Genomic DNA, 258,052 nt, shown 5'->3' with positions numbered 1-258,052 from the left:
GTATTTATCTTAATGCAAACGATTTATTTTTAGATCGTTTAAAATAATTGCAAAAAAATTATTCAATTACTCTTAAGTATTTTTCTTAGAAAGAATTAATAAGTAAACTTTATCAATTTTTATAATAAAAAAATTTTTAAATAAAATTCGGATCTTGATGTTCCCTTTATCAATCTTGAATTTCAAAATACCTAACGGAAACGTAAAAATATATTTTAGATTTTCTTATAGATAGAATTCAATATTAATAAATATGTAGAGTGATATAATATTTTTTTTTTCTTATCATCGTTACAGGGGTGTGGCGGAAGAGTATTATCTAACACCCATATAATAATCTCATTGAGCACAAATTATTTAAATTAATTATGATGTTTTATTCTGGTATTTGGATAGAACACTTATAACAGTAATGATTTTGAGTTTTGAATTTGTGACTTTGCAGAAAAATATATTTTACTTTATCTAACACCCGTTAATAATAATATTACAATTGCTTCATAATGTAAATAATCATATCAATTACATATTTGATACTTTGATATATTAATTAATACTTTTCGATATCCTATATTAAGCCTTTTTTTTTAATTTTCCATTAAACATAATTATTTGCAAAGATACTAGATGATCTACAAATGAAAAATACATAAATTTATGATAGGATTTTAAATATTTAGCGTAGAGAAGAACAAAAAATAAAAAATGATTGTCAAAATTGAAACTCTGTGTTGGCCCTTTCAATATATATATATATATTTCATAATATTCTATATAATAGTTGATATTCAAAAAAATGCCAGTAACTATCTGTTGGACACCCATATTTCCCAAGCCCCTTATCTAGTTTATTTATCTAGTCCCATATATAATTTTTTAAAACTTTTATATTTTTGGGTGATAAGATGTAAGAAGTTCCTTATAGAATGGGAGATTGGGTTCACATGTGTGTGTAGTGATGAATCCAGTAATAGTGTCGTCCAACTGGGTTCCAGGTGTGAGCTGCTGAGCTGCAATCTATCGTGGATGATGTGATGAAATCTTGATGGTGGTGACCCACTAAACAAGTTGGGAAATTTTTTGACCATTTGATTAGATTTGTCATTTGGATCATACGGATCGAGTTCTCTAACTCCTTAAATCTTGATTGTCCACTGTATAAAATTTGAACAAAAAGTACTATAAAATGTTGGCTGGCAAAAATTGAATTCACTTGACAAGTAATGAATTCGATTGGATGCTTATATCAACTTGCTACCATACCATTGTTTAGAGGCTCAAAAATTCTGATATGGTCCCAATTGGATTTTTGTTTTTCAAGTACTAATCCATTATTGAAATCAAAGATTTCTTTTTTCCAAAATAGAAATGTAATAAAAAAAATCATCTTTCTTCTTCTGGGTATTTCTGATTAATATTATGATATTTTGGATTGAAAAATATTTAGAGTTGTGGGCAATATTTTGCCAACTAGTCCAATGCATGACTTTTAAGTCATGATGAGAAATTATTGTTATTATTATATATCATCAGTACGATTGATTTTGGGAATTTTTTTTATTTTTTTATTTTTTTGGATGTTAGTATACTGTTTCAGCTGTTTATAGTATGTATTGAACGTGCACGTTTCAATCAGATTATTGTAATGGGTCCAAAAGGAGAATATTGATTGTTCATCCATGTCTTCTTTCTAAACTTGCCACGGATTCAATCTAAGCTTTACTTAATTTAATATTGAGTTTCCAATTGGGAGAAGCTTCCTAATTAATTAATGATAGTAAAGAAAATATTCATTCTACCAGTTTCCAAACCATGTATAAAGCAAAATAGAGTAGTCTATCTCAACTCAGATATGCTACATACAATGGTAGAGCTTTACATACATGCATTAATTTCCATATATAAATCATGCTTTTCATACCTTTTGTGTAATAATTTATATATGATTTACTATTTTTCAATATATGTGATTTACAAGTAATTATGATTATTCATTCTCATAAGTATTTTTTCGTAAATTGAATTTTTGACTCTGTAGAAATCGTTGGATTATTACACGAGTCACTCTTAATGAATTATATACAAGAGATGCTTAGTTTAAGAATATAAACTATATGTATATATAATATATAACATGCATTATGAACAAACAAATGTTAAAAGATAAAAGAAAAAAGGGTTAACAACGACAAAGCCAAGTAGTATAGTTAGCAAGTCCCACATGCAAGCTTGGCAATTAAGCTTGGGAGGCTGAGCCACATGTTGTATAGTTGCATATAGAGATGATAGATCTAAGAAAATATTGGGAAAGATGTGGAAATAAAGGCTCAACTTCTATTGATTACATAAAAACAGATGTAGAGATATATATAGACATGGTTTGTGCAAAAAACATGCAGAAGCTATAAGCATATATGAATGAGCTAGCCAACGGTCCCCCAAGTGGTTCAGAAAGTTCCAGGGGTTCACGAGGGGACATTTAAAACCCTAGACTAAGCCATGTGATGGGTATGATCATGACTTTTGACAGATGTGTTATAACCCATTATATACATATACAGTACATGTGCATTAATTCCATTTATATTGCCTTAGATATTATTTACAATATATACATATATAATTTTCCTTTTTAAAAAAAAAAAAAACAAACAAACAAAAAAAAAAGAGTATGCATATAACTGAAATGGTGCAAGTGGCTTGTGGGGTGAGTTATTACAGATAAAGGTGGGAGAGGAGACTGTAGCTAGCAACTGGGAAGAACTCATGTGCCTTGTCCTAGAAGGTAACATGTTCAGCCTGGAGTTTGATTAATTGAATTTGAATGTAATTAAAAGGAAGCTAAAAACCCTAGACAACTTGGTCTACTAGTGGTTGAAGCGCACTAGATCTGACCATGTTGATCGAAAGATCTTAACAAACTACTTGATGGAGCCCAACAATCTCAATCACCGCTTGGAGAAAACTTTCAATCAAAGGAGATGCTCTGCCAATACATGTAAACCTCTAGTCTTCCTTAAAGCATCATTTGCAAGAACATCAGCTAAACCATTTCCTTCACGAAAGATTATTTGAAACTGTATATTCCCATCTCGAGCAAATCATGGCAAGCAACAATGATTGTTTTTACACCTCTTCACAGCCTCATTATTCTTGGAAAGCACATCAACAGTAGCTTGGCAATTAGTCTGATCTATTAATAAAACTATAGCTATTTGTTTTCTGTCAATATATTGTTAAAATTGAATTTAGAATTTAGGAGTGGAAAATCTATTTCAAAATTTGAGAAATATAGTTGAAAAAGTGGTCTGTTAGGTTTTGATTTTTGAGTTTAATATTTTAAAAATAATTTTAAATGTATGAGCGTAGGGTTTAAATTCACTCATATTTATTCTGTATTAACATATATGCTAATGTGAGAATACCTATAAATATCGCGAAAGTTTTAATCGTTAAACTGTTTATTAATTGTACATATTATCAGAAATTCAAATCATAATATATATTTTTCCATCTTTTAAAAAATATCGTGTATAAAAAAATTTGAAAAAGTTACCAAGAACGTGTTGGTATATTTATATGAAAATTTGTAAAATGAGTTGGGTATATTTTTGGTGAGTAATGTTCAATATCTTTTGCTATTTTAATCTTTCACTCTCTCTATATATATACATATGCTATAATGAAAAAGTAAATATTTGCCACCAAACAAATCAATATTAGTAAAACAACCTTTTGTCTAGTTTTATTACATTTGAAAAGTTGGAAAATCCCTTCCTAATTCACCTAAAAAGGTTGAATTTCAAATGTTAATAGGTTCCTCTAAGTCACAAATAGTTGGGTAGTTAAATTCACGATATCTTTCTTCAATCTCTCTTGAGATTAATACTGTGTTCTGAACATATTATGGCCCATTTGAAATTGTGTAGTCGTGTTGAGCCAATTGCGGAGGAAGTATAATTGCCTATGACTTGTTCTTATTGTCGCCCTTGTGGCAGCCATCGTACTCCTGGGAACATGAATTTAAAAACACTGCATGGGACGGAATGGAAGGGGAAAAAAGTTTATGTAACTTTATACTTGTATTAATTATTATAATAATAGTAATAATGCATTATGAAATTAATATATATGTTTTTGTTGGGGGTAGCATCATTACATATTTACATAATTACATATATGGTTGTGGACCCTAACCTCCATCAACCCACAACCACCCTACAACCCATACTGTGCATGTGGTTTGCCAACTCATTGATCACGACCATTCATTTGGTAGACATATACATATATACATATGCTATATATGTATATATACATATATACATTCATTTGGGAATGTTAATTACATCTATACTTTTCAAATTTTAATAATAAATTAATATTGGACTTATTTTAAAATTGTGATATTACATTTTCAAAATTAAATTTGATATTTTGAAGTTGCATCAGAAGATATTTTCTCTGTTTGTGGGGAGATTACGTTCTATCATTGTCCAATATTTCTTGCCACATTATTATCAGGCATATAGTATTTGTCCACTCAAAACTATATTCCATCTTAGTTCAAGCACATTCTCTGGTCCCTTGGCCACCAAACGAAGAAAATTCTAATAATAATAATTCTTAATTACTGGGACATGTAAAATTTATTTTACATGTAAAAATAATAATAATAATAATAATAATAATTTACCAATCACCGTGGACGGCGGTTTGGCAAGTCTCTGGTGGGACCCAAGAGGCAGAAATTTTGAGACTTGCATACTAAACACGAATCCAAAATTTGATTTTTAATCGGTATAATTTAAGATTTAGCTTGTTAAAATTCAATGTAAATTTCACTTTGGAAATTATTATTTGCTTAAATTAGTTTGGATTAAAATAATTAAGGATTAAGAGTAAAATAAGAGTTTTAATAAATTTAAGCAAGCTATAATTACTGCCATATAAATAAATTGAGAATTTTGATATATATGGATTTATGGAATGAGTTTTGGATAAATTAAGTGAAACATATCAAGTAGGTGCTTGACCTTGAGAAATATATATATGTATTTAAAGAAAAAGAGAATTAGAGACATAATTAAATTATGTTGAACTTTAATTTTAAATATATTCGTTTCTTAAAGAGGAATTGATTCCTTGATTTAATTTGAGCTAAAGACTATTAAGAATTATTTATATTGGTATAAACGAAAGATTTATTTGTTTAGTGACTAGTTAAGGAAATGAATCATATGGAGATTAGTTAGAAATATAGGAGGATTTATTGGGATTAGATTAAATGTTATTTTAATCTATAAGTGAAATTATTACTTGCAACGATTGAATTGATTGATGGGCTATATAAGCAATAATTGATAAGTATATTAAGTTATTAGTATTTGAGGGGAAAAACTATCAGAAATGCCGATAAAATTTAAATTAATTATGTAATTTCTTATTTAAGGAAAGTCATTTGTTTATGTAGACTTTCCTTTGTATTTGTGTTTTATCTAGATCGTTCGACTTTATCTACTGCTTCTGCTAGTCAAATTCCAAATGAAGCCTTGCTCCTTTTATCACTGTGAGTAATAATAAATTATGTATACCATCATTTGCATACATACATCGACCACCCTTTTGCATCTTATAAATATATATATACAACCGATACCTAGCCTTCACTATTATAAAAATAATATTATTTACATTATCATATAAACTATAAAATTATAAGCATAAAAGAGTTATATATTTATATACATTCCATAATGATCTCCTATGTGATTTTCTATATTATATGAGTTGATTGAATTACTTGCGATGTGGCTATACTGTGCTTTGTTTGCGGGAGAAATTGGGATGAAGTAGGTCACTATGAGATTGTGATGACGGTCTGGGAACGTTGGCTATGTATGGGAGATCGACACTCTATGTGTGCATCTAATGAATATGATATGAATGATTTGATAAAATCACTGGGTGACCTCCTGTTGGAAATGGAAAAGAAAGAGAGAATGAAAAAAAAAAATAATGTGAGGATTGATAAAGTGAGGAATAAACCAGTTGGCCAGGTATGGGGATTGGTTCCTTAGTGCCCACGTATGGGAGGATAGGCCATATGTGATGACGGCTTGTTAGGGGTTTTGTGACGCCACTGACCAATCTCCATTTGATGTGATTACTTGAAGGTAATATTATTTATGGATGCTGATGTTGTGACATGTACTTGACTGGACGAGTGTTTATCATAATAAATGTGGAAAACATCCTGTGTGATCGTTTGGGTTATGTATTGTTTTATTATTATTCATTGAGTTTGTGAAACTCACTCACTCCCATAAATCTTTTCTCAGGAAGTAGACATCGTGTTGGTTCAGATAAGTTCTGTTTCTTTCTCCGCAGTACTATAATAGTAATTTCCAGTTCTTGATGAATGAACAACATTATGTATAAAAATGTATTCATCGATATACTAAGCTCTGCAGATAGGGAGTCATATATTACAAATTATCATGTAAAGGTTATTGGTGTATTATTTAATAATACCTGTGGACTTTCTTATTGACTCTTTAAAAGTACGATTGGCCCAATTTGCCCATATTATAAACGATGTGAATAGTATGTGAAATATAGATCCGAGCTATGGATTATTTGAAAAAAAAAATGAAAGCTGGGAGAGATATATGATTTGATAGTATGGTTTAATATCGTCATATTATAAGCTTATTGTTCCTGGAATTGACTTTAAAGAAGTGGATTAATCTGAGTTAGGCTTACTACGGGTCTTGAGAGCCTTAAACTTACCTGGGTCCGTGCTGGTTCGGTCCACGGTTTTGGGTCGTGACAATACAAATATGGGATATATATTAATATATTTTATATTTTGGTATAGGAAGTCTAATAATAAACCATTTATACAAAGAATAAAAAAAAACACAATTTTGATTTGAAGTATCTGATCGAGTTGACAAAGCATAATATTTGTGCCATAGGTGATCGCTTGCTCCACTTGGTGGCTATTCATGGCCACTGTTCGACTTCATGGTTTTTTTACAAGTCCGATCTGATTATCTTCAAATTTCTTCTTTCTATTTGAGAGAAAATCTGTATTTTTTTTTTGCATAACTATCCAAATAATAAAAGACGCTTGACAAAATCACCATAATGGTGATAACAATAATTCAAAATAAAATCTAAGAACAAAATTTCAAAATATGGGGAACAATAACTTAAAACTAAATCTGAAAAAAAAAAATCCCAAAATATAGCCAACGGAATTCCTTCTAAAATACCATCTAAACATTAAAGTTATAATTATAAAACTCAATTCTACAAGAATTGAAATTTTTTATTTTTTACAATCCAATTATAAAATTGTAATTATGATTCCAAATCTGCAATCCAAAACAGACCTCAAATGAAATGTTTGCTTTTGTGTAATGCCTAGCTAGAAAGGCGTAAGATGAGTTGCAAGTGAGATATGTGGTGAAATGGGTGTCCGGTAGTGCCGTTGGGTTTTTTCTTAGCTGGACCTGGTGGTGGGAACGGAACGCACATGCCTGCACATGTTCATATTTCAAAACCTCACTCCCTTATTTTAATTTCCCCATATAGATGATTTTATTTTCCAGAAAAAAAAGCGTATGAGATAATATAAATCAAACTGAATCGAACCGATTCAATTCAGTCATAGGATTATTATAGTTTTGGACTTTCGGTAGTTCAGCGTCTCTGCCGCATAGATACTAGAGATGATAATGGGAAATAGACTTGTGTAGGGAGTAAAAAAATTTTACGCTGTCCAGTACAAAAGAGGATTAACATTCTCTTGGTTCTTAAAAAAACATAGGAGCCAAAAATTTTTGACTTTGTAAAACAATATATATTTTTGAATTAAAAAAAAGAATAACCGATAATTATTTTGTGAATGCATAAAATAATTATATATTTTTTTGAGGGGCATAAAATTATTATATATTTTTTGAGGGGCACAAAATAATTATATTTATCTCATGTGGATGCACATTAATTTTAATTAATGTGTAAAAGATTCATAATTCACCAAATTACTGTCGAGAGAGAATTAGAAGTGTTCATTTTTTCTAATTAAACAGTGTTTTAGAAAATAAAAAACGTATTTATTTATTAATAGTAAAAAAAAAAATACTTCAATTCAAAAAATTTTAAAAATTATTCACAATATTCATAACTAAAAGAAACAAAACAAAACAAATTTTTAATTTTGTAAAATATATAGTAAAAATTTAATAATAATAATAATAATAATAATAATAATAATAATAATAATAATAATAATAATAATAATAATGATAATGATAATGATAATAATATCACTGCAATGTTTTTAAAAACAAATGTTATCACCATAAGTATATTTTTATATAATAATAAAATTAATTACATTTTAAAGTATAATATAAAACTAAAAAAATAATATTCAATTAAGTTATTTAAATATTTTTTTATGATTTTTAATACTTGTAATATATATATATATATATATATATATATATATATATATATATATATATATATATATATATATATATATATATATATATTAAAAAAAGTAATTTCCCTTAAATGGAATACATTTGAAGAATATGACTTTTCTTATAAAGAAAATACTGGGGAAAAAGTTAAAACTTATTTTCTAAATTTTAGTTAAATTTTAAAAAATTGAAAATATGTTTTTTAGTTTTTCAAATGGAAGACCGACAAATTTGAACATAACATTCTATTTTTCAATTTTCTTAAAATAATTTTTCAAAAAACTATTTCAATTTTCTACATGTAATTATGTAAATAACCCTTATTTGTCGACTTTTACTTGTTTCTATTTGAGGCGTGTATAATCGAGGGAGTGAGCCACAGAACGAGCAGAAACACTGTATTGTTGTTGCTAGAGGACCTACTCAGGAGACAGTGCAGTTAATACTCAATACATATCAATTTGTTTAGTTTGCTCAAATCTTACAAGGTCTTATTCTCCAGTCTCTAACATTCAACCCTACACACACGTGCACACTCTTATGACTTATTTATTGGGATAATGACATTTCTAATCTCATGAACGTCAGTCTCAGCCATGTTCATGTGTTTACCAAGTCTTCAATCTTTAAGTTTCTATTTGGTATGGTTCATTATAAAGGTTTGCCATTGGTATGGTTCAATCTTTAAGTTTCTTAAATTGCTCGGGCATCTAATCTAACGGTACCTACAGACCTTGGAGTTGGTGGTTGCGTTTTAATAAGCTGGACACAGTAATTAGCAATCTCCCCAGTGTTTCCTTTTCCCACATTAACAGATACAGAAATTCCTTCACAGGTCACTTGGCAAAGGGAGGAGTTGATAGGGCATCGCCTTTCTGGCGTGGCTTTGATGGAGTTCATCTTAATTGCTGCTTTCTAAGATTCTTCTTTTCAGGACTTGTTGAATGCAGTTTTGGATTGTAATAATAGCAGGTTTTTTCTCCCCCTAATCAGCTATAAGATTTTTGAATGTAACGGGAAGGCCTGCCAGCTTGAGATTAGATCTTACCGGGTTTTGTTTGGAGAGATTATTTCCTGCTACTTTTCATTTCTATTTTCCTTTAAAGATATTAAAAATATTAACTTTTTTTCCGATAAAAGGAAATGGACGACAAAAAAAATCTGTTAATTTCAGTAGAATAAAACGTGGAATTGATAATGAAAAATAAGCAAGCACTTTTAAGATTAGAGATTTGAATGTGATTCATAGAGCAATAGTGTTTGAGCTTGACAATATAGTAAAATAGATATACTATTATTATTATAGATAGATTTTTTAACATTCAAGTGTTTAAATGTATTTAGCTTAATTGTCATAAATCAACTATTTTATTTTAGAACACCAATTTTATTTATCTTTCTTTTTTCTTTTGTATTGTAATTTATTTTTTGTTTTAAATTTCATAATTTCTCTCTAATTTAATTTAATTTTATTTTCCAAAAAAAATCGTAAAGTAGAGAAGATATAATAACTTAATCTATCTATCTATCTCTACTATATATAAAAGTGGAAATGAGGGGGAATAATTGGATTGCTCATATTATATCCTTATGAAATTTTATCCTAAAATAACCTTAGTTTTAACCAATTAAAAAAATTTTAACATATATATATATATATATATATATATATATATAATATTTTTATAAATTGATTGGATTTTTTTTTTGAATTTTTCTAATAAATAAATAAATATAGATAATCAAGCATTTCAAAATTTTAAATTTTTACTATTATTATCTTATTATGCCTATTATATCTTATTTCATTATATTATTATGTAAATTATTAATAATAATTTAATAATTTATTATTATTGTTATTTATAATTTAGCTTCAATATTATTATTTTAAATAATATATGTAAATGAGGCATTTGAAAATTTTTATATTTTAAATAAATATATCTAGATGATTCGGATTCGATTTAAAAAGGGTATAATTAAATTTTTTTAATTACAAATTGCACTCTTGGTTAGCCAAAAAATAAGATAAAAAATTATTATTTTTAAATATCTCGAATTTAATTAGTTATATTGATATCTAATATAATTCAAATTCTATTTATATTAAAGAATATAATTTTATTAATAATTTTTTAAAATGCTTTCATGATTTTGATTGGCTAAAAAAATAAAAATAAAAATTTCTTATTATTTATAAATATTTAATTTGATTTATTAGATTGCTTTCTTATTTTATTATTAACGTATATTTATTTATTACAAGGGAATATAGTAAAAGCTATTAACAAAACACATAAATTAATTATAAAACGTATAATAGAAGTTATATGATGATTTTTATAAATCAATTTAATTTTTCCTTAAAAAATAAATTGAAAGCAAATAACTTATAATAAAAGCTATATAAATCAATACGTTAACATAGAATCAAAAAAATATTTCTTGTATATATAAAATGTAATATAATTTAACCATTCAGTCTAAATAAAAATTTATACTTCAATATTATATAAATAAAAAATTAAACGAGTATGAAGAATAAACATATAATAAACATAGTTAACATGCAACGCAGATCATAAAAAACGTCATAGAAAAGACTATTAATAAGTAAGAGGAAAGAAAATAAGAAAAAATAAGTAAAGTGGATAATTGGAGAAAAATGATCTATTTAAATATTTCAGTAAAAAAAATTCTGGTCTAATACATTCAATTGAAAATAAGTTTTTTTTTAATATTTGATTGACAAAAATAAAAAAGGTTGGGTTGAAGCTAAAAAACCTGACAAAGTTCGCACAACAAGTCGATAATTGATCCCCATTTCCAAAAACAACTTAGCAGAGTATCAGTCAGTGCCACGTAAGCAAATTCTTACGTATTGGGCCAAGTTTTGTTTTGGGCTTCTGCCGAAAATAAAAATAGGCTTATGATTGAATCCAACGCTACTTCAGGCTTGAATCCAACGCTACAAACATAGATCCAGTCAACCATAGCAAGACTACAAAAGCCCTAAACCCCTTTCAACGGCTCTCCTTGGCTTCACTCCATTTCTCATATGCTATGTTCTCTGCTCTTCTGTCTCCGCCGTTACTCATCTCCTGTCCTCTTTAAATCTTCTCGCCGACGCTTTATCTCCTCCTTAGCCACTACCATCATGGCGGCTTCGCATCCAAAAGACGAAGCGTATCTCAAAGCCGTAATCGACAAACGCATCAAGCTCTTTGAATCCATTAAGTCTCAGCAACTCGCTAGCCTTCAATCTCTAAACCACGACACTATCAAGTAAAGCCACAAAAACCTAACGCTAACGTGTATGGTAATGCGTCAACCTTTTGTTCTGATTTTGAATTTCTTTGGTTTATAGGATTACATTGCCAGATGGTACGGTGAAGGAAGGGAAGAAATGGTTATCGTCTCCTATGGATATTGCTAAGGAGATTTCTAAGAGTTTGGCGGCTAATGCGTTGATTGCACAAGTTGATGGAACCCTTTGGGACATGAATAGGCCATTAGAGTGCGATTGTGAGCTTAAGCTTTTCACATTTGATAGTGATGAAGGACGCGACACGTTTTGGCACTCTAGTGCTCACATTCTTGGCCAGGTAACGTGCATCTTTAATTTCATTGCTTAGTTTTTCTTTGTAGGCGGCACTAATAAAATAGAATGACAATGGATATAAGTAAAAAAAAAAAAAAAAAAAAAGAAATCCATTTTAATCTTTTCTAAGCATGTGACTAATCATTGGCAGTCACTGGAGGCGACCTATGGTTGCAAGCTTTGCATTGGACCCTGTACCACGAGAGGAGAGGTAAGCTTTTTTTATACCAATTTATTCACACTATCTATACATAAAATTTTTCAGTATATAAGTGTGATTTTTGGTATGAGTATGATTTTGCATTGACTTTTATTGTTGATGTTGTTGTTGTTACATCTTATGACTAGCTTATAAATATAGGATGCCAAAGGGTAATATCTCTCGGAGTATAATTCAAGCTTGCAATACTTACTGATAATTTTAATTGGGGTCAGTGTCTTACACATATTATGATAATATTCTGAAAGTTGATCTACTGAATGATGCTCTTTTGCCATTTCTATGATAGAAATTACACATATTATGATTGCAAGTAAAAAATCCTTTACTTTGTAACTTCCTTTCTCTAGAATCGAGGATTGTCTTCAAGACTATGAAGGATAAGTCCACAAACTTTGTTGCTAAAGAGGGGATTACATTCTTTTATCTTTCAATATCTGAAACACATTGTGTTAAGTACTTGGGTGACTGATGAAAAAGTAATGTCCCATATATTTTCCTTCTGCACATTTCCAAATGCAACTATTTAGAACTTGTTGCTCTTAAGCAGCAAAAGCTTCAACCGTTTGATTACATCTTCTTCAGGTTACATTTAGAGCTGGACTAATGATTGAATTTTCCTCTCTTTTAATAAAAAAATTTTAAAATCCTTTTATTAAGTTCTATCTGTTGACGGGGTTTAAATATCTGCATAGTTTACAACACTATGTTTTTTCTTTGGAAATATTTCAAAATCTTTTTATCAGGAAGCTTATCATTCTTGTCGCAATATCTTGAACCATTTCATTTTCTTGAACTTTCATGTAATTTTGGGTATAAACTCTTTCCAAATAGAATGCCCGCATGCAGAAGTTGTTTAATTTTTTTTTGATTTGTACATATGTAGACTGTAAATGGAATTTTCTCCACCATTTTTTAAAAAATTTTTTAATTCAAAAATTTTAAAATCTTTCTGTTTTCTACAAACTTTTTGTAGGAGATTAACATCTATCAAGGTTAAAGCATTCTATATTGAATGATGCTCTTTTCCCATTTCTATGATAGAAATTAAAAATCCTTTACTTTGTAACTTCCTTTCTCTAGATTCAAGGATTGTCTTCAAGACTATGAAGGATAAGTCGACACATTTTGTTGCTGAGGGGGGATTACATGCTTTTGTCATTCAATATCTGAAACACGTTCTGTTAAGTATTTGGGTGACTGATGAAAAAGTAATGTCTTATATGTTTTCCTTCTGTGCATAGCTTTTCAAATGCAACTGTTTAGAACTTGTTGCTCTTAAGCAACAAAAGCTTCAACGATTTGATTACATTTTCTTCAGCTTACATTTAGAGCTGGACTATTGATTGAATTTTCCTCTCTTTTAATAAAAAAAAAATTTTAAAATCCTTTTATTAAGTTCTATTTGTTGATGGGGTTTAAAAATCTACATAGTTTACTACACTATGTTTTTTCTATGGAAATATTTCAAAATCTTTTTATCAGGAAGCTTATCATTCTTGTTGCAAGATCTTTAACCATTTCGTTTCTTGAGCTTTCATGTAATTTTGTGTATAAACTCTTTCCAAATAGAATGCCCGCATGCAGAAGTTGTTTAAATTTTTTTTGATTTGTACATATGTAGACTGTAAATGGAATTTTCTCCACCATTTTTTAAAAAATTTTTTAATTCAAAAATTTTAAAATCTTTCTGTTTTCTACAAACTTTTTGTAGGAGATTAACATCTATCAAGGTTAAAGCATTCTATACTGAATGATGCTCTTTTCCCATTTCTATGATAGAAATTGAAAAATCCTTTACTTTGTAACTTCTTTTCTCTAAAATCAAGGATTGTCTTCATGATTATGAAGGATAAGTCGACAGACTTTGTTGCTAAGTGGGGGATTACATGCTTTTATCTTTGAATATCTTTTTCTTCAGCTTACATTTAGAGCTGGACTATTGATTGATTTTTCCTCTCTTTTAATATAAAAATTTTAAAAACCTTTTATTAAGTTCTATTTGTTGACGGGGTTTAAATATCTGCATAGTTTATACAACACTATTTTTTTGTATGGAAAGATTTCAAAATCTTTGTATCAGGAAGCTTATCATTCTTGTTGCAAGATCTTGAACCATTTAATTTTCTTGAACTTTCATGTAATTTTGTGTATAAACTCTTTCTAAGTAGAATGCCCACATGGAGAAGGTTTTTAATTTTTTTTGGTTTTGTACATATTTAGACTGTAAATGGAATTTTCTCCACCAATTTTTTTTTTAAAATTTTTTAATTCAAAAATTTTAAACTCCTTTTGTTTTCTACAGAGTTTTTTGAAGGAGGTTAGTATCAATCAAGGTTAAAGCATTTTATATTATTCTTAGTTACAAACTATTGAACTAATGCACTTCATTTTCTTGAACTTACAAGTAATTTTGTATGTCAGCTCTGTCGAAATAAAAAACCCCCATGGTGAAGCTGTTTTCTGAAACTATTATTCTTAGTCCTTTTGTTTTGTATACAAAGTCTGTAATTCTGGGTGTTGACTCTGTCCAAACATTTGGGTGTTGAACTATTTTATTACATTTCTTGAACTTACAAGCAATTTTGGGTGTCAGCTTGTGTTAACCCATTTTTTGGAAAAAGGAAAATAACAGGAGAAGGAGAATAATGAAGGGAAAATAGGAGGTGAAAAGCGTATTTCTTTGTTAGGGAAGGAGAGGAAAACAAAAGAGGAAAGAAAATAAAAAAAGTATTTTCCTTTGGTCCCACCTAATTTGAATCTCTCCTATTATCGAGAAAATGAACAGAGTGGAGGGAAAATGAAGGGATGAATTCCCCTTTTATTTTCCTCCACATTTTCTCACTCTATTTTCCTTCCTTTCTCTTTTTGTTTATAAACAAAGCGTAAATGACCCCATGGAAAAGCTCTTTGCTGTAATTTTTATAGATTTGTATTGTTAATGGAATTTGCCCCACTTTAGAATGTCTGTATTAAGGTTTAAACAAACTTTTGCCTTTTCAAGGAGATTTTACGGTATTCTATATTGTTTTGCAATTTCGACCATTTCATTTCATTTCTTGAAGTCATGTAAATTTGGTTATCAACTCTGTCCAAATTGAAAACACACGTGGAGAGGTTGTTCATTGTAATTTATCTAGATTTTGGCAGTTGATGGAATTTGCGTCACATTTAAAAAAAAAAAAAGAAATCCTAGAATCTTTTGTTAAAATTTTATTTAAACTTTGTCAAGGAGTTTTAATGTCTACCACAGTTACAACATTCTATGTTATTTAGTTCCAAATTTCATGGATGAATATGTGTCACATTTATTAATTGTGTGTTGGACTTCCAAATTTACACGGGGGTGTTATTTTGATGTTATGTAGTATTCCTAGCTTTAGTGGAAGATGTTATTATTAGTGTTTAATAATTTCCTGACGGCTTTTTAGCATTGCATTTTATCTAAGATATGGACTTGGGATAGTGAAATTTGAAGCATGTTATTATTTGCATAAAATTATCAAAAAATATTTCACCATGGTTTTCGTTCTTGAAATTCTCTTTTATGTTCAAATGCATGGGTGCATACAGTTAGATATGAAAGGGTGACCTTATACTTGTGATCTGTGCATAGTTTAAATGTGTGTGTGTGTGTGTGTGTGTGTTTATTTGTTTAGGCTCTGCCTTGTAAAATGTGAAATGAATCTTGCAGGGATTCTATTATGATGCATTCTATGGTGAATTGGGTCTGAATGATGAACATTTTAAACAAATTGAAGCTGGGGCACTGAAAGCAGTTGCGGTATTGTTTCATTATCTTCTGTTAGAATTCTATATATTTCTAGAGATTTATGATGGTTCTGGTTTGCTGTTATTATGCGCATAAAGGTTCAGAGTAAGTTTTGAATTCTGTTCTTGTTGGTATTGATTAAGTTTTCTTGTTTAGTTGTTTTTTATAACCATGTAACTGTCTTGCTACATATGAAAAACAGCTTCAAAGGGTAAATAACTTAAAACATCTAGATAGTGGTAATGTATGGATAGGGTTACATGTGGAACCAGTATGTCAGTGACTTTAATGATATGTTCTCAAGGGATAAACAACAATAGTTGCTACTGAAGTACTCTTATAAGTAATATGATAACTCATTATGGCCATGCAAAGACATGGGCAATTGAATAGATGCTTTCTCTCTTTTCTCTCATTGCTTATGTGGGTTGGGCAAAACCAAAAAACCAAACCAAACCAAAATAGTTGGATAACTTGATTTACTGGTTTGGTCTTTGTTCTTTTTGTACCATAAAACAGATGGTTAACTGAATCGAGCAAAAGTGCAAATGATTATATATCTTTACAATTTATTTGCTGTAAATTTTCTTTATAAAAAGAAATATTCTTCTTACACTTTCAGTTTTCAACTGTAAATTCTTATGAACTAATAGTTCTGCAAGCTGATGAGCTGAACCAGTCCAAAACTGATTGATGCGTTGACAGTGCATGTGGTTTGGTTGAAAAGAATCCTTCATGACCATGCACAGTTGTCTATGTGTGCACACACAATCTGTTCGATTGGCAACCTCCATGTGAATAGAGGTTGTTAAGGGAAGTAGGGATGTAACCATTCAGTCCCTATAGCTTTTCTGTTGCATATTAATAATATTATATAAAAACTGACCATAATCCTTTGAATGGACGGTGGACAGTGTTTTTCCCAGAGCAAAAAACTCGTCATGTTTGTGGTGTGGTTTCACTGGACCATTTCGGCTTGTCTAGAGACCTCCTCGATTTCCTTTCACAGTCTCACACTCAAACACTCTCTCTCTTGTATGTGAATCCAAAGGGAGGAGAGAGAGAGGTGTGGGCTTCTGTATTTGGGTGGGGTGTATCAGATCTCTTACCAGAGTTTCTGGAAATTGCTCTGTTGGCAAGTTATTTTAAATTGAAAAGACAGGCAACCTGCTTTTCTAATGCAAAGATACAGTAACCATTACTTCAGTTTTCACATTCAGTAATGAGAGCAATTTAATATTCTTGCAATTTCAGGAGAAGCAACCTTTTGAGCGCATCGAAGTGTCAAGGGAACAAGCATTAGAGATCTTTTCAGAAAATAATTTTAAGGCAAGTTTAACATGGTAATTTATATGAATGAACCAAATATTGCTTAGTTTTCGTTCTTTTCTTATTTTTATCTTTTCCGCCTTTTTCCCCTCACCTTATATATGCATGTATGCACATGTTATTATCAGGTTGAAATCATCAATGATCTTCCTGCAGACAAAACTATAACTGTATACAGATGTGGCCCATTGGTAGATTTATGTCGAGGTCCCCATATACCAAATACATCCTTTGTGAAAGCATTTGCGTGTTTGAAGGTGACATTTTAAATTGCTTGCTTTTTATCTACATTTTGTATGTCTTCAATTCATTAACCAGTTTACTTGCGGATTTTCCATTCCAGGCTTCATCAGCTTATTGGAGGGGTAACAAAGATCGAGAAAGCTTACAGAGAGTTTATGGGATATCCTATCCGGACCAAAAACGTTTGAAGGTGAATTTTCAATTTTTGGCATTTCGAAAATTGTATTTGCTGTGAGCTTATTTGCTTTAACCATATTATTTTCTGCTCCTCTGCTGTTGAAACGTTTTTAAATGCAGTTCAGGACTGATCAACGGCTTAAATGTTTTTATAAGTTTTTACATGGTAACAGTCTAGGCTTTTCCATTTTGTTGTGAAGGTGGCCTGTAACTTGTTCAAGTTCTCTATATGTTCAAGATATTGTATATCAGGATACAACAATTGCTTTGTGTACTTTTAGATGGTTATTTTGAGATGATCAATTTCAGGTTAGGTGTTCTTATTGGCTGAGTCTAGGCTTTCTCATTTTATTGTTAAGGTGGCCTGTAACTTGTTGAAGTTCTCTATATGTTCAAGATATATATTTGGATGCAACAATTACTCTGTTTTCTACATGGTTCTTTTGAGATTATCAATTTCAGGTTAGGTGTTCTTGTTAGCCGAGTTTTTCTGTTATGAAAATCTATTGAATACAGCAATATGCAAGTGCAATGTTTTAACCTTATACTAGAGAGGTCAGGAATAGGGGGTGTAAACGAGCTGAGCCAAGCTCGAACTTGCTAGGCTCGAAACTCGACGAGCCTGATAATTTTAGGCTCAAGTTTGACTTGAGGCTCGAGTTCAACTAGAAAAATTTTGAGCTTGAGCTGGAGTCGAGGCTCGAGTAAGCCTAAAATAAATGTTATATATATGTATATATAGATGCTTGATGAGGCTCTACGAGCTGAACATCATTAGGCTTGAGCTCCATTCAAACCGAGCTTAAACAGCTTGCTAGCCTGCTCAGCTCATTTACACCCCCTAGTCAGAGTTGGTATATCTTATTACAGAAGCAGATGTTTGCTGCTATATTACTAGTGAATGTGTCTCCATACGAGTGCTAAGATAATCAGCCACACCATTCTATAGAATACTCTGCTGTAAAGTAAAAAATTACCTGAAATTGCACATAATGTATTTTTGAATCAGCGCCTGATTGTAAACAATAAAAAGTCCTTCAATGAAGCTAAGAATGACTTCAGCACTGAACTGCTAATTTTAAAGCCGTTGATCAGCCTTTTCAAGATAATTCAGATATAAATGCACTTATTTCTAGTGAGTAGGTCATGTATGTTTTGCTGAGTATTGCAAACAGTGGCAACATGACGTGAAGAGACTCAAAAGAAAGTATTCAAAATATGGAAGAACTTGGAGACAGAAATACATGTTCGTATGATCTGAGAGAAGCACCACCATGTACATTGGTTATGAAGGGAGTTTTTTTTTCTAACATTTCTTTCTTGTCCAGGAGTATATCCAACAGTTGGAAGAAGCAAAGAAGTATGACCACAGATTGTTGGGCACAAAGCAGGAGCTTTTCTTTTGTCACCCATTGAGGTACTGATACTAATTCATGTATTTTTCTGGGTGCATAAATTAAATCCGATATTATTGTCGTTAGTATTACTTTTTTGCATATCTTATGGTTTCAGTCCTGGAAGTTGGTTTTTCCTTCCTTATGGAACTCGAATTTATAACAAACTAGTGGAATTTATTCGAGCTCAATACAGAGATAGAGGCTATGAAGAGGTTAGGAGTCAATGTTATTTGCTAAATACTAATGTATTATCCTTCTAATAGTGGTTAATGTGATGGACTTTGCAGGTCAAGTCTCCAAATATTTACAACATGAAACTTTGGGAGACTTCTGGCCATGCTGCAAATTATAAGGAAAATATGTTTTTGCTCGAGGTGAGGGGTTCTTTGAATATCATCATTGTTTCATTGAATATATATTCACGACAGTTTTTGATGAGCTATTAATGCTAATTACTCGCAAGCTGTAGTTGGAGGGTATAGATTCTGCAAGAGGAAGGAGTGCATATCTTTGGAATTAGAGATAGGGCTGCTTCATAGATTTGTGAATCTTCAACTCAAAATTAAGTAAAATGGGCTAGGGTGAGTTTGATGAAAAGTTTGGGCTGTATTGGACCAGTACATGGGTTCTTGGTTTGTTTGTGTGTAAATATGAACTATGAAAAAAAAAGTTGAAAAAAAAGAAAGAAGAGAATGAAGAATTGGGATACTTTATATTATAGTTCAAAGGACTATGCTCGCTATCTCTCCTGGAAAAGCAAAAAGGCTTCTGATGTTCTTTTTTTCGTTCATGCAGATTGAAAAGCAGGAGTTTGGCCTGAAACCAATGAATTGCCCAGGGCACTGTTTAATTTTTCAACATAGAGTCCGCTCATATAGAGGTAAGTTCATTCCATTGGAATTTAACTCTAGTGTCTCTTTTAGCTAGCAGAACACTCCTTTTGCTGATATTGAACTTAATTAATGAAAACTGTGTGAACAAAGTTTCATAGTCTGCTTTGGTTTACCTTGGGAGAATGTTGAAAAATTATTTTTTCAAGTTTTCCAGCTATTCTAATTTGAGAGCATCTTTTTTGTGGGGCAATGCTGTTAAATAGCCTGTTTAAGCTTTGTTGAATTTAACTTTTGTGAACAAGCAAAACTTTGTTGTATGGGTCTGTTCTACATTTTTCAGGGCATTTATGATTTGAATCTCCCTTTTCCCTTTTTGAGTTGGGCGCAAATCATTTAGCTTTGCTGGCATAGTCCTTGGTTTGTTTCCTATTATAAAAACATTGGGCTGATCCCATTTGCCCCCTAATTTTGTGTTCTTGGCATGCCTTCTTCCTTCTCCTCCCCTTCTGTGCAAGCATTTTTGCTTTTGTTGCATTCTTGTTAGTATACTCCTGAAGAAACTTCCCTAATCATTTTTTGCTTTAAACTCCTGAAGAAGTTTAAAAGTTCTTAGGATGCATGACCTTTCAATTAATTGCTTTGTTAATCTTTTTAAGTATCAAACTGATATGTATTTGTTGCCTTCTTCAACGAAAAATTTGTACCTGGTAGATTATTTGTTTCATTAATCCTTGAGCTAATTAATTGATGATGCTAGTTCTTTTGATGTGCTGGTCGTGTAAATGAAACTGAAGCTGGAGTTTGGTTAACTTGTTAGAGCTGCCTTTCTTTCGTTTGTCTTTTATATTTTTGCTTTTTGTTATTTATAGACCTACTAAATACAGGCTAAGAAGCAAGTAATTTGATTATAGCTTTGCTGGTTGTTCTGAGGGAGAATTGAATTTTTCCATGCAATTTCCAATGAAAAATCTGGTGATGCTGAACATAGGAGTTTTCAACTTTACCTTGTCAAATTTTACATGCTACTTTAATTGTTGAGCTCATATATTGTTGTCTTGCATCATAATTCTGATTGCTTGGAGTGGTTTTTAGAACTTCCTCTTCGGCTGGCTGATTTCGGGGCCTTGCATCGCAATGAGGCCAGTGGAGCACTTACTGGATTAACACGCGTTCGGAGATTTCAGCAGGTATCCCCCAGCGTTCAGTTCAGTTGAATTATATTAGCCGATTCATGTGCAGAAACCATATTACTTGCTAGTATTCAATTCATCTGAATTAAAAAATAAATCTATTTAAAAGAATAGAAATCATATAAAAAAGTAGTGTTATTTTGCAAGAATGCAATTTGTTTAGTTTGTTAATGGTAGGGCCCACTAACCTTTCATATAAATAAGGATTGTTGTAGAGTATCAAATGCATTAAATTCACTTTTAAATTAGTCCATACGCCCGAATTCAATTTAATTATATTACTTTAATAGTTATTCCAAATGCATGAATTCTATCATGAAATCAATTGAATTGAGTTTTATTAATTATAAACAAATGAATTCTGTTAATATAAAATAAGTAAGTTAAATCTAATTATACCTATTGTTTATTCTAAGCTGGTCTTTAAGCGGAAAAGCAAATGAAGAAGTGTCCAGTTCAAACCTGGATTTTAGTGTCTTCTCTGTTTTTTTTTTTTGTTAAAGATTAGCTGTTGATTTTAGTTTGCCGTACAACATGCTAGTTTGAAGTATACTGAACTTCATTAATTTGTGGGCTTGGATGTCTGCTGAATTCAAGGTTTTATCTATATTGATGTGTGTACATTTTACTGATTTGATTAGACTTCCCATGTTAGGAGATTTATTTGTCGTGCATGACTCCGCAAATGGCAGTTAACTTTTATATGTTCAGTTGCTTGATTACTTTTACTCGGTTGTCGTAGTCAATCATTTCTCTATTTTTCTAATTAATTTGTTACATGTTTTATTCAGGATGATGCTCATATATTCTGCAGGGAATCACAGGTGATTCAAATTAAATTAATGCTTGACAAAATCATTACATGTCCTTTTGTTGCATTAACTGGTTGTGATGTATTCCTTCTTTTTTTTTCCCCCCAGATAAAAGCTGAAGTGATGGGCGTCTTAGAATTCATTGATTATGCCTATAAAGTATTTGGTTTTACTTATGATCTGAAGCTATCTACGGTATGATGGTTGACAAATTCAGTGAATAAACTTGTAATTTTATGTGCTTAGTGAAGTTACAGGACAATTTTATAGATTTGGCAAAATACTGAATTTTAGTGAAACAATGTGGATAGTTGTAATAGTGGACTCAAATCATTGAGTATTGATGAAATTATTCTTCTAGGGAAAAAATCCTGGGCAAACTCGGTGGTCAATTTTTAAGTGAACCAAGCAAGTGTAATTTGCATGAACCCTTTTTCTAATGAAGTACGTAGCTAACTATGTTAGCTTTATAGAGATTTTTTTCTCTCTCAGGAATCAGGTCTCCATGAGGGCCAACATTTGAACTTGTTGTAAGCCAATGCTATTGATTGGATTTTTATTATTTTCAACAATATTACTTGTTATCATTCCCATCTCTTGTATCTTCTCCTTGCAAAGTGTTTTGCATTTGGGTCTGTAAATGTATGCGCAAAATCCTTGAGGAAAGGATTTTTTGTTTCTTCTTTTTATTTTTTATTTTTTATTTTTTATTTTTTTGGTGTGGAAATGACACAAGGATTTGTTTTTTTTCATCTGATCTGTATTTAGAGGCCAGAGAAATATCTAGGAAAGTTGGAAACATGGGAGAAAGCTGAGGATGCTCTTAAACTAGCATTGGATGAGTTTGGGAAACCTTGGCAGGTATTACTGTTAACTATTCCTATTTACTTCTTTTCGCTATACTTTTGAAGTGGTGACTAAAATTTACTTGGTTGACGTCTTGCTTTAAGCAAAGGGGTCTATAAAGACTTTTACTTAAGGCTATGCTTCAGCTTGTAGAGCCTCAAAATCTCTTGCATATTGTAGCCAATTTTTGGTCTGATAAATAGGGGAGGGTTATGTTCTGAGGAGCTATCCGGCTAATTATTAGATAGTCTATCAGATGTGGCAGTACAATTAGAGAGTTATTTGGTTTCCCTATTGTATGAAAACCCTTTTTTTGCTGGCTTTGGCTCCAGTTGCTTACGTTTTGGGTTATGTGGTACAGATTAATGAAGGTGATGGAGCTTTTTATGGACCTAAGATAGATATTAGTGTTTCTGATGCTCTGAACAGGAAATTTCAGTGTGCCACGTTGCAGGTTGAGATTGTTGGATTTTAATTTTGTTCTTGTCTTTCCAGTTATTCTTTGCCACGGTATCAGAATTTCACTTAAAAGACTCTGGTTGCAGCTTGACTTCCAGCTTCCGGATCGTTTTGAGTTAGAGTACTCAGCAGAAGATGAAGCCAAGAGGGAAAGACCCGTTATGATACACAGAGCCATCCTAGGGTCTGTGGAGCGAATGTTTGCCATTCTATTGGAACATTACAAGGGGAAATGGCCTTTCTGGCTTAGTCCTCGTCAAGCAATTGTCTGCCCTGTCTCTGAGAAATCCCAGCCATATGCAGAGCAGGTTAGTTTTGTGCTTTTGATTTGGATGGACTTTATAATGTTTCATATCACACATTCAACCTTTAGGCATTCTGTAATTCACTGCCACATGCAATTGTATTTCTTCATGCATGCGACCTTTCATTTTTGGTTTTGTATTGTAGTGATTATTTCATAGAGGTAATCAACATATTGTCTAAAGCCTACTGCTTTTGCATGCTTGTTTACTTGCTGCTTGCACTTGTTTATAATGTTGTTCAGAAACTTATTGCCTAACTGATTCAGATAAATGAAACCTGGAATTTTCAGGTTTGTCAACCAAGTTTGTGTGTCAAGTTATTTTCCCAACTAATTTTAAGAAAGATTGGGTCAGTTTTGGGTGATCCTGAATTTAAACTGGACAGATACAATATCCAGGTTTGTCATTGTTGAAAAGCAACCTGGGTTTTCACAATCCAAATCCTGTGAATGCTTCCCAGTTTTCATTGAATAAGCCATAATATTGCCCCATGAACCCTTGCAGATTGGAACTGTTGTGGTTTCACATTGCTGTGCCATACTAATGCATTTCATGGAAGTTGGTTAGAATGGGGAATGAAATGTGCCTGAGTTTAACCTTGTTTGGCAGTTTATTTATTGTGTGATAAAACCTTTGCACCCAATGACCCACATATTGGGTTTGAAGGGAGTAATTTGAAGTTTTTTACCGGTTTGTCTACTAGTTGAGAGCTGTGTTGTTTTCTGGAAAACTTGGAAAAGGAGTTGATGGTTCAAATTTGGAGCTCTTCAAATAGGAAATCGGAAATGAGTACTCTTGGGAAATGATTTAACTTCTTTAAAAACGCTGTAACTGACTCCTGGAGGACATGTTTAACTTGTTTCTCATTGCTTACACTTAACGCAAAAGCCTTATTTGGAAAAATATGGAGGATTACATTTTCTAGCTCATTGCAATACTTTATCCTGGGTTCAAGCCCTAAGGGCAGTGTTCCTTCTTGTTTTTTCTTGTATACTCATTCTTTAGCTCTCATGGCTGAAAATATGGGTAGAAAGACAATAACAAAAGGAGAATAAAGAAGGAAATAAAATAACAAGATGAATAAAAGGAAGGGTTGGTGTTTCCCTTGTTTGGGAAAAGAGTAAAATAAGGAAGGATTGCTGTTTCCTCCCATCCTTCTGTCTCCTTGGAGACTAGGCATGGCCACCTAGTTGGTCCCCTGGTTGGTCCCAGTTTCAAACATTAGAATTGGAACTGGACGGTAGGCCATTTCAACCAAAGGTAAAAAAAAAGGAAACCCTGCTGGAACCAGGATTGGCACTGACTGGGCCATTTTCCCCGCAACTGCCAGTTCCAGCCCATTGCATGCATACTTGAGACAAAATAATGAATGAACGAACTATTCATGTATTTCCTTCCTTGCGCTCCTATCCAAACAAAGAAAGGAAAGTAACAGTGCATTTTAAAATTTTCCTGCCTCCATTATTTTCCCTCCCTATTCCAACCCTTTCCCTCTTATTATCAAAACATTGTGCAAGTGCCGATTCTTATGTATTTATCCCTAAGTTTATTTCCTTTTTATTGATTCATTTTCTAAGAACATCACTTTTTAAATAGTTCTTATACAGTTTTAGTTCTCTAACTATATTTCTAGATTCTTTTCCTTTTTGTTTTTAATTTATTCATTTTGATTTCATTATTTTGAATATTCCTTGTAAAATTTTAGTTCACTAAATATGCTCCTACATTTCAGTTCCAAAAACAATATATATATATATTCTATGTTTGTTTCCTTTTTGTTCTTAATATAGTCATTCTTTAAAAATTTTAATTCTCCAAGTGTAAAAAACAAATTTAGTAAAAACCATGTTTTCTTAGTTTGCTCAATTGGAAGATGAATAAATGAGTTTCTGTTTAATGGTAGTCTAGCGCTTTGAACAGTAAAATAGATGGGTTTAGGGCTTTAGGCTTCTTGGCCCTAATGTTACATTGGTATCAGATATGGGGTTAAAATCCTATACAACTCAAGCAAGCAATAATTGCTGGAGTTCTATTGACTGATAAAGATTTTAAATCATTACAAGCATATATGCACTCACAGTCATCCTAAACTTTGAAATTGTTGGACTTCTAGAATTATTACTAAATTCTAATAATTTAAGGAATTTGACTCGTATAGAATGCTGGAAAGATTAATTTTAATGACTTGAAATAAGACTCAAAATATGAACAAAAACATAGATAAGCCCCAAAAGACTGTCTAATCCTGCCCGCCTTTTCTGGAAAAGATAGAAAATCCACAAACACTTCTCTTAAAAGTAAAAGATAATTTCATAGTACTTAATGGCAACGAATTGACTTGAACAAACAAAGATTAAAACCCTAAAGACTAGAAAGTATGCTGTGAAATACCTAGCAAGGTCTGTAAAAATCAAGACCATAATTGCAAGTCTTTAAATTGATTTAAACTTGAAATTTCTTGTCTGTTCTCTTGGGTTCCATCTCCCAACACAAACCTAACCAACAGAAGTATCGATGTTTTACGTTCACCATGTTGTTGGCTGGCCTGTTGATCTTCATCTGAAGATGATCAGGTGTGAAAATTTTGAGCAAAATCAATCCTAACAGCTCTTGTTCTGCCATATGCATTTCTGTGGCTTGAATATCATTTTCTTGTTTAATTCATTACTGTTGATAAGAGAAATACTTCTAAGGTTAAAATCTAACTTTGTTGTGGCAGTAAATATAGTGTGGAAAGTTAAGTTTTAATTATGTCATGCTTGAGGATGGTAACATGGGAAGCTGGGAAATTATCCATAAAATTGGAATGATAGTTCAATATATTTTAATTTCATCAAATGGGAAATCAAATTGATGTGTTTTGTTGTGATGTTCTCACAGGTGCAGGCTCAGATACATAAAGCTGGTTATCATGTTGATGTTGACACAACTGACAGAAAGATTCAGAAAAAGGTACCGGCTGTTATCCTCAATACCATTAATATCTTGCAGGATGGTCTTTGTGTTTTATATCTTCAATTTTTTTTTTAATCCATTCAAAAGTTGATTCTCTAATGTCATTAAAAGACTACTGACGACTGTAGTTCATTATGGTGAAACCTAGCAAGTGTTTCATGAGGAATGCTGAAACCTACTTCAGGGTGATGTTGTGACAATATGATTTTGTTCCACTCTTAGAAAGAAACAGGGATTGCGACAACATTAATATAGGAGGGAGGTCCTTGAAAGAACAGTGGGTACTGGTTATACAGCTTTGTGTTTAAAGTGGCACTCGATGACAGATAACCTAATGAGCACTCTTTGTAATTGATCATGGTGCGTTCTTTAACAGAACAACTGAGGTTCTGGATGATTTTTTGGTTCGGATTTGCCTGAGCCAAATGCATTTTGACGGTTTCAAATCTTATGAAATCCTCAAAAATTACGAACTTGATTTACTCGTTTCCGCTTTTATCCATCCCACAATAATTTTCTATCAATGTTTAATATCCTCCTGTGGTTGGAATATAGTATTTGTTTGCGTCAAAATTTAGCTACATAAGATTTGTGTTTATAGCTTTTACTATGTAAACAAGCAATTGAGTCCATTAGTTGCTATATGGAATGTTGACATGACAAACAACTTGGGATGGTGTGAGTATGAAGTAATTTGTTCACTGATAAGTGTGGGTCATATAGGTGCGGGAAGCTCAGTTGGCACAGTACAACTTTATATTGGTCGTGGGTGAAGAGGAAGCCAAAACTGGACAGGTACTTTTCAATGCTCAAGTAAATTGAGTTCCATTCTAGGATAAACAATTTGACAAGGGCAGGACATTAAATCATTGATTTTACAAATAGCATAAAGTCAAAGCACCTAAGATATATTTAATAGCATTGTATGTATAAACAACAACTAAATTTGAATCCGAAATTAGTTGTGACGTATCAAAATTAAACATATTCTAGAATTTTAATTCTGATGAATATAGTTTATATTCTTGAGATAAGCTTCATATTCCAATATGAACTCTTATTAATTATTTAATACTTAATTAATAATATTGATTAAAAATCTGTCACTCATTTCATATATTATTTCATATATACTAATTTCTTTGATTTGCTTTTTGAGAATATGCTGAAGATTGATTTTTAGTTGCAGTACTATGTGAGAACTTCCTAATGGTTGTTCATTTGTTTACGTGGAGGGTGACTTCTCTATACTAGACTAGATGACAGAGCTTTCCAGATCACATAGGACTTGGATGAGGCTCCAAAATAATGACTCAAAAGACATTTATGCGTTCGTCCTATAAGAAAAATGGGTCTATTTTTTTGTTAGATTGAGGTTAGGTTGTGAATTCTTAGAGTTTAACCTTAGCTGATGTGGATGGGTTATATATGGTATGTTCAATATGCCAAGTAGATATGAAATAAGGGTAAAGATGACAGGCAGACCTGTTTGTAGGCAAATTAAAAGATCGCCTTCCTTTTTCTAATTCTTTGTAATGTTCTTGTGCATGCATCATGTGAGAAATATTAATTCTAAAATTTGAAAATGGCAACTTTTCTGGCTAGGAGTTGGAACGAAAAATATTGGAAAACTAGGAGATGATGGCTGTAGTAGTTTTGTTTCAGATTAATATAATAAATTATGATGAATATCCTAATGTACAATTTAATGTTGGTTTCCATTGGTTATCCCAGGTGAGTGTACGAGTGAGAGACAAGGGTGATCACTCAGTAATGAGCATGGAGAGCCTACTGAAACACTTCGAAGATGAGGTGGCTGCATTTCATTAGATGGGAAAACATTGAAGTGACTGTGTTGTGATATTTCAGTTGATGAAAAGGTAGAGCAAACAGTTTATCCATTTATTTCATTTGATGAAAAGATAGAGCAAACAGTTTATTGTTTACCAGTCTGGCTATAATTTTCCAATTGAGAGCCTAAAAAAAAAAAAGGAAACTATCATTGTGTTTTACCATTCTACAATCAGAGATTGTATTACTTGGTAATACTTAATGTGAGATGACTCCACTTTGCCAATTTTATCTGCACTTGTGTTCCTACGTCATGTGGTTGTTTCTATGTAATTTGCTCCAGGTTTGTTTTTCAGAAATTCGGACATTTTGAACTTGGACCTACAAGCAGCGAATTCGAAGAAAATAAAAATGAAAGCCAATGATATCCTGAAATGACGAGGATTAGTCAATGTCGAGAAAACTGTCATCCTGATTTCAAACCTAGGCATCAGAATGTATATACAAATTTGATCTTGCTATTCACATATCGATGGTTTCGTTGGATAAGTAATTTATATTTGATAAATTAAATTTGCAATCTCTCTTTTCATATGTTTAATCCTATAAGCCTATTCTATTTAACAATTTTCAATTTTATAGTTAAAATATGATTAATAAGAGGTAAAAAAAAAAAAATTTGGTGAAAATAATGCACAATAGAAATTATAAAATCTATTAATTCTCCTTTGTTAGGTTAATGTTCTCATTGTAAATATTTCACAAAATTTAATATATTTATTATAATCAAGAATAAATCTTTTAATTTATATAAAATTTATTTATTATTTTATTTGAGAAAATACTATTCGCCATTACAGTAGATAATTTAACAAAAATTCAACGAAAGCAGGAACTGTCTATAGAATCTATACCTTTGATTGTGCAAGGGATCCAAACATACTTGGTCTCCTTTCTAACACAGGGAAAGGAAAACCAAAAATCAGCTGAGTTTCGAAAATCAATTCTGCCAGAAACGTTTCTGGCTACGTAGCGGCAGCTTTATACTAATTGCTGGTTCCCTAATTAACGAGAGAGTCGCTAGCGGGTTCCTTTCAATTTAATTATATTTATATTTATATTTATAATAAATGAAAATCAGGTTAAACTCCAACGCGACCTGTATCTGTCGGGATTAAATGATCCAACAAGTCAAGTACACTCTACGTTGGAACCGTACGCTACGGCTTTACATTTTGTGCAGTGAATCCGTGATGGAATGGTTAAAATTTCAAGTTAACGAGTCTTGCTTTTGCCACTGCTAGTTATTGCTTAACAGATGATGTACAGAACGTGAATTATCATATTGGTCCTTTTCTTTATTCAAAAGTCTATCTTCAATGTCCATAATGTTGACATTTTCTTTTGACTATTTGTTCTTCAAACCATCACCAAGAGGCTTGCTACTTTCTTATTTTGAAGTTTAATTAACAATATACAAAAACTTGAAAAGGTTTAAATTGTTAGAAAACAATTTGAAAAAAATTAAATCAAAGTTTTACTAATGATAATTAGTGAGTTTCAAATATGAAAATAAAATTTATTTTTCAAGAATATCTATAATTCAAATTATAAAAGATAAATAGATATGTTTTCTGATAACATGTACTATTATATTAGTGAAAAACTTCTATGATTCCAACATGAAATTTTCTCTTAATATTTTTATATAACAAAAATATTAATTATTCATGCAGGATTGATAATTAAAGACAAATGTATGTGTATATATTTAAAGACATGCTTGTATTTTATCAAATATGGAAAATATGTAAATCATTATTATATTATTCAATGACATATTTTTTAAGTATAAACCAAACTCTTTGACCAATAATTTTATACAATTTTAGTGACAATAAAATAAAATTTACCTTATCGATATAGGAAAATACTTGATGTATTTATCGAATTTATAAGATAAGTAATTATAAGAAATATATAGTATTTTAATAGAATATGAACTTTCCATTCTAGGGAATTATGTGTTTAATTATTGGTTTAGGAAAAAAAATTATACTGAAGTTGAAAATCATCCAAAAGAGATTGATATGAGCTTAAATAATTTGTTGTTTTCTTGCATTTAATATTCACTTAATTCTCTTGTTTAACTTTCATCCTCTTTGAATGCACATTATATATATTTTCATATGGTTCTACTAATAAATAAATAAATAAATAAATAAAAACCATATATATACTAGAAAATCTTGGACTAGGATAGATAGCTTCCACAGCCAAAGAACCTGAAAGGAAAATTAGTAATAAAAACATTGATAAAATGACACTGAAACTGAGAAAAAAAAAAAAAAGCAGCTTACAACGTTAGACCTTAATGAAAAATCAATCCTGATAACCCTACGTACATATTTATATATATAATACTCATTAATAAGCCTAATATATAGCTACCAATTAATAATAATAATAATAATAATAATACCTTTTCACTCAATAAACCCATGATTGGGTCCGCTGCTAGTAACATTCAAATCGTGATGGTGAAATTGCTGTCTACGATAAGCTGAAATAGAAGAACTACTCTCACCCATTTCATGTTCACCTCTATAATCTTCTTCAAGCTCTTCTTTCGCCACCTTTTCCATCCCCATTAACTCCATAGCCGGTCTTTGTACGGCCAGATACTGTGACTGTGACTCAGTACAGTAGGTTTGTGCTTGTGGTGGTGGCACTACTGATGGCAGCTTAGAGAGTAGGGCTTCAAGGCTGCTCATAGAAGGAGTTATTTTGAATGGGAATTGATTATTGAAATGGTCATAAAATTCTGTGGGAGCGCCAATAGTTGCAGTTTGATAGTGCCAAGTCTCTGGTGTTGATCCATTGAAAGGAAATGCAGATGATGATGGATGTGGCAATAGCACTCCTGGTATGCTTTCTATGTAGCTAAATTTCTTTCTTAGTAGAACTACATAGCTCAGGTCTTCAATTACCTTAATATTAAATAACATTCAAAGCATAATTAATCAGTGCACGCACTTGTATATAATTATATTATTAGAAACACTAAAATTTTCTTTGAGATAGAGACCTTGTGGACTGCTCCTAGTTGAACAACACCTTCTCTAACTGCAATCAGAGCTATTGTCTGCAAATATTATGTATAGATATTAATCCAAAGAAAATACATCTATTTGAAATCTTGTATTTTTATTCGGTATTTTTATTAGAAAAATTAGTTCTTGCCTGCACTCAGTGTATATATACCTTTATACCTGACTGGAACTGGGCTTCCCATGTCCTAGGATGCTGTAATACAGATATATGATAAGAAAATGAAAACCCATTAAGTTTTCTACTTTTCTTTACAAAATGTATTGCATATGAAAGGAAAGATCTGCTTACAGAGTCAGCTGAGTTATGCCATGAAGACAAGAAGTTGATTTCTTGATCATTAGGTTCTTTGTATATCCACTTATGACTATGATCAGCAGCTACTTTACCAATCAATCTGCTCATAATATATTATACATACATGAATTGCACTGCCTTAAAATATTAATATTTATGTCAGGCAACCATAAAATTTGTCATATTTTTGGTATTTTGCTGCTTACCCTTCTCCATAATTGTAAATTTCATGGGACATTTTGAAAAAAAGCTCTGGTTGAAGGCCTTGATAGGGTTGAAATTCACAGTTGCCATAAACAGATGAACTTGGACAGTCATTGGAATTTATTTCAGTTGCTGATGCAGAGAAGTTGCAGAAACCATCTTCCCAAACCAATATCCTGCACAATTAATATTCACATAGCATATAAGATTATGATCATTGACATATTATTAAATCAAAGAATTATTAGCTGATTAATTAATTACCAATTTCTTCTGTTTCCTCTTGACCTGTCATAGGCTCCTTGACCATCCCATCTGATAAAAAATATAATTAAAAGGCAGTACCAAATCGTTTTTATAGAATTAAATGCTGTATTAAGAAAAAAGAAGAGCAAAATCATTGGTAGCTAGAAATAGCTAGCTGGGCACTTACTTGGGAGGTGGGTAATTTCTAGGCAAGATTCTCCAAAAAACAGCATAAACCCATTGAGAGTTTTCATGAATGCATAAACTACGCAGAGTGTGTTGAAGAAGATGAGTAACTGCCAATGGACTGAGATGTTCTTCCATTATCTGATATTATAACTACTCGAAATTACAAGGTGATATTTAGAACTGATTTTTTTTTTTAAAAAAGACGATCTCTTCTTCTTCTTCTTCTTCTTCTTCTTCTTCTTCTTCTAATTTTCCCCTCTTTCTTTTTACTCTTTCCTTTTCCCTGCTACTCTACCTTTAAAAGAAGGCAGACCCCAACATCATACTCTCCTTTATATAAGCCTACAAACAGGGAAATCTTACATTTATACCTCTCTTTTTTTTTCCTCCTCTCTCTCTCTCTACTCTCTGGTACTGTAATTAATCATGCTTTAAATTTTACCAAAATGATTTCCTGAGGCCCACCCGTTGTGGTTCATGGTCCCAATCGGTCCTTTACTACTCTTTATGATATTGAATATATATATATATATATATATATATATATATATATATATATCCTCCATTCAAAACTACCCTCCAGAAATCAAATCATCAGTACTTTTTATTTTTATTTTTATTTATTTGGTTATTTCAATTATGATAGAAGGAAATATCAGCAAGACCTAACCTTATCATTCTTGTTTCTTACACAAGATCATCATGACTAGTAGCTCCCCGTTTCTCTGTAAGACCTGTACCTTTCTGTTCAATTCAAACCCCAATGTCTGTTTTTATTTTCTTACCATTCTGACACTATAAGGTATTACCACTCATTTCAGTCCCAGATAGCCTTCTTTATAACCATCTTCATTTATTAGGTCAAATGTTAAAGAACCACCTGCACCACCACCCCCATTCATTTTCTTGCAACCCCTCCAACAAAAAAACTTAAATCAAACAAAAAAAGCTCCGTCATTTTAGTCAATAATATTTTTCTTCTTCTAATATTTTCGTTTATTTTGATCAGCAATATCAAATTTAATTTCTAGGTAGTCTAGCAATTTATAATTAGTTTTGGCAGATCTGTATGCAAATGTCTGACACTACCAAAATGTATATATGTCAATATTATGAACGAATGGAAATCAATGGCTGCCTTATTTGTAGAAGCCTCTACTCTGGGAAGCATAAATTATCACCCACAGAAAGCATTCTTCTTCTTATTTTTTCAAACAATTTGGTAGCAAAACTCAAAAATAAACTAGACTAAACAAAGACGAGGACAAAAAACCCCACTAATATCAATAAGCGACTAGGGATTAAGACCTAAGGAAGGGTTTCCAAAATATGAATTCGAATAGAAAAACCAGAAACCTAACCAGTTTACAGTGGAGTTAGCTTCACTATAGATATGAGTTAATCTAACATTATTCCTTTGTATGAAAATGAAATGTATACATTTTATCAGTCTGGAGAAAATGACCCCACCATGGGAAGATCAGCTAGAGCACAAAAATCACATGATTCTTTGTTGACTGATCATCATCGAATGTATAATAGAGTGCAACTTGTCCCTGTGGGTACTCAAGAGAACAAGAAAGAGAGCTCACCTTAATAAAACAATTAAGCAAATACATAGGTTCACTATATGATCAATTCTTTTATCTAATTATACTTCTTACTAAAAGATATTTATTACAATAATAATTAAGTTTTAGTTTTAATGAGTCAGCAATATGAATCTTTTGTTTCTGAGATCTAATTTGATCAAATTAATAGTAATGCTAAGCAAAGTATAAATTGGGAAAAAAAAATATATAAAATACTTTCTTTAAAAAAATCGCACTAAAAGATAAGAAAAAAATAACTTGATCTTATACATTAAAATTCCATAATCACATTATATGAATAAATATTTGTTCTTAATTATTATTTTAACATTAAATATCTAATGTATATTGTCGTGCAAATTTGAAAACAGACACTTAAACATACAGAGACATACAACCCTAATCCTTACAGTACTTTTCCAGTGGAATCATTTTCATGTGGAGAAGAAATTGGTTTCCTCACACATACACACGTACACGCACTAAGAGAGAGTGCATATATATGTGTGTGTGTGTTTGTGCAAGTTACACATACATGATGGCTAAAAAGAGCTTTCAGTGCTTTCATTTTCTTTTCTCTCTCTCTCTCGCACTCTCTCCCTCTCTCCCTGACACCAAGAAAGCTTGACAGGTCACTACACTTTCTTTTTTGACTAGCTGTTAACAGAAAAACTGTACATCTTTTAATTATCAATTAATTATTACTAATCCATAATTAATTATCTAAAAGAACCCATCAATTAATTTCTTTGGTGGTGACGGACAATACCATCTACATAAATTTCTCTTTGGCTTCTTCTTTTGAAGGCAACCCATTTGTGGGCTATAAATGGGTTCTGATACGGGAGATTAAAATTGACTAGTGCATGAATGTACAATCAGTGCAAAATAGTAGAATTGGAGACAGTCTCTGATGTGTTGATGTAAGCAAAACAAGTCTTTTGGGGATACAAGTAAAAGAGGCTTGGATTTTTATGGACGGTGGTGATGGCTCTAGTGGCCATATTATAATACTAATAAAAAAACGTTTGGTTCTTTGTTCTTTTTTAATAACAATTCCAAGAACTTCATATGGGAGCAGGGAATTGGAGAAGTTGGTTGGTATGGGAGAAAAGAATGGCACAAGAGTCTTGGTCAATATATATATCTGCCCCATCCCTTTCTTCCATTTAAGGATGTGGAATCTCTGCTCTTCCCATCCTCTACAATCCCACTTCACATTAAAATAATATATGTTCTTTTTTTTTCCGATATCTAAGAAGAACCAAAGCAATTGCTTTTATAGGTTATGAAAGTGATTATATATATATATATATATATATATATATATATATATATATATATATATATATATATTTGTGTAAGATTGATTACCAGACAACATAACAACAATATCCAATAATGCATACTTAAAAGCAGGCAAAATCTCTCTTTACTGCTTTATATATATGTGTTGTTTGTGATTTTTAAATAGTTTAATAATAGTTAAGAGTTCTTTTTTATTTTATTTTATACTAATGAGAAAAGTTGAAATGGGAACGAAGAATGGCAGGTTTTGATTTAGAATGTTTGATACGGACTGTGTTTTTATATTATTTATTAAAAAAAAAAAAAAACCAAGACTAGGGTTAGATTGCCTTTTTTTGTCTTCAAAGAAACAACAAACACAAACATAAAATAACCAAGAAAACTAATAGATGATTCTCTCTTTTCACTAACTAGAAAGGAAGGGTTGGTGATTACTTATATTATGTATAGGTGATTTCTATATATATATATATATATATATATATATATATATATATATATATATATATATCTCAACTTCAGTGTTTCTTGAAGTGATGAAAAGCTCTTATCCTCTAAGCAAATTAAGCACTTTGTTTTCTTCCTAATTTTACACACTCTTGATAATATTTTATTCAATCTACACTTCCCAATATGGGTTTTCTGCGTACTATTGTTCTTTGAATGCTTTTCCTTTTTTCGTTCCCTAATAGAAAATTAGAGAAAGGATAACGAACGAGAAAAGGAAGCGGTTGGATGCATCAATTATTTAGTAATAAAATATTGCTTTGCAAGCACAAATAATTAAATATGCTTGTTCATGCATGCATGCATGCCTAATTTTAGGACACACTTTAGACTTGTCGCATGAGTGTAATTTGGAAGAATTCTTCATTCCAAGTTATATATTCGCTATATGGTTAATTATTAAATTGATTGGAATGGCAATTTCTACATAAAGAAATTGCCTTTTCCATCAATTCTCACATCATGTAGTCATATTTTAAAGGTCAATAGAAACAAATGAAACACCAACAAAATTAGGAAATCAATTATCCTCTCTCTATATATATATTTGATTTTCATTTCCCCGACAAATTATATATATGAGTATGTAAAAGGATTTTTACATGTACAAAAGGAGTAATTACCCCCTTCTCAAACAACTAGGTTTATGAAAAGCTTAAATCATGTAACAATTAGATTTTATGAAAAGCTACTCAAATAACTACACACTGTCAAAACAGCTAACAGCTACAAAAACAACTAATTTTATCGAACATACTATAAAGTTAGAAAAGATATTAATTGTCTATAATATGAAGAAAGTCTTCAAAAGAAAAAAGACTTGCCAAAAAAAAAAACCTAATATGGAACAGTTATTGCTATATAGTTGTGCATTATACGTAGTACATTTCTAATCACTGGAAGATATTATACATAGTGGGTGCCCAAATATGCAGGAGCTGGATAGCATATATGAAAATTAAATAACCTTAGCTTAGCTAGCCCTCACCAATACAAAGGAAAATGATAGCGATAGTGATATTGAATATTGAATATTAAAACTGAAATTCAAAAATGCCCTACAGCTACAGCTCGTTGTGATGAAAATTGAGTCAAATGAACACCTAAAAATTGAAGGTGGAGCGAGAGAAGTTTGGTCAAAATATGTCAAAAGCACTGCAACTATTAGCTTTCTTACACAGACAAAAACTCCAAGACATCACGTGGAGGCATTGTGGTCACAATCTACGCCTATTGAAGCTCGACTACCCATATATATTATTAAAAACCATAAACCAAACTCCAAACAGTCTCTTTCTTGTTTATAACCTTTTTTCCTTAGCCTTTTTCATCGCTGTGAAATTGGTCTCCTTTCCTTTGCAAACTTTTTTTACATATCATCAGTGCAGGGGGGAAAGAAGCTCCAAGAAAAATTAGGTGTACAGATGCATAATTTCTGCAAGATCATGGGTTCGGTTCATAGAAAAATACTTGCGAAATTGAGGATTTACAATCACAAATCTCGAAACGAATCAAATAAGTGGCTACAAGAAAAATTAGAGATGATAAATGTTTGTGATCTATAGTAAAGTTTTACACTTGATATATTACATCCGCATGAACAGTCAATGGAACGAAGGATGTTGATTATGGTGTGATTCCAACAATTATGGATACAGATGTTTATCAGAAAAACGCACTCTCTAAGGCTTAGAAATTAACATTTAGACATCTCTCCATCACCATTATCATCCATCAACATCATTAAATAAAGTTGCTAGCTTGAGTACTGCGCAACCAAGGCCACAGACTTGTCTAAAATTATTCATTTTCACACCACATATAATTAAATTTTATTTAAAATATTAGTTAATTTAGGGGTCGCCTAATGGTTGTTGTTTTTTGGTTTTTATTTTTCAGCAATCAAAAAGAATATTATCCATTTTTATCATTTAATAATTTAAATAAAAAATATTGATGCGTTATACCAAACGTATTCTAAATATGTATAAAAAAAAGACTTACCTAATCAAGTGTATGGTGAATTTCATAAACCAAATTAATCAAAATTATTTTTTTTTTAGTTTAAATGGAGATATTTCTAAATATTAATTTAAAAAAAAAGCAAAATAGTAACGATTTAAAAAAAAATTTAATTGACTTGGTACACGAGCATATGCAAATATTATGATATGTAATTGCAAGCGTTTGTTAATGATTAAAACAAAAGAATCAGTGGATTGAGATTTGGAGACCAAAATGCAAAGTAAAAGTGATTAATTATTAAAAAAGTTTCCAAAAGATGGAGACATTGATGCAAAATGGAATGTTAATTTGTCTTATGGAAAGTAAGCAGGGAATTAGATTAGCATAATCATTGGAAGATTAATATATATATATATATATATATATATATATATATATATATATATAAAATAAAAAAATATGAAAATCTTAAAAAGTGAAAGAAGAAGGTATGATTGCAGCATTTGGGTGGGGAGTTTTGATGATGTTAGCTCCTTTAACCAACAGAGAGGTGAAAATGACTCACAATCATAGAGATGGAATAGGCATCTAAACATCAGTGGTTGAGGACAACATGACTGAGATATGTGGGTCCACTCTACCATTAGATCCAGACATTTGATCATTCACTAAAAGAAGTGCCCTTTTCACTACTACCAAATAAACACATACTCAAAAATAAAAAAGATAAATTATTATTTAGTCCTTATATTTCTTCATAATTATAATTAACTTCAATTCTTTTGTTTATTTAGTGCCCTTTTTCAGTTCGTTTGCTTTAATTTTATTCATGTTTGTAGGAAAGAAAATCAAGTGGCTCATGAAATTTCCAAATTAGCTTTACTTTCTTTAGAGGATACTACTAGATGGATAGAAGAAGTCCACCTTTCTATTGTCCCTTTTGTTATGTTGGACATTGGTCCTTCTTCTTCTTAATATACCTATTTTTCTTCTAAAAAAAAAAAAAAACTTATCATTTTATTTATTAAGTAAAACTTTAGAAACCAATCGTCATATTTATTAAGGGATGAAAATCTTATGATTATCAAATTTGAGGGATTAAATAGTTATTTATTTGAATAAAAAAATAAAAATCCGTTCCTTCTTCCTCTGCTCTTAAAAACTCCGTTTGGGAAACCTCAAAAGGGCTAGCAAAGCAATCACAATTTCATGCATCTTCTCCCTAACTACCAACCATAGTATGTCTTTTATTTAATTAATTTAAATATTTTTACTCTTGTAATGTGCCCAACCAATGTCATTTCAATGTCTAACAAACAGCAATAGTACTTTGCCATTTTTTTTCCGTCTCTTTACAGAAAGGATTGCACATGGGAGCATGGCCATAGAGTAGGTGAGATGCTCTTTGTTCTCACTTCTCTCTTTTAAATATTTATTTATTTATTTTTTCATATTTTCTATATTCATTATTCATCAGTTTCTAGATAAGTCCCTTCCTAATTAATAACTTGTTTTCCCTTAAATTAAGAGAATCAATGTTCGTTACCTCTTATTGTAATGACATTGTTAGCACATTTTTGGAATACTGTTTTTTTTTTTTTTTTAATTTTCCGTAAAATATTTTTTAAAAAGAAAATTGGACTTATAATTCTTTTTTCGTTAATTAAAATAAATAAATTATATTCCTGAGATTAAAATCAGTTAACCCTTATTATAACAAAGAAAGGTACGTGTTTACATTTGATATATCTTTATTAATTATTCTTTTTTATTCAAAAAAAAAAAGTTCATACTCTTATTTGTAGGATCGATTTCATTTTAAAAATAAAAAAATGCGGAATGATTCATCACTCGTCTCAACGCTCGTTACCCGCTCTCGAAAGTTTAATTGCCAATTACATAAATTCTAGAAAATGACAATAGAATTAAAAAGGCTATATGAAAAATAAGGTATAAGCTCTGCTTAAAGAATTGTAGTACGTACATGCCTGCAATGCTTATCCTATTAGTATTAGGCAGCTGATTGGTGGGCCACCTCTTGTGTAAGCCATGGGCCAGATACGAGCCTAACTATTTCTTATCTTTATAGAGTTTAAATCGTGGGCTGGATTTGAAAATTGCGAAATTGCAATTTAGTGCTTAGTTGATTCTGATCCTCTTTTCCTTTTCTTTTTGATTGCCAATCATGAAGGTATTGAAATCATTTTTTCTTTTAAAAATATCTGATTCATTCCAATTATGATAACCAAATTTTAGTACAATTATTAAATTTTAATTTATACTAGCAAAAATTTTTATTTTGTTTGAATGATTACCTATTAAAATTAATATGAATGAGAGTCGATCTGACAATACTCTAAAGAATGATTAATAGCATTCGTTTTTGTGAATTCTTTTCTATAACTAATGTATGGAACTACGTATATACCAAATCAAATAGTCGATTTTACATTTGAAAATACGGTTATAATCTTTTATTAGTCTGTAAATTTTTTTTTCATGTGAAAAAAATAACAACACTATCATTTGCATCAATATAATTTCATGAGAATGGCTTGTTCGAAGAGCGAGCTCCTACAATTGAAAATACATAGTAATACTTTAGCCTATTAGGGTAACAGTGTTAGGGCAGTGGAAAAGAGAATAGGTCACAACTCACAAGACAAAGCAGTGAAGAAAGGCATGCGATGAGACGAGAGAGCCCACATATATATAATAGCAAGCAAGCAGTACATAAAGCTCTGAAAAATTAGCTTTATTATTTCGTTGTATTGCTTTTGCATGAGACGGAGAAAGGCATATATATGAGAGAGAGAGAGTGAGAGGTGCGAGAGTAGTAGCTAGGTAGCATTAGCATGTAGCAATCCAAGTGGCCAATGGGTTGGGTTGCTATACGACCAGTCTTTCTTTTTGCTATCATGTCAATCTCAATTGGAGAAGAGCTTCATCAACTCTGTTGTACTTCTCCAAATTAAGACCGACACCATCGTCTCCATTCCTTTCTTTCTCATGTGACTTCCACGTTTTTTCCTTATCTTTCTTCCCACGTGCCGCGTATCGGTTTAAAATCTGGAGTCAGTCTATTTGAACGAATTTTATCTGAATATTATTTTTTTATCCTATTGCATATAATTTCACACAAATTTAAAATAGTGTATAAATTTTCAACTTTTTTTTCAATACTGTCATGGTGCAAATTTGAAATAGTTACGGATATGTGCATCTATTATTAAACTGAAAGGTAAATAAAAAACACTAATTAAGCTCTAATGCAATCATGGATATTGCAAAAAAAGAAAAACAAGAAAAAAAAAATATGGGTTAAGCTTTATAGACAAAAATAAACAAATAAATAAATAAAAATGAAATAACAATCTTATTTTCCCTTCCTTAGAAATTAAGAAGGCCTCAACGCCCAAGTCGTAAAAAACAACACAGCTCTATCCACAGAACTGGTTTGAGGGGAGTCCAGAACATGCAAAGGATAGACGTTTGATTATCAACAAATGAACTTGTTGTTTTTGAAATTTGATCATAGCACTGTTCAAAAGAAAATGGACAGAGGAGTTAAAAACGAACTATATAACGCTAGTTGAAAATGGTGGCTAATGGAAGACTATGCTATATAGGTGATTGAAACCTTCGGACCACACTCAAAATAGGCTTATAACTTGACAAACCGGCTGCGGTACGCTGCCTATAAACAGTAAAAAGAAAAGGTATTGCTACTGATCTAGGTACGCTGCCTATAAACAGTAAAAAGAAAAGGTATTGCTACTGATCTACGTCCATTATTCATCATCACCATCTGGAATCAAAATATGAGGGGAAGAAAAATTCATATACATGGAACTAGTTGCAATTTGTTAATAGGTTGTTAAATTAGCAATATAATAATCTGAATTAGGTTCTCAGTGAACTTTACTTGTGAAGTCAAGAATTCGAAATTTCGAGTCTCCACTTTGTAAACTTAAAAGGAAAAAAACTAAGCAATTTGTGTTCAATTCATGCATGCAATTGGATATTAAAAGAATGGTTAGATCGTATAATCAAAATAAATAATTACCCAATTACTGAAATGAGCAATATAGCCTTAAATAGATTTAGAAAAAGACAAAGAAAAAGAAAAAAGGATGGCTACCCTCCAAAAATTGATGATCTTCTTTCAATCTAAAAACCCTACACAAGCACGTAGTATATTCATAGTATCTAATGTCAAAATCCAAGTCTACCTTTAGCTTGGAAAAAACGATGAATTTGATGTAATAAGGGTTTGGTGTGGTAATTTTTAGGGCTGTCCTCTCTCTGTTTGGCAGAGGCTATTCATTGCATCCAGCACTTTTCTATGTCAGCTAATACTCCACTGTGCATCCAGCTATTGTTTGTTCACTCTTAAGACTACAATATATTTTGGATTTTTTTCTTTTTAACTGACAAAGAATATATTCTGGATTCACATTATTAATTATATATATATTGGAAACAATTATTGGCTTCCAATTCAAAGTTTGCTTTCGGGACCTTCATCACGCATTATTGTATGCATACGAATAATGTAAAATTTGTATTTTTAGAATTTCAATTTTATTATTATTTTATTTTCAATTAGATATTTTTTTACGGAAGATTTGAACATGTTGTTCGGTCATATATACATTTTCCGTGAGATTATACTTAAATATACAATTACATTCTATGTTCAAGTACAATTAACGAATTACTAATTCAATCCATATAGAAGTAAATATTGCAATTATTTGTTTTTAGATTTTAGAAAAAAATTTATAAAATTCTTTCATCAAAAGACCATCCATGCATGTAATAATAAGAAATCACATATATTTGATAAATATATGAATATATTGGCTATTTTCTTTATCACTTCTCGGTAGATATTTGAAAGAAAATGTTAGAACCTTATTACTTTTTTTTTTTTTAATTATTTCATTCTGAAAAAAGACAAAAACTACAGTTCCTTTGACCGTATAGCAGATCTCTATTCGCCTAGTAATACAGTCGACAAACGTTTCTATTCGCCTAGTGATACAGTCGTCAAAACGTCTGACATGGGAAAATTTTAGCTAAACCGGTGTAAAAAAAAAAAAAAAAAAGGGAACATTTTTTTAAAAAATTTTATTGTCATTGATTTTGATCTATAAGAGTAAATATGGAGCCGTTTAGACAAGTAATTTGCCATCTGAGATATGTTAAGCTGGATTTGTGTGCGGTTTTTGTCTTATAAACGGTCGTTAGCGTGGAGCAAACATGGATTTGACGAAGGGGAAAGAAGACAGAGCGGCCCATAAATGCAAAGTTGGATTCAGATGGTATTTGGGGCACATTACATTCCCTAGTTATGGATTTGGAAACAGATATCGGTTGAAGCCCAACTAAAACCACATGTGATTTGGGCCATCAAGATCGAGAACCACTCTGTTGTTGCTTGTTGCCAAGATTTTGAAAGCTGTCGTCCTGATATCTGCTGCGGGTAGAATCTTGTTTTTTAGTTGATTCAGAATCTTGTTTTTTAGTTCATTTACCTCAATTTTGTTTTTTCTTTTGAAGCTTGTGAAGGAAATAACATTTTATTTGGTGGAATTTTTCACTGCAGTGTAATTGCAGGTACCATTATTGCCCTTGGATTGTCTACAGTGATATGGGGAAAAGCCCAGGAAGAAATACGGCTGAAGAAGACAAAGGAAATTCTAACTTGGAGTGGAGCTCTCATAAGATCCCTCTTCTGGGAAACAAAACTGTGGATATGTAGTACTGTTTGCAAAACACTGGCTTAAGCTTAATTGACATTTTCTAATCACAAATTTGGGTAAATGAAAATCTTATGTGGCCCTGTACTGGTGATTTTATTTTCACTCCAAATTTTGGTCTCTTGACGGGGAAAAACTCGAGGAAACTTCGTGAATGAGACATCTAAGTTTGTCAATAATATGGGTTGTCCTGATTTTCAACCTCTTTTACCAATAAAAACCTGTACTTTACCTAAAGGATAAAAAAGGATGCATGGTCGAAAAAGATGATATGCGTCAAAGAGCACTGTACAAAGTCTCCCAACCCCCAAGTGGATTGGAGTAACTCGTGCGATACATTTTTATAAAATGCAGGCATTTGACCCTTGTGAACTGTCAAAACAATTACATGCACTTTCCTTATAAAGGACCTGAAATCTCCCACGTTGTGAGTATTGGTAATGTGCATCAATCTACGCGAGAAATGTGGGGTTTAAGAGTAACTGCAGTTATGCTTACATTAGAGTTCTTGGATGTTGGCTTGAATACTGTAAACAAAGCAGCCATGAGCAGTGGCTTCAGTCACTATATACTAGTGGTTTACTCTAACATGCTTGCCATTTTCTTGCTTCTTTCATCTTCTGTTATCTTCTACAGGCAAGTATATGTACCGTTAATTATTCTTTCAAGAATTATTTGAATCTCTTCTTAATTTTTACTTTCATTCAACAGAAAAAGAATCGCTCCACCGCTTACACTATCCATACTTTGCAAAATTTTTGTTCTTAGTCTGCTCAGGTATTATATAACTTCTCCGCTACTAATTAATGCAGGTCTGATTAACTTTTCATCTTTTTATTGAATTTATTTGCAAGTTTTTAGTTGTGCTGGTCAGGTGTTCACATATATTGGTATAGGATACAGCAATCCAACTCTGGCCTCAGCAATGATTGATTTAACTCCAGCTTTTACTTTCATACTCGGTGTCATCTCAGGGCAAGTACTAATCACCAGCAGCCTTCTTTTTCATTGCAGTTTATGTAGATATACTGAGCGCAAATATTTAATTAGGCTTAGATTTTTTTTTTTTTTTTTTAGGATGGAAAGGCTGGACTTGAAAAGCAAAAGCAGTCAAGCAAAATCTATTGGAACAATGATGTTGATAACTGGTGGACTAGTTGTAACTTTATATAAAGGTCTGCCAATTAATAAATTACAAAGTCAGATTCTTGTTTTGCCTCCATCAAACTGGGCCATCGGAGGTTTTTTCCTCGCAGTTCATAGTTTTATCCTTGCTGTAATTTACATTATCCAGGTAGACATTACCAAAATATCTACAACGTATTTTTAGATATAATTTTACTTCAAGAATTGATCTTTGTTTTGACATTTCCAGACTTGGATCATAAGGGACTATCCGTCAGAGATAATCATTACATTGATTAATTGTTGCTTTGTGACTATCCTGTCAGCCATAGTTACTCTGATTGCTGAGAAAGATCTGAATGCTTGGAAAATAAGGCCTGATATTGGGTTGGTTGCCATTGGGTTCTCGGTGAGCGTGGAGAAGCAAGTTTTTACTTACTCTTCCTCCACGATAAGCTTCTTATTGGATTTTATAATGGCTTGATATTTTTTTGATTAATTTTGTAGGCAGTTTTTGCAGTATCACTTCGAAGTGTTGTTCACACATGGGCATGTCATAAGAGAGGCCCTGTATATACTTCCATGTTTAAACCACTTGGGATGGCTATTGCAGTATTCATGGGGGTATCTTTCATAGGGGATACTCTCTATCTTGGAAGGTAGTATTCCTCACTTGATTATGTATTATCAGGACTAATTATCATCAACTCTTCATCCTGAATGCAAAAGCAGTTAGGAAAGGGAAAATAAAAGAAAAAAATGTTGTCTGTTTCAATTTTTTTTCTCTGATCTTTTTTCCCACATTTTACTATGCAGTGTGATAGGAGCTGTTATTATTGCCTTTGGGTTTTATGCTGTGGTTTGGGGAAAAACGCAAGAAGAAACAGTTGAAGACAAAGAGAGTTGTAGATTTGAGTCTTCTTCCCCAAAAGTCCCTTTTCTGCAGAACAAATTCCCAATTGTATAGTATTTTGCATGAAATACATAAAAATGGGACTTGATTAGGTAGATCTATATCAATTTTAAGCTGAGGAAATATGTGTAATCCTTTTTGTCATAAAAAAGCTGTTGGTCATTGATATTAGGTGTCTGTCTCTTTGAATTTGATACTCAAATTATTAATTACAGATCTTTCACATCTCACAGGATGAAAACATATATTTTTTTATAGTTATTAATTATATCATGTGGGAATTACCTATAGTAATTATTGTTTTGCTCAGATTCATTTATCTGATGATAGACATAACTTTCTTACCCTGAATGATTAAACTGTAGCCTTAACTTGTATTCCCGCAATAATCTGCAGGTCAGTACTTCCATACCCCTTTTATCATTTTCAGTTTATTGCTATTGATATGATTCCATTGTTAGGGTGCTCTTTCTGTTCATGTTCCCCGCAAAAGAATTATGTGATAGTGGTGGAAATATTATTTTTAAATCCTTAAACATCCTCTATCTATGTTTCTCCGTTGTCTCTCTCTTTTTTTTTGGACGAAACTCCATTGTCTGTGTTATTTTTTTGAAGGAAATGATCAAAGTACTAATAGAATCATAAGATAGCGACTTCACAGTTAGTTCTTGAAAACAGAGATGTCAATTTAAGGGGCCAACTTTAATTACTTTAAGCTCCAAATTCTTAACAGAGTATAGTGGACAAATATAATGCAGGAGAGAAATTGTATTGCTCTTTGCCAGTGCTTTTGGCCTGTGTACATTTTTATCATGAATAAAGTTTAGATATTTGGTAAGAAAACAGTGTAAAGTTGTGACCTTTACTCCTTTAGGCTTTAGATACTGCTATCTTAGTGTCCTGAGCTTCAGACTTTTGGTTTCTTTTTATTCCATTACAAATAATATATTTTATTTAGCAATTGACGTTTCTTTGACATTGTAGGATGGAAAAGCTAGACCTGAGGAGCTCAAGTGGTTTAGCTAAATCAGTTGGAACTTGTATGTCTTAGTTAGAATGAAATTTTGGAAAATGATTTGTTTTTTACTATGGGAATTTTTACATTTCATGTCAAAATCAACCTTTAATATACATAAATATTTTATACCAAAATTCTTCTCTAAAAATATTTTACACCAAAATTCCTTCTTAAACCAGCATTTCAAAATTATTCAATACATTTATCTGTGAAAACATTTTCAAATACACGTGACATTATGTGTTAAGGGATGAACTTGCTTAAACTAGGTTTATAGACCCACTAAAAATTATTAGTTATAATTTGAATTTAAATTTTTAATTTGAACAAATTTTTTGGTACGCATTAATCAAAAGTTTTTAGTATTTCTTAGCAAAAGAAATTAGGTTTTTTTTTTTACCAAGGCTTTGTTTGGACGGGGATATAGGTGAAGGAAAGGTAATTAAAATATAGTAAAATATGGTGTTTGGTACCAGTTGATTTGATTAAAGAGGAAAAAAAAAAAAATTCCTGGAAAAACTTGCAATTCTTCTTCCGTGACCCTGGCAAAACTTTGTTAGCATCTTAGTTGTAAGACAAGGTATGGGACTTGTCTTGGATTCACATTTAAAGTATATAGGATTTCAACGTGGGATTTATATGAACTTGAACTCTCCAATCTTCAGGACTAGCTTTTGAGATGTGGTCGTCCCAAGGTCATAACAATTTTTCGTTTCCTTTTCCTCATTCTTTAAACGCTCCCCTTCCATTTTCTGTTGAGATTTTTAGGGAAGGAAGACTGGAAATGCACAAGATGATTACTAATGTTTTGCACGCTATGAATTAACAAAAGAATGTGCCTATTATAGGCTTACAAGTGAATCAAATAAGACCTAAAAATACTCCTTAAAATCATTAATCTTAATAACAAAAATATCAAATTATATGCAGAAAATCTGCGCTAACTAAAATTGAAATCTCAGGGACGATTCTGTTGACAGGTTCCATGAACTCTGCTGGCAATCCGACGACGCAATTGAGGAGTCAGGTTTCGAGGAGTTGCCTTATGTTTGGGCCAAGCTGTTTGGTCGGGTCTTCATGGCCAATAATCTGTTTCATAATAGCACAGGTATTGTTTGTGAATTGATCAAATTTTCTATGAAATAATTAGTTAATTAAGAGATAGGTGTAAAGTTGTGATGGCAGAATTAGGGAGGCCAGCCCCTAATGGATTTTGATACCCCTATATTATTCTTTTCTGAAGTAGTAAATTTCCTTCGTACCAATCAATTTTCCATCAAAATGACCATTGATTAGTGCTTGATTACTGGTGAATTCAGAATGGAAAAGCTAGAATGCAGATTACAAAGTAGCCACGCCAAGTCAATTGGCACCACAGTATCAGTTGCAGGAGCTTTAATTGTGACTTTGTATGAAGGGCAACCTATCGTTACAAATGCTGCATCACAAGTTAATGACCAGTTGCTGTTGCTCTATTCAAACTGAGTTATTGGTGGCATTTTTTGTGCAGTTGGTGCATTGTGCATAACTCTGTTTTATATTGTCCAGGTAATATGCCAAATCTGCAACTTACGAGTTTTTACATGATGCAAAATATAAATTTAGTCTGACATTTAACTCCCACTGGAAAATTTACCCAGACTTGGATTCTGAAGGAGTACCCTGCAGAGTTGATGATAACAATGATAACTTGCATCTCTGTGACTCTGTTATATGCTTTAGTCTCTCTAATTTTAGCGAAAGACCCTAATGCTTGGATACTGAAGCCTGATGTTGAATTGATAGCTATTTTATGGTCAGTAAGTATATAACATATGGCTATTTCAAGAATTATTATTCTGTCCCCTTTCATTCAGGTTGTTTGTTACATTTTTGCTGTAACTTGATGTTGTTGTAAATTCTGTAGACAGTTTTTTCATTATCACTTCTTAATGTAGTTCAGGCATGGGCATGCCGCAAGAAAGGACCTCCTCTACACTGCCATGTTTAAACGACTTGGGATGGTTATAGCAATTTTCATGGGGGTTTCTTTTCTTGGAGACAACCTTTATTTTGGAAGTATATTTCTGTGCTTTTCTTTTTTCCTTCAAAAAGGAAAAGAATTGAGAAAAAGTTGCCTGATTCATATTTGCAGAGTTCTTTGGAGGATAAATGAAGAAAGTTATAAATTATCGCATAATCACATCCATGAAAGAGAACATATTAGTTGATTCAGATTCTATAATCCGATGGAATCTATTTTCGTTAGTTCAAATTTGTATTTTCTTTTAAAGCTTGAGAAGGAAATAACATTTTGCTTGATTGAATTTTGTCACTGCAGTGTAACTGGAGGTATTATTATTGCTCTTGGATTCTATGCAGTGATATGGGGAAAAGCCCTGGAAGAAAAGCTGAAGAAGATGATGGAAATTCAAACATGCAGTCAAGCTCTCATAAGATACCTCTTCTGCGAAAAAAAAAATATACTGATTTGGAATCAACAATCGCTTAAGCTGAGTTGACATTGAATAGAAACAAAAAAAATTGATAAAGAAAGCTACGTATAGCAAATGTGGAGATAACACCCCTCGTGCATGGACAATAAGGATTATCCAAGTCTTATATTTTGATTAATAATATTATTCCTTATTAATGCGGGATAAAAAAGTATTAATGAAATAATAAATTAGGAATTTCATAGCTAAGTTTCAAAAGATAAAAATCTTCATGTATTAAGTTTAGTATAATTTATACACATTTTCAATTTTTTTCTCCTTTAAAGTTGAATAAGACCAATTTATAATCAAATATATATAATATATGTCAACATCACCAATATGTTTATGTAATTACCTTTCATGTCAAAATCAATATTTTAAACATGTTTGTTTTTTATACCAAAATTCCTCTCTTCAACAGAACATTTTTACGTCGAACTCATGACCAACCGCAGTTCCACTCTGTATATCACAATAATAATAACCCATCTCGAAAGCAATTGCATAGTGCTCACCAGTCACCATCACCACTGACCCTCCTACTTTGAATTAGATTGGCCTATTGATAAAGGCAACGCATGCATATTCTTGGAATGGTACAATATGAGAACTACATTTCACGCTGATCATTTTAATTTTTTAAAAGGCTCTCTTATCTTATGTTTGAGATTTTTACAAGTGTTCGATTCTTTTGATTTTGGAAATTCAGAGGGAAATAGCAGATTTTAAAGCATTCATATAAGTTAAAGATTCAGAATTAATCTCACTATTATCACTGGCCACTTATTGGTTTCTATAAGGTGAATAGTACTGTACCACTGTAGACTTTCTCATTTTCAAACTTTTCAAGAAATAACGAAGAACCTTACCTATCTATCTATATATATATATATATATATCAATGTCACCAATATGTTTATGCAATTACGTTTCATGTCAAAATAAAAAATTTTAATATATTTTATACCAAAATTCCTGGTTTAAAATAAGCAAAAATTTCCATACATCTCAACTCAAACCAGCTTTTCAAAGTTACTAATATATCAATCAATCCATGAAAACAGGAAATCACTGGCAGGTAGGGCAAATACGGCCCATGTTATTGACTTTTAAAGATCTAATAAGTTAAACTTTAACATCTCTATAGACAGGAAATCGTAATTTAGCTACCAAACACGTAAGAAAACAACACCATCACATACATTGCTGCAATTAGAGGACATTGAGCATGGGAAATCTGAATCATAAAAACCGAATCAAGTCTTTCTCTTCCTTGCTTGTTAATTAAAGAATGTGGAGTCCAGGAGTAACAGCAGCCATGGTGGGAGTAGAGTTCATGGTGGTAGGCATAAGCACCATCATGAAAGCAGCCATGAACAAAGGCATGAGTCAATTTGTGTATATAGTTTATTCAAATGCCTTTGCCATCTTCATCCTTCTTCCCTCTTCCTTCATCTTTTACAGGTAATAAATTACTGGCTATTCTTCTTCTTCTTTTAACGTTGATCAGGACTCCAGTATTACTTAATTTGTATTAATTATTAATTTGTTTCAGGGAAAGGTCTCCCCCCAAACTTAATGCATGCATCTTCTCTAGAATCTTGCTTCTGAGCATTGTCAGGTTTTCTTATATTTCATCGCTTAATTAAAATTAATTGGAACAGTAATCAGCATTACGCTGATTATTAAAGAATATTATTTCTGGGTTTTGTATTGTACAGCTTTAGTATTCAGACGCTTTTTAACACTGGAATAAAGTATAGCTCTCCAACTTTGTGCACAGCCATGGCTGATCTAACACCGGCTTTCACTGTTTTACTGTCTGTAATATTCAGGTGAGTTTCATCTTTTAGATTCTCTGTTTTGTTGTGTGGTTCGCTAGCTGCCTTACCCCACGACTGGCTGCGTTATCCAGTTAAAAAATTATGACCGAGGGAAAAAGTACTAATAGTGATGCAATCTTTTGAGGTGTGGTTGTCCCATGTTCATAACAATATTTTCCTTTCCTTTTCCCAATTCCTCTTTCCTTTCATTTCCCCAGTCTCTTTCTCTCGTTAGTGCTCTGTTTCCATCTCTGGTTTACTATTCTGTTGACGGTTCCATGAACTCCGCTGGGCAACCCAACAACGTAATGAAGGAGTCAGGTTTGAGGAATTGCCTTACGTTTGGGCACGCTGTTTGGTTGGGTCTTCACGGCCAGTAATCTGTTTCATAATAGGACAGGTACCCTTTTGTGAATTGGTCAAATTTTCTGGGAAATAATTAGTTAATTAAGAAATTGGTGTAAAGTTGTCATGGCAGAATTACTAAGGCTAGCCCTAATGAATTTTGATACCCCTATCTTATTCTTTTCTAAAGTAGTAAATTTCTGCCTCACCAATAAATGTTCCATCAAAAATGATTATTACTATTGATTAGTGCTTTACTGGTTAATTTAGAATGGAAAAGCTAGAGTTCAGATTACAAAGTAGCCAAGCCAAGTCAATTGGCACTATAATATCAGTTGCAGGAGCGTTGATTGTGAGTTTGTATAAAGGGCAACTTATCATTGCAAATGTTGCATACCAAATTGATGACCAGTTGCTGTTGCTCTCGTCAAATTGGGTTATTGGTGGCATTTTTTGTGCGGTTGGTGCATTGTGCTTAGCATCGTTATATATTGTCCAGGTAAAAATGCTAAATCTGCAACTTAATTACCTGGTTTTACATGATGCAAAGTATAAATTTAATCTGACATTTAATTCCCGTTGGAATATTTACCAGACTTGGATTCTGAAGGAGTACCCTACGGAGTTGATGGTAACGTTGATAAGTTGCATCTTTGTGACCCTGTTATCTGCTGTAGTCTCTCTAATTGTAGAGAAAGACTCGAATGCTTGGATACTAAAGCCTGATGTTGAATTGACAGCTATTTTGTGCTCAGTAAGCATACACTTTATGGCTATTTCAAGGAATTATTATTCTAACCCCCTTTCATGCAGTTCACACTTTGCTATAACTTAGTGTTCTTGTAAATACTTAGGCAATTTTTGCAGTGTCACTTCGTAGTGTAGTTCATGCTTGGGCATGTCGCAAGAAAGGACCTCTCTACACTGCCATGTTTAAACCACTTCGGATGGTTATTGCAACTTTCATGGGGGTTTCTTTTCTTGGGGACAACCTTTATGTTGGAAGGTATATTTCTGTGCAAGCGTACAATTTTCTTTTTCCTTTCAAAAAGGTAAAGAATTGAGAAAAAGTTGACTGATTCATACTTGCAGAGTTCTTTGTAGGGAAAATGAAGAAAGTTATAAACTATCACATAATCACATTCATGAAAGAAAGAAAACAATATTAGTTGATTCAATATTCTATAATGCGATGAAATCTATTTTCGAATTTGTTTATTTTTAAAAAAAAAAAAGCTTATGAAGGAAATAACATTTACTTGATTGAATTTTATCACTGCAGTGTGATTGGAGGTATTATTATTGCCCTTGGATTTTATACAGTGATATGGGGAAAATCCCAGGAAGAAAAGATGGATGAAGAAGACAAAGGAAACCCTAACTTGGAGTCGAGCTCTCATAAGATCCCTCTACTGCGAAACAAAAGTACTGATTTGCAATCAACAATAGCTTAAGCTAATTCCATTTTGTATTAAAAAGCCGTCGGTCACTGATATTAAGGGTCTGTCTCTTTGAATTTGATACTCAAAAATGTTAGTTGCGATCTTTCAGGATGAATTAATACATTTTTGTATAATATTTATTATTTCACGTGGGAATTACCTATCTTAACAGATTCAGATATTTGGTAGACATAACTTTCTTACTCTCAATGATTAAACTGTAGCCTTAACATGTATTCCTGCAATAATCTGCAGGTCAGTATTTCAATGCCCCTTTTATAATTTTCATTTTATCGCTACTGATATGCTTTCATTGTTATGGTGCTTTCTTTGTTCATGTACCCCACAAAAGAACTTCGCGAAGGCGATGGAGATATATATATATATAAATCCTCAAAAATCTTCCATATCTATGGCATTGCTTAGAGGACTAGTTTGGTTGCTTTTGTTTTTTGTGTTTTTTTTCTTTACTGCAATAAATTTTGGCATTAATTAGATAAACAGGATTCTTGAATTTTGTTGAAACAGTAAAATAAATTAGTAAAATTTCTTGAAAGCCAATTTTTTTTTTTTTTTTAATTCTCTCCGAGTTTCCCCGAGGTCCCTCTTTCGAGGGGGAAAATTTCCCTCATGTTGTAGTAAGTCATGAACTGCACAATAAAACAAGGACAAATTATTTTCTTCTCAACTCAACGGAAAAGCTTATTTTTGCAACTGGGATTAAATGCTTAATTGTGTAATTTAAAATTATCATTTCTTTTTTCTTTACCATCTAAAATTCAAGAGAGCTTTATCCTGTAGGAATTCCTATGAATAAAAAATTGATAACGAAAGCTACCTGTCTCTTGTCATATTATTGAAAAAAATAAAGAAAGGCTATTGCTTAGTTATTTTTTCACTCGTAAGTGTGTGAAGAAAGATATTTTTTTGTTTTTGCACGCAATGGGGAGCATAGTGCCGTTTTTGGGGATGGTGATGGCAGTTTTGGCTCAAGCAAGTGATATGGTTATTAGCAAAGCAGCCATGTCTAAAGGGATAAGCAGACATGTACTTCTTGTGTACTCTTATGCTCTCTCTTCTCTTATCCTTCTTCCTATATCCATTTTCTCCCACAGGTCTTTTTTTTTATTTTTTTTCATCTCCATTTTTTTAATGTACGTATAAGATCAAGAAACTTTTTTTTTACTTTTATTGTTAATTGTTTTCTTCAACAGATCAGATCTTCACCCACTCTGTTTTCCTCTCCTCTCAAGCTTTTTCTTGCTTGCCTTAATTGGGTTGGTAAAATTTAAGCTTATCAATATTTGCTTATCTTGTTATTTTTGCTTAAAAACAGAATTAAATGTGGTTCGGTTGCTATAACAATTAGTTCTTGAAACAGATTTTCTGGACAGGCTTTAAACTATGCCGGTGTACAGTTCAGTTCTCCTACTCTTGGCACAGCCATGCTCAACCTCGTCCCAGCTTTTACTTTCATTTTTGCCCTCCTTTTCAGGTTTCTTTTTTTTTTAAAAAACTTTTATTTTATTTTCCTGTCTTTATTTTATAGTAAAAGGGATTTTATTTTAGAGTTGAAAAATTGAATTATCTACTCTGCTCGAGCACAAAATTGGAGTCCAGTGGAGAAAATAATGCAGGAAGAGAAAAAATTATTGCTTTTTGTCCTTGATAGTTTTATTTTATCATCAAAAGTCTAGATATTTAGTGAGAAAATAATGCAAAGTTGTGACCTTTAGATATTGCTAAAGACACCAGATCAAAACATATTCCAAAACGGAATATACTGTCTTCCGTGTCTACTTTATGTTTTTTTGACATTACAGGATGGAAAAGCTAGACTTGAAGAGCTCAAGTAGTTTAGCTAAATTTATTGGAACTGTGGTATCAATTAGTGGGGCATTTACTGTGACCATCTACAAGGGCTTACCTTTCATTATCATGCCCTCATTTGATGGCTTGAATCATCAATTACTACTTTCAGAAGAAGGAAATTGGATCCTTGGAGGATTTCTCTCTGCAACTCATGCTATGATGACTTCACTATGGTATATTTTACAGGTTAGATCACAAAATAACTAATAAAATAGGCACATTGGCTTTTGTTACGGGAAATTAATTACAAGTCTTGATTATTGCAGGCATCAATACTGAAGAAGTACACATCAGTGCTAATCGTAGTATTTTTTTACAGCTTATTTGCAACAATTCTATCTGCAGTAGTTTCTCTAACTGTAGAAGATTTTGGTGCTTGGAGGTTAAGAACTGACATGGGTTTGGTTGCTGTAATATATTCAGTAAGATATAATCAGAAGCCCTGTGCTTGTTAATGTCTGTCTCAATCATTAATTAATTGAGAATTCTTTCTCTAACATTTGTTTAGGCAGTTGTTGGGAATGTATTTCGGTTAGGCATGACTACATTATGTGTAAGAATGAGCGGACCTGTTTTTGTTTCTATGTTCAAGCCCTTAGGGATAGTTGCAGCTGCACTCATGGGAATCATTTTTCTAGGGGATACTCTCTTTCTTGGAAGGTACATTTTCTTTCTTTTTACTCCATGCAAGGTACACTTCTAAGCAAGCGAATGAGTAAATGCAAATTTCATAATGGTTATGCAGTGTGATTGGAGCTATTGTGATCGCAGCTGGTTTTTATGCTGTTATGTGGGGGATAGCTAAAGAAGAGCAGGCAGGAAAAGGCAGTGGAGTTACAGTCATTGAGGATTCATCCACCCAAAACGAGCCTCTTTTGCAGACCAACATACACGAGATAAACAAACTTGCTGTGTAGACAGATTTTATGTATATATGCACTTATATTGTAACGGCAATTCTCACCGTTAATTCCATGCGATCCATCTAACATTTAAATAATATTATTCCTTTGTTTAATTAGACCCGGACTTTCAGTTTTGAAGTTCACATCAGCCATGTTGATTTGAAACAGAACTTTTGTCATTAATTTCTTCATTAATTTTATTGTTTGTTCGTACTTCATAGTCAGAGCTGTTGAGATTCCCCAATACGTTTGTGTTTCTTGCTCGTAGAGCTTTGGACCGACTGCTAAGTAACAGGAGTTTCATTAACATTTATCTAAAGAACGGTAGCTCATGCGCCTCTTTTCCTACAATAAAAGGCCTCTCCTCTTAACTCTTCCAAGAAAACACAACCAAGAACTCTTTCATCCTCTGTTTCTTGCTTCTAATCTAAACCCTTCATTTCCTTTCTCTTCAATGGCGTCAACTGATAATGACGTTGCCCATGAGTTCAGATTCTTCAGGGTTTACAAAGATGGCCGGATCCACATGTTCAGGCCAACTTGGGAAACAATCCCACCACTTGATGACTCTGTAACTGGACTCAAATCCAAAGACGTAACCATCTCCACTGATCCTCCAGTATCTGCTCGTATTTTCTTGCCAAAACTACAAAACTCTGATCAGAAACTCCCTCTCTTGTTTTACATCCATGGCGGTGGGTTTTCGATGTTGTCTGCGTTTTCCCCTCAATACCACAACTATTGCTCTGCTTTGTCTAATGAGGCTAATGTTCTTGTCGTCTCTATTGAATATGGTCTCTTCCCGACCCGACCCATACCCGCTTGCTATGAAGATTCCTGGGCAGCACTCCAGTGGGTGGCGTCTCATGTTAATCGAAATGGACCTGAGCAGTGGTTGAATGATTACGTTGATTTTGAGAAAGTTTTTATAGGTGGAGATAGCGCAGGAGGTAACATATCCCATACTTTAGCTTTCCGGATCGGGTCAATCGGGTTACCGGATGGAGTTAATGTGGTTGGGGTGATCTTAGTGCATCCATATTTTGGCGGTACTGAAGATGATCATATGTGGCTTTACATGTGTCAAGATAATAAGGGATTGGATGATCCTAGAATGAACCCGCCTGTAGAGGATATTGCTAAGCTTGGATGTGAAAAGTTGTTGATTTTTGTAGCAGAGAAAGACCATTTGAATACTGTGGGCAAGAATTATTATGAGAAGTTGCAGAAAAGTGGATGGAAAGGAAGCTGTGAACTTGTTGAGAATGAAAAAGAAGAACATTGCTTTCATTTGCATAATCCTAACCATGACAAGGCTTTGGAGTTGAAAAGAAAGTTTGTTTCCTTCCTAAAACAAGAGTAATTATGTCTTATTTTATTATGCTTGCTTATGTATGATCTTGTAATTTTGTAAGTTTCACTGAAGAAAATAATCAATAACAATAAAGTCTAATTTAGTTGATTGATAGATTTAATTTACGTCTTGTCGATCAAAGTCCCACCTACCCCATAATATTATTTATTTATTTTTTTCACCATAACTGACTTTATCATTAAACAAACAAAAAAAAATGGGCCACCACCAATATTATTGGAATGAAAATCAGCTTGGCCGTTACAATACGATATTTGGATTGAGTGGTCTTGATTGACTCTTGACTCTTGAAGACACTGGTCAAGATGCGGTATGTGAACGTGACTGGAAAATAAAGCACGGTACAAGTTTTTTTTTTTTTCAATCATTTTAAAATCTAAAATAAGAAAATTTTAAATTCACTCAATTTATCAAATAATTCATAAATTATTATAGGCATGTTATCATTAATTAATTAATTAATTTATTATTATTTACTTTTATGGTCAGTAGATTACTCTAATGATTAAAAATTGAAATTTTCATCTAGAGACATTAATTTTGATTCATGAATAATGTGAAAAAGATTAAAAAAAAAAGAGTAAGATTTCAATTTCTGAATAATGCTGTCAAAAACTGTATTATTTATGCTTGATATCTGTCCTAATTTACAAGTTATTTTTATTTTCGAAAGTCTTATTTAATTTATACTTTTATTTTTAGTTTTTATTATTTAAAGAAAATAAATTAAAACAAAAAAATTTAAGGTAAAAGTTCTTTAGTTCCATTACAATTAATCAAAGCTCAACTTTTCAAAACACCACTGGGAAGAAAGATAAGGACTAGCAAGAGAATAGGCTCATTTTACAGTATCAGATCTTTCAGCACTGATTAGATTGAAAATGATAAGTTCATCAATACCATAGTTATTGTTACAGTTATGGGATTAAGGTTATGCAGTAAAGAGGCTTTATTGCCCTTTATTGGAATGGTGATTTCAATTCTTGCTCAAGTAAGCTCTATGGAAATAACCAAAATAGCTCTATCTCAAGGGATGAACAGATATGTCATTATTGTTTATTCTGATGCTATTGCTACACTTGTTCTTCTTCCTTGTTGCTTAATAGTCCACAGGTCTTCGCATCTCTGTTAATACAAGCTTGCTTTGCTATTCTTTTCTTTTTCTTTACGGTGTATGGTAATTTATTTATTGTGGTTAATTTGCAGATCAGACAGGACTCCACTCACCTTCTCCTTAATTTGCAGCTTTTTCTTGCTTTCACTATTTGGGTCTGTAATTAGAGAACAAATTATCTTTTTATCTAAAGGAATCATATTTTGAGTAGCAATAGTGATTGATTTCCATTTTCTTTTTCAGACTTGGTATCCAGATTTTTGGATATACTGGTTTACAGTATAGCTCTGCCACACTTGGGACGGCCATGCTTAATCTCATTCCAGCTTTTACATTCATATGTGCCATTATTTTCAGGTTTTTCTTTAGTTTCGTATTATTTTTGCTCAAGAGAGAGAATTGGTTTATTTAATTAAAAAAGGAAAAATATTTGTATTTGATAAGGGATTTTTGGTAGAAAATTCCATAGAAATTTAGGGAAGAGGTGTCCTTAGTTCTTAAATCTTACGCTTCAATTTAACATGACAAGAAATTTTCCTATTTTGTGCTTTGTATTAGTGCTAATTAGTAGGATTGGAAAAGGAAATGTCTTCCTTATCGTTCTTCCCATTGAAATTCTGTAAGAATTCAAGATTGAGAACCCCATTTCACTGTATGTATTAACACTCCACAAAAGCCGTAGCCAAGACCAAGACATTTTTGCCTAGCAACCTTTTTGTTTATTGAAATATTTCTAGAATTAATTCTAGATCACTAATTAATTAATTAGGTTGGAAGAAGTAGATTGCAGGAGCAAAAGCAGCATTGCAAAATGTTTAGGAACCATAATATCAATTGGTGGAGCATATCTTGTCATCTTCTACAAAGGCCCATCACTCTTTAGAAGTAGTACTTCCCATATTCATCGTCAGCTACTTCATTCCTCACCACTCTTATGGATAATTGGAGGGTTTTCTTTCGCAGCCAAAGCTCTCTTGGATTCAGCAGTATTTATTCTTGAGGTTTATTTAAATAAATACCATTCATAAACATTTATTAGATAATTAAAACAAACAATTGATTCTCTTTTCTTTTTTTTCCAGGCCTTTATCCTAAGAAAGTTCCCTGCTGTGCTTACAATAATGTGTTTTGCCTTCTCCTTTGATACAATTTTGTCTGGAATTTTCGCTTTGGTTGTAGTTAATGACACAGTGCTTGGAAATTGAGACCTGATATGGGTTTGTTTGCCATTTTTTATGCAGTAAGTGGATATAGTATACTCATTAGCATGATTAAGGTTTGAAATTATTTTACCAACTTCTTAACAGATTAATCAGATTTTATGTTCTTTAACATGCAGGCAATTATTGGATCTGCATTTCGTATCAGCTTAATTACTTGGTGCCTGAGCAAGACTGGGCCTCTATATGTGTCCATGTTCAAGCCTTTGGCTATTCTTTTTGCAGTTATTTCAGATGCAATATTTTTAGGAGATGCACTTTCTCTTGGAAGGTAGACATTTTTAATTTTAAAATCCTTATCAGACATTCTTGATTCTCGATGAATATTAATTGGCTTCGGGAACAATGGAAAATTGATAAATTTTTGTACTTGATTTATTTTCATATGAAAGAAATTAGGATAAAGACATAATAGAGATTTACCACGTACTGATAATTCTAAAATTGTTGCAGCTTAATTGGAGGAATCATTATTGTTACTGGATTTTACATGGTGTTGTGGGGAAAGGCTAATGAGGAGAAGTCAAGACAGCGTAATGGTGTAGGAAGTTCTGAATTCTCCGGCGAAAGGGATCATCTGCTGCAGAATAAAACTGAAGAAATATAAGCATTCTGCAGAAAAAATTTATCTTAACAGAAAAGCGTCGGCTATCATAGTGTACTTCATTGGCCACATTCCTATCGCTCTACAAGTCTTACCCTTAAAATACAAAGTCATGTTAAAAAGTTTCAATTAATCCCCGCCAATATTTATGGGAAGTAATTAAAAAAGTATCAATTCACATGATTAAGTATAATCCTGTTGTTCTTCTCATTTCATTTAATATGAAAGGCTAAAGATATATCCAGCTCAGAAATTTTCATCTACAAAACTTTCACTATTTCAAATGAGAGTTATTCATATATTGGTATAGGATACAGCAATCCAACTCTGGCCTCAGCAATGATTGATTTAACTCCAGCTTTTACTTTCATACTCGGTGTCATCTCAGGGCAAGTACTAATCAACAGCAGCCTTCTTTTTCATTGCAGTTTATGTAGATATACTGAATGCATATATTTAATTAGGCTTAGTTTTTTTTTTTTTTTTTTAAATCAGATTCTTGTTTTGCCTCCATCAAACTGGGCCATCGGAGGTTTTTTCCTCGCAGTTCATAGTTTCATCCTTGCTGTAATTTACATTATCCAGGTAGACATTACCAAAATATCTACAACGTATTTTTAGATATAATTTTACTTCAAGAATTGATCTTTGTTTTGACATTTCCAGACTTGGATCATAAGGGACTATCCGTCAGAGATAATCATTACATTGATTAATTGTTGCTTTGTGACTATCCTGTCAGCCATAGTTACTCTGATTGCTGAGAAAGATCTGAATGCTTGGAAAATAAGGCCTGATATTGGGTTGGTTGCCACTGGGTTCTCGGTGAGCGTGGAGAAGGAAGTTTTTACTTACTCTTCCTCCACGATAAGCTTCTTATTGGATTTTATAATGGCTTGATATTTTTTTGATTAATTTTGTAGGCAGTTTTTGCAGTATCACTTCGAAGTGTTGTTCACACATGGGCATGTCATAAGAGAGGCCCTGTATATACTTCCATGTTTAAACCACTTGGGATGGCTATCGCAGTATTCATGGGGGTATCTTTCATAGGGGATACTCTCTATCTTGGAAGGTAGTATTCCTCACTTGATTATGTATTATCAGGACTAATTATCATCAACTCTTCATCCTGAATGCAAAAGCAGTTAGGAAAGGGAAAATAAAAGAAAACAATGTTGTCTGTTTCAATTTTTTTTCTCTCATCTTTTTTCCCACATTTTACTATGCAGTGTGATAGGAGCTGTTATTATTGCCTTTGGGTTTTATGCTGTGGTTTGGGGAAAAACGCAAGAAGAAACAGTTGAAGACAAAGAGAGTTGTAGATTTGAGTCATCTTCCCCAAAAGTCCCTTTTCTGCAGAACAAATTCCCAACTGTATAGTATTTTGCATGAAATACATAAAAATGGAACTTGATTAGGTAGATTTATATCAATTTTAAGCTGAGGAAATATGTGTAATCCTTTTTGTAATAAAAAAGCTGTTGGTCATTCATATTAGGTGTCTGTCTCTTTGAATTTGATACTCAAATTATTAGTTACAGATCTTTCACATCTTACAGGATGAAAACATACATTTTTTTATGGTTATTAATTATATCATGTGGGAATTACCTACAGTAATTATTGTTTTGCTCAGATTCATTTCTCTGATTACAGACATAACTTTCTTACCCTGAATGATTAAACTGTAGCCTTAACTTGTAGTCCTGCAACAATCTGCAGGTCAGTACTTCGATGCCCCTTTTATCATTTTCAGTTTATTGCTATTGATATGATTCCATTGTTAGGGTGCTCTTTCTATTCATGTACCCCACAAAAGAATTCTGTGAAAATGGTGGAAATATTATTTTAAATCCTTAAACATCCTCTATCTATGTTTCTCCATTGTCTCTCTTATTTTTTTGGACGAAATGATCAAAGTACTAATAGAATCATAAGTTAGCGACTTCGCAGTTAGTTCTTGAAAACAGAGATCATGTGTCAATTTAGCTGTAATTGAGGGGCCAACGTTAATTACTTTAAGCTCCAAATATAATGCAGGAGAGAAATCGTATTACTCTTTGCCAGTGCTTTTTGGCCTGTGAACATTTTTATCATGAATAAAGTTTAGATATTTGGTAAGAAAACATGTAAAGTTGTGACCTTTACTCCTTTAGGCTTTAGATACTGCCATCTTAGTGTCCTGAGCTTCAGACTTTTGGTTTCTTTATATTCCATTACAAATCGTATATTTTATTTAGCAATTGACGTTTCTTTGACATTGTAGGATGGAAAAGCTAGACCTGAGGAGCTCAGGTGGTTTAGCTAAATCAGTTGGAACTTGTATGTCTTAATTAGAATGAAATTTTGGAAAATGATTTGTTTTTTACTATGGGAATTTTTACATTTCATGTCAAAATCAACCTTTAATATACATAAATATTTTATACCAAAATTCTTCTCTAAAAATATTTTACACCAAAATTCCTTCTTAAACCAGCATTTCAAAATTATTCAATACATTTATCCGTGAAAACATTTTCAAATACACGGGACATTATGTGTTAAGGGATGAACTTGCTTAAACTAAGTTTATAGACCCACTAAAAATTATTAGTTATAATTTGAATTTAAATTTTTAATTTGAACAAATTTTTTGGTACGCATTGATCAAAAGTTTTTAGTATTTCTTAGCAAAAGAAATTAGGTTTTTTTTTACCAAGGCTTTGTTTGGACGGGGATATAGGTGAAGGAAGGGTAATTAAAATATAGTAAAATATGGTGTTTGGTACCAGTTGATTTGATTAAAGAGAAAAAAAAAAAAATTTCCTGGAAAAACTTGCATTTCTTCTTCCGTGACCCTGGCAAAACTTTGTTAGCATCTTAGTTGTAAGACAAGGTATGGGACTTGTCTTGGATTCACATTTAAAGTATATAGGATTTCAACGTGGGATTTATATGAACTTGAACTCTCCAATCTTCAGGACTAGCTTTTGAGATGTGGTTGTCCCAGGGTCATAACAATATTTTCGTTTCCTTTTCCTCATTCTTTAAACGCTCCCCTTCCATTTTCCCCACCCTCTTTCTCTCCGTAGTGCTCTATTTCTATCTTGGTTACAAAACCGGCACGATTCTGTTGACGGGTTCCATGCACTCTGCTGGCAATCCGAGGACGCAATTGCGGAGTCAGGTTTCGAGGTGTTGCCTTACGTTTGGGCCAAGCTGTTTGGTCGGGTCTTCATGGACAATAATCTGTTTCATAATAGCACATGTATTGTTTGTGAATTGATCAAATTTTGTATGAAATAATTAGTTAATTTAAGAGATAGGTGTAAAGTTGTGATGGCAGAATTAGTGAGGCCAGCCCCTAATGGATTTTGATACCCCTATATTATTCTTTTCTGAAGTAGTAAATTTCAGACTTACCAATCAATTTTCCATCAAAAATGATGATGACCATTGATTAGTGCTTGATTATTGGTGGATTCAGAATGGAAAAGCTAGAATGCAGATTACAAAGTACCAAGCCAAGTCAATTGGCACCACAGTATCAGTCGCAGGAGCTTTAATTGTGACTTTGTATAAAGGGCAACCTATCATTACAAATGCTGCATCACAAGTTAATGAACAGTTGCCGTTGTTCTATTCAAATTGGGTTATTGTTGCCATTTTTTGTGCAGTTGGTGCATTGTGCATAGCTCTGTTTTATATTGTCCAGGTACTATGCCAAATCTGCAACTTGCGAGTTTTTACATGATGCAAAGTATAAATTTAATCTGACATTTAACTCCCACTGGAAAATTTACCCAGACTTGGATTCTGAAGGAGTACCCTGCAGAGTTGATGATAACAATGATAACTTGCATCTCTGTGACTCTGTTATCTGCTGTAGTCCCTCTAATTTTAGAGAAAGACCCTAATGCTTGGATGCTGATGCCTGATGTTGAATTGATAGCTATTTTATGCTCAGTAAGTATATACCATATGGCTATTTCAAAGAATTATTATTCTGTCCCCTTTTCATTCAGGTTGTTTGTTACATTTTGCTGTAACTTGATGTTGTTGTAAATTCTGTAGGCAGTTTCTTCAGTATCACTTCTTAATGTAGTTCAGGCATGGGCATGCCGCGAGAAAGGACCTCTCTACACTGCCATGTTTAAACTACTTGGGATGGTTATTGCAATTTTCATGGGGGTTTCTTTTCTTGGAGACAAACTTTATGTTGGAAGGTATATTTCTGTGCTTTTCTTTTTTCCTTCAAAAAGGAAAAGAATTGAGAAAAAGTTACCTGATTCATATTTGCAGAGTTCTTTGTAGGATAAATGAAGAAAGTTATAAATTATCACATAATCACTTCCATGAAAGAGAACATATTAGTTGATTCAGATTCTATAATCCGATGGAATCCATTTTCGTTAGTTCAAATTTGTATTTTCTTGTAAAGCTTGAGAAGGAAATGTTGGGATTAACGCTCTGATATCAATTTGTTGGATATTGCGCAGTGATAAACTCCAAGATTGATTAATAATTTATAACACCAAAAATAATAACGGGAAAGGCAACCAAAATAATACTAACACAAAACACTAAATAATATTGTATTAATAAGAAGCAAACATTTACAAAGTTTTAAGGAAAGGATTACTTACTTGGTGTTTGCTTGGTTTGCTTGGTTTTTACAATTGAGAGGAGGGGTGGTATTTATAGGTATTTCCACCTCCTCAATATACGACTAAGATTTGTTTACAAAATTGGACGATCTAAATTACAAGAAAAATTCTAGAGTTAGGTAAGATATTTTCATTACATCTTGGAGAATAGTGGAGTATTCTAGAATGTGGGCTTGGACATCCAACTTTGGGCTTAAGACTTCCCAAGTCTTGGCTTATTATAACAGCCCATTTTGGTGGAGACTAAATTAATCGGTGATATTTTAATAGGAAATAACATTTTACCTGATTGAATTTTATCACTGAGTGTAATTGGAGGTATTGTTATTGCTCTTGGATTCTATACGGTGATATGGGGAAAAGCCAGGAAGAAAAGATGGCTGAAGAAGATGATGGAAATTCAAACATGCAGTCAAGCTCTCATAAGATACCTCTTCTGCGAAACAAAAATACTGATTTGGAATCAACAATCACTTAAGCTAAGTTGACATTGAATAGAAACAAAAAAAAAATTGATAAAGAAAGCTACGTATATCAAATGTGGAGATAACACACTCCTCAGTGCGAAGAGGACGAGGATTATCGATTCTTATATTTTGAATAATAATCTTATCTTTAATTAATGCGAGATAAAAAAAATGTCAAGGAAACAATAAATTAAGAATTTTACAGCTAAGTTTTAAAAAATAAAAATCTTTTAAGTATAATTTATACACCAATTTTAACTTTTTTCTCCTTTAAAGTTGAATAAGACCAATTTATAATCAAATATATATAATAATATATGTCAACATCACCAATATGTTATGTCATTGCGTTTCATGTCAAAATCAACATTTTTAACATATTTTTTATATCAAAATTCCTCTCTTCAACAAAACATTTTACGTCGAACTCATGACTAACTGTAGGTCCGCTCTGTATATCACAATAATAATAACCCATCTCGAAAGCAATTGCACAGTGCTCACCAGTCACCATCACCACTGACACTCCAACTTTGAATTAGATGGGCCTATTGATAAAAGGCAAAGCTTGCATATTCTTGGAATGGTATAATGATGAGAACTAAATTTCACACCGATCAAAATTTTAATTTTTAAAAAGGCTCGCTTATCTTATGTTTGAGATTTTTACAAGTGTTCGATTCTTTTGATTTTGGAAAATACAGAGGGAAATTGCAGATTCTAGAGCATTCATATAAGTTAAAGATTCAGAATTAATCTCACTATTACCACTGACAATTTATTGGTTTCTATAAGGTGAATAGTACTGTAATACTGTAGACTTTTCGTTTCCACCTTATTATTTCTCATTTTCAAACTTTTCAAGAAATAACGAAGAGCCTTACCTCTCTCTCTCTCTCTCTCTCTCTCTCTCTCTTTCATGTCAAAATAAAAAATTTTAATATTATTAGTTATACCAAAATTCCTGACTTAAAATAAGCAAAAATTTCCATACATCTCAACTCAAACCAGCTTTACAAAGTTACTAATAAATCAATCAATCATGAAAATAGGAAATCACTGGCAGGTAGGGCAAATACGGCCCATGTTATTGACTTTTAAAGATCTAATAAGTTAAACTTTAACATCTCTATAGACAGGAAATCGTAATTTAGCTACCAAACACATAAGAAAACAACACCATCACAGACATTGCTGCCATTAGAGGACATTGAGCATCGGAAATCTGAATCATAAAAACCGAATCAAGTCTTTCTCTTCCTTGCTTCTTAATTAAAGAATGTGGAGTCCAGGAGTAACAGCAGCCATGGTGGGAGTAGAGTTCACGGAGGTAGGCATAAGCACCATCATGAAAGCAGCCATGAACAAAAGCATGAGTCAATTTGTGTATATAGTTTATTCAAATGCCTTTGCCATCTTCATCCTTCTTCCCTCTTCCTTCATCTTTTACAGGTAATAAATTACTGGCTATTCTTCTTCTTCTTTTAACGTTGATTAGGACTCCAGAATTACTTAATTTGTATTAATTATTAATTTGTTTCAGGGAAAGGTCTCCCCCCAAACTTAATGCATGCATCTTCTCTAGAATCTTGCTTCTGAGTATTGTCAGGTTTTCTTATATTTCATCGCTTAATTAAAATTAATTGGAACAGTAATCAGTATTACGCTGATTATTAAAGAATATTATTTCTGGGTTTTGTATTGTACAGTTTTAGTATTCAGATGCTTTTTAACACTGGAATAAAGTATAGCTCTCCAACTTTGTGCACAGCCATGACTGATCTAACACCGGCTTTCACTTTTTTACTGTCTGTAATATTCAGGTGAGTTTCATCTTTTAGATTCTCTGTTTTGTTGTTTAGTGCACTAGCTGCCTTAACCCAGGACTTGCTGCGTTATCCAGTTAAAAAATTATGACCGAGGGAAAAAGTACAAATAGCAATGCAATCTTTTGAGGTGTGATTGTCCCAAGTTTATAACAATCTTTTCCTTTCCTTTTCCCAATTCCTCTTTCCTTCCATTTTCACCAGTCTCTTTCTCTCGTTAGTGCTCTGTTTCTATCTCTGGTTTACGATTCTGTTGACGGGTTCCATGAACTCCGGTGGGCAATCCAACGACGTAATGGAGGAGTCAGGTTTGAGGAGTTGCCTTACGTTTGGGCCACGCTGTTAGGTCGGGTCTTCACGGCCAGTAATCTGTTTCATAATAGGACAGTTGGCCTTTTGTGAATTGGTCAAATTTTCTGGGAAATAATTAGTTAATTAAGAAATAGGTGTAAAGTTGTCATGGCAGAATTAGTGAGGCTATCCCTAATGGATTTTGATACCCCTATCTTATTCTTTTCTAAAGTAGTAAATTTCTGCCTCACCAATAAATGTTCCATCAAAAATGATTATGACTATTGATTAATGCTTTACTGGTTAATTTAGAATGGAAAAGCTAGAGTTCAGATTACAAAGTAGCCAAGCCAAGTCAATTGGCACTATAGTATCAGTTGCAGGAGCGTTGATTGTGACTTTGTATAAAGGGCAACTTATCACTGCAAATGTTGCATCCCAAATTGATGAACAGTTGCTGTTGCTCTCGTCAAATTGGGTTATTGGTGGCATTTTTTGTGCAGTTGGTGCATTGTGCTTAGCATTGTTTTATATTGTCCAGGTAAAAACGCTAAATCTGCAACTTAATTACCTGGTTTTGCATGATGCAAAGTATAAATTTAATCTGACATTTAACTCCCGCTGGAATATTTACCCAGACTTGGATTCTGAAGGAGTACCCTGCGGAGTTGATGGTAACGGTGCTAACTTGCATCTCCGTGACTCTGTTATCTGCTGTAGTCTCTCTAATTTTAGAGAAACACCCTAATGCATGGATACTGAAGCCTGATGTTGAATTGATAGCTATTTTATGCTCAGTAAGTATATACCATATGGCTATTTCAAAGAATTATTATTCTGTCCCCTTTTCATTCAGGTTCTTTGTTACACTTTGCTGTAACATGGCGTTCTTGTAAATTCTGTAGGCAATTTTTGCACTGTCACTTCGTAATGTAGTTCATGCTTGGGCATGCCACAAGAAAGGACCTCTCTACACTGCCATGTTTAAACCACTTGGGATTGTTATTGCAACTTTCATGGGGTTTTTTTTTCTTGGGGACAACCTTTATGTTGGAAGGTATATTTCTGTGCAAGCGTACAATTTTCTTTTTCCTTCAAAAAGGAAAAGAATCGAGAAAAACTTAACTGACTCATATTTGCAGAGTTCTTTGTAGGGAAAATGAAGAAAGTTTTAAACTATCAAATAATCACATTCATGAAAGAAAACAATATTAGTTGATTCAAGATTCTATAATGTGATGAAATCTACTTTCGAACTTGTTTATTTAAAAAAAAAAAAAAAAAAAGCTTATGAAGGAAATAACATTTACTTGATTGAATTTTATCACTGCAGTGTGATTGGAGGTATTATTATTGCCCTTGGATTTTATACAGTGATATGGGGAAAATCCCAGGAAGAAAAGATGAATGAAGAAGGCAAAGGAAACCCTAACTTGGAGTCGAGCTCTCATAAGATCCCTCTACTGCGAAACAACAGTAGTGATTTGCAATCAACAATAGCTCAAGCTAATTCCATTTTGTATTAAAAAGCCGTCGGTCACTGATATTAGGGGTCTCTGTCTCTTTGAATTTGATACTCAAAAATGTTAGTTGCGAATCTTTCAGGATGAATTAATACATTTTTGTATAATATTTATTATTTCACGTGGGAATTACCTATGTTAACAGATTCAGATATTTGGTAGACATAACTTTCTTACTCTCAATGATTAAACTGTAGCCTTAACTTGTATTCCTGCAATAATCTGCAGGTCAGTATTTCAATGCCCCTTTTATAATTTTCATTTTATTGCTACTGATATGCTTTCATTGTTATTGTGCTTTCTTTGTTCATGTACCCCACAAACGAACTTCGCCAAAGCGATGGAGATATATATATATATAAATCCTTAAAAATCTTCCATATCTATGGCATTAATTAGATGACCAGGATTCTTCAATTCTGTTGAAACAGTAAAATAAATTAGTAAAATTTCCTGAAAGCAAATTTTTTTTTTTAATTCTCTCCGAGTTTCCTCGAGGTCCCTCTTTCGAGAGGGAAAATTTCCCTCGTGTTGTAGTAAGTCATGAACTGCTCTATAAAACAAGGACAAATTATTTTTCTTCTCAACTCAACAGAAAAGCTTATTTCCCTTTCAAAAAAAAAAAAAAAAAAAAAAAAAAAAAAAAAAAAACAGAAAAGCTTATTTTTGCGACTGGGGATTAGATGCTTAATTGTGTAATTTAAAATTACCATTTCTTTTTCCTTTACCATCTAAAATTCACAAAAGCTTTATCCTGTAGGAATTCCTATGGATAAAAAATTGATAACGAAAGCTACCTGTCTCTTGTCATATTATTGAATAACATAAAGAAAGGCTATTGCTTAATCATTTTTTCACTCATAAGTGTGTGAAGAAAGATTTTTTTTTTTTTTTTTTTTTTTGGTTTTTGCAAGCAATGGGGAGCATAGTGCCGTTTTTGGGGATGGTGATGGCAGTTTTGGCTCAAGCAAGTGATATGGTAATTAGCAAAGCAGCGATGTCTAAAGGGATGAGCAGACATGTACTTCTTGTGTACTCTTATGCTCTCTCTTCTCTTATCCTTCTTCCTATATCCATTTTCTCCCACAGGTCTTTTTTTTTTTGTTTTCATCTCCATTTTTTTAATGTACGTATAAGATCAAGAAACTTTGTTTTTTACTTTTATTGTTAATTGTTTTCTTCAACAGATCAGATCTTCCCCCACTCTGTTTTCCTCTCCTCTCAAGTTTTTTCTTGCTTGCCTTAATTGGGTTGGTAAAATTTAAGCTTATTAATCTTTGCTTATCTTGTTATTTTTGCTTAAAAACAGAATTAAATGTGGTTCGGTTGCTATAACAATTAGTTCTTGAAACAGATTTTCTGGACAGGCTTTAAACTATGCCGGTGTACAGTTCAGTTCTCCTACTCTTTGCACAACCATGCTCAACCTCGTCCCAGCTTTTACTTTCATTTTTGCCCTCCTTTTCAGGTTTCTTTTTTTTTTTTTTTAACTTTTATTTTACTTTCCTCTTTTTATTTTATAGTAAAAGGGATTTTATTTTAGAGTTGAAAAATTGAATTATCTACTCTGCTCGAGCACAAAATTGGAGTCCAGTGGAGAAAATAATGCAGGAAGGGAAAAAATTATTGCTTTTTGTCCTTGATAGTTTTATTTTATCATCAAAAGTATAGATATTTAGTGAGGAAATAATGCAAAGTTGTGACCTTTAGATATTGCTAAGGACACCAGATCAAAACATATTCCAAAACGGAATATACTGTCTTCCGTGTCTAATTTATGTTTTTTCGACATTGCAGGATGGAAAAGCTAGACTTGAAGAGCTCAAGTAGTTTAGCTAAATTTATTGGAACTGTGGTATCAATTAGTGGGGCATTTACTGTGACCTTCTACAAGGGCTTACCTCTCATTATCATGCCCTCATTTGATGGCTTGAATCATCAATTACTACTTTCAGAAGAAGGAAATTGGATCCTTGGAGGATTTCTCTCTGCAACTCATGCTATGATGAGTTCACTATGGTATATTTTACAGGTTAGATCACAAAATAACTAATAAAATAGAAACATTGGCTTTTGTTACGGGAAATTAATTACAAGTCTTGATTATTGCAGGCATCAATACTGAAGAAGTACACATCAGTGCTAATCATAGTATTTTTTTACAGCTTATTTGCAGCAATTCTATCTGCAGTAGTTTCTCTAACTATAGAAGATTTTGGTGCTTGGAGGTTAAGAACTGACATGGGTTTGGTTGCTGTAATATATTCAGTAAGATATAATCAGAAGCCCTGCGCTTGTTAATGTCTGTCTCAATCATTAATTAATTGAGAATTGTTAACGTCTGTCTCAATCATTAATTAATTGAGAATTCTTTCTCTAACATTTGTTTAGGCAGTTGTTGGGAATGTATTTCGGTTAGGCATGACTACATTATGTGTAAGAATGAGTGGACCTGTTTTTGTTTCTATGTTGAAGCCCTTAGGGATAGTTGCAGCTGCACTCATGGGAATCATTTTTCTAGGGAATACTCTCTTTCTTGGAAGGTACATTTTCTTTCTTTTTACTCCATGCACGGTACACTTCTAAGCAAGCGAATGAGTAAATGCAAATTTCAAAATGGTTATGCAGTGTGATTGGAGCTATTGTGATCGCAGCTGGTTTTTATGCTGTTATGTGGGGGATAAGCTAAAGAAAAGCAGACAGGAAAAGGCAGTGGAGTTACAGTCATTGAGGATTCATCCACCCAAAACGAGCCTCTTTTGCAGACCAACATACAAGAGATAAACAAACTTACTGTGTAGACAAATATTTTTTATATATATGCACTTGTATTGTAACGGCAATTCTCACCGTTAATTCCATGCGATCCATCTAACTTTTAAATAATATTTTTCCTTCGTTTAATTAGACCCGGACTTTCAGTTTTGAAAGTTCACATCAGCCATTTTGATTTGAAACAGAACTTTTTGTCTTTAATTTCTTCATTGATTTTATTGTTTGTTCGTACTTCATAGTCAGAGCTGTTGAGATTCCCCAATACGTTTGTCTTTCTTGCTCGTAGAGCTTTGGACCGACTGGTAATTAAGTGGAGTTTCATTAACATTTATGTAAAGAACGGTAGCTCATGCGCCTCTTTTCCTACAATAAAAGGCCTCTCCTCTTAACTCTTCCAAGAAAACACAACCAAGAACTCTTTCATCCTCTATTTCTTGCTTCTAATCTAAACCCTTCATTTCCTTTCTCTTCAATGGCGTCAACTGATAATGACGTTGCCCATGAGTTCAGATTCTTCAGGGTTTACAAAGATGGCCGGATCCACATGTTCAGGCCAACTTGGGAAACAATCCCACCACTTGATGACTCTGTAACTGGACTCAAATCCAAAGACGTAACCATCTCCACTGATCCTCCAGTATCTGCTCGTATTTTCTTGCCAAAACTACAAAACTCTGATCAGAAACTCCCTCTCTTGTTTTACATCCATGGCGGTGGGTTTTCGATGTTGTCTGCGTTTTCCCCTCAATACCACAACTATTGCTCTGCTTTGTCTAATGAGGCTAATGTTCTTGTCGTCTCTATTGAATATGGTCTCTTCCCGACCCGACCCATACCCGCTTGCTATGAAGATTCCTGGGCAGCACTCCAGTGGGTGGCGTCTCATGTTAATCGAAATGGACCTGAGCAGTGGTTGAATGATTACGTTGATTTTGAGAAAGTTTTTATAGGTGGAGATAGCGCAGGAGGTAACATATCCCATACTTTAGCTTTCCGGATCGGGTCAATCGGGTTACCGGATGGAGTTAATGTGGTTGGGGTGATCTTAGTGCATCCATATTTTGGCGGTACTGAAGATGATCATATGTGGCTTTACATGTGTCAAGATAATAAGGGATTGGATGATCCTAGAATGAACCCGCCTGTAGAGGATATTGCTAAGCTTGGATGTGAAAAGTTGTTGATTTTTGTAGCAGAGAAAGACCATTTGAATACTGTGGGCAAGAATTATTATGAGAAGTTGCAGAAAAGTGGATGGAAAGGAAGCTGTGAACTTGTTGAGAATGAAAAAGAAGAACATTGCTTTCATTTGCATAATCCTAACCATGACAAGGCTTTGGAGTTGAAAAGAAAGTTTGTTTCCTTCCTAAAACAAGAGTAATTATGTCTTATTTTATTATGCTTGCTTATGTATGATCTTGTAATTTTGTAAGCTTCACTGAATAAAAATAAATATTGATTTATGATATCTTTAATATTTCTTGTTTAACTCTTGAATTTTGTATTACAAGTTGGTTTCTTAATTTTTCAATTTTATATGATATTTCCTTAGCCAGTAACTAGTTAATCTGTGAATTTTTCTTTTAAAAATATTCCTATAGACCTATAGTCCACTTTTTATTTTCATACAAATCAATATATATTTTATTTATCTTAAAAAGTAATCAGACTTTATACATATAATTTTTCTATTATGTTCATTTTAAATAACACGTTATATTAAAATAATAAATAAAAATTAACGAAATTTATTAAAAATAAAATAAAATATAATAAGAATAGAGTAGACAATTTAAGAATTAAGTATAATGAAAAAAAAGATAAACTATTTTTTTTAGACGAACTGCATAGTTTCTAAAATATTAATTAGGCTTTATGTTTTGTGACATGCAGGCAATTACTGGAATTAGAATAAGACTAGGCCTTCCATCGAATAAAAAAAAAAAAAAATCAAATTAGTCTTTGGAGTTAACAACTTTGGTTTTTAAAATAATCAATAACAACAAAGTCTAATTGAGTTGATTGATAGAGTTAATTTACGTCTTGTCGATCAAAGTCTCACCCACTCCATAATATTATTTATTTATTTTTTTCAACGTAAATGACTTTATCATTAAACAAACAAAAAAAATGGGCCACCACCAATATTATTGGAATGAAAATCAGCTTTGCCGTTACAATACGATATTTGGATTGAGTGGTCTTGATTGACTCTTGAATCTTGCGGACACTGGTCAAGATGCGCTATCTGAACGTGACTGGAAAATAAAGCACGCTACAAGTTTTTTTTTTTTTTTTTTTCAATCATTTTTAAATCTAAAATAAGAAAATTTTAAATTCACTCAATTTATCAAATAATTCATAAATTATTATAGGCATGTTATCATTAATTAATTAATTATTATTTACTTTTATGGTCAGTAGATTACTCTAATGATTAAAAATTGAAATTTTCATCTGGAGACAATAATTTTGATTCCTGAATAATGTGAAAAAGATTAAAAAAAAAAAGAGTAAGATTTCAATTTCTGAATAATGCTGTCAAAAACTGTATTATTTATGCTTGATATCTGTTAATTTACAAGTTTTTTTTATTTTCGAAAGTCTTATTTAATTTATACTTTTATTTTTATTTTTTATTATTTAAAGAAAATAAATTAAAACAAAAAAAATTTAAGGTAAAAGTTCTTTAGTTCCATCACAATTAATCAAAGGTCAACTTTTCAAGACACCACTGGAAAGAAAGATAAGGACTAGCAAAAGAATAGGCTCATTTTACAGTATCAGATCTTTCAGCACTGATTAGATTGAAAATGCTAAGTTCATCAATACCATAGTTATTGTTACAGATATGGGATTAAGGTTATGCAGTAAAGAGGCTGTATTGCCCTTTATTGAAATGGTGATTTCAATTCTTGCTCAAGTAAGCTCTATGGAAATAACCAAAATAGCTCTATCTCAAGGGATGAACAGATATGTCATTATTGTTTATTCTGATATTATTGCTACACTTGTTCTTCTTCCTTGTTGCTTAATAGTCCACAGGTCTTCGCATCTCTGTTAATACAAGTATGTTAATTTATTTATTGTGGTTAATTTGCAGATCAGATGGAACTCCACTCACCTTCTCCTTAATTTTCAGCTTTTTCTTGCTTTCACTATTTGGGTCTGTAATTAGAGAACAAATTATCTTTTTCTCTAAAGGAATCAAATTTTGAGTAGCAATAGTTATTGATTTCCATTTTCTTTTTCAGACTTGGTATCCAGATTTTTGGATATACTGGTTTACAGTATAGCTCTGCCACACTTGGGACGGCCATGCTTAATCTTTACATTCATATGTGCCATTATTTTCAGGTTTTTCTTTAGTTTCGTATTATTTTTGCTCAAGAGAGAGAATTGGTTTATTTAATTAAAAAAGGAAAAATATTTGTATTTGATAAGTGATTTTTGGTAGAAAATTCCATAGAAATTTAGGGAAGAGGTGTCCTTAGTTCTTAAATCTTACGCTTCAATTTAACATGACAAGAAATTTTCCTATTTTGTGCTTTGTATTAGTGCTAATTAGTAGGATTGGAAAAGGAAATGTCTTCCTTATCGTTCTTCCCATTGAAATTCTGTAAGCATTCAAGATTGAGAACCCCATTTCACTGTATGTATTAACACTCCACAAAAGCCGTAGCCAAGACCAAGACATTTTTGCCTAGCAACCTTTTTGTTTATTGAAATATTTCTAGAATTAATTCTAGATCACTAATTAATTAATTAGGTTGGAAGAAGTAGATTGCAGGAGCAAAAGCAGCATTGCAAAATGTTTAGGAACCATAATATCAATTGGTGGAGCATATCTTGTCATCTTCTACAAAGGCCCATCACTCTTTAGAAGTAGTACTTCCCATATTCATCGTCAGCTACTTCATTCCTCACCACTCTTATGGATAATTGGAGGGTTTTCCTTCGCAGCCAAAGCTCTCTTGGATTCAGCAGTATTTATTCTTGAGGTTTGTTTAAATAAATACCATTCATAAACATTTATTAGATAATTAAAACAAACAATTGATTCTCTTTTCTTTTTTTTTCCAGGCCTTTATCCTAAGAAAGTTCCCTGCTGTGCTTACAATAATGTGTTTTGCCTTCTCCTTTGATACAATTTTGTCTGGAATTTTCGCTTTGGTTGTAGTTAATGACACAAGTGCTTGGAAATTGAGACCTGATATGGGTTTGTTTGCCATTTTTTATGCAGTAAGTGGATATAGTATACTCATTAGCATGATTAAGGTTTGAAATTATTTTACCAACTTCTTAACAGATTAATCAGATTTTATGTTCTTTAACATGCAGGCAATTATTTGATCTGCATTTCGTATCAGCTTAATTACTTGGTGCCTGAGCAAGACTGGGCCTCTATATGTGTCCATGTTCAAGCCTTTGGCTATTCTTTTTGCAGTTATTTCAGATGCAATATTTTTAGGAGATGCACTTTCTCTTGGAAGGTAGACATTTTTAATTTTAAAATCCTTATCAGACGTTCTTGATTCTGGATGAATATTAATTGGCTTCGGGAACAATGGAAAATTGATAAATTTTTGTACTTGAGTTATTTTCATATGAAAGAAATTAGGATAAAGACATAATAGAGATTTACCATGTACTGATAATTCTAAAATTGTTGCAGCTTAATTGGAGGAACCATTATTGTTACTGGATTTTACATGGTGTTGTGGGGAAAGGCTAATGAGGAGAAGTCAAGACAGCGTAATGGTGTAGGAAGTTCTGAATTCTCCGGCGAAAGGGATCATCTGCTGCAGAATAAAACTGAAGAAATATAAGCATTCTGCAGAAAAAATTTATCTTAACAGAAAAGCGTCGGCCATCATAGTGTACTTCATTGGCCACATTCCTATCGCTCTACAAGTCTTACCCTTAAAATACAAAGTCATGTTAAAAAGTTTCAATTAATTCCCGCCAATATTTATGGGAAGTAATTAAAAAAGTATCAATTCACATGATTAAGTATAATCCTGTTGTTCTTCTCATTTCATTTAATATGAAAGGCTAAAGATATATCCAGTTCAGAAATTTTCATCTACAAAACTTTCACTATTTCAAATGAGAGTTATTCAAAAGAAAAGATTATCCCCACAATATCGTTCGCATCTATTAATCCCAATATAGCTCAAATGAGTGTGAAATGCATTTTCTTTTCTCTCTTCTACTTGGCTTGTGGCATTGTAATCTTTTCCTTACCGAAGGTTATATCCATTTTTTAATGATAAGTAGTCTCTGAATGAATGGATGAATTAATGGAAGGGTGAACAGTAATCGTGAAGAAATGCAATGAAGGCGACTGCAATGGGAACGCCATATCCAATTAATAAATAAATAAATATTAGAAGTGAGCACACCGCATTCTCTTTTTCTTGACGAAACTATTTTCTTATCTTCTTGGAGGAAATCAGATGCAATTATTTTTTTGGGTTTGGTACAAAGCACTGTACGTTCCAAAACAAGGCAAATAAAATACACAGTACAACATCCATACGTCACTACTTGCGTACCATTTTCTAAGAAAATGGAAGAGACAAAACGCAGTGGCCAGTGGGGAATCAGGCAAAGATGCCTTTTTAGCCATTGAGATTCACTGTAATTAACTGGTTGTATTATGTCGGATTCGGTGGCTGTTTGGACATCACCAAGTAGAGAGTAAAGTAGATTCTGGGGAATTCATTTTTGTTGAAGTGTTGTAGAGTAAAATGGGAACGAAAGCAGCAGTTCCATTTCTGAGTATGATAATGGCGGAGTGTGCACAAGTTGGGCTTCTGATAATAAGCAAAATAGCCATGTCAAAAGGCATGAGCAGTTTCATCTTTGTTTTTTACTCTAATGCTCTTGCCTCTGTTATTCTTCTCCCTTCTTCTTTGCTTTTCCACAGGTACTCCTCTGTCTCTCTCTGAGATACCCATAAAGCTAAAATCTTTTGCATGCACTTTTATTGTTTGAAATTGTTTCGCAGATCAGAGAGGCCTCCACTCACCTTTCCAATTATATGTGGATTCTTCGTGCTTGGTCTCTCTGGGTATGTTGTTTCAATACCCATATCAATTTTATTTTCTGGGTTTACTTTCGTTTGAATTAATTTCTAATTTTTTATTGTTTTACTGGAATTTGTTTAATTCAGTTGCTTGGCAAATTTTTTCGGCTATGCTGGGATTAATCTCAGCTCTCCTACACTTGGCACAGCTATGCTCAATCTCGTTCCTGGTCTTACCTTCATACTTGCTGTTGCTTTCAGGTTGGGATTTTCTCATTATTTTCTTACTGTTTGATTTAATTACTGTGAATTATAATTACTTGCTGTAGTAATAGAAAAGGTCCCCATTTTATTTCCCTATTTTTGTTGCTGAAGATATATTGATAATTTATGAAACAAATTCCATTGTTTAACTATTTAATTCAGAGAGAAAATAATCTTATAAATGATGCTAGCACGTTTCCTTCAGAGTGGAAAAAAAAAGAGATGCCAAGTAAGGGGGACAAGGGGTTGGAGAAATGGAGGTTTGGTCTCTAGAGGGATTAGTTGAAGTCTGAGTATAAAAGTAATAATGTGTTGGTTTACAACTGAATTACTAAAATCATACTTTCTATGTTGAAGTCTGAGTATAAGAATTTGATAATAATCTAAACTTGTCATACTTGGAGTCATTAGTTTTATCACCATGTTTTCTGCTTCAGTTAAACAGAAACAACCAAGATTGGCAAGACTGTCTTATTGTAAATAGTATTCTATATCTATAAAATCACTCCGTCATTTAAATCTTTCCCTCATCTATGTTTGTGCCAATATTTCAATGTGAATATCCAATTGGGAAGAGAAATGTTTTCATTCTTCCATCCTCAAGTACTTGATTTTCGAGCATTTGAAGCAATGATAACTGAAGTTTTTTCATCTGCTATATCAAAAATATGTGATGAAATGTAATTTTTCTTGAATTATTGTAGTTCTTTCTTTTAAGTTTGGACATGTAGGAAAGTGGTTCTTAAACACCAAATCATTACTATCCCTCTAAACATCTAAAGGAAGAAAAATAAAGTATGATCTCATTCTATTCCCTTGAACATGTGTTCACATTAGTTGCCATCAGAATGTTTAGTTTCCAATTTAACATAACAATTCATAATATTAGCCCACACCACAGGTACATAAATTTATGTATGAGAAGCAACATAAGCGGAATTTCCTCATTCAGTTGCTTTCAGTCATCATGTCTCCCTTTTACAGGCTCACATCCTAGTGTCCTACTTGGTTCATGAATAAATCCTAAATGTAAACTAGAGATTTCTGTGTCATGCTTTTTATTTTCCATCGCTAAGAGCTAAAATCCACCAAGTCTTTCATGCAAAATGCTCTTGATTTTGGGATGTCAAAGACTTTGAAAGTGAATGCTCTATTCGCGAGAGAGAGAGAGAGAGAGAGAGAGAGAGAGAGAGAGAGTGTCTCATTTTAGTTGCCTGTTATGCTGAGTTCATTGGAGATTCTTCTATTCCTTTTAGCAAAATCAATGACATTGAGAAAGAGAGAGAGAGAGAGAGAGAGTCTCATTTTAGTTGCCTGTTATGCTGAGTTCATTGGAGATTCTTCTATTCCTTTTAGCAAAATCAATGACATTTTGTGTCCTCTTAAGATTGAGGTAAGTCCTTCAAGCACTATTGCTACAAACTGGATGGCTTTTGTTTGTTGGCAAAGGAAAGTCTGCCTGGGTTGGTTTTTCATCCTGTCTTCTCTGTGCATAATTTGTCTTGTAGTTACTCAATTAGTTTCTTTGAGATAAGTTACCAAATAAAAGTTTGCCTTCAAGGAAAAGTCCTCTTTAGATTAAGGTAAGTCCTTCAAGCCCTATTGCTACAAATTGGATGGTTTTTTGTTGTGTTGGCAAAGGAAAATTTTGCCTGAGTTGGCTCTTCCATCCTATCTTCTCTGTTCATAGTTCATCTTATAGTTACTCATTTAGCTGGGAACCCATGATGGAAGAAATTAAATGCTTTATATGTTTTCCAAGGAAAGCTCCATGAGGTTAGGTTGGAGTTTTTCAGCTTTTCATTAATCTCCTAAATTTTCCTAAATTCATGACTCAATTTATTTGATGGTCTCAATTTATTTGATTTCCTAAATTCATGGTCTCAATTTATTTGATTTCCTTTCTTTATCCAACACTTTCTCTTTTTTGCTTAAAATGAATAAAAGAAATGAAAATGGTTACTCATAACTAAATGTTTAGATAAAGTATTGCTTTAAACACTAGTTATGCTCAGGTAAGGTAGTAAATCCCTTTTTACACAACTAGGAATGCTGATAGGAATAAAATAATTAGAGATGCAGATGACCTGATTAATCAATTATTTGGTTTCAGGATGGAAAAACTTAACTGGAGAACCTCTAGTACACTAGCTAAATCAATAGGAACCATAGTTTCGGTTGGAGGTGCATTCATTTTAACCTACTATAAAGGTCCCCCAGTTCTGATGACACCTCCTTTAAACACATCTCATGGACTTCTCGTGCAACTGTCAAATTGGGTTATTGGCGGATTGCTGCTTGCAGTGGATTGTGTTATGACTTCTTCATGGGTCATCATACAGGTGAAGCATGTCAAAAACAGAATAGGGAAACCAGTTGAAAAATGTTATGTATTATTATTATATACTCTTAATCTTTCAGGCATTTATCCTCAAGAAATACCCCGCAGAGCTCATTGTGGTGTTCTTCTACTGCTTCTTTGTGACCATTCAGTCTGCAATAGTTTGTTTGATTATTGAAAGAGATCCTTCTGCTTGGAGCTTGAGACCAAATATAAGATTGGTTGCTGTTCTTTACTCGGTATGTAATTAAACTCAATGTACTGATAGTGGATCTACATACTTTATCTAATCTAATCTGCAGATAGTGATTTAAGCTGTAATGTATCAACTTAGCCAATTTTAGTTGTGTATTTCAGCTTGGCAATAGTTGGCTTATCCAATTGCAATATAAATGTTATTGTAGACAGCAACTGATGAGTCTAAACCTTTAACAAGTCTACAATGTAGGGAGTTTTTGGCTCTGCATTCCAAGTTGGCATTTGTTCATGGTGCCTGCGACAGACAGGACCTGTTTTTATTTCCATGTTCAAGCCCCTGGGCATTGTCATTGCAGCCGCTGTGGGCATCCTCTTTTTAGGGGATACTTTGTATCTTGGGTGGTAGGTTTCTTAAATTAAACATTCTTTTCCATTATTGTCAATTATGATATATTTAGACTGATCATGCTGTTGAGTTAGATTTATTCCTATCTTGTTATATTTTTATTCAGTCATTTTCATATACTAATACAAGGGACATAGCACCTTCCTAATCTAAACACTATGCAGTTTAGCCGGAGCAACCGTTATAGTTATTGGGTTCTATTCGGTTTTGTGGGGGAAAGCCAATGAGCAGAAGATGGGTATAGATGCTGGAGCAAAGACCATTGAGTCAAGCAGCCAAAAAGTCCCCCTCTTGCAAGGCTATATTGAAGAAATATAGAAGCACTATGCAGCGACCAAAATAATATATATCCTTTTCCAGACCAAATGGGTAATTCCATTTCCTTCATCTTGATTTCATGTGTGACACATACATACAACAAAGGAAAAAGACAATTCACATTAAGACCTGCTTTGCTTAAAAATTGAGGGGTAAGGTATCCCTGGTTTGATTTTATTTCTGGGTTCAACCCCCTGGATAAATGATCAGTCTAAGGAATGTAGGTGTGCGTGCTATATGGGGTTAAGGCCTTAGCAAACCCTGCCTCATTCACCCCACAGTTTGGGTTTATATGTTACTTTTCTACCTTGGGTTGATTTGTTGTGTTACTATTTCTGAAATGTTTATAATTAGTTGCTAATTAAAAGTTAGTTGGTTCAAAATACTTAACACATTCATAATCTTTCATATTTATAATTAACCTGATTTAGCAATCATATACATAGATAGCATTAGATTGCTCAAGGTAAAATGTGGATTTGGGTTGGAATGCTGGAGAGAGATGTAGAGTTACTCAGGATTGGAAATGGGAACGATGCTCTAATGGATAATCCATTTGCAGATAAGCTGTAATATAGTTTATAAAAGTAATATCATCTTAGGCTGGAATTTTCCATTCCTCTGGCCTTCATGTGAAACTAATACAATATTACAGGAAGTTGGTGCAAATATTAAAAAAAAAAAAAAAAAAAAAAATCATTAGCAGAGCGTTTTATTTGGCCCCAGCTTGCGCTTCTAGCCATATGTGCATAGGCATTTCTTATTTCTTTCCTTTTTTCCCCTTTCTAACTTCTTCAGAGATATTAAATGGGGCAAGAACTAAGAGGCAATCTGAAAGATAAGTGTCTGATGTTATCCGACGCCTCTGTGCATGAGGAGACAGTCTTTGATTCTTGGCTCTTACTCAATGAACTTTGTATTTCTAACAATATTTTTTTCTCAGCAATGTGTCGGCGCTTTTCCTATATTTCTTTTCTTCTCTTTAATTTTATAATAGTTTGTGCAAAGTCAGTTTCATGATAGTTTATGTTTGATTTTGTATAAAAATTAAAATATATCATCAACATTTAAATATTTGCTCTTCTTATCTGTCTTATCTCTTAAGCAGGAAAGAGGGAAAAGTCCTCAGAGAATATGCAAGATACACAGTTTCTGTTTAAGTAGAGATGGAAGGCACTTCAAAGCTACAAGCACGTGAAAAAGACAACATTAGCAATGTTGATATGTGTCCAGTGTATATATTATCTATAGCAAGATACATAGTTTCTGTTTAATGTTTGCAACTCCTTCACTGGGATTCAAAATGAAGTTTTTGAGCCTGCAAGCTTATTGGAAGTTGGTAAGGAATGAAATGGAGCTGGACAGCTAATGCTCAGGGTCAGCTTACTGTCTATAAGAGATGTTGAAAATTTCCACATTTGAACTATATTTTTAATTGGAAATGTATCTTATTCTTTCTTGACTATAACATAGTCATGGCCAGCATTATCATTGAATTTAATCTGATATCTCTTGAATAGAATTTGCACGCGTGCAATTTACAGGTTGGATATGCTCTTCTCTGCACATCATATTTTCTTTGCTTTGACTTTCTATGTCAAAATATGGAATGTTAATTTGAAGGGGTCATTATCATGACCTGGACCTGATGCAAACCCTTATTAAATTCTTACAGAAACATATGATTTACAGTTTAAACTGTCTCCTGTTATCTCCAACAGGAAACAACTGAAGAAGTTTTAAACCATTATTAGTCTTTACTATTATGAGTGACAATTTGAGATGGACGTAGAAGAAATTGCTATGGCTAATAGCTTAATAATCCTATAATTAGTACTTGTAATCTCTTTAAGTAGCAGCACTAAATGCAGATTTGTAATATATTTTGTGTATATAACATTATCTCATACCAAAAGACATTCTCTTCTCAAATCTCAAACAATAAAAAATAGTTGAAGAGTCAAGTTTATTTATGTATACATAGACAGACAAAGAGTTGAAGCTGCTGATTTAGAGCTGAATATTTAATTATTGGTGAAATTAATTGACGGCGACACCCTTGACCCTTCCTAAAAAATTAGTTGTTATCCACTAATCTGGGTACTGTAATTTTGCCACATCCAACAACTATTGACCACCTTATTCTAACCAAAGCTGATTCTTGAATTATTTACAGACCAAGACTAGGAGTGTGGAACCAGAATACAAGAATCTCGAAATCATAAAATAAAAATAATAAAAAAATGTTTGTTTTTGAGGTGGGGCCATTATTATTGATTATCTAGCTTGGTGGAGCAATAGAGTAATAATATTACTCATTTGGTGGTGGGACCATTCTCAATGTCCGCCTCACATAATTTTGGACATTAGTACATTAAATTAGTTTTAAAGTAGTAAAATCAAAGCAAGTGATGAAATGAAGAAAAACAATACACAAGGTTTGATCCAAAAATCAATTTCTAAAAGAACAGACATGCCACGTCACATTTCTCCCCCTTACAAAACAGATTAAGGCAAAGACGAGTAGCTTTTTCTCTTTGGAGTAGCCTCATCAACTTGTGAAGGGTTACCCTTACCTTTCTTTTATATCTTCTCTTTCTTTCTGATTATATCAGCGTCTTAGCTGTTTCTCGTCACTGTCACACTATAAATACCCAGCAAGAAAGAGAATCTTGCAGTAGTATTCTCTTGCCATTTTCAAGATCTTTCTTGTTTCTTGATCGAGAAAAAAGATGGGCGTTACAGTTAATTATAAGGATATAGAAATAATGCCATTTGCAGTAATGGTGATATTGGAAGGTTGCACAATAGCACTGACCATATTGGCTAAGACAGCCATGACTGGTGGATTGAGTCCTTTTGTATTTGTTGTGTACACAAATGGGCTTGCCACTTTGATTTTACTTCCTTATTCCTTTTTATATCACAGGGAAAGGTTTATAAATACTTCCCTTTTGCTTTGTTATTTTGTTTGTACACATAAATATCAGTATCCAACTTTTCTTATTTTGGTTTTATTAATGGGTGCAGGACAGAAAAATCACTCTTCACATTGCCTCTTTTGTTGAGATTCTTCTTCTTGGGCTTGATAGGGTTCGTATATTTCTGTCAAGCAAACTCCTAATGCGTAACACATAGCATCTTTTTTTTTTTTTTTTTTATCTTCTCAAGATTCTGTAATAAAGTTTCTGATTATGATAATACTGGATTCTTGAGCATATTATGCAGTATCTAGAAGGGAATTATTTGGGATATATTATGTGCTGCTAAAGATATAAAAATCTTGTAGGCCCATGGCCATGGATGGTTGTTTTAATCTTTCTCTTTTTGTGTAGGACTTGCATATCCCAGAATCTTTTATTTGTTGGTCTAAGCTACAGTTCCCCAATAGTTGTATGTGCAATGGGCCTCTTGATACCTGCTTTTTCCTTTATCCTCGCCATCTTTCTCAGGTTTTCCCTTGTCTATCGTTTTTTTTTTTTTTTTTTAATGTTTAGTTCATTTCTCTTTCAGTCATAGATGTGTTCTGTGCTCGATTTTTCAAAATTTCTTTAGTTATGTTATATGTATCAGATGAATGCTTGTCTCTTTTTTACCTTTTGATCTTTTCCAAATTTCAATTCTTTCCTTCTTTTTCTTATTTGTTAATTTCCTGTCCTACTTAAAAGATAATGAGTTTAATTTAACAAAACAATCACTGTACAAACGGTGGGTCGTAAACAGTTATGTAGAAGTAAACGACAACTCTGACGGAGAGATTTTTTTTTGTTTTGTGGAAGAAACTTTTCCCCAAAAAGAAAAAAAAAAATCTTATTTTCGTAATGGTAGGTGTATGCTAATTGGCTGAAATATGACCTGAACTGCTGACTGAACATATGATCCACACGAATTGTGATTCATTAAATAAATCCAATTAATAGTGATTTATTGCTATTTGAATTAAAATTTTTAAGTTTTTTTTATATAATAATGCTCTTAAATACATCTCTTTTTGTTTTTATTTTTTATAAGACTCTAATTATCTTTCTAAATTTCAAAATTGAGTCTCTTTCAAATAGCAAATTGAGACTCTAAATAAAAATTGAAAGAGACTGATTAATAACTTTTTGATATATGTTTACCATAAAATTACAATTTTTTTTAATTGCTTATTGATACTTAATTATTTTAACATTCATAACTTTTTTATTTATACGTATTTTTAACATTCATATATTTTTTCTTTTTATCACTATTTTAAAATTTTCGTGAATAAAATTTGTTAGTATTTTCTTAAAGTCTTTCTAATTTTTTTTTTCTAATGAAAAATATGTATAGTGCCGAAACCATAACCAAAATGAATTTTGAAATTGGATCGGGTCTAAAACCAGTGATTCACAGACTGGTTAAGGTTCCTCTTAGAGCGAAACTTCAACCGCGGATTCACTAAACTGCTATGCTATGGATAGTATAGGTAAAGCAAGTATATTTCTTTTAGCTTTAAGGCCTTTTTTAACGTTATTTTTATAGGAAAGTTTCTATCCTATCCCAACGTTTACAAATTTTTTTTTTTTTTTTAAGTTGATAAATTTGGCTCAAATTAATATTTCTATAACTAATTACTTCTAAATTTTCATTTATAACTAATTAATAGTATATCATATGAATATAAAATTATATTATATATATGATATAAAATATAATATGAAATTAAAGACAAGTAATCTAAAATTTTATATTTTTAATAATATCCGTTAATTATTTAAAGTTAGAAAACTGTTTATCCTTAATTATGCTTGAGCTGAACTGTGGACCAAATTAATATTTAATATTTCAGAAGGATCAAGCTAAACTGGAGAAGCTCAAGCTTCCATTATAAAGTGATCGGCACGCTGATATCAATCATAGGAGCAGCAGTGGTAGATTTTTACAAGGGTCCATTCGTACAAGAAGCTTCATCTTCTTCTTTTAAACTTATGCAGAAACAGAAACTTTTTGTTTTTTACTCAACACCAGACCATTGGGTTCTTGGTGGCTTATTGCTTGCAGCTTCTTCTTTATGTATTTCAATATGGAACATTATCCAGGTACAATTATTTAACTAGCTATCATTGAATTTTCTTTAATTTGCAGTTGAGGGTACGAATTAAAAAAAATATATGTAATTTGATATTTTCATCTCATTTGGTCAGATGGGAACTGTCAAACATTATCCCCAAGTGATGAAAATAGCCGCTTTTTATAGCTTAGCTGGGACTGTTCAATGTGCAATCTTCTCTTTTGTTATGGAGAGAGACCTGAAAGCTTGGAAGCTAAAGCTTAATATGGATCTACTTCTCATTGTTTTGACAGTAAGTACATGCATATGGCATCTACTTAATCTGCTTAACTATATGAATCTGCATAACTAAATATAATATTTCTGGTGAAATAGGCAATCTTCAACAGTATAGTTCGTAGCAATGTTCATATCTTGTTTACACGCATGAAGGGCCCATTTTATGTGCCCTTGTTTCAGCCCTTTAGGGTTTTCTGGGCAACCTATTTCGGTGTTAGCTTCTTCGCAAATAGCCTTCACTATGGCAGGTAAAAACTGTAGTTGATCGTAATCTGTTTACCATTTAGTTTGCAAAGCAGATCAGTTGTTTTAAAAATTCATTAATGATATGTAATCAATATTTTCAATATAGAACTTCTACCCACAACAGTTCAAACAGTGCTTACTGCTAAACAGACTTTAAAATGCTAAGCTTTTAAACTTGACATTTGCAGTATCATAGGAACAGTAATATGTGGAATAGGATATTATACTGTAACCTGGGGAAACATTAAAGAAGTTGATGAAAAATACAAAGAGAACGTTGAAAAAGTCAACTCTTCTGAAGCTAAGGTTCCTCTCCTCCAAGAAGATGCACAAGTCTAGAATCTTTCAAGGCAATTAATTAAAATTCTTAATTTGGAGAAATCGGACGAGCAACATTTTGTAAGTAAGTACATTCTAATCTTTCCTGTGAAAATCTGTCAGCTAGTTTACTAGTCCTCCTTTTAGTCATCTAATAATTTCTTTACATTTGATGCAGATTTTTATTTTTCCTGCAAGCTAGAAGCTGGAGACAGGTTTTTTCAACAAGTTCTGCAGCCATGTTCAGCATATGTACATATTGTGTGAATAAATATGTAAAAATTATAAAAAAAAAAAAAAAAAAAAAAAAAAAAAAAGAAGAAGAAGAAAGGTTTGCTGTAAGTTCTTTTATTTACTTCAGTTGATCTTTTTGTGAGTTCACAATTGTGAACCGCGAGCTATGTGGTTTCCATCTTTTGGTTAATATGAGGAGCAGTATTGAATAATTGTGAAATCTGCATTATTTTATCTGGTACTATTAGATAATGATGATTTATCTTAATGATAATATCATTCTTTGTTTAATTAGGATGTGATCAAGAAATTCATATCAGTAGATAGTAATTGGGAGAGAAATCAAACCATTCAAACAAGAACAATGAACCGTACTATATGTTACTAAACATGAAAGAAAAGAAAAGGAAAAAAAAAAAAAAAAGGAAGAAGAAGAAGAAGAAAACGCAATTTGTCCTTTCTGAAATAGCTTTAACCATATCTTTACTGCTTTGTATATCTGGAGTCTGGACTGCCAGCCCGTGTTGGGCCCAAATTCACTTGTTCTATAACCGGCTTCGTACCCGACCCATGAGCATCGTCATAGTCTAATAGTTGCGCTTGTTTACTCAAAACAGTTTTCTGTTTCTGTTTTCTATTTTCTAAGAAAATAATTTTTTTAAAAAATAAAAATTAAAAAATACAAAATAAAAAATACGTTCACTTAATAACAATAAAAAATTATATTTTAATTTAACTCCACAAATATTATTCATAGCTTTTATAATATAAAATAAATTTAGAAATTGTTTACGTAAAAGTCTTTGAATTTTTATTATTGATTATTTATAATAATATTATTATTTTCTATCATTTTGTAATTTTTTTAAAAATAAAGGATATAATCTATTTGTTATAATAAAATAATTATTTATTAAAGCATAATAAAATTTTATTTTATTAAAATATTTTTATTTTTTCAAATGAAAATATTTTATAGAAAAAATTATTTACAGATATTATAACTTTAATTATGAAAATGTCATTTTTTAAATAGAAAACAATTGAAAAACATATTTTTTTTGTTATAAAGGAAAAATTTAGAAAACAACTTAAAACTGTTTTCCAAATTTTAGTTAAATTTTAAAAAACTGAAAAATTATTTTCTAGTTTTCCAAATAAAAAATTGACTGATTTGATCACAAAACTCTGTTTTTTCAGTTTTTTTGAAAAATTGTTCTAGAAAATTACTCCATTTTCTACAGCTGAACACACCCATAATTTTTCAAAAATTATAAGGAAAATGGTTTTCCTGTAATAAGGTAAATTTTTTACGTCATTCATGGAGGAAAAAGTTTCTCTGTTCTTAAACTTATTAGATACAAGCTCTTCTACTTCTTACATGCAAATTCATGGTTATAAAAATATATACATGCAATAAATTCAGTAACAATAAATAAAGGAAATGAGAGTATTGATATTTTTTAAATTAACAATTCTTTTGAATAACAACCAACCATTAGTTGCAATGTACCAGAGTAATATATTTTTATAAATATATTTAAATTAACGGGTCTGTACACTGTACTCTGTTGGAAATGTGTTGATGTTCTAATTTCATACGATGACAATAATTTAAGAAGATGCAATTGCAGAAAGTAGGCTGAAAAATTGAATGTGAAGGGCCCATTGAACTTGTGTCCAAAACTCTGTTCCACCTCTACCTGGGCCCAGTCTTTTATGAGCATCTTTCTATTATTTTTTTTTTTTCACAGAATTTCATTCCATGATTTTGATCAGTAACCTTAATTGTGCATTTGGGTATGTCCGGTGATAAACAAAAATATATTCTGTAATTAAAAGATAATTAATATAAACTCAGTCGACATTGCAGGTTAGGCATGTGGGAAAAGTTCTCGAATTTAATCCCACTCCATTAAAAATATATATATATTTTTAATCACAAAGGGTATAACCAGGCGATGATCCCTAACTTGTTGGTATTAGAACATGGATCCTTTATTGTGTAGATCTGCTAATAGTCTTAAATGGGATGTTTTTGAATCTTCAAAAATTCAAAGGATTATTAATGGAAATGAATTAATTTCTAAGGATATTTCTAAAGCTATTGATGAAAAAATGATTTCTACAGTAATTGTTTCTGATAAAAATGGTTTTAAGATCTCTACAGTAAATGTTTCTACAGTCGAAGAACAATTCTATAAAAATTCTAAGTTTTATTATGAAATAGAAACTAGACATAAAATACCCCGAACATTAAATTTACTTAGTAAAGAAGAAATTGAAAACGAATTACTTGAAGAAGTATCTAAAATTAAAAACTTAATTAAAATGAAGCAGATTCTAAAAACTTATACTTTTGAAGAATTAAAATCTGAATATTTAGACTATAAACTAAATAGGCAAAATGAAATAAAATTCTTTGATTGGTATAACTTAATTAAAGAAAATCAATCTGATAAAGGTGTAAATCCAGTAACATGTCTAGAATCACAAATAATTTGTAAAAATAATCACACACAAACCTCTACATCGCATAGAAAATATAAGAAAAAATCAATTAAAAAATCGTATAAAAATTTAACTTGCTATACTTGTGGTAAACAAGGACATACTGCTAAAGTTTGTAAATGCAATAAAAAATTGAAGAACAATTCATCTAAAAAATTAAAACCCTTAACTTGTTATCATTGTGGTAAAATAGGGCACACAACTAAATTTTGTAAACTTTTACTCAAACAAAATAAATTAGGTATGACGAATTTAATAAAAGAAGAACCAATAATAAATGAAAAACCCATTGTAAATGAAAGTGTAAAAGGTAAAGAAAAAATTCAATCTCATGTTTTTAAACCATATCACATTTCACAGTCTCATAAACAAGAATTTGTCCACATATTAAAAGATCAATTAAGTAAACTTGAAGTGCATTCAGCAACTACTCAACCAGTAGCTCTTGACACACCTCAAGCATCACGAAATATAAATAATTTAGAAGAAACCTCTAATTCTGAACTTAGTGAACCAGAATCAGAAGATGTAAAACAATTTGAATTAAATCCAATAAATCATCATAGGGAAATAGTAAATAGAGCTCCAGATTTAGGTATAATTGATAAACCTAATACCATAAATCAATTTAAATATAATGCTTCAACTATTTATGAATGGAACATAGATGGTTTAAGTGAATATAACATATTAAGTATTTTGCAACAAATGACAATGGCTGCAAATGCTTATAAAACACAGTCAATCATTTCTGATAAAACTATAGCAGAAATCTTAATTGCTGGCTTTACCGGCCAACTTAAAGGATGGTGGGATTATCATCTCACTGAAAAACAACATGAAGACATTCTAAATTCAATTAAAATTGATGAAGATGAGCAACCTATATATGATGAAAATGGTGATGTAATACAAGATGCAGTGTCATCTTTAATTCTTACTATTTCATTACATTTTATAGGAGATCCATCTCACATAAAAGATAAAAATGCGGAATTATTAAGTAATCTTAAATGTAGAACATTAGGTGATTTTCAAGAATATAAAACCATCTTTCTCACCCGATTAATGTTAAGGGAAGATTCAAGTCAAGATTTTTGGAAAGAAAAATTCTTGGCGGGATTACCTTATTTTTTGGGAGAAAAAGTTAGGAATTTTATTAAACAGCAACATGGTAATCCTATACCTTATAGGAAATTAACATATGGTCAATTAATTAGTATAATTTATAAAGAAGGTCTACAAATCTGTCATGATTTGAAACTTCAAAGAAATTTAAAATATGATATGCGTAAAACTGAAAGAGAATTAGGATCTTATTGTAAACAATTTGATTATGGCATAACATCTCCTCCAAGATGTGATGGCCAGTGTTCTAGATCACATAAACCTAATAAAAATTCTAAACGACATTATAAAGATAAATCTTATCAAAATGACAAATTTCATTCTAATAAAAGAAAATATCATAAAACTTCTTATAACAATTTGACATGTTATACATGTGGTAAGAAGGGACATACGTCTAATTTTTGTAAATTCAATCAAAAATTAAATGCATTAAATTTGGAAAAAGAAGTTTTGAATAAAATCTATAAACTGTATATTGATTCAGATAATTCAGAATCTGAATTTAGAAAAAGTAAAAATCAAATTGATGAATTAGATTCAACAACCAGTTCATCCGAATAAAATATTTTTGTATCTTTGTATTTCTAGTAAAATTCCGTAGTATATACTTGTTTGATAAACAGTACTTATTTTTAAAAGTACGATCTAAACCGTAACTGTTTTTGAAAACAGTATTATATATAGGCTGGAAACCCAAAAGTGCGGGCTACTGGTCCAAATGACTATTTAATTAGTCGTCTTCTTGGTATAACAACGCCACGTATCATACTTAAAATCATTTTCATAATTTAAATTCATATTTTTGACTTTCCTATATATATCTCTGTCTATAACTACTTTCCTATATTTTGCTCTGCCTATTTTAAATCTTCCTTGCAGCCTTACAAGGACAATGGAAAGAAAGAACGCTATTGGGAGAAACCACTCACCCATTCAAGCTCTTTCAGAGCAAATTGAGGTTATTATTACATCCCTTACCACTAAAATATCCCTCTCTAGCGATATGAAACACTGGATTGATACTTATCCTCAATCCACTAAAATCCTTCTAAAGATTTTATATGATATAGTATCTTCTTCAGCGGAAGATACGCAGGTATGACTTCTAAACTTAAAAGCGATCATACCCGATCATGGTATGGCTATTCCGTCTCAAACGGTAGACGGTAAAGAATTATCAAATCCGTTAATGGCTGTGGATTTGCCAAAAATCCAATTCAATTTAACTAGTAAAATACTGTAATGGTTTTCAACCCATTTGTATCCTTATGGTTAAAGGATGATCCCAGGTCAAGGTTGCAGGAACCCTAAACCATATAAAATTGTTCTTGCGATTTGATTGTTGCTTATAAACTGATTGTTATTTGATATAAGTATGCTCTGTGGATGCGGCTTAGTCTGATCTTCCACATCAGAAATATTGCTTATATAAATGTTTGTATGATTGTTTGATTTAAACAGTAACTGTTTGTTCATATTAAAAACAATAAACAGTAACTATTTCTTAAGTTTAATTTGAACAGTACTTGTTATAAATTTATTTGTTTGATAAATTCATTTGTATAATGTTTGATCTTTAAAAGTTTAGATATTAAATAATTTTATCATAGCATTTACTTCGTTTAAATTTATTCCTTTTACAAGATTCAAATCTGTTAAACGGTCCTAAAAGCTTTTGTTGGTATCAGAGCCAGGTATAAGGATCGATTATCGATTTAATAATAACAAGTTCTTATTTAAAACTTAAAGTCAAGTCTTATAGTCAAGTCTTATAATCAAGTCTCATAATAAAGAATCTTTAAATCTAAAAGTCTTTAAGTCTTTATTCAAAACAAAGACTTCTTACACGTCTTTAAGTTTTATAACAAAACAACAAACAAGTCTTTATCCTAGTCAAGTCTTTATGTAACAAATCTTTACAAGTCATAAATATGAAGATTTGATTTTAAATAAAATCATATATATGTATAGCACTAAGATTATTACTAGGATTTAAATAAATACAGATACAAATATTTAAAGATAAATCATAATATATTATTAGATACTGAATCAGTAAACATCAAACATACTTTTGATAAAAATGGCATTATTTCTTATTCTTCTATAAAAATAAAACGCGTCATCCATCCTAAGGATTGGCCCGTACCTTCTTTAGTAACACCAGTAAAATTTAAAGGATTACATAAATATAATATGAGTTATAATTATTTTGATTATAAAAAAGCATGGGATACGATATTTTGTCTTCAAAATCCCACCACTACTCATTCATGGTTAATATATTTTGATCAAAATATACGCACTGATTTAAAAATCCCAAATTGGTTTAAACGATGGTGGCAATTTAAGGGAATTTCAGAGGAAATCATTCCTCATGATATCCTTTATTTGTATCAGTTCTTTAAAACCCATTATAAACCCAAACCCGAAGAAGTCCATATTCCTTCCTTGATGTATTATTGTATGACCTTCTTCACTCCATGGGTATATCAATGGTATTTTGATTATCAGTATGTTCCAGGAAGTCAAATTCCCATGATAGTAAAAAGACATAAAATAAAATGGTGGGGATCATTCAAGAATTCCACCACTGAACATAAAATTAGTCAATGGATCCGCAATAAATTATCCAGCCCATCTAAACCAGCTTTAACCTATGCCCATACATTAGCTATTCAGGATAATCCCCAGTTTGGTATCCAAAAAGCCCAATGTCAGGCTCGGTTAGCTGCAGCTAAAACAGCAGAAGAATATAGATTGATCTGTCAAGAGATGTCTGAACAACTCTCAACCAGTTCAAATCAGCCTATAAAACCATCCACCAGTAAAGCCCACAGTGCATCCTCCAGTAAATCTTCAAACACTACACACCATAAAAGCAAGGGTAAAATCGTTTTACCATCATCCTCATCATCTAGTTCATCTAGTGATGAAAGTGATGATAGCGATATCATAAAAATCCGAAGCAAAGCAAGTCAAAAGCAAAAAGATAAAGACAAGAAAGGCAATGCTAAGTGACGTCCCCACCCAAACGAGGGTCCTTGGCCACAGAGCCGCATACGTCGAATAGGGTAACCTGGGGGTAAGAGCCTCTGCTTCGTCACAAGGTCACAAAGTGAGAGCCCCCCATGGAACGGACCCGATATTTGTCCTCAGAATTAAGTCAGATTGTGGAGGGAGAAGAGAAGGAAGCCTTTAACAGGGCTTTAGGAAGTAGCAATTTATAAATAATATAAAACTTTATTTAATTACAAAGATTAAATTTGATTTACAAAATTGAAAGACATATACAAAATTTAAAAGATTAGACTTACAAAGTGTAAAGAATCTCTAACCTTGAATCCTTACAGTGGACGTTGGAAAGAGAGGAGAGGGGTTTACTAACTAAGCTTTTGGGCTTAGGATTGCCTATAATTGGACAATACCTTCACAAAGAGGAGAGGCTCTCTTATATAGAAATTTTAAAGAATCTATACTATTTGCTTTTTACTGTAGGTGAACAATGTTTGGTCTGCCACCGAATCTTTACTGTTTGCCTTTTTACTGTTGATGAACAGTGACATGTTTGTCACGGAATCTTGCTTTTACTGTGGATGAACAGTGGGTTGTCTGCCACTGTGTCTTTGACTTTTACTGTTGATAATAGTAACCTGTCTTCTACTGTTGGAATAGTAGCTTGGCCTTTACTGTGCTGAATAGTGGTTGACCTTTACTGTGTATGAATAGTCTTTGGTCCGCCATCAGTTTGATGATGCGTTGTCGTTTTTACAAAAATAATGAGTTAAAGGAATAAGGTTCCTTCTGCCTTTTACAAGAAGATGAGGACTATGAGTTGTCCTTCTTTTTACTTTTCTTTTTATCTTCACATTCCTTTTCTTTGATTTATCTTTTATCTTTTGACTTTAATAATGGAATATCATCATGAATTGCACTATCGCCATGTGAAGGTGAAGGTGATGATGATAATATAATTTTATCTTTTTCTTTATACAAAATATTATTGAGACCATTTGGGCCTATTATATGGGCTTGCTAATATACCTATAATATACCCAGGGCAAAAAGAAAGCCAGCCTGATTTCTCGAGTATGTTACCTAAATAGTGATATTAAACAATTTAAACAAACAATGTCTTTACATATAGCCTGAGCAAACAATTAAATAATCAATATATTGGATTTTTGGCAAATCCACAGCCATTAACGGATTTGATAATTCTTTACCGTCTACCGTTTGAGACGGAATAGCCATACCATGATCGGGTATGATCGCTTTTAAGTTTAGAAGTCATACCTGCGTATCTTCCGCTGAAGAAGATACTATATCATATAAAATCTTTAGAAGGATTTTAGTGGATTGAGGATAAGTATCAATCCAGTGTTTCATATCGCTAGAGAGGGATATTTTAGTGGTAAGGGATGTAATAATAACCTCAATTTGCTCTGAAAGAGCTTGAATGGGTGAGTGGTTTCTCCCAATAGCGTTCTTTCTTTCCATTGTCCTTGTAAGGCTGCAAGGAAGATTTAAAATAGGCAGAGCAAAATATAGGAAAGTAGTTATAGACAGAGATATATATAGGAAAGTCAAAAATATGAATTTAAATTATGAAAATGATTTTAAGTATGATACGTGGCGTTGTTATACCAAGAAGACGACTAATTAAATAGTCCTTTGGACCAGTAGCCCGCACTTTTGGGTTTCCAGCCTATATATAATACTGTTTTCAAAAACAGTTACGGTTTAGATCGTACTTTTAAAAATAAGTACTGTTTATCAAACAAGTATATACTACGGAATTTTACTAGAAATACAAAGATACAAAAATATTTTATTCGGATGAACTGGTTGTTGAATCTAATTCATCAATTTGATTTTTACTTTTTCTAAATTCAGATTCTGAATTATCTGAATCAATATACAGTTTATAGATTTTATTCAAAACTTCTTTTTCCAAATTTAATGCATTTAATTTTTGATTGAATTTACAAAAATTAGACGTATGTCCCTTCTTACCACATGTATAACATGTCAAATTGTTATAAGAAGTTTTATGATATTTTCTTTTATTAGAATGAAATTTGTCATTTTGATAAGATTTATCTTTATAATGTCGTTTAGAATTTTTATTAGGTTTATGTGATCTAGAACACTGGCCATCACATCTTGGAGGAGATGTTATGCCATAATCAAATTGTTTACAATAAGATCCTAATTCTCTTTCAGTTTTACGCATATCATATTTTAAATTTCTTTGAAGTTTCAAATCATGACAGATTTGTAGACCTTCTTTATAAATTATACTAATTAATTGACCATATGTTAATTTCCTATAAGGTATAGGATTACCATGTTGCTGTTTAATAAAATTCCTAACTTTTTCTCCCAAAAAATAAGGTAATCCCGCCAAGAATTTTTCTTTCCAAAAATCTTGACTTGAATCTTCCCTTAACATTAATCGGGTGAGAAAGATGGTTTTATATTCTTGAAAATCACCTAATGTTCTACATTTAAGATTACTTAATAATTCCGCATTTTTATCTTTTATGTGAGATGGATCTCCTATAAAATGTAATGAAATAGTAAGAATTAAAGATGACACTGCATCTTGTATTACATCACCATTTTCATCATATATAGGTTGCTCATCTTCATCAATTTTAATTGAATTTAGAATGTCTTCATGTTATTTTTCAGTGAGATGATAATCCCACCATCCTTTAAGTTGGCCGGTAAAGCCAGCAATTAAGATTTCTGCTATAGTTTTATCAGAAATGATTGACTGTGTTTTATAAGCATTTGCAGCCATTGTCATTTGTTGCAAAATACTTAATATGTTATATTCACTTAAACCATCTATGTTCCATTCATAAATAGTTGAAGCATTATATTTAAATTGATTTATGGTATTAGGTTTATCAATTATACCTAAATCTGGAGCTCTATTTACTATTTCCCTATGATGATTTATTGGATTTAATTCAAATTGTTTTACATCTTCTGATTCTGGTTCACTAAGTTCAGAATTAGAGGTTTCTTCTAAATTATTTATATTTCGTGATGCTTGAGGTGTGTCAAGAGCTACTGGTTGAGTAGTTGCTGAATGCACTTCAAGTTTACTTAATTGATCTTTTAATATGTGGACAAATTCTTGTTTATGAGACTGTGAAATGTGATATGGTTTAAAAATATGAGATTGAATTTTTTCTTTACCTTTTACACTTTCATTTACAATGGGTTTTTCATTTATTATTGGTTCTTCTTTTATTAAATTCGTCATACCTAATTTATTTTGTTTGAGTAAAAGTTTACAAAATTTAGTTGTGTGCCCTATTTTACCACAATGATAACAAGTTAAGGGTTTTAATTTTTTAGATGAATTGTTCTTCAATTTTTTATTGCATTTACAAACTTTAGCAGTATGTCCTTGTTTACCACAAGTATAGCAAGTTAAATTTTTATACGATTTTTTAATTGATTTTTTCTTATATTTTCTATGCGATGTAGAGGTTTGTGTGTGATTATTTTTACAAATTATTTGTGATTCTAGACATGTTACTGGATTTACACCTTTATCAGATTGATTTTCTTTAATTAAGTTATACCAATCAAAGAATTTTATTTCATTTTGCCTATTTAGTTTATAGTCTAAATATTCAGATTTTAATTCTTCAAAAGTATAAGTTTTTAGAATCTGCTTCATTTTAATTAAGTTTTTAATTTTAGATACTTCTTCAAGTAATTCGTTTTCAATTTTTTCTTTACTAAGTAAATTTAATGTTCGGGGTATTTTATGTCTAGTTTCTATTTCATAATAAAACTTAGAATTTTTATAGAATTGTTCTTCGACTGTAGAAACATTTACTGTAGAGATCTTAAAACCATTTTTATCAGAAACAATTACTGTAGAAATCATTTTTTCATCAATAGCTTTAGAAATATCCTTAGAAATTAATTCATTTCCATTAATAATCCTTTGAATTTTTGAAGATTCAAAAACATCCCATTTAAGACTATTAGCAGATCTACACAATAAAGGATCCATGTTCTAATACCAACAAGTTAGGGATTATCGCCTGGTTATACCCTTCACTGCCCAACAATCAACTCAAAACGGGACTTACAACGGGTTCAGTAGGCATACCCAAACCTTTCCACGGTATTTCAGTCGGCTTCCTCTATCATAATAGATTTACTATCAGTGTTAAATGTTCAGGCTCTGATACCAACAAAAGCTTTTAGGACCGTTTAACAGATTTGAATCTTGTAAAAGGAATAAATTTAAACGAAGTAAATGCTATGATAAAATTATTTAATATCTAAACTTTTAAAGATCAAACATTATACAAATGAATTTATCAAACAAATAAATTTATAACAAGTACTGTTCAAATTAAACTTAAGAAATAGTTACTGTTTATTGTTTTTAATATGAACAAACAGTTACTGTTTAAATCAAACAATCATACAAACATTTATATAAGCAATATTTCTGATGTGGAAGATCAGACTAAGCCGCATCCACAGAGCATACTTATATCAAATAACAATCAGTTTATAAGCAACAATCAAATCGCAAGAACAATTTTATATGGTTTAGGGTTCCTGCAACCTTGACCTGGGATCCCCAGAATCAAATGTTCAGGATATATATATATATATATATATATACTATTATTTTTGTTGCATACATAAATTTTATATTATTAATAATGGACTTTGAATTGTAATAGAAAATCCCATTGCCACCCCAAATTTGCTTGGTTAATTATATTCTTTATAGCAACTTGGTCAATTTGGTTATGTAGAAACAAGTTGGTATTCTCAAACGAATTTCAGGAAGTTGATCAAGTTGTAGAGGAATCCAAATAAGAAGTTTTTAGATTTTGAAAGTTAAGTTCTCTTCTCTCCCTTATAGCCTAAATGATTGGATTATGTATCCTTTGTTAGTGTCAGAGAGCAATGTATTTCAAGCTGTTTTACCATTAATTTCAAAATGTTGGGTTCCCCCTCAAGAATGGACTCTCAAATTCAACACAGATGGGTCTGCCCTAGGAAAGCCTGGACCAGCTAGTATTGGAGGTGTACTGAAGAATTCAAAAAGTTTTATTTTATATGTTTTTATGAATCCATCGGTTCAGAAGAGTCAAATGTGGCTGAATTATTCGTGTTGTAAAAAACTGTTGAGATTTATGCTTGTTCAAAGTTTGTCAAAATTTCAATTACCTTTGAGATGGATTCTAGAGTTGGTCTTGAGCTGGATTTCTCAACATGAACATCGCCCTTGGAGATGGTGGTACAATTTTAATAGGCTTAACAATCTTCTATTTTCCTACCAATTCAAACACGTTAATAGAGAAAGTAATGGTTTTGCAGATAATCTAGCTAAAAAAGGAGTAATTTCTGCACAACCTTTTTTGGCTTGGTTATAATTTTGATTCAGTTAGGTGGCTTTGATCAAAGGATAGAGCAAAGATTCTTCAATTTGGATATATGAGGATTGAGTCATAATAAGTGTTTGATTTTCATGGATACTTTGATTTGATCCAATTTTGGATTTAATTTCATTTTTTCTTATCCTAAGATTTGTATTTTGTTTTTAAGGTTCTCCGAGTTTTTTCATTTAGTATTTTTCAAGTAAGATTTGGTGTATTTAGAAGGTCTATTGGCTCAGGTATTGTTACTTGATTTTGCTAAATTTTTCCTGAGTATGTTTAATTAATAAAATAAAATTATATTTGCTGATAAAAAAAATTAATAATGGAGCATACTGACAAGAGGGATTAACAAAAACAATTGAAGATTAAAGCAACTAAATAGAGATTAACTTAATTAATAGAAAATTGCAGAGCCTATGTTTAGATACTCCACAATTATTATTTACTAGACCATATTAATAAAGCCCCAAGTGAATGCGGCAATGTAGGTTCTAAAATTCTAATTGGCCTTGAGGTCAAGTTCGTCGACCTCCTTGAAGTTCTTTACTACAAAATCCTTAATCGCATGTGGGACTCCAACGTCATCGCTTGCCTTCTCATACTCACAGCTCCATTTCACTAAACTCCCATCTCCTTTTGGAAGAACAACTAGTTTGCCCTTGAAACTCTTGTAGTACTTCAACAGATCACCTTCAATCACACTGTAAGATACCTCCTTCGCCGCCTCATCAACAGCATCGATCCTCTCTTGCGAAACCTTAACAATTGGAGAACCTGAAAAACCAAACAAATAGCTCACATTCACTCACAAAAGGGAAAAAACTGGGAAGGCTTCAACTTCTGACTTTCCACACTAGAAAACAGACATCCTCTCTACCACTGTTATAGGGTTGCAAATAAAGTAGAGATGTGAAAAAAGAGTCAGGATTTCAAGAACTTTAGAACCCTAAACGTACCTTCACCATAGGTGAACTGGCGAATGGAGCCAGCAGCCTTTCCATCGCCTTGGAGTACTTGAATACTCTTGTAATCGTGTGGGAAGGCCTTAGGGAAAAGAGTTGTGGAGTCTCTGATATTATTCCAGAACTTATCTGGAGAAGACTTGATCTCAACATCTACTTCAAGCGTTCCATTGGAGGCCATTTGGGATATTATTGCGAGAAAGATATAAAATAAGAAAGAATCGGGTTAGATGTGTTTTGGAGAGATTGAGAAGCTCTTGCATATATAGTGGGAGTAAAGCAATCGGTCCTGCACGAGCTTTAAATTCATTGTTGATAAGCTCAACTGCCACTTTCTTAGCTATTATAAATGTTACCGCTGAAATAGAAATTAATTGCGTAGATCTGGATACTCATAAATTAAATTAATAAAAAATAAAGATTTTTTAAAAAGTGTTCCGATTTTATGTATAATCAGAAATACATTTGTTTTAATAAAAAAATTTATTCTCGTCAGTTTGATCCATAAATGGAGCCATGACTTGATCTCAGTAAAAATTTTTACTCTAAAATTGCACTTACCACAATCCACATTGCAAGAAAAAGGCCCTAGTCACCATTATTTATGTAAAAATTATGTGATAAAAATACTATTTTTCCACGGTCTTAGACCAAGTATAGATAAATTTAATTTAAAAATTCTCGATTTTTAAATTTACATATTGGCCTTTAATAAAAGGGAGGTGGCTCTACCCTACCAACACACATTAATACATGTACTGGCAGTTGTCATTTTTATGGGTGATTTTATTTTTGGAGGCAGACAGTATAGTACCGTGGGTGCATTTATATATATTTGATTGAAATTTGATGTGTTAATATTCAAAAACAACATTTAATTATATGTTGGTACCTAATAAATGCAACTAATTAAACTAAACCAAAATTATTTTCACTAATTTAATGAGCCAAGGGAAGGGAGGGCTATCCTTGCTGTTTGAAATAGAAATGGATTATCATTTTGAGGTAAAAGGAATATTAAAAAAAAAAAAAGAAAAGAAAAGAAAAGGACGAGAGATGCTAATTTGGAAACTTAAAAGTTTTGAACCAAGAAAAATATAATCCTAACATTTTTTTATTTGCAAAGAAAATTACATTCTTCATCTTCTCTGCGATCACTTTGATGATTCTTCCGTCAGCGGCCCGTTATTACAAATGGGCTTATTCTCTATTTGGACAAAGTTTATGAAAATTATTTGGTCCAAGCCCAAACTATTACTAAAAGACCTTTACTGCACCTAAATCCAGTCCAAAACAAGGCTACACTTTTTCTTTATTTTATTTATTTATAATTGTTTTCATATAATACTCCCTCCATTTTATTTAATATAGTTAAATTGTAATTTTTACTTTATTTTTTCTACTATATTCTTATATTATAGTATTCCGTTAAAATTAAATGATCCATATAGTAAATTACTAATGAAATCAATCAAACTATAATTACTTATCCAATAACCAAGCAATTGACTAATATATAAGTGGAAGAATAAATGTTGATATTTTAATTTTATTTAAATCAATATTTAATTAATGAAAACGTTGTAGTTTGATTAATTAATATATCATTGAGAAGGAAGTATATTAAATAAATGGTAAAATAGTAAATTTCATATATTATTTACTTTTAAAAAGAGAAAATAGGAACAGATGAAAAAAAAAAAAGTAAATGTGATTGAGAGAATATTTACCAAAATGTGTAGCTTTTGCGTTATAATCATATTAGATTATTCATTTCCAAAAAAAAAAAAAAGAATCATATTACATTATGAGTAAGTTTTTTTCTTATTAGTCTGCATTGTTAGGTATTAGCATGAGACAATTTTATTAAGTAACCTTAGGATACATTTAAAATAAGCAAGTCACATACTACTATTACTAAAAACACAATTTGAGTAAAAAAAAAAAAAAAAAGAAAAAGAAAAAGAAAAAGAAAAAGAAGCAAAAAAAGAAATGAAAAGCTCCATCTTCAGCCATGTAGTAAGTGGTGATTGTGATAGACCTTAATCCTAGTTAAGTTTTAAGGTTGTGAAGCTTTCCCATACATGGCGTGAAATTATACCTAATTCTCTTGAGTAAAATTTTACCAACAAAATAGTTTTTGCAAAGTTCAATCAAATATGAAACAGATGTTAAAATTCAATTGTTATACATTATAATTAATATCTTGTATTATAATTATAAATATAAGACTTTTCTTGACAAAATACTAAATTAGAAATTTGAAAAGATTGGAGATGACTATGGATCCAAGAAAAGTTATATTCTTGCAAGTGATGATGGATGGGCAACAATTTCCATTATTTTTCTTTTTATTTTACTAATTAAAGGTGTCCTCCTATTTCCTGTTTTACGGTTAAACGAGAGATTAATCCCTTTTGAACCAGGGAGTGATTATATTTAAAGTTTTCCTCAAAATGTCAATTTCACGATCTGATCATACGATCAACAGGGTGTGATCTAGTATCTTCAATTACTGGACTAAGCTTATTTGCGCTTTTAGTAAATAAAAGCAATCCTGTCCGGAAATTACTTCCAGAATGAGATTTGAAACAAAATTATTAAATTTATATTGAATTTGTTTTTCTCCAGAAGAGAAAATTTGGGATGATGTTATAGAAATGAAATCGGGATTTCTACGGTCCAGTGCACGTTCCTACCGCACATATTTGATATCCTAAAAATGCCGTATAATTCTCCAATGCAACATTGAACTGCGCGCGAACTGTAAAATATTTCTTTGATGCTGACAAGGTTTAACCCAAAGAAACACAGCTAATGGTGCATTGTGCACATGTACTGTAAAATATTAGTCCTTAAGTAATTTTCATGGAATTACTTATAGAGTGGTATCAGTAGCTTTAAGTTTCGGACACTATACAGAATTTAACTATTCACTATTTCGATTCAATTAAAGAAAATTCAAGTTGAAATTACATAAATCATCGCACTTGAAGCTTAGCTTAATTAGAAATAATATAGTATTTTTTTAACTTTGAATAAATTTTATTTTTTTCTTACTTAGAAGAAGTTGATGGTATAGAAAAAATTTTAGACATAATCTAATTGTCTCTTTATATTCTTAAAACATGTAGTGATGGATTTAAGATTATTCGGACATTCTCTTTTATTATTATATGAAAGTATTTTTAGTTATCTCTTATAAATTTGAACCCTCACTCTAAGTTAAATTGAAATCTAAATAAACATGTAAGTAAAATCGATTAACAATAATAGCACTTTGAGCAGTTCATTAATATGTTATTATATATTAATTTGTAAATAAAATGAGATACATATAAGTTATCTCTTACATGTTTTATTTAAGTAATAAGATGACAGAGTCATCATATTATATCATACACATACATGAGCATTATGCCCTAACAAGATATTCATCCAGTTTTCCCAAAGTCTTAACTGCAAGTTCCTCCAACTCCACTTCAATATCCAGAGGTTTATTTGCTTTTGGCAGATCAGCTTCCCATGTCCATTTCGCCCACGTCCCTTCTTCATTTGAAACAACTGATATTTCACCGCAGAAACTTGCGTAATACTTGAGAATATCCCCACTAAGTACACTGTAAGAAAATATAGACGGATTCTTTACATTAATCTCCTCCTCCGACTCTTTAATTCGCGAACAATCTACATGTATAACAACATGGTATCAGAGATGTTGTTAAATTTTGAAAATTAATTATTTAATTAAGTTTAATTACCTTCGCCATAAGTGATGTAACGAACACCAATATCTTCGTTACTAGTAGAAATGGAGGAGTATAGGCTCGGAACCGCGGTCGGAAAAAGTTTTGTAGAGTTAGCAATGGCGTCAAAGAACTTATCAGCATTTGACTTGATCTTAACTTGTACACCGCCAGTGGATTTCACTAGTGAAGAACTACTGTAAGCCATTTCTAAAGTATGTCGAGAGAAAAAAGATTTAAGCAGAGAATTTAATATATTTCTGAGGAAAGGCATGTAATAGTTAGAGCTTTAATGGACAGGTATTTATAGTGCAATGAAGGGGGCTTTCGCAATTAATTGGGAGACCCATGAAATTGAAGTTTCAGCTACCTCTACCTTAATTTTTTTTACAATTGGGTAAATAATGGCTTTGTGAAAAGAGAAGTGAATATTTCTTTTACATTAGTTTTCGTCTTTGTTGCATCATTCTTTATTATTATTATTTTTTTTTTTTGAAAGTGCACCATTCTTTAATTAGAGGTGGATTCTTAATTATTAAATTATTGATAAAAGAGATTTGATGCGGAGAAAAAATTTTATGGGAAGAGACAGTTACAAATCCTGAAATGATATTACTCAAAAAAAATATCAGACACGGCAGTGTACTTTTGAATTTATCATTCAGAAAAAAAAAGACTTAATATTGCTATAGCAATAAAATAATTTTTTACTATTTTTTATGATATTATTTATTTTACTTAATTAAAATTGAATTGTTAAAAATTTTAGTTATGTTAAAAAAATTTTCACAATTTTTTTCTTGCCTTAATTAATTGCTAAGCAGTTGTCTTTTTAGGCATTGCTTGGGAGGTAATTTAGAAATTAGAATGTAACACGCAAACATAGAGGGCATGATGAAGAGTTAATATGGCGGTATGTGTTTACCTATTAGCCATACGTGCAAGTTATCAACTAAACAAAAAATGCTTGGTTAAAAGCAAAATAGAAGACTGCAATGACCCATAAGGACAGAGATGATGATGACAGACTCATAAGTAACTCACTCATGTGGTCAGAAATATATTATTTGAGCAATATTAAGTTTTTGGCTTATGAAAATATACATGGGGTGTTGGTGGTGAATTACGGATTATTAATTTCCGTTTATATCAATCAATATGTAATGGGTATGGATAATATAACCAAACTAATTATTTATTTATTATTAAAGATCACATAACTTTGAAGGTGATGAATGCAGAACAGGGCTGCAGTTGTACACCTCACCATCCGCCACATACATATAAAACAAACAAATACATTAACAGAAATCAACTTCAAAGATGCATCACCACGAGTCCTGCGTATGCACGTAGAACTTCTTATTTACTACTACTATATAAACCGGGTCTAATCCGCGTTGCATAATGATAATATCAGGATCCAGAATTCCTAACTGGAGATCATTTGATCTACCTGAATGAGACTGGAAAGCTCGAATTCAATCAAGGCAGGTCTGATATCAACCTTTGACCTCTCAAATCCATAAGTACGATTGACAAGAGTGCCAGTTCCATTTGGCGTCACCACTGCAGAGACCTTAATCTTCGTACCGCGTGTATTGAAATCTCCAGCATCTCCACGTGTATAAATGCTCAAATGAATAGACTTACATCTTAGTATTCCAAAAGAATGGCAAAGTTCACACTTACGACAGACAAAATATTGTCCGCTTGTTAGTTATTACAAAATGAGGCAATATTGTTGATATGAGACATAATGTCCTCTTGTTAGTTATTACAAAAGAAAATAAAAACATTAAGCGAAAAACGTTGACCTAAAAATCAATATTATCTCAGTAGAAATAACATTCATCAAATTTATAATAAATTTTATAGTAAAAAAGATTTAAACTTGAGATTTCTTAATCTCCGCATTTTTTTTAAGACGTGAAAAAATCAATTAAACCATATATTATTAATAAGTTTACATATAAATTAAATAGGTTTGTATAGATATCTACTGTGCTTTATGAGTTGGATAAGGATTTAAAAGATCTCAGGGACCCACTACTCATCAAAACCATATATATATATATATATATATATTTCAATTAAAAAAAATTAACTGCATATTGCATCTAAGATAATAAGATAATTTGAATCAATATATTATTTGCAAGTATCTGAAAATTCATTATAAAAATAAAATAAAATAAAAGAGGGTTCAAACCACCAACAACTCAAAATAGATAAGGAATTAGAAAGATGAGAGTGAATTCCTTCACATACGATGATTGGAATGGTAATCGTGATAATGATGAATGGGAGTTCTTGAGGTGTAATAGTGATTTTTAGGGTTGGAAAAGAATCAAATTTGGCTTGTAAAAAATATTTTGGAATTGACGTTTGATCCGAATTTAAAAAATGAAATTTCAGCTCATTTTATTTACAGCCTGTAGGATTTAAAAATATTATTACAACAAGAAATATCTCCTTCACTAACCCGAATCCTACCCACAATTTCTATACGCACTATTTATTTATTTGTTCAATATTATTGTTTCCTCCTCAGTCTCCACTCATATCCACTTATTCTTATCTTCATTTTTCAGATATTTCTAGCTTGAATACAAATTCATTATTTTATCAATAAAAATTCATTTTATATGACCTGACAATAGATTCAGATTCGATATTCTTTCTCTAATACTAAAAAAAAAAAAAAAATCACTTCCAAAAATATCTACAATGGATAAAGAATGTACCAAATATAAACAAAATTCCTTCAACTAAAGTTTAAATTGATTTTTTTAACAAAAAAATTAACTTAAAAGGCCCTAAAATAAAAATAAAAGTTATAATTTGAGCATGATGAACAAATTAACATACTTTAATGTATTTTATGCAATTTATTTTCTATAAAATGCACACATAACTCTAGCTTGACCAAAGAGTATGATCTTTATTTACCTCATCACATAATACATAATTATGTAGTATTCCTACAAGATGAGTAGGACTTTATTTACTGCATAAGACACTCTGTAATTTATTCCTTACTAGGTATATTTGAACATACTCTATCCACTTCAATGATCTTGACAATGTCAAATTCCAAAAAGGCAGGACCAAATTTAGTATTTTTCTTGTCAAACTCATAGGTTCTTGTTACAACACATCCACTTTCATTTGGAATCAACCCTGCCTCAACTTTGATATTCTTGTAGAATTTCAGGAGATCTCCACCAATCACAGTATATGAAAGTTTCAAGTTCACTACATCAAGTTCATCAACCCTAATTACTTCTTTCTTTACTGGACATCCTACATACATAAAAATATAAAACAGATTACAAAACAAAATTTTAATTACCATATGTTAATCTTTTAACATTATATTAATGTATACAGACATACCTTTAGCATATTGAATTTCCCAAACGAGTGGAATTTGGCTTATTACAGTGATACTCTTGTATATATCAGATAATTTCTCTGGAAACAGTTTCGCTGCACCTAGAAATAACTTTGATATCTCTGCTATACTTGACTGGAGATTTATGGTACTTTGGAATTTATTTGTGTAAACAAATCCGTCATTAGAAGCCATTTTGTAATGCAAAATATGAGAGGATTTGTAAATAATAACTTGGATGATATGCATAGAGCTCAACATGTGTATATATAGGGTAACCTCATATGCATAGCTTTTTAGCCAGAAACCTTATCGCAGATGAGATTTTTGGATAATCTAAAGTTATTTATTTTATTCAATTGGAAAATATAAATCCTCTATCAAATTAATATCTCTATTCTTTTCAAAAAAAAAAAAAAAAAAACATATATATTAGCACAAATTACCCTTGTCCACCAACCCTATCCACCATTCACCATCAACAAGAGATTATGTTGAAGACAGTACTTTTATTATTTTAAAAGTCAAGTTAACATAAAAAGGGTAAAACTACTTGTATAAAAACTGATTTCTACATTGTCGAAGAATGGAAAAAAATAACCTGAAGCCGTTGCTATTTGGAGCCTTTTACCTGTAGTCTAAGTATGTGCAAACCAAAAAAAGAAGAGCAGAAAAATAACCATCTTGTTTATTTTTGTAGGCTTTATTTGCAAGCACAGTTACCACCAAATTAACCTAATCATATATTAACTAAATGCGAAGGAAAAGTTTCCGTCCGGTGTGTTGTGCCTCCAATTATCTTCACATCATTATGCTTTTTTAAATGGGGAAAAAACAAAGAATCATTGTTCATTGGAGGATCAGGAATTTTTTATTCTATTTGATTATATTTATATAAGTTAACACTTAGTAACTTTGAGGATTTGATAAACAACCACTAATCAAACTGAAGACTTGATTTTAACTATATTAACGACTGTGCATTCGATCCATTAGTAGCATAACACTAGCAGTATTTTGGAGGCCCAGCAAGCAGAAAGGAGATGGTCCATGTTGGAAATTATAAGCCCAAAATAATCAGGGTCCAATAAGATTTCAGCCTCGATGGAAAAGAAAGATAAACTAAAAACAGTTTTCATTCAGCTCAGTGATTATTTTCTGCTTTTCGATTTTACAATACATTGAAAAGGTTTGGTTAGCTTCATAACGTAACTCCATTATTTATTTCCGTCGTTATAGCTTAGTTACTTCACGTCAACAAATTTTATTTTCTGGAAATTGGAATTTTTTATTATTTACCTCTCACTAAATATTACCTTCAGCGAATCATTTTGAATTATAAATTTATGATTAAATTTATATGAAAAAGATATTTAATCTCATCGAACTCATCCTTAAAATGAAATATAATCTTGATTGACATTGTAAACTAATCTAGATACATCTAATTCCTTGGTCTGTTTCAGATGACGAATGAGAATATTAATAATAACAAAGAGGGAAAAAAAATAAATGAACTGCAAATTTTAGAGACGAACGAAAACAACCTCTCAACGGCAACATATCCTCTCTTCATAAAAACAAAAATCAAATGCAATGGAGGGAGACGCTACAGCTTGTATTTCCTTTTCAAACAAAGTGAAAGCCCCACCAGCTTTCCACCATATCTCCCAAAGGTAAGCAAGTAATACCTACCCTTCCTTTCTTTGCTTTTTCCTTTGTCTTCAAGTAGATCTCTCCCTCTAACTCTCTTCAAAATCCAGGTTGTTGGAAGATGTAGTTTGGTATTTTCCCAGTCTACTTTACATTGCTCAATGCGTACTCATCAGATGATTTGCCTAATATCATCTGCTCTCTTTTAGGATGCTATACTTGATAATCATTTCCATTTTCACCATAGTTTCCTTTAGTAAAAGCTCGACTAGAGTTTAGCCTAACCTGTTCATTGATCTTTCTCGGCAATCAGTGCCGGCACGGTTCATCTCTTACTTCCCAGGGTTGTCATGAAACATTGTTTCTCTATCCAGTCGCCTGTTCCACATAGTCCAGTAGATTTAAATCCTAAAAACAGAAGTTAAATCCATCCAAGCAAGAACCATTATGCCTTTTGGATTGGTCTCCGCCTGGAATAAGCGCCGGAGAAGCAAGTCCCAAGATCACACAGATCCCTGTATGCTCTCCTCTTTTTATTTTAAATTTGACAGCATGAAAATAAGTTACTCACATCCTGTTATTTCAACTTATTTTGCAAAAGTAGTTTTTTCGTCTGAACATGTGCCTACCTTCTTTCCAGGGGTTTATAAACCGGTCGAGTTTTGGCAACTCGAGGATCAAACTCAAACTCCCCAGTCCACGAAACGGCGCCATGGATCTTCTGTTTTCACACTCAAGGAAATGGAAGAGGCAACTTGCTCCTTTAGTGATCAAAATTTTCTTGGAAAAGGAGGATTTGGCAAAGTTTACAGGGGCACGCTGCGGTCAGGAGAGGTATGTTATTACAACATAATTTCATTTACAATAACAAAATTGAAGCCTTTCAACACCACCTCAAATACATACACAACATGAATTAATGCAATCTTTATTCAGAACAAAGATTCCAGCAATAAATAAAATTCCTGATTATAAGATATGAAAATAGTTTAAGAGTACTGATGTTATAAGAACATAATCAAACTTGCTTCTCTTCTGAAATACGAAGGTTGTAGCAATCAAGAAAATGGAGTTGCCACCGTTTAAAGAAGCTGAAGGAGAACGAGAGTTTCGCGTAGAAGTCGATATCTTGAGCAGACTCAATCACCCAAATCTGGTTTCCTTGATAGGATATTGTGCTGATGGGAAGCACAGGTTTCTAGTGTATGAATATTTGCAAAATGGGAATCTGCAAGATCACTTAAATGGTTGGCATCACTCAAAATCCTATTCCCACGTCAAACTTTATTACATTGTTATATCTAGTATTTTCAACTTTTTTTTTTTTTTCTCTAGGCATTGGGGAAGCAAAAATGGATTGGCCCTCAAGGCTTAAAGTGGCAATTGGAGCAGCAAGGGGACTAGCTTATCTCCACTCAAGTTCTGCTGTTGGGATACCAATTGTTCACAGAGATTTTAAATCCACTAATGTTCTCCTAAATGCCAATTTTGATGCAAAGGTAAATAACTTCAAGGCCTTTTATCATCTCAACTGATCTCATCAAAGGTTGCTCCCATACAACTTTGGGAGCTTTCTTCCAAAATACAACTATCAAAATATTGTAAAACCCAACACAACAAAATTTGTGGAGAAACTTCATATCCTTATTTTATGTAGATATCAGATTTTGGGCTTGCTAAGTTGATGCCAGAGGGCCAGGAGACATATGTGACGGCTAGGGTTCTTGGCACATTTGGCTATTTTGATCCAGAGTATACTTCGGTACGCATCTCTGTTCAATTTCTAATCCCCAAATGTTTAATGAGCAGTTGGAACTATTTATTCAAGAATTGAGCTAGCAGATAAACAGTTTCCATGCTTCCAGAAACATGCATTATACAAAAAAAGTCAGGATTTCTCTATTTTGCAATCCCTAGAGGACTAGGAACTGCTTTTTATAGGACCCAAACGCCAAAGGAAAATGGCAAATCTCTTAGCCTACACTGCCAACAAATTTGTATTTGATTCCTAAATAAAATTAAGCAAAATCCAACTAGCAAACAATATCAAAAATATTTAAGACATTCTAAGAACTTCCATCCGAGTGTCTGTTGCTTCCTTTCTTTGCACTTCTGGAGCTCATCCAAAGTTTATCAGCTTTATTAGTATTTGATTCTCTAGATGTTATCCTGCCTAATAGAAAAGTAATCATCACGAGACTTTGAAGCCCTAACCAGTATTTTTACAAACTAAAACCAATGCAAAATAAGTAAATATTATGCTAAAAGGAAACACCATACCAAAAGGATTCAGTAAATATTCAGATAAAACCAAGAAAGTGCTAGTTGTGGTTGGTTCAGTAGTCACACACACACACACATATATATACACACATAAAAGTCATAGTCCACTTATTATCATCTTCCTTCATGGCAGACCGGGAAGCTCACTCTACAAAGTGATGTTTATGCATTTGGAGTGGTTCTTCTTGAGCTTTTGACAGGACGCAGAGCTGTGGACTTAAGCCAAGGACCAACTGATCAAAACCTTGTGCTACAGGTAGGCAATGTTTCCTCTTATATGGACAGACCTTTTCTTCCTAGGTTTCAAGGACATGAGAGCACTATGCAGAACTAAATGAAACAGTAAGTGAATGATCCTTTCTTTTTCTTTTTCAGGTTAGGCATATATTGAATGATCGGAAGAAATTACGTAAGGTGATAGATCCAGAGTTAAGTCGGAGTTCATACACAATGGAATCCGTAGCCATGTTTGCAAACCTGGCATCACGCTGTGTCCGTATTGAGAGCAGTGAGAGACCCTCCATGACTGAATGTGTAAAAGAACTCCAAATCACACTATATACAAATTCAAAAGCCTTGGGCGTGTCATTACATTCATTCAAAATGGTCTAGCAGACCCTGATGAATTATCAGCGGAGACAAATTGCAACACATCAGCAATAAAAGAATTCTTTTCCTTCAATTGGTTATTAAAACTTGAAAGCTAGGGAAACTATGAGTTTAACCAGACAGAAAAGAAACAAATTCATAGTAAGAAACTTAGAAATTTATCAGAAGAAATTAAATAAAAATCAAGAATTTTAGTCAACGATCCTTAGAAGTAGAAATTGAGATAAAGCCACAGTCAAAAAAAACATTCGTTTGTACATTTGGCTCAATCTAGCATCAACATTTTGCTCTGATTTTATTTCAACCTACTGAAGACTTCTGTATGTAAACCAAAGGGTGCTTACAAACAGGGAACATGGCGTTTGCAATAAAAGCTATGATGTTATTGATCTCGTCTCAATGAGTTTTTGGAACCAACTCCAAAGACATTACATTTTTTTTTTCTCTGTTCCTTGTTTCCATGTTCTTCGAAGCTCATGCTCAAATATATATATTATATATTCCATGAATTTTTTTTACTGCAAGTTGCCATTGAGAACTGGAGATACCTTAAGCAAATGACCTGCAACACAACAGGTTTCTACCACAATTATGGCAAATTATAACCATGGAGACATTGCACGATCTGATCAACTTCCTAGCCATAATCAACCAGATTGGATGAGGAACCAAAACCTGGTCTGACAGTATCCTGATGAGACTGCTTGAATCCCAATCTGCAATTTAAAGAAAAAATATAGCAAGCAAGATTTAAGTATAGTAATAAACATGAAACGGACAGGAAAACATTAAAGAAAATAATTTGAAGAGATCAATGAGAAAGAAGTGTGAACAAAACCAATCAGCAATTAGTGATTACCATCCGTAGTCAATAAAAGACGCACGCTTTAGTATATAGAGAGAGACAGAGAATAACGGATTTGCAACTGCTTTTACACACCTTAGAAAGAAATGTCATGGCATCTGCCTATCCAGTTGTGATGAAATTTCCATGTCAGAGTTGGAAACATCAAATTCTGAAGGATTTTTCAAGACTGGGAGTTTTTTGCACATCAGATGTTTGCGTCTCTGCAACATCAACAGGATCAATATATTATCTGTCCTGACAACACTGTAGCCTGCTTTTGTATACATGTTGAAGGGAGCCAAATCAATCATTCTGCAATGCAAATACACCTCCCTTAGACTACTCATCTGACAAATTAATTCCTCACTGGCCTTGAGAAGGTTCCAACCAATGCCCCTCCTGGAAATTTCACGAATTTTTAAGTCAGAAAAAGCAGTCTAGTCCAATACATAGCACAGAAATAATACTCCAAGTTTTGAAGGTAGTGCCTCCAGAGGACGCCAAGAAAAATGTTAAATGGAAAATGTATCAAATTAATGAAGCTGGACAGGATGATAGGTTGGCCGTGACAATATTATATATCATGTTAATTTAAAGGCCATCAAAGGTGAAGCCATAAGTTCAAGAAGGTTCTAGTCTATGCTCATAAAGTTCTTTTTTGGCATATGAAGCTCTTTCTTATCATTCTCTCGATTAAAAATATTATAATCAATAATATCCAGTATTTGTTTAGTTAGCTGATCTTCTAGTTCTGACTCAAAATGTTGCATAGGGATAGGGAGGCATGTGTAGAACTAAAGAACGGTAAGAAATAAAGTAGATAACCATATCTTCGCTGAAGTACAAGCATAAGTTTGATCTGGAATGACTATTCTAAAACCATCCTCCTAAATCCTTAAAAGCCTAAAATTTGAATGCCATACATAATAGTAATGATATGTCAAATAATTGGATGGATATGCTATCAACCTCCTCCGGTGATTGCGTTCATATATTAGTTTCTGTTATCATTCCCAGATTCAATTACAACAAAAAAACAACAATTCGACCTGAATTGAGGATCAAAAGGAGAAAAGAAGTAACAAGACATTAGACATACCTACGAAGTGACTCCTTAACAGTCATATTGCAAATATAAGGGGAATTCTTTGGAGGAGTTGGCGTAGGAGGAGAATCATTTGCACCTTTCTTATTAAAACAAACCTCCACTGTCCCAGCAAACTCCTCCTCCATTTCCTCCTCTCCATTTCCCTCCCCCTTCCCTCTATAAAACCCAACAAGCGTAACAGCATGTGGTAAAGCAGCTCTCCTCTCAATCAAGTACTGCTTCACTAAGAACCTCAACAAAGAAACATACCCAACAGGTAACAACATAGACTCGGCAAATGACTCAGCCAGCAATTTCACAGTCATATCCATCTCCTCTTGCCTCATCACCCGAACCCATATAAACCCACTTTCCAATTCTTGAAAATATCTAAACTTTTGAAGAGTTTCAAGCTTATTAAGCTCTTCATTGCTCAAAAACTTGCTTGTTTTAAATGAATCCTCTAGATTTGAATAAGTAGATGAAGCACTGGTTGTTTCTGCTGTTGTTGAAGAGGAGGATTGTGAGGAGGAGGAAGAGGAGGATTTGAAATTGAAACGGTTAGATTTTTTAGAGGGGAAAAATTGGTATTTAGGATTTGGAGACGAGGAAATGAAAGGTAACCTCTGATGGGGTTGCGGATCCGAGGAGAGAGAAAGAGAGAAAGAAAGTGCTGCTGCCATGGAAAGGGTATCTTCTGTTCATTGGTTCTTTGATTAATTGATGCGATAAACTCAAATATAATCTTCATCAAATTCATCAATGGCGGATTTGTCTTAAACGAGATGAACGACCGGTCGTGTCACGCGTAATAAATTTTGCTTAAGGCTGCCGGCTGATCTCAGCGCACAATTTAATGAAAAGTCGTTTTAGCCACATGAATTAGACGTGTGTATAAGATGTTTAATTAAATTTAAACATGAGAATTTTTAAATACTAGTTTTTAGATGAGCCTGCTGAACGCTTTAACGACCAGTCGTTGCAGTTCAATTTAAATAGATCAGTGGGCGTTCTCGTATTGGGCTTCAAATAGGTTCTTGAACTTGGGCTTTCCATGGATTTCGTAATTAAATTAGGGCTTATTTTCACAAATTAGTGGAAGATAAACGACAAGTTGGTAGCAATTGCTAATTTTGCATGATATATTAATATACCACAAAATTTGTTATTTCTTGTGATTTTATTTTATTTTAAAATTTTAGGTAATTGTAACTTAATTTGAAAATTATTTATAATTATTTAGGGTTTGATTATTTAAAATTTTAATTTTCCTGAAAACACCTGAAATTCAAATTTTCCGATTATTTTACTGTGAGATTCTGGCTACCAAACACGTCTCCTCAATTCAAAAATTAGACTTTCTTGAGAAATATTGAACTTTGAAAGTAATTAAATATCGGAATTTCATTTTTTCAAATCACTTTTTTTGGAGATTCCCGAAACCCAAAAGCCACTAAAAGAAAAATTCTCAAGCCATTAAAATCATTATCCTCATTTCAATTATTTCTTTATTTCAATTATCTTCACTCAATTACTCAAAGTGCAGGTCTTTGCCTAATTGACAATAATTCTGAATATTGATGTTCTGAAGAATGGACCATTGGATGCCAAAAGGGAAAAGACCTTATAGTGGAGCACTTTTATAACGAGTAATCATTGTTGATACAACTTTTATCACAGCCTTAAGGATCTAGAATAGTAGTTAGTCATAAACTCTCTTCTCTTCATAAACAAGCATGGAAAAAGGTTGCCTTGGATCCCCTTGAGCTAGGTCTTTTCACCTAAGAAATGGACCCTTTCAAAGAGATTAGGTTTATGTTTTGACTTTTCACTTTTGGGAGATAAGATAGAGAGAGAAGTGTATTTTCAATTGTGTAAACCAAAACATCAATGCTTTTTCCCCATTTTATGGGAAAAACTTATCTTGACACTAGGTTCGGTTCAAGTATTGCACATAGTCAGTATTGCACATAGTCCATTGGACGGCTCCCGGCATGGTAATGTTCGAAACCTTTGGTTAAGAGAGAAAAAATTCAATCACTCCATTCCAACCAACAATAGTTATTTAAATGGATTCTTGTTCTAAATTGTTTTGATAAATTCAATTCATCTAATTGACCCAAAATTTCACCAAATTTAGTATCAAAACTTGTTTTAACAAGTTATTTATGCTTTATTTGTGAATGATTTTACCAATGGCAAATATTACATATCCAATTTGAACAGAAACCCAAATTCCAACCTCTCTCTCCCCTATATGGTACAAAAATGAAAAACAAAAACTATTGATACTGATTTCAAGAAAGACATGTCCAACAAAAGTAGACTGTCAAGGGTAATATGCTAAAATTGGGTGCTTAATAAAAACTAGTGGTAAAAAACTATAGGCGAAAGCAAAATTCACACTCACATCACAACAAATTCCTTGGCAGACAAAATGACAGCTACCAAATCGTTTGGAATGTGGCCAAGGTTTCATTAATATCGTTTGTACACATTTACTTCACATTGCTATTATCTGTGCATTTTACATGAACATAAAAAATTCTCCAAAAAGATCATCATCCTTGGCATCATTTGATCTCTCTTCTCTACTTGTCTCTTCCTGCTTTTGTCTTTCTTGAGAGCAATAAACACCACCCAAATGGATCAGAAACATTATCACAAAGACAAACCCTCTTCATATTTTAACAAATTGTCATCTCTCATTCTTCTCTTATTGATTGATACTTCCATCTCTTAATCACCTCCATCAATATCTCATTCCAAGTATCAACGGGCCCTGGCAAGCACCAATGAACACAATCATTTTGCACACGCTCAGTTACACCATTGGCAAATGGAAATGGATACATATAAGGACCTGGGTGACCATCCGGCCTCAATAGCGATAATTTGGTTATGTCTAATGCCTCAATTTTCAGCTTATCAAATTGCATAGCATTCAACTTTGCACTTTCAACTTCTTCAATCTCAATTTTTCTCATCTCTGCATCCATTCCTTCAAGTGATTTCTCTCCCTCCTTATATGGCTTAGTTTTTGGACAAGCACCAAACTTATCCCAATCACCTTCAAAATGTGAGGGTGAAAAAGTAGTAAGAATTACATCAATCCCATTTCCATTAGTCCCTCTCCTCTCAATTAGAGTCTTGAGTGTGGTCTTTAAAGCCTTCCTCAAGACATCATAAAATCCAATTTCAGTGTAGTTAAGACCAGGACAGTAATGGCAACCCAATATAGAATCGCCCTCATAATACACCGCTGGGTGTAGAAACCAATGCCCAATTGATAACACAATCATATCAATTCCATTCAAATCAGCTGCCCATCTTTCATCAACATGATCCAAATACAATTTGTTATGATTTGGGCCAGAATTTGATTTTTCCACACCTTTAACAAGAAATGGTGACCAATAAACAGATATGCTAATATTATGAGAATCAAAATACCATCTGCGAAACTTGTTATCATCGCCATCTCTATAAACAAGTTTAGGAGAAGAAGAAGTGGCTAGCATGCAAAGAAGAGACTCCAATTGGTTTCTAGACATGGAGTCACCAATAAAAGCTAAATGCTTATTCTCGAGAAGTTGGAGAAATATGTTAGGATCAAACCTTGGAAGCTTGCATTGATTCGGTTTCCATCTCCAGTATAGATAATCCATATCTGGCCTGCCATGGGAGATGCAATTTTGACCTTCCTTGATTGTGCCACAAGTTGTGCCATTGTACAAAGGACCTCTGTTGTCAAGGACCCAGTTGCCATTAGTGTAGTCACATGGAGTTTCCTTAGCACTTTCCTCTTCTGCAATAGAAAACAATTTGAAATAACCTAATTACCGTCAAAACTACAAAAAAGAGACAATCTTTATCCAAGAAACTAATAAAAGAACAAACTTTTTAAGAGTTTAAAGCGTGCACCTAGAGTAGCTGTACTGGTAATGGTAGAAGGAGAACGAACGAAAGAAGGAGAAGAAGAGGAGGAGATGAGAATGGGACTAGAGTGAAGAATGGGGCAAGGGTAAAAATACAAGCGAAAAAGAACTAAAAGGATAATAACATAAAAGGTCCATGGAAGGAACTTCTTGGTGAAAGAAGGATAAGAATGTTCTTTAGTCGGACTTAAGGTGCCCATTTTCTTCTACAGCTTTGATCTCCTCTGTTTCTTGTTTCTTCTACTGCGTTCTTCGCCTAGCTATCCGAGTCCCTCCTGCGCTAGGATAGCACTGCACACCACTAAACGGTACACTTGGGCACTTGGGTATGGCCTTGATAGGTGTGGAGAAAGAGAGAGAGAGAGTTTCTTTATGGGGGTGAAAAAGGAGTGAAAGTCACATTATCATTGTGATTTGGCCAACTAATTTTTGCAAGCAGTGGCTGTTGTCTTCTTCTTCCCTGTTTGAACATTACGAATCTTTCATTACTATTTTCTTTATATAATAGTAGTATTACTTTATGTTTCTTGTATTGCAGTATGGATGGACTGCCACTGCCAGCAAGCATGTAATTTTTCTTTTTTTTTTTTTTTCACGGGCTGGTGGGAGTCGAAGTCACCTGATCATCTCTGTTTCTTGTTTTTGTTAACGTGGATTATACGAAATATAAAATGACAAAAAGATACTAAACAAGTTGCAATTAATTAAGTAGCACAGAAACTAAAATCAAAGTTGTAAATATTTCAAAATTTTCCATTCCAAATCTAAATCGAATTTATCAAAATAAAAAACGAATTATGGTTAAAATTTCTGATTGAAAACCAAAATCGAAATCGTAACTGTGCATATAATTTAATTCTCATTCTTTATTTTTTAAAATAAATATTTGTCTATTTCATCACTGCTTCGCTTATCCTTCTCTTCACAATCACATGTACAGTTCTTTTCCCCTAGTCTTAAATTCTTAATTGTGTTGTGTGCTTAAAAAAATTTATATATATATATATATATATTTTTAACAAAATAGTTTCTCTCTCCAAAGTAGTAATAAATATTTTTTTTGGTGTCCAGTAGAAAGTTTTTCTAATAATAAAGACATTAAAATACCTTTGCATTTGATAATAAGAAAAAAAAGAAAGAAAATCTTAAATAACTCGTTGACTTTTCAAGTTGTCTAATTGCACATAAAATTAATTTTATAACATAATTAAAATAATACTTTCTAATTTTGAGTCATTAAAACCTTAGTTTGATTTTAATAAATAATTTTTATTTGAAATGCAAATTTACCTATTTTAAAAAATAATTTTTTATTTATAATGAAATATTTAAATTTGTAATAATTTATAAAATTAAAAGTTTAAGTCAATATTTAAGTGAAACACAAATTTAATATTTAATGTTCTTTATTCATAAAAAAATAAATATAATAAAATAGATGGTGAGTTATATTGACATTTACAATGATTAAGAATAATCTAATATATGTGAGGATATTTTATTTTTCACCTATTTAACAAAATATTATGATTATCTTTTATGGTAAACTATTTTGTAACAAAATATACGTAACTATTCAATTAATTTTTTTAAAAGAAAGTTAAAAATTATTAATTATGATAATTTCAGAGTAAATAATAATTTATTCATATCTAAATTCAATAGACAATTTTAGCAAAGTTAGAGATTTATTTTATAAAAAAACTATGCAAAAAGAACCACCATAAACTCTAAAATAAGACTGCTCTCGTGCTAAATTTATTGAAGTATATTTATAATAATTTATCAAAAAACAATTGATGCGTAGAAGAAAAGAAAACGCAAGAAGTCTCCCCCACGGCCACCCATGTTACAAGACATCTTACCTACTCATGAACTATTCTTTGAAAATGGTGGCACCAACGCGAGAGAAATATATAGGATCTAAATTATTTTTCTTTCTTTTATTTTTTTTAATTGATGGTTCAGAAAATATATGAAGTATTAATCAAACTATTTTTTTACCGTTACGGGTTGACTTCAATGTATTTAGGTCACTATCTTGTAATGGGTTGCATTATAATATATATATATATATATAACATTGGATTATAGAATCTTTAATTTAGAGCTTTGGACTGTACTTGTGATCTATTGAAATATTAGATTGCAACTGGGAAAGTGACAAGTGGAGGGTATTTTAATGAAGAGCCATAAGTTTTGATTAGCATTATTAAGGTTTAAGGGCACCTTTGCCAGATTGGACATGCCCAAAATTGTATGAGGAAACTGCAAGCACAGCTTTCAGTGTCTCCAATATGTAGGCTCCTACATTTTGAATCTTATGATTTGTTTTCTACTTGCGTTACTGTACTGTATCAAGAGTCCTGAGTCCTGACAAACAATTACATGCTGTTTTCATGTGTCATTGGACTTGCCCTCAAATCGTAGGGATAATGTCCTTTCATTTCATGTCAATTTTCTCACCAAACTCTATACCTACACATCAAATATATTATTAAAATTAGGTTAATCAGATCTGAAATATTATAGATCATGGAAATAAATACAGAGTAAGACAACAAACTGAATGGCTTGTGTTTGTATTGTAGGTATTTAACTAACACATGCTTCACCGACATTATAACGAGGCTAATTAGGGTTTCTCCCCATTGGCAGCCTGCTGCTGCTTCTCTTCTTCTTCGTTTTTTTTTAATTTATAAAATGTAAATTATTACTACTATTTTGTTTTAAAAATTCCAGAAAGACTGACATACTCGGTATCATTAATTAATTAGAAAGCATGTGTTTGGCATGTGATATTGTAAACAAAAGGACATGTTATGTTCTGGTTCTAGCCTTCTAGGCAATGGTGCCTAATAATGAATGAACATCATTCATGTCTGTTATCTAGAACCAGAAGGATTTGGTGATTGGTGAGTGGTGGTGACCAGCTAATTTTCCCTACCCACAAAAATAATATTGCAATCCACGTGGACCACCACCTACCCACCACTTATAATCTTATATTGCCCCACCATAAACTCCTCCTCTTCCATGCTCAATTGCTCAGTCACAGAGAGAGGAAGAACGTACCCTTCATTTTCTTTTATTTTTATTTACAAAAAAATTATAGTAATGGGACATTGGGCTTGGATTGGACTGAACCCAATTGGTATAGTATTGACTGTAATAAGACGTTGGGCTTAAGGCCCAATTGAAAAGTACGCTCACAAAACAAAACATAAAACCCAAAAGAAAACAAATGAAATAACGAGTGAAAGAAACTGAATCAAGAGCATTAGTAGAGGGCAGCCATGGAAGGTAGCAACAACAGCGAAGACTTTGCAGTGGGCTGCTTGCTTTCCATCAAGACCACCTTAGGCGAGGAATTCGAAGGCCAAGTCATAACCTTTGACCGTCCGTCCAACATCCTCGTTCTTCATATCCTTCTTTTACTCTATTATTCTCCATTACATGTTAATTGTTAGCCTGCTCATTTATCTCTGTTTCTTTTTTAGAGCTAACCCTAATCGTTCATTATGTGGCGCTTTATTTTTTCTTTGGTTTCCTTAACTTCCTTGTCCCACAAGAGGGATCCAAAACTGGGCCTAGGAGAAACATAAGGTTTTTGAAAGCTAATTATATAAAGGAGTTTTCTTTTCTGGGTCAAGCCGAGGATCCGCTTGATGTCAAGAAGTGTTATATTGATCTTCATAGCCTTCAAGCTAGAGAGGAATTAGCTTTAAGGTGATTTTTATAATTGGTACATAACCTACTTGGGGGTTTATATTTTTTGCTTTGGGTTATTGTTTCTGCCTTGTATTTAAGGAGGTGAATTGGATTTGCAGGCAAGCAGAAGCAGAGGCAGAGAGGATTGGAGTGGGTGTCACTGCTGAGGCGCAGAGCATCTTTGATGCCTTGTCTAAGACGTATGTTCCTTCCTCCGATTCTATGTTAACCTCGTAATATTTTTTTGATTTTGAGTTTATTGATTTAGTCCATCTACAGTGGCATGTTCAAATTAATAGGTCTGATTAAGTTTTAGCACATCTTGTTGATTGAACTAAGTGCATTTATAGTTGTAAGGAAAAACTTTCCTTTTTTTTCATTAATAATAAACAATAGAAAATTGACTTATAATTTGGAAACAAAGGTGCAACCATGCTGGCCAGATAATTCTTTTGTGGGAAGTAATTGTGACAACTTTTTGATGCTAATCACATAATATACTTTGTGTATTCTTGTTGTGCACTTTTGGGGTCATTGTGTCTGTGTGTGCTTTCACCCTTAAAAATGTTTAGGAAGTTAGCATGGTCATCACAGATGCATATATAGACTTTGTCAAAGTATATTTACTTTTCTAATGCAATAGATGAATCTAGAAAATCAGAAATGAAATGAAGGTTTTGCATTTTGAAATATGTAAAGATTTTGTCATATGTGGAGATATTTGAATGTTGGTGCTGGAGGTATGGTGGTCTATGGAGTTAGCTTGACCTCGATGGTCTGCATATCATTGAATAAAATTGTTGAACAAGGATTTCTTATCACAAGTATGGAATAGTCAAGTAGAACTTCCTAGAGATGTTTGTGGTTAGCAGAATTAAATTGAATATAAGGTGTAAGAGAATTTTTTTCAGCATCATCAGAATTTTAGATGGTGGCTTTTGCTGTTTGTGGCAAAGCTAATGGTTTTTAAACATAGAGAAGAAAAGAGATTTACCCTGTTGCATTTTTTGAAGGGCTTGAAATAAGTTGCATCCTCAATTTCTAAATTGAGGTGGAATGTGTCAAATTTTTCGGGTTTAAATATGGTTGGAGATAATCTAGTTTGATGGCAATAGTTGATGAATTTGTCAGATACTAAGCAATAGTTTTCAGGGAAAGCAGCTATTTACAGCTTGTTATGAGTGGTTTTATTATTGGAGAAAGAGTGGAAAATAATGTTCAAGCAATGGCTCATACTTTTGTGATGAATTTAGAGGCCTGATTGAGCAAGATGAGGGTCTTGATTGTCATCAAGCTTCCTATGAGTAATGACCTGAGAATCCTTGGCAGCAGAACTTGGGGAAGAAGGGATAAAATAAGCAGAGAAGATAGAGTACTCACTCACCAGGCATAGATGCCTTTAAAACACAAATCAATTATGTTATTGGAAGTCCAAGAAGTTACTTTATTGCCTGGTTTTTCATGAACTCTTAGGCTGTTCCATATTCTATTAGGATTTGAATCCTAAAAGTCTTCAACAGCAAGAGCTTGACCTGGCTCAGATAAAGAAAACGCAAGAGATAAGACTCTTCAGAGTTTTACTTTCAAGTCATGCCAGAATTATGATTTTAATCTATCCCTTCTTACAAGTTCTCGCTTAGCATAATTCTTAAAGCCCCACATTTTGAACTCATTCAACTCTAAACTAGCAAAAACCCTAATCTGCAAAACCATTTGTTCATTTAAATTCACTTGTGGATTCAATGAATAAAATCCCTACATCTGTTGTACTTTGAACATTGAGTAAATATATAGTGAAGTCCTATTCTCAGAGCTGCATTGTTCATTTCATCGGTGCTGGCTTAATCTTCTGCATTAAATGAAATTGTTGAGGTCTAATGATATGATTATGATTATGCTCTGTATGGGGTCACTAACAATGATAAACTGTTATCTAATATGATTAGCCAAGGCATTAACCAATAACAGCATGTCATCTAAAACTTCTGATACTGTTGACCCACCTCCCTCACCCATCCTTTCATCTCTCGATAATAATAATAATGATGATGATGATGATGATGAGAAGAAGAAGAAGTTATAGTTTTCAGATTTTAAATTATATTGTTTCTTGTGTGGGCAGCTCAAAAACTTTTGAATAAGCTCTAATGTTTCAGTGTCATTTATATTTAATCTATGAAATCAGTTTTACTTCACATGATGAGTGCATATCGTTGAATAATTAGTATGTTATTGCTTCTTATAATCAACCTCACTGTATATAACCAGGCTTCCTGTTCGCTGGGACAAGACTGTAATCGTGGTTATGAATGAAGTGAGGGTTGGCAGTCCATATCTCCCTGAATGTGTAATTGGAGGAACTCCAGCTGCTAATGATAGGGTGAAGAAAGTGGTAAGATATTACAAAAAATGAGATCATGTTGAATTTCTATGAAATTCAGAAATTTATTTGTTTATATGTTGCTCCATTCCAGCTTGAGTTTGAGAGAAAGAGGTTACAAGTTCGTGGTGCCAGTCAGTGATGAATGTATTACAAATCTTATCACTGCTGGGAAAGGCACCTTGAGAAATGGATTATTGCGGGTATGTTGCTTGCACCCAACCGTGGTACAACCTTAACTGAAGAACATGTTTCCATGTTAAGACAATTCAAGTTACATCGATGAAGAAATATAGTTTTCACCTAGAATTAATTAGTAGCTATTCTTTCATTTTGTTGCCTCTAATATTTCCAATCCTGATATGGTACTACCAGAACAGAATTGGTCCTGGTTTCTAAGTTATTGCAAGTCCGTAGTCTGCTGCCATGTAACTTGTTGATGTTAAAATGTCAGATAAGCTCGTTACCTTGTATTCATAGGAAGTATATTTGCTGTTATCTTTATTGAAATATTACCAAATTACTCTGAATTCTTACCCAAGTTATAAGTCGATTTCTCCTTTCTGTGAAAAGAAGATAACCTATCGCATAAAATTGAAGCATCACCCTTTGCGTTTCATTGAACCTAGAATGATGTAGTTGCCAATCATGCTCTCTTGCACAAAGACACACACATAGACACGTGTGAGTTTGCTGCCAATCATCTAAAGTTTTATATTCTGAGCACCAACACCCTCTGTTATCTTTGGTGTCATAGGATGACATGATTGTAAGACTGGCAATTTGAAGATTCAAGCTACTGAGTTGGAAACTGTAATTTAGAAGTGGCATTTATAATGTCGTTTGACTTAACTTTGAGGATGTATACTGTATGTTTGGCAGTTATGTTTAAATTATTGCTAAAAAAGGCATTTTGTAGGACATTATGATTAGCGATCCTTAAAGTTTGCTTTTAGGGTGAATTTTGCATATTTTATGTGTAAAAGTTTTAATAACAGTTAAATGTTATTTCGAAACTGTTTTTTGGATCTTTAAAATTGGCAAAGAATGCCAGATGTGTGGAATGTTGAATTTGATGATGTTTCCTTAGAATTTAGAAATGCTCTTTTAACTTTTCCTTGTTGAGGCAGATCATGATTGACATTCATATTATTATTATTATTATTATTATTATTATGAGTAGGAGATTAGAGTCAAATCATTTGGGAAATGAGCAAAATCTTAGAGTGATGTTTCTGTTGGAGTAGGTGACCACCGACTACTTCATAGTAATTACGATAAAAGTTTTATTCTTGCTTTTTAACCTTTACGCCATTTATTTAAATTTCAAGTGTAAAAGGAGCTTTGGATACAGTCCTTGCCAGTTGCCACCATGAGTAAAGTGGAGTTCGAATGTATTGCTTCTTGTTCTTCTTCTTCCTCTATTATCAGATTATGTTTATTTGAATTGAAATGAGGATGGCGGAACCAATAAAATGTAGATAAAGATGATTTTGGTATTCTATTAGTAGTATGAATCTTTGTTCGTTTGTTAATCTTTAGTTGCGTTATAATATAATTTTGATTACATTCTAGTTGAATTATTGAATATTGATTGGTAAATCGTAATGGAACGTGTAATAATAATAATCTAAAATATCAAGAGCTTTATGAAATTAAAAGCTACTATTTTGGAATGGCAGTATGGCTCTAACCGAAAGCTTCTTAAAGCATCTTTACAGTAAAGTAATTTAAGTGAAGTATGTCGACATATGTCTCAAAAATTTTCTAAGCTAGGGTTTTAAAGTTTCACTTTCTTCTCAAACAGTAGAATGAAAATAAGTATATATATATATATATATATATATATATATATATATATATATATATATATATTAAAAAAGAAAAAATCAACGTATCTTCTTATAGTTTTTGTTTCAGTTTTACTCTTCTTATTAATGATATTTTAAAAAATTGAAAATTATAATTAACATAAAATTGATGGTGGGTTATAATCAAAACCCCCAAACCTTATAGTTTTCTTATAGTTTTTGTATGTTATTGCTTATTATAATATAAGTTTAAAAGAACGTATTTTGCATACCACAGTATTTATTCAATGTATTATCTGATAATAGATTTAAATTTAAATTTTTACCTTATTAATACTCAAAGAAAATTATGTTTGATGATAATTTAAATTTAGAGGAAAATATATAAAGTATGAGGTTCCATTTGTTTTCGTAAAATAATTTGCAGAAAAATATTTTTCGCAATTTTTCATTATTTGGGGCGTTCAAAAAAAAAAGTCAATGGAAAATATTTTTTTGGTTAAAAGAAAAATAAGTCATTTTTAAAGAAAACAATTTTTCATTTTTGAGAGAGTAAAATATTTTCGAATGTTGGCAAATATTATAAATCCATATTTTTTAATTTATTAATCATCATAGTAACTATCACCGGTCACCATTTACTACCAAGCACCATCATCAACTACCACCATCGCCATCGGTGGCTTTTATAATTTATATTTTTTTTGCATTCTTTTTATATTTAAGAATAAAATTTTTAAATTATAAAATTTCTATTATTGTTAATATTTTTTATGGTCTTATGAGATAAAGACTTTAATATTTTAAATTAATTTTTAATATTACAACCAAATAATAGAAAATAAGTCATTTGAAAAATATTTTTTAATAAATTCCTTTTCTATAAATTATTTTACGTAAATAAATAGTTCATAAATAAAAAAAATTAGAAATGTCAAAAGAATAATAAAATCCGTTGATGGCTTTGGAGGGAAGGAATTTTTGTACATGCGGACCCCTCTTTTTATGCACAAATGCTTTTGCCCTTTTGCCTTTTTTAAAGTTAATTAAATTAATTAATTAATTAATTATGATTAGGATTAATAATTGTCCAAAGAAAGGAAGGAGAGGGTACTTTTGTGGGGCAGGGAATAAAATCTTTCGTTGTTTTGTCTCAATTAAAGTTGGAGTCTGTTCCACGTACGTTTCATTTATGAACCCTTGCCAATCAAACATATTAACTCTGCCAAACGTAAAAAATTATCATCAACAAATTATTTGTTCGTCTAATCTATTTTAATCCAATTATAAGTATTTAATGATATCTGAGTAATTACTCTCTCTCTCTCTCTCTCTCTCTCTCTCTATATATATATATATATATATATATGTATATCTATGACAGGTGCTGCAAAACCGAAGCTGCCAACGAAAAAGAGAAATGTGACAAAGACCGCTGATCTGGCGGCAGATTAAAAATTAACTGTAAGGCACAACACTGAATTAACGCGGGGATGCATCAGAGCGTGGTACTTTTCCTTTTTCATTGTTGTTGACCGTTGACTTCAAAGTTGTATGGTTATTTCCTTCCAACAAAGTACCACCACCATTGCAGTACGAGCCTGTCTCTGTGTAACACGTTGCAGCTGCCAGCAGGACCGGCATTCTTAACCTTCGCTTCTATTCGACTGTATTTGTTTTTCCTCTGAATAAAAAGAGAGATTAATTTTATTACTTTCAGTAATACCTTCATTGCAGAGTAAATCTGATAACGATAGGATACATGATACATCCCAATCCTATCTTCTTCTTCTGTTTTTTTCCCCCTTCCTGGGAGCATCCTTGTTCTCCTGCCGTTTGGGTTCCTCGCCATCCCTTCCATGAGTACTCTTAATCTTATAAAATTGCTGAATTTAAACACATTTTAGTACTTTATCACATGGAAGATCACAAAAATTTTCATCAGTTTAACGAGCACAAAGAGAATTATCCTATTATATAGTTCATAATATTCTTTTAGTCTATAAACCTTTTAATAAATAAAAAAATATATAAAAAGAAATAATTTCAAAACATTCACTCGTCTCAAGCTTCAAAAATAATAACAATAATACTAACCCATCTCTCTCTACATATAATAATGTTGATATATTGTTAATAATCATCTAGACATTGGCTTATGTCTAAACACTTCGTTTATTTTAAATAAATATGAATTATTTATTTTCAAAAAAAAAAAAAAGCTTTAATAGATTCATATCTAAAATTGCTTAAAAGTTGGTATTGCTCCTTAATAGTTATGAATGATACCAATTTATGGAAGATTAGGCTCTTGATTTATACTACCATTCAAAGAGTCAAAACTAGACCTTTTACAGCCATCGATGTATTAATTAGTGCTATCGTTAATACCCAAAATAAAAATACTTAAAAAAGATCGAGATCTGGAAAGCATCACTTTCATGCAAGAGTGCAATTTTGAGTCCCAAGGTAGGCAAGGCAAAGAGAGATGATTTCTACAAGATGTGTTCAGCTCAGTAGGAAATGTCAAGCGAAACCCAGAAGCAGAAGTAGCTAAAGAAAACACAATACAGCAATGACACAGTTACAGACACAATGAAGGAAGATATGAGGACAAGTTTGACAACACTCTAAAAGAAAACGACTTTTCACTTCAATCCTACAAAAATAAAAGATAAAAAACATTCGTATACGCACCAATATCAACAAATTTCTCGTCTTTACTAATTTACTTTTATATAAATTGTGCCTTGTTTTCCATTTTCTCATCAGTGTCACAGTAGAAACTTCACCGCTGTACAAAGTGGTACAAAGTTTGCTCTACTTTCTTTCTGTCTATTTTCCAGTTTAATACTCTTAATGGGTCTGTAAAAGTTTGGAGTTTTACATGTTAATCAGTATTAATTATTCTTTCTTTAGTCAAAAAGAATTAGGGAATATTGGTAGTAACAAGCTGATGGGTAAGGGTGACGGTGCGGGAGAAGCTTTTATGCAGAGAAGCTTTTCCTTTACGTGGTTGAAGAAAAGAAAAGAAAAAAACAGAGTAGACCCACACTAACAAATTTAATTAATTAAAATATAGTTTTAAAAATTCTAAAGCAATGCATGTAAGATAGATTCTTTTGGGTTACAGAGAGGTATTTTGGTTTCTTTCTTACTTTGGGAGGCTCTCTCTCGTTTTGCTTTTCTTTGCCTCTTCATTCACAATCGCTTTTGTGTTACTTCCTCTCCAAGTGGCTCCTTCTTTTCTTTCTCTAGAACAAAGTCCATTAAGCTACAATTTTTACACCTCTGCGAGAGCTGTTCATTGTGTTAGGTTGCATTTTAAAGTGTAGAATCTTGAGTTTTTCACTGCAATATCAGCCTTTTGATTCTGCTTCTTCGCTCTCTGCTTGTTTTCTCTTTCTGCTCTGTTTGTTTATCAGTCTTATCACTTGATACGCCTTTGAGCTGGTTTTCTGGGTATTTGTCTGAAGGGGTGGCGGTTTTCTCTTTAATTCTTTTCTTTTGCGAATTGTGATTTTGGCTGTTGTTCGTTGCTGGGGTGTCTTGAGAGATTTGGGATCCGAATTTTGTATTGAGATTTGGGTTTTCTAGTGTGCAAGGACTACATATAATTTTAGAAGGAATTTCTGTGCGTAAGAGAGACAGAGAGAGAAAATGGCAGGAGGTGGAGGAGGAGGGGCCGCGCCGCCGCCAAAACAGGAAGAGTTGCAGCCACATCCAGCGAAGGATCAACTGCCTAATATTGCTTACTGCATTACTAGTCCTCCTCCCTGGCGTAAGTTCATTAATTTTCTATTTATTTGTTTTGTTTTCTTTTATTGTAGGTCCTCCTTGCTACATTAATTTTTCTTATTGAACCAAAAGATTTTATTTGTCTGGTTCTTTGGTTCTTTGGAATTATTAAGCATGTCGTAGTCGAAGTGCCTTGGTCCATATACTAAGGACTCTTTTTGCTACAGTTGTTTTTAACTCTACAGTTTTTCCAAAATAAATTCTTGTAGATTATATTGTAACATGATATTGATCACATTTTGCTAAATGTAATCACTCTGTAAAAAACGTGTTCTTTATTATAATCCAATCTTTTCAAGTAAAATATGTAGTTCTATTTTCTTTCTTATATTTTCATGGTGTTGGTTTCTGATTGATTTTGTATGTAAAATAATTACTTTACCATTTTGTAATACAGATTTCTCAATTTTCTCTTGCTTGTACTTGCATTTGTTACGGTGGCTGTGAATCATATTTGTTTTGTAACGCAAACTGCACTTGTTTCTTGCTTCATTGAGTTTTATATTTTGGAGTTGTTTCTAAAAATGCAGCTGAGGCAATTCTTCTTGGTTTCCAACACTACTTGGTGATGCTCGGAACAACTGTGCTTATACCGACTACTCTAGTTCCCCAAATGGGAGGAGGAAATGTAAGCTTTAATGACCAAACTTTTGGCCTTATGTTGCTTCTTATTTCTCTTATATGGATCCTTTGCTCATTCTGTTTTAACTCTGATTTAGGAAGAAAAGGCGAAGATGATTCAAACTTTGCTATTTGTGGCTGGATTGAACACATTGTTTCAAACAATGTTTGGTACTCGCCTACCTGCAGTAATAGGCGGCTCTTATACCTATTTGCCAACAACCATTTCAATTGTTTTGGCTGGTCGTTACAGTGACATTTTGAATCCCCAGGAGGTTATTTGCTGGAACTTCTGTCATTTGGATTTGATGTGGTGTTACCTCAATATTTGTTAGATCAGATATGATACTGACTAAGCTCCTATATATTGGAAACTCAGAAATTTGAGAAGATAATGCGTGGAATTCAAGGTGCTCTAATTGTTGCCTCAACTTTACAGATTGTGGTTGGCTTCAGTGGTCTTTGGCGTAATGTTGCAAGGTTTATCTGATCTCTCTCATTTCATTCTTTCTAATAGTTATCTGTTCGGCTTTGGTTTGAACTCCAAAACATATTAACTTTTTCAAGTCATACCTTCCTGATTTATACCAGCAATTATCATATTTCATTCTAGAATCAGTAAAAGTTTCTCCAGTCTGGAATTCCAATCATGGTTTTGTAATATAGAAGAAGTTGCTTAAACTAATGCTAATCAACTTAAGCTTCCTTCTGAACAGGTTCTTGAGTCCATTATCTGCGGTTCCTTTAGTTGCTTTATCTGGCTTTGGGCTCTATGAATTTGGTTTTCCTCTGGTATGCATTTAGGCTTCTCTTTTCAAGTTGTTTTGTGTTACTATTCATTAGTTGACATTGGCTTTGGGATTTCTAGCTTGCAAAGTGTGTGGAGATAGGATTGCCACAGATCATCCTCCTGGTTATTTTCTCACAGGTATAATTTGCTACTGTATTGTACATTTATATTGTGTTTCACTTTAGCTCGCTTGGTGGTAAACATTTGGTCTTATCTGATGAAAACTTTGTAAAATAGAGGAAGTAATCTTGATGAGTTCTTGCAGTATCTACCTCATTTGATACAGGGAGAGAGGGCTGTGTTTCATCGCTTTGCTGTAATATTCTCAGTGGTTATTGTCTGGATTTATGCTCATCTCCTCACTGTTGGTGGAGCATATAAGAATTCAGGACCAAAAACTCAAACAAGTTGCCGAACAGATCGAGCAGGGATTATAGGTGCTGCTCCATGGTAATGCTTCTATTGAATTTCCTTGTATATGACAATAGGACGATGTTTACCCTTTTGATGGCATCATTTTACATTGAGCTGCTATTTTGTTGCTTACTGATCCTTATTTGTTTCATTACCATTTTTAATGTAGGATAAGAGTTCCATATCCTTTCCAATGGGGAGCTCCCACTTTTGATGCTGGAGAGGCCTTTGCAATGATGGCTGCTTCATTTGTTGCTCTTGTAGAGGTTTGCTCACTTGTTCTAATGAATCTTAATTCGTAGTTTTTGAATGGTTCCTATTTCATTTAGTGTACATTCATCCTTCAGTTTGTGGTTCTGGAACAGGATACCCAGTGATGAACGTATTATATATATATATGAGTTTGAACTGCCTGGTGAATTTTCTCTGTTCTTCAACAGAATAAATTTTTAGAATACCTTTACTGTCATAATCTTTTCACTGTCTAAACACCTGATGAACGTATTATATATATATGAGTTTGAACTGCCTGATGAATTTATTCTTTCTGTTCTTCAACAGAATAAATTTTTAGATGACCTTTACTGTCATAATCTTTTCACTGTCTAAACACCATAGAACATCCACATTGAATTATCAGTATATATGCATAAATCTAACCCTTTTTAATCTTCATTAATTCATGAAGTGTTTGACGTCAACCATGGCATACTCTCTATTTCAAATCTAGCTTATTATGTTTATTCATGATCCACTGAAATTTACGTCCATGCTCTTTCTATGATTTAACAGTCCACTGGTGCTTTCATTGCTGTGTCGAGGTATGCAAGTGCCACTCCATTGCCACCTTCTATACTTAGCCGTGGTGTTGGTTGGCAGGTACAAGTTTTGTGATTGCTTATGTTTTCTCTCTTGTTTTGGCAATTTATTCCTCGCTGCTTATTCAGTGACAATCCATTTTCCAGCCTTCATTTTACCTGCATAAATGAAGTAATATAGCTGAAAATAGGATCTAGCTAAACTTGTGATAGCAAAAGTTGCACACTTCTTTTTATTGTTGACCTCAATTTTGTTGATCCTGATCTCAGGGAGTTGGAATTCTCTTCTCTGGGATATTTGGAACTGGAAGTGGATCATCAGTATCTATGTAGGATTCTTTCCTAGAAATAACATCTTCTCGATTCTCCTACCAAATTATTTATTCTTTGAATTGGCATGATAACTTTTGTCGGTTTAACTGCAGAGAAAATGCTGGTTTGTTGGCACTGACACGTGTTGGCAGTCGAAGGGTTGTTCAAATATCAGCAGGGTTCATGATTTTCTTTTCCATTCTTGGTGAGTAAACTGTCTAACAATCTCTGCAACGCTATCTCTAGTTTTAGGCACATGGTTCTGATTCTTGTTTATCCAGGGAAATTTGGTGCCGTTTTTGCTTCAATTCCGGCTCCGATTGTAGCAGCTCTATATTGCCTTTTCTTTGCATATGTCGGTATGTCCTCTCAATAATGTGACTATTTATTGTCATAGTACACATTCAAGGTCAAGCGTTTTAATTATTCTTTCATTACACATGAGCAGGTTCAGCAGGTCTCAGTTTCCTTCAGTTTTGTAACTTAAACAGCTTCAGGACAAAGTTTATACTTGGGTTCTCTGTTTTCATGGGCTTATCAATACCACAGTACTTCAATGAGTACACAGCTATTAATGGTTATGGCCCTGTTCACACTGGAGCAAGATGGGTAACCCATTATGCCTTTTCTAACCATATCAATTCTTTCAGACCTTTTTTTTTTCTCTCTTGGAACTCATTTTCTACATTATGGCAGTTCAACGACATGATAAATGTGCCGTTTTCATCGGAAGCTTTTGTTGCCGGGTTACTAGCATTCTTTTTAGACACTACATTGCACCACAAAGACAATACAACGAAGAAAGACAGGGGTATGCACTGGTGGGACAAGTTCCGGTCATTCAAGACAGACACGCGAAGTGAAGAGTTCTATTCTTTGCCTTTCAATCTCAACAAGTTCTTCCCATCTGTGTGATCTAAGAACAAGTACTTTTGGAGTTGTTTGCTCAGGCTTTGCCCCCCAAATATCTTGTTGCAGGCAGTATACTATAACATGGATCTTCTGCGTATTCTTTTTTTTGCCTGCTGTTGTCAGCTCTAAGAAAACAAGAACTTGGTGACATAAATGTATTATAATCGTTTTCTAGTACATCTCTTTTTACTCTTTTTTTTTTTTTTTTTTTTTTTTTTTTTTGACATGGATCTCAGATGGTGGAAAGTGGTACTGAATTAGCATAAAATCGAAGTAATTACTATTCTTTCTCCTCCTTTTCTAATGAGCTAAAAGGTTAATTGGGGTTGCCTAAAATTTTGAATTATTAATGTTTTGTCCGCTTGTAGAATTCCCAAATTTCCAATATCAAATTAGGGTACTGAATAATAATGTGATTAATAATAAATTTATGCTTAATTTGAATGAAGAAAGAAATTATAAATATCATTCAATTGAGAATAAAGACACATAAATTGAAAAAAGGTTGTTCCCTGAAAGCATATAATAATAATAAATCAGGTGACAAGGTGACCGCCACAAATTGGTCATGTCTATTTCTAATTTGATGAAATAAACATAGACATGTTCAATTCTTCCTGCCTAACCAATAATTCAAATCAAGTCTCAATTAACTTTAATCTCACATACAAAATACAATGCATGCAAACGAATTGTTTCAATCAACACTTCTAATAAAGTTTTTTTTTTTTTCTTTTTTTCTCAATGCATGTATTTTCCAATAATTGTCATTCTAATATGTCTTCACCAAACTATTAATTTCAGTCAAATATATTAATTATTAATTAATATATATTCCTCAGTAGCTTTTTTTCTTTATAGATATTATTAATTGTATGGAACGCTCTAATCTTTTTATACATATACACTTGATTACAAGAGCACTGCACATATTTTTTGCCTCGAGCTCATAACCTACGTTGACCCAATTATGATTTTATAAAGTTGCCAAAGATATGATTCATTAAATCATGTATCAGAATCTGATCATGAGCGAAGGAAAGAGCATTGACGGATTTTTTTTCCTCTAAAAAAAAAAAAACAAAGCATTAAGAGATTTTCTTTCCCTTTTGTCTTAATTTAATTTTGAAATTTCAAGACCGTAGTAAATATTGCTTATACATTTGAAATAGGAAATTACTAGGGGTGTGCACCGCATTGTAGGATTCCCGACTCGTTCTCAAAAACTGTCCCGAATTTTCTATCCCGAGAAAAATTAGATATTAATTTCATAATCTCGTCCCGACTCCCATCTCAAAAGTATTTATGGAATGTGATTGGTTCTTTGATTAAAATCAGCCTGTTTGGAAATTTTGGAAATTGACGATTTGGAAATTCGACGAGCAAAAATTGAAAAAATTAGCTTAAAAGTCATGACCTAACAGAGCCTAAATCTGCAGAGTTTATCTCAAGGAGCTAATAATGCGGTGGCATATGTTTTGAAGCTGTTCCAACAAGAATGGCTACCTTTTTAAGGAAAAATCTCTATCGCCATATAACCTAAAGATTGATTCTTTATTTATAAGTTATAAAGTTAGGTTTCCACTAGCTGGAAATAATGCAGTGAAGATGCTGCATTATCTAGTTTAAGGACCATTGAAATGCTCCATTAGAGATTAAAGAATATACCAATTCTTGATTATTACACTTCCAGAGATAGCTTATACATAATGCTTCATCAAGAATCTAGGGAAAAAAACAAACTTCAATAATAAAATCTTTAGTGTTTTTCTTTATGATTTTATATTATCTATATAATGTCCAAGAAAGCCACAGCCAGCCTACATCTTTGACCTTTAGTTTAGTTATTCTAATTTTTATATTTTCAGAGCACACGTGAAAAAACTTGTCTAGACCAGGTCTATGACTCTACATATGAACCAAATAAATGAAATTAATATTTTTTTAAAAAGTGTTTCGATTTTATTATTTTTTTTTTCAAGTATATAGTCAGAAATACTTTCGTTTCAATGAATAATTTTAATTTCATTGGTTTGATTTATAAATGGGTACATGAACCTGGTCTAATATGGATCTTGTTAATTGGTGACATTTTCCATTTTCCTTAATGGGACACCTAGACCAGGTGTGTCCTTTACTTTCTAATTAGTGCTTGTAAGTTGTAGCAACTAAGCTTCTAATATATAATGCTCTGTAGTGTATATTGCCATCAAAAGTTAGCACCACTTCTACCATGTTGCTAAAGAAAGTGTCATGCCAGCATTTAACAAATTATAAATTAAGATAAATTGTATTTTATAGGAAATAGAACCATTAATTTAAATTTTTATAATTTTTTATATTATGGAATTCCTATACTTTTTTTTTTTTTTTTTTTTTACTGAAAAGGGCATTAGAAATAATTAAATGTAATTGTATATTTTATGATTGTGTGAATTATGAAATGAACAAGAAAAGCAAACTAACAGAGAGACTGTACAGAAACAGGAGACAAGCCAGCAGAGCATAGTTATTGGAAAAGGAAACTTGAGGGAGATGAAGCAAGATAAAGAAAAAGAAAAAGGAAAAAAAAAAATTTAATTACTATTTTCTTTCTTTATTATTATGAATGACTCTAAAATGTTTTTATCTTCAATAAATCTCATTTCAATTTATCATATTGTATACATTCCTTAAAAATAAATACTTTAGAATGGTTGGATCTGTTTTGTTTTTTGTTTTTGAAGGTTTGTGTTTTGCATTAAAGGGGGAGAATGTGGAGAAAGCCACTTTGAAAATTATATATATTGGCAGAAAAGATAAAAATAATAATACAAAAGCCCCACCAGCAAGACCCTTCAAGAGTTGAATTATTTAGTACCATAAGTTTTAATTAGAAATTTAGAATGTCTTAAAAGGCAAGGCACAAAGATACCAGACCTAAATTTGGTGCCCCCACAAGGTACAATCTATCAACATTTTGTTGAGTTTAAATAAATTTGTATCACCCACTGGTAATATTAATTACATCTCCCCCCCACACCATTTAATATTTAGGGCTCCCAGTACTTAATATTAAGGACCCTCTCCATTTAAAATTAGGGAATGCTGTCCCTTACAAAGGTCTTGTTTGAACAAGAACTTGTCCATTTACCATTTAATATGAACCCTAAGATCTTCCAACATCTCACATGGCTTACATGCACTGACATTGATCATAGATGTTTACACACATGTGAATCGAGGAAAGGAAATTTTTATTTTATTTTATTTTATTTTCTGTTCTTCTAACGTTGGGATTCAAAAATCAAAACAGTTAAACAAGAATGAGTTCCACAAGAGTCAAAGATACTTGGGAACACTGATGTCTGTTTCCTAACTTGGTTAGGTCTTTGACTCTTTACTCATACTCCAATTATAAATATTGTAAAATATTTGTGTCTAAACCGAATTTATGGTCTAATTTATATATTAAATCAATAAAATTAAAGATTTTTTAATACAAATTACAAATTATTATATGGAAATGAAAAGGGAAATTGAAGTCGGAGCCGTTAGATCTCACGACATTAGTCTTGCTAGTCGGGCAAAACATTATTTGCATTATAATTTTTTTTTTCCATTTTTTTTTTTTTTACTGTAATGTGGACGCATGGGAAAATTTAGAAAAGGAAAAAGAAAAATACATAAAATCCCAAACAAAACCCTGTCACTAGGAACAGGAAACTGAAAAGCAAGAGTTGGTGGGTTTGTATTCAAAATGCTGAAAGAATGGGAGGCCGGCAGCCAGCTCCAGTAATTATAAAATCTTTAATTATTTTTCAAAGAATTATAAAATTAATGGTTGTTAGAATTATAAATAAAATCCTAATTAATGCATTTAGTTAATTAAATGCATATGGGTTCTAATGATTTGTTCCATATCAACTTCCACACTCCCAAGAAGGAGTATATCAACTTCAAGAAAAGCATCTTGTGATTATGTATGTGTATTTGAATTGCATTGGACTATGGAGCTTTCAAATAAAAGTTGTGCTTTGCTTAATGTTTTAATAATTTGATTTGAAGATAGTGGATTTGCTTTGCTTTCTAGTGACAACCCACTAATTAATCCATTTTACAGAATATTATTCATACACAAAAGGAATTATATTTCATTTATTTTCTGCAATTAAAGAAATTTTATTTTTAAATAATGAAAAACAACCTTTGTACTTAATAATTCTATACAAATTGCGTCACACAATAATCATTAAACATGCAAACTCTAATAACTCTCGTGTAAATGTTTTTATTAGGAACATTTTGAATCCAATTTATGTATTTATGAAGATTGCATCTCTTTTAAACGACATGGTTCATGATCAATTTACATATTTTATTATTTTTTAAATATTGGACTTAAAAATCAAACTAGATCAATAAAATAAAAAAAATAAAATTATTGTATTTATCACATGACCTACCCTCTGGGTTTATGTACATGGGATAGAAGGGAAGAGGCATACGTGGATAAGGTGGTGGGGTGTCTTTGTCCTTCCAAAAGAATCTCTCTCTTACACGCGTGCCTTTCAACCTCTGCTTCTCTTATTTTTGCTAATTAATATACCATATATATATATAAACCTATTTCAGCACACAAGTGCATATGCAATGTTTTAGGGACGATCCAGAAAATTTAATTAATGAGGGTAATACATAAAAATAATAATTTAGTAGAAAATAAAAGTTAAAAATTTAGTGGAGTAAATATGAATTAACATAATTATATACACTAAAATATAAAAAAAAATCGTAAACTAAACTGTAACAAAATCAATGAAGACAAGTGTCCCATTGCCTCATCGTAGATCGCCCCTGACGATCCGGTGATAAAACTAGGTTTAAATCTCATACCCTGTTCATACATTTCATTTTAATTTTATAACATAATTAGTGCTAAGGAAACTTAAATTTTTGGGATGATTTTAATAAGGTGAAATATCATTCATAAAAGAAAATATTTTATAAATCCTAAATTAAGTTAATTGTATATTTAAAAACCTTTATAAAATCAAGAATTCTTCTATAAAAAAAAAAATTCGAAAGGAGTCCGAAATAAGATTAGTCTAGTATCTAAAAATATTTTGGGTAAAATTTAAAAAAATTAAAAGAAAGAAAAAACAAGAAAGTCGAAAACCATTGACTCCGTCGACACCGCCGAACCTGTCCGGCCATGCTTCCATCACCTGACATCTCCACGTGGCACGCCTACCAGTCTCGGAGTTCCATGCCGGTGCTAATTAATTTAATAATATTATCCTAATAATTTCGCATCTAAAACTTACCATCATTATATATATAAAATGCCGAATTAAAATGTCAATTCGAATAAATTAATTATTATCATAAAATAAAAAATTGACCACGTAAGATATTAGCAACCGTAGTTGGGAAACGAGGGACGGCCTACTTGAATAAGACCCTTACGTGGTAAGTAGCAGCAATATATTGTGTGAGAGAAAGAGAGAGCTGTACAGAAAGAGACCGCTGCTTCTTCTTCTTCCTTCTTATCTTTCTTTCTGAATTCCATTTTCATTTCATGAGAGCAGAATAGAATAGAGAGAGATATGGGGAACTGTCAAGCCATAGATGCTGCTGCTTTGGTAATCCAACATCCAAGCGGAAAGATAGAGAGGCTTTATTGGCCAATTCCAGCGAGTGAAGTCATGAGACTGAATCCTGGCCATTATGTTTCTGTGATTATTCCATTGCCTCCTCCGCCTGCTACTGTTACTTCTGCAGATCATAAAGATAATAAGAGTGTTCAGTTCACACGCGTGAAGCTTCTTAGGCCTAGTGATACTCTTGCACTTGGCCATGCTTATCGTCTCGTTACTACTCAAGGTTAGAATTCAATTAGTATATATTCAGTATTCCTGACCTCTGCGTTTCTTTCTTGTTCCGGCTGTGGCTTGTCAGATCATATTAGAGTTTTGATTAATCTGCTTTACTTTTTTGCGATCTGTTTGGCTGTAGAAGTTATGAAGGTGTTGAGGGCAAAGAAGCACGCAAAAATGAAGAGACAGCAGCAACCAGAATCGGTGCAGAAGCTTCAGATGGCGGAGTCGGAGAAGAAGAGTTCAGATTGTGAGGCTGGAAACAAACCTGATGAGGAGAGAGATCATCAGGTATTATCATTGATCACTAAGCCTCTAACTATTATTCTAACCTTCTATGTTTCTTTCTCTTCTCTTTTTTCAGATTCATTTCATGAAAATTTCTTTTCTAAAACTATGATAATCTGCTATTCTGGTAACTAGTTCATGAATCAAACAAATTGTTTCTCCAATACCTCTTTTTTATTTTCTAAATTTTGTATGCAAATGCAGATTTAGCAACAATAACAATAGCTGATGAATAGAATAGAGAGAGAATATCCAGTTAGTGTTAGTCAAAGAATAAAAAATTTCTTCCTAAGAGAAAAGAAATGGCCTTTTTTTTTTTTTTGCTGAAAAGAAAAGAAATAGCTTTATCGCTTATCAGCCATACAAAGATTATTACTACTACCATTATTATTTTGGTTCATGATACAGTACATGGGAAAGAAGAACTGTCGACCACACAAACATAACTGCTAAGAATTTTGAAGGATTTCATTCTTGTTCATGAAATTGACCTGATGATAATTTTCAAAAATTTCAGGCGACAAAACATGAAAGACACCGACCAAGAACACCATCCATCAACTCAGCTACACTCAGGTCAAAGTCATGGCGCCCAACACTACAGAGCATTTCTGAGGCTGCGAGCTGAATGCTGATGGCTTTTCCTATTATAATATCAGGAATAGTCCATAAAAAATGCAGAGATAATTGCTAGCCTTGTATAAACAAACTCCTTTCACAAAGCAAAATAGATTCACTTGATCAAAGGAGATGGGTTATCCAATATCAAAACCATTGTCAATCAGAGAAATACCATTTTCAAGAAATAAGAAATTTGTATAGCTACAAAAATACAAAATGATCTAACATTATTTTACAAGATATGTGTTTCTAGCCTCTATTTGTGGCTTAAAAAAAGAAAAAATCAATTAGATGGGTTTGAGTTCCAAACTTCCCAATCGTGATCAACATGGTTTTGAGCCCATAACAAGGACTCTCTAGCAGCCAAAGGTGCTCCGGGCAATTTCTTCTCCTTGAGAGCAACCAACATATCAGTGAATGGCTCCACCAATAATGTTCCAGGTCCTCCATACTCCTTGTGTAAGAAGTCGCTAAATATCTATTTCAACACTACAAGCTAATTAGCAATAATGAAAATTTTTGGTATTTTGGCTTTTATCTGAAAACTTCAGAGGCAAAAGTATTGAACTAAACGTGCACAAAAAGGTAGAATCCATTGATGGAAGTTGTCTGAATAACAGTTATTTTATAATTGTCAGGTCAGATAAATCTTTTGGGGTCAATTAATAACTGTTATCAAGTCAAGCAAACGCAAAGTTCCAACGAGGATAGAAAAGGATGGTTGACCATGTCAGAAGAAATCAGTACAGTGAGAAACCATCATTGTGTAGGAGTAAATAAAGTTAATCAGGTTGTGTGGGATAGGAACATAAATGAATGGGAATGGAATAGAACTGGTCCTTTTGTTCTTATTAGCAAAGCAGGCCTAAGAGCTAAGGTTTAAACACCAGTGCCAGCCAGAATCCTCTACCAACCAAATAATACATATATTAAAAAATACAGAAAAAGTGATTACGTATTCAATAATACAAAAGAAAGATACAAACTTGTACTGTGTTTTCACCTTTGTACCCAGGCATCATTAGCAATCGTTTGTTTCAATATTATTCCTCATACTTCATTCCATTTTCAGTCTTGTTATTCTTCTTACACATTGTTATTTATAATATCAGAATTGTTTGTTCCTTTTCCATATTCATCACTCAGATGGCAAAATTTAACCAAATCCCTACCAACTTTGTTTCCTAAAGAAGATTAATAACATGTAACGTTTGAACTTTTTATCTTCTAAAAGAGAAATGAAGGGGAGTGCTTAAAGGGTGTAAACCAATTAAACTATGGAATGTCAATCAGCTACTCTGCTTTTAGCAGTAGAAATTAAATTATTTTGTTCACAAAGTTGTCCTCTCTCAATGCCCAAAAGGCAGGGAGAAAGAAGGGGGCTTTAAGCTGTTAAAGGTTCTCAACAACTTGAAGCAAAACTTCCCAGGGTCATAATACCTAAGGGATACCATCTTGTTTACATAGCTGCCTCACAGACTTATTTTGCCAATGAATGCCGAACCACTAGCCATTAAGTTTCCCAAAGACAGTATATTCTATCCTATCTTGTGACCAAATTTGTGCCAATGCTTGTGCAGGCTTGCTGTAATTTACCAAATATTGACAATCTCTTCCCCCATTATTTTATGGGTGAAGTTTATCAAAATATAGAAGTAAATGTTTGGAAAAGGCAACACAGGACCATCAGTTTTGTTACCAAGCTTACTCTGATACTCTCCTTGAACCCAACTTTCACAACTATGCTAAATATGTCATTGTTCAGGCATTTGTTCAAAATTTGATAAAAAAAGATAATATTACTAATCTTATGGATGTCATCTAAACACATATCAAGGGATAAAGTATGCCCAATCCTAGGACCACTAGTCACATCAATGGAAGAATAAAATTGTCTAGAACGCATGAAGAAACAACTTGCAGTTAGGCCCTTTAGGTACATTCAGCATGGAAGATAAGGTAACTCCAATGAACATTCTCAATGCATAATTTTCTTTTTGTTATAAGTCTATTGATTATAAATGTTATTGTTGGTTTTTATTGGAACTTCAAGCATCCTAACAAGTAAGGATGTTCTGCCGACAATAAATGAATGTCCATCTACTTCAATGCATGAATGCTGGCCATAAATGCAGACTTCAGGTTTTGTTGAATTTTCAAACATGCCAATAAATACATACATCCTTGGACATCTTATAGAGATTCATTTGGCCCCAGTTTTTGAAAATTTTAAACCATGCTATTGCATAATCTTGCATCCAAAGTTTAAAAATGTTTCAACAGCCAGGATGGCCATGCACTATATACAGTAATAGCCACTTTCTTGATAATCTATCCATTGAACTGTAAAAAAGAGAGGGCAGTCATACATCTTCAAGACATCAAATATGCCTTAAAAGCAATTTTCTGAGAAAATTAGTGGATTTGAATTTGAGATCTAGTTAAATAATTTGAATGAGATTTGCAATATAAAGGTCGCATTTGGTTGGTTAAATTCAGGAAGTATTAAAAATGTTATTCAAGTGTATTTGAGATGTACTTTCTTAGTGTGCATTTCAGATTCATCTTCAAACTAATTCACCCATATTCATGAATCCAATCAATAAAAATATAAATCTCTCTTACAACTTATAAGGTGTTTCAAGCAGTTTAACTGAAAATCAAATTCAATTCCCTCCATCTCGAGTTCTCCACAACCAATTGCATCCTAACCCAAATAAAATGATTAGAACATTTTTACAACGTGGTTTTCTTTCAATATAAGGCAAGAAGACACTAAATTTCACATCAAACAATCACATTTCACATTAGGATCAACAGAAGAGCCTCAATGTTTGTATTATCATATATGACAATAATTTTATGGAATTAACATAATTTAACTAAATTCCATCATTTATAAATGATTTCTATATTTTAAATTCATCCATTCCAAACAAGGGGCTTTACCATCAAGGTCAAAGCAAGTACTAAATTGCACCAAAGTCTATTACTCAACCGAAACTCCCAGCTTCACTTGCACATTTTCTCGAGTAGGTTATATTCAACTTTCCATTTTACATGTCATTGTTTAAATGCATTCAATTCAAATTATCAAACTAAAATGCAATATTTACCTAAACACCATTCAAAACAAATCAAAGAAAGCCTAATCAAGTTAATGAACGACTGGAAAAACAGAATATTTACCTCCGAGCAAACGTCAACTACTTTATCAAGATTATTGCCAAATGTTTCCTTCTCCTTAGAAAGTTTCTTCAAGAGCCCAACTCTAAACTTCTGGGTTTCCTACCCATTCACATTTCACATATATAAACGCAAAGTGGTAAAGAACATTTCTTTTATACAAATGTTTGAAGAATATACTCACAGATTTTGCGAATTCGGGAATGGGGTCAGGGTAAGTGTACTTCTGCGGAAGGTTACTGCAATAGATGGATTTTTCAGAGAAGATAGAGAAGGAGAGAGAAGGAAGACTGTGGAGTAAAAGGGAAGGGGTGCGTAGGATAAGAGTTTCAGAGTTTGATATTTTGGCGGGAGGAAGTGGACGTGGAGATGTGGAGACGAGAGGCAGACGCAGAGCGTAGAAAAGCGCCATTTGATTTGAGGGAGTGAAAGACAATAATCTCTCGCTCAAGTATAAGACCAAATTATAAGCAAAGTTTTAAAAGCCCATTATAAAACGTGGGCCCATTCATTACAGCCCAATGTAAGACCAAATTTTGTCCAATGTAATGGACCTTCCAAGCTTTATGGACCAAGTTAAAAAGTTAGAACCCATTAAGAACTCAAAATTGCCTCCCTAGCCCTAATTGAGGAAATGCTACAGTCTACATTGTGCTGTACACTATCTAAGTTATGCAATTAAAGAAATTTAAAGAAAATATCCCAAAGTTGGATGACCAAGTTATATAGATTACTTTAAGGCAGCAAAAACTGTCCTTAGCATGTGGAATTTGTTCATATGTGTTTTTTTTTTTTTTTGTATATAATATGATAAAGTTAAAATCTTTATGAGGTCTACTCAAAATTTAATCCCTAATAAAGATCTTACACTGTTTGGTTGGATCATATTAACAAATTTAATTAATCAATGGAACAAATCAAAAAAAAAAAAAAAGAGAGAGAGAGAAGAACCACCTTTAAGCAAAAAAATCAAAAGTTGCATAAAAAGGGTGTCTGGTAAATAAACACACCCTTTATTCTAAAGCACAAAAAAAATAAAAAAATAAAAAAATAAAAAAATAAAAAAATAAAAAGAAGAAGAAGAAGAAGAAGAATAGTGTGGTTTGGTAGTTTCATTAACTAATCAGAATACAATAGTATAGCTTTTCGCTTAATGGATAATCTTTTGAAGCCATATGTCAATCCTTTTTTTTTTTTACATATCATAAAGTGGGTGGCAAACTTTGGAAGCAATTGATTTTATTGTTTATGTAGTTTTTTGTACTATGCTCTAACTCAAAACAGTTTGATCCCTTTTCTTGTTATAACAGTAATATATTATATATGTACATTAAACTTTAATTGATATTGAATTGTTAAAATTTTGATTAGAAACCCTAGATTTTAATGAAGTTGAGGACATTTATTATTATTATTATTATTAGACTCTAATTGAGTTCGAACTCATAATCATAAAATTTACTCTAATGTATAATTTAATTAAAAATATATATAATTTAATAATTCAAGTGTCAATTTTCTACGCAAAGCTGATATTAAGTTGTCTCATGGGATCTAAAATAGTAAAAAAAAAAGAAAAAATAAATAAATGAGCGAAACTATCAAGTGGAGAAGTCAGTACATTCCTTTCTCCAACTTTTCAGTAGGGTAATTAGATAAAAAAGGATTTCATACTTTTTTCCTTTCTTTTTTCAATATATATATATATATATATATATTGTCTTTAAGTTGGAAAATAAATTCACTGTGGGATATTGATGTGGAATGCACTACAAGCTAAATATATGTTGTGTTTGCTTTATGCTGTTGTTAATTGCACGTGCCAATAAGAGAGTGAGACAAACTAATTAATTAATTAATTAGAATAATTTATTATTTATTGAATTGAATGATTATAAATTATCTTGATAAAGAAAATATATAATGAGCTAGTTCAAAAATTAATATGAACTGTTAAAAAGCATAATTTTTTTCTAATATATATGCGTATCACATGTCCATAATATAAATATTATTTATCCACTGATAATTATTGACTAAAGACAAATAGAAAAATTTTTTTTGATAAAGCTATGAGCTCCTACAACAATGGGTGTCTTATCTTAACATTTCTCGATGCACTTTTTTTTTTTAATCTTTAATCTTCTATTATATCCCCTCTTTGCCTCTTTAGTCTTTTCACTTCTTGATTAAGTATACAAAGCTTTCGGCTTAATGCAAATTTTCTTTTGTGGAAAAATGTAGAAAATCTATCTTTTTTTTTTTCTGTTTTACCTGCTGGCCAAATCAAGTTAAAATTGCCTTATTTGGAAGCTTTTGCGCCTAATCATGTTATTTCTTCCTTCTTGAACTTACCACTGAGCTTTCACTTTGTACATCAATTCGGTACAAAGTAAAATTATTTTGTGGGGGATTTTATCACGTAACTTGCACTTTTACATTTTATTTTGATAGATAACATAGTTATTATTGAAATATAAAAATTTATGGTCATTTTGTCGCGTTATTTCAATATATATTATAATTATATATAGTATATATAATACATATCATACATGCTTTAGGGTTTCTTTTATAATTATTAACTAAACTAGTTGACATATATATATATATATATATATATATATAAATGTATGTATGATATGGTAATATGATATGTGTATTATGATGAGTGTGTGGGTGGTTGAACATTTAGTTTTGATGATTAAACAGAAGACTTTCTCTTGTGTCCACTCTTAAATGTTAATGAAAGAGAGGTCCAAAGGGTAGCACTATCGATCATGTATAATAAAGAACAAGAAGACATCCACGCTCCCTCGAGACAAGTCACTCCCATGCTTCCCTTTCACCTTCTTTTCATGGCATCCAAAGGAGCTCATATGAGTTGGAAAGCCAAATTCCCTCCCCCCTTCTTATTGCAAAAGACATCCTTTTCAGTTTCAATACCTATCTTTCTAATTCTCCATCATTAATTATTTCTTCCTTTATACTATTTATATACAAGTACATTTGCATATCCTTAGTACATACAAGTTAAATCACTTTGTATCATTATACGTGTCACTATCAATCATATACACATAATTGGATATAGTTTATTTTATTCACTCACGTGTTTTCATATTCAGACTGAAACATTATTCAAATAAAACCTTTCAATAACGACAAAACCCTAATATATAAAAATCTGAAGCATGCAAATCTCTTAGGATTGAATATTTATAAACAGTGAAGTTACCAATACTGAATTAATGAGAAGTTTTTACTTAAAAGGAACTAATACGGGGTATTTGGCTAGGTGGCCAATAAGATATAAAAAGTTGAAATTTACAAGTAAAGAGACAAAATGTAAATTTTGCAGAGTATAAGAATATATTGATAGAAATGAGGTAAAGGGATATATTCTTTTCTTTTCCTTTGTTATTTTTATTTTTTATTTCCTTTTAGCTAAAGTATTTGACGCAAAAGATGGTGACATTTGAGTACCCTATGGACTGAGGAGTACTAGTGGTGTCTTGCATTCAGCAGAAAATCACAAAAACTATATCTTCAACTCAATATTTTTGTGAATCATTCCAGCTTTTGAACCCTTTAAGTCTGATGGCCCGACCTTTTACAGCAGCCCCACGAGCTCCGTTTTCATTTATTCTATTACAACTTTAAAAGCTAAATTTTAAAAAGGGGTCCTCCATTTTTGTCATTCCCATCTAGCTACCTAAAAAAGTTGAAATTTTCCTACAAAAATTAACAAAAATGAAAAAGGAAATAAAGCTCTGTAGGCAATTAAAGAGCAAGATTCTGCCCCCTCTGCACTCCCATATCAGCCCACCTTCCTTTGGGGCTGGGAGGTATAAAGAAATTTTGGCTTTTTAGTTTATACTTAGGATTCCTCACTTTAAACACCATTTTGTTTAGCATCTAAAGAAAAGAAAAGTGTGTAGGGATTGGGAATATATACACATGTTAAAGATAATACTAGGGTTTTGAAGTTGCGCTCGACAAGTAGATCGAACCGATTGAATGAAAACTCGATTTTAATTTTGTATTTTTCCTCACAAAACATTAAAAATGTACTAATATTATTAAATGTTTAGAAAATCACGTATAGAGATGAGCAGCTATGAATCCTAAAATGACGCACGTTCATATATCGGGTGTAAACAAATATTCTTTTAGTTTTATCCTAAAGTAAAAAAAAAAAAAAAAAAAAGTTGAAAAGAGAGAATAGATTGGAGGAGGAGGCTTCCAGTCAATTTCTCACACAAATGAGATAAGTAATAAAGAAACAGTTGGCCGTTGGGTCCTTTCTTCTTTATTTAAGTTGGATCAGTTATATATAGACGTCGCGATATGATTGGTTCCAATTCACAAATAACAGTAATGCAAGTGATTATTAATTATTTTATCTGTGTTTCATATGAACCATTATAGGTAAATTATTATGGAAAGAAATTACCAATCAAAAACCCTAACTCGTATTGGGAATAATTTGGCATGATGAAAGATAATGGATTGGTGGAACCCAATTGCTGACTAAATCCAAACCCTAAATATAATACTTTTCCACTTTTTCTTATATCATCTAATTAAAGAAAGAAAGAAAGCCCTATTGTCACTATCTTTCTCCGATTTGCTCGTTTGATGCTCCGCGTGGAAAATTATCACACTCAAGGGCCCCTTAATTAATTATTTAATTAATTATTATTATTATTGTCAATGGATAAAACATTAGGAAGGATTTTATGGGCCAATTAAAAATTATTCTTTCAATACCGACGGAAATAGAACAGGTAAATTTTATTTCAATAATAATCTGATCCAAGCATAGAAATACAGGTGTGAATATTGTTTTTTGCTGATTTTGAAAATTTTCAAATGTGATTTTTTTATATTTTTCTAAAAGTAATTCTATAACCTTGTAAATAATTAGTATATTGTAAAGAATTAATTATATCTATTGAACCGACAAAATTTCCCCTAATTTTAAATTAAAAATTTGCTACTAGTAATAATAAATATAATTAAAATGACTCCCTAATATAATAGCGCAATTAATTTGAGTCTTGTAAATTTGTATATTAAACGAATAATTTTAAAACATTAAGGATGGCCTTTGGATTTATGCTTGTCATATACTTTGTCCATATTTATATTTTTAATTAATTCTTGGCTTTTTAAAAAAAAAAATTACATTATCAGTCGAGAGGTGGGCTTAATGATTTAATTATAGCCATCGCTCGGTGATTACCAAACCAGAGATCGATTTAATATATTGTGAACTTTTTAGTGGGGAAGATAGATAGATGGTATTAATTTGATTGGTCATGCAGTCTAAATCTTCATGGGTCGCACCAAGATTATCTAATGAGGAAATGCCACATCGCATTAATTAATAGATAAGTGAGCTGCTACCATACTAATTAGTAATTAATTAACATTAATTATTAATTAAAATTTAAAGCCACCAAGTGGATTCCGACACCATGGCAGATGGGATCCACACTGTTGGAGCGAACTAAAATATTGTAGATCAATATTTTTGTCAAGAAAGTGGTCCTGATCAAGATAATTCCGAGCTTGATCAATGGCATAAAATGCAGAGATCTGATTGAAATCTGAGTGCCAGTATCCAAAGAGAAAGGAGCAAAAAATGTAGTAGCCAAAATTTGTCTAAATTGTGGTCCAATGGCATTTTTATTTTATGTGAATGAAAAAATATATATTAGGACGTGACAGAAGAAGCTTATTTCTTGGCCAAACATAAATGAATGACTGGCTGACATTAAAGATTTTGGATTTAGACCAAAAAGAAAATAAGGAAATTGCAAGAGGATGACAGAAAGTCTTAGCATGATAAAATGATGGGTCATACATACAGGTATTTTTTCCTGAAGTGCATGGTTACTTTTTAAGGGAACCATATATAGGGCTACGTTATTACATGCAAGGGAAAAAAAAATGCCACATGTCGGGGATCTAGGACTAAATGACAAGCTGTTTGCTAAGCATTTTCTCTTTGTATTTTTGCGTGTAGAAAGAAACTGTAACTTTTAAGCTGTTGGCTTTATCCATCAAAGCAAGCAATTATATATCCCATCAAAATTAACTAAACTGCAATGTGTTTTGAACAATAAAAGGGTAGAGCAAAATAATAAATAATAAGAATAATTTAATTAGTTGAGATATCAAGACGTGAGTGAGGGCAGAGCTGTCTGATATCTTAAAGAAGATAAAAGGAAGAAGCCATGTTAGTCACGAGATTGCACTAGCTAAGGTGCAGAGAGTCATATTCATGAAAGAAACCTCCTTTATTGCCCGAGGGACCAAGCACTAGTCTCTTCAATTTTTTCTTTAGTGAAGGGGGCCTTGGACTGCCCAATACTCGCTAAATTCCATATTTCTTATTAAAACTTTTTTCATACAGTAATAAAAACAAATCGCAAAGCTACAAAGTATATTATCAATCACATGCCATTGCCATTCCCACATAATTTGTTTATTCATAAAGCAAAAACAAATTTCAAATAAATTATTTTGGATTATTATATTAATCAGAATCAGATACAGACTAACAGACACGCGTGAAAGGCCCCAAAGACCTTTTTGTATTTGCCAGGCCAAGTCAAATCAGGCCTAGTAAGAGTAATTAAGAGGTCGAGGTTTCTCCTCTTAAACAAACGAAAAAATGAAAAAAACAAAATAAAATTATTTTCAGGAAAAAAAAAATACAAAATTAAAAGAAAAGTTTACACACGTGTAACCACCAGTCACGTGGTTAAGAGCCTAGTAGTAGTAGTAGTATATTATATGGTTAGGCCGAAGATATGAAGGCCATTAGAGAAGAGGCAATTCCCGCCAAAAAAGCACACATACACACGTGCGTGCCATGCACTACCCTCAGCGCATAGGCACACAAACCACTCTCAAAAATCAATCTATAAACATATCATGTGTTGAGACAGAGTCATATTATTTTTGGTTTGGGGGAGCTTTTAGCTAGGAATAGGAGGTTTTAATTAATCCCCATCAAAAGAAGTAATGAAAATGATGGTGCCACCACCTATGGAATGACTAATCAAACTTCACAGCTTCAAATTTCAATTCCTTATTTGATATCCTTAGCAACTTTCCTTTTATTTTTTTCTGCTTCAGGTCCCACCATCTTCTCCCCTTTCATTCAATAATCAATGCTGCCATTGATTTTCATCAACCTCCCACTTCTTTCACACTTCATGACTCTTAATTATATACTATACTATTCTAGCAGTAGTAATTTAAAAACCATAAGAGCTTTCTCTTTCTTCTCCTAACTTCTCACACAAAATTATTAAGCTAAACACAAATCCCCGTCCCTTGGGAATCTGCAATGCCATTGATAATGAAATGGCAAACCCCACTTCTAGAAAAAAAATTTTAATAAATCTTCCAAACTCACCAAACTCTAATCCACACTTATATACACAAAATAATCTGCATCATCACTTGAGTCAATTTCTCCCTCAAAACCCTCCAAGAAAATATTTTGAGGATATTGGAATTGGACCACCATTTTCTTTTATTTTTTTATTCTTTTTCTTTTTAAAATCTCTCTTTTGCCCCTCGCTCGGAATTTCCTTTGTCATCATCCACCCATAAGCAGTTATTTAATTTTCTTCTTTTATAAGATGATGGTGACGAGGATGAAGATGAAGTTGGTGAAGAAGACGAGTCACTGGACCTCATTCGGGCCCGGATTGTTACTCTAAGCAGTGGTAAGACTTTAGGGGGTTTTCTCCGGCTATTATCAAGCACGAGATCTTGCATTAACTGGTAGCAGCTGATGATTTTTTCCTACAATTTTTTGTGGTTGTCAAACTGACATATGTAATTTATAATCAACTTTATGTAAGTAAGTCAATAAATAAATATGTAGCTACTTACTTTGCTTAGACCATCACACCATGATTCAGCAAGCTCAGGATTAACAAGAGACAATTTTGGTATTTCATTGGCTGCACAAAGTATAGCTGCAGCAGCAATGCTCGATGGCCAATACTCAAGAAAGCTCGCTTCTATTCACATTAGGGAAAAAAAAAAAAAAATTAGTATTCGCCTGGCGAGCTGCTATATTTATTATACGTACTTGTATGCAGATGCAATACGAGCATGCATAGATATGGACATATATATATCCGAATAATTATAATTACCTTGCATATTAGATAAAATGATCTCTTTGGCCCGTGAAATCAGAAACCCGATGTAAGTTGATGATGAATCGAGCTTGCATGCAAAGAAATCAAGAAAGCTAAATGGTGTTACAGATCGTAGCCTCCAATCCAACACACTAAGAACGAGAAGTTCCATTCTACGGATTGTTCTTGGTTCAAAGATATATTTCGCACCTTCAACCTACAAAAACAATTACCTTTAGTTAATTAGCCCATTAATTAATTATCCTTCTTTGTTAGTATAAAACTAGTAATTAGAGTAAGCATGTATTATTTATATGTATATACCTGGAGATCCAAAAGAGAAGGAACGAGAGCTTCCTCCATTTTAGCTGCTAATGACAAGCAAGCAACAGATAGCAGTTGCATTGGCCACCCTTTTGTTTGCTGAAACAGTAACACGTCCCCCAAATAAAATTACTTGTAATAATTATAAGAGTAATGATTAAAAAGCAAGTTAATGGAGATAAAAAGCGTCATAGTCTAAAGGTTAATTAATTCCTCAAAGGATATCTTGGTGTACCCGAAAATGCCGATAGTGTTGCCACGTGGTATGGAAATGAAGCTTGAAGAATACAATAGTACAAAACTTTACGAGGGCATAATAAATACTCTAATAAAGTTTTACACTGTAGTTAAACTACTTAGGCAAGCCTAACAGATTACAATAATTGTTCGGTCGGAATCATGTTCCCAACAACATAATACTAGCTTGCTATTTCCTAGGCAAAAGAAATTAGAAGGCACAAAAAGTACTCCTTTTTAGTACATTACCTAATTGATCAATAAAATTACGTGCGGTATCCATTCCTAATTTAAAATTAAAATTCATTGACGTCAATAATTAAAGAGAAAAAATGAGTAATTTTGGAAATAAGTTTTTCTTGTAAAAATATTTACAAAAAAATACCGTCACAAAATTTAAAATAAGATTTAGATTCGAACTTGAGAAAGTGCTAATGCTTATGAAAAATTAAGAGGAAAAAAAAATTAACACTTCAATTTGAATATTAACATAATGTAAACAACAAAAATTATCAATGGTAACTTATTTTTAAATAAAAATAAAGAAAAACATATTATATACTTTAATAATTAAATTGAGGAAAAAATACGAATTGCCATTTGCATCATTTGCACCCACAAATACACACCGCGGACTGTAGTTAGGTACTCGCGTCGTTTTCGATGCTTTGAAAAGTCAAACTTAGTTACCCCTACAGTCAAAATTGTTTACTTAAGTACGGGAATGACACATTTACTGTTTTTTTTTTATTATTATTCTTTAATCATTTTAATTTTAACGAGCAGCTTACCGGCAATGGACGAGAATAAAGAAACCGATCCAAATAGTTGACGGAAAGATACGCCGTCAACGGTTGGAAACTATAGTATGCTTGCACCTGTAAAAACAAACAGAATAAGAATGAATGATAATATAGAGAGATTCTATGAGCTGATGACTTTATATATCTTCAGTTTCAATCAAAATCTCGGCCTTATGATAAGCTGCTGCGGCGGCGGCGGCTCACTGAGATTGAGATACACGGCTCAGATCTCTTTAGAGCAATTTGACTGATTAAACACGCAACAGTGGCAATATAGTAATAACAGTAAACTTACTGTCGTTTACCTTGAGAATCCATGCAACAGATTCTTCTCGAGCCGATGCATCGAGAGAGCGAGATTGGAACCGAGACAAGTAATCGAAACCAGGCACGAAATTTCTTTCATCTTCAATGAAACTGGCAATAGATTCTTCGATAAAAGCCGGAGATTCGAGGTCCGATGAGCATTCCGGTGACTCAGCGGAGAATATTTCGGAGGAATCCTCGCTGCAGAGAAGGTCGGTGAAGCAATCGGAGCACGGCAGTGACATGATCGCCGTTTACGGTTTCTCATTCTCTCGTCATCTCTATATCTGTAATATCGAAGTCAAAACGACTTCGAAGCCTGAATCAGCAGAGAACTGCCGGAGCAACGGCCGGAAAGTGACCGGAACTAGAAGAGCAAGAGGGAAGAGGTATGTGTTAGTGTTTTGGCTATGAAATGTCTATACATGAATGTGCATCAATCTGTTTATTAGGATATAAATATGAGGTTGATGTGATATTTTTTTAATATTTTATTTTTGGATTTTAGAGGGATCTTTTTTTTCCATGAATTTATAAAGGGGAGACTGATTGAGAAAACGGAAAGGGGGGGAGTTTTTGTGGGGCAGTTAGTTTTACCGGGAAAACGGATTTCCAATTGGAGACGGAAGTGGAAGGAGCGTGTTTTGTTGCGTGGCGTGGGTTATTGGGGAAGTGAACTGTAGACTCTTAGACTTCTAATTCTACCAGCTAGAAGCTTAGAATACAAGATTAGTGCAAACTCAAATGTTTCCAAGTTAGGCAGAGCTGCAGTTTTCATAATTACCTTTTCGGGCTTTGTCAAACAATTCTCCTTCCATGTGTTCATAATATTAGGTATTTCTGTAAATATCGTAACATTTACCGTTTCACGTAAATTAATTAAAATATTTTGATAATAATATTTTTTTTTTCAACCAACAGTTTACAAACTATTAAAACAAATAGTATCACCCAACACCCAACAACCTAAACTGTTTAAATTAATTTTTTTTAGAAGGTTAAAATGCTTCAATATTCTTAAATTGCATATTATATGTTAGAAAAATTGCATAATACATGTATCTCCAGGCCACGTCAACGTACCTTAATATTGTTATATTAAATATAAGTCACCTAATTTGAGATTTTTCTCTTCTAATGTAATGCCTCGAAGTACAATGTCATTACTCAGATGCATTGATGAAAAGGCATTATTTGGGACTTCTATTTGTATGGTATAATATACATCTAATATTTTATTTTTGTTGTCAATATTATAAAAATCTAACAAATTCACAATTTTTATAATTAAATTGATCTTTTTATAATTAAATGAAGAAAAGTTTATGTTTAGTATGATGAGAACTTTAAATTGAATGGTAACTAATCAAAACGATAATGTATCTCTAAACAAGAATGTATTTAATGTAAATTTCTGACAATGAAAATTATTGCTTCAATAATAAATTAATCATATAGTACAATAATATTAAACTAATAATTCAAAATTTATTATCGCATTTATAATACAATACGTTAGAAATAAAAAATGGGTGTCCATGAAGTGTAGAATTTTGCACTATAAATAACCAAGCAGAGCCTCTATAAATGAGGTATTCCATGTCCACTCACCCATGAGCCACGACATGATTAACTGATTAGTCAATGTAAATCAGAGACCAGAAGCAGACCACATGTAGCTATTTTTTTATCAATCAATTTTGGCTTCTCTGCTCTCAGCTTTGATTCAGTTTTTAGTCTTTTTGACGAAAAAAACAAGACAATGGGTGCATCTTTCACCGCTAAGTTTGGTGGATTTCTAACGTTCTATCCCTGTCCTTATCTTCAAAACCACAGCTAAACTCCAATTTAACTAAACCGTGTAGTTGTCAAGTCGAAATTTAATTACTCGTTTCACTGTATTTTAGTGTGTGGATTAAGATTTGAGTGTCTTACTACCAGATATATTTTTTTTTCTTGTCTAGTATTTCAAGGGATGATAGTAATTTATAGTTTAAATTAGATTATATATTCTCACACTCTACTGAGTAAAGTATTTAGTTAAAGTCCTTTAACGTGTGATTAACTCCTTATCTTGAACATCTCTCGCTCGCAAATAACCTTTGCTTGGACTATTAATATTATATTTTTGGTAAGTTGCTTGTTAACGACTAAAAACTAGTTAATGCTTTTAGATTTTGAATTTATTCGGTAAAATTAATTGTTAATTATTTTAATAACAATAATTATTTAACCAGTTTTTCATAAAACGTTATTTTAACTTTTAAAAATTAGTTCAATTACTCTATTATTCATCACCACATAAAATAGTATAGCGTATGAACGTTAACATTTTAATTATACAATTTTTTTATAGTAATTATACAATTATATGAATGTGAGTTAGATGTCAAATTTTGGGGCTACCCCAATAGGAAATTAGGGTAGGTGATAGATTAAAAAAAAGAAAAAGAAAAAACTTACTACTACTGCTACTACTACTGGTGAAGATTGAAAGGCATTTGATAGCACCCAAATGATGGGTATGGCAACGCATCAAGCACTTGCGTATGGAAATAATAATAATAATAATGTGAAAATCTTTTCTATGCTATCATTATTACTGAGTCCAATGAAGCAATTTCCGTGGCACTCAGATTTAACTGCTCTCCACCAATAATATCTTTCTTTGCAAGAAAAAATATATATACACACTATCAAACACCTCACTTTTGGCACCTCAATAGCAGCATTAGGAGCTAGAAATATCACCACCAGTACCTCAATAGTTCAACACATACATAATATTCTAATAGTCCATGACACATTTAATGATGCAAATTTTTTCTCACTAAATTTTTTTAATAATTATTCGTATTAAGGTAAAAAGTTTTTTTTTTTTTTTTTTTTTTACCACTATGGTAATTTTAGTATATCTGGACATCATGTACTACTAATTATTGAACATTTTACTCATATTGAATTTTCATGAGATGTATAAATTTTATTGCATGGTATTAAAATGGGAAAATAATTTCAACGCAGCTCTAATAGTCCCTTTTATTTCTAGAGTTGTAATGTAGGTGGTGACCACCATCGACCAGTAGATTTTTAGATTTGAAGGGTCAGCATTATGTCAGCATTCCTTTATAATTAAATGTCAATAATTTTTTATTTCTCAATAATAGTGTATTAATTATTGGTACTGACTTTTCAATGTTTTGCATTTTCTTGATTTGTCCAGATGCATTTATGTTGATAAAACTTGTCTCTTATCTGGATCCAACGTTAAATATACTTGTCCGGTTTCTTAATTTCGATAATTTTTATTATATTTTCATCTCAATTAAAAGGTAATTTAAACAATTATTTTTATTTTTTTAAATTAAGTAATTCAATTATTTTTTTCTTATACAAAATCAAACACTATCAAATCTAACGTTTCAGATGAATTCATTATTCTTGAGGGTTTTACAATTAGTTAAAGGGTGATTTCATAATATTGTCCTGAATCTAAAATATTTAAGCTTTTTAAAAATTTAATTAAAATCTTACCATATATTTAAAGCAAAAGTACATACACATAAAAAAAAAAAAATCTTAAAGGATTTAAATTTAAAATTATCATTATTGAAAAGATTTTATTTAAATATATTTTTTTCCGAACATAAAAACATATTTGCGACCCGGAAATTTGTTTCTAGCTCGAACCCTTTTTTAGACTTACTGACCTTTCTGATTATATATAGATTAAATGACATTTTAGTTTTAGGACATTGACTTGGTTTTTCATGTACAGTGTTAGTTAGAAGATCAGTAGAATAACGTCAATGTTGGAATAATATATACTTGCTGATGCATTTGTATTCCGACAATGGCATATTTTTAAAGAACATTACATGCCACAGTCGATAAGGTTAAAGGTTCAGTAGACATTATTAAAAAAAGACCTAGAATAAATAAAGTTGTGCAAGTTGTTATATATGTTCATGCAGAGTCATTATCCAGTGCTTCCATATCTTTCTAATTACACTATCAAATGGAAAGTTAAAGTTAAAAGTGTCAAATACACCTTTAAAATTTTCCAATTCAATCTAATAAATTTTGTTTTGGGCAAATTAACCGTTAAACGGATATTTATTTTTTCGGCATTTTTGCTCGTTCAACGGATATTTATTTTTCCATTTAGAAAATAAAAAATAACATAGAAATATATATATATATATATATATATATATATATATATATATATTTGATTGAAAGCAAATCTATCTAAAGTAAAATTAAAAGTTAGGCAGTAAGTTGTAGTAAACTTTTAGTGGAGGATGGACATGATTTAACATATTGAACTCATAAAGGCTTTTGCATATATTTGCGAAATGATGTAAAGTAACCCATTCTCTCTTCTGCACATGATTTTACATTTTGAACTCGCAAAAAGTTGCACATAATCTCTGCAAATAATTTATATGCTCCAATACATATTCAAATAATTAAAATTTACCTTTTCACATGCCTGATTATTTCATCTGTAACTTGTCTTACTCTCACTCTTTATTTATACATATTTTTTAATTTGCAGAAAAGACTGTCACAACCCAATTGTTAAAAATTAAAATCCTTTTTCTTCAATTTTATTTTATTTTTCCAATTTTGTTAATAAAAAAATTAAGAAAATATTAACATAAAACAAAACCCTTTTCAATAATCCTGTCATCAAGAGCAATTTGACAACCCAATTAAGGATTTGCTCTTGTCGCCCTGTCGCTTATTACAAGCTACAGTTCTTCCAGAAGTGAAGCCCCATTAATTGCACCCTTCCAATCAAACCATTAATACCACTTCTAACTGAAGACTACCTTAAACAAGGGCATTTTGGACGGACTCTTCCATTATTACTGTCTCCCCATATGTAAGTTGTTGGTTGATGACCCTAACTAATGAAGGCTTGCGATTTGCACAACACTTAATTGTTTTTTTCTTTCAAAATTAAAAAATTTGAAAATTTAGTTTAAATATAAATATATTGTTTTTTTTAATCTGGGTCAATAGTCAAATACAAGAATTTAATGATAAGTAGATCAAATAGAGTCCTGGCAGCAAAGGTAATTAATGGCATGAGGTAGTTGCTTTACTTGCTTAGTTGTTTCCATCTCTACTTGAAAAATACACATCATCAATACTTGTCTACTGCATCTCCAACATTTAGTGGCAGTATGGACATCAATCTTACGAAAAAAAACTTGTCTAGACTCGGTTTATGTTCCCATCTATTGACCAATTAAATGAAATTAAGTATTTTTTAAAAGTATTTCGACTTTATCTTCTTTTTTTTTAAGTATACAGTAAAAAATATTCTTATTTCAATAAAAATGTTGGATTTCATTGGTTTGATTTATAGTTAGAGACATGGATCAGATCTAGATAAATTTTTTTGTCAATTTTATCACATGTTTTCAAACATATACATGTTGTGTCTTAACTCTTAAGTGATTTGTATAGTTAATGACGTGATTATGATGTATGTTAGTGATTTTATTGCTTATATTATACGAAACATAAAATATTTTTGACATAATTTGTGTTTACATGCATAGTGTAGATAAATTAAAAGGATTATAATATCTTTGAAAATTTTTTTAGTAATTTTGATATACACTGACGTCATGTCAAAAAATATAATTATAAATGTGCCGTTTAGCAAATTCTATATGAAAATGGGAATGAATTTTAAATTTGTAACAGACATTGTTTTTCAAAATTGTGAAATGTAATTCAAATATTGTAATAAGAAAAAAATCAATTAAAAAACTTAGTTCATTAATTAGCACGCAAATATAAGTATTAGGTAGTTGTGCAATTTAATCGTTGTCCGACGGGACATGTGCCCCAAGTTCCACCACATATGTCATTATACGCATAGATGGTAATATCTCTCTATCAATATATATATATATACACAAACTGCATGCATTTTTTCAAAATTATATTTTATGATTAGGATTGGTCAAACATCATAAGACAAAATACTATTTGACAAAATTACATTTTTTTGTTATTTATAGTTTATTTATACGTACAATATTCTGTCTATATATATAAAAGGTGGGAAAGGGATATATGTATATCTAGGGGAACAAGCAAACACAACGTATATCTCTTTTGAAGATAGGTACGTATGTATTTTTTTTTTTTTTTAAATTTTGGTCCAATGGTATTTAATATTTGTGTATAAATAATTTCCTAGTTTTCTACCAATTATAAATATATAGCTGCCCATCCTAAGGATGAGATATGGGGATATGTAGGTTGATTTTTTTTTAAAATAATAATTATTGTAATTAAATGATTTTGAATTACCTGAACTTGGACAGATCACACACTAGTTCAGAGGAGGCTCCAACATTTGTCGCTTAGCAATAAGATCTTAATTAATTAATTAATAATTAATTTCTTTCTTGATTAAAAACACAAAGTGGGAAATCATTTTCAGCACTGTTTTTCCCCCTTTTTATCTATTTCTTTCAGCCTCGTATTATTTGCCTCTCAAAGACAAAAGTCTATGAAAAAAGCAGCACACTTCCTTTTTTTTTTTTTGTTGCGTTCTCTATATTTGGTTCCTTTCTCTTTCATTTCATTTTCCCCCTTTCCCCGGACGGACAAAGTGGAATAGAATTTTCAATTTGAAGTGACTCCAATTGGTAATATATATATATATAAGATTAATACAAGTCTTCTTTAAAATTTTTAGAATTTTCTAATCATGTGTGATGTGATTATTGGTCTTTAAACTTATGTAAAAAGCGTTGAGACTTCTCGACTACAACAGTTTTCATTAATTTGGTGAGTAAAAGAGAGGATTTCGCTACTGTGTAACTCACAATATTGACCTATTAACTCACAATATTGGATAATGCAACTAATAATATTCTTTCGACTTATTAAACTTTACGCAGTGTTCCGTTGGATAATGCAACCCATAACGTTCTTTCGACTTATTAAATTTTATACAATACTGTTTCAGCTCATTGAATAGTATAACTTATAATATTCTCTCGACCCGTCGAGGCTCCCAACCAATCAGAAAATCCTTAGGATTCTTATTTTTAGCCCTTAAGCTTTATATTCACAAAAAATACTAAGCATCTAAACAAATGCACACATAGGACCCAATTATCACCTTTTCGGTTTGGTCGGTGAGATAGATTGAGACTTGCTCAATAAGACATTTTAAGCAATGATCATTTCCTATAAAGTCTATTTTCTTTCTCTTTTAATTTTACAATTAAGTGTAGTGCAAATAATAATTATTGTTTTAGTGAAATTATCTAACAACACTAACAATTTCTTCTTAGGTTATTATTAATTGATTAATAACAATAAATCCACATATTGGCTATAGCTAGGTAGGTTCTTCTTTAGCATTCCTTAGAGTTTGGTAGCTCAAATTTATATAATCAAATCCTAATTGTACTTGATTAATAATGTAATCCTTTTGAAGTGGCTATACCTAGACTTATGGATTCTACCTAATGCATTTTTTATTTCAATTATCCCATATAGATATGTTTAATTTAATGGCTACTAGCTAGCTCATATTTAACAATTTAATTATATAATGGTAAATAGCTATTTAGTCCTTCAGATTTATTCATAGTTATAAGTTTGTCCCTCTTGTTTGGTAATATATATTACAGGTTAAATACTATGTATTATTTGACTATTTGATCCTTCACATTTGATATAGTGTTATTATTTAGTCCTTCGTATCTAACTATTGAACTGCTTTCCATTCCCTCATTTAACAGTAAGAATTATATTTTCTGCATGAAAAAATTAAATAATTTAATTGATCTAAACTTCGGGACTAATCAATATCCGTATATTTATCAAACAAAATGGGCAAATTTGTTATTATAATTAAAATAGAAGGATTAAATAATTATTTACCCATTTATATTAACCTTTGTCAATAGTCATGTAATTTCATATTGATCTCTGTTTAATTAAATTGGAAAATATAACTTTGTCGCATGTTGCATAAAATCTAAAGACAAAAACAGTAACATTTATTAAATAATCCATTTGTTCCAAAAATATAATGAGTTTAATGTTTTTCACTTGAATTAAGAAAATAATTAATTCTCATAAATTATATAAAACTAAAAGTAAATTAACTAAATAATCTTTTATTTCAAAATTAAAAGTAATTTATGAAGTTAATTACGGTATGTTATGTAGATAGAATAATATTAGTAAACTATTATTTATTACTCTTTAAAATATTTTATATTCTGTGACAAAATAATCATTTAAAAACGAATTATATTTTAGTACGGAAGCAATGAATGATCGTATTTCTATTTGCATGCTTGTTTTTATTATACTCCAAATCAAAATGTAACATTATCCAATTAAAAAATTAATAAAGAAAGATCATGAGAATGATTAATTAATTAATGACTTCTACTGTGACTGTAAGTTTCTTAATTCGTACATACAGCACATGCAATGATATGATTGGAAAAAGAGAATTAATAATTCACACTGAAAAGTCGTTAGTGTTTAGTGAACATATCATGCTCCACCATCACTACATTTCAAGTTCCAAGAGATGTGTCCAAAATAATCCAAATAATACGTTATAGTATACAGTATATATACTGTATATGTTTATAATTAATTAATTAATATCTAATTTTTAATAAAAAAAAACCCTGCTTAATACAGTATATTATGTCTTGTTCAATCTTTCCCTTCATTTATTTACAAGAAAGCCTTCAAATAGTCAATTTCATTGACATATTTGAGTTGATGGGCCAACCACATGCCTAAATTTTTCAACAAAAACAAAGTGTCTAAATTTGGGCTTATGCCCTGGACAAACCGGCTTGTCCATGCCTACAAACTCTTTCCCCATCCTTAATTAGGCTAATTAATTATTATTTAGCCTCTAATTATTGTATTAAGTCTAAAAAATTATTGTATTTAGTCTGAAATGAAATTTCAACAACTTTGGCTGCCTACTGGGAGAAAGTAATTGAATGGGTAGAAGCAACTAAAAAGAAATAGTGAAAAGTCCAAAATTTCTTTAGGAATTCTATTTCAAGTCTTAAAGACTATATATGGTAGACTTTTAGACGCCAACTTCGATCTGCCAGCCACCTACATTTATATGTCAAAACCTAATTTAAGGTCAAACAAATTCTCCAGAACACAATTTCTAGTATAAAAATGACGGTGGATGACATGCGTATTGAAAATTACTATATCTTCAATGCATATAAGCATATAAATATATTAATATATTGAAATTTATGTTTGAGTTAAAATATTAATATATTGGTTGATTCAAAAGTATTCTTTGAATAGTATGATTTGCTTGCAAGTAATAAATTCTAAATATGGGAGTCAAAAAGTTTATTTAAGACTATAGAATGGAAATGAAATTGTAAGGTACGTTTTTTTTTTTTTTTTTTTTTTTTTTTGTGGGAAGATGTCAATGATCAAAAATGAAGAAGAAAGAGTATAGTCTAACAATAATAGGTCCTTGTGGAAAGCTGTAGTCACCTAATATTGCCAACATCCAAGGAAATATGTCTCACAAAGCCCTTGAAATTCAACTAGTGATTGGTTTAGTCACAAGGGAACTAGACACTTTGTGGGGCACAACACAGCCTAGCATTTTATTTCCCAATTATTTATTTATTTATTTATTTTATTTTTCTCTCTTCTTGACCCTTAAACCCATCAATATATATATATGTGTGTGTGTGTGTGTTAGAAAAATGCACTAAAAGCTTTTTTTAGGTTAACAGATTTGGGGTCATAACTGCTAGAAATTGGTTAGTAGGTGGCCTGGCTAGTTTTGTGGGGCAGTCACGTGCCATATATAACTAATAATCGTTATATTATTTGTAATAAGATCATACAAGTACTAATTTGTGGGATCATACAAATATGCAAATTAGGTGGAATAACCCACACTTCTTTATTACACTCTCAGATTTAGGTTAACGGTAGATGTATCTACGGTCTGATATTGATTTACTGCTTTTCAAAAAACAAAATTATGGTGCAGAGATTTTAAGGGTTAAAAAAACATACAGAAGTGGAAAATTTGCAGTATAGGGTAGATGCCCTAATGCTATAGTCCATATAGGCCAGCTTACCTTTGGATGGTGGAAATGGTTCATAGAAAACGACTTAGATATGTGTATAGCTTCCCTGATAGGCTGATACTATTGGGCTTTATAAGTTACGTGGGCACCAAATGCATATGCTCCTTGTATATAATGTGTTGTATCTTCTTCTCACTAGCTATGAACATTTAACCTTACCCAATTCATTTATTAAATGGGTCAACTTAAGATTTTATAATTTAAGCCGTTAGAAGAGAAAACTAATCAATTTATTATTATAAATATATAAAATCAGAAGGTAGAATTTCCTCGGATCACAGAGAATTTGTATTCACGTGCTTACAGAAATTTAACCGATGCTTTGTTGATAGTTTTTTCAGTTATTAATGCTTAACGGTGAAATTTACTCACTTTCTACCATTTCTAACTGAAATAAAAAAATATAACAAAATAAAAAATGACCAGATACGTCTAATGAGATGATGTCGTACGGTCAAAGCCTCATGAGACAGCTTAACTTTTCCTTTCTTTTCCTTCCGTTATACAAGGAGAGCACGAGAGGATTCGATGCAAGGACACAACAATAATAATAGCTGTCGTGTTAATATAGTACAGTACAATGAGTCATTGGTTTCCCCTAAACGTTAGGGCTTTCAATTTTATAGCATTGCCATTTTCTATCCACAGGAATGTTAGTTACTGTTGTGCTTAAAACGACAAAAAATGTTTCGGTGAATTGGCTGTGTCGTTGGCCCATTTAAGCCTTCGATCCGTTCTGGCTTCAACTATGTACTGAATAAAGAAAAGCCTGCAACTGCAAAACCTTTCTCCGCTACGGGCCAAAACCACAACAGGAACAAATATGCCTAGTCTTGGACTAGGTTGTAGCTTGTTTGACCTTTGAGTATAATGAACATACTTGTTGATGGAGAATCAAAATCCTAATTTTTTGAAATTGATAATAAAGTATATACATCATCAAAAAGCCATAGTTATCTTTTAATTTAACTGACCACAATCGGACATATAGTATTCTTAAAGTGGGGATAAGATGGACTTTTACAAATCCACCAAACATTTAAGGCAATTGCAGACTAAAGAGAGGGTCCTCAAACCGTAAGGTAATAATGAGAATTTAGACTTTAAACAGTATAAAATTTTTATTTTAGTTGAATTTTCGTAGTTGAATATTTAAAATATGATATAGAAATTTCAAAGAAGAGGAGACTATATAAATAAAAAAATTATTCAAACAGGGTGAGGAAAAGTGGAAAACGATTAAACGAGAGAGGTTGGTTAACGGGCAAGTTGGACACTGTTGACAGCCCAAGCCCATGTGATTTTGAATCAATCAATCAGATCTTAATAATAGGAAACAGTCCACGGGATAACCCGCAAGTTGAATATAAAAAATTATAAAAAAAGAAACAAAATGGCGTCGCCCGGGCTCGAACCGGAGACCTTCAGTGTGTTAGACTGACGTGATAACCAACTACACCACGACACCAACGCTGTTCAGTTGATTCAATAATATTTTATAATAAATAACAAATAATTGGTAATTTAGCAGTAAAGTAATCGCAGAGCCTCTGCAGAGCAAGAATTGATGTAGGAAGAGCCAAAATGGTGGTGGGCAATCCAGCGTCTCTTCTCACCATCCCCATTTCTTCAATTTCCAATTCAATCTCATTTTGCCTTCTAACTCCAAACGAGTCTCTTACAATTCAACCCCATGTCTCCTACATCTCGAACTTATCTAAGTCATTTTCAATTTCTTCACTCTCTAGTCTCCGCTTCGGTAACAATTATTCCCTCTCTTCTCCACAGCAATCTCAACATGCCCCTTTCAAATTCCGCTCTCTTTCATCCAGAAGAGGTAATCTTTTTTGTCTTTGTTCAGTAAAGAAGCGAAGCAAGAGCGGCGCTGCCCTTATGCAAATGAGCGACTTCGATGATGAAATGGATGATGAATTTGATGATTTCGAAGAGGATGGTAATTTGGGTGATTATGATGATGAAGATGATGGAATGTTTGTGCCGTTTGGGAAGATGAAGAAGTGGCTAGAGAACAAGCCCCGTGGGTTTGGTGAAGGAAAAGTGTATAACACTTCTACTGAAGACAAGCTGCTCGAGGAAATGCAAAAGAGTCAACAGGCACAGGCTGCTAATATAAATAATCTTAAGAATAATCCTGTCCATTCTGCAGCAAACAAAGACGTTAAACATAAGAAAGGTTTGTGCTTTCTTTTTCTTTTTTATCTTGAGGATGCTAATATATTGTTATTTAAACTTAATCTTTAGCAATATAGTGTGCCCCGCAATTTAGATCCTCGTACTTATCTTATCTATTTCTTTTGGCTGAGTTCCACCTGTAGAATTGTAGTGATAATTCTTTCTGCTTATCTTCTTAATTTGAATTTTGTGAGCTTTTTTATAATTATTTTGTTAGAGAAATCTGTTCTACAAAAAATATAAATAATAGACAATCTTAGGCGAGCTGTGATAACCAGAAACCGGATACTTCTTCTGGTAAAATGCCTTGAGCAAAAGATCAATGTGAACAAGGAGTTTCCCTTTGCCAATGCATTATATATGGTTCTTGTAGCAAAGAACGTTTTTAGTGGACTGTAGGTTAGAGTTGCATAGTCTATAATAGAGGGTTTGACCATCTGTTCAAAGCTAGCAGTAGAGTCTGTTCACAAGTATATCACGAAGTTGGCATTGCTGAAAAGTGGTGTCAAGAAAACCGAAGGTCTCATCTTTTCAATTACAGTAATTTTCTTTAAGACCTTGGCTCTTTCAAGTGCAACTGAAAATATTATATCCAAGTTTAGTTATGTGGCATCGGATATCTTATGCTAATATTGCAAATGTTCCAGTAGGATTGTTTTTTAATTCAGTACGATTATGAATTAGGCTTCTATTGTTTGATCTGGACTCTTAAAACTGGAGGATATTTCACTGGTTTCAGTGGGCAGCTGAATTTGACAACAACCACCGGAGCAGATTCTTTTATCAGATGTCACACCCATACTCTTGTATTCTAAGTTTTGCAGAGGCATAGAGCTGCTAGCTTCTATTTTTAATTTACGAAACCTTAACATAAACATCTGACTAAGTCTATTTTGCCTTTTCGTTTAGATATTTATCAATTACAATCATATGCGTTACCACCTGATTCTATTTCCAGAAGCCCGAACATAAGTAGATGTCTGTGGTTATGGCATATCCTTGCAAATCAATTTTTACAAGTATCTGTTATTGGATTTTCTAAGTTCTACTTTATTATCCCACGTTGGTTGGGGACAAGATCTTTAGTCAAAATATAAGACTTGGGTGATCTTCCTCCTCTTGAGCTAGCTTTTGGGGAGTGAGTTAGACTTGGTCCATTTTATTAACATGGTATCAGAGTCTTCACGCTCCAGATGTTCATGCCTGGCTGTGTGTTATCCAACATTGGTTTGGGACAAGTTCTTTACTCAATAAGTTAAGTACAATCCATTTTATTAAACATAATCTCATCAGCCAAATAAGAAAAAGGAAAGGTAAACAGATAAAATGCTTCATGGATTGTACCTCTCTTTTATGTTTGTGGAAGCATATTGTGGAAGCATATAAAATGCTTATTGCACAATCCTGGAATTGCATTACAATATTTGTAACAGCTATTTCTCTGTCATTACTTTGGCACTTTGTGATGTTTACTTCTCTGTGTTAAACTTGATTGTGACTCTGCTCCTCCATGCTGGATTCATGCAGCACCTGAAGTTGTACCAAGTGGCATTCGTGTGTGTGTTGCAAACCTACCAAAGAAAAAGAACATACAGAGAGATCTGAAATCAGCATTTAAAGAAGTCACTGGTGTTGTTAATATAATCCCAGCTGTTTCCGGAAATAAAAAGACGAAGGACCCTATTTGCAAGGGCTATGCTTTTGTTGATTTCAAATCTCAGGAAAATGCTGATAGGTATATTTACTTTTGGAATATATAACTGAATATCAAAAATAATATAATTTTGGTGGATGTCAATGTAAAGGTTTTTCCTTTACACGGGTGGAAGCTTTACTTGTATAAAAACTTGTGTGATGGATGCCAAAAACATGGTGACAGCTTTGGGCACGAAATTTACATGAATCATCTACAATCTTGTTTATACCAGGATCATTGCTATATTAGGGAAAACAATTTTAGAGTGAATATATTGCATGTAGGACATTTTGTTTTTACATGCATAGATCATCTCACTTACACGGACTGAAGAGATCTAAAATTCACTCTGTATTTTTTGTGAAATGTTTTCTTTCATGTCAGGTTTGTGCGGCAATTTTCTGGACAAAAAGTATCATTTGGCAGGATTCAGAAGCAGATAAAGTGTAAAATGGCAAATTCTCACTCTAGTGATGATGAATCAGAAGGCAACATCTACTCTGGTTCAAACTTAAATGTTCATGCTCCGCAAGAAAGCTCAAACACTTATTTTGATACGGATGATTCATACATCGAGGAAAATGTCTCTGATGTACCTGTTGACTGGGGCAATGAACTCGTAACAGCAAAATTGGAGGATGTGATGCACAAAATGGAATCTTCCAACACATCAATCTTAAATAATGATGATACTGTAGAGCCAATATTAGAACATACAAGCGGTTCATTTTCCCCGAAGAAACAGGATAAAAGCAGGACTACTAAGAAAAATATTGTTATGAAGGGGAGAGGAAAGAAGGTTCCCAAGATGGAAATCCTAGGATCTGCAAAGAGGTATTTTTTGCATTAAGCAGCCTAAGTCTTCTGTGTTTTATCTTTTCTGAATAAATATTTAATCATTGTCAATCCTGAACCAGGTTAAAGGTCAAAGAGAAGGCTGTCCTGAATGATGTCTTCGCTAAATACAGGTTACAATCTCCTGTGTCTCAAGGAAAGAGAGCTGATTCATAACATCCATTTCAACTTACAGCCATTCGAGAGTTGACAAGGAAGCGGAGAATACATATCTCTATATTGGTCTTGTATGCTCCTTATTTTGTGGATTGCAACAATTTTAAATTCTAGGGCTCAATTTGAAAATCACCTCAAATATTCAGGGGGTTGTGTAATTACTCCATTGTTCTTTTTTCTTTTTTGTTGATGGCTAAAACTAGTTCTTCAAAAAACCTTGCATTTCCAAAATGAGCGTGGCTTTTCTTGAAAATGCATAAATATTATTACATGTATAGTCTTTAATTTGATATTTGGGTAATTCACGCTCCTTAAGAAATTTATTAATTTGTCTTAATTACAATAATTATTGAGTGAATTGATTATACTATTTTTAATTTATTTAAATTACAATCTGTTATTGAGTAATTGAAATAATCACTATTAGTTATATACAAAGTGTAAAAATGAAAAGAATAATTTATTATTTGTCAAATTCATAAATAAATATGACAAGATTAAAATTTTCGTTAAATTTGACAGTTTTTTATTCTTCTTTTTTGTTCTATTTTTAAAAAATTAAAAATAGCATTAATTATTTTATTTCAACTTTACCATATATGCATAATGACATTAATTAAATGGTAATTTGGTCAATCACATTTATTTTTAAACTACTATCATCTTTGTTCCATAATACTTATTATATTTGAATTTACATTCCTTTAAAAAATCATTAAATTTGTTTAAATTATACTATCTTCGTTTTATAATCCTTGTCAAATTTGTGGTTTTAAGAAGTAAAAAATATTTTTTTGCCATGTTTATCCTTCATATATGACTAATAATTATTACTTCAATTTAATAATTTTCTCAGAAAATCAGTATTAAATTAAGGAAAATATAGTCAATTTACTTAATAATTTAGTGCTATCTCTGTTTAATACTTATCACATTTGGAATTTCATATCTCTTAAGAAAACCATTAAATTTATCTAAGTTATAATAAATTATAATATTTATACATTTTGTCTGCATACATATTATAATATTTATAGTAAAATATTGACTAAAAAACACCTAATTAATATACTTATTGTTTTATTCAATAATTTATTATCATTTTTATTATATTATAAAAAAAATCAATAAATTATATTTAGAAAAAAAAAATAAAAAAACGAATAGAAATAACAAGTTTTAACGTAGAAAACACGTTGATAATACTAGTATTGATTAAAAGGCAAATAAAGCTTTATTAGATTTCACAATCGTAAAACTTTTTAACTCAACTATAATCAATTATAACATTGAAAAACCAGGTGTAGGCCTTAGCAGGCCCACGTCATACCATACAAATTTAGGAGAGAAATTCGTACAGCCGTTACCCTTACGATCAGCTCAGCCGACCCAAAAGGCAAAAACCCATCCAAAACCCATTTCCCTCTCGTTCTCTTTACGGCGTGCGCGTGCATTGCAATTTGCATTTGCAGGCTTTGCTCTCTCGTTTCTCATCAGTCATCACAGTTTCATCAAATTGTCCACTGGTAATGTTCGATTAAGCTTATTCATATCTCTTGTTTCTTGCTTTATGCTTAACTAATATTAGCGTAATTTTCCACCGTGTTTGGTTGCTGAGAAAATACTATGAAAAAGGAAAAGATCAGATTACTGTATTTTAAATTAAGCAATTCTAATAGAATTTGTTTCTCTACCAGATAATCTGGCGAAGACTACATTGTAATGAACTGCTTGTTGCGTGTTTCTTCGTACACTGCGGCTATATTTCGAAGGGCAAGCCATATCGTTTCGACAAGTGCTTCTCATCAATGTTCTACTGCCTTGTGGAAAAGAAGCTTTGAGCAAACTGATCTTAAGATAGTCAATTTGGAATCTGTTTTGCCTAGATTTCGTATTCAGTGCTACTCCTCGAAAAAAGGTAGTGTAAAAGGTTCGCGTAAGAAGAAATTGGATCCTGAGCCAGGAGTTATGGAGCAAGAGAAAGAAAAAGATGCTTTCTTTGTCGTGCGGAAAGGCGACATCGTTGGCGTTTATAAGACTTTTAATGATTGCCAGGCTCAAATTGGATCATCGGTATTCTTTTGATCTTTGATTCTTATAGTTCATAGCTTGTTAAAAATGAACTCATTTTCTTTATAAATGTCCACTCACTGCCCATAACTTCACTTGGTCATTTTGCGCACGATTCTTTTAGCAACACTGACCAGATTCACAAGAAGAAATCAGAAATTCCTATCTTTTTCTTTCTTTTTTTCTTTTCTTCTGTATTTCCCCTTCATTTCATTCCCTTGCTTTGTTGAATTAATTTGCAAATTACGGTCAATTCTAGTTCAGTTTTGCGGCATCTCATGTTAGCGTGTTCGATAATCTATTAGCCACTAGTTTGAGTGTAGTTTTACTGCTGTTTAGATACCGCCTTCCCATTTCAATGGTATGATTATATTGGATATTTGTGCATTTTTGTCGTTTGTAGACGCATCATTTTGTTAGTAATATTGCCCGCAGGTTTTTGATATATACTAATGCATAGGTATTAATACATAAATTAATGTTACTCATGAAATTCAATTAAAGTGTTTCTGAATGATTTCAAAACTCGATGATTTTTAAGCATTTATCTGCAAATGATATCAATTTACCTAGAATTTGACTATATTGCAAGTATGATAAATTGCATGGAATTAAAGATAGTATTGCAAAATGAATTTTCTTAGATGACAAACATGTTATGTGTAGATTTGGGAGTGAATTCCATAAAATTTTATAGAGTACGTTTGTTCCAAACTACCTCTAATGAAATGTATTTTTCATATTTACCTTTTGGGGTTTCAAGTTGCTTTTGGATTACTTTCTTTTCCTGTTCATCTGACTAGGAAACTAGGATGCTATGATCTATCACTCGTTATTGATTGATTAGTACTATTTAAAGGCAGACACCAGTATAATGCCATTCTAAACAATTGTGTTTTCACTGTTTCTTGCTGCTTTTTTGTGTTTTAGTTTAAGAGCGATGCTAGGTAACTGTAAGACAAGCTAATGCAGTTTCTTTTGTTGGATAAAAATGTCTTTGGATGAATTTAAAAAATGTTTAAACCTTTCTATTTTCCTAGGTATGCGATCCCCCTATCAGTGTCTATAAAGGGTATGCTTTACCTAAGGACACTGAAGAGTATCTCATTTCTCGTGGGCTCCAGAATGCTTTGTACACTATCAGAGCTGCCGATTTGAAAGAGGACCTTTTTGGGACGCTTTTACCTTGTCGTTTTGAGGTAAGTTGACATATTAGATTGGTGTGAATGGTGAATTAATTTATATGGTAGTCAAGGATGAACAGTTTTTTTATTGAAAACTTTCATGTTCTTTTGCCTGTCAATGGTGCTTGAATAAGATTCAGATAGGTGACCTGTATGATGAGAAGTTTTATTCAATATATGATTGCAGCAACCCATTTCTTCCAAAGGAGACTCAAATATGCAAGTTGCAACAACAAAAAAGAGACCACAGAAATTGGTGGGATTGCAAGCTGTGGTAAGTTTGGAGTTATATCTTTCTTTGAATTGCAGAATCATTATATAAAAATTAAAAGTGGACCTTATGTTATCTTTTTCCAATGGAAACAACCTTGATCATCTTTTTCTCCTCATCTTACGTCTGTGTGTGTGGAAATTTCTTTAAGGAATGGCAGTTAAAAACTTTCATGAATTGTGATCCTTCTGCTTTTGTGGGTATATCATATGATTTAGCTTTGATAAGTTCATTTGGCAAATTTCATTGGCAGGAGGATGCCTCTGTAGTAATCATTGTTTTTATGCACTTTGTTTAGATGCATGTTTATTGCATCGCAGGAAACGGACGGATCAACATCTAGTTTAACTGATCCCTAGAGAAAGCACGTCAAATTGGATAACTGTGTGTATATAATGGATCAATGTCTAGTTTAACTGTGTGTTTGTGATAATTTCTTTAAGAAATGGCTGTTCGAAACTTCTGTGATATGTGATCCTGCTATTTTTTTGGGTATTTCTATGACTTAGCTTTGATAATTTCATTTAGCAAATTCTGCTGGCAGGTGGATGCCTCTTTAGTAATCATTGTATTTACGCACTTTGTTAAGATGCATGGTTATTGCATTGCAGGAAACAGACAGATCCACATCTAGTTTAACTGATCCCTTGAGAAAGCACATCAAATTGGATAATCAAAGTGAGGCTCAGGTACCGTCTTCTGATTATGTATGCAGATGTCATGTTGAAGCCTGATGGATGCAAATATATTTCCATTTCTAGCTTATCATTTTTTACAAGTTGTTACTATAGATAGTGAAAGAGTCACTTTTGAGTAGTCTTATCAGGATTGGGACTTTGTGAATTTGGGAACAATAACTAGCCTGATCCGTTATTTGCAGCAGTCCTGTATTCTCGAGTTTGATGGTGCTTCAAGAGGCAATCCTGGACCAGCCGGGGCAGGAGCTTTATTGCGGACTGCTGATGGAAATGTGGTATCCACTTTGGCTTTTTGTATATCCTTTTATCTTCTATTGGTGGTTCCATCTTACTGAACCTCCGATTCATATAGATCTGCAGATTGCGAGAAGGATTGGGTACAACTACGTGTAATGTGGCTGAATATAGAGCTGTGATTTTAGGATTGAAATATGCTCTTAAAAACGGCTATACAAAAATCCGCATTCAAGGTGACTCCAAACTTGTCTGTTCCCAGGTTGGTTTGCCTTTTTAATTCTACATCCCCTTCCGCTGCTTCATCTCTTATACTTCAGTTTTCTATATTATATTATTTCTATGGTGAAAGTACTTTTTAGTCCCTGAGTTTTGACCTAAGTAACTAACTTGTCCCTCTGTTTTGGTAAACCCTATAAGTATCCCCTTCCGCTGCTTCTTCTTAGTTTTCTTGTATCTTCATTTTTCTATATTATATTATTTATATTTTTCTATATTTTATAGATTGTTCTGAGTGGGTTTGAATACCATCTGTTTTCAGCTTAGTATTCTTTTTCTCGTGAAATTTCACTTGTGATTGAATAGTTATCAATGCATAGAATACTGCATGCATAGCTTTGTTTCTTGTTTCTTACCTTTTACCCTGGGGAGTAGGATTGGGGGAGTGGGAGGATGCAGTGGGCTGGGGTTTGGGTCAGTTTTACAAGTAGATAAGTCTTTTTATAGTTTCAAGTTCAATCATGGTTTTTCTTTTCTTTCCTTGTTGAAGATAATAAGGCGAAATCAGTGCATCTGCTAGATTCTTGACCATAATGCATGTAGTTTTCAAGTCTGTCTCCCAGTCCCAGCTTAGATTAATGAGGAAATATTTGGAATATATCAAATTGCCTTTTTCTTTTTTCTTTCTTTCTTTTTTTTTTTTGTAAGTCGGAAAAAAGAATGATTTGCTCCAGTCTGACTCAGAGGTTAAAAAGCTTGGGATCCATGGTTCAACTGTCCAGTTTATGTTGCATTTGTTTATCCAGTGGATGATCTTTTGTTTTATCATTGATAATCCTAGGTGTTGTGCAATCTTATTTTCAAATCTGACATGGAAAGTATGTAACAGGTTCAGGGTCTATGGAAGGTCAAACATCAAGATATGACCAAGCTGTATGAGCAGGTCAAAAAGCTCAAGGACCAGTTTATTTCTTTTGAGATCAGCCATGTCCTAAGGGTATATACTGCTTGTTATAATTTTTTTTTTTGTGATTTGTGTCATATATCATGTGTTACTAGGACATGCTTTTATTTGCTAGCCTAATAATTACCAGAAACCTTTTCTATGTAGGGTAGGACTGAAGAGGGAGTAATATCAGAGCCTTCCTTGTTAACATCCGATGTTAATTAGATTCCCTATCATTCCACTGATCAAGTGGCTCATCCTTGAACATTTTGATCTGTCAATATGTGCAAAAGTGCCAAAGGCTTTGTTGTGCATTATTTTGTTCAGCCACAGCTTTTGGCTGAAAGATTAAAAGAGCCTCTGCATATCTGGGAATCAATTATAATTATTGTGAATCAGTACATTCTGAACTAGTTTTTATTCCTCCTATGTTTAATGTGTTTCACAACTACGAGCTCAATTACTATGCTAGCTTGTGCACAATTTGGTTTTTTGCAAGTTTTTAGTATGAAGATCTGCCTAATTAATACCGGAAATTGATATTCATGTCTTGCAAACAATAATCCAAGAGCTAGCAAAGCTTGAGTGAGCTAGCTGCCCTGTCATACTGCTCATTTCTCATGGGAACATAAAAGTAGAAAAAGCAGCCTTTACCAAGAGTTTGAAGAATCTAAGGAACTATTATTACTAGTAGAAAAGTTGAGGTTAATTGGAAGTGTGCAATCCACTACTGGTGCTTCTCTGGCTTTGTCTTATCATTCTAGTACGCTGACCTAGTCTCCTCTGTATTTCACAGGAATTTAACTCTGAAGCTGATGCTCAAGCCAATTTGGCCATCACTCTTGCTGGTGAGGTTGCCTGTTTCAACGCCTTCTGCATTTGAACGTTTTCCAGTTAGTATTTATCAAATCTCTTTCTGATGCAGATGGCCAAGTTCAAGAGGAATGTGCACAGTGATAGAGATTGAATGGTGTTTTCTCATTTGAATTCAATTTCCTTTTATCAAAAAAAAAGTCTATTACAGGATTCAATTCATTTGGAGATCAAACTGCCAAAGCAAGTGATTTCTCAACTTACAAGAATTGCAGCTTTATCCTTTCATGGATTTGTGTTGTCTGTCAATTACTCAATTTCATGTATGCTTAAAGGTGTACATCATATTCATAGATTACAACTTCAAAACAACTACTAGATTTTATATTTTTATTTGTTCTCCCAAATTTAATGACAATTGTAATAATCAGATTAAATTCCCTTTGCATAAAAATGCCATTCACTCCATCGCACTGAGAAGGCTCTATGCAGCCTACAAATCCCAAATTGATTCTGATATTATCTGACGGCCAGGGTCACATCACATACGATTTATGATTTTCGTAGGACCTTAATGACTAACTCAGAACTTGCTTGCCAAGAAAGGTACACTTCAAAGTTCCTTTCTTTGGGGCTATTCGACTCGAGTGTGGACAACTCGGTTTTCTATCAAGATTTTAAATACTTGAAAAGGAAAACAGCAAAATGTTCCTGGCAAAGCTTCAATATTGGACAGCTACGTCTACACCTAGAAATGCTCAATTTTTCTCATCTTCTTCCTCCTTCTCCTCCTCTTGTTTATTAAAGTGTTCCTTGTTTTCTTCGTTCTCTTCCTCTTCATTTCCTTTCCCGTCACCAACGGATATCGTTTCAGATACTGCGGCTGCTGTTGCTGACGTTGTTCCGGAAGCAGAGGATCTGCTCTACCCAGATGTATCTATTTCTTCCACCGTGAAACCGGTTACAGCACCCACTCTCCTTCAGCCACGCGTCGTCGTCTACGATGGGGTCTGCCATCTCTGCCACCGAGGTACTTGATTCCTCTCTCACGGACGCTCTTTTCTGGTTTTAAGGGTTTCTTATGTACCGCGTGGATTTGGACGGTATTGCCTTCTTTGTGGTTTAAAAAAAATAAATAAATAAAAACCCTTCAATACTTGCTATGTATTTGTCAAATACTGCATATTGCATGAATGGACAACTAATTTGGAAAAACAGTGTGTTTTATACTCTTCTTACACCCTTTATTCCATGAAATTGTCAATACACAGTGTGATCACTATGAAGTTTTGTGGTTCTTTTTCGCTATAATTCCAACACCGATTCTAAAGGCTAATTTTTTGTTGATTTCGATCAGAATATCAATTTACATCCATTAATTGAGAATCATTATCAACTTTCTTCTGTTCATCAACTTCAATTGTTGTGCTTATTTCTTTGTTGCTTTGCTGTTCTTTGATTTGTTGTAGGACAGTTCTGGCATGTTAAACAATGGTCCTGACTTAGTATTTAAAATTTTCATGATTTTGCAGGCGTGAAGTGGGTGATTAAAGCAGACAAATATAGGAAGATCAAGTTTTGTTGCCTCCAATCAAAGGCTGCTGAGCCATATTTGAGACTGTGTGGTCTTGACAGAGAGGATGTTCTTCGTCGCTTTCTGTTCATTGAAGGCCTTGGTCAATACCACCAAGCATCCACTGGTTAGTTCTTTAGTTTAACTAGATATCTTGTATGTAAAAGGTCTGTTGTTTTGTCATTTATTTATTTAAGACTGGTCTGTCTTTCTTGCTTGCTTGATATCAAAATGCATAATAATGTTGGACGCTTGTGTTTTTAGCTCCACATTTCATCATCTGCTCTTTTCTGCACCTTCGCTATTAAAATTGAGCAATAGTGATATTCTCTTCAATTCCATTTTCTGTTTTGCGAACAATCCCTTTCTTGACATAATCCAAAGCCTTGTTTGTTCGAATTAGTAAAAATTTCATGTATACAAGGAACGTCATGTGCGGAAGCTTTGTAGAATTCACAGCCTTGGGTCCTAATTAGTTTGGTTTCTCAATTTCTATCAATTTATCTCATACCAGCACGTCCAAACTTGATACATCACAAGTCAACAACTATTGTGTAATGTTTCTCTGAAAGTGGGGCAGATATTAATATAGATAAACACTGCATGAGGTTTGCTTCCAATCTTCCTTTTTTCTTAAGCATGATAAACCTTTCCATTAGAAATTTGAAGGTTCATGTCATTGCAGCTGGAACGTTCGAATATCTTTTCTGGTGTATTTCAATTCTTTGATATATAAACTTTAAAATATTCTTATAGAACGAGCTTTCCAATTTTTTGTCTACTGGCATATGCACTTTATTGACAATTTTTTCTTCTATTCTTTTTTCATGCTCTTTACCGGGGCATAAAAATTTGAGGTAATTGCTTTTTATGACCCTGCAGCTGCATTGAGAGTCCTTGCATATTTGCCTCTGCCATATTCTGCTTTAAGCACACTCTTGATAGTTCCAACTCCACTCAGAGATGCTGTGTATGACCACATTGCTCGACGACGCTATGATTGGTTTGGAAAAGCTGAGGATTGCTTGGTTTTGAAAGATAAAGAGTTGCTTGAGCGGTTCATAGACAGGGATGAGATGATAGATAAGAGAAGATCAGATAAGTAAATTTCAATCTAACTACATTTTTCCATTAAGATGTTTTGTTGATGTAACATCAGGGGAAGTATTAAAATGTGAAGGCATAGCATTTTGTTATTAAATGGAAATGAAGCTTTACATTTAATTTTCCTTTTCACAACTGCGAGAAGCTGAAATGAAATAGAGGCTTAACACTTGTGAAGATACATAGAGACTTGTGAAACTGAACCAATGAAAATACAATGTTATCTACAGTTAAAGAAGAGTACCAGCAATGCTGTTCAAAAGAGTCTCCATAGTGAGACTCAGAGTTGGCTGAAAGACATTTATTGTAACCAGGTCTATTCTCTTTTGAAAATTTCCAAGCAGCATTCTATGCTAAGGTTTTTGCAAGCATATATTGATGCAAATTCAAATTCAAAATTAAAGGAATTGTTAACAGTTTCAAATTCATGCAAATTATTTCAAATTCGATAAGCTCATCGGTTAACGGAAAATCCTTGACAAGCGTGGATGCAACAAGTAATAATTTAGGTTTAGGAAAACTATTAAATATAGTTCCTCATTACAATATAAGACTTACTCTGATATAAAAGAAAACAGAAAACTTATTAAAGAGACAATAATATAAAGCCAATCAGGTGTGTAACTGGTCTTTTCACATTTTATGGAAGATGTGAAAACTGGGAGGCCAATCGAATTAATTGATAAATTACGAGTCACCAGTGATCAATAGTGGTGGCATTAATAAGAAAATTATATTTATAAGATTATATTAAAAAACAATGGAGTTCTAAAGTTCATCAAAGACTAATTGGCAAAAAATTCACTATGAAAGTAAAAAAGAATCACCATGAAAGAGAAAAAGAATCTAATTTAATTATAGCAAGATTTTCATATGGAACATTGCTAATACTATATTCATATGTAACATCGCTAAACCATTTATTCCAGTGTTCCATTCTACTTGATCTTCCAAATAGTGGCACTGCAGCCTTTACATTAACGAGTTCAAAGACCAAAAACAACAAAACTTTAACTAGAATTGTAGAGTTCTGCCAAAAGGAGAACTCTCCAAAAATATGCGTATGCCGCTATCAGCGGCGAACAAAACTTTAACTAGAATTGTAGAGTTCTGCCAAAAGGAGAACTCTCCAAAAATATGCGTATGCCGCTATCAGCGGCGAGCACACGGTATTCTTTAGTAAAAGGCGAAAGAATAGTTCGCTCTGTGCTCACCGCGCGGCTGCGTGATTTGAGAACCGTGGTTGCGGTATTTCATATAGCAGTCTTCATGTGTTTCTTTTGTCTATTCAAGCGATGTGGGATATACACAGTCTCATGTACTCGTTACTGTTGGGCCTTTAATTTATGGGCCTAGTGATAATCAATCCTTTAATCAAATGCCAACAGACCCAACAGTCTTCACAGAGTAGTAAACTTCCATACAAAACCAAGGTATTTCCAATTTTGACACATGGCGTTGGCCCAATGTTCAATTCATTTGTGAAATGCAAAAAATTTATTTAACCCTTCGGTACATATTATACTTGCTTTAAGGAAGTTCAATGATTTTTATTAACCGTTCATTTAAACAAAACCTTTTCACATTTTTTCAGATAGCTGAATTTTTTTAACCTTTCATTTAAACAAACCCTTTTCACATTTTTCAAATAGCTAATGATAATAGATAGCTAAGTAGCCTCGGCCTAACAAGAAAAATAACTTGGAATAGCATTGTTGGGCTACCCCTTTTAGGGGTAATCCTCCAAAAATAGGCATAGCTAAGTAGCCTCGGCCTAACAAGAAAAAACTTGGACTAGCATTGTTCGGCTACCCTTTTAGGGGTAATCCTCCAAAAATAGGCGTATGCCGCTATCTGCTGCGTGCACACGGTATTCTTTAGTAAAAGGCGAAAGAATAGTTCGCTTTGTGCACACAGCACGGCTCCATAGATGATTGCTTACGACTTGAGATGCTTATATGAAGTTCTCCTTTGTCTATTGTTTGCTTTTCTTTCGATGTGGGATTATTCTTTGAATGTAACTAACCATGAGGCATGTCTCTTGGGCATAGTTTGTTCTACTCAAGCCTCAAGCTTTCTAAACTAGCATATGGCTTGTCAAACTCTGATTCTTGCTTGGCCCATTTGTGATGATCTTGTACTTATATTGTTATATGTGGATTGATCTAAAGTATTTCAAGAAAAGTGACTTTATGCTTGAGCAACTTGTAAAAGGACCCAATGTCAAAAAAAAAAAAAAAAAAAAAAACTTGTAAAAGGACCCTTGAAGAGTCATCAGCTTTCTTGTCCATTACCAAGTTATGGTATTTCACAAAAACCTACCTTCACTCACATCTATCAAGATAACATGTATTCTCCCTCTCCATCCAACTTGTGAAAAGTAGAGATATTTTAGAAAAACCTATCTGCTTTGTAATAATAAAACAAAATTTTGGAACTTCTGCTGCTATGTTATTTATTAATCAAGATATCAGTTACCAGCAAGTTAATATTTTTCCACCAAAAAGGTACTGCAAAATTACAGTTCGCATGGTACCTTAAGTTTATAATGGACTTCCAAATGTAGGTAAGTCAGATTGTATTTGGCAGAAGGAAGATTAAGGTGCAAGAAAACATGGGATAATTTGTCAAACATTTCATGCAAAATTGAACAGCTCAAGCTAGCTGGTTCAAAATGCCAAAAAGAAAAAAAAAGAGAGACCTAGCAAATGAGATGGCATTATGCAATCTCATGGTACGGTACAAATATGCATATTCCCTTCACAATCATCCCTCTATAAAGCATGGTTAATTTTGCCTTTCCATGCATCATCAGGACAAATTATTAGTATCTTGAAACTCAACTGATTGATAAGCCTTTTTCAATTGGAGTTACAGCTGCCGAACAGAATCTCCTCTTAAAATGGAGATTATACAGTTCGTCTGTCAATTACTGTCACCTCCGGTCCACTCTTTCCAATCCTTGTCAACATGATCTTGAGCCCATTTGACAGCTGCACGTGCAGCTTGAGGTCCTCCAGGCAAACCTCGTTCATTTATAGTATCAGCCATGTCAATGAAAGGTGTGACTAAGAGTGTTCCAGGACCGCCATACTCTGTGTGCAAGAAAGTACTGAATATCTGTATAGAAAAATACAAAAAGCAACAAGCATATTTTAGCGCCTGTCTACTCTGTCAGCAACTTTATCCATCAAAAAAGAAAACACCTTGAAATCATGCTCAAATACGCTAGCAACAAACCAACAGGTCCATAGTTATATTTCAACCTTATTTAGTGCAGGGTAAGCACCATGTTAATAGTTTTTCATATTGTTTACAAGTAATACAGTTTTCTCGTTGTTTTCAAACGTTCATAATATATTGGGATCAGCATCCCATTTTTCTACATTTTATCCTGGCAAATCTTAGTATAAACATCCTCGGCCCTTTTATTGGTAGATACAGTTTCAAACCACATCCAAGTGTCATAAGCTGCTTTTTCCACTCTGCACCTTTTATTTTCTTTCATGATGCTAACAATCAGAGAAACCACTGAGGAACTTGGCAGTCAAAAATGAGAACCCATAAATGCACATTCAAATTGCAAAATTATTTCAACCTCAATAACCTCACCAACTTCAATGTAAGTTGTTTAAGTATTTGTATTATACCATTTATGATATAAGTGCCGGTTAAATGACAAACAGGACAAAGAGAGACCAATATTGTTAAGATTCATGAGATTATACTTATATAAGGCAGGGTGTTTCTGAAGTAAGACAAAGTCTTACTAGGTTAGACCGAAATGCCTATATGGTCTTGTTTTTGGTATCCCACTACACCCATCCTACTGTCGAAACTGATGCTAATTATAAGCTGACAGACTATAAGCTCGTTCAGCATTGGGGTTAGAGACCTTCATTGTTTTAAAATGATCATTTTGCGTGTTATCCGAAAAAGCAATTTGAAACTAATATTTAGCAGCTTTAAAATGTTTATTATAACCACAATACATCAAATTAAATTTCAATTTAATTCTTCATTAATCTTAATCAACATATGTATTCAAGAAAGTGTTTTTCTTTTTTTCATGGCAGCTGCATAAAAAAGGGCAATATCTACCCTACGTCACAATACCACTTCGAAACTGCATTCAACACTTCTGTATAAAATTTTTATAAAGGCATTCTTTCCAGCAATATATACATTCACATTTGAAAGTAACAAAATTTACCTAGCAAGAGAACTTTAGACTAAATAGATAACAAGCCAAAGTGAAATGAGCTCAATATATGAGGAAAAAAGACCAGAAATTCTGACAAGAAAGAAAGAAACCATAAAAGGGAAATTAAAATCACCTCAGTGCAGATTCTGACGACGTCATCAACTGAATCTCCGCATATATCTTTCTTTACAAGCTTTTTATGAAGATGGGTCCTAAATTTCTCTGCCTCCTACGACAAGGATAAAGAAAAAGAATGGCGCCCGATTAGTAACCAATTAAGCACACAAAATAGACACTATTAAATTAAATGCTTACAATAGTAAAAAGTGGACTTACTGCATCAGCGAATTCTGGAATTGGGTCTGGAAACTTGTATTCTCCTGCTCTGCAAATTTGTTTTCTTTCCTTGTTCTTGCAGATTTTGCTGATTGAAGAGTATAAACAAGGCTGTGCAAGTTTGATACTAGTAATGGAATCAGCTGCACAGAAACGTGAACCCACAACAGGTGGAGTGATAATGGGAGAAGAAGTGGAAGAAGAGAAGATAGAGCGCGAATCAATCGTTAAAGAAACAAGAGTTCTACTCCAAGAAGCCATATCTTGATGCCTGTTTTTGTTTCTCTGTATTCTTATCTTTTAACGTTGCCTGAAGGGTTTATTTGGGCTTTGGAAGAACATTTTAACTTGGTCAGGTGCCGGTTGGTAAAATATTACAAACTTGATGGTTTCTTTTAATGCTCAGTTAGTCTAAAAATTAATTTTTCTTTACAATTACCACCACCACTTTATACCAATAATTAAAAAAAAAAACCCCTAATTTTTCCCAAAAATAAAATAAAAATAATAAATTTTACTTTTAATTAATAAGAACTATTTATTTTAAGAACAAAACATCTAGATATCCTGGAGGATCAATCTCCTTTGTTCATCCCCTTTAGTTCGAAATTTTATTGAACCTACCGTAATTAGGTTGTTTGGCCTCATAACCAATTTATTAATCCGGATCTGTAACTCTTCTTTAAATATATATATATATATATATATATATATAATAACTAATAAATTTCATGGTAAAAAAATATTAAAACTATTGTTTTATTTTATTTTTGAAAAATTGGTGTAAAGTTAGAGTGGTAATTGTATAAAATGTTGATTTTTGAACGAATTATGTAGCAAATTAAACATTAATGGTTTCTTTTATGAAAAACAATTCATATGGGTGATGGGTTCCCTTTTTAAATTTTATTTCAATTACAATAATCAAGTTCGAAACAATAAACAACAGTCAATCGTTTGGAATGCAGCAGTTAGTTTCCGATAACCCCTAAACCTAAGTGACAGTTTTATATTGTACTGCTAATTGTTATTTTTGGACTTTTGGCCAATCCACGAATTACAATTTCGAACAGCCAGTGTGCAATCCATTTTTAACTTATGATAGAAACCGTAAGGTGATCATGCGACATCACTGAATAGATTGTCCTATAACTTGATTTGCATTTTACTAAAAAAGATTCATTTACAGAACTTCGTAATTCAAAAGCTATATACATTAGACTATAATCAACAAAAGATGCATAATTTGGAGCTACAGCACATGTTAGAAGGACTAAAAGCTCGAAGAGAATCTCAGGATTGCTTTCCATGGTAAAAAACCATTAATTTGAGCCGAAACTGATCCTGGTTGTACTTAGTGCAAGGTAGAGCTTTTTGGTCCCTCCTAGATTCGTTGATATGTAAAAACAAATATGTACAGACTATATATACATCTCAGAGGTTCCTTTCATGAGGTTCAAGCCAGGGGAACCCCAGGAAATCAAAGACCTCTTTTTCAGTGTCAAACCTCAGGCTTGCAGTAGCTTTTGCACCCTGCAAGTGAAATAACAGTTCCTGCATAAGATAACCCGAAAAGAATTCCTAGGTATAAAATGGTGAGAAGCTAGCTCATTACCCGTTTGCCACCTGAAATAGCTGGAAATAGCCCAGTGTCATCCAGCCTGTATCCTTTGGATTCTGCTAACAATCTTAACCTACACTCAAATTGTCGTTGATATGTTCATACAAAAGGGTTAAATATTTTCAGGTTTCAACTGTATGTACAGTCCATTTGAAATCAGGGAATACCAATATTCCACTTCAATTGAAGATACATTATCTATAAACAGAATAAACCAAGAGACTCTTGTATGATGAGAATTGTATAGAAAAACAAGGAATTCTTTTTTACTCTCTATCTGGGAGTGTGCCTGATTGAATTTTAAAGGTTAAACATACCTCCTGTTTAATACATCATTCCCAGTCCACGCTATCAAACCAAATGCATATATGTCCCTCGGATACACCTAAGAAAAAGAACGTACACATAGCCAAGTTAATTATAACTTCAGTTCGTAATCTAACAATGAGAACCAGCACAGGCACAAAAATGATTGCAACAATCATGGTAAGAGAACTAGGCAAATCAAACCAAAAAGTGTAAATAATTAGAAAGACTAATAACAATGAAGGACGAGATTTTAGAAGTAAAATAAAGATCAGAATGGGAGCTTCCACTGATTATCAGGTTTACCTTGAAATCTATTCGATGTCGCATTTCCCGTCCGGGATATGTACAAAGACCAAAATATGTGTCAACACCAGAGTCAGTGCCCTATTGAAGAGCAAAAGCATAAATTTAGATTATAAAAGAGTCAATATGGTGCTGCCTACTGTAGAAATATGAGAGTAGTAAAATGCAAGAACTAATTGAGGCCTGTGTAATTCAATTTACTTGTGTGATTAAAACAGCAAAGTTCATAGACACTTCCAAGTCCCTACTCCGCTTAACTATGAATTTGGGCACCTATCAATTTGGCCCACATAATATATTTCAATACACTTAGGATCCCACCAGCAAGCTTTAAAAATTCTAACAGATTATAAGTTTTAGTTGATACCAACCGCCAAGAGGTATAAATATTCTTATCTTGACTCACAGAAAGTGAACTCAAACATATTTGCATATTTAAAGATTTTTGAGTACTGTTACATTAAGAAAACAACAGCCTTCTTCAATATGCTACACAAGGAAAAGGATAAAGAAATACAAGAAATTCCAGCAATAGGAAAGATACCTGTTCACTGTGAACACTAAATACCAAGTCCTCTCTTAAGAACTTCATATCCTTCAATTTCTTAACGTATCTTGGTAAGAAACCTTTATGACTGGAAAAGCAAAGAACATAAAATTTTGTTATAATTAGACTTCTCATATTGCTGAATATCCACAAAGAATGCTAAAGTGCCTCATAGTGGGAAAAAACATTGTAAACAATTTGAGAGGTTGCCAAGGTCCTTGAAGATGTGTGCTTTAGCTAAGCCTAATTAGTAAGACCCCGCCATGTGTTGAATTAGTAAGTGACCATGAAATTAAACGGTGTTATGAATGATCACTAGAGAATCATTTAATTGTTCTCATATTTTTCCATGAAGTTCAGCTAATCGCAGACCCAGCAGTCTACTTACTACTACTATACATGTTTATGGAAAAGTGATAATGCAGAATAGATGAATACTCTCTGTGGACATGGGATATATGCTGAGACACATGCACATGCATGTCCACACTTATAAGAAGCACGAAAAAATTTTTTGAAAAACTGAAGGGCAAAGATGGAATTTTTACCTTATCCCATCAGGGTGTGTAATTACCACATCCAAATCCCCACAAGATGCCTTTCCACGTCTAAAAGATCCTCCACATATGATAACCACCTTCAAAGCAGACAAAAAATATTGAAAACAGGAACCAACTATACCAATATGAATGTCAAAATTGTGACCATGAAGGTTTAGACCTAAAAGTAAGGTTGTGACGGAAATTTCCTCATCAGCATCCAAACAGATAGCAACAAGACTGCTGAAAATGGAAGCTCTAAATGAAGCATCATCTTTTGGAACTACTTAGACCATGCATAAAGGCCCAGGCATCTATTTGTTGTAAATTTTGGTATCATATTCCCTCAAAGATAAGATGAACAGGGTACTCAGTCAATAACACTTGCAAGCAAGCATTCAATTTTCAACATCACAAGTTCAAGGAAGGAAACAAAAACCTCAGACACCATAATATCTAATTCCCTTATTGAGATTTATATTAACTCTTTTGTTTGGTATAGATTTTTCTTCTGTTCTAGATAATGGACATTCGGACACCTTCAAGGAGCAAATATAGTGTCCCCCATCCTCCTTCCAGAACAACAAATTGGTAATCGCCTAATCAGTTCTCTCAAATCCCAAATAGTATTTTCTACTATGCTTGAACCCAATACAAGTTACCAATTGATTAATCCCTTGCAGACTTTTTAAATTCATTTATAAACCAGTTCAGGCAGAAGATATAGAGTCTCACCCCAGGCAATATTTCTTCACCAGATTTTTGCAGAAGTTGTTCCATTTCTCGAACCTGCGCAGTAATGTCAAAGTTCATGGCACAATCCAACCCAAAATTTGTAAAGAAAACACCATAAAGTCCCAGGGAATAGCATGATAATCAAACCTCATTTCGCGGAATCCTTGTCTTGATATCATCAAAATATTTCACGCCTAACTTCTGTGAATGCGTTAATGAGTCATCATTTTTAAGATCATCTAGGATGCGATGTCCTTTCTCATACAACTTTAAGGCAGTGGCTGGACCGACACCCCAAACTTCCCCAAATAAAGTAATTGTCCGCACCTGCAAATTGTTGAGAAATAAACTTGTGTGAAAATTAATGGGAGAAAGCTATCAATTAGCTATTTATACAAGCTGTAATCAACAGGTGAACGTTGATTTCTCTCTCTGCACATAAATGCATGCTCATGAATGTGCATCTCTGTATGTAATGATCATGTTAATCATACAACATTGTTCACCGACAATCAGTGTAAAGGACCCAGGAAACTCAAATTCTATGTATTAAGCATGTATTTGTTTGTAGCACGTGAATCCCCCTGGTCGTATCTCTAAAGAGTGAAAATCTCTCTCCCCGCAACTCTTAGCAATACGGTAACAGTAATGCATGGTCACATCAGTGCACATTCAGACCGTGCAGGCACATTCATGTATGAACCTGCATACTAGCGAATTTCAAGGGTATAATGTGTTTAACTGATAAATTTAAGAATCCATGTGTATATATGTGGCATGCACTTGTGCATGTGTGCAAACATAACTGCTAACTGAGATCTATTAGCATGCGATGTGACCACATGATAATCTATAAAGAAATCAAAATGAAACACCATCTCCTGTCTGCTTTGTGTGTATGTGCATACACGATTAATTACCTAACTAGGGTTTTTGATGTGGTTCCACAATACCTTTTCATCTGTTTCAAAATGTTCCAACTTGGACAACTTGCCAGTAGTCACTATCTCCTGTATCTGCAAGCACATCCCAAATGCCAGAAGTAATTCCAAGAGAGAGCAGAGGAGGAAAAGATTTGTGCTCAGAAACAAATGCATATGCTTATCTCATAGCTCCCATAACTTTTAGATTGCATTCATCAATTAGATAGTTCCAAAGATAATATTTCAAGTCTATGAAATTAATAAATGCACTAAATGAGAATAAGACTCTTCAATGGGCAAAGCATGGGTAGATATTGCATATTTTATGAGCCAAATCAAATAAATAAAAAAGGAATAAGAATATTGCCATAAGAATCATGACTCAATAAATGCACTTCCTGGTTAAAATTTTTACACAGCCCTGATAATAGGGAGAGAGATCAAGTTGCTCCATAATATACACTTAAAATGAGGAGAGGTAAGCAACAAAGCAGATAGTGAAGGAAACCTTGTAAACCAAGTAAACTAGTTTATCGAAGTAACAACTTAACCTTAAATATCCCACTCACATGATCCTGCAGTGATTTTCCAATCCCAGGTAGATCTTTGACCTGATCTGCACTTTCAATTTTGAATGGCAACTTCTCAATAACTGAAATAGCCTTGTAATAGCTAAATGACCTTCGATCATCACCCAACGCTTCCCATTGAAAAGTGAACACATTGCATCAGACAACAGAAACGGCAACAGGGGCCCCCCCAGGTGGGTGGGTGGCGGGGGGGGATGCATAACAGAAGAAAATAAGCAGAGAAAACAGGCTCACCCCTGTATACATTGATTAGTTTCCCAAAAATTTCTGTGATGTTCCTGTTTAGATCAGGTGGACAGTATGCCAATGATGACTGCAACAAATGGACCAGATCAGTACGTTTTAAAGTTCTTTCAACAGAAAAGGGCCTCTAGCATATTATCCATTATAATTTCTGAAGCTGATAAAATCATTCAGCTACCTCCCAGCACTAAGTTTACCAAATTTGACTGATTAAAAATTACATGCATGCATAGACAAGTAAACACTCAGAAAAACAACAAAAACAGAATTGAATTCCACATAGTAATCTAACTCATTGGTTACTATATCTTACATATTTGCTTGGACTGCTAGAAGTCTTTGGACTAGAACTTGTAGGGCTCAAGGTGAGGGGTGAGCCATCAGAACTTCTCGGACTATTGGGTGCAACATCTACAGCATTATTTTCTGCATATGCCCTAGCATCTGCTTTGAAATTTTTGGCATCCTCGAGAGAAGACTTGATCTTTTTCTGAGGTGATGATTCATTACTACTAGAAGTGTTTCCATTGGTTGATTTCCTTACCAGAGGCTTGCTTTGATCGCTTTTTTCCTCCAGATGAACTTCCACATGGTATGGATCCTCAGATACCTTCTCTCCTAATCTTAAACTGTCCTCTAGCCACTGATAAAGGAGCACTTTCTATAACAGATAGTAAATATAAACCTATCAGAACTTGAAAAACCCAAAATTAAGACCAGCTATAAAAATTCACGTTGACTCATAATTATTGAGATTTCAAAAGAAAATCTAAACCAATCACACACTTCGTCATTTCTGATAAAAAAAAGTGACCTGGTTTACAGCAATTTAAAATAATAAATCATATAGAAGGAAACTGTTTTCACCAATGGAATCAATTAAGTATCAAATTCTATAAACAATAGAAGCTGAAATTGAGAAACTCACTCCTCTGAATCGTTGTAACCGTTCTTTGTCCATTTGCTGGAGAAGCGCGTTTGAATTCATAGCAAAAACATGAGTCACCTTTTTTGACAGGCGAGTCTCAATAGTAGCTCCCATCTGTACCAACTTTTGCTTCCAGATCTTTTTAAATCATCAAGAAAAAAATAAAAAAATAAATTCAATTCCGTTTCTTAATGTTATTGACAATTTTCCAAAATAAACGGAGAGAAAAACCTGTAACCGGCGTGACTGAACCCCGTTTTCGACCAAGACGACGACCATTCCAGAGAAAATTCCGTTTGGATCAGGAGACCGCATTTCATTTTTAGTTGTCTTTCGCGCCATTTGACTAGCTGTTTCACTGTCAGTCTTGAAATAACTCAAAGCCTAGGGTAATACATATAAAACGGGGGAGCGTTTTCTCACGCAGTAAAGCCTACCGAAATTTAGATCTAAGGGTTGACAAGTGGACACTGTTCGTGACACGTAAAATTACACTTCATCAATTAATTTCAGCTTTGAAGAAATTTCACTTAGATTGGAGAGCTTTACCCCTAAGGGAGCCCTTCCAGAAATTCTCAATGGCCTGAGCCAAACCCAGGCCAATGAGGGGGTTTGGAAATAGTTTTCAACCAGCAATAGACGCGCCTCGGTTAGAACCTCATGAGCTGCGTCATTGCCCCAAGCGCAAAGATGAGTCTCGAATTCTCTAGCCTATCATTTTATTTTAGCTCGCCTTCCCTTACGTTGCTTTTTCTTGCGATATGGGATTCTAGCCTCTTTAAGACTTGGTTACTAGCTTGCCCTTGCTACAGTCCATTACTTTAAAGACATCTTGAACTTTTTTTTTTTTTTTTCGTATTTAAAGTAATAACAAAATCTAGGATTTTCTGAAAATTTATATTAAACTTCGAAGTATTTGACGATGAGATTAATTATTTTTGTCTACTGTTAAAAATTGTCATTTTTTATATATTGATTAATATATGTTATTGATTGATATAATATAGAAATAAAAAATATATAAAAAAGAATATTTTAGCAATTAGAAAATATTCTTTGGTATAAACTATCATATTTGGATTAGAATATTGATATAAATCATAAAAGACCATTCGTTTTTTTTTTCAATATGCTATGTTTTAATAACTTTCGCTTTTAACATTTCTTCTTAACTACTTACTAGCATGTAGTAGGTATTTGGTTTATTGTTTTAGGTATTAGCATTATATATTTTAACTTAAAACAATATAGTGGTAAAATAATTTCAATAAATAATTAAATATATTCTTAGTTGATTTTCTCATTAATATGGAAAGTGAAGGTTTTTAAATTTGAGTTATGTTAACCACAGAAAATATGATTTGATGTAAGAGTTGCAATAAAATAAAATAAATAAGTTTTACCCTAAAAAAAAAAAAGAATTCTGTTGACTACATTATGCCTATTTCTAATGCAATTCGAATCTGAATTGAATTTCACATTCAATAACCCACCAATAAATATATTGAATTTTATTTGATTAATCGGTTACCCGACAAAAGTTTTCACCGGTTAAAAATTGAAGTTAATTTTACCATTAGGTTTCTTTTTATGATAAATCAAATTAAACTTAATATCTAATGAGAATATGCAATTGATCTTGTAGTTGGATATATACCCTTGCATATATTTTATGAATATATTGGTAGTTATTTTTTAAAATTAAAATTTCTCGGACATTTTTTTTAACCTCGAACGTACTTTTTAAACACAACTTTCTCGCTTCCAATATTTGATCACAATTGTCCTTCAACATGAAATTTAGACAGAGAAATTAGAATCTGCCTGCCATAACTACAGATCCATCAAACAATAAAATAAAAATCAAACTTATATTAGTAGGGCGCGCCAGGCCCTTGCGGCAGTGCAACGCATATAAAAGGCGACGCTCGAGGATCCCAGTAGCAAGCTACTGAAGCTGATCCTCCCCTTAGAAAAATTAATTTAATATCATGTGGGCCAATGGCCCGCGTATCAGATATTAAACTGATAAGAACAGATACTACACTTGATCTTAGCCAAAAGGCCGAGAAAGGTATGCCTTTCACCTCTGCCCCCCACTCTATTTTATAATAGCTCGTCTTTGCTTTCTTTATTTTTTCGATGAGGGATAAAACTGCACTTATAAATTGGCTAGTGAAGCTACGACGCGGTGTACAATATGATTATTCATCTTGCAATTGAATTATTATCGATTTAATTAAAACTTAATTCTCTTCTTGGGCTTCATACTGAGGCATAAGCAATTATTCAAAAGTCTTCAGGAAGAATAGCAATTTCTCTTAAAATGAAATAATTTAATTGATCAAATTTATGAAAATATGATGAGTTTATTGGATTGCAACTCATAAAATTACGATATAAAGTATGAAATGAAATATTATTGTAGTTATAATTGAAAAAATTACGAGTGATTAATTAACCTGAGATTTCCATTCCCACTACGGCAGGGCTAGGTGAGAAAAGGATAATATATTGAATTAAATAAATATCAAAATTATAATATATGTTTTAATCTTATAAAAAATATGAGAGTATTGAATAAAATCATTTCCATAAATAAGGGTAAATTATTTAATTTGAAAAAATAATTTTTTATAAGATAAAAAATATAAACTATTAGTAAATCATAATAAGTGTTTTTCTATAGAAAATATTAAAATAAATTATTGAAGTAATTTAACAAAAAGGTCACAGTTTCAACAAAAACAAAGTCATATGAATTATAATAATTTTGTTTTAATTATTTTGCAAATTATTTATTTAAATTAATTGTATTACTGCAAGGAAAAATTTCTGTCCTCTCAAAATCAGAAAGCATTTTACTGGTAGTTTAAAGAATTCTAGGAAATGATGGATGATGGTTTAACACGGCTTCGTTTCGCCATATCCACAATTCCACATATAGAAAGCAGCAGATGGTAGGGGTTTATACTCTATCCTTAAACCCCGCCCCTGAAACCCATAATCTTCCCCTACCTCTCGCCTCTTCGCTTGCATTCAAAATCATCGCCACCAAAACCTATAAACAGAAACTCCAAATAGAAAACAAATGCTTGTCTGTCGCTCTGCTTCAATGCTTCATTTGTACAAACTATCATCTTCGTCTACACTGTTACTGTCACAATTGAAGCACTCTTATTCTTATCTCTCTAATTCTCCTCCATCCTCTTTATTTTTTCCATCGTCTTCTCTCAGAATTCGCTTCTTTTCGCTTAATAATTCCTATGGAAGAGGTAATCGGCGTTTTTCCATTTCAGCCACCGCTGTTGTCCCTGATAAAGGGGGAACCGACACGTTCTTCGCCGAAGAAGGCGTTTCGTGGGCTTCTTTGGGCTTATCTGATCGGCTTTGCCGTGCTATCTCTAACGCTGGCCTTGAAAGACCGTCTTTAGTTCAGGTTTGCTTGATTCCCATGTTTATAATCGCTAATAAATTTTGCCTGTTGATGGAAGTTTATAATTTCACTCTGGTTTTGCATATTAGGCTAACTCCGTACCGGCAATACTCTCGGGGAAGGATGTGGTAGTTGCAGCTGAGACTGGTAGTGGTAAAACACATGCCTACCTAGTTCCTTTAATTGACAAGTTATACAATCCACTGGACTATAATAGAGACTCCGTCTCTGATCAAGGATTAAACCCGTCAGATAGACTTTCTTTGGTTCTTTGCCCAAATGTATTGTTGTGTGAACAAGTGGTTCGAATGGCTAGTGGTCTTTGTGATGATAATGGCGAACCACTGCTTAAAGTCACTGCCATCTGTGGCCGACAGGTACCATTGCCCTTATTGTTATCATCCGATTAGAAATTTGCTACTGAAAGATGCCCTTTGTAAATTTTAAGGTTTATGAATTAATAAGAGTTGGTTGACTGAAGATATTTTGACTGCAGGGATGGCCAGTTAATCAGCCAGATATTATTGTGTCAACACCAGCTGCTCTTCTAAATAATATTGACCCCAAAAAACAGAGAAAGTTTAATTTTATTCGTCGTGTGAAATATGTGGTACTTTTCCTTCCCTCATTTTTATTATTGTTAGCCAATGGACCCATGTTTGACAATGGTTACTTGAGCAGTGATATGATTTGTTGATTCAATTAGTGGCTATAATTTGGCAGGTTTTTGATGAAGCAGACATGCTTCTCTGTGGGAGCTTCCAGAATCAGGTTATCCGACTAATAAACATGCTCCGTTTTGATGAAAAGCAATTGTCTGAAGTAAATAAATCTGGACATGAGGATAGAGTGGAATCAGATTCTGATTCTCATGGGGAGAATGGCTTGGAAGATGAAGAGGGACTTCAAAATGAATCTATCGCAGAAGAGGATGGAGATTTTGAAGATGATATTGAAGTTGACTTGAAAGCAGAAAGTGAAGCGGGGTCCATCAACAGAAAAGGCTGGAGGAGAGTAAGAAAAGATTATTTGCGCAGTAAGCAGTACATTTTCATTGCAGCCACCCTACCAGTTAACGGAAAGAAAACTGCTGGAGCAGTGTTGAAACGGATGTTTCGAGATGCCAATTGGATTAGTGGAACCTATCTACACTGTCACAACCCTAGGTGCCACATTCTATTGTGCTTCTTATTAGTTACTAGTTACTATTATTTTCTTTTTCATATTATAAATTCAAGAATGTATAACATGCAACCAATGATTACTGTTGGCAACTGTCAGATTTATTGAATACTAGTCACTATACGTAATGAACTAACATGGAAGATAGGAATCTAAATCTGCAGTAAACAACAAATTTCACATTTAGGAATTCTCTGCATGAAATGGTCCATGTGCATTTTCCTGACATCAGCTGAGTTACTTGAAATAATATTTCACATCATACTGAATAATGGTTTTATTATACTGAATAATGGGTTTATTATGCTCGTTCTCTATTCAATGGTTGCTACTCCATTTCAGTGCAGGAAACTATAATCATTGTGCGCGATAAGAGAATTGATTTTTCAATTTCTACAGATAATAAACGATGAATTATCCTTATGCTTATTAAATTACATACTTGTTTCATGAACATTCCGATTTCTGTTACACTTCCGGGAACATTACACTCTATTTGCACTATATTGCTCTTGCAGAAAACTCTTAGCCTTTTGTTCCAATGGTTGAATACACAGTAGGGTGATAGCCTTTAAAACGCCATAACCCTGATGCGACTGGTATTTAAATGATAATTTTTTGCCATTTCTTTTAGATCATGATGCCTTTCCTTGGTCTTATCATCTTAATTTTGAAGGATAACACTGTTTCTGATTTGTTTTTTGACTTCATTCTGCCATGTGGCAATAATGAGTTAGACTTTCCAATTTGAACCACTAATTAGTAGTGATCTCAATGACATGCAAATGAGTTGTGATTTGTCTGCTTTGTGATTGGACTCCAAATTTTATATCATCATATGAATTTCTAAACACGTAACTGCTAAATTTGTTAACATCATTACTCTACATTCTGCTCAATTTCGGCCTATTCCATGATACAGCAAGTTGATTTTGTTGGTTATTCATGGTTCTTTTCCTCCCAGGTTGGAACATAAGTGGATTGAAGTTACAGTTGATTCCCAAGTGGATGCACTAATAGATGCTGTGAACCAAGGATCTGGATCTGATGTTGGTGCAAGTCGAACTATGGTTTTTGCAAACACTGTGGATGCTGTTGAAGCAGTGGCTAAAATATTGGAGAGAGCAGGGATTGAATGCTATCGTTACCATAAAGACACCTCTTTGGAGGAACGTGCAAAGACATTAATGGATTTCCGAGAGAAAGGTGGAATCTTTGTATGCACTGATGCTGCTGCACGTGGAGTTGATGTTCCAAATGTGTCACATGTTATCCAGGTTCTTCTATTGACTAATAATAGGATAATTGATTTATGAGTTTGTTTTATTTTGATCGCAACAGGAAACCCTAGCAATTCTCAGTTTCTGAAGAAAAATTCAGAACATAAAATTATAATTGTTGATAAAAATATGCCAAGGATTTGACAATCAAATGACAGCGCAATTTGATGAATTGGAATTTTATTCTCTATGGAAGATACAACCACCAGAAGTCTTCTCTAAGTTTTGATTGTTGAAGGATCATATCTAATTTTGAAATGAATGACAAAACTAAATTGCATTACGCCATTACCTAATGGCTTCTAATGAATTCTAATAATAACTCAATTTAAGATATGGAAGACGTAATTTTAGTTCAATCCTGACGCGCCTTAAGCCATCAATTAAGCTCTTAAAGGTTTATTGCCGCTTTCTACTTGAAGCTAAACCTTAAGTTCACTTCACTAATTTGATGTTTATCAATGAGGCTCCAAGACACTTTGGGCTGGCTTCTTTCCTCTTTCGTCGTGTGAACTCTAATATCCCCTTAAAACTATATGGGTTTTGAGGATTAGTTTCCTACATCTTTTATTGAACTTCTTTTGCCCACACATTTTATGTATTAAAATAAGCTTACTTTGGACATATTATTATTTTCCAGGCAGATTTTGCTACCTCTGCTGTAGATTTCTTGCACAGGGTTGGCCGCACGGCTCGAGCTGGTCTATATGGACTTATCACTAGCCTGTACACTGAATCCAATCGAGATCTTGTTGATGCAATTCGTCAAGCAAAGAAACTGGGTCAGCCAGTGGTAATTTCCAACCTGCACTTCTAATTCAGCAAGTTATTTACCAACCATTTCCTTTTCCTGTTTGTCAAGCCAGATTGAAAGAAACAAGATCTTTTTTTTGTTGGGGAGAGTAATTTGTGTTCTCTAAAATAAGTTAGGGTGGTTAAACAATTTTTAGAGCAATTAATCAATTATAACTTGCAATATATTATGAAATTCTTCTGTTCTTATTAAGTCCATGCACTCTTTGCTGATTTTCAACTTCTTGAACAATGCTAAAAAGCTTTGATTTGGCTACAGGAATCAGCCTTTAGCAGAAAAAGAAGCTTCAGAAAAAAACTTAAGAAGAGAGGTAGGGATTTCAATTTTTTTTTTTTTTTATTTCTTTTCAATTATATATATCAGATTGCTTGAAGTTGAATCTAAACTCTTAATTCTAAATAAAGGTGCAAGAGAATTACACTAGTGAAGTGCTCCATGTGTAGAACTACACTAGAGAACTGACCATTGTAATTTGATGAACTACTTTCAGATGCTATCTCCGAAACCGAGCACAAAGTTGCAGTGCATTAAAATTTTTGCTAATGCTCATGCCTGCCAAAATTTTTACTTGACAAGGTGTCTAAATATGAAAGATTAGCAATTTAGATGTCAATTGGATTAGTAAAGGTTATTTATGATCAAAACATAAGCTGATTTTTGTCTTGGCTTATCTTTACAGGTTCTGGCAAAGTCAGCGACGCATCAGCTAATGCAATGGCAAGCGTCTGAAGAACTTGGTATGTAAAGAAGTCATTGATCTAATGGATTATTACATTTGTTTTTCATAATGTAGTAAATTTTGCTGTACTATCTTCATGAATTGCATTGGAAGTGGTATTATCCCTCTTTACTCTCTCTCTCTCTCTCTCTCTCTCTCTCACACACACACACACTCTAATTTAAGCATGTGCAAATGCAGTCCCTCTGACCAACCATTCTATTTTTATGTTTTTCTAGCATACTGGAAATTAATTAACGCCAAAGGCCACCTTATAGAGAACTCGGGCATGTGAATTTCATCTTTCATAACACGCATGTTTATTATATTTAGTACTTAACTCACTTATTGGTTGATATGATCCTCTTGTTTAGTGTATGAACTTTTGCAATTTATTCTACTTTGGCGGATTCTGTTTATTTAGAAATATATATTTATCGGATATCAGATATTCTGATGTCCTCACAAAATGTTAGACAGTGACAAGTCTTCAATGAGAATCAAGTGTCTATGGATTTGCTTTCACCGTATTTTTCAGAAACGCCTTTTGAACCATGCTGAAATTTTCCATGGTATGCAATACTATGGCTAATAGTTTTTCTTGTTTTATCTTTATCTTGTATATTGTAATAATTTTAGCGAATTAATTATAAATTCAGTCAAAATTGACATTAAAATATAATAAATGTGAAACCTGTAGAAGTTAACTATACTCTCTCTCTCTCTCTCTCTCTCTCTCTCTCTCTCTCTAAGGATATAAACAAATAGCAAGAGTAAAGACATTCTAAAGATATTCGTGTTTCACTTCTCTTAATTTTCATGATTAGTTCAATATATGAATGGTCATCCTTGTATTCCACATGTAAAGTCTCAAGATTTTTTGCCCTTCAATTCCTTTCTCTCTCTCTATCTCTCTATAAGGGTATGAACAAATAGCAGAAGTAAAAATATTCTAAAGGAATTTGTATTTCACTTCTTAATTGTCATCATTGGTGTAATATATGATTGGTCATCATTGTATTTTAAATGTAAAATGGAAATTGAGGTAATTTGTTTTCTAAATACATGTTATAAACAAAACCTAACGTTCATTGTACTCGACTATGTCATATAATCATATATGTCTTACGCTAGTAATTAAAAAATAAAATAAAATACATACGACGTAGTAATCATGTACCCAAACCGCGTGTTGACTATCCTTTAAATACACGTTGATTTTATATGGAGCCTACATCAATCTATCCCTTGGTTAGTTCTCTAAGGTTGGCGTGAAAGAAGGTAGAGAAAAGCCTATTTAGTTGTAGAGTTTTTCTTGTTTTTAGACTAACCTCTTTTACGGGGCATTGAATTTTCGGACAGTAGTAATTCAGTTTTAACTAGGTTTTGGGCTCTCCGCGCGATGCTGCTGATAATCTTTTATGCGGTGAGCAAATTTATATTATAAATAATTTTATAAATTTAAGTTAAATTTGTAATAATTTACATAGCAGAATTTTATACTAAAATTTACACCACATCTGTAAAATATATCCACAAAATTATTTATATTATACTAAATTTACAATAAATAATTTAATAAATTTATAATATATTTATAATAGTTTATATAATACATTTGTAAGATACAATTACAATAGTATATACAATCTTAAAGTTTTATACAATGTATTAAAAAATGTACAGCTAAAAATAACTATGATAAATTCAAAAAGAAAATTTACCTTCCACTTCCTACATTTCAGGAATATATCAAACTTTGTATAGATGTACCAAAACCCTTAGCAAAATTTTCCAAGGCATGAAAGAATACTGAATTTTCGGATTGTGGTAATTCAGTTTTAATTATAGTTATGTGGCATATATTAATCCTAATCTAAATTATAAATATTACTAACGTTTTTTAGACTAGGTTTCCAAAAATGTTCAGGTTGCAAACCATGAGCTATGAACTAAAAACCCAAGATGAACTCCAATTAGATGGCCCAAATCCAAGCCTAATTTAAAAAGGGTCTAGAGAAATCAGTAAACCCCGTTAAAAACCACATCAAACCGGCCCTAAACCGAACGAAAATCATTAGAATTTAGGTACTTCTGTAAATCAAACCGGAGATTGTCTAAAGGGGGCTAATTGAACCAAATCGCAAAAACGCTCTCTCCCTCACAAACGCAGCCACCGTTCAGGCCCTCTCCGGCAAAGGAATGCCAGTAGCCACCATATCTGGACTCGTCTCTCCCTTGCGAACAAAACCCCTCAATCAATTTGTGGCTCCTGTCTCCTTTGCGAGATTCGAAGGAGAGAAGTTGCTGCCACCATGATAACGGTCGGCTATGGGGATTGAACTCGACCCAGAATGAACCCTAACCAGGAGAGAAAGATCATCTTTCCGCGTTTTTCACTTCAACAGCAACTTTCCTTCCGTTTTGTGGTGCCATCGATCAAGAGAGAGAGGTTGGTTGCAAACCGGCGCCTGTCCAACTCGCCTGAACCGTTTCCGGCGACTTCAATCGGCAATGTGAGCTTTAATCATCTTCCTAAGACACCTATGTCGATTATCTTTGATCGATTTTGCAAGGCTGTGTAGAAATTGTAAAAGTTTAAGATTAGGCTAAATTTTCGGAAAATTTGGGAATAAGCTTGAAATTGTCCTGAGTATTAGAAATTGACTTTAAATTAGGATTCTACATAGAATTCAGAGCACTTTGACTGTGATGTCGCAATTTTTGGTGAAGGTCATTTTCCGGCCACCGCCAGCTGGCTACGGTTTCCGGTGACCAACACCTCTACACTCACAATATTGTGCTTCTCGCGTAGATTATGCATATGAAATTAGTTTTCCGAGTTGAATCCATTCAGTACTCGAATTACCGAATTTACATTATTGGGGCTTTGAAGCTGAAATTTATTAGAAACTGATGTGAAACTGTTAAGCATTAGACAGGGACAGTTGGTTAGTTTATAAGATAGTTAACACTTATTGAATTTAAGTCTTGGCCGCATAACTCATGATTAAGTTATTATTATTAAGCTTAATAGATTAAAGGGATTATTGGGTATGTATAATCATGTATTGGATAACCATTGATGGAATAGTTTGATTAAATGTCAAGTTGGGTTGTGAACTAGGACGATAAGAATGATAATGTAGTTTAAGAATAGCTTAATAGCTTAATAATGGAATAGTTTAATCCATGTAAATTCCTTCGTAGTCAATAAATGATAAAAGGATAACGTAGTTGATTAATGTAACTATTTGAATTGATTATAAGAATGATAAGAATGGAAATGGGTATTCTATTACAGATCTCATATATTAGGTAATCTCATTAATGAAGTTGAATTGAACTGAAATTAAGTTATTGATAGATTATGAGAATAGTGGATGGGATTTAGTTGATGTGAATTGCCTAATGGATGAGCTTTAAAAATTGTTTATTGAGTTGTGGATTATAAACAGGTGGTTAAGTCCAGTTTTTAGGGGAGACTTTGTCGGATTTCCGACAGAATCTCTATAGCTTGATAAATAGTCTGATAGCATTTTCTTCTATTTCTATTATTATCCTTAGATCAACTTGGTCCCTCCTCAGCTCCTCAGGATCAAAATAAAGGATAAGCTGCTCTTTTTTTTTTTCATGTTTGATTTGATTCAACGTCTGGGCAAAGTACAGAGAATCTCCCTATGTTGCACACTTTGGCTGTAAACAGAATTTCTTTTTCTTCTGTATTTGTAGGACTCTCTTTGATCTTGCATCTTTTAGCATGCACAACAATGTGGAAGAACATTCATTGCAAGCGAGTGCTATCTAAAGTTAGAAGCTACTCAAGAATAGCTGCACCACCTCCTGCCTATGCGCAACCAGTCATTAGAGTCTCAAATAATGTTGCTTACTTGGGCTCTCCAAAAGACGGACCCAAGCCGCGACAGCTTTTATCATTACCTCCATTCCCCGGCCTCCCTTTGCCTGGAAAGACTTCAGTGGCATCCCGTGTCACTGCCATTAGCTGGGTCAAATACTACTTTGATGAAATCCCCGACTCTGTGATACAGTCACATTTTAACAGGGGCCTTGTGAGTAAACAAGTCCCGTGTAATATCTGTTTTGTGTTTGTTTGTGTTGATTAATCATCTTGATCTGTCTCTTTCAACCCCTTTTCTTACTAGGTTCAAATGGAGTGTATGCAACATGGAGGAGAAACCTTTATGAGAAAGGTATACTCGTGAATATAATCAATTATGCTGAAATTTTCTTCTTTCTATTTTATCTATCTCTTTGAACTTTATGTGATACAATATGGGTGGAACATACTACAACACAGATTAAGCCTAGTGATGTCATGGAGGTAGGGGCAAGAGTTCTCATACCTGTGTCAGTAGCTGAGACTAGGATTTCCAAGAGGTTTGACACCATTCCAAGTGGAACTTTATATCCAAATGCTGATGAGATTGAATATTTACAGAGGCTTGTCAAGTACAAGGTATGTCTTAATTTCACTTTTTTTCCTTTTCATCTAAGAAAAATTCTGAATGTCTTGCATATGCTAGTTTTGCCTTGGTGGATGCATATGTTGAAATTTCTGTTGTATTCTCTTATCCATATGTTGCTAATTCCTTTACTATTTTCTTATCAAATTTTTAGGACTCTGCTATAATCGTGCTAAACAAACCCCCAAAATTGCCAATAAAGGTTCCAATTTGTAGTATTTTGCATATGCTAATTGATTTGTCTTTGCAAATTTTGTTGCCTTTGTTGATTTATTCTTGTATTTTACTTTTATAGGGGAATCTTCCAGTTCACAATAGCATGGATGCATTGGCAGCTGCAGCTTTGACATATGATTATGATGAGGGACCTAAGCTGGTAAGCTTCTAGGAAGTGACTTGTACAGCGGCTGGCTTCATGTTCATTTTTGAAATATTTGTCCAAATATGAATGTTAAAATTTTCAATCGTCTCTCTATTTTATCTTTTCAAATTTAGATTAGTTTTTCTATAATTCTTACAAATCTTCCAACTACTGATGTAGTTATTCTCATCATGCAAATTACCAGGTGCAGCGCCTTGATAGAGAAAGCAGTGGTCTCATCTTAATGGGCCGAACAAAAGAAAGTGTTGATCATCTTCAGTGGATGTTTAGTGACCAAAAGAAATCAAATTCCTATTGTAAGGTATTTATGTTATTGATGTTGTAATGTAACATGAGGACTGTCAGCGTTTTATATGACATATAGTAGGATAGATGGTTATTGCTTCCTCCTTTTGGTTTAGAACTGTGACATGTGTCTGGCAATTTAGGATTGGAATGATGCATGTCAAGCAACATGTCAACGGTACTGGGCATTGATTATAGGCTCTCCAAAGGAAAAGGAAGGCTTGATTCGAGCTCCACTTTCGAAGGTTCTCTGTTTCTCTGTCTCTGTATGTGTGTGTGTGTGTTTATGCTGGAAGGTGAAGCAGTAAATGGTATCTTTCAGGACATCTCGAAGGATAGTGAGGTTTTTCTTTAAATCATTGTTGCATATTGTAGGTGCTTCTGAATGATGGGAAGACTGAGAGAATTGTCTTGGCCCAGAATTCAGGTTTTGAAGCTTCCCAAGAAGCTTTAACTGAATATCGAGTGTTAGGTCCTACAATAAATGGATGCTCATGGGTTGAGCTATGCCCACTCACCAGCCGAAAACATCAGGTATTACTAAAATGGTTATCCTTATTTGATGTGATTGGCACTACTAAAATGAAAGTAACTGCCAATAATTTGAGCAATGGCTAAGTGCTGCTGGTTGATTCTTTTTCCTTCTATAGGTGGGATTTGTTTGATTATTTATGTATTGTGTACCTTCTTAAGATGATTGGAACTGTATCTGATTTTGTTTGTTCAATATCTACAAAGCTCCGTGTGCATTGTGCCGAAGCTCTCGGGACACCAATTGTTGGTGATTACAAGTATGGTTGGTTTATGCATCGGAGATGGAAGCAAATGCCTCGTGTTGATATTGAGCCATTTTCTGGGAAACCATACAAATTGCGGAGACCAGAAGGCATAGACGTTCAAAAGGGAAGCGTCTTGTCAAAAGTCCCATTGTTACATCTCCATTGCAGGGAACTCGTACTCCCAAACATTGCGAAATTCCTTGATGTTTTGAATCAGAAGTCGAAAAATATTCACCCTGCTCTTAGTGCAAAGCCAGATCTTCTTCGGTTTGTGGCATCGATGCCGACCCACATGAAAATTAGTTGGAATCTCATGTCTTCCTATTTGGTGTAAGGATATCATAGTCGGTTTCGCTAGTTTTCTAGAGCTTAACCTTTATGTTGCAGCAGTCTTATTTAAGTTGTATCTATGTATATTCTTTTTAATTCTTTTATTATTTTTGTTGTGAATTTATAATATGATTTGCATGGAATTATACCAGATACAATTGACAGAACTAGCTTTAAGTACCAAATGTAAAAAGATCAACTATTTGATAACTAGTGCAAATCTAGACCTCTCCTATTAGCAAATGCCAAACATTGAACAAAATCATTAATATGCTTATCAGAGCTTCCGCCTTCACCGACTGCTTCTCTAGCTGCCTTTCTCCATTTTCTTGCATTTTTCTTGATTTTTTGGCTTTTCTTTCCTTCCAATACTTCCTTCAAACATCTAATCACTTCTTGTTTTCTAACAACTCCTTTATCATCTTCTTTCCCTTTAACCCCTATTTTCCAAACATCTTCCACAAACTTTGAGTTAGGCACCTGATCGGTCCATTGCGGCATGGCCACCATTGGAACGCCTAAGCTCAAGGCTTCAAGAGTGGAATTCCACCCACAGTGAGTCACAAAGCAACCAATGGCTTGGTTTGCTAGCATTTCAAGTTGGTTGCACCATGTTACTATTAGACCCTTCTCATGGGCTGACTCTATGAACCCATTTGGAAGTTTACCCATTTCCGATTCCCTCACAACCCACAAGAAATCTAAGTTGCTTTCCTGCAAGGCCAATGCAATTTCTTCCATTTGCGTCTCTGTTAATGAAACCATGCTACCAAAAGAAATATACACTACTGATTGAGGTTGCTTTGTTTCTAGCCATCTAAGGCACTCTTCCCCAAGTGGTTTCCAGAGGCTTGCTCCATACCCTTTGTCCCCTTCAATCCGGCCATCCAAATAGAAAGATGGAACCATCGGACCTATCAATTTCGCGGGCCAAAGCTTGGATATGCCTCCTGCCTCCTATTTGGACATACAATCCAATATTAATTAATATGGATCAGCACAAATATAGTTTTTTTTTAAAAAATATCAATTAATCAAATAATATTTTTTTTTTAAAAAAAAAGAGATCTTTACTCTTTCGCGCCATTTTTTTTTCTCTGATTTGTGCAGTTATGTTGTTGATTTCTATTTTGTATTTTTTTTTTCTGGGAAATATATGTTTGCATACCTTGCTTTCCAAGTCTTCAAATGTATTTGCAAAAATCCAGTCAGCCGTGTCCAAGTCAGAAAACTGATTCAATTTCATAGCCAAATAAGCAGGGTAGCTGTCAGGATACCTGAGAAAAGTTGGCAAGTCACAGTAGTTCAATGGAGGAATTCCAGGTAACACCAAAGGCATATTCTCTGGCTCCAGAGGCAGAGTAAGTAAGCCATGGTGTAAACGACAGAAAATGTGGGAAACAGAAGCTGAATTAGTGAAAAATGAGGCTCCATAGATTCCATGTTGCCTGGCCACGTCAAGAGCCCACGGCAGAAAAGAATCATACACAATACAATTAACTGGAAAATTTGAGCATTTGAATTTTTCTATTAGCTGAGACAGAGTTCTTGAGCCATTGACTTTAAAGGAGTTAAGGAATAAGTCACCGTCTTTCGCCTGAGAAAAGCCACCGTCGTCAAAGCCATCGGAGATGGGTTCAACGGTGACGGTTGGAGCCCATATGGACTTAACGGTATAATGGGTTGTGGCTAATGTGGCTTTAAGACCTTTGGAAGCTAAAAGCTTAGCAAATTGGAGAAGAGGGTTAATGTGGCCTTGGCTTGGATATGGAAGCAAAACGACATGGCCTTTGTACTCTGTTTCTCTCATTTTCTTTTGCTGGGTTGTGAGTTGTTTGTCAGAAAGAGTGTCTATAGTACACTCTATATATAAGCAAAGGATGTATTAATTTTCTTGCCGGGCATCTTTTCTCATATTTAAATTTTGGAACTAGAGAGACGTAAAAATCTAGAAATCTTTTATATCTGACAAATTATAAATACAACTGTGTTTATCAAACACCATCCTACCACCAGTGAATAAATATCATATTAAGACTACTCGTTTGGATCGGTTTGGTTCGGCATGTTCACGAATAGAATAGGAACCATAGAAGCATAGTTCAGAGCACCTGCACACACGTGAGACAAGTAATGCTACCAATTTTGAACTAATTATAATTATGATAAACGTGTAAATTTTAAAAATACTCATGAATAGCTCACTATCATGTATCAATATAGTAGAATTATGATAAATTTCTCTACTTCAAATTGATGAAATTTAATCTAATCAATAACTTCATAAATTGGTAGTCAAATTGATTTCTCTAATTCATTAAGACAACATGTGCCTTTTCCGGCGGTAATCTATTGGTTGCCGACTTCTCTGCTGATCCCACTCTCACCGTTGATTTCATCATCTAAATGACGCACGCAAGCGGTATACTCATTTACACTTTGCACCTGAAGATCATGGATTGGATTGGATTGGCTTGTACGTATCCTCCTAATCACTAATATATATTTCATTTTGAACCACAAATTTAATTCTCTTTTTGTCAAACTTGTCGTTTTCTTTTGCATATTTTTGGTAGAGATTTGGATTGTAACTCGAAGAATAGATAGTTTGTGATTGAGGATTTGTTTGAAATAGAGGATTTTTTTAAGAATATATATATGCAAAAAAAATATAAGGAAAAAGATTTTCTTTTATTTATAAGGGCGAGAAAATATTAAACAAAAAAAAAAAAAACACTATTTTTCTCTAGTGCTCATCAAAATAATGAATAAATTGAGAAAATTATATTATTTAATGTAAAATATATTCCATTACATTTCTTCTTCCATTATTTTCTTTTTTTCTGCTTTTCAAATAAAGTCTAAATGCTTAATGAAAGGCAGAACTTATAAAACTTAAAGTATATACAAAAAAAATAAAATTACAGGCTGATAGTTTGAAAAGGATAAATAAAAGATGGATTGCGTAGGAATATCATATTCCTTCCATTCACTCTTCCATCAATTTAGATGACAAAACTGTAAGAAAAAATGAGAATTAGAATCATAGAATGATGGTTGAAATTTCATCATTCAATAATAACCCACTTTATGGAAATAAAATTCTTATTCGAATTTATTTAATAAGTGTTGAGGTGCGTAAATAATCAATGGTGAAATAAAAAGTGTCCGATGACCGACTTAACTAAATATTAATACTATGGGTTAAATTGGTGAAACGTTCTATTTCTCATATTATTAGTAAGACCAACATGACCATCACTTCACAAATATTTACTTCTTCTCCTTAATATAGTAGATTGATTTAAATATATCTAAAAGATCATTTGAAAAAGAGTTATAGTCTTAACTATATCTTTTCCTCGATTTTTTTTTTTTTTATAAAGTTTGGAGCAGCTCATATATAACACTAAACAGAACCATGTGGACTTCTACTTTTTTGGGACCAACACTTAAGTCGTATACTCGTAGAGGGCCCAACCCATTAGCGCAATTGCTTTAGGAGCTTCTACAAATTAAGATCCCTCACCAACCACCCAAGGCCCAAACCATACCATCCTTTGCTAATATTCAGTTCAATCTTATTATCTATGGACATTAGAGTGAGATTCTGAGAGAGATATAAAACCAGAATAGTACCAAACTTTGCACAAAAGCTTCATTGAAGTAACATACAGAGCAGGATACATTTTGACATGATAAACCCAACTGAACTAGACATTAGCAATTTCAAGTTTTAGCACTAACAGAGAGGTTCCTATAATACATATTATTATAATTCTAAGGGCACTTAGTCTTGTTGGCGTGAGTCGTCATGTCAGTGTAACATTTGCCGCACAATTCTCTGTTCCCAGAAGTGCCTGGAGGCACACATTTGCACCTAAAGCAGCAGGTACCGCATGCCCTTGTGCACACATTAGGCCTTGAATGCAAACTGCATCTCACCTTGCACAACCCTCCGCAATCTGCACACAAAACAAACCACCCATTATCTTTAAGTTTATTTATTGTAAAATAGTAATGTATAGGAGATAGAAGTTCCGGTCTACCCAAGAATGGCAGGAGCCTTCTGTTAGCTCCTTTGACCAACTGAGTTCCGCTATGGTCTTCATTAATCTCCAAATCAGATGAAACCTGCAATCACTTTCTTTAATAAAGATCACAGTTGGAGTATTAAGAGGAAAATGGTAGTTCTAGGTGTGTAGTGTACCTGCAGAGCTATGCAGAAAAGAAAAACTGCCATTAAAACAAGGGTGCGTGAAGCCATTGGAGATGAAAACGAAACAAGCTGACGTAGCAGTTTTGAGGTGTTTGAAAATGGAGCTCTGACTTGTGAGTAGTGATTGGTGGCTCTTTATAGGCGTTTCTTTGGTGGCTCAATTACCAATTCGCCCACGGGCTTGTTTTGTTCTGTGTGCGCCTTGTGCACTGCCCACTCGTGTGCTATCAAATCTCTATCAGGAACTGTTTCTTTTTATTACTTTCTAACTGCCGATGATAATAATATTATTTTAACAAGTATATCAAAGATTAAAAACAATAATTGAAATTAAACCATCCATTTTTTTTTTAAATTGCAGAAAAGTCTTAATTGTATAAAAATGAATAAAAAAGTCACTGTGGTTAGGCACATGCACTTCGTACATTATAGTACAGGAGTCTAGAGAATTCTGCATGTTTGGTTAAAATAGATAACCATTATGCAAGTAGTGTTAAATTAGAAGACAAAGATGGTGGGCTGATCTCAGCAACCATGATAAAGCTAAGATTAGCATCAAATTAATATATATATACTGCTTAATGGCAGACAAGACCCATACAATCTCCTTACCTTACAATAATAAAAATATTAATATGTAATAAAAATAGGACAAAGTCACAGAGAAATACAAAAAGCCAAAAAATTGCCATCCCTAGGTACATACAGTTCGATTAGCTTTATTTGTTTTCGATCAAAAAGCTGATTCGACAAATGCAAAGAAAGGGCACAGCTGTATCCCATTCCGTTCCCACCTAAACTAAACAATACTAGTAGAAAAATTCGTCGCCATTTTCGGAAGTACTGGCTCCTGCCTGCGCATCACTGCAAGCATGAAATGACGTCGTTTTTTAATCATTCAAAACAAGAATTTTTGATATTGCCTTGTAGATGCTATTTAAGAAAAAAAAAATCAATATTTATTATTTAATTATGTTGATTTTTTTTTCCAGAGAAAAAAAAAATCATAAACAGAATTTGAACGAGCATATTAGAAGCAGATAACTGGCTGTAGGGGTGTCCATTTTCCGGTTTTTGGAACGGGAACCGCTAGTTCGAAATCGGTGGGAATTGAAACTGAAACTGTGAGAAACTGAAATTGGAGGTCTGTGGTTCAATTCCGATTCTAACTTTTGAAGAACTGTAAACAGGCGATTTTGAGAACTGATCGGAACCGCTAGTTTTTTCAACCGGTTAGAATCGGCGGTTCCACTAGTTTCAATAAATTTTTTTATTTTTTCAAATATTTTTGTGAAATCTCAAAATTAACCCTCCTAACAACTATATAACGGCTAGTTTTAAGGGTATTTATGAAAACTTAATTTTTTAGATTTACTATAAATACATCATTTCATTTATAAAAAATAAATCAAGTTTAAGTCATTTTTCCAAAAAAAAAAGTTCAAGCATTTTCTTTAATAAATAAATTAAGTTAAGCCTTTTTTTATTTTTTTTTATTTAAGTTTTTTTTAAAAATTATTTCATAAATATTTAAATTTTAAATTTTCAACAAAAAAAAATGTTCCATAGCTTTTGATTTTATAATATCGGAAAATCAATTGGAGAATCGGCCGTTGATTTGACACCGTTAAAGAACCGGAATTGGAACAGTAACCGTTTGATTTCGATTCTAAATTTTTTTAAAATCAAAACCAAAATCAAAACCGATAATTCCGGAACCGTGGCCACCTCTAACCGGGTGGTTGCTTGTTGCGTAAATTTGCCTTGAATGTGGAGAGGCAGTAGGCAAAAGACAGCTAAAACACAGTTGGCTAAATGAATGTAAGGAAGACGAAATACGTCAGACTCATGATTTGCTTTTGTCAAGCCATCAAGAGATTGGGATTGCAATGCAGCTCTTATACCCCATGTAGACATACATTGCAATGACACAAGCCGCGAGGTGCTTCGCTGATGATTAGCTGTATCCTTCTGTGCAACGGACCACATGACCTAAACATTTGTCCCTGTAGCTTTCCTACCTCTCTCTCTCTTTTTTTATCCTCACCAACTCCGACCCTCCATGGCTCCACCTACAGTTCATCTCGTAATTACTATAAGTTAAAAACATTAGCAATTGTCATTATACTATAGCTCAATGATGGGGTGCTTACCTTTGAATCCTGAAATAGTCCTTATTCCCCTATAAAAATTTCCAACGTACAAAAAAAAAAAAAAAAAAAAAAAAAAAAAAAACAATAACAAGTAGGCATTTAGCTTAAAACATAGAAAATTACAATGTGTCACGTGTAAAAACATGAAAAATAACAATTGTGCATCTGTTTCAAAGAGGCAACAGTAACTCCCACAAATCCTAAGGTTAAGGTATGCCAAGTATTTACATGGCTTCGCCTAAATATAACTTCATATGATATGACTCATTCTCTTTTCATATAAATCTTTTCTAAAATCTTCTTAATCTTAAAATAACAGCCATTTACAAAGCATCGGCAGCCAAATATTCACTTCGGTCGGATCACTACATTCAGTCAGATTAACTACACACGTTTCAAACTAAAATCTGTTTTATTAGTCTTGCACCAACCCATAGTGAAAATGGATGGTGATTGCGACCAACATGTTTAATTAATCTTCAGTATTCCCACAAAAATATCATACTTCTAAAAAATCACTCTTATGTGACAGAGACCGAACAACCTAGAAATCAGCTGTTGTAAGAATATTATGAAGATATTAGGCTAACAGCATAAAAAGAGAAGATTGGACCAAACACAACAAACATTCATCAACCATTTACTATGAATAGATCAACAGAAACAAGGAAGCTTGTAGTCTGACTTTGAACTTCATTAAAGGAAGGAAGGAGTGTACAGTGACACAACTTTAAATGGCAAGCTAAGTATGATTTCTCAATATCAAAAAGTTCCAAAATGCTACACTTGATGATTTGGCTGTAGCTCAAAAATCTTTATTGTATTAGTTCTTACCTCTACTTGCCGGAAAAGACAAAAAAAAAAAAAAAAAAAAAAAGAATATCTCCTCCTGTTCTAACATTGACGGAAACTATTTCACTGTATAAATTCAACTCTGCTAGAAAACAATATTAACTTCCTTCTCATTCATCTCGAATACGTGATCTCTTGCATCACTGAGAGCACTCTGCATAAAATGAGTTTATTCATGCAAATGCACAGAAAATGAAAAAAAATAAAATGATTAACTTTCCAGGAGTGAGAAAAAGACAAAGAAGGCAAACATCACCTGCCCAAATTTTGTGAGGAAGTTATTTGCAAGGTTTAAAGAGGTAATTTTCACATCTTCATTAGCCTTAAGTGCTTGAGCAATAGCAAAAGCCCCATCATCCTGTACCACAAGTTCAAATATGAAACAGTCGTATTGTTTTCAGTTTGCAAACAAATTTCAAGAAAGAACAATTCTTTACTCTTATTTCATTGAATCCTAAGTCAAGTTCAGTTAGAACTTCATTGACCACTTTCAAGCTGCGAGCCAGGCAGATTGCACCCTGCAAATATTGTGTAAATGGAGAAGAAACATTAATTTGCTTATCAGAATGACCCAAAATCCATAAAAAGACATCTGAATTGTGAAGAACAAACTTCATCTCTAAGTCCATTTCCTCTCAAGTCTAGAATCGCAATGGTGTTATTGTATTTTAAAGTATCTGCAATGTACTCTGCACCTTTTGGTCCTATCTGCAGGATAATCCATGTCACATGGTTATGAATAATTAAGCAAATGATTCACAATTGTGCACACACACAGATATATGGATATTTACCTGGCACCAACCCAGCTTTAATGCTTTTATCTTTCCATGAAACTTGAGAACTTCAGACAAGGCCTTGGCTCCATCAGGTCCAATAGGATTATAACCAACTTCCAACTGAAAGAGAGAGAAAGAGAGAGAGGGAAACTAGACTTATTATTATCCAATTTAAAATTGACAAGAAAAAGGAAATGGATTAATCATGGTAAAGGAGTTAAGGTCCCACAGTTGTGATGACAGAGTTATCTTTGAAAACTTGAGCTATTTCACCGATTCCCTTGGCATGTATGTTATTTCCACCCTATAGAGTTGATAGAAATGGTTTATCAAACAGCTCTCAGGATGTAATTAAAGCATAAATGAAAGCAATTTTTCAAGTGAAGCACTCTATTCTCACCAGGTCTATAATTGTCACGCTTTGGTTCAGCTTAAGAGCATCTGCAATCTTTTCAGCACCCTGACAAATATTAGGAAAACAAAATATCAACCGAATGAAAATCCAAGCTATAATCATCTTTCAGCATTAATTTGATTTAAATGTATCCAAGAAGCTAAATAGTGGATGCAGAAAATATTTCAGAAATTTCATCACCTCATCACCAATGTCATTCATGTACATATTCATCCAGAACAAGCTCTTGCTCTTCTTGATATATTCAGCAACGTGAAAAGCTCCCTTTGCACTAATTGAGTTGTTTCCAAGGTCTAGATGGGTAAGTTTAACTGAAGAGCAAGAATTCAAGCCAGATTTACTACAATGAACTTCAGTGTTTTCTGAAATTGATTAAGAAAGCAATAGGAAACACCTTTACTGGAAGATAAACCAGACATCAAGGCACGAACACCTTCATCACCAATAGAATTTCCTTGCAAGTGAAGTTCCTGAATGAAAATAACTCCACTGTTAATTCTTCATCCCTTCAAAAGCAACATACTTATATATTCAAAGTCGTAGCAGCATAATTCCATCTTAGCACATAACATAAGAAAACTAATAGATCAACTCCAAAACTTAGTAAGATTGAGATAACATTGCCTCACACCATAATTTATCCACTGAATTTGTTGCAGTCACAAGGCACTATGCCAAGCAAAGTAAGATGCTAGTTTAAAAAAAAAATAAAAAAATAAAAAAATAAAAAAATAAAATAAAATTTGCTCCAAAACAAGTAATCAACACTTAATTCTAGAAGCAAAATTGCATAAGCTACTTGAGTTCTAGCATGAAGAATCTTATGATTCACTCTCCTTTTTCCTCTTAATCTACTTGAGCTCTCAGAAAAATAAAATTCCTTTCTTTATGAGCATTTGTAAAAGATTGATGGTTTTTGCCTAATAGAAGATAAGAAGGTGGTAGATACTGTCTTTACATGGTATAATTTATATTGCATTTACACCTCAGTGCCATGCTTTTAGAAACAAATTTTTTGAAGAGACAGGAAAGGAAGTCAGTACTCATGTCAATTCCTTCATTCACAATTAGATCAAATCTAGAAATCTGTAAATCCACTTCATTTGGAACATCAAAGGATTAGAAAAAGTAGAAGAAAAGGCCAACATGATATGTACCCTTAATGCCTTGTTTCCCTCAAGTCCTTTAGCAAAAGCATTAGCCCCCAAAGCACCACCATAATTGCCACTTAACAGTGATAAAATGTCAGCAAGATTTCCAGAAGTAACATAAATAAGGTGCACCATTAGAAATATTTATCTAAAGCTGTTCAAGAACCCAGCCATTTAATATTCAAAGGTTTGCATAGATATATAGGACATACTACAATAGTAGCCCAAAAAGAAAGTTTAAAAAAAAAAAAAAAATTGAGAACTACTCACTTGAGATATATACTTCGTACAGTGCTATTCTCCAGAAACGCTCCAGCAAGACTTGTAAATCCCTACTTCCGGTTCCAAAAAGAAATCATATTTAGCAACTTTGACAAATTTAGCTAAAATCTAAGGAAGGTTTGAGGTAACTACATACAGAATAATCAATCATGTTGTTGTTGAGTTCAATCACACGCAGGTTTGAATTGTTCTTTAACAATTCTGCAATAGCCTTTGCACCCTGTGCAGAAAATGAACACTACTTCAGGCATATGATCACTGGAGATCCCTTCAGTTATGCATATGAATTTTATAGGTTCAAGAATGTGGGTCTCATGAACCAGTTTGAAACAAAATAAAAGCTAACCTCATCACCCAAGTCAGCACTGTTTAGCTGGAGCTTTTCAATACCCCTATTATCCACTAATATATCACATAAACTCTGTTTGCAAGAAAAGAAAATTAGTAACATCCAAAATATTAACCATCTATAATGAATTTTCAAGTAATAAATGCAGGATGATCTTAAGGTTGTAGGTTTACAATGGTTGAAATAATAACAGCAAGACCCTGAAATAGAAGAACAATAGTGTTCACTAGAAAGGTAATTCATAATCCCAGGATCAATCGTATCCATCCTTTACAGGAAAATGGAACAAGCCATTTGATATGGTTTTCCAATTAGAGGGATAAAAGAAGAGGAAGTTATATCTTTAGAAGCACAAAATTCAAAAAGTCACTTATAACAAAAGAAGCGTCATCCTAACTTCAAACATGTGATTCAAAAAGATTTCAGCAATAAACATAAAAAGCAACTATAATTCTTGATTATATTCACTGATAACCAATTTAAGACTACCAAAACTCATAATGAGTTTTTCTATAATCTTTTTCGTATCCAATATTTGTTGTCCTAATATATTCAGATGATTACAATAACCTACTTCAAACCTTTTTTCTTCTTTCCTTTTGAGATGCATTTTTCAAATGTTCAACAGCTAGTCATAGAAAAGTGGACAGGGCCTGACCTTAGCTCCCTCATCTCCAATAGGGTTCCCAGACAAGTTTAGTGTCTTTAATACAATGTTTGACTGAAGAACACGGTCGAAGGCTTTTATTCCTTCCGCGGTAATTCCATTTGCTGCAAAATTAACTTCCTCTAGAGTCTGAAAAACAGCTAATATACTATCAGTTAATTCATAAAGAACAATTTCATTGATGTGTTTTCAAAGTCGGTCAAATAAGAGTTAACTGCATTCAAAATTACCAAATAAAAACAACTAACACTAGAAGAATCAAGAAGAGATCTGCAGTGAATGTTCGAAGAAGCATAACCTGATTGTATGCTAAGCTCTCAGCAAGGAAAAATAGTCCTTCATCTCCAAAATTACATCCTGATAAATATTTGAAGTTCAAGATCAGATTTAAAGTGGAAGGCATGTAATTATATAACAATTATAAGTTTGAAACGTTGAAGAAGATAGTCATAACAAAAGAAAGAAAAAGCTGAATGAAAAGAAACAAATTCTTCTGATTGCATTTGAAATGTCAAAGAAAACATAGACCTAAATTATGCTCCAGCGTTTAATCAGCATTACCTTAACTAATATTTTTTAGTTTTACAAGTCCAGTTTGTTTTGATAGTTTCTGCTCCATAATTGAAGGTTGAATATATTTATCAAGTCTGATTATGACTATGGTTCTCAATATATTGTCTAGCATAGGTTACATTATCAAATCTGATTAGAGTCAAAGTTCACATATTTTCATTTAAGGGGCCAATAATTTTATGTGCTTTGCAGAAATTTCTGAAACTTTATAACAATCTTTATCTTTGGGATTGTTATATATTGATATAGCAAATTTAACTCTAATTTGACATAGTAATATACTGGAGGTGATACCTAACAAATTCTAGGCATGGCACGTAAGGATTTCACAGTTCACATTACTGGCAAAGTGATAAATCAGATACCCGAAACTTTACATTCCTTGCATAATTTCCCTTGAATTCTGTTATTTTGATACCCACACCTTTTCACACTATAACATACTAGTTTCACATCAATTGGTAGCCATCAAATTCTGAAAAATCGTACGAATTTCCATTCTCTGTTCATTAACTTAGGAGTAAGGACACTATCGAAAGATTATAAAGGACACAAAATGGTATCAATTGATTAAGGAACCAACAAACACAAAGTTTTTAACGACACTAAATGTTCACATTTTGCAATCTAATAGAGAATATCGAAGTATACTACAACTAAAAACCCTATAAACATGTAGAAAATGAAATTCTATCCGGAAAGCCTTAAAAGTAAACCGACAGCATGCAAATATTGAATCATTTCTCTCTCGCTCTACATAAACCCTAATGGACTCAAATTGATCTAGCCAGCATACCTGACATGTCAACAATGCTGAATGACCTAAGTTCTTTGGAAAATTGATTGAGCTTTTGCTTGGCCTCTCTGTCAATCTTTGCAGTAAGACCAGGAAATAGATTTGTTCCAGAACCAAAAGACCAATTTAATCCTTTGGATGGAGATTTATTTTCCATCACCACTGGCCTTTTTGGCTTTGGCATCATTACTTTCTCCACTAATTTCCACATAACTGTCAGCTGAAAGCAGAAATTAGTACATCTAAAAACAAGAGGACTAAATTGGCCAGTGCCCACATCGAATTAGAAACAAAAAGTATCAAATCCTGTGTTCCTATAATCATAGACAACAACTATTTTAATTCCAATTGATCAGATAATTGTATCGTTGTAGTTATGTTCAATCACGGAGGCAATGCTTCAAAATGGAGCTAAACTAACAATACTCTACACATTAAAAACCATCTAAAGCAGTAACCTGCAAAATTTCCATTTTCCATACCAAAAGTAATGGCAACAAAAGCCCCAGCAGGAACAACAAAGGAGGCAATCTGCTGGACCGGAGCGTTAGGGAACGCACTCTCTCCCTGAGACTGCCGATACACTTTCCGGCCACTAGCCGGCCGCCGCGCACCACCGTTCGCCCTCACAACCAGACTTCTGAACCTGAAACATCTTCGTCTACTAGCAAACGACGATGAAGCATAGGGCAACGATAGTAGCAACCCGTGGACACGATAGCACGAAGTGGAGCTGACAGAATCATCGGCTCGTAGCCTGAGTGAAATCTTTATCGAACAATAGAATTGTCATATTATAGCTCTAATAGTAGAGAAGAGAAAGAAGAGAGTAACGAATTGACAATGGAGTAGTACATTTACCTTAGGATGAAGGGAGGTAGAGAGAGTAGAAGAGTAGTCCATAAGTGTGACTGAGTTTTAGATGTGCATAGGGAGTACAGTTTCTTATCCTGCGGTCAGTAGTCAGTAGAGCTGCACAGAGGGATTGAGAAAGAGCAAGAAAGGAAGGAGATGATAAAGCGGCCGGTCTCCGGAATGTCGTAAAACCACGAGAAGAGAAGCTTTTTTCTGTGCTCTTCCCTATCAGCTATCCGAATGACTTCGAAACAAGAACCGGCGGGTTTGGTTTGGGCCTAATCAGGGTCTGTTGATGGAAACAAAACCTCACCAAAAAGGCCCAAAATGTATTTTCGGAAAGAGTGGCTAATATCCAGCCATTTTTTCTTAAAACTGGGTTTTGGTTGGGCCCCATTTTACAATTTACGTGCTCCAAGTTTGTGTCTCTGGCGATATCTTTTGATTATTGACAAACTAGTAATCAATATCAATAAATAAATAAATAAATAAATAAATAAATATATATATATATATATATATATATATATATATATATATATAATCCTGAAACAAAAAATATTGATGTGTCACTCTCTTCTTTCAGCTTTCTATTTTCGGTTTTTTTATAAATTTTTGGATTTTTTTCTTTTTTCACTATGATTTTTCTTTGTTTGTAAAAATTTGATCAGTCATTAAAATATTTTTAAATTTAGAAATTAATTTTTTACGATAATAATCAATATTTTTAAAATTTAAAAATTAATATTTTGTGATAATAACTAACATTTTTGAAATTTAATCTTATCTAGCTATATATTTTCCTACCATTGAATCTTAATTTTTATTTGTATCTCTACGCCTCTTTAATTTTTATTTTCCTTCCATTGAACATAAATAGCCTCCACCAATCATTCTCAGATTAAATTTTCTTTCACTTGCTTTCTTTCCTTTCTTTGAATTCTAAATAAGAAAAATAAATTTTGTTTATAGGTTTCCTTTTAGTCTTTGATCTTCTTTTCTCATTATCTTTTTGGATGCTTCTTTTCTCATGATTTAATTTTCTCATTTTTTTCTCTTCTGTTTCGCTTGCGTTTTTTTTTTTTCAATTTATGCTTTGAAGGGAGTTTTTTTTTTTTTTTTTTGAGTTAGTAATATTATTATCATTTATTGGATATTAAAATTGATCAATATTTTATAGTTTATACAAAGGTAATGTTATTATCATTTCTCACTTCTAAGGAATTCCTAAAACTACTTAATTATAATTTTGACATAATTAATAATGTCTAAAACAATAAATTGCTTCATCTTATAAGAAAACAAATAATTTGATCCAAAAACTCTTAATTGGGCATTTTATGAAAAGTAATTATTAGCGATTTTAAAATTAATTTTGTTGTTATTAAAAAATCATATATTTAAATTGTTGATTATTTAGAATTTATAAAATACTTGATTAAAATTTTTATTTAGATATTATGAATTTAAATTTGAGTTTTATATAATATATTTATAAATTCATAAATTATAGTTTGAAAAAAAAAAGTAATAAGAATAAGACCCAATTGTTTTGAAAAAAAATATTAATAAGCACAAGAGTTTCTAGAAATTCTTTTTTAAAATTTTATTTACCGTCTAAAATTATGTCTTCAAAATTCTTAAATTTCTTTTTTAATTTTTTAAATAATATATAATTATAACTTCCTTTGGTATAAAACTTCCTATTTTTTAATGTATTTAAATTATATATATTAAAATATTTCTTATTTGGAATTGATAGATATGAATATAAAGAATTTTTATTTTGTATTTGTTTTTATATTTTATAGAAAAAATATTTAAAAATAATATATTATATTTGTATTGTTAAGTAATTAAATTAAAATAATATTTATCTATATATTATCCATATTAATTTATTTGAATCATAAACTTTATCTACATAGCTATTTATGATAAGATACAATGTTTAAATTGTTTGAATTATTATAAACTTTAAACCTGAATAATTAAATTATATTACTAATTAAATTAAAAATAATATTTATATATGATAAGGTAAAATGTTTATATTGTTTGAATTATAAACTTTATCTGAAACCTAGATAATTACATTATATTTTACTAATTAAATTAAAAATAATATTTTTTTATAGATTATCCATATTGAATTATTTGAATTGTAAAATTTTATCTATATAGAATTATTTATGATAAGATAAAATGTTTAAATTGTTTAAATTATAAACTTTAACTGAAATCTAAATATGACTAATTGAATTTTTAATTATTTAAAATAAGTTAATTGCATTACAATTTCTATAACACGATAATCTAATAAACAGGCCGCAGAAAAACATATATTTTAATAATATACTAACACGATTTATAAAATAAAATAACAATATATTTTCAAAAAAAAATACAATAACAATAAAATAACTTAAAGAAAAAATAGATTTTTAATTTGTATTTATAAATTATTAAATATACTCGATTACGGGCATGCAAATGATGGGTTCAATCAAATTCAAACCAACAAAATCGAATAAAATGAAATTCTCTAAAAACCAATAAATGTAAAAGAGAATGCAAATACGTGGTATGCACCAAATAATTTTATTTAAATAATTAATTAATTAATCATTTCAAGCTTCGTTCTACACGTCAGGGCGGCAAATATCACACACCAAACATAAATGTCTAGTACAAATCATAGTATAGTATTATACATAATTAGTACAGTACAAGATGGGTTCCTTCCTTGACATTTCAATGATGATTAAGAAATGTGGAAGCATCAACCCTAGTCCCTAGATTTCAGCGAAAATTAAATACGATTGAACTGGACAAATTGTACAATAGCAACAGTTAGCTGACTTGGCACCACCTTGACCATAACGAGCCCTTGGAAACCAAGTAGCCAACTGGCCGACCAAGACACAACAACAGCTATATAATTCAAGTCAACAACACATTCTCTATATAACATTCTCTTAAATCTTTAATTAAGATCAAGTTAACACTATATGGCTTTTGGAATGGCTACAAGGTTAGGGACGGTTGCTGCCATTTTTGCTCTGTCTCTGTTGGTCATGGTTGTTGCTGCTCATGAAGGCCATGAACACACTCCTGGCATGGTCATGTCTCCTACTTCTACTCCTACTCCTTCTCCTGCTAAAAATTCAAGCACTCTTGTGTCTCCATCAATGGCGATTGGATTGTTACTTGCTTTCATTGTCTCCCTTCTTGTTGCTAGAGAGCGGGTTTAACTTTGTGACCGTGAGTCTTGAGTTTCTCTGGTTATCCAATTAATAAATGAAGCGATTTGATATTCCATTTGCATAAGGATCTCACGGTTGGGGTTTATTTTGATTCTCTCATTTGATTTCTAGTTCTATATATATATATATATATATATATATATATATATATATATATGTCATGATTTGATATTGTAATTTGTGATGAAAGTATATGTTGTTGTTTGTAATAATCCAAACCGCCTTATTTGTGCCTATAAGTGATTATGTGAACAAAATTTTTCCTTTGTTTTTTTTTTTTTTTTTTTTTTTTTTTTTTTTTTTTTTTATGGTTTGAGCAATGGAATTCAACCAATAATTTGATGGTAATTGTTTTGACAAGTCAAAAATCATGGAGACAACTAATTTGAGAATGATGGAGGCATGGTCCATGGACCATTAATGCAATGAATATGAATCACTAATATGGGAAGGAGGAGTTTCAACCTTGATAGTACATAAAAAATCTATAAAAAAAGCTAAATTTATTTGGTTTACTCACTAATACGAGGGGCCGTGAAGTTTCAATTTTAAATCCCCTCGATCAAGTTATATAATCCATTGTGTTATTCAGTCAAAAGTGTTCTCAGTCCACTGAGCTAAATCTAATCTTGATTTAGTTATATATATAGTTATGTTGAGTATATTCTCCAAGTTTAATTCTCCCTTTTTTTCCAAATGCTCAAATGCAAAACATAAAAAAGTATTTATAAGATCTCCACCACCTTGCTTTTGGCTCCTCCACTAGTCTATACATAGCATTTTGCATGAAAATGGTGCTACAAATTTCATCTAGTCTTTTACCATGTCAAAAAAAAAAAAATGTTGATTCATAGTCAGCACTACAGTTAAAAATATATAAATAAATATATGAATATAATTATAAAACTTTGCAAAAATCAACTTATTAGGACATTTTTTCAATTCATTATGATCATGAGATGCACACTAGAATAACATTGTTGACTTCAATCAAACTAAATATATTTGACTAAATTGTTTCAAAAAAAATGATTGGCTAACATAATCGTTTAATTAAGAAATAAAGTGGATAACAAAGTGCTATTTTATATTAATTTTAATAACAACACTAAAGAGTTTATATTTGTAAAATAGAAAAATATTTCTATGCTCTAATTTTAATCAAATTTAAAAAAAAAAAAAAAATGTAAGATGGAAGCAATCCTGGCCAATTAAAAACTGAATCAACTCATTGATATTTATGTGCAATTGTGGACCATCAAACATAAACATCAACAAAAAGAAGTGAATTCAATTTCCAAATAGGATTGAAGAATCATATTCACAAAGAAGTCAATTTTTTTAATGAATCTGAAAGGTAAGAAAGGGCAAATTCTGCATGTACGGCTGCCCCAATAGGAAACACATCCTCATCAACTGTAAAGTAAGGGCTATGCGGTGGATGCACGCATCCAAGTTTCTCATTTCTTATCCCTAAAAAAAGGAAAGATCCAGGAACCTTTTCCTGATAGAAAGCAAAATCTTCACTTCCCATGAAAGCAGGAGCTACTTGAGTGTTCTGTTCTCCAACTACATCAATCGAAACTCGCCGGACATGTTCATAAATTTTAACATCATTTACAGTTGGAGGAATTGTGGGATTCCCATTTCCTGTGAAATCAATTTCAGAAGAACATCTATGTACAGCTGCTTGCCCTTTAATTACTTCTTCTATTCTCTCTCTAAGTGCATGGAAACCCTTCTTGCTGAAAGCCCTGAAAGTTCCTGATATTGTAGTTGAATCTGGTATCACGTTAAAAGCAGTACCTCCATTGATCATTGCCACAGAAACCACCTGTAACAAGTAGCCATTCATTAGAACTGTAGTGTCTTTATTTTCTGTTACTGCAAGAAAAACAAATTGAATATATATTATTTTATAATGTGATTTTGACATGTTTTTTGTCATAAGAGTTCAAAAATATTAAACAGCAATTTCAAAAGTTCTAAAGTCAGATACCCTTTTCAACATCCAAAATGATAGGTTTAGCTTGGCGTAAGGCCAACGTGCGCACAAGGAAGTAATGGGACGGTGGGGCGGTTTTGGTTTATACTCACCCCATTTCTACCCTGAGATAACCCCACTATAAAAGAAAATTTCGCCGCGCCTCAAATATTGAAAGACCATCCGTCTAATATCCGGTTTCATAATGCTTATTGTAGAATTTTAAACAGTGTACATAGAAAAACAGGGTACCTGAGAATCTAAAGGATCCGTCTCCCTTGAAACAATTTGTTGCAAACTAATTACTGAAGCTGAAGCAGCCAAAATTGGATCAATAGATTGTTGAGGAACAGCTGCATGACCCCCTTTTCCACTTATTTTTGCAGTGAAACCACCGCAGCCGGCAAGAAATTCCCCAGGCCGTGAAGCAACAGCTCCCGTAGGATACTTTTGAACCAAGTGCAAACCAAAAATGGCCTCCACATTATCAAGCACTCCTGCTTCAATCATGGCTTTTGCTCCTTCCCCTTGTTCCTCTGCTGGCTGAAATATAAGCACAACAGTTCCCTGCATTTACATTCACTACCCGCTTAACTAATTTTAACAATTTATTCCATACATTGAATTTTTTTAGAAATTGAAGCTTGAACCATAATCTCCAGCGATTGAAATACAAACTTTTAATTACCTGCAACATATGTCTTAATTCTTGCAGGATTTTAGCTGCTCCAAGAAGCATTGCGACATGTCCATCATGGCCACAGGCATGCATTTTCCCATCTACTTTACTCTTGTGCTCCCATTCAGTCAATTCCTATATATTAGCATAACTTTTTGTAATTTAGTGGTGTTTATGAAAATCAACCAGACAATTAAATTTCGTATCAAACAACAATAACAATAATGACAACAAAACATTAATCCCAAATCACTCACAAGACAAATAACTTAAATTGAATTCCCCACCAAATTCGTATATAATTTTATATTTTTGAATTTTCAATAACTATTCCATACCCTTTTTGACATAAGGACTAATCTATTTTTAGGCTACCCTTCTCTGTAAGTGTTTTTCAACGGATCAAACTCTGACCTTACATAAATCAGAGCTTGAACTCTCTGTAAAATTCTTTTCAAGCGATGAAACCTGATCTTACAAAGATCGTCGCATTTCACTTCAGGTACTCCTTATGGGTATATAATTCAATTTTATATTTACGGAAACAGAACAGACCTGGATAGGCAGAGCATCCATATCAGCTCTTAAGGCAACAAAGGGTGGCGAACCAGACCCAATAGTCGCCACTACACCAGTTTTAGCGACGGGCCATCGATAGGCAATACCAAGTTGATCGAGTTCATGCCTGATTATCTTACTCGTTTCGAATTCTTCAAATGCAAGTTCTGGGTTTTCGTGAATTTTTCTCCTAATATCCTTCATCCAATTCACTGTATCTGGGTCATTAGCAAGCTCAACTGCCCTATCTTTAATGGAAGCATTTTCAAGAATTGGAGATTGCAAGTTCAAAGAAAAGCATAATGGTATGACTATGGAGATCAGGAGAAGAATATGTAGAAGAGGGGCCATAGCAGAGGAGTACCTGTGGCTGGCACTTTATGTGAGTTGTATTTCTATCTCATCTTAACCCATCGTGGTGTGATTTATACATGCATATCCTTTTACTGTTTCAAAATCAAGTCACGTTTTTATTTCTTCTTATTTTTTGAAATTTGTGATTCAAATTTAACCTTTTTTATTTTTAAATGTAGAGGACATTTTTAGAAAATTAAAATAACATTAATTATTTTATTTCAACTTAATTATTGCTTAGAAATTTATATTAAATTAGGTGAAGGCTCACGCTATGCACATGTTCCTTTCACTATTTATAATTTATAAATAAATACAAATTAAAAATATATTTTTTCTTTAAGTTATTTTATTGTTATTGTATTTTTTTGAAAACATATTGTTATTTTATTTTATAATCGCGTTTAGTACATTATTAAAATATTTATTTTTCCAAAGGCTGTTTATTAGGTAGATTATGGTGTTACAGAAATTGTAATGCAATTAACTTATTTTAAATAATTAAAATTCAATTAGTCATATTTAGGTTTCAGTTAAAGTTTATAATTCAAACAATTTAAACATTTTATCTTATCATAAATAATTCTATATAGATAAAATATTACAATTAAAATAATTAAATATGTATAATCTATAAAAAATATTATTTTTTATTTAATTAGTAAAATACAATTTAATTATCTAGGTTTGAGATAAAGTTTATAATTCAAACAATTTAAATAGTGTATGTTATCATAGATAAATATTATTTTTAATTTAATTAGTAATATAATTTAATTATCTAGGTTTAAAGTTTATAATAATTCAAACAATTTAAACATTGTATCTTATCATTAATAACTATATAGATAAAGTTTAAGATTCAAATAAATTAATATGAATAATATATAGAAAAATATTATTTTAATTTAATTACTTAACAATAAAATATAATATAATTATTAATATTTCTATAAAATATAAAAAATAAAAAATCTTTATATTCATATCTATCAATTCCAAATAAGAAATATTTTAGTTTAATTTTAATATATATAATTTAAATAGATTAAAAAATATGAAGTTTTATACCAAAGAAAGTTATAATTATATATTATTTAAAAAATTTAAAAAAAATTAAGAATTTTGAAAACATGATTTTAGACTGTAAATAAAATTTTAAAAGAGGATTCATAGAAACTCCTATGCTTATTAATATTTTTTGTAAAAACAATTGGGTCCTATTTTTTTTTTTTTTTTCAAACTTACTCGCTAAATTAATAAAAACTCTCATTCTAAAAAATGATGAATCCCTTCCTTGTGCCCAATTAGTTATGATATTACATATTTGATGATATATTCTTTTACATGCTGCTCCAAACGCGACTTCGAAACCACCCCAAAGGCGACTTTGAAAATTCTACTAATAATGATAATAAAAATATTTAAGTTGACGTCCAATCACACTTATGGAAATGGTGTTAGGTAAGTACTGATTCTCATGTTTCATGTTTGATAATTTTATTGAATGGTTCCCATTTTGACGTGGAAGCTCTGCGACTGCTCATGCTCATGCCAACGCCTGCAGCACGCAATGGATTTGGATTTTTCCACCGGAGACTCTGAGTTGGACTGGACACCACCACATGATCTTCAGAATCAATTATAGTTGTTTCTACACGTCACTTCACCTTTTCATCATATGCCAAATTCCACCACGTGATATAATCGCTCAAATCAACAGAAATTTGATTTTGATCAGTTTTAGCCGTTTCCTTTTGAAAATCAACTCTTAATTCGATCAAATTCTTTCCATCTTATTCAACTTTTCTACTTCTACAAGTAACAATCAACTTCTAATCGGATTGTTACTTGTACAAGTAACATTAATTCATAATGTGGTTGTCATATAATATTGGAGCTCCACCGTAAAATTTTTCACAAATTCTATAATTCACAATGTTGTTTCCGGCGTTGGAGTTTTCCAATAAATAAATAAAATTTATTTTTTCAAATATAACTTCTAACGACCAATAATAAACTATGTATATGTAATTATGTAGGTTAGATTCCAAACATGGAAAATAAATGAAGCGTGTATAAATCGACAAAGAAAATCTAGAAAAGCGATTTTCTTATTTGTTGAAAACAAACACAAAAAGATAATAAGTACCAAGTACGAGGAAGAGGTGACGTGGCTCTTGTTGTGCCACATTCACCTTGGGTGAAAAATATAATTTTGAAGAAACACGAAAGTGTGGAAATGCGGATACATACAATCAAAACTTATTCGAGTTTGTGGGTCTTTCATTTTCAAGGTGTGAGTTGTGAGTTTGCCAGGAAATGGCATCATTTACAGCTATATAAATCTTTCACATGTTTTTCACGTTCTTTAGGTGAAAAACGTGCTTTTTTCTATTTATTTTTCAGAAAAGAAAATTTTATTACGGTCATGGAATATCTGTACTGTTGGTAGAGCGGTTGGGTATTGGATTCTCACTCTCGCTTAATTAAGTTTTTCATATTAGCTGATAGCTAGTTGTTAGATGGTATTTTTGGTAACGGTCACTGTCAATTGATATAATTTTATACAATGTTAATAATAGTTACAACAATATGAATAAGGATTCTCAATTAGGTCTTGTTTGACTTAGCTATTTGTGTTAGTTGACAACTGCGTTTTAATAACAGTTGGAAATTATTTACTTGAATCGGATTCATAGCTCCATTGTCAACCAACTCAATAAAACTGAAAATTATTTAAAAACTTTATCTTTTTTTTTTTTTTTTTGAAGTATATGATCAGAAATACTTTGATTTCAATATGAATCTTTAATTTCATTTTATTAATTTGATCTATAAATAAAGCCATAACCTTGTAACTATCGAGTGTAAACATTATAATTATTTATATAAATTATAATATTATGAACAATTTATATTAATAAAACCTTATGATCCTTCAACTCAGTTTTAATAATTGCCGTTTTGATAACCTTGTTCTAAATTAATTATAAAATTAAAAAAGCAATCAAATGCTATTTAATTTCTTAAAAAAAAAATTTATAATCCAAGGAACTTTTGCTTATTAGGCCTTCTATATTGTTAGAACTCCTAAATCGAAAAATTGCAGCCTTTTAAAATTCTAACCTCCATTTAATTTAAATTTTTGTTTTTGTTATGTTCTTTACTTTTATCGTATTGTTTATTCATAATATTGACGAAACATATCAATTTATTCTCTACAAATCGGACTTTCCACCCCCCAAAATCACAGTGCAGTGATTGAAGTTAGCTATCAACAAATCCTAGATGGGCAAAAGTACAAAGTATTTCAACGGAAAAGAAGGGGCGAATCTAGAGCTCTCCATGAATAAATTATGCAATTTACAGATATTCTTGCAGGAAGGAGATAAAAGGGAAGTATACAATAAAAACGGCCATTGTCATCCTCCGATACAAGCTGAAGAAATAGAGCATTTGCACTTCATCATCTATTGACACATCGTCAAGGCCTTGTTTAACCATCAAAACAAATTTATGATTGCAGACACGGAGATTATGCATCAATCCTGTTATATGACTCAGCTTCCCGTATCCATCTAGATAAACATACCAAAATCAATTCATATATGTATAGCAATGGTGGGAGATATATCGACGAAAGAGCATATGTAGTAGATTTTTACCATATTTTAGCAAGGCTTTCTCTTGTCAACTTTTAAGTGAATATTGAACCATTTCTTTTTCTTGCTTCTATCCCTAATTGAAGGTTTCTTATCTCTCAGTTGTCCGTCTTCTTTGGCCTCCCTAGGTGAACTCTTACTTCTGCTCTTACTTGTGCTCCGCTTCATCGGTGGAGCAGATGTGTATGAGGCATGAATTTCATTCCTTTGTCTAAGAAGCTCATCAATCTGCAAAAATAATACAAAGACTGTAGTTCAGACACTATTGATACACTTAAAAATTTCAAACCTACGCATGGAGCACAGAAATATAATGATTTATAAACTAAAAAATATGAATTTATAAGATTTGACAATATCGGGAAAATGTTTTACTCTCTCAAAAATGCAAAGTTATTTTTCTTAAAAAATGACTTAATTTTCCTTTGACCGGGAAAATATTTTCCGTTAACTTATTTTCCTGAGTGCCCCAAATAACGGAAAATTGTGAAAAAGATTTTCCTGCAAGTTATTTTATGGAAACAAACGGAACCTAAAACTCACTTCTTGCATTTCTTGTGCATATCTGCTGGTCATTTCTGTAAATTGTGCCAAGACCTGTGAAAATTCCATGTGAAATTTAGCAGCAAAAGGGGAATGATTACGCATGATATGTACTGCTCAAGTCAAGTGTAGACCTCTCTATATTCACTTTCAAACTTGGATATTTCTATCCTTTTTTCAAGAACTTGAGCTTCAACATCTCGCAGATTTATCTTCTCTCCTGCAAATGGTGCAGCACAAAGAGCTTCTATTGAGTAGCTTGCACTTTTGAAAAAATTGTCACCTGGAAGAAATGAGACAGAATATGAAGACTGCAGTCAATTTCATCAAAATATATAATCAAGAACCACAGCAAACTGAAGTGAGCAAGAAATCCTAGAACTGACCATAGACAGCAAAAACATGGGTGCCAGCCTTAAGTTCAGTTATTTCACATGGCTGAAACCCATCCAATTTCTTGAAGAAGGCAGCATCAGCATCCTTTGCAGCTGCAATCTGAAGCCACAACAATTCCAAAAACCAAATGGAGAACAATGAGTAACACAATCTTAACATAAAAAATATGATTGCAATCCTTCGATAATATCAAATCCTTCTATAACATCACCAGCTCACCGAGTTGACTGCCTGATCAAACCGATAAACAGGGAAACAAAGAAAATACATTCCAGCAGATGTAACCTTTCCTGTTTTAGCACTGTCCTCCTACATCCAAAAATTATTAAGTAAAAAAGAGGTTGAGCTGATGAAATTTAATATGTTTAATATCAAGTTAAAATCAACTAGATGCAAGCTTTTATGGTATGACATCTAGGCCAAGCCAAGAGTCATCCTGGGACATGTATCATCAATTTAATGTAAAAAAAATTTTTATAGCCGTTAATCCCTAATTCCACGAAAGAAATTTTCACAGTTACCAGACTGAATTGGAAAATTTTGAACCTGAATAAACTCACAAGCACATTCTAACAGCAGAATCAATATAAAAACTACTTTGTGATTACTTATCAATGAATAACCAGTCAGGAAGTTGGGCATCGTTTGATGATTGAGAAATAAGCACAAGTTTTAAATGTGAATCAAAATACTGGGTCTTTACATTCTTTTTTTTTTTTTGCATAGAAGAGATTTTTTAAATGTTGTTTACTGACAGAGATAAACGGAGAAACCAAAACATTTATCTAAGGTAGAAGGACAAAAGTAAAGTGCGCAAAAGACTGAATGCAGGCAGAAGATTCCTACAAAGAACCTCTTGAATAACAGCTTGTCCTTCATTTTAATGGGGGATCTAGAGACTGACACTTGATAAAAGAATAAAACTCAATATCAATAGTGCTGAGGAGGATATCTACATATCCAGAGGACAATCTCCTAACAACTGCATGCATTTGCAGACACCTCCAAAATTCTGTCAGAGACTTGATAAATGAAATGAGCCATGACATACTTTAAGATCCATCTAATACTAGAATAAGCAACAATTCTTGAAAAGTGGGATATTAACTATAAAATTAATATCCATAATAAACAAGGGAGTGCTTAGTACCTGTAGAGCAAGGCTCAGTCCACCGTTTTCTTCCTGGTCAAAATACAATAACTGCAGCAAGATGAATCAGTAATGTTAATGGCCACTGTTCATGAATAGAAAAAGTTAGAACCAGAGCGACATTTTAGTACATGATCAGTTGAGAAATAGTTGTAGTAGAAACCCGTAGGAAATGGATGAAACAATCATTTGTGCATCTGAAAATGGTAGGATCAGAAACCAAGACGCCATAACCAATTAAAGCACCAGTAATCAGAAGAAAAATTAGAGTAAAGATGTCAAATACTTCGGTGATTTTCATTTCTCATGCTCTTCCATGCAACATTGTAAAAAATTCAATTTACATAAACTGCACAGATAACAATCTGCTCTTATATTTAAAGCAACTGGGAAACAAGCAACTAAAGAATGTCCTTCAGAGTTTCAAGCTATAAGCATAAAACCAAAACTCTTACTACATCCTCAAAGAAAAGAAAAATAATGACAGTGCTGAAAGGACACAAAGAAAAGCAAAAACAGCAGAAAACTTCCAAAGAATCCAAGAAAATCACTACTGACCAAGGGAAATACAAAATCACAAGGACCATGAACAGATGAACTGAAATAAATGTTCCAGAAAATTTCTTTCAGTATCGCCTAAGGAAGTTTTATATCTTTCTCTTCTGCTCCCTTCGATGAAAAAGATACTTTACAGTCGCTTTAGTTACCTCCCTTTATAATTTATACACTGCCCACCAACAGCACCAAGCACCAAATAATTTGTCTCACGAAGAAAATCAAAATGCCAAAAAACTCACAGACCCTAAAATTCCTGACAATCAATTAACCCCAGCATTGAGTCATTGACCACAATCATATGGATTAGCTACTTTAATCCTTTTTGCCACTTTTAGCCATATTGATTCTTATACGTATTGCCACATTGCAAAAGTGCCATTAACAGAAAGCAACAAAATAATGGACCTTGATTGCAGATTCTCTCATGGACTAAACTTCAAATCATGAAATCCATATTTCAGCTCTCTCATTCTGCATTATTATATCCCAAAATACGTTTTCAATGGCATTTTGCCCCCATCCAATTCTCATTCATGAAGATATTTTTACAAACCTGAGGTTCCAATGCACCAAAAACCAGAATAAAAGTAAAAAATTCTCAAGACATCTCTCATTACATGGCTTAATATGAACAAGGCTAAGTCCCTACATCAAAGCAGCCAAATACAAATTTTCTGATAAATAGTAGGATGTATTTCCTGGCCTCAAATTAAACCAAAATTTTGGTAGCAACATAATACTTTTGCACAGAACAGCTTCACAACACCATAATGCTTAACTTGCACATACAGCTCTATGATAAAAGCACCCACACAATTTTGCCAAGCAATTTTTGAAGCTGTTTCCTGAAATGGCTTTCTTAATCAGCAGAGATCCCCATGCAACTTACAACCCAAAGCTGATTGTGGATTAGAACATGATCTCAAAGAGTGACATAAAATGTATTCAAAACTATCAAGATTAGGAAAAAAAAAAAAAGAAAGCATACCAAACAAGAGTCCCACCCTTAAAACAGCATCTATTACGAGCGATTGGAGACCTACACTGTCGCTCTCGCTACATAGCATAAGACTTTCCTCAAGAAAAAAAGAAACTAATATCCCATCCTTTAAAAGAATACATAAAAAAGAGTAGAAAAGACATTAAATTCAGTACATGTCCATGTTGCATTGTGAATGAAGTAGGGAAGATCATGGATCGGGTTCGGGTCGGTTTTGCAATATCCATACCGACATGCCCAGCATTAGATCAGGTCGGGTGCAGGTCGGACTACTAGATATTTGTACCTGCTTCATTTATAAATGGATCGGATTTTATCCGGTAGATTTGGGATGGGTCAAAATAACCATCCCTAGAAGGGAGTTCTGATAAAATACTTGTACCAGACGTTTATTATATATTCAAACCTTGAATTTGCTTTTGTCAGATGATTGCACTCGACAGACAAATCCAGCTCTTGCTTCCTCTTCTGTTATTGTTACAGAGTAGAAGTGAGCACATTGCTTTTCAACCTGCTTAAAAAGGAAACAGTTTCCAATAAGCCCCAATGGATTACTCAAATTTTTAAATGCTTTAGAATTCAAATACCTAACCTTTCTAGTAATAGATTGCCCAAGTGGAAGTGGACGAATAGAGACCACACCGTTAAGTGCCTCCTCCAAGACAGTTGCTGATACAGTGGTCTTAATTGGCACACCAAGTTTACTATTATTTGAGAAACAGTGAATAAATCAATAAAGACACACAATAAAAGAACAGAATTGTTAGACAGAGAGACAGATAATCCAATGGATGAATGAAAATGCAAAAACTAAACACCAATCTACCTAAAGAGTGCTGCGAACATAGTGTTCACAGTGCCCAAGCTTGAAAGATCTAGCTCCAATTCTTGACTTTCTGATTCAACAGCCTGACAAAAATAAGCTTATGATTAATGCTACTGTCACATATAACATTAAACATCAATATAATCAAATGATTTAAATTCTACCAAATAGCATGTGTTAACAAACTGCCATAAATAATTAGCATGTTTGGAGCCTAGGCTCAGAAGCTGCAGAAAGAAACACATTGCTCCAGAAAGAACACAGATGACCTTATCATCAGTGTGAGGATTGCAGCAATGAGATTATAGGATCAATAAATTGGAATTAAATAATGAGGTGTAACAATTAGTTAAGCCTAGTTGTTGGACAATTACGAGTGTTGGTAGTTTGTTAATACTGGTAAGCATAAATATACAGGGAGATGATTTTTCCCATTTAAGCATGAATACATTAAACAATCAATTTCTCTACTTCTCTGTTTTCTTTTCAATTCTCAACTATTTTCCCTCTCTTTTTCTTCCTTCCTCACTTACCAAACAGCTAGCTAGGCTAAGGGTTGTAACATTTATTTCTAAATGTTAGTCATCTGGCAACTGTGCTGATATCTCACCTCAAAACCAGCTGAATCATACTGGCGTCGTTTGTCTGGATCAGACAAGATAGTATAGGAAAATGTAACTTCTTTAAACATATCAGCTGCTTCAGGATCATTAGCATTCTTGTCAGGATGGTACCTGAAATAATATGTAATTATCATTTAAGAGAACTTAGACCTTGTTTAGCAAAGGAGAACATTTTGTGGAGATAGGAAATAAAACATATGAATATGTAGAACGCTAAACGCATGATCTATTATATCATCTGAAAACAGAAAAGAACCAGCTAAGCATGAGATTTAATTTATAAACCATGTGCGATTAATGTGTTGAATATCTGTAAATGCTAAAATATATGGTTGCACCAACTTTCCATAATGTTAACCATATTGGGAATCTGAGGACTGAGGTGGTTAAAGCTTCACATCATAATCTTCCAACTATTAACTAAACATTCAGTCATTCCAAGCTAGTCAAGCATGTATTTTTATCATATATATATATATCTTCTGACTCAATGCAACCATTTTCCTTTCACTTCGCCGTGCTTCACTTGAAGCTGCATAGGTTTTACCTTGCATTTTGCCACATCACGTAACAAGCTCCTGCAACAACACTTAGATAGCTCAGCTATATGTCAATGTGACAGTATATCTCCATACATCTTTTTCCTACATATTCACTTTCCTAGTCGTGCCCTACGTTTAAGCTTGTAAGCACACAATAATCAATCAAATTAGTCATTGGTATTGTAGATGTTTCAAATTTGATTTCACTAGTAAGTCACTTTTTGTACTACCCTCTCCTATTTGCGATCTCCCGAAATTTGATTTCACAAGATGATACGTACTCAAGAGTACCCTTAAGTTAATGACCTCACAAAATCAAATGGCAAATAAGTACATTGTTAAGCTTCTCAAAACTGCATAAAAGCAGTAAGATATACAATATTCTCTGCAAATGGTATTCTAGAATCCACTGACATCATGAACCCGTCATACACTTCAAATCCACAAAATCAGCAGCCTTCATTCCCACTCCAAGTTCCCACAATTCAGTGCAAATCACCCAAATCCCAGATCAGAGTAATTCTCTCTTAGCAAACTCAAGCTGTTTTATTGCCAAGGGATCAACTACCATATCGTTTCAGTCCGGGAAATGAGTAAAATGGAGCTAAAATTTTAGTTCTCAGTCACCCACTCAGTCCTCATTGAACTTACAATCGACAGTCACCGGTGAAAAACAGCAACGGAGTTGCCGAATGTGTTAACGTTTACAACTTGTTTCTCCTAGAAATTAAATAGAACAAATACCCAATTAAATTTCAATTCCAACACCGATCCAGTCAATAACAAGCACTTCGAGAGTTCAACTAAAAAAGAATCCCAAGAACTTTCAAAAATAAAGAGAGATGAGAAAATGCCAAAAAAAATTTAAAAAAAAAAGTTCAAACAAAAAATAAATGAAAAAAAAAAATGACATACTTGAGAGCCATTTTGCGGTACGCGCTCTTGATTTCCTGGTCGGTGGAGTTCCTGGATACGCCAAGGACCTCATATGGGTCCCGCCGGAGCTGCTTCGACTCATCCAGGCTCTCCGGCCTCGACCGGCGAGCTGGCATTTCCAAATCAAATGCTAATATTTAAATTCAAATATTTGCAGAAAAAGGAAAAAAATATCTTCCTCTCAAATTCCGGTAGACTTTCCCGGAATTTTGGTTTAGCAAGTTAAGGGCATACAGAAACCCTAGAGAGAAGACTCCATGGGACCTCTTCTGAGCTGGAGCTGTGAAGAAGAGAAGAGAGAGACAGAGACAAGTGAACGAGAAAATGGAGGGGAAATTAGGTGTAAATTTTTGTTATTTTGTAGTCGCCCTCAAAAATTTCAAAAAACGGATATCCTCATTTGATAGAGAGGGCCAGTACACGCGGGAGGCTGCGATTCGATCTGGTCTTTGGCGTGGCACGTCAAACCTTTCTTGCTCTTGTGGCTTTGCTTAACATGCTTGGGTCAAGGAAAAAATGTTGAAAAGCTTTTCTTTCTATTTCACCGTATCTATTTGTATTTAATTGAATTGTACTATTTTATTTATAGACTTTATGGAAACGGCCATTTTCTGGTATTTCTTTTTGTTTAATGATTTTTGTTAATATTTGAAATTATATTAATTTTAATGGTACGAAGACAGTATATTTTAAATGAGTTGAATATAAATATTAATATTCTAAATGAATTCAGAGTGTGAATAATTCAACATTTGTGGATATCTAAACTTTTGTCATTCATGCATGTTTGTCATTCATTTTTTTGGGATTTTTTTGAAATGATAAATGATTGAGTAGGTGAGGATTTTATAAATAAATGATTAATTCCAATATAACCATCCTTAAACAATACATTTGCCACCGAGTTAAGATTTTAGTTTTTCATATTAAATTCTTAGAAATATTATCACATCATTGGAATGTTCTCACACAAGTCAGCAAAACTTCAATTTCCATGTGAGAATGACTTTTTATTCTGATAATTGAGTCCTGTTTGTTTGACAAAAGTTGAACTTAGGAAAATACACCAAGTCAAAAATAAAATGACATAGCTTTCAATTTTTAAATAATTATTTAGGCTTTTTTTTTGTAAAAAAAATAATTATTTTAATAGCCTTGAGTTTGTTTTAGTAGTTATCAGAAATTAATATAAAGTATAATCGCTAGGCCGTCAAAATATTAAGTATAATAGACATATTATTTTAACAAATTCATAATACTAAATGCTACATGAAATTTAAGTTGGGAGTAGAAAATAAAAACAATACCTAAATTACTTGTCTTATATTTTTATTAGGATAAATTACTTTGAAAAGTCTTGACATAATTGCACTTTACAGTAGTTTGTTTGAATAACATTAATCAATAGAATTTCTTAAAATGTTAGATAAACTAAAAAAAAAAAAAAAAAAAAGAGTAAAATTTATTTCACAAGTAACAATTTACCTCGACCTAAAATTGAGAGATACCCATTATCCAATTCCCCTCTCTATTTTTTTTTTTTTTTTTACTTCTTTGAATTTATTACTCAACAATTATTCTAAAAAGAATATTTATTCAATGAAATTAAATTTATTCATATGAATGAACATTTTCTTTCCATGTCGGTGGAGATTTTATTTCCTTACGAGGAACAAAACAATACCATGATTGACTCCTAATAAAGAGGCACTTGATTGTCGAAATCTAATAGAAAAGTGATTGAGAATTTTTTTTTTTTTTTTTTTTTTTGAAAGAAGTTGATTATTGAATTTACATGTTTGATTAGTATGGTATGTAGACATCATTTATATTTTCTCATTTTAAGTGGTGGGAGAGTTAGATTTCCATAAAAGATAAAGACAATTTAAAAAAAAAAAATTATTATTATCTAAACACAATAATTTAATTTTTGTACAAAAATTTTTTTATTTTTTGAAAATAATTTTTTATATAAAAGCTGAATTTTGATAATCAAGAAATATGGCTTGTCTCAAGCGCTAAAAACAAATACTATTTTGTTCTAAAAACAATTACTATAAAAAGAAATACGAATTCTTAAAATAAGACGTCCGGCACTCTCCAAAAAAAAAAAAAAAAGAGATCCAGCAATCGTAGTAACGCGCGCGTTAAGGCCGCGAGTACATTAAGGCCGCAAGTTGGGGGTGCGTAATGCGCACAGCTATCTGGAATTTAAATGAGGGATTTGAATGAGAGCAGAAAAAGATTGGCGTAATCAAAGCTGAAAAGTTAATATATTAAATCGCAATTGGTGGGTGAACGGGGAATTTATTATTTTTCATTATTACATCATCATCACTTCGTAATAGTATTTCTTTTTTCTAAAAAAAAAGCCATTCTTTTTGTTTTTTAGTTATTTGACTTGTTTTTTTCTTTTCATTTTATTTACTTGTTATTTTTTTTGAATATTTTAAAATATTTACAAGATTTTTTAATTTATATTTATATAATTATTTTTTATAATAATATTTATGATTGTTAATGACTTCTATTAATATCTTAATGAATAAATGGTAAAAAAGGTAAAATATATAAGTATTTTATCAAAACATGCAAACAAAATGAGACGAATGGAATGTAATTATTCATCTATTACATTAAATTTGTTGCTTTTTAATTTTATATAACACTTTTAAAATTTTAAGATAGCATTAATTATTTTATTTTATTTTTATTTTTTATTAAAATAAAAAAAAATAATTTTAGTTCTTCAATTAACTGAATTTAAGGAAAACATTAATCATCTCTTAATTAATTTGCGGCTAAAATTAAAAGATAGAAATAAATTGAGATAAATGAAGGTGATAAGAAGTGTTTTACAAAATAGTCATAGTATTCATTAAAGATAATAATAAAATTAAAATATTAATTAGCAGTTATTTTTAATTTTCCCAAAATGACAGATAAAAACTTTAGTAAAATAATTTAAAAAAAAATTAGAAATAAAAGTTGACAAAAGAGAGTATCAAATAACTTAAAATGCAATGTTTTTTATATAGCTTTTTAGCAATTTAAAATAGAAAGTGTATTGAAACTATAACCAAATTCCTTGCATTTGTGCACATAAGATATAGTTTAGTGGTGAGTATATATATGGTCTGATAATAGATTCAGATTCAAATCCCAGTATAAAAAAAAAAAAAAAATCATTACATTTGCTGTTGTTAGTTGTCTTTTCCATTTTTTGGTAATCATTAATTTGGATGCATATATAATTATAATGTGGTGGTCACCTAGAAACCTCTTAACCTTACACTTTCAATGATATGAAAATTAATTGAGTGGAGCAATTAAAATGTGTTTTGCTCAAAATGTTCTATATATATATGATCACTATTTTATCATCAATAAATAACCATGAGCACAAGCGTTTATCATAATTTAAAAAAAATTAAAATATAAACTTATTTGTGGCAGACAGTTTCAAATATGGTGCACATTTACGTCATATATTTTAATTTTTTTTAGATTAACCAATGATTAATTTTTTTTTTAATTAATCTATAAATTTGTCATTAGTTGTTTGAAATCCAATGGAATTTATATAATTTCATGTTTGTCATTATTAGCCTTTTTTTTTTTTTTTAAAAAAATTGTCATTATTAGCTTGGCTTAAGCTTTGAACCTAGTATTGCTTTCTTCCAAAATTACTATATTAAAATTGGAATACACTATGTTGATTCTCTTTGGATTCTATGATAAAAAATTCTCACAGTTTACTAAGTGAAACTCATTAGTATTCTTCCTAGGGATAGGATTATCAAATATAATTATATAGAAATTACAATTTCTCATTCTTTTTCTTTTTCTTTTTCTTTTCTTTTCTTTTCTTTTTATAATAATTTGTTTCGAGTGGGTGAAAGTAACTAATACAATGCTTGGCAATGTGGTAATATTCTAGACAAGCACTAGCTTTCAAACAAAGTCTCAAGTCCTTTTCAATAATTTATATGTAGAAATCCCAAAGGAGAACCATTTATCCACCTAATTAATATTTTTTTTTTGAAAGAAAATGTTGGATTTTATTAGTCATCCAAACAAATTAACGATGAAACAAAAGACGGGAAATTACAAAATCAATCTCCCACATTCGACAAGGAACGAGATGCTTGAGCTAGTCAGTGAGCAAACTCGTTTGACGAACGATAAACATGCTTAAACTTAAAAATACAACCAGATTGTAATGATAACTGCCGAATAGAAACGATAATATCACCCAAAATCGAGCCATACATAAGCCCACTTCCCTGTAGAGCATTAATGATTGATAAGTTGTCAGATTCCACAACAATTTGATGCCATCCTCTCCCCTTTAACCAGCTTAACGCTTCTTTGATGGCCATTGCTTCTGCTTCAATTGGCCTTAAACTGGCCTCAAATTTGCCAACCTTAACACCCAGCAAAACTGCATCACTATCCCGTAAAACTGCCCCATAACCAGCACCAGTACCACCTGTATAAACAGCTGCATCCACGTTTAATTTGACCCAATTAAGTTCCGATTTTTGCCATTTAGACACAGCAGATGGTGTTCTACCTGACCCAGCAGCGGCCTTCAACCAATCAGACAGAAAACTCGAGGCTCTATGCCAAATCACCATCGGTGAGGAGTGCTTCTGAGACCATATAACATCATTCCTCGCTGACCAAATCTGCCAGCAAACAGTCATGGCCACAACCACATCCTTATCATTAAAAATAGCAAAAATCTTCCCCATCCACTCTTGGAAAGAGGCAACCATAGGAGAATACCAGCCAAGGAAAGAAGCTCTCCAAACTTGCTTAGAAAATGGACAATGAACCAATAAATGAAAAATATTTTCATCAGATTGGCAACACAGAGGACATATGGAAGGAATATCCACACAACGCCTTCGCAACAGATCACAAGTTGGCAAAATATTATTGCTAGCTCTCCATGCAAAATTAATTGCTTGCGATGGTGCTCTAATCTTCCATAATCGAGTCCACAACCTCCTCATATCTGCATGGATCATTAATGGTTGTTTCTGCACAAGTGCTCTATAGGCAGTCTTCACCGAGTATGACCCATCAATCTCAAACCTCCAAATGATCTCATCAGCGACTCCAATGATTATGGGTATTCGTAAAATGAAGGATACATCTCGATCATTAAATATCCTCCGTATCAACTGCTCATTCCACCCTCCATTTAACAACAAATCCTGCACATAAAAGACTCCAACACCAGGATCAAAATTCGTAGTAATAAACGGGTAAACCGCATCACGAAGCCCACCTAATTAATATTTAAGTATCAATTAATCAACCTCTAATATAATCCAACATGAAAGAAGTTTCACATTAGAAAGATATATCCTAGAGAATAGGGGTGATCAAACTTTGGAAAAAAATCAAAAACCAAACTGAACTAGATTATTTTCTATTTTTGATCGGTCATTTGATTTTTGATTTCATTTCGGTTTGTAATCTTTCACAATTTCAATTGTTGGTCTTTGAATCGGTTATTTAAAAATATTTATTTTATAAATAAAATTGAATCGATATCTATCGAACTGAACCGACCAATTTGGTTCGATTTTTAAATTTATTTCGGTTTGGATTGATTTTAAATAAATTCTATTTTCAATTTTTTGCAGTTCGGAATTGAACTGCATGTTACTAAAGAAGGGGAAAAATAGTAATAATTATTACTACATTCGTCATCTCAATCAATATATCCTCATATATTTTAACACTAAATTTATAAATACGGGTTTCTTGTTAAGTTTTTCTCTCTTTTTTTTCGCATATTTAAATCTACCCAGTCAAATTATCAACAATATATTTATTAAAATTCATTATTAAAGACATAATATATTAACCGATGAGCTTTTGCTTTAACAATACATGATTCGTTATAGATAATTAAAATTATAAATTTAATCTTCAATTCGAGTCTAAATAACTCAGAAAAAGAAATCCTAAAAGAATTTGATTCTCTTAAATAAATCATTTGATGATTAAAACTTTATTTGATAATGAAATTATGAGATGAAGGAAACATAAAGAAGGGGAAAAGGAGTAAGAACAAGCAAATAGCATGTGGGGTGGAGTTATCTAATTTTGTTGTGTAGTCTTGAATTGATAAAAGGGCTTTGAGAATGACTCATGAACAGTATTTTTGCCTTGAAATTGGTACAAGAAAGGTGACCCAACATCTAACCAAGCTCTACATATGATCTCATTTTCTGTGTTTATCATCAAATGACAAAGATATAACTCCAAGTACTTCATTGTTCTTCTTGCAATAAAAGTAATTACTTCATTTTTTTTTTAGTTTTTTGTTAATTAATTTCACTTCTTATTACCAACACCAAGCAATGATCCCAAAATTCCCAATTGGAATTAAGAAATGGACATGAATCTGCAAGCCCACAAAAGGAATGGGCCATTATTATGTTTGGACACTAGATAAGGCCCAACAATAGATCTTAAACCCAAAGTGTTCTTAAAAATCAATTAAATAATCAACCTTCTCGTGATAAATGAGGTAATCCAAATCTCAAAGTTAATCACATGGGTAAAGGAACCTTGTTCATTAAGTTTGAGTTTTGATTTTAAAATAAAATCCTAAATTAACGATTTTACTCTTTCACAAGTTTTTTTAAGTTAAGAAAACAATTACTTTCATATCAATATCAATATGATGTAACATCTGATGTAATATTATTTTATTAAATATAATTTATTTTAAAAGTATATCGATCGCTTATTAATTAATGTTAATCAATATTCTAATTTCATATCATGTGATATAATAAGTTGACTTACAAATGGCACAAAATTTTTTTTCTTAATTTCTATTATTGATAGAAAGATAAATTGAATTTAGTAATTTGTTTTAGAAAAAGCTAGTCCTTCAACGTTGCAAACTATACTCAACCAACATTTATGAGTACAACATTTATGATATTAACATATTATATTAAAAAGTAATTAATTATATAACATAATCCAATACGACAAAACAAAAATGCAAGATATATATAAAATAAATATTTCTTCGAAGATAATTATTATAATCAATAGTATATAGATTGCAATTTGCAAGTAGATTAAGATTAATTAACCTTTGCTTGGTGGAGACAACACGCCAGAATTCACTCAACTACTAAAAATTAATCTAAAATTGATTATGTTCATAATAATACGCCACATGCCATGATTAATAATTTTCACTTAATGTCATTAATTACTAATTAACAATGACTTGGAACATTTAAATATAAACTAACATGTATGGGTTTGAATATAAAATAGACATGTATAATTAAAAAATGACTTGACTATTTTTATTTATTATATCAATCAATTACGACCAGCTAATTAAAACAAATAATAAATTTAATTTATGGATAAATGTCTAAGTACAAAGAATGTTCAACAAATGACAAAGGATAAAAGATTGATGTATTTCCTTGTACATGTGACATTTTTGTATTTTTAATGTTCAAATAATACACGTTAGGTGTCTTAAATTTAGGTATATAAGCCTCTCATGCTACGTAATGTAAAAATTATTAATTATTTATAATTACAGATTAATTAGGGTCATTGAGTCCATTAAAGATCTTCTAATTAAGGATTAAGTTTTACACAACAAGTAACAATTTTTTGAATGATTTTGTTTTGAAACGTGTTACTAATTAATAGACTCGTCCAATATGAAATTATTTTATTTGAAATATTAGATATATAAACGTAAACTCTTTTTTTTAATCTTCTAATTTTCCAACTTGAATTTTCTTAATATGAATTTTAAATTTGATCGTCAGAATATTATATTTCATTATTCGGCGCATACTAATCTTGATTAATTAAGCACAACGGAGAAAAACAAATCTCTCTAAATAGACTAATTTAACAGATAATCCAATATTCTGTGGAAGAAGTCATCAGCACAAGTTTGAACTGTAGGAAGAAGAAGACGAGGAAGAAAAATAATCACTCAAACCAATAATAATGAAAGAGATTATCCATTATGATGTATATACATTTTAAATGCTCGACATGGAAAAGGAATTAAGAAATATAAGAAAGAAAAAGTTTATTCACACGAGCAAGTAGTTCTTATGCAAAACAACACTATATATTATTATTATTATTATTATTATTATTATTTCATTAATGGATGATTAAAGATTTATATCGGTCAAGATATAAAGATTACTATTATAAAGATTTAATGGACCAATTGCTAATATAAAGATTCATTAAAGGACCAATTGCTAATATAAAGATTCATTAAAGGACCAATTGCTAATATAAAGATTCATTAAAGGACCAATTGCTAATATAAAGATTTATATCGGTCAAGATTATCTTCAAGGGAAAAAATCCAATATTATTTCTAAAATAATGTTTTTTTTAGTGAATTATTTTTTTTTTAAAAAAAAGCTTAAAGATTCGTTATTTGATGGAAAAAACATTTATATTATAAGAAAGATTAGGATTCTTGGTTTAAGAATTTAATTAGGAGGTCGGTCCAATCCTATCCAATAAAATGAATAGGTCAAAGCCCGAATCTTGATATTCTAAAATTTTTAGGGTAAGAGTTAGTTGGTTTGCACTTTGGAAAATAAAAACTAAGTGGCTGACAAGAGCAATATATATATATATATATATATATATATATATATATATATATATATATATATATATAAAATAAATTAATTTTTAGGTCATAGAATAGAAGTGCATGATGGGTTACAAAGTGGAAGCACTTTTAATTATCAAGACCTAATATTCTTCTTCTTCTCTAGCTATAGCGTTAGAGCACCAAATGAAGAATTATTCTTTGTTACTCACATTGCACCATTATATATATTTTGCTTCAATCTAATCATGCATTAAAGTGTTTGCCCATTATATTTATTTATTTATTTTTTTCTAAAAAAAAAAGGTAAAAAGTTACATGGTTAAATGTGAATTACATGAGCCACACATGTTGGATGTGTGAATCCACATTTTCTAGTAACATGTTTATTCTTTTGACATTTGTTCCATTTTTTATTATCTTTGAACTTTTAGCTTTAAATTATGATCATACTCTTTAATGTAATTTATAGGTAATTGCAAAGATGATTAACTTAATTTTATTCAAAAATAATTATCGTGTGCAATAGATCACTAATAACAATGAACTCCACCTTTTAAAATCCAACTGAAATCAAATTACATTATATAAACAAATTAAATTGGTTCAATTTGATTGGTTTAGTTTTATTTTCGAATAAATTTGATTAATTTTCTCTCAGCAAAATGAAAATGGGAAATTGAAGTTACCTAAATCATAAATCAAATTAAACTGATTAAATCAAATTTCGAAATCGAAAAATAAAACTAAATAAATTTGGTTCAATTTTAAGCTTTAACCTACACAAACTTTTCCTGAATTACAAGTGTATCTTTGAAAGTTAGTTTTCTTTTTCTTGACAAGTTTAAAAATGTATTTTTCTTTGTATCTGCACAAAAGAGACACATAATACATCAACGCATGATCTAACAATAAATATATATAGGACATTATAATAGATCCAGGTTTGAATTCTTCCACTGCTAAAAAAAAAAAACTTTCGGTGCATTTAAAATTCAAACGGTTAACCCGTTTACCGATTTAGTAATCTTGCCTGCGCACGAAAAGAATGAGTATGACCAAAATTTTCCACAAAAGTATGAGAAAAAACAAGATAAGAAAAACCTGGAATCATTTATGTTTCAAGATGTGCAATGTCAAGACAGGAGCAGAAAGAAAGAAAAACATCTGAGCCTGGAAGTTTCCTGCAACAGATGCCTTGGCAACCAAAACTCATCAAACTCGAATCAACAATAAATTAAAATAGTAATATTGGTTATGTATTTTCTCATTTGTCCAGGAAATTTGCAGAATTTACATAGTCAAATAATTGTAAGTAAACTTAAATGAATAATTGTAACTAGAATACATTAATATCTTAGTTCCTGATAAATCTCAACTGCTAAAATTATAGCAAAGCTTTTAATTATCAGGCAAGAAACTGTACAAACTGAAATTGTCTCAGTCTCGCCATCTAATCTGTACGTCTCCTTCAGTATGTAAATACAACATTTTTTGTATGATTAATTTCATACGATGGAATTGAATGATGTATACAAATGACATTATGTCTGAATTTTCCAAGTAAAATCTTGTTAATGTCATCGACCGAAATCTTGACTGTGAATTTTCTTGTGTAGCATTAATTGAGAATTCAAGGAAAAGGTGTCGAGCTTCGAATATTCGATTGCAAGCTAAGTCCTAACTGAAGATCCAAAGATTTACAGGTTTGTTTGGAAGCAGGCAAAGCTGAAGGCTTCCTAATTACATTCCTGCTATTTCTGGATCTATCAGCACGTGTTAAGGTGAACATACAATTTTCCTGTTGAAAAGGAGCCTGAGCAGGAATACCCATACCATACCACTTTGATAACTGAGACCCAGTATTAATATGGGAATCTTGATCATAAGGAGTGAAACTAATCTGAGACTCCTCGTAGAGTGAGAATTCAGGAGAACAACAAGAAGGATCATAAAACCATTGAGTCGAATTGTTGTAACTCAGGTTGTTCTGCAAAGGTTGAAGATAACAGCTGATGCTGGCTTTCCTGGCTTGAAGCTGCAATCTTTTCTTCTTCAATCTTTCTTTCTTATGAGCATTTTGATGACCTCCTAAAGCTTGTGAGTTCGCAAACTCCTTGAAACAATATTGGCACTCAAACTTCTTATTGTCTTCAGGTTCTTTTGTTGAATCTTTATGCATGACAGGCTTTTCCCCTTCATGTGAAACAGTATTCGATGAATTTACACTCTCATCTCCTTCTGCACAACCTTTCGGGTAGCTTTCTTCATTTCTGCATGGGTTTAATTCGAAACCAAATAGTTTGAGTTTCTTCTCAACACAGGATTCTGCAGAATGGCAATTTTCTCCATCTAATGTGGAAGAAAAGACGTTAGAGGTTTCCTTTTCCATCTATCTTGATGCGAGTGAAAAATGAAAAAGGATATTTGTTTAGTTTAGTAGTTCTGATACACCTTGTAGTTGCTTGGCTTCTCTTCCTTATATAGTAAACTCTATGGTTTCCAACGATCATTGCATCTCAAAACAGGATGGACTAGTTTTGTAATAATCAAGAACAGTATCAAAAAATACACCAAGGTCAATAAAAAATAAAATAAAATAAAGAAAGAAAAGAAAAGAAAAGAAAAGTCAGACCAAAGAAGCCGTCTCATGCAATATTGTTTTTCTTTATATGTATATATATAACATATAAAAAGAATAATAGAAAAAGAAAAATTGCATTTTGTAATAGATACACCTCAAAGTTTCTCCATCAAAGAGGATTCAGTGTGCTTTAATAACAAGGAATTCCATGGTCTGTAAGCAATAATAAATATATAAAAGCATGCAATTATAGTACCACTTGAATAGTTAAAACATATATTCCATGCTTCAAGACAGGATAAAGGTTATTATATTAATTGTAATAACAAAAGTCAAAGAAAGATGGGGATTTAATCACCTGGAAGGAAGGCGCTCTAACGCTGCAACAAATCTTCCACTGTACTTAAAAATGCATATCTAACATTATTTTACTAAACCAACTAATGAGTCAGTGGATTCATGTATTGTCCTCTAGCTGAGATTATATCATTATATTAATATTAATATTAAAATAATATAAATAATTAAAAACATTAATTATCCATAAATCATAGCTGTGGGTACCCAGTCCCATCCACTAAATGTCTCTAATCAATGTTTATAAAATTTTGAGTTCTGTAGAAACGTGATTATTCAGCACATATGAAGCTTCTTTGTAATTATCTCTCCACCCACATGATTAAATAATAAAAAATAGAAAGGAATGCTTTGATTAAATTTTAAAATGTGTCTATATCTTGACCATGTTTAGGAAATGCTATTTTAAAATAGAAAGAGCTAAGGGAGAGTAGTTGCTAAACAAAGGAATATAACTAAGTGGGTAATGATGCAAGCATATATACACTAATTAGGGTCTTCAAGAAGATCTGGGCATATCTTCTTAGAGCAGGCAAAGCTCTATATAATATGCTTAAAAGCATATATTTTAAGGTGATCAAGTCATCAATTAATATTATTGTATAGATATGAAATGAATTTGTGTTGGACAGTTGTTATAGTTGGACCCCACTTTTTGTAGCTTTAGAGACAATGTTAAAAACTATTAGATTGTGTTGTTATTCTATTGTCTCTAACCAAATCTTCCATTGGTGGAGGAAGTCCACCAATGGATCTCTCATGCTCATCAATTCCCACTTCTTTTCTTTTCTTTTTTATCTTTTTCTTTCAGGTCTATTCAAATCATTTTCTTGCTTTAGGAGAAGAATTCCAAGTAGGCATGCTGTCATCAAGCAATTCATCTCTTCCATTCTAAATTTCTAATAAGTGGAATAAAATGAAACCAAAGGGAGGAAGATTGGCATATGGTGGCTAGGTGGGTGGGTTGGTTGGTTGGTTGGTTGATTGATTTTTTTAGCTCATTTCATTTCATTTATCCATGTGTTCATAGAATATCAAAAGGTGGCCCCTACCATCAGCCAACCCTAAAATTAAAAGCCTTGTTCTCATACTATATTTATTTTACTTCACTTGTGGACAAGTCCAAAGGAATTTTAAGTATATTAAGAAACCACAAAGAATGCCAAGATTGACCAAGTAAGAACAACTAAAATAATTCATCACTTGTTTCATATTGCAGCAGATGAACACAATCAAGAAAAAAAGGCAAGGATTGTTGTGGAATGTTAAAATGTATATATGTTATATGCTACTTACTTTTATAGCATATCTGAAGCAGAGAGTTTCTGTTCGTCAAATTATGACAATTCAGCAGCTTTTCGGTGTTTGTGTTTCAATCAAAGGTTTTCCTTGGCCAAAAACAACTGCAAATGCAAAGAAATAATTAATGAAAACTTAAGCTGGAACAAACAAAAAAAAAAAAAAAAAAAAGAAGGAAGTTGCAGCGAAAGATCGGTTATTTAATGTGCAATCACATCAGGGTAGGCCTTAACAACGGAAAGAGCAAGGAAAATTCATCTCCTACCCTGTAAGAACCTAACAACCATTTTGACTCATTATCAACAATAACATTTCTAGATAACTTGGACAGGAAAAACATAAGTAAAACAAGAAAACTATGATAATTAAATTACTGGTAACTATACAAGAAGTTTTTCCAAATTGTATTTTATTAATAAGAAACCGGTGAAAATCTAGCATAGCATGGACAGTAGTACAATCTTGACCTTGACAAAATTAGTTGATCTCATTCTATAGAAAGAGGAGAATAAGGAGGCAAAAGGCTTCTATTTACAAAATTATTTTTGAGAAATCCAATCCCAGCATCTTCTTTTTGGCAAAGAAAGACAAAAACGTGACTTGCATCCTATGATTGCTAGCTATAATGGCAGCAAAATTGAAAAGACACATATTTAGAGAATATGAACCTAGCAGGAAGCCACTCTACATCTCACTCGGTTGCCACTTTGGACATTGATGGTACACGCACCATGAAGATGCAGGGTGCTAAGTTATTACGATGGTCAGAAATGTAGTGAATACATGATATTGCCATCCCATAAAATTATCTAACCTAATTTGGCCAACTGAATAGTTATTCACTCTAAATCTTAGGAAATATAGTGTATCTTGTATTTATAAGTAAATGAAATTTGGCTTGAAATTAAGGATAGTAAATCTCAAATAAAATGTGCATGAGAACATATATTATATCTAACTAATTAAATAATTTTCTGTCAGCAAATGGAAAAATTCAATAGGATGTTTCTGGGCATAAGAAGATTAACCATTTCTCTTACCTAAAAGGTAGAGAACTGGTTCAGTCACAAGGAAATTGTGCTTCCAATTTAGTTGTAAAAAAATTGAAAAGCTAAACTTGCTGTGGGGTAGTTATCTAGCTGTATCATAGGGCAATGTATCTTCAGCGAGACCAAAATTCCTACTTACCTACTGTTAGAATCCTGTTATGTATTTGTTAGGGACTTGGTTTTGCTATAGAGTGAAATTGATTCTACATTGTTTGAATTATTAATGATAAAAAAACCCAAGCAAAATATAGGAATCCCAATCCAATTAAACCCACTTGCATCCACGTGAAGCCACACTTAAATTTGTCTATACCGATTATCATTTACATAAAAATAATCATATGATAAGAAAGTCAGAAACCAGTACGGAAGTGTGAACACAATTTCACATTTGAATATAAAAGAGGCATAACTGCTGTTTAAAAAGCATGAATGGTCGTCGGAGTATCAAAAAGGACAAACAAGAAGAACGCGTACATTAAAAAAATGGAGATAGGGGAGAAGGAGAGCGAGAAATCTTACAACGGATCGTTCACACAAATCATGCTTCAAAGAATCCAAGGCACTGGGGCAACATAACGATTTCACCTCTTTTGGCTTTTTCATCGAACAGTTGGTGGGCATTGGCATGGGGCGATTCTGGCAACGGCCAAGGAAACAACTTTATTAATGGAGCATCCGACGTGCCCATCCGCAGTGCACCTTCAATTAAATTTACAAATCTTTTACCGGTTTCGAGGAATTTTGTTAATCATTATGATATCACAATAGTGAATGAGGAAATACTTCATCTATTTCAGTAATTTGTTAAAAGCATACTCTTGCCACCGCATTCTCACCGTCCATTCAACAATCTCTCAAAATAATTTTCCTCAACAGATAATACAACAAACAGAAATCCAGTTCACCGCTCCTAAAATTGGCATAGCATTCATATCCAAGTTAATTTTTTACATTCAGTTTCATCTCACCATGAACAAATTCTAGGGATATGGTTCAAGTACACATAACATACAGGGTAAAACAAAAACCGATACATGAAAAGTAATCTAACAATATTAGTAATACACTACATCTCAAAAATTTTCCCCGGATTCTATCAAAATATTAACCAACAGAGTTGTCTGTTAGACGTAAAAAATTGACTACTGGTTCACTGGAGCCTTCAGAGAACAAATTTTGCAGGGTGGTGCTTCATGGAAAAGATAGTAGATGAGCCACCCCAAAGCATAGCTCGGCTTTGAAAGTAAGTTCTCTAAGGTTGTCTTCTGTTACGAGGCAAGAGTGCAAGAAGAATCTTTTTTCTTGGTCCCTGCAATATAGACACTTTCATTAAAGATAAAACTGCATCTATATAGCAACTGTTCTAAAAACAAGTAATAATAGCCAGCAGACATATTTAAAAAGAATTATTAGAAGTGCTGTGATATCCCTGCAGAAGTGATCCAAAGGCCCACAGCTCTTGCTTCAACTTGGAAACCACATGTGAACTATCATACGAGGGATTTAGTTGACTGAAAAGGAAAAGAATCATGATTTTGTTCAAGCTGAACTTTTAACCTATTTTAGTTCTGTGCGAGTGCAAGGTACCTCCACATCTATACTCTATGGCCCTCATTCCACATTCTTCACTTTAGTCAGTGAACTGCTTAGGAAAAGAAAAATTGTCCTTGGCAGAACGTTTAGTAGAGCAGGATCACGAATTCAATTCAATCCCCAATGTTACTGTCCTCAAGAATTTCCGACATGCCCCAAAAAATAATGGGCAGAAAAACTCAGTAAGTCTACTCTCACAATTAGTCACTTTATATATCTAAATGGCCAGTATGAATTGCTGCATTAAATAGAAAATTCAAAATTTGAACTAAGGACAAAATTATCTTATTTTTGTCACTGAAATTTACCACCAAGAAGAATGATAAACTTTTTTTATATAGATGGATATAAATAAAAGGATATATTGGTTCCCCTTAATGTTTACATTTTACTGATCACCAGATCTCATAGAAATGAAATTGAATTAAAGAAAATCAGTGCAAATAAATAAAAAAGAAAAATCAATACACCCCAAAATGACATGCAGAATGTCAAAGATTAGATGTTTATCAGAATTATCTGAACATAAAATTGAGTTCAAGAATATAATAGGTGAAAGAAATCCTTTTGATATCTCAGGGAGGAAAAAATTACCATAGGTATTCCCAGCTCTTTGAGATCAGTTTCCCCCATCTGCTTCAATGCAGTCATATCCACCTGTTCAATAGATCACACAAATTAAGAATCGGGTGAATCAGAAAAAAGGAAAACGTGATCAATAGCACTATTTGCTAGTTTGGTTCAATCAGACCGTGAATTTCCACAATAGTCACAAGGTTCACTATTCACAAGAAAAACCAGCTATCAAAAGTGACATACAAAGGGACTTCGCAGTTTGCTTCCACATACAAGATAGTGAAAGCATCTTAAAGCAAAGAATTGAATGATGACAGGCACATATGCCTGATCCTTCTTCAAATAACTAATATGCATTAGCAGTTATATTACCTATAACCTGTGAGCATCTCAAAAACAACAAAACAACATGGCAAGTTATCATATGGGTAAAAAATATTCTGACGTTTTCAAAATTTGAATCTTCCACTTACAGTTATATTATCTATAACTTTAGTACTGGGCATTTAGCATGTATGCATGTTCGTGATTGAGAGAGAACCACAAACAAAACCAAACAGAAAGAAAACAAGTCATTCAGCCAAACCTTAGTCCTGTAGTGGACAAATTGCATACAATTTTTTTTTTTTGTCACCAAAAAATGTGCACATTTGTAAGAAATTAAAAAGCAAAGAAACAAAATTTACCGTTCCCATGATTCCATTCAATAATTCATTGCAGGGTAAATCTAAACTACCTCTTCAGCCTTGAAAAGAATGGCATATTTCCCCAATCCTAATGAATGTAACAAGCCTTCAACAGTCTGTTGTTCTTCAGCCTACATAACAAAAACAGACAAATAAGATTTCCAGACGTTTTTCTGATTATTGTAAACAGACAAGATGCTAACAATTGATTCTCCCATGCACATCAGAAGTATGAACTAGTGGAATTGTTCATGTCTAAGAACTTAATATTACAGTACAACAGAGAAACATTTATAATGAGCTACTGAGCAAAGAAGGTAGCAAACCAGTTATTGAAAAAGTAGAAAAGAGAATCAGAAAGTATAGTCATAAATACAGCTGTTGATAAATGTGGTTATGGTGCCAACTAGCTTAATTAGTAAAATCTCCAGGCATTATTCCAAGAGACCTGAAATGAAATTCAGCTCACGCTCAGGATCATGGGTAAAGCTGATAATTAAACCAAAAAAATACACATACAAAAGCAGGTGCTCATGGGATGAAAGAAAAGACGTAAACTCTTTTATCCCGTTGCCCCAGCATAAAGCTGAATAAAAAATAGTAGGGTCTTGCAATTCAATGCTAAATCATTCCAGATCAAGCAACAAGCATAAGGGTACAAACTTTATAAAAAATGTTCAGTAGAAATCATGCCATCAGCAGAAAACCACTGAAATAGAAGTTCAATTCAAGCTGTTAACATACTTAGAGTTTGATCAGAGTTACTTGAAATGAGCCACCAAAAGTGCACCTAGGTTCCTGGTACTGCAACTACTGAAATCAATCATACAACATAAAGAAATTCATAAAAGAGAAACACTCCTTTTCCATCAACTGACAAAGAAGTGATCTATTCTTTCCCTTCAAAACCTGTTGATCACTTTTCATTCCCCTAAACTGGTTTTCCCCTGTTTTAGGGCCCCAGAGACCTTGTTCTTCTTTAGTAGATATTCTAATGCATCCAGCTTAATAGTTTAAAATACAGCATCCAAAAAACATCCCCTATCCCTTTATTGAAAATCAGAACTTTCATTAAAAGATTAAAAGAACTTCTGGAAATAAACATTTGGAAATAAGAAAAGGAATGGGGGAAAGAGAATCTTCCAGCTTAGTGTTGTACTATACAATAGAACTAGGGTGCATCCACACTAATGTGTGAATGAAAGACAAAGGTAAATAAAATCATACCACATATGTGCTCTTTTGTACCATGCCACTTGGTGGAGCTAGTTGAGCCATAATAGGTGCTGCAGGTTTAGAAGATACTGCAGGCAACACAGATTTAGTCATGAAAGCTGCAGAACTACTAACAGGCCTTGGAGCATCGAGAACATCCTTGTTCATGTATGAAACTGTTCTTGCATCATCAAATGACCTTCTTTGTAATTCTTCAACATTTCTAGGAGGGGATAGACCCCTAGAACTACCCATAATTCTATCTGGAGATCTCCTTCTTATATGATCCAAAGTCCAAGGATTATAAGGATTTCGCGACAAATCAACCTGTGGCAGATTATCTACACTTCTCGTGGAAGGAATTCGACCCAAGATACCAGAGCCCTTTGGATCAGGCATGCGCTGCCGTGTATCAAGAGAACTGAGAGGAGGGCCTGGAGGCTGCACTGTCCTAGATAACTTTTCTCGGAGGTCCATGGTTTTCTCATCATAGTTGCTAGTAGGTCTTCTAGATACACTTTTTTGCATGAGTTTGAATCGAAGATCATCCTTACCAATGCGAACATCTTTAATAAGAGAGACAAGGGTCAGTTCTCCAAAAACTGAAATAAATGATATTTCACTGCTGGAGTAGCAAGTTTATTACCTTGCATACCATTAGCAGTCAAGCTGGTCAAATAACTGTCGCCTCTTTGCCTACAAGAAGATAAGGTATGACCATAACATTCTCCACAGGCAACTCATCATAAAAGCATGCCCTTGGAAAACATGTAAGAACACAAAAACAAGCCATGAAACATAGACTCTAGTGACTCTAAAAGGACACTGAGAGCAATTAGGTCATCAACAACATACACCAGTTTCAATTTATACCCAATCACAAATTGCCTAACTCTATTTAAATGCTGTCATATATTCATAATTCCAATAATCCATAAAAAATTAGAAATTTTCAAACATGAGTGACCTGAAAGCTATTTCAAATAGAGGGAGCCACATAGGAATTGCATAATATTATAACTCCAATCCGTAAGAAATTGTTAAAAATGAAGAGAAGCAACACTGTTTCTCACACGTCTAATCAAATAAAGACAAAAAAATGAAAGCAAAACACACACCGTTTGTTGTTAGCTTCGCTTCCATTAGACAAGAAACCGTCCAAATTACTTCCTAATCTATCTCTTACAGACCGCTTATTTCCAGCACTTCCAGCACTTGAGAGACGATCAGCATATTCAACATCTGATACAGTTGCAGATCTCTTTACCACCTGTGACATTAGACTTACCAGTGAATGCAATCATACAATAGAAAAATGAATGAGAAATTTTATTCGGCAAACACAAAGCATACAAAAACTCAACTTTACAATATAAGAAATTGTTACTAAGAAAAGATAAAGGCAACCAAACAAGCCTAAATAGTTACGTGAAGCTCAGCTTAAGAAGACGTCTGTGAACCTCTCCTATAGAAAATACTGCGGATATTTCCGAAAGACAAGTTCATTTTTCTTTTCCTCTTTTTTTCACGGCAACCAAACAGTATTAGCAAAACTATCAACCAAAACAAGCAGCAAAACCCCCAGTTCGAATTACCAAAACAAACGAGAAAAAAAAAAAGATTCAAAAATAAATAAATACCTGACCAGAGCGCCCAAGAGTAATTGTGACGCGACCATTCGAAGCTCCCGACATGTCAAAACCCAAAACCCTAAGTAATCAATTAACTAATCTGCTCTATCGGATCAACCGGCACATAAACTAATCCTAATTATTAACCTAATAATAAGAACCCTAACCTCATTTCCACTCGCTAGCTATAACAGAAGCACAAAGAGAAGCAGGAGAGAGAAACAGGAAATTGGTACCAGTTACAGGCTCCGGAGAAAGAGACAGACGGACAGCGTAAATGTTTTGTTTCGAAAAAGGAAATGAAAAGAAAAAAAAAAAAAAGTGAAAAAGTTGATGGAAAATTAGAAATATTAAAAATGTTGTGATCTTTCACTTGAAATAAATCAGCGTGACAGGCTGACAGCGTTAACGAAGGACGTCTGATCTGGAGACTACCGCTCTACTACTCGCTCTGTTTTTTATTTTTAATTTTGTTAAAAGTTCTTTTTTTTTTTTGAACAAGCGAAACGACTTACCATCTACTATAATATAATTAATTAATTGAATTAAAATATAATTTTTAATTTTATTAAACATTTATTAATTAAATGTTTTTATTTCTCATTTGATTATAAAATTTAATATAAAAATGAATAATTAGATCAACTCAATTATAATAATTTACAATAAATTTATTATGCTATTAAATTTTTTTGAAAATTTAGAAAAATATATATTTAAAAATGAAATATATAATGTAATATTAAATTTTCAAGATATCATGTGTGGTTTTCTCATATATGTAAGGAGTGAAAAAATTTAAATTTAAATAGCCACGAGTTTTCACAAATTTAATTTATTTAAGGAAGAATATTTCTATTATATAATAGATATTTTTATTTAGGTAATTGTTATTTCAACCGAAATAAATAAAAAAAAAAAAAAGGGAAGAGACACAAGAATGGTGCAGGAAAATTTTTTCCAGTGGGCTCCATTTTCATAAGGCCTTTTAATGGACTTAGTTGCCACCGTGCTATCATTTCAGTCAGGCCCAATATATGACCCAAAAAGAAAGTAACAGAGAAACATTTTTGCATCCAAGGGAACGGCTGGTTCGCATCTCTCTAACAGCCTCCCCCTACCCTTTCTCTTATTCGATTTAACTTTTTGTTTTTTTCCTCAAATAAATCTTCTATTTAATAGGATTGTGTATTGGTCGGTCTCGTTTTTTAAATTAAACCGAATTAACCAATAAACGAAATAAAGAGAATACAAAGTTATCAAAATTGCCCATAACAATATAATTGAATTGAAACCAAACCGAATTTTATTTTTTACTCCATTTAACTTTTTTGGGCGTAAAAATGAGTTCTAGTAAAACTAAAATGGATTGCAAACAATGAACTATCTCTATTAAAACAAAGGAATGAAAATGGTTATTTAAAAAACTGAATTGGAGTAAACCAAACCGATCATTATATGGCTTTTCTGTTTTTCTTTTTTTGACATGTCTATATTTTTGAAGCACCAGTGCTGTATATGATGATATTCATCTCTTAGAGTATAATGGTAGGAGTATGACATGTTTTATATTTATAATGGTAGTAGTATGACATGTTTTATATTTATAGTAATTGTCAGAATTTATGTATAAGTAGGGTTACATAATAAAATTTAGAGATTTTTTCTAGCCAACCACCACGAAGATATATTTGTTTTTTCATAGATACCATCAAGATTAATTTCTAATAACAACAAAGCACTTGTCTCTAAATCGGATTTCTTTCCAAAAAGCGTTTGGAAATGGAAAATTGATTGGTTACGAGATCTAAGGAGCTTTGAAGAGCTTACTTGGGAGGAACTTCTTGCATAATTAACTGGTATTGCTCTTAAACTAGAAAGAGAGGATAGAGTCATTTGGACTTTTGACAAGAATGACTTTTTTTAAAATTGTAAATACTGCACTTGACTTTAATTGTAAATTGTTGTGGTCTTTTTTACTGCCGGCTAAAATTTCAATTTTTGTTTGGAGATTTTTCTTGCATAAAATTCCTTGTAAGTACAACTTACTTCGTAGGAATATTCTTCATGATTTGAATGCAAGCTTATGTCCATTATGTATGAGAGAAGTTGAGACGGTGGACTATTGCCTGCTTAGTTGCCGTTGATGTTTAATATATGGATCTTAATTTTAAGATGGTGGGGAATTTCAATTGTTCTTCCTTGCACCGCAATTCTTCTTGGATGGTTGTGGAACAGTTTCCTAGCTTTGAATGGGAAGGCTGCCGTTTGGGAGCTATTCTTTTTATTTCCCTACGGTCTATTTGGTTGAGAAGAAACATAGTTATCTTTTCAAATGAAGATGTGGTTGCCTTGAAACTTCTAGGCATTATCAAGATGAAGAGCTTTGAGATTCTAAAAGCTAAATGCAAATCTTTTTGCTTCTCTTTTTCTGATTGGAGCTCTTTCCCACTGTTGGTATGCTCTTCATTAGTTAGATATGGTGCAAGAAAGAGTCATGTTTCTTTATTGGAAGACTGAGTAAGTCCACCTGATGGTTTTTTAAAATTTAATGTTGATAGTTATGCTATCGGAAACCCAGGCCTAACGGGTATCCGAGGAGTTTTAAGAAATTCTTCACGTGTAGTTAATTGGATGTTTTACAAAGTGGTGGAGATATTAGACTCTAATGAAGCTAAATTGTTTACATTGTTTGAAGCTATTTAGATTTTTGTTTTCTCCTTTTTGAGATCTTGTCCTTTGATAATTGAATTGGACTCTAAGAATGCAATAGGTTGAATGTTGCATAAGCAGAAAAGGCCATGGAAATGGTGGAAATTGTTCAACAAGTTGGATGAGATGATGTTGTCGTATTTCTATATTTGTTTTGCTCATATTAGAAGATCTAAAAATCATTTTGCAAATTTTCTAATAAAGAAATGGGTGAATGCTGTAAAAAGTTTTATTGCTTCGTCATAATGTTGTGGGTTTTATTTGTTTACTCTTGCCTCAAGAGTGAAGAATTTAAACTTATTATAGTTGTTTTTTGATCGGGTTTTATTTAACTGATTCAAATCTTAGGTTAGGTGTATTGGGAAAATTTATTGTCTTGGGTTAAATTGTTGAATTAGTTAAACTTTATTCCGGTTTTCTCTTTTTTAATAATATTAAGAAATTTATTTGCTGATAAAAAAAAGATTAATTTCTTATAGAATCGGTAAATTCGGTTGCATTTTTTTTTTTCTGTTTTTGGTAATGATAGTTTTTATAAACCTGAATTTTCTCAAACGATATATAATGACTATACTTTATCTGTGTTTCTTTGAACAAAAATGAAATCTATAAATTTTTTTTTTTTTGATAATAAAATGAAATCTATAATTAAATTGAAAGGATAACAAAATAAATTAAAAATTTTAAAAAAATCAAAAACATCAATAACAGAATCAACTGATGAAAAATGGCAAACAAGATTTGTTAATTCATATATGTTTAAGTATAACTTCCGGAAGGCAAATTATCAAGAGAGCTGAGATTAAATATATACATGACGATCTATACCATTATTTTGTAAGCTCTAGTCACATTTAAGGGTAATCAAGATGCTCTTGAATCTTAATTAAACTGCAATTTCTCTAAGGATGCAATGAAATATTTTATTTATATATATATATATATATATATATATATATATAGATAAAGTAGGTGCAGAAGGAAGTTTATGGTCTGATTCAATGAGCAAGAAGAAAGACTTGGAGTTGGAGGAGGGGAAAGAAAAACAAAGATTGATCTAAAAGCATATATATAGAGGGTTGCTATTTACTAAAGTAAAAAGTTATTTATTTAATATCATTATTTTGCAATATTAATTATGTATAGTAGTAGTTTACCTATATTAGGGTTCCTCAAGAAATATAAATTAATATAAATACATAAGATAAGACATATGTCAGAATTTCAAAAAGCACATCAAAGCCCTAATTCAATATATATGTACCAGCTGAAAGTATGATTGATATAGTTTCACAAAAATGGATTGATTTGTATGTTTACATTAATTAACATGGAAATAGAAATATATATATACGACTCCATCCAAAGAACAAAAATTTATTGTCATACATACTCATGATATATATTTAGCAGAAATTATTCAGATCTCCACCACTTCCTGCAACTTTCAGAAACTTGCACCAATACAGTCTCCAAAACAAACAAACACAGAGAACTCAAATACAAAAATAATAATCACATACATATATGTATTCAGCAGTAGAAAGAGAAAGAGCTGATCAGGATTGTATCTTCATGAAAGCAAACTAAAATTAAAATTAACACTCATATCAAAACAAATCGAGCTATACTAGTTGGATTCCATCATTCAATATTTAAAGATCTAACCCATAGAGATAAAACCTTCAAAAGTGCTTGTATAGATATTATGGTTGATGTAGGAAACAGTCGGACCGTGATGCTTCAATTCCCGAGAGAGAGAGAGATAGAATAAAGATGGAAGAGAAGATTCAAAGTAAAATCTTTCCAAGAAGAAAATTAACCCATTTTCATAGTGGTAGTAGAGTTACTGGAAATGGAAAATAAAAATAAAAAAAGTAAAAATAAAAGTAGGGTTTTTTCTTCTTGATAAGATCAAAAAGATAATTAATCTTCATCTCGGATCTTGAATTAAAGACTCGAATAATAGTCGCCTATATTTCTTTCTCTTCCTCTTTCTTGTTCTTGAAATATTAGAAGAGAAAGAAGAAGAAGAAAGTAGTTGTGGCGGTAGATTGTAAAAGAAGAAGAAGAAGAAGAAGAAGAGAGGAATAATACGTAATAATGATGAAGAGAGGTGGAAGAAAGAAGAAGAAGACATGATGATTGCAGGAGGTTGTGATTTGCGTTGAATAGAGTGATAAAATTCCAAAGAATTGCGTGCTCTTTCTCAGAAACGATTGATGATGGGGTTTGTTGTTTCACATGGACAGATATTATACTTATAATTATTATTATCATTCATCAACCCCACCTCATCAATTACTTTCTTTCTCCCCTTTCTTCTTTCTTCTTTCTTCTTCTACTGCTCCATATATAGGAAGTGGAACCTCTACTTGTACTTCTAGTTACTGTATACCTAATATATATATATATATATATATATATATATATATATATATGTGAGAAATAGAGATCCTATTCACATTTTCTTGCAGAAAAGTTCTTGCAGAAAAGAAAATGTTCTTGCTGTAAAAAATAATGGATTTAATACATAAAACCCCCTCCTCAGGAAAACTGGAAAATTTCTTTTCCTTTTTGTTTATTTTTTTCCAAAGGAGAACCCTTTTTTTGGCAGAGAGGGGAATATAGCTCAAGAGACCCTGTAAAAAAATTGAATAAAATCAAACTGAAATTTTAGAAATAATAAAAAAAAGAGCTAAAATAACTGAATTAAAAGAAATTTTAATAAATATATAGTTATATTATATTTACAAAATATGAATGTATTTTTATATTTAAATATGTATAATTTAATTCAATTTGGTTATTTTTATTTTTTATTATCAAATCAAATTATTTAAAAATTGAACTAAATTATTTATATTAGAATCTACTTGGTTTGATTTGATTTTGGTAATTAGCCAACATATATTTCTTTTAAGTATTCCAATTTAACCATGTATGTGCTACAATTAATGTTTTTTTTTTCTTAATAATTTATTTTACTAATAAGCTTGAGCTAGGGCTAACCTTTTCTCTTTCGTTTTCTTTTTTTACTACAAGAGCAAAGTGCTAAATTTGCGATTTAGATTTAAAAAAAAAAAAAAAAAAAGAAGAGATTTTAGTTCCCGTAATATAGACGAAAATAAAATAAATTTTTATTGCTAATTTTAAAAGAGTTATATATATATATATATATATATATATATATATATATATATATATAGCTACACACACATGTGTGTGTGTAATATTCACTTAAATCAAAGTAATTCAGTCTTGAAAATGTAATTTATTAACAATAATATAAGATTTACAAATAATCATATAGACTAGACATAAAATTTTACTATTAGTAACTAACAGAGTTC

The 258,052-nt window shown here is 32.3% G+C and overlaps 38 protein-coding genes, 1 long non-coding RNA gene and 6 other non-coding genes across 73 annotated transcripts; 22 read left to right on the top strand and 23 right to left on the bottom strand.

Annotated features, from left to right (window-relative positions):
* Positions 1–11,525: 11,525 nt before the first annotated feature.
* On the top strand, positions 11,526–29,035 carry LOC105649863 (Threonyl-tRNA synthetase). 3 transcript variants are annotated; one of them, XR_001047652.4, is made up of 21 exons: positions 11,526–11,789; positions 11,872–12,109; positions 12,257–12,316; positions 16,020–16,109; positions 17,352–17,426; positions 17,555–17,683; positions 17,770–17,859; positions 19,175–19,263; positions 19,359–19,455; positions 19,531–19,617; positions 20,039–20,123; positions 21,169–21,263; positions 22,058–22,090; positions 22,187–22,273; positions 22,847–22,939; positions 23,286–23,378; positions 23,470–23,691; positions 26,569–26,640; positions 27,367–27,438; positions 28,378–28,523; positions 28,791–29,035. XR_001047652.4 is itself a non-coding variant. In XM_012236677.4 (20 exons), the coding sequence occupies exons 1-20, from the start codon at positions 11,563–11,565 to the stop codon at positions 28,471–28,473; spliced, it is 2,130 nt and encodes a 709-aa protein (XP_012092067.1). In that variant the 5' UTR covers positions 11,526–11,562; the 3' UTR covers positions 28,474–28,720. The 3 variants fall into 3 exon arrangements, 1 of the variants encoding a protein (XP_012092067.1); XR_001047651.4 differs by having other exon boundaries at positions 28,778–29,035; XM_012236677.4 differs by lacking the exon at positions 28,791–29,035 and having other exon boundaries at positions 28,378–28,720.
* A 1,636-nt stretch (positions 29,036–30,671) lies between these two features.
* On the bottom strand, positions 30,672–32,821 carry LOC105649862 (Serine/threonine-protein kinase WNK (With No Lysine)-like protein). Its single transcript, XM_012236675.4, has 7 exons — positions 32,480–32,821; positions 32,311–32,361; positions 32,049–32,222; positions 31,837–31,942; positions 31,699–31,740; positions 31,523–31,579; positions 30,672–31,424 (listed from the first exon to the last, which is right to left on the bottom strand). The coding sequence occupies exons 1-7, from the start codon at positions 32,614–32,616 to the stop codon at positions 30,921–30,923; spliced, it is 1,071 nt and encodes a 356-aa protein (XP_012092065.1). The 5' UTR covers positions 32,617–32,821; the 3' UTR covers positions 30,672–30,920.
* Positions 32,822–43,881: 11,060 nt separating this feature from the next.
* LOC105649861 (WAT1-related protein At4g15540) lies at positions 43,882–45,897 on the top strand. 4 transcript variants are annotated; one of them, XM_089721399.1, is made up of 7 exons: positions 43,893–44,254; positions 44,330–44,395; positions 44,480–44,593; positions 44,696–44,912; positions 44,994–45,152; positions 45,251–45,402; positions 45,560–45,897. In XM_089721399.1, the coding sequence occupies exons 1-7, from the start codon at positions 44,007–44,009 to the stop codon at positions 45,708–45,710; spliced, it is 1,107 nt and encodes a 368-aa protein (XP_089577525.1). In that variant the 5' UTR covers positions 43,893–44,006; the 3' UTR covers positions 45,711–45,897. The 4 variants fall into 4 exon arrangements, with proteins under 4 accessions (XP_020541125.3, XP_089577526.1, XP_089577524.1 ...); XM_020685466.3 differs by lacking the exon at positions 45,560–45,897 and having other exon boundaries at positions 43,882–44,254; positions 45,255–45,394; XM_089721400.1 differs by lacking the exon at positions 45,560–45,897 and having other exon boundaries at positions 43,882–44,254; positions 44,994–45,170; positions 45,255–45,390.
* Positions 45,898–50,130: 4,233 nt separating this feature from the next.
* Positions 50,131–52,938, top strand: LOC105650206 (WAT1-related protein At3g28050). The gene is made up of 7 exons (XM_089721396.1): positions 50,131–50,615; positions 50,707–50,772; positions 50,873–50,986; positions 51,590–51,818; positions 51,915–52,073; positions 52,174–52,325; positions 52,602–52,938. Exons 1-7 carry the CDS (start codon positions 50,443–50,445, stop codon positions 52,771–52,773), a joined length of 1,065 nt encoding a protein of 354 aa, XP_089577522.1. The 5' UTR covers positions 50,131–50,442; the 3' UTR covers positions 52,774–52,938.
* Positions 52,939–53,524: 586 nt separating this feature from the next.
* On the top strand, positions 53,525–60,044 carry LOC105650205 (uncharacterized). Its single transcript, XM_089721342.1, is given in 15 exon segments — positions 53,525–53,876; positions 53,976–54,038; positions 54,143–54,256; positions 54,585–54,819; positions 54,900–55,055; positions 55,142–55,293; positions 55,379–55,547; positions 57,788–58,026; positions 58,120–58,182; positions 58,271–58,384; positions 58,797–59,028; positions 59,110–59,212; positions 59,215–59,267; positions 59,367–59,518; positions 59,701–60,044. Coding segments are annotated over 15 exon segments (2,172 nt in total). The 5' UTR covers positions 53,525–53,703; the 3' UTR covers positions 59,855–60,044.
* Positions 55,574–57,000, top strand: LOC105650558 (2-hydroxyisoflavanone dehydratase). Its single transcript, XM_089721397.1, has one exon. The coding sequence runs from the start codon at positions 55,870–55,872 to the stop codon at positions 56,899–56,901; it is 1,032 nt and encodes a 343-aa protein (XP_089577523.1). The 5' UTR covers positions 55,574–55,869; the 3' UTR covers positions 56,902–57,000.
* On the top strand, positions 60,031–64,228 carry LOC105650204 (uncharacterized). The gene is made up of 10 exons (XM_089721341.1): positions 60,031–60,048; positions 60,080–60,244; positions 60,347–60,436; positions 60,518–60,676; positions 60,775–60,926; positions 61,084–61,233; positions 61,559–61,576; positions 63,296–63,551; positions 63,644–63,802; positions 63,911–64,228. The coding sequence occupies exons 1-10, from the start codon at positions 60,031–60,033 to the stop codon at positions 64,148–64,150; spliced, it is 1,407 nt and encodes a 468-aa protein (XP_089577467.1). The 3' UTR covers positions 64,151–64,228.
* A 1,668-nt stretch (positions 64,229–65,896) lies between these two features.
* Positions 65,897–68,801, top strand: LOC105649860 (WAT1-related protein At3g28050). 2 transcript variants are annotated; one of them, XM_089721393.1, is made up of 7 exons: positions 65,897–66,422; positions 66,514–66,579; positions 66,680–66,793; positions 67,400–67,628; positions 67,726–67,884; positions 67,993–68,144; positions 68,462–68,801. In XM_089721393.1, exons 1-7 carry the CDS (start codon positions 66,250–66,252, stop codon positions 68,496–68,498), a joined length of 930 nt encoding a protein of 309 aa, XP_089577519.1. In that variant the 5' UTR covers positions 65,897–66,249; the 3' UTR covers positions 68,499–68,801. The 2 variants fall into 2 exon arrangements, with proteins under 2 accessions (XP_089577519.1, XP_089577518.1); XM_089721392.1 differs by having other exon boundaries at positions 65,908–66,422; positions 68,421–68,801.
* A 466-nt stretch (positions 68,802–69,267) lies between these two features.
* LOC105650202 (WAT1-related protein At5g40240) lies at positions 69,268–71,514 on the top strand. Of its 3 annotated transcripts, none has more exons than XM_089721395.1 (7): positions 69,270–69,699; positions 69,798–69,860; positions 69,965–70,078; positions 70,408–70,642; positions 70,723–70,878; positions 71,086–71,153; positions 71,239–71,514. In XM_089721395.1, the coding sequence occupies exons 1-7, from the start codon at positions 69,527–69,529 to the stop codon at positions 71,297–71,299; spliced, it is 870 nt and encodes a 289-aa protein (XP_089577521.1). In that variant the 5' UTR covers positions 69,270–69,526; the 3' UTR covers positions 71,300–71,514. The 3 variants fall into 3 exon arrangements, with proteins under 3 accessions (XP_020541121.3, XP_089577521.1, XP_089577520.1); XM_089721394.1 differs by having other exon boundaries at positions 69,276–69,699; positions 71,002–71,153; XM_020685462.3 differs by lacking the exon at positions 71,239–71,514 and having other exon boundaries at positions 69,268–69,699; positions 70,723–70,912; positions 71,002–71,141.
* A 69-nt stretch (positions 71,515–71,583) lies between these two features.
* Positions 71,584–72,853, top strand: LOC105649859 (2-hydroxyisoflavanone dehydratase). The gene has a single exon (XM_037639694.2). The coding sequence runs from the start codon at positions 71,735–71,737 to the stop codon at positions 72,764–72,766; it is 1,032 nt and encodes a 343-aa protein (XP_037495622.2). The 5' UTR covers positions 71,584–71,734; the 3' UTR covers positions 72,767–72,853.
* A 1,383-nt stretch (positions 72,854–74,236) lies between these two features.
* LOC149496439 (WAT1-related protein At5g40240-like) lies at positions 74,237–75,976 on the top strand. The gene is made up of 6 exons (XM_089721340.1): positions 74,237–74,430; positions 74,523–74,551; positions 74,640–74,742; positions 75,155–75,386; positions 75,469–75,627; positions 75,727–75,976. The coding sequence occupies exons 1-6, from the start codon at positions 74,237–74,239 to the stop codon at positions 75,736–75,738; spliced, it is 729 nt and encodes a 242-aa protein (XP_089577466.1). The 3' UTR covers positions 75,739–75,976.
* Positions 75,742–76,464, top strand: LOC149496438 (WAT1-related protein At3g28100-like). Its single transcript, XM_089721046.1, has 2 exons — positions 75,742–75,878; positions 76,061–76,464. Exons 1-2 carry the CDS (start codon positions 75,802–75,804, stop codon positions 76,212–76,214), a joined length of 231 nt encoding a protein of 76 aa, XP_089577172.1. The 5' UTR covers positions 75,742–75,801; the 3' UTR covers positions 76,215–76,464.
* A 334-nt stretch (positions 76,465–76,798) lies between these two features.
* LOC105649856 (WAT1-related protein At3g28050) lies at positions 76,799–82,465 on the top strand. 5 transcript variants are annotated; one of them, XM_089721042.1, is made up of 8 exons: positions 76,841–77,317; positions 77,399–77,461; positions 77,564–77,677; positions 79,794–80,022; positions 80,102–80,260; positions 80,470–80,621; positions 80,790–80,994; positions 82,049–82,465. In XM_089721042.1, the coding sequence occupies exons 1-7, from the start codon at positions 77,139–77,141 to the stop codon at positions 80,941–80,943; spliced, it is 1,050 nt and encodes a 349-aa protein (XP_089577168.1). In that variant the 5' UTR covers positions 76,841–77,138; the 3' UTR covers positions 80,944–80,994; positions 82,049–82,465. The 5 variants fall into 5 exon arrangements, with proteins under 5 accessions (XP_089577171.1, XP_089577170.1, XP_089577169.1 ...); XM_012236667.4 differs by having other exon boundaries at positions 76,849–77,317; positions 82,052–82,465; XM_089721045.1 differs by lacking the exon at positions 82,049–82,465 and having other exon boundaries at positions 76,799–77,317; positions 80,426–80,621; positions 80,795–80,970.
* A 1,025-nt stretch (positions 82,466–83,490) lies between these two features.
* Positions 83,491–87,270, top strand: UMAMIT36 (nodulin MtN21 /EamA-like transporter family protein). Of its 2 annotated transcripts, none has more exons than XM_012236666.4 (8): positions 83,491–83,878; positions 83,974–84,036; positions 84,279–84,395; positions 85,760–86,009; positions 86,115–86,273; positions 86,357–86,508; positions 86,695–86,905; positions 87,003–87,270. In XM_012236666.4, the coding sequence occupies exons 1-7, from the start codon at positions 83,676–83,678 to the stop codon at positions 86,843–86,845; spliced, it is 1,095 nt and encodes a 364-aa protein (XP_012092056.1). In that variant the 5' UTR covers positions 83,491–83,675; the 3' UTR covers positions 86,846–86,905; positions 87,003–87,270. The 2 variants fall into 2 exon arrangements, with proteins under 2 accessions (XP_012092056.1, XP_020541308.1); XM_020685649.3 differs by having other exon boundaries at positions 83,492–83,878; positions 86,695–86,909.
* A 12,213-nt stretch (positions 87,271–99,483) lies between these two features.
* LOC105649854 (MLP-like protein 423) lies at positions 99,484–100,352 on the bottom strand. Its single transcript, XM_012236665.3, has 2 exons — positions 100,095–100,352; positions 99,484–99,912 (listed from the first exon to the last, which is right to left on the bottom strand). Exons 1-2 carry the CDS (start codon positions 100,279–100,281, stop codon positions 99,638–99,640), a joined length of 462 nt encoding a protein of 153 aa, XP_012092055.1. The 5' UTR covers positions 100,282–100,352; the 3' UTR covers positions 99,484–99,637.
* A 3,036-nt stretch (positions 100,353–103,388) lies between these two features.
* LOC105650201 (MLP-like protein 423) lies at positions 103,389–104,110 on the bottom strand. Its single transcript, XM_012237077.4, has 2 exons — positions 103,862–104,110; positions 103,389–103,787 (listed from the first exon to the last, which is right to left on the bottom strand). Exons 1-2 carry the CDS (start codon positions 104,052–104,054, stop codon positions 103,516–103,518), a joined length of 465 nt encoding a protein of 154 aa, XP_012092467.1. The 5' UTR covers positions 104,055–104,110; the 3' UTR covers positions 103,389–103,515.
* A 2,660-nt stretch (positions 104,111–106,770) lies between these two features.
* On the bottom strand, positions 106,771–107,645 carry LOC105649853 (uncharacterized). Its single transcript, XR_016320988.1, has 2 exons — positions 107,246–107,645; positions 106,771–107,152 (listed from the first exon to the last, which is right to left on the bottom strand). It is a non-coding gene; the product is annotated as an uncharacterized LOC105649853 (transcript).
* Positions 107,646–108,813: 1,168 nt separating this feature from the next.
* LOC105649851 (Protein kinase superfamily protein) lies at positions 108,814–111,861 on the top strand. Of its 3 annotated transcripts, none has more exons than XM_089721847.1 (7): positions 108,814–108,919; positions 109,007–109,730; positions 109,945–110,143; positions 110,232–110,395; positions 110,554–110,658; positions 111,313–111,435; positions 111,555–111,861. In XM_089721847.1, the coding sequence occupies exons 2-7, from the start codon at positions 109,344–109,346 to the stop codon at positions 111,789–111,791; spliced, it is 1,215 nt and encodes a 404-aa protein (XP_089577973.1). In that variant the 5' UTR covers positions 108,814–108,919; positions 109,007–109,343; the 3' UTR covers positions 111,792–111,861. The 3 variants fall into 3 exon arrangements, with proteins under 3 accessions (XP_089577973.1, XP_089577972.1, XP_012092052.1); XM_012236662.4 differs by lacking the exon at positions 108,814–108,919 and having other exon boundaries at positions 108,936–109,413; positions 109,537–109,730; XM_089721846.1 differs by lacking the exon at positions 108,814–108,919 and having other exon boundaries at positions 108,931–109,730.
* A 116-nt stretch (positions 111,862–111,977) lies between these two features.
* LOC105649852 (Acyl-CoA N-acyltransferases (NAT) superfamily protein) lies at positions 111,978–114,518 on the bottom strand. Of its 2 annotated transcripts, XR_002286171.3 has the most exons (4): positions 113,735–114,518; positions 112,729–113,034; positions 112,464–112,504; positions 111,978–112,350 (listed from the first exon to the last, which is right to left on the bottom strand). XR_002286171.3 is itself a non-coding variant. In XM_012236663.4 (3 exons), exons 1-2 carry the CDS (start codon positions 114,403–114,405, stop codon positions 112,743–112,745), a joined length of 963 nt encoding a protein of 320 aa, XP_012092053.1. In that variant the 5' UTR covers positions 114,406–114,516; the 3' UTR covers positions 111,978–112,504; positions 112,729–112,742. The 2 variants fall into 2 exon arrangements, 1 of the variants encoding a protein (XP_012092053.1); XM_012236663.4 differs by having other exon boundaries at positions 111,978–112,504; positions 113,735–114,516.
* A 1,586-nt stretch (positions 114,519–116,104) lies between these two features.
* On the bottom strand, positions 116,105–118,142 carry TBL27 (TRICHOME BIREFRINGENCE-LIKE 27). Its single transcript, XM_012236661.4, has 2 exons — positions 117,647–118,142; positions 116,105–117,530 (listed from the first exon to the last, which is right to left on the bottom strand). The coding sequence occupies exons 1-2, from the start codon at positions 117,858–117,860 to the stop codon at positions 116,428–116,430; spliced, it is 1,317 nt and encodes a 438-aa protein (XP_012092051.1). The 5' UTR covers positions 117,861–118,142; the 3' UTR covers positions 116,105–116,427.
* Positions 118,143–120,900: 2,758 nt separating this feature from the next.
* On the top strand, positions 120,901–124,720 carry LOC105649849 (uncharacterized). Of its 2 annotated transcripts, XR_016321032.1 has the most exons (6): positions 120,901–121,084; positions 121,231–121,389; positions 121,491–121,571; positions 123,640–123,763; positions 123,846–123,954; positions 124,509–124,720. XR_016321032.1 is itself a non-coding variant. In XM_089722123.1 (5 exons), the coding sequence occupies exons 1-5, from the start codon at positions 120,957–120,959 to the stop codon at positions 123,891–123,893; spliced, it is 540 nt and encodes a 179-aa protein (XP_089578249.1). In that variant the 5' UTR covers positions 120,901–120,956; the 3' UTR covers positions 123,894–124,060. The 2 variants fall into 2 exon arrangements, 1 of the variants encoding a protein (XP_089578249.1); XM_089722123.1 differs by lacking the exon at positions 124,509–124,720 and having other exon boundaries at positions 123,846–124,060.
* A 3,672-nt stretch (positions 124,721–128,392) lies between these two features.
* LOC105649848 (nucleobase-ascorbate transporter 6) lies at positions 128,393–133,404 on the top strand. The gene is made up of 14 exons (XM_012236659.4): positions 128,393–129,343; positions 129,891–129,988; positions 130,080–130,256; positions 130,361–130,461; positions 130,698–130,773; positions 130,850–130,909; positions 131,037–131,221; positions 131,355–131,451; positions 131,978–132,064; positions 132,274–132,332; positions 132,429–132,520; positions 132,597–132,674; positions 132,764–132,924; positions 133,012–133,404. Exons 1-14 carry the CDS (start codon positions 129,223–129,225, stop codon positions 133,228–133,230), a joined length of 1,611 nt encoding a protein of 536 aa, XP_012092049.1. The 5' UTR covers positions 128,393–129,222; the 3' UTR covers positions 133,231–133,404.
* A 5,110-nt stretch (positions 133,405–138,514) lies between these two features.
* LOC149496437 (uncharacterized) lies at positions 138,515–139,270 on the bottom strand. The gene is made up of 2 exons (XR_016320864.1): positions 139,130–139,270; positions 138,515–138,984 (listed from the first exon to the last, which is right to left on the bottom strand). It is a non-coding gene; the product is annotated as an uncharacterized LOC149496437 (long non-coding RNA).
* LOC105649846 (uncharacterized) lies at positions 138,816–140,232 on the top strand. Of its 2 annotated transcripts, none has more exons than XM_020685694.3 (3): positions 138,816–139,092; positions 139,228–139,376; positions 139,891–140,232. In XM_020685694.3, the coding sequence occupies exons 1-3, from the start codon at positions 138,816–138,818 to the stop codon at positions 139,999–140,001; spliced, it is 537 nt and encodes a 178-aa protein (XP_020541353.1). In that variant the 3' UTR covers positions 140,002–140,232. The 2 variants fall into 2 exon arrangements, with proteins under 2 accessions (XP_020541353.1, XP_012092047.1); XM_012236657.4 differs by having other exon boundaries at positions 139,225–139,376.
* LOC105649847 (protein PLASTID REDOX INSENSITIVE 2, chloroplastic) lies at positions 140,111–143,615 on the bottom strand. Its single transcript, XM_012236658.4, has 3 exons — positions 143,365–143,615; positions 143,184–143,282; positions 140,111–140,472 (listed from the first exon to the last, which is right to left on the bottom strand). The coding sequence occupies exons 1-3, from the start codon at positions 143,590–143,592 to the stop codon at positions 140,278–140,280; spliced, it is 522 nt and encodes a 173-aa protein (XP_012092048.1). The 5' UTR covers positions 143,593–143,615; the 3' UTR covers positions 140,111–140,277.
* Positions 143,616–149,698: 6,083 nt separating this feature from the next.
* Positions 149,699–153,714, bottom strand: CYCD1;1 (CYCLIN D1;1). Its single transcript, XM_012237075.4, has 6 exons — positions 153,024–153,714; positions 152,707–152,793; positions 151,679–151,777; positions 151,370–151,571; positions 151,101–151,231; positions 149,699–151,010 (listed from the first exon to the last, which is right to left on the bottom strand). Exons 1-6 carry the CDS (start codon positions 153,267–153,269, stop codon positions 150,759–150,761), a joined length of 1,017 nt encoding a protein of 338 aa, XP_012092465.2. The 5' UTR covers positions 153,270–153,714; the 3' UTR covers positions 149,699–150,758.
* Positions 153,715–164,578: 10,864 nt separating this feature from the next.
* Positions 164,579–164,652, bottom strand: TRNAV-AAC (transfer RNA valine (anticodon AAC)). Its single transcript has one exon. It is a non-coding gene; the product is annotated as a tRNA-Val (tRNA).
* Positions 164,653–164,727: 75 nt separating this feature from the next.
* Positions 164,728–168,359, top strand: LOC105649845 (RNA-binding (RRM/RBD/RNP motifs) family protein). Its single transcript, XM_012236656.4, has 4 exons — positions 164,728–165,378; positions 166,905–167,112; positions 167,458–167,907; positions 167,991–168,359. Exons 1-4 carry the CDS (start codon positions 164,769–164,771, stop codon positions 168,082–168,084), a joined length of 1,362 nt encoding a protein of 453 aa, XP_012092046.1. The 5' UTR covers positions 164,728–164,768; the 3' UTR covers positions 168,085–168,359.
* Positions 168,360–169,426: 1,067 nt separating this feature from the next.
* On the top strand, positions 169,427–174,987 carry LOC105649844 (RNase H family protein). Of its 4 annotated transcripts, none has more exons than XM_089721883.1 (10): positions 169,427–169,610; positions 169,782–170,157; positions 171,195–171,353; positions 171,526–171,612; positions 172,221–172,298; positions 172,490–172,582; positions 172,660–172,803; positions 173,650–173,757; positions 174,503–174,554; positions 174,632–174,987. In XM_089721883.1, exons 2-10 carry the CDS (start codon positions 169,807–169,809, stop codon positions 174,661–174,663), a joined length of 1,104 nt encoding a protein of 367 aa, XP_089578009.1. In that variant the 5' UTR covers positions 169,427–169,610; positions 169,782–169,806; the 3' UTR covers positions 174,664–174,987. The 4 variants fall into 4 exon arrangements, with proteins under 4 accessions (XP_089578009.1, XP_089578012.1, XP_089578011.1 ...); XM_089721884.1 differs by having other exon boundaries at positions 169,428–169,610; positions 172,493–172,582; XM_089721886.1 differs by lacking the exons at positions 174,503–174,554; positions 174,632–174,987 and adding an exon at positions 173,877–174,229.
* Positions 174,988–175,069: 82 nt separating this feature from the next.
* LOC149496436 (Putative thiol-disulfide oxidoreductase DCC) lies at positions 175,070–177,331 on the top strand. The gene is made up of 3 exons (XM_089721887.1): positions 175,070–175,549; positions 176,052–176,219; positions 176,975–177,331. Exons 1-3 carry the CDS (start codon positions 175,225–175,227, stop codon positions 177,196–177,198), a joined length of 717 nt encoding a protein of 238 aa, XP_089578013.1. The 5' UTR covers positions 175,070–175,224; the 3' UTR covers positions 177,199–177,331.
* Positions 177,332–178,302: 971 nt separating this feature from the next.
* Positions 178,303–178,419, bottom strand: LOC119370792 (U5 spliceosomal RNA). Its single transcript, XR_005178350.1, has one exon. It is a non-coding gene; the product is annotated as a U5 spliceosomal RNA (small nuclear RNA).
* Positions 178,420–179,003: 584 nt separating this feature from the next.
* LOC119370793 (U5 spliceosomal RNA) lies at positions 179,004–179,120 on the bottom strand. Its single transcript, XR_005178351.1, has one exon. It is a non-coding gene; the product is annotated as a U5 spliceosomal RNA (small nuclear RNA).
* A 778-nt stretch (positions 179,121–179,898) lies between these two features.
* Positions 179,899–182,080, bottom strand: PRIN2 (Serine/Threonine-kinase). Its single transcript, XM_012236650.4, has 3 exons — positions 181,737–182,080; positions 181,534–181,629; positions 179,899–180,316 (listed from the first exon to the last, which is right to left on the bottom strand). Exons 1-3 carry the CDS (start codon positions 181,995–181,997, stop codon positions 180,122–180,124), a joined length of 552 nt encoding a protein of 183 aa, XP_012092040.1. The 5' UTR covers positions 181,998–182,080; the 3' UTR covers positions 179,899–180,121.
* A 797-nt stretch (positions 182,081–182,877) lies between these two features.
* Positions 182,878–189,180, bottom strand: POL{LAMBDA} (DNA polymerase lambda (POLL)). Of its 2 annotated transcripts, XM_012236649.4 has the most exons (14): positions 188,706–189,179; positions 188,475–188,612; positions 187,860–188,207; positions 187,538–187,616; positions 187,283–187,413; positions 186,744–186,806; positions 185,938–186,117; positions 185,791–185,844; positions 185,065–185,153; positions 184,514–184,604; positions 183,970–184,050; positions 183,675–183,742; positions 183,352–183,430; positions 182,878–183,269 (listed from the first exon to the last, which is right to left on the bottom strand). In XM_012236649.4, the coding sequence occupies exons 1-14, from the start codon at positions 188,814–188,816 to the stop codon at positions 183,171–183,173; spliced, it is 1,611 nt and encodes a 536-aa protein (XP_012092039.1). In that variant the 5' UTR covers positions 188,817–189,179; the 3' UTR covers positions 182,878–183,170. The 2 variants fall into 2 exon arrangements, with proteins under 2 accessions (XP_012092039.1, XP_037495611.1); XM_037639683.2 differs by lacking the exon at positions 186,744–186,806 and having other exon boundaries at positions 188,706–189,180.
* Positions 189,016–189,166, bottom strand: LOC119370791 (U4 spliceosomal RNA). The gene has a single exon (XR_005178349.1). It is a non-coding gene; the product is annotated as a U4 spliceosomal RNA (small nuclear RNA).
* A 1,171-nt stretch (positions 189,181–190,351) lies between the features above and the next one.
* Positions 190,352–190,552, bottom strand: LOC119370790 (U2 spliceosomal RNA). The gene has a single exon (XR_005178348.1). It is a non-coding gene; the product is annotated as a U2 spliceosomal RNA (small nuclear RNA).
* A 797-nt stretch (positions 190,553–191,349) lies between these two features.
* On the top strand, positions 191,350–196,429 carry EMB3108 (DEA(D/H)-box RNA helicase family protein). Of its 4 annotated transcripts, XR_002286175.3 has the most exons (10): positions 191,350–191,913; positions 192,000–192,287; positions 192,407–192,520; positions 192,634–193,076; positions 194,057–194,369; positions 195,013–195,165; positions 195,445–195,496; positions 195,677–195,762; positions 195,866–195,923; positions 196,144–196,429. XR_002286175.3 is itself a non-coding variant. In XM_012236647.4 (9 exons), exons 1-8 carry the CDS (start codon positions 191,566–191,568, stop codon positions 195,913–195,915), a joined length of 1,761 nt encoding a protein of 586 aa, XP_012092037.1. In that variant the 5' UTR covers positions 191,350–191,565; the 3' UTR covers positions 195,916–195,923; positions 196,144–196,429. The 4 variants fall into 4 exon arrangements, 3 of the variants coding, with proteins under 3 accessions (XP_012092037.1, XP_012092036.1, XP_012092038.1); XM_012236647.4 differs by lacking the exon at positions 195,677–195,762; XM_012236648.4 differs by lacking the exon at positions 196,144–196,429 and having other exon boundaries at positions 191,351–191,913; positions 195,866–196,036.
* A 1,412-nt stretch (positions 196,430–197,841) lies between these two features.
* Positions 197,842–202,322, top strand: LOC105649839 (RNA pseudouridine synthase 3, mitochondrial). Of its 2 annotated transcripts, XM_012236645.4 has the most exons (10): positions 197,845–198,420; positions 199,637–199,974; positions 200,068–200,115; positions 200,223–200,381; positions 200,543–200,590; positions 200,684–200,764; positions 200,955–201,071; positions 201,199–201,300; positions 201,431–201,589; positions 201,794–202,322. In XM_012236645.4, the coding sequence occupies exons 2-10, from the start codon at positions 199,675–199,677 to the stop codon at positions 202,166–202,168; spliced, it is 1,389 nt and encodes a 462-aa protein (XP_012092035.1). In that variant the 5' UTR covers positions 197,845–198,420; positions 199,637–199,674; the 3' UTR covers positions 202,169–202,322. The 2 variants fall into 2 exon arrangements, with proteins under 2 accessions (XP_020541305.1, XP_012092035.1); XM_020685646.3 differs by lacking the exon at positions 200,543–200,590 and having other exon boundaries at positions 197,842–198,420.
* Positions 202,323–204,131, bottom strand: UGT74B1 (UDP-glucosyl transferase 74B1). The gene is made up of 2 exons (XM_012236644.4): positions 203,333–204,131; positions 202,323–203,121 (listed from the first exon to the last, which is right to left on the bottom strand). Exons 1-2 carry the CDS (start codon positions 203,972–203,974, stop codon positions 202,375–202,377), a joined length of 1,389 nt encoding a protein of 462 aa, XP_012092034.1. The 5' UTR covers positions 203,975–204,131; the 3' UTR covers positions 202,323–202,374.
* A 1,666-nt stretch (positions 204,132–205,797) lies between these two features.
* LOC105649837 (snakin-2) lies at positions 205,798–206,533 on the bottom strand. The gene is made up of 3 exons (XM_012236643.4): positions 206,375–206,533; positions 206,214–206,298; positions 205,798–206,129 (listed from the first exon to the last, which is right to left on the bottom strand). The coding sequence occupies exons 1-3, from the start codon at positions 206,429–206,431 to the stop codon at positions 205,945–205,947; spliced, it is 327 nt and encodes a 108-aa protein (XP_012092033.1). The 5' UTR covers positions 206,432–206,533; the 3' UTR covers positions 205,798–205,944.
* Positions 206,534–209,209: 2,676 nt separating this feature from the next.
* EMB2004 (RNI-like superfamily protein) lies at positions 209,210–215,504 on the bottom strand. Its single transcript, XM_012236642.4, has 18 exons — positions 215,262–215,504; positions 214,883–215,168; positions 214,401–214,613; positions 213,330–213,388; positions 213,023–213,160; positions 212,362–212,436; positions 212,152–212,235; positions 212,004–212,065; positions 211,740–211,809; positions 210,977–211,052; positions 210,763–210,893; positions 210,568–210,627; positions 210,397–210,471; positions 210,183–210,287; positions 210,001–210,096; positions 209,826–209,906; positions 209,645–209,746; positions 209,210–209,542 (listed from the first exon to the last, which is right to left on the bottom strand). Exons 1-18 carry the CDS (start codon positions 215,301–215,303, stop codon positions 209,474–209,476), a joined length of 1,824 nt encoding a protein of 607 aa, XP_012092032.1. The 5' UTR covers positions 215,304–215,504; the 3' UTR covers positions 209,210–209,473.
* A 4,282-nt stretch (positions 215,505–219,786) lies between these two features.
* Positions 219,787–222,150, bottom strand: LOC105649835 (IAA-amino acid hydrolase ILR1-like 2). Its single transcript, XM_012236641.4, has 4 exons — positions 221,740–222,150; positions 221,194–221,319; positions 220,758–221,072; positions 219,787–220,355 (listed from the first exon to the last, which is right to left on the bottom strand). Exons 1-4 carry the CDS (start codon positions 222,091–222,093, stop codon positions 219,843–219,845), a joined length of 1,308 nt encoding a protein of 435 aa, XP_012092031.1. The 5' UTR covers positions 222,094–222,150; the 3' UTR covers positions 219,787–219,842.
* A 3,257-nt stretch (positions 222,151–225,407) lies between these two features.
* ARL1 (ARG1-like 1) lies at positions 225,408–232,749 on the bottom strand. The gene is made up of 12 exons (XM_012236640.4): positions 232,315–232,749; positions 230,845–230,968; positions 230,235–230,317; positions 230,001–230,112; positions 229,815–229,919; positions 227,851–227,901; positions 226,920–227,009; positions 226,691–226,799; positions 226,439–226,587; positions 226,305–226,358; positions 225,765–225,989; positions 225,408–225,677 (listed from the first exon to the last, which is right to left on the bottom strand). Exons 1-11 carry the CDS (start codon positions 232,449–232,451, stop codon positions 225,771–225,773), a joined length of 1,233 nt encoding a protein of 410 aa, XP_012092030.1. The 5' UTR covers positions 232,452–232,749; the 3' UTR covers positions 225,408–225,677; positions 225,765–225,770.
* A 9,554-nt stretch (positions 232,750–242,303) lies between these two features.
* On the bottom strand, positions 242,304–247,063 carry ZFP5 (zinc finger protein 5). Its single transcript, XM_012236639.4, has 2 exons — positions 246,806–247,063; positions 242,304–245,338 (listed from the first exon to the last, which is right to left on the bottom strand). The coding sequence occupies exon 2, from the start codon at positions 243,384–243,386 to the stop codon at positions 242,628–242,630; it is 759 nt and encodes a 252-aa protein (XP_012092029.1). The 5' UTR covers positions 243,387–245,338; positions 246,806–247,063; the 3' UTR covers positions 242,304–242,627.
* Positions 247,064–247,181: 118 nt separating this feature from the next.
* On the bottom strand, positions 247,182–252,382 carry LOC105649832 (Sterile alpha motif (SAM) domain-containing protein). 3 transcript variants are annotated; one of them, XM_020685563.3, is made up of 7 exons: positions 251,997–252,381; positions 251,475–251,626; positions 251,003–251,052; positions 250,369–250,922; positions 249,192–249,272; positions 248,474–248,536; positions 247,182–247,609 (listed from the first exon to the last, which is right to left on the bottom strand). In XM_020685563.3, exons 1-7 carry the CDS (start codon positions 252,048–252,050, stop codon positions 247,478–247,480), a joined length of 1,086 nt encoding a protein of 361 aa, XP_020541222.1. In that variant the 5' UTR covers positions 252,051–252,381; the 3' UTR covers positions 247,182–247,477. The 3 variants fall into 3 exon arrangements, 2 of the variants coding, with proteins under 2 accessions (XP_020541222.1, XP_012092028.1); XM_012236638.4 differs by having other exon boundaries at positions 247,182–247,595; positions 251,997–252,374; XR_002286158.3 differs by having other exon boundaries at positions 247,518–247,595; positions 249,142–249,272; positions 251,997–252,382.
* Between the last annotated feature and the right edge of the window lie 5,670 nt (positions 252,383–258,052).

This window comes from Jatropha curcas, chromosome 5 (assembly GCF_041381405.1).
Source record: "Jatropha curcas cultivar XTBG-Jc1 chromosome 5, XTBG_Jcur_1.0, whole genome shotgun sequence".
Lineage (NCBI taxonomy): Eukaryota > Viridiplantae > Streptophyta > Magnoliopsida > Malpighiales > Euphorbiaceae > Jatropha > Jatropha curcas.
This window is presented reverse-complemented; position numbering and strand designations above follow the sequence as displayed.

What these genes read in the sequence shown, in the direction of transcription:
- LOC105650202 (XM_089721394.1), top strand. Translation starts at nt 69,527, where the DNA reads ATGGGGAGCATAGTGCCGTTTTTGGGGATGGTGATGGCAGTTTTGGCT. An exon ending in TTCTTGCTTGCCTTAATTGG is followed by an intron (nt 69,861 to 69,964) that starts GTTGGTAAAATT and finishes TTCTTGAAACAG; the next exon opens with ATTTTCTGGACAGGCTTTAA. An exon ending in TGGTTGCTGTAATATATTCA is followed by an intron (nt 70,879 to 71,001) that starts GTAAGATATAAT and finishes ACATTTGTTTAG; the next exon opens with GCAGTTGTTGGGAATGTATT.
- LOC105649839 (XM_012236645.4), top strand. Translation starts at nt 199,675, where the DNA reads ATGTGGAAGAACATTCATTGCAAGCGAGTGCTATCTAAAGTTAGAAGC. An exon ending in AGAGGCTTGTCAAGTACAAG is followed by an intron (nt 200,382 to 200,542) that starts GTATGTCTTAAT and finishes TCAAATTTTTAG; the next exon opens with GACTCTGCTATAATCGTGCT. An exon ending in AATCAAATTCCTATTGTAAG is followed by an intron (nt 201,072 to 201,198) that starts GTATTTATGTTA and finishes CTGGCAATTTAG; the next exon opens with GATTGGAATGATGCATGTCA.
- LOC105649832 (XM_020685563.3), bottom strand. Translation starts at nt 252,050, where the DNA reads ATGTCGGGAGCTTCGAATGGTCGCGTCACAATTACTCTTGGGCGCTCT. An exon ending in CTCTTGGGCGCTCTGGTCAG is followed by an intron (nt 251,627 to 251,996) that starts GTATTTATTTAT and finishes CTAATGTCACAG; the next exon opens with GTGGTAAAGAGATCTGCAAC. An exon ending in GACTGCTAATGGTATGCAAG is followed by an intron (nt 250,923 to 251,002) that starts GTAATAAACTTG and finishes CTCTTATTAAAG; the next exon opens with ATGTTCGCATTGGTAAGGAT.
- LOC105649852 (XM_012236663.4), bottom strand. Translation starts at nt 114,405, where the DNA reads ATGGCAGCAGCACTTTCTTTCTCTCTTTCTCTCTCCTCGGATCCGCAA. An exon ending in GTTAAGGAGTCACTTCGTAG is followed by an intron (nt 113,035 to 113,734) that starts GTATGTCTAATG and finishes TGAAATTTCCAG; the next exon opens with GAGGGGCATTGGTTGGAACC.
- ARL1 (XM_012236640.4), bottom strand. Translation starts at nt 232,451, where the DNA reads ATGCCAGCTCGCCGGTCGAGGCCGGAGAGCCTGGATGAGTCGAAGCAG. An exon ending in TACCGCAAAATGGCTCTCAA is followed by an intron (nt 230,969 to 232,314) that starts GTATGTCATTTT and finishes ATATTATTTCAG; the next exon opens with GTACCATCCTGACAAGAATG. An exon ending in ATGCACAAGAAATGCAAGAA is followed by an intron (nt 225,990 to 226,304) that starts GTGAGTTTTAGG and finishes TTATTTTTGCAG; the next exon opens with ATTGATGAGCTTCTTAGACA.
- EMB3108 (XM_012236647.4), top strand. Translation starts at nt 191,566, where the DNA reads ATGCTTGTCTGTCGCTCTGCTTCAATGCTTCATTTGTACAAACTATCA. An exon ending in TTCGTCGTGTGAAATATGTG is followed by an intron (nt 192,521 to 192,633) that starts GTACTTTTCCTT and finishes ATAATTTGGCAG; the next exon opens with GTTTTTGATGAAGCAGACAT. An exon ending in ATGTGTCACATGTTATCCAG is followed by an intron (nt 194,370 to 195,012) that starts GTTCTTCTATTG and finishes ATTATTTTCCAG; the next exon opens with GCAGATTTTGCTACCTCTGC.
- LOC105649862 (XM_012236675.4), bottom strand. Translation starts at nt 32,616, where the DNA reads ATGGAAGAACATCTCAGTCCATTGGCAGTTACTCATCTTCTTCAACAC. An exon ending in ATTTACAATTATGGAGAAGG is followed by an intron (nt 31,943 to 32,048) that starts GTAAGCAGCAAA and finishes TATTATGAGCAG; the next exon opens with ATTGATTGGTAAAGTAGCTG. An exon ending in GGCATAACTCAGCTGACTCT is followed by an intron (nt 31,741 to 31,836) that starts GTAAGCAGATCT and finishes TCTGTATTACAG; the next exon opens with CATCCTAGGACATGGGAAGC.
- LOC149496438 (XM_089721046.1), top strand. Translation starts at nt 75,802, where the DNA reads ATGTTCAAGCCTTTGGCTATTCTTTTTGCAGTTATTTCAGATGCAATA. An exon ending in GATGCACTTTCTCTTGGAAG is followed by an intron (nt 75,879 to 76,060) that starts GTAGACATTTTT and finishes AAATTGTTGCAG; the next exon opens with CTTAATTGGAGGAACCATTA.
- LOC105650206 (XM_089721396.1), top strand. Translation starts at nt 50,443, where the DNA reads ATGTGGAGTCCAGGAGTAACAGCAGCCATGGTGGGAGTAGAGTTCATG. An exon ending in TCTTCCTTCATCTTTTACAG is followed by an intron (nt 50,616 to 50,706) that starts GTAATAAATTAC and finishes AATTTGTTTCAG; the next exon opens with GGAAAGGTCTCCCCCCAAAC. An exon ending in TTACTGTCTGTAATATTCAG is followed by an intron (nt 50,987 to 51,589) that starts GTGAGTTTCATC and finishes TGGTTAATTTAG; the next exon opens with AATGGAAAAGCTAGAGTTCA.
- LOC105650558 (XM_089721397.1), top strand. Translation starts at nt 55,870, where the DNA reads ATGCGCCTCTTTTCCTACAATAAAAGGCCTCTCCTCTTAACTCTTCCA.
- LOC105649851 (XM_089721847.1), top strand. Translation starts at nt 109,344, where the DNA reads ATGCCTTTTGGATTGGTCTCCGCCTGGAATAAGCGCCGGAGAAGCAAG. An exon ending in GCACGCTGCGGTCAGGAGAG is followed by an intron (nt 109,731 to 109,944) that starts GTATGTTATTAC and finishes TGAAATACGAAG; the next exon opens with GTTGTAGCAATCAAGAAAAT. An exon ending in ATCAAAACCTTGTGCTACAG is followed by an intron (nt 111,436 to 111,554) that starts GTAGGCAATGTT and finishes TTTCTTTTTCAG; the next exon opens with GTTAGGCATATATTGAATGA.
- LOC105649859 (XM_037639694.2), top strand. Translation starts at nt 71,735, where the DNA reads ATGCGCCTCTTTTCCTACAATAAAAGGCCTCTCCTCTTAACTCTTCCA.
- PRIN2 (XM_012236650.4), bottom strand. Translation starts at nt 181,997, where the DNA reads ATGGCTTCTTGGAGTAGAACTCTTGTTTCTTTAACGATTGATTCGCGC. An exon ending in TTCCAGAATTCGCTGATGCA is followed by an intron (nt 181,630 to 181,736) that starts GTAAGTCCACTT and finishes TCCTTGTCGTAG; the next exon opens with GAGGCAGAGAAATTTAGGAC. An exon ending in TCGTCAGAATCTGCACTGAG is followed by an intron (nt 180,317 to 181,533) that starts GTGATTTTAATT and finishes TTTTCTATACAG; the next exon opens with ATATTCAGTACTTTCTTGCA.
- LOC105649845 (XM_012236656.4), top strand. Translation starts at nt 164,769, where the DNA reads ATGGTGGTGGGCAATCCAGCGTCTCTTCTCACCATCCCCATTTCTTCA. An exon ending in AGACGTTAAACATAAGAAAG is followed by an intron (nt 165,379 to 166,904) that starts GTTTGTGCTTTC and finishes GGATTCATGCAG; the next exon opens with CACCTGAAGTTGTACCAAGT. An exon ending in ATCCTAGGATCTGCAAAGAG is followed by an intron (nt 167,908 to 167,990) that starts GTATTTTTTGCA and finishes ATCCTGAACCAG; the next exon opens with GTTAAAGGTCAAAGAGAAGG.
- LOC105649863 (XM_012236677.4), top strand. Translation starts at nt 11,563, where the DNA reads ATGCTATGTTCTCTGCTCTTCTGTCTCCGCCGTTACTCATCTCCTGTC. An exon ending in CGGACCAAAAACGTTTGAAG is followed by an intron (nt 17,860 to 19,174) that starts GTGAATTTTCAA and finishes TTTCTTGTCCAG; the next exon opens with GAGTATATCCAACAGTTGGA. An exon ending in AGGAAGCCAAAACTGGACAG is followed by an intron (nt 27,439 to 28,377) that starts GTACTTTTCAAT and finishes TGGTTATCCCAG; the next exon opens with GTGAGTGTACGAGTGAGAGA.
- LOC105649856 (XM_089721042.1), top strand. Translation starts at nt 77,139, where the DNA reads ATGGGAACGAAAGCAGCAGTTCCATTTCTGAGTATGATAATGGCGGAG. An exon ending in TCTTCTTTGCTTTTCCACAG is followed by an intron (nt 77,318 to 77,398) that starts GTACTCCTCTGT and finishes ATTGTTTCGCAG; the next exon opens with ATCAGAGAGGCCTCCACTCA. An exon ending in TTCGTGCTTGGTCTCTCTGG is followed by an intron (nt 77,462 to 77,563) that starts GTATGTTGTTTC and finishes TGTTTAATTCAG; the next exon opens with TTGCTTGGCAAATTTTTTCG.
- LOC105649846 (XM_012236657.4), top strand. Translation starts at nt 138,816, where the DNA reads ATGGGGAACTGTCAAGCCATAGATGCTGCTGCTTTGGTAATCCAACAT. An exon ending in TCGTCTCGTTACTACTCAAG is followed by an intron (nt 139,093 to 139,224) that starts GTTAGAATTCAA and finishes GTTTGGCTGTAG; the next exon opens with AAGTTATGAAGGTGTTGAGG. An exon ending in ATGAGGAGAGAGATCATCAG is followed by an intron (nt 139,377 to 139,890) that starts GTATTATCATTG and finishes CAAAAATTTCAG; the next exon opens with GCGACAAAACATGAAAGACA.
- LOC149496436 (XM_089721887.1), top strand. Translation starts at nt 175,225, where the DNA reads ATGTTCCTGGCAAAGCTTCAATATTGGACAGCTACGTCTACACCTAGA. An exon ending in CTGCCATCTCTGCCACCGAG is followed by an intron (nt 175,550 to 176,051) that starts GTACTTGATTCC and finishes ATGATTTTGCAG; the next exon opens with GCGTGAAGTGGGTGATTAAA. An exon ending in ATACCACCAAGCATCCACTG is followed by an intron (nt 176,220 to 176,974) that starts GTTAGTTCTTTA and finishes ATGACCCTGCAG; the next exon opens with CTGCATTGAGAGTCCTTGCA.
- LOC105649847 (XM_012236658.4), bottom strand. Translation starts at nt 143,592, where the DNA reads ATGGCGCTTTTCTACGCTCTGCGTCTGCCTCTCGTCTCCACATCTCCA. An exon ending in TTCCCGAATTCGCAAAATCT is followed by an intron (nt 143,283 to 143,364) that starts GTGAGTATATTC and finishes GTGAATGGGTAG; the next exon opens with GAAACCCAGAAGTTTAGAGT. An exon ending in TAGTTGACGTTTGCTCGGAG is followed by an intron (nt 140,473 to 143,183) that starts GTAAATATTCTG and finishes GTGTTGAAATAG; the next exon opens with ATATTTAGCGACTTCTTACA.
- LOC105649861 (XM_089721398.1), top strand. Translation starts at nt 44,007, where the DNA reads ATGCACTTTCCTTATAAAGGACCTGAAATCTCCCACGTTGTGAGTATT. An exon ending in TGGTTGCCATTGGGTTCTCG is followed by an intron (nt 45,153 to 45,250) that starts GTGAGCGTGGAG and finishes TTAATTTTGTAG; the next exon opens with GCAGTTTTTGCAGTATCACT. An exon ending in GATACTCTCTATCTTGGAAG is followed by an intron (nt 45,403 to 45,559) that starts GTAGTATTCCTC and finishes TTTACTATGCAG; the next exon opens with TGTGATAGGAGCTGTTATTA.
- LOC105649837 (XM_012236643.4), bottom strand. Translation starts at nt 206,431, where the DNA reads ATGGCTTCACGCACCCTTGTTTTAATGGCAGTTTTTCTTTTCTGCATA. An exon ending in TTTTCTGCATAGCTCTGCAG is followed by an intron (nt 206,299 to 206,374) that starts GTACACTACACA and finishes AAGTGATTGCAG; the next exon opens with GTTTCATCTGATTTGGAGAT. An exon ending in AAGGCTCCTGCCATTCTTGG is followed by an intron (nt 206,130 to 206,213) that starts GTAGACCGGAAC and finishes TTTTGTGTGCAG; the next exon opens with ATTGCGGAGGGTTGTGCAAG.
- LOC105649835 (XM_012236641.4), bottom strand. Translation starts at nt 222,093, where the DNA reads ATGGCCCCTCTTCTACATATTCTTCTCCTGATCTCCATAGTCATACCA. An exon ending in TGGATGCTCTGCCTATCCAG is followed by an intron (nt 221,320 to 221,739) that starts GTCTGTTCTGTT and finishes GCTAATATATAG; the next exon opens with GAATTGACTGAATGGGAGCA. An exon ending in AATTAAGACATATGTTGCAG is followed by an intron (nt 221,073 to 221,193) that starts GTAATTAAAAGT and finishes ATGTAAATGCAG; the next exon opens with GGAACTGTTGTGCTTATATT.
- LOC105650204 (XM_089721341.1), top strand. An exon ending in TCGGTGTCATCTCAGGGCAA is followed by an intron (nt 60,245 to 60,346) that starts GTACTAATCAAC and finishes TTTTTAAATCAG; the next exon opens with ATTCTTGTTTTGCCTCCATC. An exon ending in TGGTTGCCACTGGGTTCTCG is followed by an intron (nt 60,677 to 60,774) that starts GTGAGCGTGGAG and finishes TTAATTTTGTAG; the next exon opens with GCAGTTTTTGCAGTATCACT.
- LOC105649849 (XM_089722123.1), top strand. Translation starts at nt 120,957, where the DNA reads ATGGAAGGTAGCAACAACAGCGAAGACTTTGCAGTGGGCTGCTTGCTT. An exon ending in TCCAACATCCTCGTTCTTCA is followed by an intron (nt 121,085 to 121,230) that starts TATCCTTCTTTT and finishes CCTTGTCCCACA; the next exon opens with AGAGGGATCCAAAACTGGGC. An exon ending in ATGATAGGGTGAAGAAAGTG is followed by an intron (nt 123,764 to 123,845) that starts GTAAGATATTAC and finishes GCTCCATTCCAG; the next exon opens with CTTGAGTTTGAGAGAAAGAG.
- LOC105649844 (XM_089721883.1), top strand. Translation starts at nt 169,807, where the DNA reads ATGAACTGCTTGTTGCGTGTTTCTTCGTACACTGCGGCTATATTTCGA. An exon ending in AGGCTCAAATTGGATCATCG is followed by an intron (nt 170,158 to 171,194) that starts GTATTCTTTTGA and finishes CTATTTTCCTAG; the next exon opens with GTATGCGATCCCCCTATCAG. An exon ending in TTTTACCTTGTCGTTTTGAG is followed by an intron (nt 171,354 to 171,525) that starts GTAAGTTGACAT and finishes ATATGATTGCAG; the next exon opens with CAACCCATTTCTTCCAAAGG.
- UMAMIT36 (XM_012236666.4), top strand. Translation starts at nt 83,676, where the DNA reads ATGGGCGTTACAGTTAATTATAAGGATATAGAAATAATGCCATTTGCA. An exon ending in TTCTTCTTGGGCTTGATAGG is followed by an intron (nt 84,037 to 84,278) that starts GTTCGTATATTT and finishes CTTTTTGTGTAG; the next exon opens with GACTTGCATATCCCAGAATC. An exon ending in TACTTCTCATTGTTTTGACA is followed by an intron (nt 86,274 to 86,356) that starts GTAAGTACATGC and finishes CTGGTGAAATAG; the next exon opens with GCAATCTTCAACAGTATAGT.
- ZFP5 (XM_012236639.4), bottom strand. Translation starts at nt 243,386, where the DNA reads ATGGAAAAGGAAACCTCTAACGTCTTTTCTTCCACATTAGATGGAGAA.
- EMB2004 (XM_012236642.4), bottom strand. Translation starts at nt 215,303, where the DNA reads ATGGACTACTCTTCTACTCTCTCTACCTCCCTTCATCCTAAG. An exon ending in TTTTGTTGCCATTACTTTTG is followed by an intron (nt 214,614 to 214,882) that starts GTATGGAAAATG and finishes TTCAGCTGACAG; the next exon opens with TTATGTGGAAATTAGTGGAG. An exon ending in CAGCATTGTTGACATGTCAG is followed by an intron (nt 213,389 to 214,400) that starts GTATGCTGGCTA and finishes AATATTTATCAG; the next exon opens with GATGTAATTTTGGAGATGAA.
- LOC149496439 (XM_089721340.1), top strand. Translation starts at nt 74,237, where the DNA reads ATGGGATTAAGGTTATGCAGTAAAGAGGCTGTATTGCCCTTTATTGAA. An exon ending in ATATGTGCCATTATTTTCAG is followed by an intron (nt 74,743 to 75,154) that starts GTTTTTCTTTAG and finishes TTAATTAATTAG; the next exon opens with GTTGGAAGAAGTAGATTGCA. An exon ending in CAGCAGTATTTATTCTTGAG is followed by an intron (nt 75,387 to 75,468) that starts GTTTGTTTAAAT and finishes TTTTTTTTCCAG; the next exon opens with GCCTTTATCCTAAGAAAGTT.
- LOC105650201 (XM_012237077.4), bottom strand. Translation starts at nt 104,054, where the DNA reads ATGGCTTACAGTAGTTCTTCACTAGTGAAATCCACTGGCGGTGTACAA. An exon ending in TTACATCACTTATGGCGAAG is followed by an intron (nt 103,788 to 103,861) that starts GTAATTAAACTT and finishes TTATACATGTAG; the next exon opens with ATTGTTCGCGAATTAAAGAG.
- LOC105649848 (XM_012236659.4), top strand. Translation starts at nt 129,223, where the DNA reads ATGGCAGGAGGTGGAGGAGGAGGGGCCGCGCCGCCGCCAAAACAGGAA. An exon ending in ACATTTTGAATCCCCAGGAG is followed by an intron (nt 130,257 to 130,360) that starts GTTATTTGCTGG and finishes TTGGAAACTCAG; the next exon opens with AAATTTGAGAAGATAATGCG. An exon ending in TCCTGGTTATTTTCTCACAG is followed by an intron (nt 130,910 to 131,036) that starts GTATAATTTGCT and finishes GAGTTCTTGCAG; the next exon opens with TATCTACCTCATTTGATACA.
- LOC105649860 (XM_089721392.1), top strand. Translation starts at nt 66,250, where the DNA reads ATGTGGAGTCCAGGAGTAACAGCAGCCATGGTGGGAGTAGAGTTCACG. An exon ending in CATTGTTTTATATTGTCCAG is followed by an intron (nt 67,629 to 67,725) that starts GTAAAAACGCTA and finishes ATATTTACCCAG; the next exon opens with ACTTGGATTCTGAAGGAGTA. An exon ending in TGATAGCTATTTTATGCTCA is followed by an intron (nt 67,885 to 67,992) that starts GTAAGTATATAC and finishes TAAATTCTGTAG; the next exon opens with GCAATTTTTGCACTGTCACT.
- TBL27 (XM_012236661.4), bottom strand. Translation starts at nt 117,860, where the DNA reads ATGGGCACCTTAAGTCCGACTAAAGAACATTCTTATCCTTCTTTCACC. An exon ending in TACCAGTACAGCTACTCTAG is followed by an intron (nt 117,531 to 117,646) that starts GTGCACGCTTTA and finishes TTTCTATTGCAG; the next exon opens with AAGAGGAAAGTGCTAAGGAA.
- LOC105649854 (XM_012236665.3), bottom strand. Translation starts at nt 100,281, where the DNA reads ATGGCCTCCAATGGAACGCTTGAAGTAGATGTTGAGATCAAGTCTTCT. An exon ending in CCAGTTCACCTATGGTGAAG is followed by an intron (nt 99,913 to 100,094) that starts GTACGTTTAGGG and finishes TTGGTTTTTCAG; the next exon opens with GTTCTCCAATTGTTAAGGTT.
- UGT74B1 (XM_012236644.4), bottom strand. Translation starts at nt 203,974, where the DNA reads ATGAGAGAAACAGAGTACAAAGGCCATGTCGTTTTGCTTCCATATCCA. An exon ending in TTGAAGACTTGGAAAGCAAG is followed by an intron (nt 203,122 to 203,332) that starts GTATGCAAACAT and finishes ATGTCCAAATAG; the next exon opens with GAGGCAGGAGGCATATCCAA.